This window comes from Salmo salar, chromosome 11 (assembly GCF_965601325.2).
Source record: "Salmo salar chromosome 11, fSalSal1, whole genome shotgun sequence".
NCBI classification, from domain to species: domain Eukaryota; kingdom Metazoa; phylum Chordata; class Actinopteri; order Salmoniformes; family Salmonidae; genus Salmo; species Salmo salar.
Genome location: NC_138301.1, coordinates 79634879 through 79910512, shown reverse-complemented (window position 1 = coordinate 79910512; position 275634 = coordinate 79634879). Strand labels below are relative to the sequence as shown.

Below are 275634 nucleotides of genomic sequence, written 5' to 3'. Positions count from 1 at the left end.
GCTTCGTGTTTTCATTTTTGCCAGTATTGTCCCGGCCCTATGCAGTATATGTGTGGCTCTGGTAAATAGTAGTTCCCTATATGGGGTGTCATTTAAATAGGGTGTAATTTGAGATGGAGCTATATAGACTCACTTCTCCTTTTTCTGTTGCATCACAGAAAGCGCACTGGCTTCAGTGACATCACAATGAATCCCCCAGCAGTGGTGGGGGATCTTAATACTTTAAAATGGCCTCCCCTCCTATTTACCATTTTCTACTACTGGACAGATGAAAGCACTATGAAGCCTACTGATAACCCTTGCCAACATATTGCTTTTAGTTATCCCATTTCTTAAAGATTGTTGGCGAGCATTTTGAGTACATAGGAAAGGGTACTTAGAAAAGCCACTTAACAGTGTTGATCCAACCAGGAGCAGGGTGCCAATGGCCCTAGATGCCGATCTTGGTTCAGTTTTGTATTTTAAGCACTAATTGTTAAGGTTAGGATTGGGGGAGGGTTTGCTGATCGTATATTTGTACTTAAGGGAAACTTCATCCAGGAGCATCCAACCACAAGATCGGCAGAGCTCCCTCTGGGACCTATAGTGTACTGGACTATCTGTGACTCCGGTTGTAGGGACGATCACCACTTGCATATCTGTGTGTTGTAGTTGTTATTGGCATATTCTGAAGTTGACAAAGTTGAAATGAGATGCACATCTTTAAATCTGCCTTTTGTCAAAGATTTTTTTGTTTGTTCCTTGTGTCCAGTTGATTCTTTGTTTCTCTGTATGCTAAGAGAGTGTATTTCAATGCATGTGTGTGTGTGCATGAGCAGCCTTACAAGCTTGTTTGATATTTACTGTGTTTAATCTGTCAGCTTCATTGCGAAAGGATAGTTTGTGTGTGTGTGTGTGTGTGTGTGTGTGTGTGTGTGTGTGTGTGTGTGTGTGTGTGTGTGTGTGTGTGTGTGTGTGTGTGTGTGTGTGTGTGTGGGCGCGCGAGCGAGCGAGTATGCATGCATGTTTGTGTCTGTGTGTGCGCGTATGTGTGTGTGCAGATTGCTTTGATACACCATCCCTACTTACGTTGAACTATCAACAATGTTAAGTCTGCTGCAATGATTTTACCTCGCATTTCCCCCCAAAATACTAATTTGAAATGAATGGATATGTTGAAGGGATATGTTCCTAAATAACTTCTTGTTTGTACACCCTCCACTCCAAAGTAGTGTAGACTGTCTTTTCATGAGGCAGGATTCGTAATCGGGTTACTGCTGGACTCTTGTTCAATTAAACTATGTAACTGTTTTATCTCCCGTCAGCCACTTTATGTTCTAGTCCCACATAGTGCTGTCTGCACCTTGCAAATTTGTTTCACTACAAGACATGGAGATGTGTCATGACTCATGACCATAGGAGTACTGCACCCCACCACACTGTACCCCATACAGGACAATCCTATTGTCTTCCGACAGGTGGCACCACTCAAACTCTAACACTAGTCCTTCCATGCAGATGGAGTTGCGCCATCTAAAGTAAGACAAGGAGGTGAACCAATCAGGGTCAGTTGCTATTGGCTGCTTTTATATTTCAATGCTGCAATCAGATAACCTCCTGAACTGCCAGTCTGCAGAGCCATAGAAAGAGAACGTTTCGGAAAAATCAGCTGTTCAATTTCACAACAATAAAGAGCACCACGATGCATCCGTCTAGTTCATGATAACGGTCACGTTTGCACATTTTGTGAAATCAAATATCTAACAGAAAGTTAGAAATGTGTTGTGTACAATAGACATAGCTAACTATCTGAGCGTTGTGCCCATAGAGATGCGGTGAGCTCCAAAAGTATTGGACAGTGAAATAGTTTTGGTTGTTTTGGCTCTGTACTTCAGCACTTTGGATTTGAAATGACACAATGACTGTGCTTTAACGTGCAGTCTGTCAGCTTTAATTTGAGGGTATTTTCATCCATGTCGGATGAACCGTTTTAGAAATTTCAAACACTTTTTGTACGTAGTCCCTCAATCTTAGGACACAAAGTATTGGGACAAATTCACTTATGTGTATTAAAGTAGAAAAAAGTTAAGTATTTGGTCTCTCATTCATAGCACACAATGACTACATCAAGCTTGTGACTCTAAAAACTTGTTGGATGCATTTGCTCTTTTTTGTGTGTTTCTGATTATTTTGTGCTCAATAGAAATGAATGGATATTTGTGCGTCTAACTTTCTCACAAATCATTATTCACGATTCATTCAGGACTATCTGTAATCATGGTAGCAACCATATTAACGTTGAATTGTTTAGAAACATATTATATTCTTATTTACAGTACAGTAAGGGTGACTTCAAAATGACACAATACATTATTTACCATAAATTTATATTGGGCACAACAAAAAAAACATGAAAAAACCTCTTAGGACAGGGAGCGTACATGCATACAGCTGGCAGTCACTTTTGTGTCTTAAGTATGTCATTGTCAATGTGCAGTGTTCTAGATGCCAGACTCCTATTCGCCTGTGGCTGTGGAGCAGACTGGCCGCTCAGCTCCTCATGTCACTGTACTCCAGCCAGGGTTGGGGTAGATTCCATTTCAATTATGTTGAATCAGGAAGTAGACTGAAATTCACATTTTTCCCATAGAAAAGCATTGATGAGAATTGAAATTAGAATTTCAGTTTATTGACTGATTTGAAATGGTATTGACTCAGACCCTGCTATACAATGGAATGGAAATGACCCCAACCATTCTGCAGTATTTATTTTGTTTTTGAATGGGTTTTAAGTTTGTTTTGGTTCTTTTTATAAAGGCAAATGGCCAAATCTATCTGGTATCGGGAGACCCTGCCCCACCTATAGTGAAACATTCTGCTCTAGTACAAGATTGTAAACAAAACATTTTTTACTGAAATAAAGGAGACCTGTATAAAAAAGTGGTAATTTTATTTCTCCGTGATTGTTTAACATAAGTATGAAATCTTACCCTAACTCATTCATTACCAGCATATCGTATTTATTATACATGCTTACATCAAGTAGTAAGGCATACCTGCAGAGACTTAAAAAAAAATGGAATATCAGTTTGTCTGGATTGACTGAATTTATATGGATTTGCCTGAAGCTGGTCATCCTAGGCAATATATTCCACAACATCTCCTTCACCACTGTCATCTCTCTTGTCTAGATTGGGAACATACACAACTAGGGTGCAGTAGAGTGATGTAGTTAGTATATTGATGAGATTTTGGAATAATGCCTAGCCATCAGCATTGGGGTCAATTGCATTTTAATTCAGGAAATCCAGGAAGAAAACTGAAATTCTAATTCCATTTTTTTCATTGCCACACAGTACACCAACAGTCATTCTAGAAGTTCTCACATGTCCATGTACAGTAGAATAACAGTCAAAACAGTATATAAATCTGAAGTTATATTGTCTGTAAAAGTCAATGTTTTCTCTACTCCACTCACCATCCAAAGTTATTGAACTTGACCCATCCATCAGACTTCTGAACTTTCTTGATTAGCTACAATTCTTGATTTATTTTGTTTTCTTGAATTTCTTGATGTACAGTATATGTAACAGGGACAGTGTGCTGCTAACACCTTTGCTTCCTACACTGTCCAACTGCCCCATACTGGGGTTTCGAACCAGTGATCCTCAGCTTCGCAACACAAGTGACCGCCCTCCTTGACAATGTGCAAACTGATTGGATGGCTCCTGTAGCAAATCCCATTCAAGTCACGGGACTGATATTACCATTTTTTGCACATTAGCATTTTTTGCACATCAAATAATCTAAAATGTTAGTAAACCAAAGCATGGATTGCTGTTATACCTTGTCCATAGACTGCTTACAGGGTAAGGAAACCAATGCAATTGTGTAAGTTGGGTCAACTGTCCCTTTTAACTCAGTTACACTCACCCCTTCTAAGCTACCCCAGCCGTTGAGATAAGCCCAACTGCCAATCCGGGTCACAGTATCACTAACGGGGGTCAGTGTGCTGCTAACAGCTTACCTTCCTCCAGTGTCCGACTGCCCCGAACCAGTGATCCTCTGCTTCACAAACACACGTGACTCCCCTCCTTGACAACATGTCAATTTATTTTACCACACCAAAGGTAGCGATTGGATGGTTCCATCAGCTAACTGTGAAGTGAGCTTATGGCACGTTCTGAAATAAAACTCCAAAGTCAATTTATATCTGTAAAAACAAGAATGATCAACTTGACCAATACAAATTTCAGTATTTCCCCCCCCAAATATATATAATTTTGAAAAGATAAACTATTGCTTGCTTGCGTGAGTGCATGCATCTGGTGTGTTTGTGTGTGTGCGTGTTTGTGTGCTGTGTGTACCGGTATGTCTCAGGGGGTGTGGGGTGAAAGTAGCTCCAGCGTCACAGCAAACAGCCTTCTCCATCCCTCTCCCTTCCTTGTTAATGTTTCTTCCCTCCCTCATCGCATCTATCCTACCAGGATTTGTTATTCTGAGTGCTGTATCCTGCAATGCCTCTGGCAGTAGTGACAGTTCAGGCAGTTAACAACTACTATGATAGAGTAGAGTACAGTAGCTGCTGCTGCTGGAGAGACACCACAGGCACCAAGCCTGTTAGTCTGGGGAGAGCATGAACAGAGTAGGACTGCTGAGGAGATCCTTCACTTCCCATCTATAGTATCTGGACTGAGGAGGGACACCACCTGTGATGGTGATTGAGTGAAGGTTCTAACCTGGTTGTGCACCATGTGAAACTGGATGAACACAAGTGAGCTCTAAAGGAGTGAAAGAAGCAGTAGCTTCATCTGTCCGGTGAAGTCCACAAAGCATATTGCATGTAACAAACAGTTACATGACCTACAGCATAGTCAAGTAAGTTAAGGTTTCCAACATTTTCAGACTACTAAACAACTACTGCTATAGAACGGAGAGTTACCACAAGTTGTAAAGAAAACAGGAACATTATTAAACTAACCATAGGTGATTGGATAAAGTGACAACTAAGAGACCAAAAACAATTTAGTCCAATCAGCATAAGCTAAATATGATGTGGCTGGCCATGGTACTGATTTCTGTGTGTGGGTGCAAGTAGGAAAAACATGTTGACTCCCCCTATTTGTAGAGAAATGCCAATGCCATCCTCTCTTTAATGACTGTCATACAGTACACTTTTTTAGTTTTAGTTGTCCTAGGCTACCTGGCATAAATGCTTGCTCACTAGCTAGCCTAACCTCCTTTCATGGGCAACAGTGCGCCAGCTCTTTCAATCAATGAAATGTATTTATAAAGCCCTTTTTACATCAGCTGATGTCACAATGTGCTATACAGAAACCCAGTCTAAAACCCCAAAGAGCAAGCAATGCAGATGTAGAAGCACGGTGGCTAGGAAAAACTCCCCAAAAAGGCAGGAACCTGGGAAGAAACTTAGAGGAACCAGGCTCTGAGGCCAATCCTCTTCTGGCTGTGCCGGGTTGAGATTAACAGAACATGGCCAAGATGTTCAAATGTTCATAGATGACTAGCAGGGTCTAATAATAATAATAATAATAATAATAATAATAATAATAATCACAGTGGTTGTAGAGGGTGCAACAGGTCAGCACCTCAGGAGTAAATGTCAGTTGACTTTTCATAGCCGAGCATTCAGAGTTAGAGACAGCAGGTGCGGTAGAGCAAGGGAGTCGAAAACAGCAGGTCCGGGACAAGGTAGCACATCCAGTGAACAGGCCAGGGTTCCATAGTCGCAGGCAGAACAGTTGAAACTGGAGCAGCAGCACGGCCAGGTGGACTGGGGACAGCAAGGAGTCATCAGGCCAGGTAGTCCTGAGGCATGTTCCCAGTGTTCAGGTCCTGTGGGAGAGAGAGAATTAGAGGGAGCATACTTAAATTCACATAGGACACCGGATAAGACCGGAGATATACTCCAGACGTAATAGACTGACCCTAGCCCCCCGACACATAAACTACTGCAGCATAAATACTGGAGGCTGAGACAGGAGGGGTCGGGAGACACTGTGGCCCCATCCGATTATACCCCCGGACAGGGCCAACCAGGCAGGATATAACCCTACCCACTTTGCCAAGGCACAGCCCCCACACCACTAGAGTGATATCTTCAACCACCAACTTACCATCCTGAGACAAGGCAGAGTATAGCCCACAAAGATCTCCCCCACAGCACAACCCAAGGGGGGGTGCCAAACCAAGACAGGAAGATCACGTCAGTGACTCAACCCACTCAAGTGACGCACCCCTCCTAGGGACGGGATGGAAGAGCACCAGTAAGCCAGTTACTCAGCCCCCGTAATAGGGTTAGAGGCAGAGAATCCCGGTGGAGAGAGGGGAACCGGTCAGGCAGAGACAGCAAGTGCGGTTCGTTGCTCCAGTGCCTTTCTGTTCACCTTCATACCCCTGGGCCAGACGACACTCAATCATAGGACCTACTGAAGAGATGAGTCTTCAATAAAGACTTAAAGGTTGAGACCGAGTCTGCGTCTCTCACATGGGTAGGCAGACCATTCCATAAAAATGGAGCTCTATAAGAGAAAGCCCTGCCTCCAGCTGTTTGCTTAGAAATTCTAGGGAAAATAAAGAGGCCTGCGTCTTGTGACCGTAGCGTACGTGTAGGTATGTACGGCAGGACCAAATCGGAGAGGTAGATAGGAGCAAGCCCATGTAAGGCTTTGTAGGTTAGAAATAAAACCTTGAAATCAGCCCTAGCCTTTACAGGAAGCCAGTGTAGAGAGGCTAGCACTGGATTAATATGAATTATTATGTTTTTGTGTTAACATTAGCATACTCTATCTAGCTACATATTAAACTTCCATCCTCTCAGGCCAGGGGCACAATGTATACATTTATAGTTAGATCAGAATCGCCGTTATAATCTTTGGGTAATACGGAGAATTAAAAGTAAAACCACAAGACCAAATCACTATCTCCATCCATTGCTAATTTAGGAAAGGTACAATTTTAGCTAGCTCGATACCTGAGGACGACATAACGAGATGCAACAATTTAAATTGTTTCTGTAAATTCCGTGTGCTTTTGATGTGATGTGTTTGGGGTGAAGTCATATCCAAACGGGCTACCCTTGACAGTTTATTTTTGGTGTGACAGGACCATTCACAGTTGAGCTCACTCAGTTTAGCTCAACGATGATTGGCAAGTTTATACATTTTTTATCAAAGGAAGCCAAATGCTCTCTGGCTTCCCTTCCATTCAATGCTGCGGAGGCAACAATGTCAAACTATTTTAGACCAGACAGCATCAGATAGATGGCCTATAAGTACTTAGACAGAGCGCTGTTCCGCTTGCTCGGATGCTTTCTCCGGTGAGATACATTCAGCCTCTTGCGAATTGAAGGAAAATTATGAAACACATAGAGACGAAAGATTATTTATTTATTTTTATTGCAACATTTTTGGGGGAAGCAAGGCTTCCCTTGGTTTCCAGGAAGACAAGCCACTGGAGAGAAGAGAAGGGAAGATGGTGTAAATGAATGTGTTGATCTGAGAATGATCTGAGAACTACATGTTGAGAGCATACCCTGGAGGGGGAGAGAAATGATTTAGTCCGGATCATTGAGATGACAGGTCTTGCAATGTATTAAAACTGCGTTATACATGCAGGCTAGTTAAGTGTTACCAAAGAAAGAAAAGTGAATCGATTACAGTCCCAGGATAAAGCTGTTCAGGACCTGAGGCTGGGATTCAGTCAAACCTGCCCTATGTTGACAGTGTCTACATTTACTTTTTAGTTTTTTTTACCACTACTTTGAAACAACACCTCTTTAACTAGTGGGAGAAACTGGTTGCAATGGTCAGGTTGTTTTCTGAATGTCTTTATCTGGTTGTAATCTTTAATCTGACTTGATAATGTTGAACACTTGAGAGGACATCTTCCTCAACAAGGACTTATCCTGAAGCTGTGCGCCAGCGGCGGAAAGAACTTATCCCAGCTATGAAAGTTGCCAGAGAGCGTGGGGACATTGTTTACATACACTACGACAGGCTCATTGTCCACAATCCCTCCCAAAAGCCTGGGAGGAGTGAGGGAGCCAAGCTTCCGGGTCAGTAGTTTCAGCCCAACATCACAAACACACGCACACTTACACACAAGTGCCTGATTGATTGACTCTATTAGCAGAACGTTTTTAATTAAAACATTTTTTTTTTTATCCTTATCTCCGATAAGCTACCCAGGAAAGGGCTAAGAATAGCCCATATTAATATATGCAGGCTTAGAAATAAGGTAGGTAAATCAGATAGCCAGTGTATGAATTATCTCTGAGACTCAGATTATACCTTTGATGATACAGCAGTAGCAATACAGGGATATAAGATCTAGAGAAGGGACAGACATGCCAATGGAGGAGGTGTTGTTGCATACAGTACCTGTCAAAGTTTGGACACACCTACTCATTCAAGGGTTTTTCTTTATTTGTGCTATTTTCTACATTGTAGAATAATAGTGAAGACACCAAACTATGAAATAACACATGACATCATGTAGTAACCAAAATAGTGTTAAACAAATCAAAATACACTGCTCAAAAAAAGAAAGGGAACACTTAAACAACACAATGTAACTCCAAGTCAATCACACTTCTGTGAAATCAAACTGTCCATTTAGGAAGCAACACTGATTGACAATAAATTTCACATGCTGTTGTGCAAATGGAATAGACAACAGGTGGAAATTATAGGCAATTAGCAAGACACCCCCAATAAAGGAGTGGTTCTGCAGGTGGGGACCACAGACCACTTCTCAGTTCCTATGCTTCCTGGCTGATGTTTTGGTCACTTTTGAATGCTGGCGGTGCTTTCACTCTAGTGGTAGCATGAGACGGAGTCTACAACCCACACAAGTGGCTCAGGTAGTGCAGCTCATCCAGGATGGCACATCAATGTGAGCTGTGGCAAGAAGGTTTGCTGTGTCTGTCAGCGTAGCGTCCAGAGCATGGAGGCGCTACCAGGAGACAGGCCAGTACATCAGGAGACGTGGAGGAGGCCGTAGGAGGGCAACAACCCAGCAGCAGGACCGCTACCTCCGCCTTTGTGCAAGGAGGAGCAGGAGAAGCACTGCCAGAGCCCTGCAAAATGACCTCCAGCAGGCCACAAATGTGCATGTGTCTGCTCAAATGGTCAGAAACAGACTCCATGAGGGTGGTATGAGGGCCCGATGTCCACAGGTGGGGGTTGTGCTTACAGCCCAACACCGTGCAGGACGTTTGGCATTTGCCAGAGAACACCAAGATTGGCAAATTCGCCACTGGCGCCCTGTGCTCTTCACAGATGAAAGCAGGTTCACACTGAGCACATGTGACAGAGTCTGGAGACGCCGTGGAGAACGTTCTGCTGCCTGCAACATCCTCCAGCATGACCGGTTTGGCGGTGGGTCAGTCATGGTGTGGGGTGGCATTTCTTTGGGGGGCTGCACAGCCCTCCATGTGCTCGCCAGAGGTAGCCTGACTGCCATTAGGTACCGAGATGAGATCCTCAGACCCCTTGTGAGACCATATGCTGGTGCGGTTGGCCCTGGGTTCCTCCTAATGCAAGACAATGCTAGACCTCATGTGGCTGGAGTGTGTCAGCAGTTCCTGCAAGAGGAAGGCATTGATGCTATGGACTGGCCCGCCCGTTCCCCAGACCTGAATCCAATTGAGCACATCTGGGACATCATGTCTCGCTCCATCCACCAACGCCACGCTGCACCACAGACTGTCCAGGAGTTGGCGCATGCTTTAGTCCAGGTCTGGGAGGAGATCCCTCAGGAGACCATCCGCCACCTCATCAGGAGCATGTCCAGGCATTGTAGGGAGGTCATACAGGCACGTGGAGGCCACACACACTACTGAGCCTCATTTTGACTTGTTTTAAGGACATTACATCAAAGTTGAATCAGCCTGTAGTGTGGTTTTCCACTTTAATTTTGAGTGTGACTCCAAATCCAGACCTCCATGGGTTGATAAATTGGCTTTCCATTGATTATTTTTGTTTGATTTTGTTGTCAGCACATTCAACTATGTAAAGAAAAAAGTATTTAAGATTATTTCATTCATTCAGATCTAGGATGTGTTATTTTAGTGTTCCCTTTATTTTTTTGAGCAGTGTATATTAGTGTACTTGCAAGGATTTTGCCTGACCACATCATAGATTGTAAAAGTTTTTCCTAGTCAGGTCCTGCTCAGGATGAATTTCTGACCCTGCTTCATGAAATAAGACATGGGGGTGAATGTATTTTGGGATGGTAGTAAGAGTGGACTATTACAACTACTGTTTGAGAGAAGTGTCAACCAAACTGAGTCCGACTGAATTATACACAACAGTTGGAAATACAGAGGAACACTAGCTACTGTCTGACTTATCAGGGGATCCTCTCTTCTCTCAGGTGTGGTGTTCCGTGCGAACCCCAGAGAGTGCCCACGAGGGACTCATGACAGACCACCACAGCCCCCCAAAGTACCGCGTCATCGGCACCCTCTCCAACTCGCCAGCCTTTGCAGAGCACTTCCAGTGCCCCACTGGCTCCCCGATGAACTCTGGTCACCGCTGCACAGTGTGGTAGGGCCTGGCAGAACCACAGGGGGGCGCTGTCTGTGGTGTCTGCATGGAGCATTTGATCTCTGCATTGGACCTTTTTTTCTATTTTATTCTTTGTACATAATGATGGACTACTAGTGGTTTGTGAGTAGAGCAGGACAGACTCCAGGTTAGCGAGAGGGAGGCGTGTTGAAAGGCTGTCGTCTGCTGATGTATGTGTAATTCCAGTGTTAGGGGATGGTATTTTTCCTCTTTTTCCACGCCCCAGTCTCCCACACCGGTGGGGCACAAAGACACGTTTTATTTAGTGTTTGTTGCACTTAGTAGGGGGCCGGGGAGGAGGAGCCTTTAGGGGATGTCTGTCCACACCCCTTTCTCTATGCTTCCGGGTCATAGCTGTCCTCGCTGTGTGCCCTGTTTACAATTGAAACCGGAGCCCTCTTTCGACTGAGGGATCTCCCTGAAACCACTATGACCTCGCAGGAAGTGCAGGAACTTCACTCTGACATCACAGGATGGGTTCAGCTGCCTTTGTGACCTCACAGGAAATGCAGAAACGTCGCTGTGTTTGGACATTGCATATGGTTTCATCTCGATTGACATCTATATTCCCTATATAGTATACACAAATGTACTATTAGGGCCAGGATGATACCAGTATTTCAATACTCGTTAATAACGTGGCAAGGAAACAAAACACAAAGCGGATTTAACTTCTTTAGGAAAACAGCCCTGATGGAAACAAACATCATGTTATCCAGAGTGAAATGTTTTTATTTTCCAAGCTATAGCGCACAATATTGTACATACAGATTTGGTTTTAAAGGACCAAAGAGATGGGTCCGCTTCGTGTTTTCATTTTTGCCAGTATTGTCCCGGCCCTATGCAGTATATGTGTGGCTCCGGTAAATAGTAGTTCCCTATATGGGGTGTCATTTAAATAGGGTGTAATTTGAGATGGAGCTATATAGACTCACTTCTCCTTTTTCTGTTGCATCACAGAAAGCGCACTGGCTTCAGTGACATCACAATGAATCCCCCAGCAGTGGTGGGGGATCTTAATACTTTAAAATGGCCTCCCCTCCTATTTACCATTTTCTACTACTGGACAGATGAAAGCACTATGAAGCCTACTGATAACCCTTGCCAACATATTGCTTTTAGTTATCCCATTTCTTAAAGATTGTTGGCGAGCATTTTGAGTACATAGGAAAGGGTACTTAGAAAAGCCACTTAACAGTGTTGATCCAACCAGGAGCAGGGTGCCAATGGCCCTAGATGCCGATCTTGGTTCAGTTTTGTATTTTAAGCACTAATTGTTAAGGTTAGGATTGGGGGAGGGTTTGCTGATCGTATATTTGTACTTAAGGGAAACTTCATCCAGGAGCATCCAAACACAAGATCGGCAGAGCTCCCTCTGGGACCTATAGTGTACTGGACTATCTGTGACTCCGGTTGTAGGGACGATCACCACTTGCATATCTGTGTGTTGTAGTTGTTATTGGCATATTCTGAAGTTGACAAAGTTGAAATGAGATGCACATCTTTAAATCTGCCTTTTGTCAAAGATTTTTTTGTTTGTTCCTTGTGTCCAGTTGATTCTTTGTTTCTCTGTATGCTAAGAGAGTGTATTTCAATGCATGTGTGTGTGTGCATGAGCAGCCTTACAAGCTTGTTTGATATTTACTGTGTTTAATCTGTCAGCTTCATTGCGAAAGGATAGTTTGTGTGTGTGTGTGTGTGTGTGTGTGTGTGTGTGTGTGTGTGTGTGTGTGTGTGTGTGTGTGTGTGTGTGTGTGTGTGTGTGTGTGTGTGTGTGTGTGTGTGTGCGCGCGAGCGAGCGAGTATGCATGCATGTTTGTGTCTGTGTGTGCGCGTATGTGTGTGTGCAGATTGCTTTGATACACCATCCCTACTTACGTTGAACTATCAACAATGTTAAGTCTGCTGCAATGATTTTACCTCGCATTTCCCCCCAAAATACTAATTTGAAATGAATGGATATGTTGAAGGGATATGTTCCTAAATAACTTCTTGTTTGTACACCCTCCACTCCAAAGTAGTGTAGACTGTCTTTTCATGAGGCAGGATTCGTAATCGGGTTACTGCTGGACTCTTGTTCAATTAAACTATGTAACTGTTTTATCTCCCGTCAGCCACTTTATGTTCTAGTCCCACATAGTGCTGTCTGCACCTTGCAAATTTGTTTCACTACAAGACATGGAGATGTGTCATGACTCATGACCATAGGAGTACTGCACCCCACCACACTGTACCCCATACAGGACAATCCTATTGTCTTCCGACAGGTGGCACCACTCAAACTCTAACACTAGTCCTTCCATGCAGATGGAGTTGCGCCATCTAAAGTAAGACAAGGAGGTGAACCAATCAGGGTCAGTTGCTATTGGCTGCTTTTATATTTCAATGCTGCAATCAGATAACCTCCTGAACTGCCAGTCTGCAGAGCCATAGAAAGAGAACGTTTCGGAAAAATCAGCTGTTCAATTTCACAACAATAAAGAGCACCACGATGCATCCGTCTAGTTCATGATAACGGTCACGTTTGCACATTTTGTGAAATCAAATATCTAACAGAAAGTTAGAAATGTGTTGTGTACAATAGACATAGCTAACTATCTGAGCGTTGTGCCCATAGAGATGCGGTGAGCTCCAAAAGTATTGGACAGTGAAATAGTTTTGGTTGTTTTGGCTCTGTACTTCAGCACTTTGGATTTGAAATGACACAATGACTGTGCTTTAACGTGCAGTCTGTCAGCTTTAATTTGAGGGTATTTTCATCCATGTCGGATGAACCGTTTTAGAAATTTCAAACACTTTTTGTACGTAGTCCCTCAATCTTAGGACACAAAGTATTGGGACAAATTCACTTATGTGTATTAAAGTAGAAAAAAGTTAAGTATTTGGTCTCTCATTCATAGCACACAATGACTACATCAAGCTTGTGACTCTAAAAACTTGTTGGATGCATTTGCTCTTTTTTGTGTGTTTCTGATTATTTTGTGCTCAATAGAAATGAATGGATATTTGTGCGTCTAACTTTCTCACAAATCATTATTCACGATTCATTCAGGACTATCTGTAATCATGGTAGCAACCATATTAACGTTGAATTGTTTAGAAACATATTATATTCTTATTTACAGTACAGTAAGGGTGACTTCAAAATGACACAATACATTATTTACCATAAATTTATATTGGGCACAACAAAAAAAACATGAAAAAACCTCTTAGGACAGGGAGCGTACATGCATACAGCTGGCAGTCACTTTTGTGTCTTAAGTATGTCATTGTCAATGTGCAGTGTTCTAGATGCCAGACTCCTATTCGCCTGTGGCTGTGGAGCAGACTGGCCGCTCAGCTCCTCATGTCACTGTACTCCAGCCAGGGTTGGGGTAGATTCCATTTCAATTATGTTGAATCAGGAAGTAGACTGAAATTCACATTTTTCCCCATAGAAAAGCATTGATGAGAATTGAAATTAGAATTTCAGTTTATTGACTGATTTGAAATGGTATTGACTCAGACCCTGCTATACAATGGAATGGAAATGACCCCAACCATTCTGCAGTATTTATTTTGTTTTTGAATGGGTTTTAAGTTTGTTTTGGTTCTTTTTATAAAGGCAAATGGCCAAATCTATCTGGTATCGGGAGACCCTGCCCCACCTATAGTGAAACATTCTGCTCTAGTACAAGACTGTAAACAAAACATTTTTTACTGAAATAAAGGAGACCTGTATAAAAAAGTGGTAATTTTATGTCTCCGTGATTGTTTAACATAAGTATGAAATCTTACCCTAACTCATTCATTACCAGCATATCGTATTTATTATACATGCTTACATCAAGTAGTAAGGCATACCTGCAGAGACTTAAAAAAAAATGGAATATCAGTTTGTCTGGATTGACTGAATTTATATGGATTTGCCTGAAGCTGGTCATCCTAGGCAATATATTCCACAACATCTCCTTCACCACTGTCATCTCTCTTGTCTAGATTGGGAACATACACAACTAGGGTGCAGTAGAGTGATGTAGTTAGTATATTGATGAGATTTTGGAATAATGCCTAGCCATCAGCATTGGGGTCAATTGCATTTTAATTCAGGAAATCCAGGAAGAAAACTGAAATTCTAATTCCATTTTTTTCATTGCCACACAGTACACCAACAGTCATTCTAGAAGTTCTCACATGTCCATGTACAGTAGAATAACAGTCAAAACAGTATATAAATCTGAAGTTATATTGTCTGTAAAAGTCAATGTTTTCTCTACTCCACTCACCATCCAAAGTTATTGAACTTGACCCATCCATCAGACTTCTGAACTTTCTTGATTAGCTACAATTCTTGATTTATTTTGTTTTCTTGAATTTCTTGATGTACAGTATATGTAACAGGGACAGTGTGCTGCTAACACCTTTGCTTCCTACACTGTCCAACTGCCCCATACTGGGGTTTCGAACCAGTGATCCTCAGCTTCGCAACACAAGTGACCGCCCTCCTTGACAATGTGCAAACTGATTGGATGGCTCCTGTAGCAAATCCCATTCAAGTCACGGGACTGATATTACCATTTTTTGCACATTAGCATTTTTTGCACATCAAATAATCTAAAATGTTAGTAAACCAAAGCATGGATTGCTGTTATACCTTGTCCATAGACTGCTTACAGGGTAAGGAAACCAATGCAATTGTGTAAGTTGGGTCAACTGTCCCTTTTAACTCAGTTACACTCACCCCTTCTAAGCTACCCCAGCCGTTGAGATAAGCCCAACTGCCAATCCGGGTCACAGTATCACTAACGGGGGTCAGTGTGCTGCTAACAGCTTACCTTCCTCCAGTGTCCGACTGCCCCGAACCAGTGATCCTCTGCTTCACAAACACACGTGACTCCCCTCCTTGACAACATGTCAATTTATTTTACCACACCAAAGGTAGCGATTGGATGGTTCCATCAGCTAACTGTGAAGTGAGCTTATGGCACGTTCTGAAATAAAACTCCAAAGTCAATTTATATCTGTAAAAACAAGAATGATCAACTTGACCAATACAAATTTCAGTATTTCCCCCCCCAAATATATATAATTTTGAAAAGATAAACTATTGCTTGCTTGCGTGAGTGCATGCATCTGGTGTGTTTGTGTGTGTGCGTGTTTGTGTGCTGTGTGTACCGGTATGTCTCAGGGGGTGTGGGGTGAAAGTAGCTCCAGCGTCACAGCAAACAGCCTTCTCCATCCCTCTCCCTTCCTTGTTAATGTTTCTTCCCTCCCTCATCGCATCTATCCTACCAGGATTTGTTATTCTGAGTGCTGTATCCTGCAATGCCTCTGGCAGTAGTGACAGTTCAGGCAGTTAACAACTACTATGATAGAGTAGAGTACAGTAGCTGCTGCTGCTGGAGAGACACCACAGGCACCAAGCCTGTTAGTCTGGGGAGAGCATGAACAGAGTAGGACTGCTGAGGAGATCCTTCACTTCCCATCTATAGTATCTGGACTGAGGAGGGACACCACCTGTGATGGTGATTGAGTGAAGGTTCTAACCTGGTTGTGCACCATGTGAAACTGGATGAACACAAGTGAGCTCTAAAGGAGTGAAAGAAGCAGTAGCTTCATCTGTCCGGTGAAGTCCACAAAGCATATTGCATGTAACAAACAGTTACATGACCTACAGCATAGTCAAGTAAGTTAAGGTTTCCAACATTTTCAGACTACTAAACAACTACTGCTATAGAACGGAGAGTTACCACAAGTTGTAAAGAAAACAGGAACATTATTAAACTAACCATAGGTGATTGGATAAAGTGACAACTAAGAGACCAAAAACAATTTAGTCCAATCAGCATAAGCTAAATATGATGTGGCTGGCCATGGTACTGATTTCTGTGTGTGGGTGCAAGTAGGAAAAACATGTTGACTCCCCCTATTTGTAGAGAAATGCCAATGCCATCCTCTCTTTAATGACTGTCATACAGTACACTTTTTTAGTTTTAGTTGTCCTAGGCTACCTGGCATAAATGCTTGCTCACTAGCTAGCCTAACCTCCTTTCATGGGCAACAGTGCGCCAGCTCTTTCAATCAATCAAATGTATTTATAAAGCCCTTTTTACATCAGCTGATGTCACAATGTGCTATACAGAAACCCAGTCTAAAACCCCAAAGAGCAAGCAATGCAGATGTAGAAGCACGGTGGCTAGGAAAAACTCCCCAAAAAGGCAGGAACCTGGGAAGAAACTTAGAGGAACCAGGCTCTGAGGCCAATCCTCTTCTGGCTGTGCCGGGTTGAGATTAACAGAACATGGCCAAGATGTTCAAATGTTCATAGATGACTAGCAGGGTCTAATAATAATAATAATAATAATAATAATAATAATAATAATAATCTCAGTGGTTGTAGAGGGTGCAACAGGTCAGCACCTCAGGAGTAAATGTCAGTTGACTTTTCATAGCCGAGCATTCAGAGTTAGAGACAGCAGGTGCGGTAGAGCAAGGGAGTCGAAAACAGCAGGTCCGGGACAAGGTAGCACATCCAGTGAACAGGCCAGGGTTCCATAGTCGCAGGCAGAACAGTTGAAACTGGAGCAGCAGCACGGCCAGGTGGACTGGGGACAGCAAGGAGTCATCAGGCCAGGTAGTCCTGAGGCATGTTCCCAGTGTTCAGGTCCTGTGGGAGAGAGAGAATTAGAGGGAGCATACTTAAATTCACATAGGACACCGGATAAGACCGGAGATATACTCCAGACGTAATAGACTGACCCTAGCCCCCCGACACATAAACTACTGCAGCATAAATACTGGAGGCTGAGACAGGAGGGGTCGGGAGACACTGTGGCCCCATCCGATTATACCCCCGGACAGGGCCAACCAGGCAGGATATAACCCTACCCACTTTGCCAAGGCACAGCCCCCACACCACTAGAGTGATATCTTCAACCACCAACTTACCATCCTGAGACAAGGCAGAGTATAGCCCACAAAGATCTCCCCCACAGCACAACCCAAGGGGGGGCGCCAAACCAAGACAGGAAGATCACGTCAGTGACTCAACCCACTCAAGTGACGCACCCCTCCTAGGGACGGGATGGAAGAGCACCAGTAAGCCAGTTACTCAGCCCCCGTAATAGGGTTAGAGGCAGAGAATCCCGGTGGAGAGAGGGGAACCGGTCAGGCAGAGACAGCAAGTGCGGTTCGTTGCTCCAGTGCCTTTCTGTTCACCTTCATACCCCTGGGCCAGACGACACTCAATCATAGGACCTACTGAAGAGATGAGTCTTCAATAAAGACTTAAAGGTTGAGACCGAGTCTGCGTCTCTCACATGGGTAGGCAGACCATTCCATAAAAATGGAGCTCTATAAGAGAAAGCCCTGCCTCCAGCTGTTTGCTTAGAAATTCTAGGGAAAATAAAGAGGCCTGCGTCTTGTGACCGTAGCGTACGTGTAGGTATGTACGGCAGGACCAAATCGGAGAGGTAGATAGGAGCAAGCCCATGTAAGGCTTTGTAGGTTAGAAATAAAACCTTGAAATCAGCCCTAGCCTTTACAGGAAGCCAGTGTAGAGAGGCTAGCACTGGATTAATATGAATTATTATGTTTTTGTGTTAACATTAGCATACTCTATCTAGCTACATATTAAACTTCCATCCTCTCAGGCCAGGGGCACAATGTATACATTTATAGTTAGATCAGAATCGCCGTTATAATCTTTGGGTAATACGGAGAATTAAAAGTAAAACCACAAGACCAAATCACTATCTCCATCCATTGCTAATTTAGGAAAGGTACAATTTTAGCTAGCTCGATACCTGAGGACGACATAACGAGATGCAACAATTTAAATTGTTTCTGTAAATTCCGTGTGCTTTTGATGTGATGTGTTTGGGGTGAAGTCATATCCAAACGGGCTACCCTTGACAGTTTATTTTTGGTGTGACAGGACCATTCACAGTTGAGCTCACTCAGTTTAGCTCAACGATGATTGGCAAGTTTATACATTTTTTATCAAAGGAAGCCAAATGCTCTCTGGCTTCCCTTCCATTCAATGCTGCGGAGGCAACAATGTCAAACTATTTTAGACCAGACAGCATCAGATAGATGGCCTATAAGTACTTAGACAGAGCGCTGTTCCGCTTGCTCGGATGCTTTCTCCGGTGAGATACATTCAGCCTCTTGCGAATTGAAGGAAAATTATGAAACACATAGAGACGAAAGATTATTTATTTATTTTTATTGCAACATTTTTGGGGGAAGCAAGGCTTCCCTTGGTTTCCAGGAAGACAAGCCACTGGAGAGAAGAGAAGGGAAGATGGTGTAAATGAATGTGTTGATCTGAGAATGATCTGAGAACTACATGTTGAGAGCATACCCTGGAGGGGGAGAGAAATGATTTAGTCCGGATCATTGAGATGACAGGTCTTGCAATGTATTAAAACTGCGTTATACATGCAGGCTAGTTAAGTGTTACCAAAGAAAGAAAAGTGAATCGATTACAGTCCCAGGATAAAGCTGTTCAGGACCTGAGGCTGGGATTCAGTCAAACCTGCCCTATGTTGACAGTGTCTACATTTACTTTTTAGTTTTTTTTACCACTACTTTGAAACAACACCTCTTTAACTAGTGGGAGAAACTGGTTGCAATGGTCAGGTTGTTTTCTGAATGTCTTTATCTGGTTGTAATCTTTAATCTGACTTGATAATGTTGAACACTTGAGAGGACATCTTCCTCAACAAGGACTTATCCTGAAGCTGTGCGCCAGCGGCGGAAAGAACTTATCCCAGCTATGAAAGTTGCCAGAGAGCGTGGGGACATTGTTTACATACACTACGACAGGCTCATTGTCCACAATCCCTCCCAAAAGCCTGGGAGGAGTGAGGGAGCCAAGCTTCCGGGTCAGTAGTTTCAGCCCAACATCACAAACACACGCACACTTACACACAAGTGCCTGATTGATTGACTCTATTAGCAGAACGTTTTTAATTAAAACATTTTTTTTTTTATCCTTATCTCCGATAAGCTACCCAGGAAAGGGCTAAGAATAGCCCATATTAATATATGCAGGCTTAGAAATAAGGTAGGTAAATCAGATAGCCAGTGTATGAATTATCTCTGAGACTCAGATTATACCTTTGATGATACAGCAGTAGCAATACAGGGATATAAGATCTAGAGAAGGGACAGACATGCCAATGGAGGAGGTGTTGTTGCATACAGTACCTGTCAAAGTTTGGACACACCTACTCATTCAAGGGTTTTTCTTTATTTGTGCTATTTTCTACATTGTAGAATAATAGTGAAGACACCAAACTATGAAATAACACATGACATCATGTAGTAACCAAAATAGTGTTAAACAAATCAAAATACACTGCTCAAAAAAAGAAAGGGAACACTTAAACAACACAATGTAACTCCAAGTCAATCACACTTCTGTGAAATCAAACTGTCCATTTAGGAAGCAACACTGATTGACAATAAATTTCACATGCTGTTGTGCAAATGGAATAGACAACAGGTGGAAATTATAGGCAATTAGCAAGACACCCCCAATAAAGGAGTGGTTCTGCAGGTGGGGACCACAGACCACTTCTCAGTTCCTATGCTTCCTGGCTGATGTTTTGGTCACTTTTGAATGCTGGCGGTGCTTTCACTCTAGTGGTAGCATGAGACGGAGTCTACAACCCACACAAGTGGCTCAGGTAGTGCAGCTCATCCAGGATGGCACATCAATGTGAGCTGTGGCAAGAAGGTTTGCTGTGTCTGTCAGCGTAGCGTCCAGAGCATGGAGGCGCTACCAGGAGACAGGCCAGTACATCAGGAGACGTGGAGGAGGCCGTAGGAGGGCAACAACCCAGCAGCAGGACCGCTACCTCCGCCTTTGTGCAAGGAGGAGCAGGAGAAGCACTGCCAGAGCCCTGCAAAATGACCTCCAGCAGGCCACAAATGTGCATGTGTCTGCTCAAATGGTCAGAAACAGACTCCATGAGGGTGGTATGAGGGCCCGATGTCCACAGGTGGGGGTTGTGCTTACAGCCCAACACCGTGCAGGACGTTTGGCATTTGCCAGAGAACACCAAGATTGGCAAATTCGCCACTGGCGCCCTGTGCTCTTCACAGATGAAAGCAGGTTCACACTGAGCACGTGACAGTCTGGAGACGCAGTGGAGAACGTTCTGCTGCTTGCAACATCCTCCAGCATGACCGGTTTGGCAGTGGGTCAGGCATGGTGTGGGGTGGCATTTCTTTGGGGGGCCGCACAGCCCTTCATGTGCTCGCCAGAGGTAGCCTGACTGCCATTAGGTACCGAGATGAGACCCTTAGACCCCTTGTGAGACCATATGCTGGTGCGTTTGGCCTGGGTTCCTCCTAATGCAAGACAATGCTAGACCTCATGTGGCTGGAGTGTGTCAGCAGTTCCTGCAAGAGGAAGGCATTGATGCTATGGACTGGCCCGCCCGTTCCCCAGACCTGAATCCAATTGAGCACATCTGGGACATCATGTCTCGCTCCATCCACCAACGCCACGTTGCACCACAGACTGTCCAGGAGTTGGCGGATGCTTTAATCCAGGTCTGGGAGGAGATCCCTCAGGAGACCATCCGCCACCTCATCAGGAGCATGCCCAGGCGTTGTAGGGAGGTCATACAGGCACGTGGAGGCCACACACACTACTGAGCCTCATTTTGACTTGATTTAAGGACATTACATCAAAGTTGGATCAGCCTGTAGTGTGGTTTTCCACTTTAATTTTGAGTGTGACTCCAAATCCAGACCTCCATGGGTTGATAAATTGGATTTCCATTGATTATTTTTGTGTGATTTTGTTGTCAGCACATTCAACTATGTAAAGAAAAAAAGTATTTAATAAGATTATTTCTTTCATTCAGATCTAGGATGTGTTATTTTAGTGTTCCCTTTATTTTTTTGAGCAGTATATATTTTATATTTGAGATTCTTCAAAGTAGCCAACCTTTGCTTTGCACACTCTTGGCATTCTCTCAACCAGCTTCATGAAGTAGTCAGCTGGAATACATTTAACAGGTGTGCCTTGTTAAAAGTTAATTTGTGGAATTTCTTTCCTTCTTAATGCGTTTGAGCCAATCAGTTGTGTTGTGACAGGGTAGGGGTGGTATACAGAAGATAGCCCTATTTGGTAAAAGACCAACTCCATATTATGGCAAGAACAGCTGAAATAAGCAAAGAGAAACGACAGTCCATCATTACTTTAAGACATGAAGGTCAGTCAATACGGAACATTTCAAGAACTTTGAAAGTTTCTACAAGCGTAGTTGCAAGAACCATCAAGCGCTTTGATGAAACTGGCTTTCATGAGGACCGCCACAGGAAAGGAAGATCCAGAGTTAACTCTGCTGCAGAGGATAAGTTCATTAGAGTTACCAGCCTCAGACATTACAGCCCAAAATAAATGCTTCACCGAGTAACAGACACATCTCAACATCAACTGTCCAGAGGAGACAATGTGAATCAGGCCTTCATGGTCGAATTGATGCAAACAAACCACCATTAAAGGACACCAATAAGAAGAAGACTTTCTCGGACCACGAAACACGAGCAATAGACATTAGACCGGTGGAACTCTGTCCTTTGGTCTGATGAGTCCAAACTTGATATTTTTGCTTCTAACTGCTGTGTCTTTGTGAGATGCAGAGTAGGTGCCCAGATTATATCTGCATGTGTGGTTCCCACCGTGAAGCATGGAGGAGGATGTGTGATGGTGTGGGGGTGATTTTCTGGTGACACTGTCAGTGATTTATTTAGAATTCAAGGCACACTTAACCAGCATGGCTACCACAGCATTCTGCAGTGATACGCCATCCCATCTGGTTTGCGCTTAGTGGGACTATCATTTGTTTTTCAACAGGACAATGACCCAACACACCTCCAGGCTGTGTAAGGGCTATTTGACCAATAAGGAGAGTGATGGAGTGCTGCATCAGATGGCCTGGCCTCCACAATCACCCGATCCCAACCCAATTGAGATGGTTTGGGATGAGTTGGACCGCAGAGTGAAGGAAAAGCAGCCAAGAAGTGCTCAGCATACAGTTGAAGTCGGAGGTTTACGTACACCTAAGCCAAATACATTTAAACTCAGTTTTTCCACAATTCCTGACATTTCATCCGAGTCAAAATTCCCTGTCTTAGGTCAGTTAGGATCACCACTTTATTTTAAGAACATGAAATGTCAGAATAATAGTAGAGAGAATTATTTATTTCAGCTTTTATTTCTTTCATCACATTCCCAGTGCGTCAGAAGTTTACATACACTCAATTAGTATTTGGTAGCATTGTCTTTAAATTGTTTAACTTGGGTCAAACATTTCCGGTAGCCTTCCACAAGCTTCCCACAATAAGTTGGGTGAATTTTGGCCCATTACTCCTGACAGAGCTGGTGTAACTGAGACAGGTTTGTAGGCCTCCTTGCTCGCACACGCTTTTTCTACCCACACATTTTCTATAGGATTGAGGTCAGGGCTTTGTGATGGCCACTCCAACACCTTGACTTTGTTGTCCTTAAACCATTTTGCCACAAGTTTGGAGGTATGCTTGGGGTCATTGTCCATTTGGAAGACCCATTTGCGACCAAGCTTTAACTTCCTGACTGATGCCTTGAGATGTTGCTTCAATATATCCACATAATTTTCCTGCCTCATGATGCCATCTATTTTGTGAAGTGCACCAGTCCCCCCTCCAGTAAAGCACCCACACAACATGATGCTGCCACTTCCGTTCTTCACAGTTGGGATGGTGGTCTTCGGCTTGCAAGCCTCCTCTTTTTCCTCCAAACATAACAATGGTCATTATGGCCAAACAGTTCTATTTTTGTTTCATCAGACCAGAGGACCTTTCTCCAAAAAGTACGACCTTTGTCCCCATGTGCAGTTGCAAACTGTAGTCTGGCTTTTTTATGGCAGTTTTGGAGCAGTGGCTTCTTCCTTGCTGAGCGGCCTTTCGGGTTATATGTCGATATAGGACTCGTTTTACTGTGGATATAGATCATTTTGTATCTGTTTCCTCCAGCATCTTCACAAGGTCCTTTGCTGTTGTTCTGGGATTGATTTGCACTTTTCGCACCAAAGTACGTTCATCCCTAGGAGACAGAATGCGTCTCCTTCCTAAGCGGTATGACGGCTGCGTGGTCCCATGGTGTTTATACTTGTGTACTATTGTTTGTACAGATGAGCGTGGTACCGTTAGGCGTTTGGAAATTGCTACCAAGGATGAACCAGACTTGTGAAGGTCTACAATTTTTTTCTGAAGTCTTAGCTGATTTCTTTTGATTTTCCCATGATGTCAAGCAAAGAGGCATTGAGTTTGAAGGTAGGCCTTGAAATACATCCACAGGTACACCTCCAATTGACTCAAATTATGTCAATTAGCAAATCAGAACTTTCTAAAGCCATGACATAATTTTCTGGAATTTTCCAAGCTGTTTAAAGGCACAGTCAACTTAGTGTATGTAAACATTTGACCCACTGGAATTGTGATACAGTAAATTATAAGTGAAATAATCTGTCTGTAAACAATTGTTGGAAAAATGACTTGTGTCATGCACAAAGTAGATGTCCTAACCGACTTGCCAAAACTATAGTTTGCTAACAAGAAATGTGTGGAGTGGTTGAAAAACGAGTTTTAATGACTCCAACCTAAGTGTATGTAAACTTCTCACTTCAACTGTATGTGGGAGTGTGCAACACTGTCATCAAGGCAAAGCGTGGCTACTTTGAAGAATCTAAAATATATTTTGACTGGTACTGTATATTCAGAGCAATATTCCTGTAAAGCTTAGAGAGGATATCATGTCTAATGTTTTTGTGGTTGCAGGTTCACCTGCCTCATCTAAAGATTCTTCTTTTGGTCACCAAGTGCTAATAGTCAGTATCTGGATAATAAACTCAGCAAAAAAAGAAACGTCCCTTTTTCAGGACCCTGTCTTTCAAAGACAATTCGTAAATATCCAAATAACTTCACAGATCTTCATTGTAAAGGGTTTAAACACTATTTCCCATGCTTGTTAAATGTTTTATTTTCCCTTTATTTAACTAGGCAAGTCAGTTAAGAACAAATTCTTAATTTCAATGACGGCCTAGGAACACTGCCTTGTCCAGGGGCAGAATGACAGATATTTTACCTTGTCAGCTCGGGGATTCGATCTTGCAACCTTTCGGTTACTAGTCCGGTTGCTAGTCCAACGCTCTACCCACTTGGCTACCTGCCGCCCCAATGAACCATAAACAATTAATGAACATGCACCTGTGGAATGGTCGTTAACTTTTTAGTGACGGGGCAGTATTCGGAAATTCAGATCAATGACGTGCCCAAATTAAACCAGAAGGTAGGATATGCATATTATTAGTAGATTTGGATAGAAAACACTCTGAAGTTTCTAAACCTGTTTGAATGATGTCTGTGAGTATAACAGAACTCATATGGCAGGCAAAAACCTGAGAAAAAATCCAATAACTGTTGTAAATTTTATCAACGTTTATGATGAGTATTTTTGTAAATTGATATGCTCATTCACCGGAAGTTTTGGGAGAAAAAACATTTCTGAACATCACGCGCCAATGTAAAATGGGGTTTATGGATATAAATATGAACTTTATCGAACAAAACATACATGTATTGTGTAACATTGAGTCCTGGGAGTGTCATCTGATGAAGATCATCAAAGGTTAGTGATTCATTTTAGCTGTATTTCTGTTTTTTGTGACGCCTCTCCCTGCTTGGAAAATGGCTGTGTGGTTTTTCTTGTTTAGGCGCTGTCCTAACATAATCTAATGTTATGCTTTCGCCGTAAAGCCTTTTTGAAATCGGACAATGTGGTTGGATTAACGAGAACATTATCTTTAAAATGTTTGAGGAATTTGAATTATGAGATTTTTGTTGTTTTGAATTTGCCGCCCTGCTATTTCACAGGCTGTTGGCAGTGTGTCACGCTAGCGTCCCACATGTCCCAGAGAGGTTAATCGCTTAAGGACACCCATGTCCGATTTTATGGCTCAGGGGCCCAGATACCAGTTACTGAGACCTGCTTTATGGTGACCTCTGACCTTACAGAGAGTACCTAGAGGCCAAATTCCAATAGGGAATAATCCTCAGAAAATAACATTCTTAACAATGCTTATTGATAACTGGAAGAAACAATTTTATAAATGCAGTGCAGCGCCATATATTTTTTTATATCTTCAACATAGGTATCACTGGAAAACCTTCTGTATGATCTCTTATTCACTATTTTAGGCCCAGCCCTTGGAACCTTTGCTTTTATGGATATAACAAAGTTCTGCAGCATTAGTAAAGATATGATCAATACACTTGAATGATGTAGTTCCTCTACTGTTGTAAACACTGTTAGGTTGATTGATAACCTTACCCAGATTACAGGCATTGATTACGGTAAGCTTCCTCTTGAGTGGACAGCTTGATGAAAAACAGCTACAGTCAATATTCAGGTCACCTAGAATATAGACATCTACGTTAAAATCACACACAATCAAGCATTTCACACAAACTCAGCAAAAAAAAGAAACCTCTCACTGTCAACTGCGTTTATTTTCAGCAAACTTAACATGAGTAAATATTTCTATGAATATAACAAGATTCAACAACTGAGAAATAAACTGAACAAGTTCCACAGACATATGACTAACAGAAATGGAAATATGTGTCCCTGAACAAAGGGGGGGTCAAAATCAAAAGTAACAGTCAGTATCTGGTGTGGCCACCAGCTGCATTAAGTACTGCAGTGCATCTCTTCTTCATGGACTGCACCAGATTTGCCAGTTCTTGCTGTGAGATGTTACCCCAATCTTCCACCAAGGCACATGCAAGTTCCCGGACATTTCTGGGGGGAATGGCCCTAGCTCTCACCCTCCGATCCAACAGGTCCGAGACGTGCTCAATGGGATTGAGATCCGGGGCTCTTCGCTGGCCATGGCAGAACACTGACATTCCTGTCTTGCAGGAAATCACACAAAGAAAGAGCAATATGGCTGGTGGCATTGTCATGCTGGAGGATCATGTCAGGATTACCCTGCAGGAAGGGTACCACATGAGGGAGGAGGATGTCTTCCCTGTAACGGACAGCGTTGAGATTGCCTGCAATGACAACAAGCTCAGTCCGATGATGCTGTGACACACCGCCCCAGACCATGATGGACCCTCCACCTCCAAATCGATCCCCCTCCAGAGTACAGGTTTTCGGGGTAACGCTCATTCCTTCGACGATAAACACGAATCGGACCATCACCCCTGGTGAGACAAAACCGCGACTCGTCAGTGAAGAGCACTTTTTGCCAGTCCTGTCTGGTCTAGCGACGGTGGGTTTGTGCTCATAGGCGACATTGTTGCCAGTGATGTCTGGTGAGGACCTTCCTTACAACAGGCCTACAAGCCCTCAGTCCAGGCTTTCTCAGCCTATTGTGGACAGTCTGAGCACTGATGGAGGGACTGTGCGTTCTTGGTGTAACTTGGGCAGTTGTTGTTGCCATCCTGTACCTGTCTCGCAGGTGATGTTCGGATGTACCGATCCTGTGCAGGTGTTGTTACACGTGGTCTGCCACTGCGAGGATGATCAGCTGTCCGTCCTGTCTCCCTGTAGCGCTGTCTTAGGCGTCTCACAGTACGAATATTGCAATTTATTGCCCTGGCCACATCTGCAGTCCTCATGCCTCCTTGCAGCATGCAAGGCACGTTCAAGCAGATGAGCAGGGACCCTGGGCATCTTTCTTTTGGTGGTTTTCAGAGTCAGTAGAAAGGCCTCTTTAGTGTCCTAAGTTTTCATAACTGTGACCTTAATTGCCTACCGTTTGTAAGCTGTTAGTGTCTTAAGATGTTTCAAATGTATCCTACCCCAAGGTCGCCACCTTGATTTAATGCTTGGCCAGATCATTCTTCAAGATGTTGAAACGTTCACAGATGACCACCAGGGTCAAATAATAATCACAATGGTTATAGGGGGTTTAACAGTTCACCATATAAGGGCTCAGGGCCAGACCCAGATGCAAACACGGGAGGCAGATGGTTTGATTGTTTGATATGTATTCATTCCAAAAGGGGTAGGCAAGAGAATGGTCATGGACAGGCAAAAGGTCAAAACCAGATCAGAGTCCAGGAGGTACAGAGTGGCAGGCAGGCTCGAGGTCAGGGCAGGCAGACTGGTCAGGCAGGCGGGTACAGAGTCCAGAAAACAGTGCAGGGTCAAAACCAGGAGGACTAGCAAAAGAGAGAATAGCAAAAGCAGGAGCACAGGAAGAACACGCTGGTTGACTTGAAACAGACAAGACGAACTGACACAGAGAGTCAGGAAACACAGGGATAAATACACTGGGGAAAATAAGCGACACCGGGAGGGGGTGGAGACAATCACAAGGACAGGTGAAACAGATCAGGGCGTGACACACCCAGGAGCAAATGTCAGTTGGATTTTTATAGCCGAGCATTCAGAGGTCGAGACAGCAGGTGCAGTAGAGAGAGAGGGTCGAAACAGCAGGACCGGGATAAGGAAGGAGGTCTGGTGACAGGGTTCCATAGCCGCAGGCAGAACAGCAGAAACTGGATCAGCAGCACGACCAGGTGGGATGGGGACAGCCAGGAGTCGTCAGGCCAGGGAGTCCTGAGGCATGATCCTAGGGCTCAGGTCCTCTGGCAGGGGAGAGAGAGGTTGAGAGAGGTTGAGAGAGGTTGAGAGAGAGAGAGAGAGAGAGAGAGAGAGAGAGAGAGAGAGAGAGAGAGAGAGAGAGAGAGAGAGAGAGAGAGAGAGAGAGAGAGAGAGAGAGAGAGAGAGAGAGAGAGAGAGAGAGAGAGAGAGAGAGAGAGAGAGAGAGAGAGAGAGAGAGAGAGAGCGCATACTTAAGATCACACAGGATACCAGATAGGACAGGAGAAATACATCAGTTAGGACAGACTGACACCAGCCCCCCGGCACACATACTATTGCAGCATAGATACTGGGGACAGAGTATAGCCCACAAAGATCTCCCCCACCACACGAGCCTGAGGGGGTGCACGACCAGACTGGAAAATAACGTCAGTGCCTCAACCCACTCAAGACTATAGCAGAAAAAGCCTGGCAAGACATGATGCACCCCTCCTAGGGATGGCATGGGAGAACACTAGCAAGCCAGTGACTCAACCCCTATTATAGGGTCAGAGGCAGAGAATCCCAGTGGAGAGAGGGGAATGGCAAGGCAAAGACAACAAGGGTAGTTTGCACCCCTGGGCCAGACTACACTCAATCATAGGGCCTACTGAAGAGTTGAGTCTTCAGTAAAGACTTAAAGGTTGAGACTGAGTCTATGTCTCTTACATGGATTGGCAGGCCATTCCATAAAAATGAAGCTCTATAGGAGATAGCTCTGCCTCCCGGTGTTTGCTTAGAAATTCTACTAACAATTAGCAGGCCTGCATAGTACGTGTAAGTATATACCGCAGGACCAAATCAGAGAGATAATGAGTGAACAGATGATGAATTTGATATAGTTGCACCACCTCACATGTATAGTTAACATAAGTACAGTCATCAGTTGTATCTGTGTGTGATCCCACCAATTTGGTAAAGAACTGAAGTGAATCTGATAACTGTGTGTCTCCTTTTTGGGTTGCATGTGCTGCATGATGGTCTGTTGGGTGTAGTGTACTGCAATACAATCACAGTTGCTGAGGTGAAGGATTAAATTGAAGCCTTAGCAGGAGGAAACTATCTGTATGTTGAAAATCATCTATGTTCATTCATGAGCAGAGTGAGGATGACGGACTTCGGTGAAGCCCTATCTAAGGTTTAGATTAAGGGTGAATGTTAGAGTTATTGCTGGGTTTAGGGTAAGGGTGAAGTTTAGGGTTAGGATAGGGATTAAGGTTAGGGCTAGGATTAGTGGATAGTTAGTTGAAATGTTAATGATATTCTGTAGAGCATCTACAGATGAACGATCCAAATGAAGTGTTACTGTTATATTGGACAACATGACTGGAAGGGAATCCAGTTCCAAGAGGAGATGTCACTGAGGTGGCAAAACCCAAAGGGGCCTGTTTTTATTTATTTTATTTTATTTAACCTTTATTTAACTAGGCAAGTCAGTTAAGAACAAATTCTTATTTACAATGATGGCCTTCCAAACGGCAAAAGGCCTCCTGCAGGGATGGAGGCTGGGATTAAAATATATATATATATATATATATATATATAGAAAACACACATCACAACAAGAGAGACAACACTACATAAAGAGAGACCTAAGACAACAACATAGCAAGGCAGCAACACATGACAACACAGCATGGTAGCAACACAACATGACAACAACATGGTAGTAACACAACATGGCAGCAGCACAACATGGTAGCAGCACAAAACAGGGTACAAACATTATTGGGCACAGACAACAGCACAAAGGGCGAGAAGGTAGAGAGAACAAAACATCACACAAAGCAGCCACAACTGTCAGTAAGAGTGTCCATGATTGAATCTTTGAATGAAGAGATTGAGATAAAACTGTCCAGTTTGACTGTTTGTTGCAGCTCGTTCCAGTCGCTAGCTGCAGCGAACTGAAAAGAGGAGCGACCCAGGGATGTGTGCTTTGGGGACCTTTAACAGAATGAGACTGGCAGAACGGGTGTTGTGTGTGGAGGATGAGGGCTGCAGTAGATATCTCAGATAGGGGGGAGTGAGGCCTAAGAGGGTTTTATAAATAAGTATCAACCAGTGGGTCTTGAGACGGGTATACAGAGATGACCAGTTTACAGAGGAGTATAGAGTGCAGTGATGTGTCCTATAAGGAGCACTGGTGGCAAATCTGATGGCCGAATGGTAAAGAACATTCGCCGCTCGAGAGCACCCTTACCTGCCGATCTATAAATTACATCTCCGTAATCTAGCATGGGTAGGATGGTCAACTGAATCAGGCTTAGTTTGGCAGCCGTTCAGGAGACATAATGTTACAGAACATTCAGAAACAAATGTATTGTTGCCTGGGGTGGTCAGGATGTCCGTTCCATCACCCAGAGCACACATGCCTACCAGTGTCTGCATGGATTTGAATCTGACCCAAACCAGTGTCTACATATATGAAAACAGCACGTTAATATGATCTGTGGTTAAAAAGAAAAGGTCCCAAAGAAATGCTTCTTTGTGACATCACAGGATAGGATTAAAAGTTTAAAAAACAATTATCAGGCCTTCCACTGTCTTCCACTGCCTGTTTGATGGTTTGTCAGAGGGCGTAGCGGGATTTCTTATAAGCGTCCGGATTAGTGTCCCGCTCCTTGAAAGCGGTAGCTCTAGCCTTTAGCTCAGTGCCGATGTTGCCTTTAATCGATGGCTTCTGTTTGGGATATGTCCATATGGTCACAGTGGGGACAACGTCGTCAATGCACTTTTTAATGAAGCTGGTGACTGATGTGGTGCCACTTCTCAATGCCATCAGATGAATCCCGCAACTTATTCCAGTCTGTGCTAGCGAAACAGACCTGTAGTTTAACAGCCGCTTCATTGGACCTCTCCCGTATTGAGCGCATCACTGGTAATTCCTGTTTGAGTTTTTGCTTGTAAGCAGGAATTAGGAGGATATAGTTATGGTAAGATTTGCCAAATGTAGGGTGAGAGAGAATTTTGTATGTGTATCTGTGTGTGGAGTAAAGGTGATCAAGAGGTTTTTTTGCCACTAGTTGCACAGGTGACATGCTAGTATAAATGAGGTAAGATGGATTTCAGTTTTCCGGCATTAAAATAACCGGCTACCAGGAGCGCGTCCTTTGGGTGAGCATTTTCTTGTTTGCCTATGGCCCTATACAGCTCCTTGAGTGCGATCTTAGTGCCAGCATCGGTTTGTGGTGGTAAGTACATTTTACATTTGCATTTAGCAGACGCTCTTATCCAGAGCGACTTACAGTAATGAATGCATACATTTTTTTTCTTTCTTTTTTTTTCTTCTCCGTACTGTCCTCCCGTGGGAATCAAACCCACAACCCTGGTGTTGCAAACACCATGCTCTACCATCTGAGCCACAGGGAAGGCAAGTAGACGTCTAAGAAAAATATTGAAAACTTTCTTGGTAAATAGTATGGTCTACAGTTTATCATTAGGTATTCTAATTCAGGCAAGCAGAACTTTGAGGCTTCCTTTATATTAGAGATATCGCACCAGCTGTTGTTAACAAAGAGACGCACACCACCCCCCCTGAGTTTACCCGACGCGCCTTTCTGTCCTGCCGATGTATAGAAAAACCAGCTAGATTTATATTTTCCATGTCCTTGTTCAGCCACGACACGGAGAAACATAGGATATTACAGTTCTTCATATCACGTTGATAGGATAGTCTCGAACAGAGCGCGTCCAGTTTATTCTCCAGTGATTGCATGTTTGCCAATAGAACAAAGGGTAGAGGCAGTTTATCCACTCGCCGACGTAGTCTCATCAGATATCCTGCACGCTGGTCTCTATATAAGCCGCCTCTTCCTTCTTCAAGTGTTGGGGATTTGGGCCTGGTCCGGGATGATCAGTATGTCATTCGCCTCCAACTCATTGAAGTAGAAATCCTCATTCAAATAGAGGTTAGTCATCGCTGTTCTGATGTCCAGAAGCTCTCTTCAGTCATAGGAAATGGTGGCGGAAACATTATGTACAAGAAAAGTTGAGATCAGTGCACAAAAACACACAAAATAGCACAATTGGTCAGGAGCCCGTAAAACGTCTGCTTTTCCCCCCAGCACCAACTCAATGTAGTCAAGCGGGTCGAGAGCTTCAAGTTCCTCGGTGTCCACATTACCAAAGACCTATCATGGTCCAAACACACCAACACAGTTGTGAAAAAGGCACGACAACGCCACTCTTTCCCCTCAGGAGGCTGACAAGATTAGGCATGGGCCCTCAGATCCTCAAAAAGTTCTATAGCTGCACCATTGAGAGCATCTAGACTGGCTGCATCACTGTTTGGTATGGCAACTGCTTGGCATCCGACCGTAAGACGCTACAGAGGGGAGTGCATATGGCCCAGTACATCACTGGGGCCGAGCTCCCTGCCATCCAGGACTTCTATTCCAGGCGGTGTCAGAGGAAGGCCCGAAAATTTGTCAATGACTCCAGCCCAAGTCATAGACTGTTGTCTCTGCTACCGCACGGCAAGCGGTACCAGAGTGCCAAGTCTGGGACCAAAAGGCTCCTGAACAGCTTCTACCCCCAAGCCATAAGACTGCTGAACAATTAATCAAATTGTTTCCCTTTGATTTGCATTGACCCCCTTTTTATTTGCACCGATTCTCTAGCACAGGCTCTGTGCACACTCACTGGACTCTATCAATGCACTCACACATATTACACTGACACTCCAACACACTACATACAACTACATATCCTCACACACACTTTCACTCTACACATACAATATGCTGCTGCTAATCTGTTTATTATATCATGATTGCCTAGTCACGTTTACCCCTACCTACAGCACATGTACATAATTACCTCAACTCCCTCGCACCCCTGCACATTGACTCAGTACCGGTACTCCTTGTATATAGTCTTGTTATTTTGTTACTATTTATTTTTTTGTCATACTTTTTAAATGTGCTTTGTTGGGAAAGGGCTCGCAAATAAGCTTTTCACAGTAAAGTCTACACCTCTTGTATTTGGTGATCTATTTTATTTTCAAAAACTGCAACAAGTTTCTAGCCCAAGGGAGGGTATTTTCTTGCTCCCTACGTAACTCAAATCAAATCAAATGTTATTGGTCACATACACATGGTTAGCAGATGTTAATGCGAGTGTAGCGAAATGCTTGTGCTTCTAGTTCTGACCGTGCAGTAATATCTAACAAGTAATCTAACAATTTCACAACAACTACCTTATACACACAAGTGTAAAAGGAATGAATAAGAATATGTACATATAAATATATGGATGAGCTATGGCCGAACGGCATAGGCAAGAGGTATAGAGTACAGTATATGCATATGAGATGAGTAATGTAGGGTACGTAAACATTATATAAAGTGACTAGTGATACATTTATTACATCCAATTTTTTATTATTAAAGTGACTAGAAATTTGAGTCATTATGTTGGCAGCAGCCACTCAATGTTAGTGATGGCTGTTTAACAGTCTGATGGCCTTGAGATAGAAGCTGTTTTTCAGTCTCTCGGTCCCAGCTTTGATGCACCTGTACTGATCTCGCCTTCTGGATGATAGCGGGGTGAACAGGCAGTAGCTGGGGTGGTTGCTGTCCTTGATGATCTTTTTGGCCTTCCTGTGACATCGGGTGGTGTAGGTGTCCTGGAGGGCAGGTAGTTTGCCGCCGGTGATGCGTTGTGCAAACCTCACTACCCTCTGGAGAGCCTTACGGTTGTGGGCGGAGCAGTTGCCGTACCAGGTGCTGATACAGCCCGACAGGATGCTCTCGACTGTGCATCTGGAAACGTTTGTTGGTGTTTTTGGTGACAAGCCAAATTTCTTCAGCCTCCTAAGGTTGAAGAGGCGCTGTTGCGCCTTCACCACGCTGTCTGTGTGGGTGGACCATTTCAGTTTGTCCGTGATGTGTACGCCGAGGAACTTAAAACTTTCCACCTTCTCCACCACTGTCCCGTCGATGTGGATAGGGGGCTGCTCCCTCTGCTGTTTCCTGAAGTCCACGATCATCTCCTTTGTTTTGTTGACATTGTGTGAGGTTATTTTCCTGACACCACACTCCGAGGGCCCTCACCTCCTCCCTGTAGGCCGTCTCGTTGTTGTTGGTAATCAAGCCTAGCACTGTAGTGTCGTCTGCAAACTTGACGATTGACTGCGAATCTCATAGTGTTTGATGTCATTGGGTAGAACTGAACTTATTTTCTATAAAACTTAGAAATTGGCAAATTTTCACGTGCTGACATTGGTATTGTGCTGGAGATAATAAAATGTTGAAAAGTGGTGGAGTTGCCCTTTAACTCAATTTGTATTTAAAGAAATGTATTGTGTTGCACCATGGAGAATATAAAGGACTGATATGATTGCCTGCCATGTAGAATAGAGAAGCATGTCCGTTTCTATACATTACATTTATCTGCAAAGTTCTGAACGTTTCACCGGACTGAAAACATACGATAACACCGTCCTATACAGTCTGTCTCCATAGACGGGTTGGTTGTTTAGCAACAAAACCAATGTGTGCGAAACTATGGGGCAAAACGGACTGGGTTGCCTTAGATTGTTGACATGTAAACTATTGTTCATCTCCAATGTTTATTGAAAACATAAGTACATTTGCACAGTGAGCATTTCGCTCAAATACATTGTTGCAGTTGTTGGTTAGCTAACTAGCGGATTTGAGCCATATTAGCATAGGCATGACATCAGTCAAAACAAGACATGGTATAAAGAACAAGATAAAATAGCCACCTACAATTCCCCACATGGCAGCTTCTTGTCATTGTTGCTAGCCATCTGCCCATCAAGAATAACAGACTTCTGTCCCATTGAATTGTGTGCATCGTTTGTGACGTTGTCAGCTAACCCGTCTATTCCTTCCTACTGTGAACAGCCAGCTCTGATGCAGTTGTTTAACACACACACACAGTAAATAAATGCAAGGCATTCCATGTGAAAACGGATTTCAATAGACACGTTCAAATATTCTATATTCAATGGTTTTTCACCCAGGGTAAAGCTAGTCTGGGATCTGGTCATTTTAAATCTTGACACTTACAAGTTATAAGATACCCATTGACTCTTGAAGAATATATAGCCTCATGAGCCTATCCCAACAGTCTATTATAATCCAAAATATAAGGTTTTATTCACTGATCACAGACAAGGACGTAAACCCCTCAATATGTTTAAAATTATCATGTGGATGTCATGGACTGTCAGTGAGTCAGTCCATGCATCTAGAGCGTGACTCATGAATTTGAGAAAGGTTAGTTTCCTAATCTCATCCCTCAGCTATATAGCAAAACAAGTGGTGGGGTGGCCATTTTGTTGTTTTTCTGTTCCCAGAATGTAGCTTTAACAATGGTAACTATTGTGTCTAAGTCCTTCCACAAAGTCCTATATGACCTGTCTCCTGTCAGCAGTTCCTGTTCCTCCTCAGAGGTACTTGTAGACAGCCTTGTCCGCTAAGGTCTGGATCTCCATCTTGACGGGACACTTGTAGAAGTGGGAGAGCAGTGTCTCTGTGTAGCCAATAAGGAAGTAGAACTTCTGAGGAGGGAGTTTCTGCAACATCAGGGCACACACCACCAGCATGTTCCCTCGCCGCTTTATCACAACCTCATTGGCTAGGCAGTTATGGAAGGTGCCGAAGATGAAACGGCGCACGAACACGTCCTCTACTGTACGATCGGATGCTCCTCCCTCTCCCTGTAAGTTGCCTAGTAGATAAAGAGGGAAGAATAGAGGATGGAGGGAGAAGAGACAGAAACATTAGGAATACTTGAACAATTATGAAGTTTATTTAGCTGCATAATTAACTGATGAATTTAAGGCTAGCCCCTAGGACAGCATATTTGCTAATAAGTTTGGGGTTGTCTTTACATATAAGGTCAGATAACTTAGTGTGTAGGATTTTTTTTTTAAACTCACCAGTGTGCTGGGAAAGCCATCCCTTGCGATGGCCTATGTGGTGGGGGTGGAGGGCTTGCTCGTAGGTCAGTGGTCGGTCTCCTTTCCCCACTCGGATACGTGCTGCCCGATTCTAAGACAAAAGAAAAGTACAGATGTTTAGTTGGAAGCAGTCTTGTCAGCAGCAAGTGAGTGACTAGGTAATGTCCAATGTGGAGGATGGAAATGCTGTAACGTTAAGTCTTCGAATAAAACATACCTTGCAGCATACTGCAGTGACATGAAGTGTTCGTGTTCCAGAGTTGACGCATATCGAAGTACCGACTCTGGCAAGCGCGATCTGTGAGGCAAAGACATGAATGCAATGACACTCAGCAACAGACAAGTAACATTGACAGCTAACGTTAGCTACATCGGCTAGCCAGCCAGAAACACACTTTCTCCAAGCCCACACACGTATCTCAACAAAAACGGTTCATAGTTAACATGTAACAATACTTTAAGGTATAATGTTGTCAAATTATGGACTAAATGTAAACATGCTTCTCACCGATAATATCACACTCCGACAGCTCAAAGACGCAGCCATTTTGACTAACGAAAGTGTTTGTGGGAAGGGCCATTGGCCTGGGCATGGCTAGAAGGGGTACAGCTTTTGTCAAATGAACGTCAGATTTTACTTTTCGTAGCAGTTTAGGATAATTAGGTTAGGTTAAGGGTTAGGGTTAGCCAAAATGCAAAACGTTTCAAATTTGGACAAAAGTGGGAATCCATCAAGCCATGACCAGTGGCGATTTCATCATGTAAATCTTGGTGGGGCAAAAAAAATCTAAAGTAGAGGGATGCATGCCAGCAAAGCCACTACACAACACAAAACTAAACAATACATGAATTGCACTTTAACGGTGACAAACGGTGCCCACAAACTGTTAGGGTCTACATAAAGCTGTCCCAACAGCAGTCCCAACATCTTACCACTGCTACACCAGACTATCAGTGGAGCCTTGTCTGGCAGCGAAACAGTTAATTCAGCCTCATTTACTGCCTTTAAAAAATAAAAACAGCTGTTATGACTTACTTGCTTAAACAAATGTGGTTTCTAATGGCAATTGATATGTACAAACTTTGGCATTAGGGAACGACAAGCGGATAAGATGCAATACGTAATTTCAATTAAGACAATGAGCAAGCTAGGACGTAAGTAGTCAATATAACTATTTGTTCAGCACTTTTGAAATGTAAAGCGACAGAATTCAGACCATGGGCCGTTCTTACAGTATTCTCCCTGTACACCAAGTCAGAACCATAGGATATATAATGGGGGCATATAAGCAGACAATGATTACATTTCTCTAAAACAGGTTATAGGCTACATGTGCACCACCAAATCGGAACAGTTGGTGAAATTAAGAGGGGTAAATAGACCAAATGATTAGGGTGAGGCACATGGGCTACTAACAGTTTACTACACAACATACACTTAGTATTACTTTCTTAGCTACAGTATACATATCTCCCTGGCATATTACATCATTTATGCAGCAGCATACAATACATTTTTGGACTCACCTTGTTGTGCTGTGCTCACTTGAACAGGAAGGTGGCACGGCGGTCCTTCATGGGCAAATTTTGTAATCAAAGTCTGGTATTCTCTGGATTTATGGTGCTTTCAAGACAACTGGGAACTCTGAAAAAAACAAGGTTGAATCATGATGACGTCATTGAGCTTCAGGTCGTAGCTCTAGAAAGAGGGCAGAGTTCCCGACTTACAATTCCGAGTTGGATGACCGTTCAAAACGTTTTTTTCCCCCGGAATTCCCAGTTGTCTTGAACTTATTGAAGTCAAGTTTTCGCAGTTACGAGTTAAGAGTTGTTTTGCGCACGGCACAAATCATGCTTCATTGACAGCATGGCCAATGCTGAATGTTTATCATTTTAACTTGGAACACAGACACTTAATCCCAAATTTGGGACCACACAGCCACTCCATTGAATAGCAGGCTAGTGATTGCTTTGCAATGCTTGCAGTTAGCCACTGTCACTGATTCCTTTGAAACCACTCGTTGTTAAATTTGCGATTTTCAACTTGTTGTGTAATGTTTATGTCCAATGGCCAATGAGCACTGATACATTTTATCTATAATTTCTCTTAATTATTTATCTTCATATGACAAGGATTAAAAGTAGATTGTAGACTTGATTCATGATGACAACTGCTCGCTAAGATTTTGAAAGTATCAGTCCAATCAAAGCTACTGTAGATATAACGTGATTTGATGTACTTTTATCTGTGGCCAATGGCCTTGAGCCTTCTTGGATGGGCACTTCTAATATAACTCTATGGCAGCACCTAAGGGGCTTGAATTTTCGAGGTCTACCCTTAGACTTGGCGGTGACGTACTGTCCCCACGAGTGACAGAACACTGAGCTAATCATGGCGCAACTAGAGAACATTACCAACACCTACACTCTACATTTTCCATAAGCAGCCCCACCACCACAGAAAGCACTGAAACACCTGCATTTTCGAGCTGCATTACTTATTAAGAAAGCAAAAAAGAGACCATGTTTGTATGCTGCTTTATTAACTCAATTATTATATATATTTTTTTACATTGTTTGCAAAATGATATGTGATATGTATTAACGCCAAAATAACACGCAAGACAGGTAAGCCCCCTCAAAAAAAAATTGTATTTCACCTTTATTTAACTAGGCAAGTCAGTTAATAACAAACTATTATTTACAATGACTCCCAATCACGGCCGGTTATGTGATACAGCCTGGAATTACGGGTCGCCACTGGCATTGGCCATTATACACGGCCATCACTAGTTACCACAAACACAAAGTCATAAACCCCATTTCTACAATTTATCTTTTTAAAATGTGATTTTAAAACTAAACTTAAGCCTAACCTTAACTACACTGCTAACCGTATGCCTAACCCTAAACCTAAATTAATAATACATGTTTACGCAATAGCCAATTTTGACTTTGTGGCTGTAGTAACTAGTGGAAACCTTTATACTCACCAATGTTCTCATATTATTTTTAACTGTACAATTTTATCAATAGTTAAACTTATATAAACACCAATTATATTTGTTATTGATATATATATATATATTATATTAAATCATTTAGAAAACATTTTGAAATAGGAACCTTGATTTGCGCATGGTTTTTCCTGCGGACAATTTTCAGTTCCTACCTAGAAATTACAATAAAGGTAGCACATTCTTAAAGTCAGCGAACAACTTTAAACGTTTGCGATTAAGATAATTTTATTGAAATATAACAGTGTGTGACATATTACATTGAAAGTTAAAATATACAATGCCGTCGTCTATGGAAATGATAGAGTTGTATGACAACGCTCCACTTGGAATCTTGCAGCATTTCGGAAACATCCATAATTTCCTTGAGGTCTATTTCGGCTTTCTGTACCGCAAGACAGACTTTTACCGCCTGCTGTCAACCCACAATGACCGTATGGGCTTCTCTCCAGGGGTGGCCGAGAAGATGGTCCTAAACGTAATTAACTACAGTAGCTAGTTAAACATTTTACACGTCTCTGTGTTAGCCATGTTGGCTAGCCTGTATTCTCCCTATAATTCTGTTCCCCTGTTTAGTTTTAAAGGTAGACTCAGTAAGATTGTCATCAAACAACAGACATCAACAGTGACCTAATCGGCAAAGACTGACATCATTGGCACTGCCCCTTGCATTTAAGCTCATATGTCAGTGTTGGTTACTAGTTAGAATATCGGCTCCTTGTCTATGATGTCATTTTTTTATTCGATTTTTGTATTTATTTAACCTTTATTTAACTAAGCAAGTCAGTTAAGAACAAATTCTTATTTACAATGATGGCCTACCCCAGCCAAACCTGAACGACGCTGGGCCAGTTGTGTGCCACCCTATGGTACTCCCAATCAAGGCTGGTTGTGATACAGCCTGGAATCGAACCAGGGTCTGTAGTGATGCCTCTAGGACTGAGATGCAGTGCCTTAGACTGCTGCGCCACTCGGGAACCCATCTTGCAACAGACATCAACAGTGACCTAATTGGCCAAGACTGTTGTCATTGTTCCTTCCCCTTGCATTTAAGCTCATATGGGAAATATTGGTAGTCTTAGCTGAGTTGGTTACTAATAGCATGCCCAGTACCCTGCCCAGAACTTTAGTCACTGTTACTAGCTGACTACCACCCGGGACTCAACCCTGCACTTTAGAGACTGTCATTGAACAATGTTTACTTTAATTATGTTAGCAGTTTTACCCAGTTCATATGTATATATTTATTTCATTTCACCATTATTTAACCAGGTAGGCAAGTTGAGAACAAGTTCTCATTTACAATTGTGACCTGGCCAAGCTAATGCAAAGCAGTTTGACACATACAACAACACAGAGTTACACATGGAATAAACAAACATACAGTCAATAATACAGTAGAAAAATAAGTCTATATACAATGTGAGCAACTGAGGTGAGATAAGGGATGTAAAGGCAAAAAAAGGCCATGGTGGCGAAGAACATACAATATAGCAAGTAAAACACTGGAAAGGTAGATTTGCAGTGGAAGAAAGTGCAATGTAGAAATAATGGGGTGCAAAGGATAAAATAAATAAATACAGTAGGGGAAGAGGTAGTTGTTTGGGCTAAGTTATAGATGGGCTATGTACAGGTGCAGTAATCTGTGAGCTGCTCTGACAGCTGGTGCTTAAAGCTAGTGAGGGAGATAAGTGTTTCCAGTTTCAGAGATTTTTGTAGTTCGTTCCAGTCATTGGCAGCAGAGAACTTGAAGGAGAGGCGGCCGAAGGAGGAATTGGCTTTGGGGGTGACCAGTGAGCTATACCTGCTGGAGCGCGTGCTACGGGTGGGTGCTGCTATGGTGACCAGCGAGCTGAGATAAGGGGGGACTTTACCTAGCAGGGTCTTGTAGATGACCTGGAGCCAGTGGGTTTGGCGACGAGTATGAAGCGAGGGTTTGGCGACGAGTATGAAGCGAGGGCCAGCCAACGAGAGCGTACAGGTCGCAGTGGTGGGTAGTATATGGGGCTTTGGTGACAAAACGGATGGCACTGTGATAGACTGCATCCAATTTATTGAGTAGGGTATTGGAGGCTATTTTGTAAATGACATCGCCGAAGTCGAGGATCGGTAGGATGGTCAGTTTTACGAGGGTATGTTTGGCAGCATGAGTGAAGCATATATACAGTACACTATTCTAGTCAAGGCTCATCCAATATATCTACTGCTGTACACACCTTTTCTTTTCATATACTGACCATACACACCATCATATACATGCATATTTATATGCTGGACTGACATTGCTCGTTCTAATATTTCTGTATTTCTTAATTCCTTTCTTTACATTTTGGGGATTTTCTTGTATTGTTAGGTATTACTGCACTGTTGGAGCTAGGATCATTAGCAAAATATGCATACACAACCAATAACATTTATTTTATTTTACTATTTGGAATATCGGCCCCTTGTCTATGATGTCATCTTGCAGACTCTACCCTTTAAGTACACAAAAAGTGATTAGGGGTTGATTATGTACTTGGCTCATTATCTGCACAGTCCTGCCGTCTGTTTGAGCGTGTTGTGGAGCAGGACGGAGAGAGGCAGCAGAGGGAGCTGCAGCAGAGACACGAGGCCTGGGTAGCGCCCCCCATGGTGCAGGAGCTAGAGGTACAGGCCACCAAGCAGCCGGTGGAGCCCAGGGGAGTCAGGACAGAGCCTGCTGCCCAGAGATAGTTCTGTCTCAGGTTCTGGAGAGCCCAGCACACCCTCTAGTACGAGGCCTACTTCTTCCAGCCAAGCCCCAGCCTCTAATCCACAGCCCCAGAGCAGCAGTGCAGCCCAGCATTCATCACAGGGAGACCTGGCAGCAGCCTGCTCAGCCTCTAAAGCAGCCTTAAAGTATGGGCGCGGACCTGTTAATGGTGGGTCGCGACGTGTAAATGTATAATTGTTTCATTAATTACTGGAATTGATTTGGCCAAGTGCATTTGCGCTCTCTGTTCAATGCGCGCTCTCTGCTCAGTTTGGCAGCTGCGTGAGAGGGAGATGCCCGTCTGCTTCGCGATTTATTGTTCTGCAGTTTTCTTGAAGATCACTCCGTGTCACACGATGCAGCGCAGTCGTTCAGGCAGCAGATGGTGCGCTGTCAGCCACTGACTTGTCACTTCCCACTCGCCATCACTCACCGCTGTCATCAAACGGAGTCATGCTAGCCACAAGTTCTGACTGAGCTCAATTGTCATGAAACCCATATACAGCGATGAGTTTCTCTCTCTTTCATACAAACTTATAACGAGGAGCGCCCACGATGTGTTTTGTGTGTGGAAGTGCTTATTAATGAGTCTCGCAATAACGAACAAATTAGTAAAACGACACGTCCTGACCAAACATCCACAGCATGATGGTAAAACCAGGAAGTTCTTTCAGAACAGGGCAGAATTCTTCAGGAAACAGTGCCTCGACAGTGGAAAAGTCAGCTAGCAAGGCATTGTTGTCATTTTATAACAGATGATAAGCAGAAATAAGGGAGTACTAACTAACTCTCATACTATATGTGAGTTTCGCTTTCAAAAAATCCCATGTCCTTGTACACAGATAATAGCTAACATTCGCCAAAGCAAGCTAGCTACTGATAGTGCAACCCAGTAACAGAACAGATGAAGATTAAAAATGATCAGGCCTACTGTACATTTTACTGTATAAATTATTGTTGAAAACTAGTCTAGGTTGGAACTGTTGCTGTTAAAATACAATAATAATTGTTATTCTTAACTGGAATAAACGGATTGACGCAAGATGCTTTTTGAGGCAAACACACAGTTCTGGGTTGCTCATCTATAACAGGAAGCGGTCTCCTGCCTGACTGAGAAAGCAGTAGATGTTCTGGTCCAGTTTGGCACCACATACCTATGCGAGTCAGGGTTCTCAACTCTGACCTACTTAAAAAACAAGTACAGAAACAGTTTCAAGGCTGAGCATGACCTCAGCGTTGCATTGTCAGAAGCGAGTATTTTTTTATTCTGAACTGGAATAAACTGATTGATCACATCACACAGGTATAGAGCAGAAAAGGACTGTGTGTTTTCTGGTCTATATCTGTGTGATGTGATCAATCAGTTTATTCCAGTTCAGAATAAAACGCATGTATTGTATTTTAACAGCAACAGTTCCAACCTAGACTTTCTTTCAACAATAATTTCTACAGTAGGATGTACAGTAGGCCTGATCATTTTTCATCTGTATTGTTACTTAGGGTTGCACTATCAAAAAGCCTGTGTGTGTGTGTGTTCTGTTATTCATCTGTGTGATGTGATCAATCCGTTTATTCCAGTTCAGAATGAAAATAATTTATTGTATTTTAACAGCAACAGTTCCAACCTAGACAGATATGCAAGTGTTTTAATGGGGGAAAATAAACATTAATATATATTTTTATGGATATTTAATTTCATTGTTATTTGTTTTTGTCTATATTGCATTTGTTTTAGGCATAAGGGAAATGAAATGTACCGATATTTATGTATAGTTGCATATTTTCCAAAGCTTGGGTCCCAGGAAAACACAGAATTTCTCATTTGGGTCCCAGGCTGAAAAAGTTTAAGAACCCCTGCTCTAGAGCATCTTCTTCTACAGAGTTACAGTAGTATTGTACTGCCTGTCTTGGGTCATACCAATAGGACTGGTTCTTTCTTAGTGCTTCTTCAATGTTTTAGGAAAGGGTCCACAAAGTAATAGGTGGTAGGTGACCTGTTCTAGATGGGACACTTGCTTTATATATTTGCACAATTACCCTACAAAATATTTTTTGGGCAGTTCTGAATTTGCTACAATCTCCCTGTTGGGATTGAATCAATCCCAAACCTTTGTATTGAGTAGGCCTATTCATTTGTGTGTGTATGTGTGTCTATCAGTGGTCAGGTGGTGCACCAGGCCAGTCCAGACAGTTACGACGGGGCGGTGAGGGACACCTACAGCTGGTCTCAGGACTACACTTACGTTGAGGTCCGTGTCAATGTCCCCAAGACCGTTGTCAAGGGCAGACAGGTAACCACGGCGACCACATGGTTCCTCTTTCTACATATTTCCTTTTTTAAGTCTTTACATTTTAACCTTCATACATGTCTGTGTGAATTATTTGTGTTAATGTGATGAACTTCCTGTGTCCAGTCTGTTATTCCTGAGTTAAACATGTCTCACGGGGTTGAAACATGTATGCATTTACATTTACATTTAAGTCATTTAGCAGACGCTCTTATCCAGAGCGACTTACAAATTGGTGCATTCACCTTATGATATCCAGTGGAACAAGCACTTTACAATAGTGCATCTAAATCTTTTAAGGGGGGGTTAGAAGTATGCGAAGTATTAATGCTATAACTTTACATATTTGCTAAAATGCCCTACAAAATACATTTTGAGAATTTAGAATTTGGTAGAATCTCCCTATAGGCATGGAATTGATCCCAACAGGGCTGTACAGTGAGACCATTATACTCACATATGCGACCAAATATTTTGCTGTGCGACCTGGAATTTTAATTTAGGAGCACCAGTGCACCTAGAAAAATTAAGGATTCTAGCTTTGATATCTCAAATATTTTTCATTGTGCACCTACATTTCTTTGTGTGCGCCTACATTTTTCAATTTAGGCGCACACGTGCTTCTTGTAAAAAAGGTCAGTGTAGAGCTCTGCACAACCCTGTTTATATTGAGTAGGCCTATTCATTTGTGCGTGTGTGGTTCTGTCCAGGTGTGTGTGAACAGGCAGTGTGCGTGTGTGTTTGAAGGAGGGAACAGGAGAGAAGGTCCTGATGGAAGGAGAACAAACACACAAGATCAACACTGAGAACTCACTATGGAACCTGGAGCCCGGACACTGTGTGGTGGTGAGTCCACACACTAGGAATGGGCATTTGAATTATTTCACTATTCAAATAATATTATGACATTTTTAGGATATCCGGATAGTAGTAATTCTAAAAATAATAATTGCCATTGACTCAAATGCCAAAGGACAGTACAACAGGGCAGTGTTCTAGTACTCGAGTCCAGGATTCGGACTTGACTCTGGACTCAAATCACAATTTTTGTGACTAGACCAGTGGTGACTCAGACTCTACCAGTTGTGACTTTGTTGTCAGGAAATCTCTCCTTTGCATAACTCTACATACTAGCTACAAAAGCAGATGTTAAAGCTGCAATATGCAACTTTTTGGGCGACCTGACCAAATTCACATAGAAATGTGAGTTATAGATCTGCCATTCTCATTAAAAGCAAGTCTAAAGTGGTAGATCTATTCAATGTGTGCTATTTCTATGCTTCCCATTATCAAGTTTTGTTTTTGTGTCTTACTTTTGGTTATGTACACCAGCTTCAAACAGCAAAAAAATATCATATATGATTCTCTACACTATACTTGCTTGTTTGGTCACATAAACTGAAATTAGGCGAACTATTCGAATTTTAGCAACCAGGAAATGGCGGGGCTATTTCTACATATTGCACCTTTAAATAGCTCTATTATCTATTTAGCCTTATACAAATGTGCAACACTAATGAAATGTAGCTTAAAACATGGTTGGACAGCTACTTTTAGCACTACCAATGGACTTATGACTTGACTCGTGACTTGAGTATAAAGGACTTGGACTTGAACACTAGGGACTTGGGACTCCACTCGGATTCGAGGTTTAGTGACTTGACAAGATCACTGCAACAGCGGACATGCAGCAACAGTGAACGAGAAGTCTGACGTTTGCCATAATAGAACTGATACAAAAACAAATTCTGTTGAGTGTTTTGCATTGATCTGTGTTATGTCCTCTGTTAGGTGTGCGCCTGAAATCGCTATATGAAGAGGGGAAAATAGCATACTGTTGTCAGGGCTGGAGGGAGGGATAAATGCCCAGCAGTAGCTCAACACACTGTCATAAAAGCGACATTCAAAAGTGTATTTTTATTAAGATTTTTAAAATATCATGGTATATCCTTGTATGTAACAATGTCACAAGGATAATTTAATTAAGACAACGCTTTTTAATTGATGATAAAGGCCTAAAAAAATAAAAGAACACTCACACAAGACCGTTCGGGTGTTCAAATAACCGTGCCCATCCCTAACACGCACATGCACCGATAGTCAGAGACACACACACACACACACACACTTACAAATATGTATAGACTCTAACACACATGCTGACTCTCCCTCTGTCTGTAGTTGTCTCTCAGTAATAGTGGTCAGGTGTGGTGGAGTGCAGTGTTGAAGGGAGAGAAGGAGATTGATGTGAACCAGATCAACAGAGAGCGCTTGATGGCCACTGTGGACGAGGAGGAGCACGCCGTGCTGGACGCACTCACTTATGACTACCGCCAGAAACTACAGGGCAAGCCCCAGAGCCACGAGATGGTGAGAGCACATTCACACGAGCGGGCACACACACGGACGCACGTACATTCGTAAGCACACACAAGTCTCATGATCTTGAAAAGGGTATAGGGGCACATGTGTATAGAACAGTGTTTCCTCTGGAAAAATGTGTAGCAGTGGGGGGGTTGAAGGGTCCCACCCAGATTTTTTTTTATCTAGGGAAGCTCAGTTCTGGTGACATGAAAAAAAAAATCCATTCTACTCCAAAATGAATGAAAATAAAATGACGCTGACACCATAGAAAATATAATTCCCACATCCTGAAATAAGCCCCATAACATATTGGTTAAAATGAATTGTTAAAATGATTTTAAAATACTGCTTATTGCTAATAGCATAACTGAAATCACTTGTAGCCCAACTGATGCAGTATAGTGGCTATAAATAAATATGCTGAAGCATGGGGCTGGCTATCTGCATTTACCCTATTGGGCTAATCATTAGCTAGATCCCAAATGTAATCTTTTAACTAGCTAGCGTCGTGTTGATGAATTTTATGGCCCAAAAAACTTGCGTGAACACAGTGAATATAATATAGACTGTTAGGGTAACTTGGTGTTACCCACCACCCGGGGTAACACGCTCCTTGCCTATACTTCTCACAGAAACCTCTTAATGTTAAGCATTTTTCCCCCAACACTTCCCCTGGTTGCCACTACTCTTGCTCAACTAAAAATGTAATCTGTCTCATCACAATTTAAGTCACTCCAAAAAAAAGTATTTTTAGGTAGGGTGGCAGTTTAACCCAAGTTACCATACAAATGACGCATTACATTTAGCCCCACTCTCCCATACACACTCACAGGGAATTGCAGAACATGCTTAACCATGACGCTGCTAAAAATGGTGCCGTTTGCATATATTTTTTTGAGAAATAGATCAAGTAGGAATGGAAAGCTGCGAACCACCTCTTTTTAACAAAGACCATTAAAACTGCTGTTTTCCCCACGATTGCAAGAATTGGTGCGCATTGATTGCTTGTCAAAATGCAGGTTTCCCTCCCTATGGCACTCGTAAGAGTAGTTAGAGGAATATTTATCTCGCATAGAAAACACAACAACAAGCCGATTAGGTAAAGATACTAAACAAAAATACAAACGCAACATGCAACAATTTCAAAGATTTTACAGAGTTACAGTTAATATAAGGAAATCATTCAATTGAAATAAATAAATTAGGCTTTAATCTATGTTGGTCATAGATAACTTTTTTTTTTAAGTATGGGCGTGGATCAGAAAACCAGTCAGTATCTGGAGTGACCACCATTTGCCTCATGCAGCGCGACACATCTCCTTCACATAGAATTGATCAGGCTGTTAATTGTGGCCTGTAGAATGTTGACTCACTCCTCTTCAATGGCTGTGCAAAGTTGCTGGATATTGGCTGGAACTGGAACACGCTGTCGTACATGTCAATCCAGAGCATCCCAAACATGCTCATTGGGTGACCTGTCTGGTGAGTATGCAGGCCACGGAAGAACTGGGACATTTTCAGCCTCTAGGAATTGTGTACAGATCCTTGCGACATGGGGCTGTGCATTTATCATGCTGAAACATGAGGTGATGGCGGCGGATGAATGGCACGAAAATGGGCCTCAGGATCTCGTCACGGTATCTCTGTGCATTCAAATTGCCAGTGATAAAATGCAATTGTGTCTGTTGTCTGTAGCTTATGCCTGCCCATACCATGACCCAACACCACCATGGGGCACTCTGTTCACAACGTTGACATCAGCAAACTGCTCGCCCACAAGATGCCATACACTTGGTCTGCGGTTGTGAAGCCGGTTGGACATACTGCCAAATTCTCTGAAATGATATTGGAGGTGGCTTATGGTAGATAAATTAACATTAAATTATCTGGCAACAGCTCTGGTGGACATTCCTGCAGTCAGCATGCCAAATGCACACTCTTTCAAAACTTGAGACATCTGTCGCGTTGTGTTGTGACAAAACTGCACATTTTAGAGTGGCCTTTTATTGTCCCCAGCACAAGGTCCACCTGTGTAATTATCATGCTGTTTAATTAGCTAATTGATATGCCACACCTGTCAGGTGGAAGGATTATCTTGGCACATGAGATATGCTAACTAACAGGGATGTAAACAAATGTGTGCACAACATTTCAAATAAGCTTTTTGTATGTTTGAACAAATTCAGGGTGCTTTTATTTCAGCTCATGAAACATGGGACCAACAACACTTGTTGCGTTTATATATTTTCTTCAGTGTAGATAAATCAAACAACCCCATAGTAGAATAGTTTTTCTATTCATTACTTGTTTTGTTTTCAGAGGGAAAGTAAATGTGGACTGTTTTAGCATCATCAAAGTGCACCTCAAAATACATTTTGAGGCATTTTTGGGGAAATGATTTTGCTGTGGCGCAGCACCACATTTAAATGAGTGCAGCGGAAAAACTGGTATAGGGCATGGGCTGGAGGTGAAGGATTGTGGTGCTGAACTATGTTGAGCCCAAGAGTGTTATTTGTTAGACAAATTGCAAGACCAATTGTGCGGTTTTGTATTTGGATTGTATGCACGTATGTATGTGCACATTCCATTCTTACAATGCACTCTATCGGTTTTTCTCTCCTACCCGTCTCTCTCTCTCTCTGTAGAATGTACATGATATGCTGAAGAAGGGCTGGGATGCTGAGGGCTCTCCCTTTTAAAGGACAACAGTTTGATCCCTCCTTGTTCGACATCCCCACCAGCGCTGTACAGTTGTGAACACACACACACACACAATGTTGGGAATTGGGTTTGAGACTGAGCAGAATTGGCTATTTATTTGGTGGAAACAGCCTGGTATTTTAAGACCATTTTCTTTCTTTTTTTGTTGCTAGCTTTGAATAGAAGGGAAAGAAACCCCGTGGAAGCTTTGTTACTGTGTTCTGACTTATGTGAAATACCTGAGTCCTATTCATTAGGTACCAAACGTAAGAACGGACTGAAACTGGGAGGTATCACCTGGTCTCCTTGAACACTCATTTTCATTTTCTGTTGTTGGCCCTAATGAACACAACCCTGAACTTACATGTTTATGTATCTGTCTGCCCGCTGAACAGACCTGGAAGATAGCTATACAGTCACAGATCTAGGATCAGCGTGCTTTCCCAAATCCTAACCTTCATCATTGAGGTGATGGATGCAAAACTGGCCTTAGATCAGTGTCTACGGGTAACTTCCAGGTCCAGATATGTCTCAGTGTTGTTTTACATGTAGATTACTTTTATTAGTGGGCTTAATACCTCTCTGCCGTTTCCTTTTACTGAGGTGTCTATTTTTGTGTGCCTGAAATAAATTCAATGAAGTAAAAACGGTAAATATGCACTGATGTGTTCTCTCTATGTGTGTAGGCTATGTGTGTCACAGGAGGTTGGTGGCACCTTAATTGGGGAGGACTGGCTCGTGGTAATGGCTGGAGCGGAATAAGTAGAAGGGTATGAAACACATGATTTCTATGTGTTTGATGCCCTTCCATTTGCTCCGTTCCCACGGGGGGCCAGCACAGAAAAAAAAAATGTATGAAATGAAATGTATGCATTCACTACTGTAAGTCGCTCTGGATAAGAGCGTCTGCTAAATGACTAAAATGTAAATGTATAATTACGAGCTGTCCTCCCCCCAGCAGCCTCCACTGGTGTTTGTGTGATGTGGAGCGGCACTAAAACCTATGCGGTTTTAGATCTACAGGAGTGCCAGGCTGGCAGTCGACTTGAGATTCAGCAGTAGTGCCACAGGAGGGCGCTGTCCCAAGATTTCTGATTCTCAGCGCAGTATAATATTCCTTATTGGCTTGATAATGGCTGTATCCGATGAATAGGTCGATATGGATAAGGATGAATATCAGAACTGATATAGCTAGAGCTAGTAAGATGCTTACAGACAGAAATCCTAGACACTTGCAGACAGGTCTTTGAAGTTCAAAAGGATTCTCTTTCTTTTTCAGATCTGAAGTGTAGATGCTTTGTTCCTAAGAATACTGTTAGTGATGACAGTGCAGAGGAACAAGCCAGGAATAGAGACAGTAGACAGTAGGTGTCTATACAGATCTCTTCCTTCCCAGGTCAGTTACACTAGTACTTGATTTCACCCAGTTCTCCCAAGTGGACTGAAATAGGTGCCGGTAGGCTACTTTTTTTATTTAGGTGAAAGTATTCATACTTCAGAGCCAATTCTATTAGAGGGGCCAGTTTTTTTCAGGAGAAAATTTGGGGTACAGTGTTGAGCACCGGTTCACTTCAAGCACTGCTGCCATGGACCAGACCTTGCTTTGAATTGGAGATGTAGGTGGTATTGATCATCCTGAAAATACCAGAATCCAAGCAGGCCTAATGCAACCACTAAAATTGACTTTTGTTTGCATATTTTTGTTTGTACAAATACCAGTTTAGGGATCTTTGCAGTCTGACAGTTTGACACTAAAACATAATCCATTTTATTTTGGTAGGCTAGATCAACAACAAAAAAGAGAGACGTAAAATCAATTGTATAGCCTGTAGGCTGGCTATACCTGTTCCAGCAGCTACACATGATGGTGATAATGATGGTGGTTCCATGATGCTGATGCTGCCAAACGCCTGTTATGTTAGTCTATAGAATCTCTGATGCTGTGGCTTCAGGTGTTATCGAGCTGATGCAATGCCCCCTGGTGGTATGAAAAATGGGTTGTATTTACAGCGCGCTTGATGGTGTAGAAACAGCGTGAAAGGCGATCGAACGACACACTTTGGAAGAGCGAGAGAGTACCACCACTGCCTCTCCTCCACTCGAATAGCCTACATCTCCACTCGAATACATATCTGTAGTAGATTATAGTGCGCTCTGGACAGAAAACGCATTACACCGCGGTATTTTTTTTTTTACATAGAATAACTGGGCTACTCAACGGATACATCCTATTTCAATTCACTTGAGGACCGGACTATTTAGGACGCTCGACCCCCGCGAATAAACGGACGATGGCGGTTACTACCTGTACACGTTTTACGGACGATTTCCAACTATATGAAGAACTCGGAAAGTATGGCTTTGCTGTATTATTGCTTTACGTTATGGCACAGAAGCGGTAACAACATAGCTTTCACTGTATCGTCCTTACCCTGTTATTATTCTATAGTTTCTTTGAATCGTTGCATATCTGCAGATGTGTGTGGGTAGTTCGAGCGGCGGAATGGGGGTCAGAACTAATCTCTGCTGATGATCTGTCACGTTCGGAGCTACACAGCCCTCTGAACAAAACGCATGCTGTCGCTCTGCTTTGAGGTGTAGCCCCGAGACGACCCGATTTAAACGTATAGATAAAATATAGACTACATTTGATCCGTTTGCAGCATGTTCTGTACCGGCAGCAGCAGTAATGGGGACTTGGGACACGCTGTAGCGATCTAGAGAGTGACAATTTGAGCTGTCAAAGAGCAGAGCGGGATGGGCTGTTTTGTAATTGGGGTCTTTAGAGCAATGGGAGACTGCTGAGGGGAGGACGGCTCATAATAATGGCTGGAACGGAGTAAATGGCATGGCATCAAACAAATGGAAACGTATTTAATGTATATGTTGCCAATCCACTGACTCTGCTCCAGCTTTTACCATGAGCCTGTCCTCCCCAATTAAGGTGCCACCAAGCTCCTGTGCTTGAGAGAGAGAGAAATTGGACAGGGAGTTTATGTGCCACAGCAAGATAGGTGTGTCAGGCTGTGTGTGGGTGGGACTGGGTAGGGGGTAGTATTCTCCTCATTCTCAAACAGGAGGAGAAACACATTTTCTAAATCATAATGCATCTTTATGCAAACACAACTGCAGAGATTAAGAACCAAACATTTGCTGTATGTATTAACATACAGCAAATATGTACGTTTAGCCTACTACTATGAGTTCTACTCAGAGGTCTTGACCTTTAGGGCACAGCATGTAGTACACTTGTACATGTAACTGCAGGGTCGCTGGTGTGTGTGTGTGTGTGTGTGTGTGTGTGTGTGTGTGTGTGTGTGTGTGTGTGTGTGTGTGTTTTCTGGCCTGTGTTATAAGCCAGAGACAATAACCATACTGTGGTAGCAGCAGCTGCCTAGTAGATAACAGGACCTTCATTACACTACAGTTCCTGTAAGGGTGGCAGTTTGTCCCTTTTTGGTGTGTGTGTGTGTGTGTGTACGTGCGTGCGAACGAGCATGTGTGGGTGTGCAATATATGTTTTTTGTGTGTGCATGTGTGTCTCACAGGTCATTCTCTGTCTTTCTTTGCTGCCGTAAGCCTACTGTCTCTGACTCGAGTATTCCCCGTGTATACCCTTACACACTCACCTGTCATAGCATCTACGAGTGTGTGTGTGTGAGAGACGTGGGGTAAAGTGTATGCCTGAGAGTGTGTGAGACATAGTGGACGGGTAAGAGTGTGTGTGTTATTGTGTAACAGTACTAAGGTGTAACGTCTATATATTGCTCAGAGAAACGACAGAGACAGTTACTGCTGTTTTTCCCTGCTGAGTTAGTTATGCAAGCACTCCCCAAAATACCAGCACTGCTACAGTACACACATGCACACCGTGTCTCTCTCTCTCACGGACACGTGCATACATGGACACACAGAGAGATATCCTTGAAAGACAGTTTTGTTGTTTTCTCTTGAGTCTTCTCATTTGTATATATCCTAAGCAGGATGTGCTAATGTGCTGTGTGTCACACTCAAATGACTCCATACAGGAGAAATGTCTTCACTCATGACTGGCAGGTGTGAAATGACAGGATACTAGGTGAAAGCAGTAGAGGGGTAGTGGACAAGGATATGCCTTCAACCTGTCCAGTTCTTTCAGATCAGTGGGAATGAAGGAAAGGAAACAAGGAGACAGTAGAGGAATTGACTCTAGAATATTGAGATGCTGCCAGTGCTATATGATATCTAACACCTGTTTTTACCTGCTTTTGTTTCCCAGGGGAGCGTTTTCAGTGGTGCGCCGCTGTGTCAAACTGTGCACTGGCCAGGAGTACGCTGCCAAAATCATAAATACCAAAAAGCTTTCAGCCAGAGGTGAGACACATACACCCTCCCACACACAAAAACTGAGTGCCAGCTGTAGAATATCTGCACGGTGGGTAAACTGTGTGGTATCTGGTTAAATTAGACACTCTAACATTTGCTTAGTCCCCATCTCTATGCTGTGTGTGTGTGATAGAGAGAGAGAGAAGGAGGGATGGAGAGAAAGAGAGAAAATGGGTACGTCTGCTCATCAGTGGCTGAAGCTAACAGGAGAAAGCAGAGGCGTTCGGCTGATTGTTCCTCCTCCTCACACTGCCTCTAAGTGTATATGTGCGTGCATGCGTGTGTGTATGTGCTACTGCTGTCCCAGATCTGCAAGCTTACATTAGCATATTTTAGCTGATGCTTGATTCTAAAGAGTGAGACAGTAATTTATGCTCCTCTTGAGAGAGAGCACATGAGAGAGAGCACATGAGAGAGAGAGAGAGCACATGATAGAGCACATGAGAGAGAGAGAGCAAATGATAGAGAGAGAGAGAGCAAATGATAGAGAGAGATAGCGAGAGAGGAGAACCGTTTCTACTGCCAACAGATATGGCACGATGACCACCGAAGCCCTTCATTTAGAGACAAAGGCTGCATCTCAATAGTCTACAGCTGCTACCTTCCCTCATCTCCTCCTCCATTTGCGCTGATCTGAAAGAGAGCTGGTCCTCTTAAAGAGCTGGTCCTACATATTATATCCTCCAGTGTGGCTCAGTTGGTAGAGCATGGTGTTTGCAACGCCAGGGTTGTGGGTTTGATTCCCACGGGGGACCAGTACGGAAAAAAGATGTGTGAAATGTATGCATTCACTACTGTAAGTCGCTCTGGATAAGAGCGTCTACTAAAATGTGAAATGTAAATATTCTATTCTTAGAGCAGACTATGGAAAGAACAGGAAGAGAAGAGGCAAGGAGAGGACACAAGGAAATGAGGACACACACACACACGACAGCATGCCCCCCCAGCCTGAGGGATCTAGTTCTTCATCTCTGATTTGGTCTGTTTTGTCACGAAACCAAAGCTGCTCGCTCCATCTCCTCATAGAGAGGGTTCAGGCTGTGTGTGTGTATGTGCGTGCAAGCCTGCATGCATGCATGCATGCATGCGTGCGTGTTTGTGTGTGCAGTCCCTGTAGTAGTTGCTCAGCACTGACTACTGCATGATCTATGGTGACAGCTTCCTGTCTGGACAGGAACAGGAAGTCTCAGAGGACAGTCTCAGGATGTAAATAATACGTATAATAGGATTTTAAATAATTAACTTATTAACAGTTTCCTCGAGAAACCTGTAAGATATGCACACACACACCTCACATGAGGCTACTGAACAACACCAAGGATGCTTTTCAAGTCGACAATCTAAATTTCCCTTGTCTCCTCTCCCTCTGAGCTGACGTGAGAGAACAGGACAGCTGAATTTGCTTTCACATCCGTGCAGAATACAAATGAAGGAGGGGAGGCAAGAAGAGGAGGACATTTTAAACTATTTAGATACACCTGGTTGTCAGCTGTTGCTAGCCAATAGTAGATATCTGATGAAGAGAGAGAGAGAGAGAGAGAGCCTGGGGTGTAATCAGTGATGCAGATAGAAGTGTAATAAATAGAGCCAATGACATTCCCTAATCTTCATGTCAGACTATATACAGTTGAAGTCGAAAGTTTACATACACTTAGGTTGGAGTCATTAAAACTCGTTTTTCAACCACTCCACAAATTTCTTGTTAACAAACTATAGTTTTGGCAAGTCGGTTAGGACATCTACTTTGTGCATGACACAAGTAATTTTTACAACAATTGTTTACAGACAGATAATTTCACTTATAATTCACTGTATCACAATTCCAGTGGGTCAGAAGTTTACATACACTAAGTTGACTGTGCCTTTAAACAGCTTGGAAAATTCCAGAAAATGATGTCATGGCTTTAGAAGCTTCTGTTAGTCTAATTGACATCATTTGAGTCAATTGGAGGTGTACCTGTGGATGTATTTCAAGGCCTACCTTCAAACTCAGTGCATCTTTGCTTGACATCATGGGAAAATCAAAGGAAATCAGCCAAGACCTCAGAAAGAAATGTGTAAACCTCCACAAGAAATTTCCAAATGCCTGAAGGTACATTTACATTTACAGTTACGTCATTTAGCAGACGCTCTTATCCAGAGCGACTTACAAACCACGTTCATCTGTACAAACAATAGTTCGCAAGTATAAACACCATGGGACCACGCAGCCATCATACCGCTCAGGAGGAGACGCGTTCTGTCTCCTAGAGATGAACGCACTTTGGTGCGAAAAGTGCAAATCAATCCCAGAACAACAGCAAAGGACCTTGTGTAGATACTGAAGGAAACAGGGACAAAAGTATCTATATCCACAGTAAAACGAGTCCTATATCGACATAACCTGAAAGGCCGCTCAGCAAGGAAGAAGCCACTGCTCCAAAACCGCCATAAAAAAAAGCCAGACTACGGTTTGCAACTGCACATGGGGACAAAGATTGTACTTTTTAGAGAAATGTCCTCTGGTCTGATGAAAAAAATAGAACTGTTTGGCCATAATGACCATCGTTATGCTTGCAAGCCGAAGAACACCATCCCACCCGTGAAGCACGAGGGTGGCAGCATCATGTTGTCAGGGTGCTTTGCTGCAGGAGGGACTGGTGCACTTCACAAAATAGATGGCATCATGAGGAGGAAAATTATGTGGATATATTGAAGCAACATCTCAAGACGTCAGGAAGTTAAAGCTTGGTCGCAAATGGGTCTTCCAAATGGACAATGACCCCAAGCATACTTCCAAAGTTGTGGCAAAATCGCTTAAGGACAACAAAGTCAAGGTGTTGGAGTGGCCATCACAAAGCCCTGACCTCAATCCTATAGAAAATTTGGGGGGAGAACTGAAAAAGTGTGCGCGAGCAAGGAGGCCTACAAACCTGACTCAGTTACACCAGCTCTGTCAGGCGGAATGGGCCAAAATTCACCCAACTTATTATGGGAAGCTTGTGGAAGGCTACCCGAAACGTTTGACCCAAGTTAAACAAATTGAGTCTACGTAAACTTCTGACCCACTGGGAATGTGATGAAAGAAATAAAAGCTGAAATAAATCATTCTATTATTATTCTATTATTATTCTACTACTATTATTCTTTCGCATTCTTAAAATAAAGTGGTGATCCTAACTGACCTGAGACAGGGAATTTTTACTTGGATTGAATGTCAGGAATTGTGAAAAACTGAGTTTAAATGTATTTGGCTAAGGTGTATGTAAACTTCCAACTTCAACTGTATAATATAGAGTACCAGTCAAAAGTTTGGACACACCTACTCATTCCAGGGTTTTTCTTTATTTGTACTATTTTCTACATTGTAGAATATTAGTGAAGACATCAAAACGATTAAATTTATCATGTAATAACCAAAAAAGTGATATATTTGAGATTCTTCATTGTAGCCTCCCTTTGCCATGATGACAGCTTTGCACACTGTCACGAATCCCACCGAAGGTGGCTCCCCTGCCTGCTCGGGCGGCGCTCGGCGGTCGTCGTCGCCGTCGCTGATCCCTTTTTCCTTTTCGGTTGGTATGTCTTATTGTTTGCACCTGTTCCTTATTTGTGTATCTTGATTTGTGGCTATTTAAGCCTGTTTAGCCCGCCCAGGTTTGTGCGGGATTATTTTCGTCGGTGTGCTTTTTTTGGATGTGCTGGCGATCTGCTTGAGTTATTTTCTTTCCGAACTGTGGACCCGTTGTGTATGGGTTGGGCACTTAGTTCTCATGCCTGTTGTGTTGGCGTCGACCGTTGTCAAACCAGAGAAATATAAAACTCATTTTTCTTACCTCTGCTCTCTGCGCCTGACTCCTACCACCACTCCTAGCAATCGTGACAGAATCCCGCACCTGATTATGGAGTCAGCAGGAGCAGCCGCACCTCCTCTCCCATTGATGGAGGAAAGGGTCCTCCATCATACCAGCATTCTCCACCGGATCGGTTCAGCGATGGATCAGATGATGGAGAGGATGGACCGATGGGAGAGGAGTGGCCTCCCTACCGCATCCTCAGCACCTCTTCCCCCTCCACCTGCTACCCCTCCTCTGGCGTCCGGACCCGGGGCCCTATGCCTTGCTCTCCCCAGGGAGTACGATGGAGCGGCGGCTGGGTGCCAGGGGTTCCTGCTGCAGCTGGAGTTGTACCTGGCTACTGTTCGTCCGACTCCCTCGGGAGAGCGTGAGCGTCCTCGTCTCCTGCTTAACGGGTCGTGCCCTGGAGTGGGCCAACGCAGTGTGGTATGGCCCAGACTCGGCAAGGGATCACTACCCCGAGTTCACCCGCCGTTTCCGGGCCGTGTTCGACCACCCACCAGAAGGCCGGGCGGCAGGTGAACGGCTGTTCCACCTGCGGCAGGAGACGAGGAGTGCACAGGACTTTGCTCTGGAGTTCCGGACCTTTGCTGCTGGAGCGGGGTGGAATGACAGGGCCCTGATGGACCACTATCGGTGTTGCCTCCGGGAGGATGTCCGCCGGGAGCTAGCCTGTCGGGACACTACCCTCTCCCTGGATGAACTTATCGACATGTCCATTCGTCTCGACAACCTGCTGGCTGCCCGCGAGCGTCCAGACCGGGCCCTGTTGGTTCCACCTCCAGGCCCTCCAGCTCCCATCCCTATGGAGCTAGGGGGGGCCGCATCGAGGGGAACCGGAGGAGGAGGCTCCTCCTGTACCCGGTGTGGTCGGAGAGGACACACTGCCGACTGGTGCTGGAGGAGCTCCTCTGGGAATCGGGATGGCAGGCAGAGCACTCCTCGTTCACCCCAGGTGAGTAAGCACCAACCTCACCCAGAGCTCCATGTTGGTCATATGTTTGTACTTGTAACTTTCCCTAAGTTTTCTCCCTCTTTCCAGCATAAGGCGCTAGTCGATTCAGGCGCAGCTGGAAACTTTATGGATCGTGGGCTAGCGTTAAGGCTAGGGATTCCCCTGGTGTCGTTGGATCAACCTTTCACAGTGCACTCCTTAGATAGCCGACCATTAGGGTCAGGGTTGGTCAGGGAGGCCACGGTGCCACTGGACATGGTAACGCAGGGGGATCATGGGGAGTGGATTAGTCTCTTCCTCATTGATTCGCCTGCGTTTCCGGTGGTGCTGGGGATTCCCTGGCTGGCCAATCACAATCCTGATATTTCGTGGAAACAGGGGGCTCTTAGAGGTTGGTCAGAGGAGTGTTCAGGCAGGTGTAAAGGAGTTTCCATCGGTGCGACGACGGTGGAGAGTCCAGACCAGGTTTCCACTGTGCGCATTCCCTCTGAATATGCCGATTTGGCTATCGCCTTCTGTTAAAAGAGGGCGACCCGATTACCACCTCATCGACGAGGGGGTTGCGTGATAAACCTCCAGGTAAACGCTACACTTCCCAGGAGTCACGTGTACCCATTGTCACAAGAGGAAACGCTGGCTATGGAGACATATGTCACGTAATCTCTGAGACAGGGGTACATTCGGCCCTGCATGTCACCCGTCTCCTCAAGTTTCTTTTTCGTGAAGTAAAAGGATGGAGGTCTGCGTCCGTGCATTGATTATCGAGGTCTAAATTCCATCACAGTAGGGTTTAGTTACCCGCTACCTCTCATCGCTACGGCGGTGGAATCATTTCACGGAGCGCGTTTGTTCACGAAACTGGATCTCAGGAGCACGTACAATCTGGTGCGTATCCAGGGAGGAGACGAGTGGAAAACCGTGTTTAGTACCACATCGGGCCACTATGAGTACCTCATCATGCCGTATGGGTTAAAGAATGCTCCAGCCGTGTTTCAATCCTTTGTCGACGAGATTCTCAGGGACCTGCACAGGCAGGGTGTGGTGGTGTATATTGATGACATCCTGATCTATTCCGCCACACGCGCCGCGCATGTCTCCCTGGTGCGCAAGGTGCTTGGTCGACTGCTGGAGCATGACCTGTACGTTAAGGCTGAGAAATGTGTGTTTTCCAAACGAGCCGTTTCCTTCCTGGGGTATCGCATTTCCACCTCGGGGGTGGTGATGGAGTGTGACCGCGTTAAAGCCGTGCGTAATTGGCCGACTCCGACCACGGTAAAGGAGGTGCAGCAGTTCTTAGGGTTTGCCAATTACTACCGGAGGTTTATCCGGGGCTTTGGTCAGGTGGCTGCTCCCATTACCTCACTGCTGAAGGGGGGTCCGGCGCGCAAGCGCTGGTCAGCAGAGGCGAACAGAGCGTTCAGTCATCTGAAGGAGCTGTTTACCGACGCTCCCGTGCTGGCTCATCCGGACCCCTCTTTGGCATTCATAGTGGAGGTGGACGCGTCCGAGACTAGGGTGGGGGCCGTGCTATCACAGCGCTCAGGCACGCCACTCAAACTCCGCCCGTGCTCTTTCTTTTCGAGGAAGCTCGGTCCGGCGGAGCAGAACTATGACGTGGGGGACCGGGAGTTGTTAGCTGTAGTCAAGGCTCTGAAAGTGTGGAGACATTGGCTTGAGGGGGCTAAGCACCCTTTCCTCATCTGGACTGACCACCGTAATCTCGAGTACATCCGGGCAGCTAGGAGACTGAATCCACGTCAGGCCAGGTGGGCCATGTTCTTTACCTGTTTCCGGTTCACAATCTCCTATCGGCCAGGTTCACTTAACACGAAGGCCGACGCACTGTCCCGCCTATATGACACCGAGGAGAGGGCCATCGATCCAACTCCCATCCTCCCAGCGTCGTGCTTGGTAGCACCGGTGGTATGGGAGGTGGACGCGGAGATCGAGCGGGCGTTACGGTTGGAACCTGCACCATCTCAGTGTCCAGCAGGTGTTCAGTACGTGCCGCTTGGTGTCCGTGATCGATTGATTTGATGGGCCCATAATCTCCCCTCTTCGGGTCACCCTGGGATCGAGAGGACAGGGTGGAACCTGAGGGGAAAGTACTGGTGGCCCACCTTGGAAAAGGATGTGTGGTTTTATGTTTCCTCCTGCTCGGTGTGCGCTCAGATCAAGGCTCCTCGGCACCTGCCTAGAGGGAAATTACAGCCCCTCCCCGTTCCACAGCGGCCGTGGTCGCACTTGTCAGTGGACTTCCTCACCGACCTTCCCTTATCTCAGGGGAACACCACAATCCTGGTCGTTGTGGATCGGTTCTCGAAGTCCTGCCGTCTCATCCCGTTGCCCGGTCTCCCTACGGCTCTGCAGACTGCGGAGGCCCCGTTTACCCATGTCTTCCGGCACTACGGGGTGCCCGAGGACATCGTTTCTGATCGGGGTCCCCAGTTCACGTCCAGAGTTTGGAGGGAGTTCATGGAACGGTTGGGGGTCTCGGTCAGCCTGACCTCGGGTTTCCACCCCGAAAGTAATGGGCAGGTGGAGAGAGTGAACCAAGAAGTGGGTAGGTTTCTAAGGATGTATTGCCGGGACCGGCCCAGGGAGTGGGCGAGATACGTCCCATGGGCAGAGGTAGCCCAAAACTCACTCCGTCACTCATCAACCATTATGTCACCGTTTCAGTGCGTGTTGGGCATGAACAGCTCAAATAAGCAAAGAGAAATGACAGTCCATTATTACTTTAAGACATGAAGGTCAGTCAATCCGGAACGTTTCATGAACTTTGAAAGTTTCTTTTAAGTGCAGTCGCAAAAACCATCAAGCACTATGATGAAACTGACTTTCATGAGGACCGCCACAGGAAAGGAAGACCCAGAGTTACCTCTGCTGCAGAGGATAAGTTCATTAAAGTTACCAGCCTCAGAAATTGCAGCCCAAAGAAATGCTTTGCGGAGTTCAAGTAACAGACACATCTCAACATCAACTCTTCAGGGGAGACTGCGTGAATCAGGCCTTCATGGTTGAATTGCTCTAAAGAAACCATTACTAAAGGACACCAATAAGAAGAAGAGACTTGTTTGAGGCCAAAAATCAGTAGCAATAGACATTAGACCGGTGTACATCTGTCCTTTGGTCTGGTGAGTCCAAATTTGAGATTTTTGGTTCCAACCGCCGTATTTTTGTGAGACGCAGAGTAGATGAACGGATGATCTCTGCATGTGTGGTTTCCACCGTGAAGCATGGAGGAGGAGGTGTGATGGTATGGGGGTGCTTTGCTGGTGTAACTGTCAGTGATTTATTTACAATTCAGGGCATACTTAACCAGCATGGCTACCGCAGAATTCTGCAGTGATATGCCATCCCATCTGGTTTGCGCTTAGTGGGACTATCATTTGTTTTTCAACAGGTCAATGACCCAAAACACACCTCCAGGCTGTGTAAGGGCTATTTGACCAATAAGGAGAGTGATGGAGTGCTGCATCAGATGACCTGGCCTCCACAATCACCCGACCTCAACCCGATTGAGATGGTTTGGGATGAGTTGGACCGCGGAGTGAGGGAAAAGCAGCCAAGAAGTGCTCAGCATATGTGGGAACTCCTTCAAGACTGTTGGAAAAGTATTCCTCATGAAGCTGGTTGAGAGAATGCCAAGAGTGTGCAAAGCTGTCATCAAGGCAACGGGTGGCTATTTTGAAGAATCTAAAATCTAAAAATATATTTTTATTTGTTTAACACTTTTTTGGTTACTACATCATTTCGTATGTGTTATTTCATTGTGTTGATGTCTTCACTATTATTCTACAATGTTGAAAATAGTACAAATAAAGAAAAACTCAAACTTTTGACCGGTACTGTGTGTACATATTATGTTCTATATAACACATTTCTTTCTAAACGTTCCTTAACATTGCACCCTATTGAACAAACCCCTGGCATAACTGGGCTGAGCTGAACTGGCTGTTGTACAGTATATAAGGCTGGGTTGTACTATATTGTAAAACGCTATAGTACCCGTCACTAAGTTTCCAGTGGAAGTCCTGGAAAGTGTTACCTGACACAACACACTGGCACCCACCATGTACAACAGTGTTCTACTTTTAATATGTCAGATACTGCAGAGCTCTGTGCTGCAGCTGGAGCCTGGAGGAGGACACCTTGGACTAGAGGGGAAAACAGGCTAGAAGCTGTTTTTCTCAACTTTTTTATCTAAAACATTTTTTACTTCAAATGAGTCTTAGTGCTAGGTGCTGATCTAATGGTAGTGCTTCGCCCCTGGACCACACTTCGCCCCTGGACCACACGTTGCCTCTGGAGGCATGTGTTCAAACCCAGTCTGCGCAACTTTCCATTCTATGTCCCTCTCCTTTATCCCCTGATCTCTGACACAACCTAATATCTAAGATATGTATGGATTATTTACATACAAAGGCCAACACTTCCCTCTGGGGAAAAAATAGGTTGTGTGTCAACAGATTCTTCTTTATTTCAACTGAAATATCTCTATTGCTCTCTATTCTGTATCTCTCCTCTTGTCTCCTTTGTTCTACTCCTTCCCCTCTCGCTCCATCCCTTATTATGGGGAGTTAATATGGGCAAATGCAACCCTCAGGGTATATACAACACTGTGTGTGGGCACGAGTGTGTGCGTGTGTGTGCCCATACTTGTATTGATGGAGACTTCATATTCCTCAATGTTGCTCACCTCCTGTTGAATACACTTACAGCAAACATTTGATATTCTATTGCATCATATTATGATATGATTGTACCAAGATTATATCTCCATCTTCTCTCCTCAGATCACCAGAAGCTGGAGCGAGAAGCCAGGATCTGCAGATTGCTCAAACACTCCAATATCGGTCAGTACTTGTAACTCTCTCTCTGCTGCTGGTGCTGCTGCAGCACAGGAATAGAATAGAGAATTTTTTCTGCTGACGTTCTCAACCCATCTCTCTTTTCTCCCTCCTCTTCCCCCCCCCCCCTCTCTCGGTTCTCCCTATCGACCCACCCTCTCTCTCTTTCTCTCTCTCTGTATATCTCTCTCTCTAGTTCGTCTCCATGACAGTATATCAGAGGAGGGCTTCCACTACCTTCTGTTTGACCTGTGAGTGGCAGCGCTCACATCCCTATCTATATATTTTATCCCTCCCTCCTATCTTTCCTTTCCCCGTTCTCTTCCCCTTCCATCCCATTTTCCTTCCTTTTCTTCTCGCCTTCCTTCTTATCGCCCTCTCCTCTCATCCTCCCCCTCTCCTCTTCCTTCTTCATTGCTTCTTCTCGCTCCTCTTTTTCGGTCCTTCTCTCCCCGTTTCCAAGGAGATTTCCCCCAATTACATAACCATCCCCCCTTTGCACACACTCAGTTCCATCTTTAGCCTTGCACACAAACACACACACACACACTCACTCACACACATACTGCCCCGCAGTGGAGCCTGTCTCTATAGCAACCCAGCCAGAGAGATTCCTGCAGAGCCGAGGGTTTCCCCCTAATGAGGACATCCCCCTCCGGTGTGTGTGTGTGCTTGCGTGCGTGCATTTGTGAATGTCACTGTGTGTGTGTGTGTGTGTGTGTGTGTGTGTGTGTGTGTGTGTGTGTGTGTGTGTGCGTTACAAAAAAATATGTAAAAGAATCACCTGAAAAAACCTAAGAAAAAGCACGTGGTTTTTGGATACATATGAACACACATGTATGAACAAATCACGTGAAAAGTGTTTTTCGTTAACTTGTGAAGTTTCACATGGATTTTTCACATACATTTTTCACGTGAGCACAAAATAGTGGTTTCCCAACATTTCACATGTGCTTTTGTAACCGGCAGGATTTCAACCTGGGTCTCCCACAGGAGAAGCCAATGTCTTGACCGTTTGATGGGCACTGAGTTTCTGTTCTATTGACTGTTCAATTCAAAATAGGGCTGTCAAACTTAAGCAAAAGTTAATTGAGTTAATCACAGGATTTGCTGTGATTAATCGCAAATTCAGAATTTGCTAAAAACTTTTTTTTATATAAAAAGTGGCGCAGCGGTCTAAGGAACTGCATCTCAGTGTAAGGGGCATCACTACAGTCCCTGGTTCGAATCCAGGCTGTATCACATCCGGCCGTGATTGGGAGTCCCATTGGGCGGCGCACAATTGGGTGGCGTACAATTGGCCCAGCGTCGTCCGGGTTTGGCCGGGGTAGGTCGTCATTGTAAATAAGAATTTGTTCTTAACTGACTTGCCTAGTTAAATAAAGGTTAAATACGTTTTAAGTTTGTCCAAAGTAACGATTAGCAAAATCAGGTAAATTGATAAAGCCTTGTTGTTTTTAGCTGTATAGATTAAGTATTTTGGTGTTTTCAGTGTATTTTGAATGCTTTCAGATGATGCAGTTAAATTAACTGACTAACTCTGACAGCCCTATTTTAAAACCATCTCTTTGTAGAAAATGATCTGTTTATATTCATTCCATAAGCAAACACATTCACAAAAGCAAACATGCCACACTTTCAAATACGTTAAAATCCCTTTTAAGCTTGTGCATTAAATGTAACAAAAAACAATGGACAGCTAACAAAAACAGAAGCTAAAAATAGCTAGCTAGGACGAGATGGAAGGCTAGCTAGTGCCTATCACTAAGCTAGCTAGCAGTTAGCAATTAGCATGCGACCATTAGATATACATTTCACAAAAATTAACCGTCAGAAGCTCTGACGAAGGCCGTGAGGCTGATACATAAGCTTATTAAAGATCAGTGATACTATCAAGAGCAGTGTGCGGTTTCCATTTTCATTCACAAAAATTAACCTTCTAAAATACATCATTAGCGTGGTTCATATGTACACAAATGTACACAAGCTAGCTACTTAGCTTGGCCACACTCATGTAAATAGGAAAATGTCACTCGTTTTTCACTTGATCAAAACAATTAAATTATAGATCAAAATGAAAGAAAACTCAACACAGTTTAGTTAAACATGTTATCTCTTCATTTTGAAAAAACAACCAATCCGTACAAACCAGAAAACAGGATAAAAAACAAGGAGACACAGAGAGCTAGCTTCTCTGTTCTTTTCAATGGGCTTCTTCCAACGTTCACGGACCGACGTACGAAGAAAAGAGGCTGGTGTCTGCAGTAGTAACAGAGAGATCTCCCTAATGGTAGCACTAAGTACATGTATATCAATTCAACACTATGGAGGATTACAATAATAATAATGGAGCGGATGGCTCAGAAATAATTATTAACTTAAGTAACCTTTTTACAGAATGACATTACAGAATTTGCAATTCCACTTTTCACAAGTGAAGAGAATTAGCACTATTTCACCCCCACATGTGAACTTGCAATTCCACATGTGAAAGTTTGAAGAGTTTTCTTACACGTTAAACTGCAAATGTGATTTTCACATATTCATGTTTTTCAAATGTGAACTTGCAATTCACTTGTGAGGTGAAAACATGTTATTCTGCACGGGGGGGGGGGGGGGGGGTTAACATCCGGGCTCCCGAGTGGTGCGGTGGTCTGAGGCACTGCATCTCAGTGCAAGAGGCGTCACTATAGTACCTGGTTCGAATCCAGGCTGTATCACATCCGGTCGTGATTGGGAGTCCCATAGGGCGGCGCACAATTGGCCCAGCGTCATCCGAGTTTGGCAGGAGTAGGCCGTCGTTGTAAATAAGAATTTGTTCTTAACTGACTTGCCTAGTTAAATAAAGGTTACATTATTTTTATTTTACTCTGAATGTAATACATGTGAAAATATGTTTAAGCTCAATGTGATTTTCACATGTGAAACTGCATTGCCATGTTTGTTTTTTTGTAAGGGTGTATGTGCGTGTGTGTGTAAACTAGTCTCTTTGTGTTGTAGAGTGACAGGTGGAGAGCTGTTTGAGGACATTGTGGCCAGAGAGTACTACAGTGAAGCAGATGCCAGGTAAACACCTTTTTACACAGTTCACCCTCTTCCATCTATCCATCAGCTTGCTCTATCATGTGCTCTCTCTCTCTCTCTCAATTCAATTCAAGGGCTTTACACTAGTTTCTGCACCTGACTTACAGCCAGTGTCATTCTGAGTTTTACTAGCTAATGTGAGCTAATAACTTACCGTCTGTTTGGCTCACATTCTATGACCTACTTAGCCAAGTTAGCTAACATAGCTAGATCGGTGCAATATTAGCTACACCAATCAAAGCGTGAGGAGTCAACGTTTACAACACATACAAACAGAATGTCGTAACCCGAATAAAAAGCCAGGCTTCTAGATTGATTGGCTAGCAGCGAACTAACTTTTCCAGCTTTCATGACTAACCTACTGTAGATAGAGTGGTAGCTCATTCCCGTGCTATGTTAGCTAGCTAGTTGTTGTTCGTTGCGGGAAACTGATAGATTCAACAAATTAAGCGACATCCCATCAATGTGATGCAGAAATACACCATAAGACAGTGTCGTTGTTAGTATGTGGAGAATAACTATAGCTGGGGCACTTTACCTGGCAAATAAACAGTTGCTATTCCTGTGGCTACAGTATTATTTTTTTCATTCACTCTTGTCTTCTGCCGTTTTTTTGCAATGCACCAATCAACTGTTTGGTTCCTTGTACCAAGAGCCAATCATGTGTCGTCAAACTATCTGTTCGTGTTGGGAATACAAAAAGCGGTTTGGTTACACTGCCCTCTTCTATATCTCTGGAATGTCATGTAAGTGACTACGTAATGGCAAAAAAAAATTGACTTCCACACCTTATTAGACATAGCTACCAAAGTAACTGCTTTTAACAAAATTTGGCCTATTCTAACTGTTTTGTTTCAATCAAAGCACACATTTTACATAGTGGCGTGCCTCATGAGAGAAATGCGACCATTCGCACAATCAACCTGAAATCTCATAAGAAATTATGTGAATTTTTTTTGTCTTGGAGTAGCGTTATACTATGCTATTATATTCAATTCTGTTACTTAGAATACTAGTTACGGAGAGGCTGCATTTCCCGAATTCTCTGGAATCCTCTTCCCAATAGCAACAAATCTGAGCTTCTGCCCATGTGCAGAATTATCTACATTACACACAGACTCTGCTCTACAGAGAATTACAGGCTACTCTGGCGAATGGTGTTGTTTGATAAAGTCAGATCAATGAATACATGGTCAAAGGTTACCCTCCTCTCTCCTTCGTATTCTTGCCATAGAGATCATGGATATAACCTGTTTTATTATGGACATTGCCATTTGTTATTGGACATTGACATCATCCACCATTTTAAAATAGTCAACTGGGTGGGGATTCCTATGAGTTGTAGCCTCAGTGGCACTGCCCATGCTGTCACAGACACTATAATGGTACAGATATAAAGATGAGTCCTCTTTCTACCTCTATGATTCTTGCAGAAACACCCATTGTGTTATCTCCCACCCATCCTATGCCAGTTTTATAGCTATTTTTCAGCGCATGTACACCATGGGCTCCTGAGTGGCGCAGCGGTCTAAGGCACCGCATCTCAGTGCTAGGCGCGTCACTACAGACACCCTGGTTTGAATCCAGGCTGTATCACAACCGGCCGTGATTGGAAGTCCCATAATTGGCCCAGTGTTGTCTGGGTTTGGCCGGTGTAGGCGGTCATTGTAAATAAGAATTTGTTCTTAACTGACTTGCCTAGTTAAATAAAAAATACAATTGGCATGGAAAACATTGCCATTTTGAGTCTCTCTCTCTTACTCTCCCTCTCTTCTGTTCAATGTTACTCTCAGTTTTACCTTTCCATTGCACTGAGCACTTCTCCTCAGCTTACAGACAGACAGACAGACAGACAGACAGACAGACTTGCCCCTCAGGAGGGAGATTTAAATCAATTTGACTGTGGAGGCGTTGTGTGGGGGTGGGAGAGCGAGAGTAAGGGAAATTGGACAGAGTGAAAGAGGTGAGTTAGAAAATAGCAAGGATAGAGGGAGTACTGTATGAGGGGTAGAGGAAATTGAGAAAAGATTGGAAGTGCACATACATATTTCATGGTGTGTGTGAAATTTGCTACATTGCCCTACCCTGAGTGTGTGTGTTCAGATTTTTGCCCGCATTGCATGTGTTCTCTGTCCGTCTGTCTGCCTATCCAAGACTGGTTGTATTTGCTCGTGGCAACAAAAGAAAGTCAGAGATAAATAGAGTTCAAATGTATTTATATAGCCCTTCTTACATCAGCTGATATCTCAAAAGTGCTGTACAGAAACCCAGCCTAAAACCCCAAACAGCAAGTAATGCAGGTGTAGAAGCACGGTGGCTAGGAAAAACTCCCTAGAAAGGCCAAAACCTAAGAAGAAACCTAGAGAGGAACCAGGCTATGAGGGGTGGCCAGTCCTCTTCTGGCTGTGCCAGGTGGAGATTATAACAGAACATGGCCAAGATGTTCAAATGTTCATAAATGACCAGCATGGTCAAATAATAATAATCACAATAGTTGTCCAAGGTGCAACAAGTCAGCACCTCAAGAGTAAATGTCAGTTGGCTTTTCATAGCCGATCATTGAGAGTATCTCTACCGCTCCTGCTGTCTCTAGAGAGTTGAAAACAGCAGGTCTGGGACAGGTAGCACGTCTGGTGAACAGGTCAGGTTTCCATAGCCGCAGGCAGAACAGTTAACTGGAGCAGCAGCACGGCCAGGTGGACTGGGGACAGCAAGGAGTCATCATGTCAGGTAGTCCTGAGGCATGGTCATAGGGCTCAGGTCCTCCGAGAGAGAGAAAGAAACAAAGAACGAATTAGAGAGAGCATACTTAAATTCACACAGGACACCGGATAAGACAGGAGAAATACTCCAGATATAACAGACTGACCCTAGCCCCCCAACACATAAACTACTGCAGCATAAATACTGGAGGCTGAGACAGGAGGGGTCAGGAGACACTGTGGCCCCATCCGATGATACCCTCGGACAGGGCCAAACAGGCAGGATATAACCACACCAACTTTGCCAAAGCACAGCCCCCACACCACTAGAGGGAAATATTCAACCACCAACTTACCATCCTGAGACAAGGCCGAGGATAGCCCACAAAGATCTCCGCCACGGCACAACCCAAGGGGGGGCGCCAACCCAGACAGGAAGACCACGTCAGTGACTCAACCCACTCAAGTGACGCACCCCTCCTAAGGACGGTATGGAAGAACACCAGTGACTCAGCCCCTGTAATAGGGTTAGAGGCAGACAATCCCAGTGGAGAGAGGGGAACCGGCCAGGCAGAGACAGCAAGGGCGGTTCGTTGCTCCAGAGCCTTTCCGTTCACCTTCACACTCCTGGGCCAGACTACACTCAATCATAGGACCTACTGAAGAGATGAGTCTTCAGTAAAGACTTAAAGGTTGAGACCAGGTCTGCGTCTCTCACATGGGTAGGCAGACCATTCCATAAAATTGAGCTCTATAGGAGAAAGCCCTGCCTCCAGCTGTTTGCTTAGAAATTCTAGGGACAATTAGGAGGCCTGCGTCTTGTGACCGTAGCGTACGTGTAGGTATGTACGGCAGGACCAAATCGGAAAGATAGGTAGGAGCAAGCCCATGTAATGCTTTGTAGGTTAGCAGTAAAACCTTGAAATCAGCCCTTGCCTTAACAGGATGCCAGTGTAGGGAGGCTAGCACTGGAGTAATATGATACATTTTTTTGGTTCTAGTCAGGATTCTAGCAGCCGTATTTAGCACTAACTGAAGTTTATTTAGTGCTTTATCCGGGTAGCCGGAAAGTAGAGCATTGCAGTAGTCCAACCTAGAAGTAACAAAAGGATGAATTTTTCTGCATCATTTTTTGACAGAAAGTTTCTGATTTTTGCAATGTTACGTAGATGGAAAAAAGCTGTCCTTGAAACAGTCTTGATATGTTCTTCAAAAGAGAGATCAGGGTCCAGAGTAACGCAGAGGTCCTTCACAGTTTTATTTGAGACGACTGTACAACCATCAAGATTAATTGTCAGATTCTACAGAAGATCTCTTTGTTTCTTGGGACCTAGAACAAGCATCTCTGTTTTGTCCTAGTTTAAAAGTAGAACGTTTGCAGCCATCCACTTCCTTATGTCTGAAACACAGGCTTCTAGCGAGGGCAATTTTGGGGCCTCACCATGTTTCATTGAAATGTACAGCTGTGTGTCATCCGCATAGCAGTGAAATTTAACATTATGTTTTCGAATGACATCCCCAAGAGGTAAAATATATAGTGAAAACAGTAGTGGTCCTAAAACGGAACCTTGAGGAACACCGAAATTTACAGTTGATTTGCCAGAGGACAAACCATTCACAGAGACAAACTGATATCTTTCCGACAGATAAGATCTAAACCAGGCCAGAACTTGTCCGTGTAGACCAATTTGGGTTTCCAATCTCTCCAAAAGAATGTGGTGATCGATGGTATCAAAAGCAGCACTACGATCTAGGAGCACTAGGACAGATGCAGAGCCTCGGTCTGATGCCATTAAAAGGTCATTTACCACCTTCACAAGTGCAGTCTCAGTGCTATGATGGGGTCTAAAACCAGACGGAAGTGTTTCGTATACATTGTTTATCTTTAGGAAGGCAGTGAGTTGCTCTGCAACAGCTTTTTCATTTTTTTTTGAGAGGAATGGAAGATTCGATATAGGCCGATTCGTTTTTTTTATATTTTCTGGGTCAAGATTTGGGTTTTTCAAGAGAGGCTTTATTACTGCCACTTTTAGTGAGTTTGGTACACGTCCGGTGGATAGAGAGCCGTTTATTATGTTCAACATAGGACGGCCAAGCACAGGAAGCAGCTCTTTCAGAAGTTTAGTTGGAATAGGGTCCAGTATGCAGCTTGAAGGTTTAGAGGCCATGATTATTTTCATCATTGTGTCAAGAGATATAGTACTAAAACACTTTAGTGTCTCCCTTGACCCTAAGTCCTGGCAGAGTTGTACAGACTCAGGACAACAGAGCTTTGGAGGAATACGCAGATTTAAAGAGGAGTCCGTAATTTGCTTTCTAATGATCATGATCTTTTCCTCAAAGAAGTTTATGAATTTTTTTACTGCTGAAGTGAAAGCCATCCTCTCTTGGGGAATGCTGCTTTTTAGTTAGCTTTGTGACAGTATCAAAAATACATTTCGGATTGTTCTTATTTTCCTCAATTAAGTTGGAAAAATAGGATGATCGAGCAGCAGTGAGGGCTCTTCGATACTGCACGGTACTGTCTTTCCAAGCTAGTTGGAAGACTTCCAGTTTGGTGTGGCGCCATTTCCATTCCAATTTTCTGGAAGATTGCTTCAGAGCTCGTGTATTTTCTGTATACCAGGGAGCTAGTTTCTTATGACAAATGTTTTTAGTTTTTAGGGGTGCAACTGCATCTAGGGTATTGCGCAAGGTTAAATTGAGTTCCTCAGTTAGGTGGTTAACTGATTTAAAGGGAAAGTATTTCTCAGTCAAATAAACTCGGAGTGGAATTATCATTTGAAATTGTAATTGTTATAATTCGGTGAAGTATATTTTCTATTTTGTGTTTGATACCGTTTTTAAATAAATAAGCCAGAGAACGTCACCAAGTTAGACATAGCCTCTCCTAAACACAACCACACTGTCACGTCTCTCTCTCTCTCACACACACACACACACACACACACACACACACACACACACACACACACACACACACACACACACACACACACACACACACACATACATATATAGATATATACACACACACAGAGAGAGAGAGACACAGACCCTCCCTTTTGTCAAACAGAATAATAGACAGAGGTGACAGTGTTTGTGTGCTTGTGAGTGTGCGCTTGCATGTGAGTGTGTCTGTGTGTGTGTAACTCACGTCATAGTCTCCATCCCAAAATGGAGGATACCCCACTAGCAGGATGTACAGGATCACACCTATACATAAACACCCACACACGGACGCACTCAGGCATGCAGGCACACTCCTACGCAGCCTGACACGTATAGTGCAGTTCCTCTTCAACATCTCGCTGGCAGGTGTTCACACACACTGGCAGGTTCCGCTGTTCTCAAGTTAATGTGGAGTGTTTTAGGTATGCTGATATTCAAGAGCATCCACTCCTTTGTAGTCCAGTGATTAACACCGAATGTCATTCAGGACAGAAAGACACAGGAGTGGACTTGAGCAGTGGGTGTGTTGACATGTTCATGCACTTTTACTGTACAAGTGTGTGTGTATCAAATACCTTCAAATACTTGAAAGTTGAGGGGTGCTTGATTTTAGCTTGGAGGTTACACTTTTGGGACTTAAATAGAATAGAACATCATTTGTCTTGCACAATTTAAAAGCACTGCAATACACCACACGGAACACAGATCAGATGCAGCACACTGTCAGAGACTAACCGACTCCCCCTGGTGTTGTTATACAGTCACTGCATCCAGCAGATCTTGGAGGCCGTGCTACACTGTCACCAGTCGGGCGTGGTACACAGAGACCTCAAGGTGAGTTACAGATTCTTTTAATCACTTTGGCACTATTTTCACAAGTGCAGTTGAAGTCGGAAGTTTACATACACATAGGTTGGAGTCATTAAAACTCGTTTTTCAACCACTCCACACATTTCTTGTTAACAAACTATAGTTTGGCAAGTCGGTTAGGACATCTTTTACCTTTTAGTCATTTAGTAGACGCTCTTATCCAGAGCGACTTACAGTAGTGAATGCATACATTTCATACATTTTTTTTTCTTTCTGTGCTGGCCCCCCGTTGGAATCGAACCCACAACCCTGTCGTTGCAAACACCATGCTCTACCAACTGAGCTACAGGGAAGGCTACTACTTTGTGTATGACACAAGTAATTTTTCCAACAATTGTTTACAGACAGATTATTTCACTTATAATTCACTGTATCACAATTCCAGTGGGCCAGAAGTCCCCACAAGAATAGTAAACGAACAAAAATGTGACCAACTGTGGACATTTTGTTAGTCCCCACAAGGTCAAATGCTATTTCTAGGGGGTTTAGGGTTAAGGATAGAATTAGGGTTAGAATTATGTTAAGAGCTAGGGTTAGGAGCTAGGGTTAGGATTAAAGTTAGGTTAGGTCTTTGGGTTAAGGCTAGGGTTAAGGTTAGGTTTAGGCTTACGCCCATCTGCCATTCACGATGCCCTAGCAAAACCGAAACCTACTTGAAGGTATCAGCGCTCACTGTTGCCCCTAGTGGCCGGCTTCCACATCTCCCGACATCCTCAGACATGGTTGGACGGTGACCTGGCTGCTAATCTCGCAGTGGGTCTTGAACGACCTGGCTGGTGTGTGTGTGTGTGTGTGTGTGTGTGTGTGTATGTGTATATATATATATACACACACACTGACATCACAGGCACGCACGCATACACACACCCTGGCAACTATCTATCTACTATATGTTGTGGATCAATAGTGCACAGTGAATGCTGCAGTATCGCTATGTGTTTATTAGATTACCTTTACAGTGTCTAGTCTACAGCCTACATTGTTCTCTCTCTCACCCACTTTCTCAGCCTAACTTCCACCAGTGAACACCACTACAGCAAACCACACAAGTTAGTGTGTGTGTTTGTGATAGTGAGGTTGAATGATAATTCATATCTCATTGAATCAGCCCACTCTGCTGTCAGTGAATGTGCATAATAATACAATACTCCTGTTCCCCTCCTTAAGCTAATAGTGACACTAAAATAGACAAACAAACAAACACACACACACACACACACACACACACACACACACACACACACACACACACACACACACACACACACACACACCCCTCTCCTCTTTCCCTCCTCTGCCCTGCATGCCACAAATCAATTACTCTCAATAATTGCCACATGCTGCATTGGTAACACTGCTACAGTAGATCACAATCTGTTTGTGAGTGTGTGTGTGTGTGTGTGTGTGTGTGTGTGTGTGTGTGTGTGTGTGTGTGTGTGTGTGTGTGTGTGTGTGTGTGTGTGTGTTTGTATGTACGTGTGTGTGACTGTTAGCACTGGCTAACCACAGCACCAGAACACAGCTGTTAACAGACAGATTGGTTCCTAATAAATAAACAAATATATTAAATAAATTACAAACTGACACGTCTGTTAACGATGGGACCATCTGTGTGTGTGTGTATGTGTGTGCGTGTGTGCGCGCGCATGTGGATGCTTGTGTGTGTGTGTCTCTATGTGTGTACACTACCGGTTAAAAGTTTTAGAACACCTACTAATTCAATGGTTTTTCTTAATTTTTTACTATTTTCTACATTGCAGAATAATAGTGAAGACATCAAAACGATGAAATAACACATGGAATCATGTAGTAACCAAAAAAGTGATAAACAAATCAAAATATATTTTATATTTGAGATTCTTCAAATAACCACCCTCTGCCTTGATGACAGTTTTGCACACTCTTGGCATTCTCTCAACCAGCATCATGAAGTAGTCACCTGGAATGCATTTCAATTAACAGGTGTGCCTTCTTAAAAGTTAATTTGTGGAATTTCTTTCCATCTTAATGCGTTTGAGCCAGTCAGTTATGTTATGACAAGGTATGGGTGGTATACAGAAGATAGCCCTATTTGGTAAAAGACCAAGTCCATATTATGGCAGGAACAGCTCAAATAAGTAAAGAGAAACGACAGTCCATCATTACTGTAAGACATGAAGGTCAATCAATACGGAACATTTCATGAACTTTGAAAGTTTCTTCAAGTGCAGTCGCAAAATCCATCAAACACTATGATGAAACTGGCCTTCATGAGGACCCAGAGTTACCTCTGTTGCAGAGGATAAGTTAATTAAAGTTACCAGCCTCAGAAATTGCAGCCCAAATAAATGCTTGAGGATAAGTTCATTAGAGTCCAAATTCAAGATTTTTGGTTCCAACCGCCGTGTCTTTGTGAGACGCAGAGTAGGTGAATGGATGATCTCCGCATGTGTATTTACCACCATAAAGCATGGAGGAGGAGGTATTATGGTGTGGGGGTGCTTTGCTGGTGACACTGTCTGTGATTTAATTAGAATTCAAGGCACACTTAACCAGCATGGCTCCCGCAGCATTCTGCAGCGATACACCATCCCATCTGGTTTGTGCTTAGTGGGACTATCATTGGTTTTTCAACAGGACAATGATCCAACACACCTCCAGGCTGTGTACGGGCTATTTTACCAAGAAGGAGAGTGATGAAGTGCTGCATCAGATGACCTGGCCTCCACAATCCCCCGACCTCAACCAAATTGAGATGGTTTGGGATGAGTTGGAATGCAGAGTGAAGGATAAGCAGCCAACAAGTGCTCAGCATATGTGGGAACTCCTTCAAGAGTGTTGGAAAAGCATTCCAGGTGGTTGAGAGAATGCCAAGAGTGTGCAAAGCTGTCATCAAGCCAAAGGGTGGCTATTTGAAGAATCTCAAATATAATTTGTTTAACACTTTTTTGGTTACTACATGATTCCATGTGTGTTATTTCATAGTTTTGATGTCTTTGGTATTATTCTACAATAGTAAAAATAAAGACGACAGACAACCCTTGAATGACTACATTAGGTGTTCTAAAACTTTTGACCGGTAGTGTATGTGTATGCGTACATGCATGTTCATGTGTGTGTATGTGCAAGTGCATTAGTACTACATGATTTTAGGCCTAACACCATATAATAACATATTTAATAGGATCTCTGTGCACAGCACCCCATGAAAGTGTTTGACTTCATGTCCCATCTGTCCCCTGTGTAGCCAGAGAACTTGCTGCTGGCCAGTAAGTGTAAGAACGCTGCAGTGAAGTTGGCTGACTTTGGACTGGCCATCGAGGTGCAGGGAGACCAACAGGCATGGTTCGGTACGTCCACACACACTCAGTTAGCACACGTGCACACACACACACACACACACACACACACACACACACACACACACACACACACACACACACACACACACACACGCACACACAGTATTCATGTTTGAACACGTGTTGGTGTGGCCCAGAGACTAGCTGTTCTCTTGTTAGAATATTTTTTCATATTCACATTTTTAAACCTCAATTATAATTTTTTTATTAATCAACCTTATCTTCAAGGTATACAGTGCATTCTGAAAGTATTCAGACCCCTTCACTTTTTCCACATTTTGATACATTACAGCCTTATTCTAAAATGTATAAAATATTTTTTTTCCCTCATCAATCTACACACAATACCCCATAATGACCAACAAGATTTTCTGGTCTGATGAAACCAAGATTGAACTCTATGTCCTGAATGCCAAGCGTCACGTCTGGAGGAAACCTGGCACAATACCTACGGTGAAGCATGGTGGTGGCAGCATCATGCTGTGAGGATATTTGTCAGCGGCAGGGACTGGGAGACGTGTCAGGATCGAGGGAAAGATGAACGGAGCAAAGTACAGAGAGATCCTTGATGAAAACCTGCTCCAAAACGCTCAGGACCTCAGACTGGGGCGAAGGTTCACTTTCCAACAGGACAATGACCTTAAGCACACCACCAATACCTGAAAATGTCTATTTTTTATATATTTGCAAAAATTTCTAAAAAGCTGTTTTTGCTTTGTCATTATTGAGTATTGTGTGTAGATTGATGAGAGAAAAAAAACATTTAATCCATTTTGGAAGAAGGCTGTAACGTAACAAAATGTGGAAAAAGTGAAGTGGTCTGAATACTTCCCGAATGCACTGTAAATGCTTTATTTTGCTTCGGTGAAAGTTGTTCCACTCAACTATATTTTGGTATTTTTTTCATTAGTCCACTGTTAAATACAGTTCCAAATGTCAGCCGTCAAGTTTTCAAGATATTGGAGTTTCACATCATCATGACGCAAAATGCATCATGATGATGTGGCAAGTGACACTTTTCTTCTTGAAAGTCCAATATCTTAAACTCTTGACTGCTGACGTGCGAAACATTTTGGGATTGTATTAACAGTGGACTAATGAAAAATGAGTAATGAGTGTACAAACATTATGATTGAACTCTTTCCATGACATAGACTGACCGGTGAATCCAGGTGAAAGCTATGATCCCATATTGATGTCACTTGTTAAATCCACTTCAATCATGAGAATGCTTTTGACACCTTGTAGAGTCCATGCTCTGACGAATTTAGGCTGTACTGATGGAAAAAGAGGGGGGGAACTCAATATTAGGAAGGTGTTCTTAATGTTTTGTACACTCAGTGTAGGTTTTGAGTGGATTTTTCCTGTAATTCACATTACTCAAGTTTCAATTTCACAATAGTGTCCACATGAAATCAAATAATTTGGATTTACCTGAATGGCAGCCACAAAGTACCCAGTTGGAGCAGCAGGCTGGTAGGAGATGATCACTGGGTTAGGGTTTGTCTCAGCTATGTTGCGGGCCATCCTCTTTGTATTTGATTGTGAGGAATTTGACGCGCTGTGCCTTGCTCTGGGCTGGGGCCACATACAGTGGCTTAGTAGCCACAATGCGGCCGTTCATCTCCGCCACAGCCTTGGTGGCCTCCTCTGGGGAAGGAGAGGCCCACAAAGCCAAAGCCCTCGCTTTTGCCGCCCTCCGTCCTCATCACCTTGGTACTGGTGATAGTCCTGAAATGAGAGAACTCCTTGTGACGCTTATCTTCGTCAGTGTTATCTTCCAGATAACAGACACTGAGTTTTAACTCACATCTAGAAAGTGGCAATAATATGTGGCATTGCACCACATATAAGACACATCTGGCAAACACTCACCAAATATGACTATGCAACCAATACAATGTGATTTGATTTGACCATATCCAAACAGCTGTCTCAACTTGTGGTCGTTGACATCCTGACCAAAATGATTAATGTAGACATTGGTGAAGTCTTTGGCCCTGGCACTGGAGCTGGTTCCAGCCTCTTGCTCGTGAAGAGATTTGAAGTGTCCAATGAAAACATTTTTCTCTTCTAGGAGCATTCCGTTTAATTTTGTTATGGCTCTTTCAGAAGCCTCAGTGTTGTATTGGACAAAGGTGTTGCCTTTAGATTGCCTATTCTCATCAGAAACCAGCTTCCTGGAGACAATGTTTCCGAAGGCAAAGAAGGTATCGTGCACACCTTTGTTGCAGATGGTCTTGTCCAGGTTCTTAACAAATCCTTTCTCAAGGATTGGTCATGCTGAGACTACATGATCCTCATAGGGCTTCCATGGATGGTTATGAAGTTGATCGTGTTCAGGTCACGCTCATCATTGTTTGGGTTAATTAACATATTTGACATAACCATATTCGAGTGAACAAAAGGATTCTTTTGTTCTGAATGACCCGGATGGAGAAGTTGTGGTCGGTGCCATTTAAGATGATAGGTTTAGGTTACTACATGATACTCAAATTTTCCCTATACACATCATAAGGTTTCTACAAACTAGCCTATGAATAAAAGTTTACAATGTAGGTGCACAGGTCAAGAGAAAAATGAGAGTAATCAAGGTGACAGTGACACATTCAATACTGCTTTGCACACTCTTGCCTGCATCTAGCTGATCTAGGGTGTAATCATTTGTCCAGCAGTTGCAAACGAGAGTTTCTATTGGAAAAATTTAGGTATTTTTATCCCTGTTTCTTTCCATTTGCTTCCATTTAAGAAACGTTTTCAACAGTATTGGCAGAATTAATACACCCCTGATCACACACAAACATAGTTCACTTTCATAGCAGCCACATACAAACAGCATGATCACCATACATTTACATTTTAGTCATTTAGCAGATGGTCTTATCCAGAGCGACTTACAGTAGTGAATGCATACATTTCATACATTTTTTTTCTTCTTTTTTTTCTCTGTACTGGCCCCCGTGGGAATCGAACCCACAACCCTGGTGTTACAAACACCATGCTCTACCAACTGAGCCACACGAGACCATACAAACAGCATGATCACATAATTCCTTCTCGCATCTACGCAATCTCCTACTCTCACCTTTTCCCTTCACTTGTGGCCTTCAGTGCACAACAAATTAGCTGTGTGTGACCAGGTTTAAAAACTTTTCCAAACCAAAATGTCATATTATGACCGCTAACCGCTACATCGTTGTCACCATATTAGCTAACGTCATAGTCAACATAGCTATTAGAACTAATGTGTTAGTAAACCCACTGCAATCATGTAGTACAGTGTACAGTCAGCAAGCAGTTTAGCAGTTACACCAGCGGGCCCCAGTGGCAATAAATAAAATAAAACCAAAAGCTTACCTTGATTTGGAAGACTTCCAGTGTTGGATAGCCATAGCCAGCTAGCTAACATAGCATCCCTCTCTGTTTGAGCCGTGTTTTTGAGTAGGCTAAATTAGCTAGCTGCATTCGCTAGCTAAGTGAAAAAAAGACTACGAAATATAGCTATCTCTCTCTCTCTCTCTTGCTTCATTTTTAAGTAAATTCATTTGTTCAAAACTGTTCAACTATTGTCTTTCTCTTTGAGTCAACTATTCACCACATGTTATGCACTGTAGTGCTAGCTAGCTAGCTGGCTGTAGGTTATGCTTTCAGTATTAGATTCATTCTCTGATCCTTTGATTGGGTGGACAACATGTCAGTTCATGCTGCAAGAGCTCTGATAGGTTGGAGGACGTCCTCTGGAAGTTTTCATAATTACTGTGTAAGACTATGGAAGGGAATGAGAAGCATCAGCCTCCTTATCAGATATGAAGGTAAGACCCAGATGCAGATACATTGAATTAACAATGGTCTAATAATCCAACAGGGGCAGGCAATACACTGGTCAAGGCTGGCAAGGGTCAGTAAACCAGAGGTGGGTCAACGGTACCGGCCGGCAGTCAGGCTCAGGGTCAGGGTAGGCAGAGGTCAATAATCCAGAGGTGGGGAAAAGGTACAGGTCGGCAGGCAGGGTCAGGGGCAGGCAGGCGGGCTCAGAGTCAGGACAGGCAAGGGTCAAAACCAGGAGGGTGAGAAAAAGAGAACCTGGGAAAAGCAGGAGCTGAGAACAAAAACGCTGGTTGACTTGACAAACTGGCAACAGACAAATAGAGAACACAGGTATAAATACACAGGGGATAATGGGGAAGATGGGCTACACCTGGAGGGGGGTGGAGACAATCACAAAGACAGGTGAAACAGATCAGGGTGTGAGAGTACCCCCCCCCCCCCCCAGGGGCGCGTACCTGGTTGACCGGGGTGTCGGCAGTGGAAGTCGGCTATGAGGCCTGGGTCCAGAATGTCTCTAGCGGGGACCCAGCACCTCTCCTCTGGGCCATAACACTCCCAGTCAACCAGGTACTGGAAACCCCTGCCCCGTGGTCGAACACTCAGAAGGCGTCTCACCGTGTACGCTGGAAGGCCATCGATGACACGGGGAGGAGGGGTGGGCCTGGAAACAGAAGACAAAGGGCTGTGAGACACGGGCTTAATCCTAGACACATGGAAAGTAGGGTGAATACGGAGGGGACGGGGTAACAAAAGACGAACAGCAGTGGGGCTAATGACACTAGAGATAGGGAACGGGCCGATGAAATGGGGGGGAACGTTTAGGGGACTACACCTGGAGGGGCAGGTCGCGGGTGAAGAGCCATACCCTCTGCCCGAGCCAATAGTGTGGAGCAGGGGTCCTGTGGCGAACCGCTTCTCGCCTATACCGGGAAGTAGTCTTCAACAGGGCGGCCCAGGCTCTCTTCCAGGTATGACGACAGCGGCGGATGAACATCTGGGCAGAGGGATTGCTGACTTCCTCCTCTTGCTCGTGGAAGAGCGTAGGCTGATATCCCAAGGAAAACTTGAATGGCGAGAGACTCGTGGCAGAGCAAGGAAGGTTGTTGCGGGCGTACTCAACCCGTACTAGTTGCTGACTCCAGGTGGTAGGGTTTGGCGGAGACTAGGCAGCGAAGAGTCGTCTCTAAGTCCTGGTTGGCTCGCTCTGACTGACCGTTGGACTGGGGGTGGAATCCGGAGGACAGGCTGGCCGACGACCCAATGAGCATGCAGAACGCCTTCCAGAACCGGGATGAGAACTGCGGACCATGTCCACCGGGAGTCCGTGGATCCAGAAGACGTGCTGCACCATAAGCTGGGTTGTCTCCTTGGCCGAGGGTAGTTTGGGGAGAGGAATGAAGTGGGCGGCTTAGGAAAACCGGTCAAACACCGTCAGGATGGCATTGTTGCCCTCAGGCGGGAGGAGACCCGTGATGAAATCCATGGATATATGGGACCAGGGACGGTGAGGGACAGGCAGTGGTTGGAGAAGACCAGCCGGAGCTTGCCGAGGAGTCTTATTTTGTGCGCAGACTGTGCAGGCCCATCGCTCCACCATTCCCTTTCTGGGCTACATCATCTCTGCTGGGCGTGTCCAGATGGATCATGAGAAGGTGAGAGCGGTGGTGGATTGGCCTCAGCCTACATCCAGGGTGCAGCTGCAATGCTTCCTGTGGTTCGCCAACTTTTATCGCTGCTTCATCTGGGGTTACAGCACCCTGCCCCCCCCCCCCCGTCTACACTCACCTCTACCAAGGTTCCGTTCACGTGGTCCTCTGTCACTGACTGGGCATTCCGGGACCTTAAACACAGCTTCACCACTGCTCCTATCCTGGTTCATCCTGACCCTTCCCGTCAGTTCGTGGTGGAGGCCGATGCTTTGGATGTCAGAGTGGGGGCTGTCCTGTCCCAACGTTCTGCCCTGGACCTTAAGCTACATCCCTGCGCCGCCTTCTCCCACCGCCTCAACGCCACAGAGAGGAACTACGATGTGGGGAATTGGGAGCTTCTCGCGGTGAAGATGGAGTTGGAGGAATGGAGGCACCAGCTAGAAGGGGCGGAACATCCGTTCATTGTGTAGACCTACCACAAAAACCTGGAGTATCTCTGCACCACCAAGCGCCTCAACTCCAGGCAAGCTAGATTGGCCCTGCTGTTTACCCGGTTCAACTTTTCCCTCTCCTCCCGGCCGGGATCCAAGAACATCAAGCCGGATGCCCTGTCTCGCCGCTATAACCCCACGGTTACCTCCCCAGAGCCCAAGACCATCCTTCCCACCTCGTGCCTGGCGACGGCACTCAGCTGGGGTATAGGGAAACCGGTCTGGGAGGCGCAGCGGTCCCAGCCAAACCCTGGGGGGGTAAGATAACCGGATGTTTGTGCCTGGCACTGTCCGCTCCGCGGTCCTGGAGTGGGCCCATTCCTACTGGCTTACATTTACATTTTAGTCATTTAGCAGACGCTCTTATCCAGAGCGACTTACAAATTGGTGCATTCACCTATAATATCCAGTGGAACAACCACTTTACAATAGTGCATCTAAATCTTTTAAGGGGGGGGGGTTAGAAGGATTACTTTATCCTATCCCAGGTATTCCTTGATGAGGTGGGGTTTCAGGTGTCTCCGGAAGGTGGTGATTGACTCCGCTGTCCTGGCTTGCCTGTCACCCGGGCTCTCGTCAGATCCTGGCCTTTGAGAGACTACGCTTTTGGTGGCATTCTATGGTTCCGGATGTTGCCGCGTTTGTCGCCAACTCACATTTTTCCTCCTTAACAAACAACTAGTTCTCCAGAAGGCGCTGGAGAACCTGTGGGACGCAGAGCACGTGTTCTTGGGGGAGCAGGAGAAGACGAGGATGTCATCAATGTAGACGAAGACAAACCGTTTCAATATGTCGCAGAGAACATCATTCACCAGAGCCTGGAACACGGCATGGGCATTGGTGAGGCCAAAGGGCATGACCAGATATTCGTGGTGGCCGCTGGCTGTATTGAAGGTGGTCTTCCACTAGTCCCCCTCGTATCCACACCAGGTGGTAGGTGTTTCGTAGATCCAGCTTGGAGAAAACTGGCCCCTTGGAGCAGCTCGAAGGCAAAGGAAATGAGTGGTACTGGATAACAATTCTTCACAGTAATGTCATTGAGTCCCCGGTAGTCAATGCACAGGCGCAGGGTCTTGTCCTTTTTCTCCACGAAGAAGAACCCTGCGCCGGCGGGAGAGGAAGAGGGATGGATAAATCCTGTAGCTAGGGAGTACCCAATGTAGGTCTCCATAGCCTTGGTCTCTGGTCCCGACAGAGTACAGATGTCCCCTGGGCGGCGTGGTGCTAGGGAGAAGGTCAATCCCGCAGTCATAGGGGCGGTGTGGAGGAAGGGATGTGGCCCGGGACTTGCTGAACACCTCCCGGAGGTCCTGGTACTCTGCGGAGAGGTCCGGAGCAACTTCCGAGCCCCCAGGAAGACGTTTGGGGTAGGTTGCACCAACTTCAGACAATGGGAGTGGCAGAACGAACTCCAGCCCTTGATAGCATCCGTAGACCAGTTGATGAGGGGATTGTGTCGTTGGAGCCAGGAGAATCCCAAAACCACTGGAATCTGGCCGGACTTGATGAGCAGGAATTGAATGGTCTCTCTGTGATTCCCTGACACACGTAGATTGATGGGAGTGGTGTTATGGGTGACCCGACCTATAGAGCGCCCGTCCAGCACTCTAACATCCATAGGAATGTAGAGGGGCTGAGGGGGATGTTCAGCTCGGAAGCCAGCCGGAGAACAGGGCATCAAAAACCCTTCTCACCTCTCCCACAAACCCCTCCAGACTCAGGCACATGGCTGGCTGTTGTTTCCATATGGCGGTAGCCCGGGTGAGAGCCCTCCCAGACATCAGCGTGATGAGGTAGGCTATCTTGAAGTGATCCGAGGGGAATGAGGAGGGCTGAAGCTCAAAAATGAGGACACACTGAGCTAAAAACGCCAGACAGGTGCTCGGCTCTCCATTAAAGCGTTCCGGGGGAGGTAACCGTGGCTCCCGGGAAGGTGGAGTGGCCGGTGGTGAGGCACTGCTAACCGCCGAGTTATTGAGGGGCAGTGGGGTTACCACCGTGGCAGGCTGCCCCCCAGACAACCCGTGGAATTGCTACAGCAGCATGTCCAACGCCTAGTCATGGCACTCTGCCAACGTTTGGACCCCCTCCATAAGACCACGAAGCAATTCCTTGTGCCTACCAATAGAGGCTCCTTGGGAGGAGATGGCGTTGCGCAGCTGGCCCGGGTCTGCTGGGTCAGTCAGGGCCTGTTCGCACTATCAGGTAGGAAGGTAAGACCCAGTTGCAGACACGTCCAATTAACAATGGTTTAATAATCCAACAGGGGCAGGCAATAGATAGGTCAAGGCAGGCAGAGGTCAGTAAACCAGAGATGGGGCAACGGTACCGGACGGCAGGCAGGCTCAGGGGCAGGCAGAGTGGTCAAGTCAAAACCAGGAGGGCGAGAAAAAGACAGACTGGGAAAAGCAGGAGCTGAGAACAAAAAGCTGGTTGACAAGACATATAAGACAAACTGGCAACAGAGAAACAGAGAACACAGGTATAAATACACAGGGGAAGATGGGTGACACCTGGAGGGGGATGGAGACAATCACAAAGACCGGCGAAAGAGATCAGGATGTGACATTCCTAGGTGTTGTATTGAGGTCAGTGTACCCAGAGGAGGACGGAAACTAGCTGTCCTCTGGCTACACCATTGTGCTACACTACAGAGTGCTGTTGAGGCTACTGTAGACCTTCATTGCAAAACAATGTGTTTTAATCAATTATTTGGTGACGTGAATATATTTATATATATTTTATCTAAAAAGGATACATTTTTTTTATGTTTCACTATTTACATTTTTTATGAAATTCACTGAGGAGGATGGTCCTCCCCTTACTCATCTGAGGAGCCTCCACTGGGATGGAGTGTATATCCCAGATAGGCCTGAACTTGTAAGATAAGACATCGTTGGTGACCTCTTGGTGGAGATCGCCAACATATAGGGAGTTGAATGTTTTAGCTGCTGATCGATGGTTGCTCAAGAGAACAGAATGACAGGAGAATTATAGAATGTCAGGTGTTGGAGCCCCTGGAACCCCCTCATTTGTTATGTCATAAGTCATGTTAGATCAAATAGAATCTATCCAATTACAATACTTTCTTTATTGCATCATAGTCAGTTAGACAACATGATTTACATTGCAAATACAAAATGTAAAAACAAATAAATACAAAAATGAACACAGTAGGCCTAAGCTTACATATAAATAACAAATAACCTGTCAAAAACTACAATTTGTACAGCAGGACTTCCCAGTTCAGCATTCCATTTCAGTTAAATACATGCATTTCAGTTTAAAATTACATTGTTGATTTTGGTATTTAGTAACCGTTTTCAACAAAATAAAAGACATACAGTGGAATCAGTTTCGTTGTGTTGTTTAGTCTGCTGTGTTTGACTACCAAAATCATCATATATCATCCACAGCACAGGAGTAAAGTCAAATACAGCTTGATGACTGTTTGTGTTTGTGTCGTTGTGTGTGTAGGTTTTGCAGGTACCCCAGGCTACCTATCTCCAGAGGTACTGAGGAAGGAGGCCTATGGTAAACCTGTCGACATCTGGGCCTGTGGTGAGTGCAGATCACTTTATTATCTCGCTGTCTCATCCCTCTCTCTTCTATATCTCCTGCCCCCCTCTCACCACTCAACGTATGTGTGTCCTTGTGTGTGTTTATGTATAGGTGTGATCCTGTACATCCTGCTAGTGGGGTATCCTCCATTTTGGGATGAGGACCAACACAAACTCTACCAGCAAATCAAAGCCGGAGCCTATGACGTGAGTTACACACACACACACACTCACATGCAAGCGCACACTCACAAGCACACACACTCTGTGTCACCTCTGTCTATCAATCTGTGTGTTTGTGTGTGTGTTTTTGCATACGTGTGTGTGTATGTGTGTGTGTGTGTGTATGTAGTTTCCATCTCCAGAGTGGGACTCGGTGACTCCAGAAGCCAAGAACCTGATTAACCAGATGTTGACTATTAACCCTGCCAAGAGGATAACTGCCCAGGAGGCCCTCAAACACCCATGGGTCTCCGTAAGTACACACACAGACACACACACACTTTTCCTCTCTGTTTCCTCTTTGTTTGACTCCTCTCTCTCTCTCTCTCTCTCTCTCTCTCTCCCTCTCCCTCTCCCTCTCCCTCTCCCTCTCTCTCTCTCTCTCTCCCTCTCTCCCTCCAGCAACGCTCCACGGTGGCGTCCATGATGCACAGACAGGAGACAGTGGAGTGCCTGAAGAAGTTCAACGCCAGGAGGAAACTCAAGGTCTGCTCTATTTTAATAATCTCATAATCCACAGGAATGCCTTCACTAAACATCTGTGAGCCTTCTCACTTCTCAGACTAACCTAGTAATCTACCACTCACCCCATCTCTTTATTTCTCTATTCATCTCTCTTTTCTCTCTCTCTTCCCATCTCTCTCTTTCTCCCTCTCTTTCTGTCCATAGGGAGCAGTCCTGACTGCTATGCTGGTGACGAGGAATTTCTCCGGTAAATGTGTGTGTCTTCATAAACACTTACACGCATGCACAGCAGGTTGGCATATATTGGGATGACTCATGTACTGGAGGAAGCTCTGCGGAGTGGTGACTAGCTGGCACAGCCACAAAGTCTCAAAATCTGATTCTAAACCTAACCTTAACCGCACTGCTAACCCTAATGCCTAACCTTAAATTAAGGCAAAAAAGATAATATTAATTTTCATGAATCTTTACAATATAGCCTATTTTTACTTTTCAGCTGGCCCATCTCGCAGAAATCTCTCAGTTCTGCCTCCAGGGAAAGATTCATGACAATAAATGTCAAACTGCGCATGCACACGCATGCATGCATGCATGCTACAGTCACATACACATGCGCGCAAGCGTACACACACACGCACAAAGACAGACACACCCACATGCACACACACTCTCTCTTTCTCATTATCACAAATTGAGTTTCACCTCCAATTTACTAAGTTTGACTACAATGGTAACTTGCATGGATCATTACATGTTTCTCTTCCACTTAGGGGTGTGAACTTTAAAACGTTTAAACGTTAAAATGAAATTGGGATTATTAAAGTTAAAAATGTTTATTTTTTTTTTTGCCCACAAAATGTATATCACAGTGCAGTTATCACCAAACGTATTCTTTGCCGTGTTATAGCCCAACTAGACGATAGGCTATAAAGGCCTGTTGTGTAATTTAAATAAAACCAGAGAGGCAGAGGTGAACTTTAGGCTACTTTGGTGAATTTGCGAGGCATTGCAAGACAAGACATTGCGAGATACAGATTACCAAGACATATGCGCACAGTTCTTTCTGCCTGCCCCCTCCTCTCTCTCCCACACGCTGGCTCGCCTGCTTTTTCTCTTTGCTAATGATACACGTTTGTGCTCAGTCTTCGGTCTGGTGCGTGTAGAATATCCTAGCCTATTCATTGATGATAGGTCCTGCTTTACTGAAGTTGCCAGACATTGCAAGCCAGGAATTTGCGAGATACAGCATTCCATTGCAAGGTACAGCTTTTGATTACCGATAGATAGGCTTAGTGAACAGTTCTGACTCTGTCTGCTTAGTGGCCAACCTGCCTATACTCTCCGTCCCTCGCTTGCCTGCTATGCACGATGCAAGTGTTTGTGTTCTTGGAAGTACAGCAACTAATCAGTCTCCTCCGTTCCAAAAATACTGAATCTTAGCAGTTGAGGAGTCGATTTCTAGCGGAATCGAATCTTGACACTCAGAAATGGGAGTCGACACCGGGAGTCGATGTGCAAGAAGTCGAGGAATCTATTATTTTGTAGTCGACTATCCACCACTACGTCATTATCATTAACAGTTGGAAAAAAGACAGAGAAAGGCAAACGACAGCAGCGAAGTCCTGCATGGCAATACTTTGAGAAGTTAAATGAGAAGGTGGTGATATGCGAGGTGGAATTGAGGTACAGTATGGTAGTACAGGTGCAATGCTTAACCATCTGAAAGGGACGAACTGTAAGACCCAAACAAATCCTGGTAGCAGCGAGGGGCCCCAACAACAAACATTAGACAACTTCACACTAAAGCCTACTGTATGACTGCCGTAAATAGAACTTCATTGAGTGCAATAGCAATTGTAGAATTTGGGGAATTTGTCTTTTCACTTTAACAGAAAACCGATGGCAGTTTAAACTTTAAAGGGAGAGTTCACCAAAATTACATATTGGTTTCCTTGTTGTGTAAGCAATCTATGGAAAAGGTAAGACAGCAATCCATGTTTTGTTTTAGTTTCCCTGGCACTGTTTCCAAATGTTAACACTTTAGCATTTGTGGCACAAATCCAATTCAAGTCATGGGACGGATATTAGCATTTTTCGCGCATCATGTCCAAATAATCCGAAAGTATCCAAAATGAATTGTGAAGCTTACCAAAGTCACTTATGGATTATTTGAACATGATGTGCGAAAAATGCTAATATCAGTCCCATGACTTGAGTGGGATTTCTTTATTTGTAATTCTTGTAGAATTTATTTTTACCCCCTTTTCTCCACAATTTCTGTGGTATCCAATTGGTAGTTAGTCTTGTCTCATCGCTGCAACTCCCGTACGGACTCGGGAGAGGCAAAGAGCCGTGCGTCTTCCGAAACACAACCCAACCAAGCCACACTGCTTCTTGACACAATGCCCACTTAACCCGGAAGCCAGCCGCACCAATGTGTCAGAGGAAACACCGTACACCTGGCTACTGTGTCAGCAGCGTGCACTGCGCCCGGCCAAGGACATGTGCAATGGGACAAGGACATCCCTGCCGGCCAAACTCTGGCCCTAACCCGGACGATGCTGGGCCAATTGTACGCCAGCCCATGGGTCTCCCGGTCACGTCAAGCTGCGACAGAGCCTGGACTCGAACCCAGAATCTCTAGTGGCACAGCTAGCACTGCAATGCAGTGCCTTAGACCACTGCACCACTCAGGAGGTCGACTTGAGTGGGATTTGTGCCACAAATGCTAAAACATTAGCATTTAGAAACAAATCAAATTTGTGGTGTGGACTACCTGTGAAATGCTTACTTACCGGCCCTTCCCAACAATGCAGAGAGAAAGAAGATAGAGAAATATTATAAAAGTTAAACACGTAATAATAGATACACAATGAGTAACAATAACTTGGCTACTATATACAAAGGGTACCAGTACCGACTCGATGTGCAAGGGCACAAGGTAATTGAGGTACACTACATGGCCAAAAGTGTGTGGACATGACTTCACATTAGTGGATTCGGTCTATTTCAGCCACCCCCGTTTTTGACAGGTGTATAAAATCGAGCACACAGCCATGTAATCTCGATAAACAAACATTGGTCGTAGAATGGCCCGTACTGAAGAGCTCAGTGACGTTCAACGTGGCACAATCCTAAGATACCACCTTTCCAACAAGTCAGTTCATCAAATTTCTACCCTGCTAGAACTGCCCCGGTCAATTGTGAATGCTGTTATTGTGAAGTGGAAACATCTAGGAGCAACAATGGCTTGGCTACAAAGTGGTAGTCCACACAAGCGCAGCTTGACAAAATCGTCTGTCCTCGGTTGTAACACTCACTACCGAGTTCCAAACTGACTCTGGAAGCAACGTCAGCACAAGAACAGTTCGTCGGGAGCTTCATGAATTGGGTTTCAATGGCCGAGAAGCCGTACACAAGCCTAAGATCACCATGCTTCACCATCTGGCAGTCCGACGGATGAATCTGGGTTTGGTGGATGCCAGGAGAATGCTACCTGCCCAACTGTAAAGGTTGGTGGAGGAGGAATAATGGTCTGGGGCTGTTTTTCATGGTTCAGGCAAGGTCCCTTAGTTCCAGTGAAGGGAAATCGCTATAGCATACAATGACATTGTGTGGCATACCACTTTGCAGCCAAGCTGTTGTTGCTCCTAAATGTTTCCACTTCACAATAACAACATTCACAGGTGACTACCACAATTCTGTATACATCTGGCCCTTCTTTGGACACTGTGCTAACAAACCTCCAAACGAGCTTCAATGCCATACAACACTCCTTCCGAGGTCTCCAACTTCTTTTAAATGCAAGTAAAGCTAAGTTCATTCTCTTCAACCGATTGCTGCCCGCACCCTCCCGCCCGACTAGCATCACTACTCTGGATGGTTCTGACTTAGAATATGTAGACAACTACAATTACCTAGGTGTCTAGTTAGACTGTAAACTCTCCTTCCAGACTCACATTAAGCATCTCCAATCCAAAATTAAATCTAGAATCAGCTTCCTATTTCGCAACAAAGCCTCCTTCACTCATGCTGCCTTCCCTCGTAAAACTGACTATCCTACCGATCCTTGACTTCGGCGATGTCATTTACAAAATAGCCTCCAACACTCTACTCAGCAAATTGGATGTAGTCTATCACAGTGCCATCCGTTTTGTCACCAAAGCCCCATATACCACCCACCACCACTGTATGCTCTCGTTGGCTGGCTCTCACTACATATTCGTCGCCAAACCCACTGGCTCCAGGTCATCTATAAGCCTAGGTAAAGACCCGCTTTAGGTAAAGACCCGCTAGGTAATGCTAGGTAAAGACCCGCTTTATCTTAGCTCACTGGTCACCATAGCAACACCCACCCGTAGCACGCGCTCCAGCAGGTATATTTCACTGGTCACCCCCAAAGCCAACACTTACTTTGACCGCCTTTCCTTCCAGTTCTCTGCTGCCAATGACTGGAACGAATTGTAAAAATCACTGCAGCTGGAGTTTTATATCTCCCTCTCTAACTTTAAGCATCATCTGTCAGAGCAGCTTACCGATCACTGTACTTGTACACAGCCAATCTGTAAATAGCACACCCAACTACCTCATCCCCATATTGTTACTTATCCTCTTGCTCTTTTGCACCTCACCTCAGTATCTCTACTTGCACATCCTTATCTGCAAATCTATCACTCCAGTGTTAATGGTAAAATGTAATTATTTCACCTCTATGGCCTATTTATTGCCTTACCTCCCTACTCTTCTACATTTGCACACACTGTACATAGATTTTGCTATTGTGTTATTGACTGTACGTTTGTTTATGTGTAACTCTGTGTTGTTGATTTGTCGCACTGCTTTGCTTTATCTTGGCCAGGTCGCAGTTGTAAATGAGATTTATTAACCTGGTTAAATAAAGGTGAAATAAAAAATAAAATAAACAATTCTAGACGATTCTATGCTTCCAACTTTGTGGCAAGGCCCTTTCCTGTTTCAGCATGACAATGCCCCCGTGGACAAAGCAAGGTCCATAGAGAAATGGTTTGTCGAGATTGGTGTGGAAGAACTTGACTGGCCTCCACAGAGCCCTGACCTCAACCCCATCAAACACCTTTGGGATGAATTGGAACGCCGACTGCAAATCAGGCCTAATCGTCCAACATCAGTGTCCGACCTCACTAATGCTCTTGTGGATGAATGGAAGCAAGTCCCCACAGCAATGTTACAGCCTCTAGTGGAAAGCCTTCCCAGAAGAGTGGAGGCTGTTATAGCAGCAAAGGGAGGACCAACTCCATTAATGGCCATGATTTTGGAATGAGATGTTTAACGAGGATGTGTCCATATACTTTTGGCCATATAGTGTAGATATGTACATATAACTAGGAATAAAGTGACAGATAGTAAACAGTAGCAGCAGCATATGTGATGAGTCAGAAAAGTTAGTTGCCAAAAAGTTCAATGCAGATAGTTCGGGTAGCTATTTGGTTAGCTATTTAAATAACTATTTAGCAGTCTTATGGCTTGGGGACAGAAGCTGTTCAAGGTCCTGTTGGTTCCAGACTTGGTTCATCAGTACCGCTTGCTGTGCAGTAAAAGAGAGAACAGTCTCTGACTTGAAGAGAGGAGTGCCAGCCACTGCCAGGGAAACTAAACCAAAGCATGGATTGCTGTCATACCTTGTACATACACTGTTTACAGGGTTAGGAAACCAATGTGTAATTTGGTTTAACTATTTATATAAGAAATATATTCCATTTGTCACATCCTTACTTCCTCTGCACTCACACTGTGTCTGCTGACCCAGGTAAGATGGGAGGGAGACTTGCGTCTCAGAGTAGGAGGGCTGATCTGAGATCAGTTTAGCCTTTTAGATTATAATGAATGGACAGGGGAGGTACCAGATCCTAGATCAGCACTTACTCTGAGACGCTTGACTTACCTTGGACCTAATGTGACTTCAATCTGTCCTCCTCTTCACACTAACACACTTCTCTCTTCTCTTCCCTCGCTCCTTTCCCCTTTTCTGTTCTTTGCTTTCACTTGTTCTCTGTCTTTCTCTATTTTTCTCCCCCTCTCTGCGTCAGTTGGTAGACAGTCTACATCTCCGGCATCAATCACTACTGTGTCTGGAACTACCGCTGGGATAGTGGAGCAAGGTATCCTCTTTCTCTCCTCCCTCCATCACTCGCTTCTATACCTCCTCCTCCACATGTACACCTTCTCTCTTCTTCTTCTCTCCTCTCCCTCACACTCCTTTCCTCATCCTTCCCTTTTACACTTCTTGTGTTCTTCCTCTCATCCACTACCTCTATTATCCCTCCCCCCTTCCCTCTCTTCATCCTCCCCTCCCCCACTAACGAATAAGGCAGCATGCATGGCATGTCCATTTCTCCTCTCTCTCTCCCTCCCACCCCCTCTCTCTCTAACATGCTTTACATCCTATCATGCTAAGGGTCATGTATAAAAATGCCCAGTTGCCCATTATTTTGGCTACCATAGTTAGAAGAAGAGATCTCAATTACTTTGAAAGAAGGGTGTCAAAGGAGCATAGGGGGGTTAAAGTCAGTCAGTTAGTATGTCAGTCACCAGATCTCAATCCAGTTGAACACGTATTTCTCATGGAAGAATGGTGTCACATCCCTACAATAGAGTTCCAGGCACTTGTGTGTATGTTTTGTACACTGAGTGTTCAAAACATTAGGAACACCTGCTCTTTCCATTACAATGACTGACCAGGTGAAAGCTATGATCCCTCATTGATGTCACCTGTTAAATCCACTTCAATCAGTGTAGATAAAGTGGAGGATACACCTTAAAGAAGGATTTCTGAGCCTTGAGACATGGATTGTGTATGTGTGCCATTCAGAGGGTGAATGGGTAAGGCAAGACAAAATATTTAAGTGCCTTTGAACAGGGTATGGTAGTAGGTGCCAGGCACACCGGTTTGAGTGTGTTAAGGACCACAACACTTTTTCTGCTCAACAGTTTCCTGTACGTATTAAGCAGAGACAAAATGCCAAGATGTCCTTTGGGTGGTGGACCATTCTTGATACATGCAGGAAACTGAGCATGAAAAACCCAGCAACGTTGCAGTTCTTGACATAACCCAGTACACCTGGCACCTACTACCATACCCTGTTTAAAGGCACTTACATATTTTGTCTTGCCCATTCACACTCTGAATGGCACACATACGCAATCCATGTTTTAAGGATAATTCTTTTAATTATTTAACCGGTCTCCTCCCCTTCATCTAAACTGATTGAAGTGGATTTAACAAGTGATATCAATAAGGGATCATAGCTTTCACCTGGATTCACCTGGTCAGTCCATGTCATGGACCCCTTCCTCTTTTCTACATTTTGTTACATTACAGCCTTATTCTAAAATTGATTAAATAAAAAATGTTCCTCATCAATCTACACATAATAGCTGATAGTGACAAAGCAAAAACTGGTTTTTAGAAATGTAAGTAAATGTATAAAAAATCCTAACCAAAATACCTTATTTACAGTTGAAGTCGGAAGTTTACATACACTTAGGTTGGAGTCATTAAAACTCGTTTTTCAACCACTCCACACATTTCTTGTTAACAAACTATAGTTTTGGCATGTCGGGTAGGACCTCTATTTTGTGCATGACACAAGTAAATGTTCCAACAATTCACTGTATCACAATTCCAGTGGGTCAGAAGTTTACATACACTAAGTTGACTGTGCCTTTAAACAGCTTGGAAAATTCCAGAAAATGATGTCATGGCTTTAGAAGCTGCTGATAGGCAAATTGACATAATTTGAGTCAATTGGAGGTGTAACTGTGGATGTATTTCAAGGCATACCTTCAAACTCAGTGCCTCTTTGCTTGACATCATGGGAAAATCAAAGGAAATCATGCACAAAGTAGATGTCCTAACTGACTTGCCAAAACTATAGTTTGTTAACAAGAAATTTGTGGAGTGCTTGAAAAAGGAGTTTTATTGACTCCAACCTAAGTGTTTGTAAACTTCCGACTTCAACTGTAAGTATTCAGACCCTTTGTTAGGAGACTTGAAATTGAGCTCAGGTGCATCCTGTTTCCATCCTTGAGCTGTTTCTACAACTTAATTGGAGTCCACCTGTGGTAAATTCAATTGATTGGACATGTTTTGGAAAGGCACACACCTGTCTATTTAAGGTCCCACAGTTGACAGTGCATGTCAGAGCAAAAACCAAGTCATGGAGTCGAAGGAATTGTCCAAAGAGCTCCAAGACAGGATTATGTCGAGGCACAGATCTGCGGAAGGGTAACAAAAAATGTTTGAAGCATTGAAGGTCCTCAAGAACACAGTGGCCTCCATCATTCTTAAGTGGAATAAGTTTGGGCAATCTGGGTAGAAGGGCTTCGGTCATGGAGGTGACCAAGCACCCGATGGTCACTCTGACAGAGCTCCAGAGTTCCTCTGTGGAGATGGGAGAACCTTCCAGAAGGACAACCATCTCTGCAGCACTCCACCAATCAGGCCTTTATGGCAGAGTGGTCAGACAGAAGCCACTCCTCAGGAAAAGGCACATGACAGCTCGCTTGGAGTTTGCCAAAGGCACCTAAAGGACTCTCAGACCATGAGAAATAAGATTCTCTGGTCTGATGAAACCAAGGTTGAACTCTTTGGCCTGAATGCCAAGCGTCACATCTGGAAGAAACCTGGCACCATCCCTACGGTGAAGCATGGTGGTGGCAGCATTATACTGGGAGACTAGTCAGGATCAAGGCGAAGATTAATGGAGCAAAGTACAGAGAGACCCTTGATGAAAACCTGCTCCAGAGCGCTCAGGACCTCAGACTGGGGCGAAGGTTCACCTTCAACAGGACAATGACCCTAAGCACACAGCCAAGACAACGCCGGAGTGGCTTCTGAATAGAGGGTTCTTATAACTCTATTGTGTCTGTGTGAACTGAAAGTGGACTCTATTTAATACTAACAAAAGATTTACGATGTCTTCAGGTAATAAGCCTAACAAGATTGCATTCCATAGCATGAGTTAATGTTTCAGGTGGAGATGGCTCCAGTATGGAGTTGGGGGCCAGACCCTGGTCTCTACACAATGCGAACAGTCTTTACAGCAGATAGTGTTTGCTGTGAATTATTAGTATCTTTCATACGAATCTTAACCTTGTGACCCATTCCATACATCTGTTTGTCAAGAACATCCAGGAGGCTGGACTTTGCTATAAAATGCTATAGCTCAAATCCGCTCATTGGGCTCTCAACGGATCGTTGACAAGCTCCATTACTGCAGTAATGAAATAAGAACATTTACTTGTTTTGAAGAAATGTAAAGGTCTCTCCTTTTGATTACAATAATTCCATGACATTCATCCTGAGAGTTTAAGAGGATCTGCAGAGAAGAATGGGAGAAACTCCCCAAATACAGGTGTGCCAAGCTTGTAGCGTCATACCCAAGAAGACACGAGGCTGCCAAAGGTACTTCAACAAAGTACTGAGTGAAGGGTCTGAATTTCTAAAAACCTGTTTTTGCTTTGTCATTATGAGGTATTGTGTGCAGATTGATGAGGGGAAAAAATTATTTAATCCGTGTGTGTGTGAGAGAGAAAGTGTTAATTCATACAGAAATGCAAGCTCTTATGAGTATCTATGTGCGTGCGCATGTGTATGCGCATGTGTATGATAAATTTCTATTGTCATGCCGCTGGTGGGTGTAAGATCGCCACTATCGTCTAGGCTTAATGTGCTCAGCCTGTAATACACTTGTGTCCCCCGGTGACCGGTTTGTACATAAAACATTGTCAATTCAGGCTGTAAAGGCATCAGTTTCCACCTTAACTAGCTTTAATGGCGTGCCGCTGGGGAAAAAACGGGAAAAATATGCATACTCTCTTAATATAACACCATTTTCCACAACCATTTCCGGATTTTCAGATGACTTCCGGGTGTTGTGCACCGCGTTCAGCCAATCAGGTTGAAGCAGTCTGTTTACCCCTGGCTGACCGTGGGGCACAACATCAGGGAGTAGCATTAGCCACTCTATCAAGGTGGTGGAAAATTGGGTTATTAAGACAGTACGTCTATTTAACCAGTTTTTTTGGCCGGTGGTACACCATTAAAGCTAGTTAAAGAGGAAACCAATACCTTTGCAGCCTGATTAGAGGATGTTTTATGTACGAACCGGTTACCAGGAAACACGAGTGTATTACCGGCTGAGCACATTAAGCCTAGACAATAGTTGAGCTCTAGCGGCTGCCTAGGCTAGTAAATAATGTCTGTATCATCATTTTCATGGCGCTTCATACTATATTATATTCCCGGAGAGGAATCCCCTAATCTTAATCTGAGTGAATCCCACCTGCCTTTGAGATTAACAAAGCCATTATTATACACCTGCTTCTCCATTCCATATTCCCCTGCCCTTTGACCCCTAATCCCCTGTGTGTGTGTGTGTGTGTGTGTGTGTGTTGTGGGAGTGTTTATGAATGTTTTAGTGTGTGTTAATTTGTAAGGGTTTACAGTAGTTTGTGTGTCTATACGAGCTTGAGTGTGTTGGCACTGTTTATAGTTTGGCGTTTGAGTGTGTTGGCTTTCGAGAGCTCCGTGTGTGTGTGTGTGTGTGTGTGTGTGTGTTAGAGGGTTTGTTGAGTTTGCAGACAGAGTGCAGTGTGTGTGTTAGCTAGCTAGGAGTAAGATAGGTATCGACACTCATGAGTGTGTATGTTTGAGGTGTGTTTTAGTAAAAGAGTGTGTATGATGAGTACTTTTCCCTCTGAGAGTGTGTTCTCAATCTCTTTCGCAGCCAAGAGTCTCCTCAACAAGAAGGCTGATATCAAGGTAAGACACAAAAACAAGTTTATCCTCCCCTCTCCTCTCTATCTGCCCCTCCTAGAATTGCAATTGACAGTGATGTGCCGTGTTTTGTGGGCCTCGCTCTTTGGGTGTGTGAGTGTGTTTATTCTCACTCTTTGTGTACACTGGGCATTTTGTCAGTGTCGCCTCTGTGTGTGTATGTGTAGCCTATTAGTCTGACTTTCCAGCATAGTCGGATGCGCTCTAGCTATGTAGTTAGAATGTAACATTCATGTAGACTGACTTGATCACACAGAGGTCAAACCAAACATACTGTATATATAACATAAGCTGTTCTTTTTTTTGTCAGCAACTTTTTATTTAGTTTCGTAATTTTTATTTTACAATCAAATAAATGCATAAAAAGATAACCCAGACCCATTCCCCACTCAGTCCCCATCCATCCACCCGCCTGCATCATCCCTCCCCACCTGGAAACCATGCTTTCCACCCCGTCTTCCTTTACTAGCACCATTTATTCTCGCTGTAGATAATTCTGATGTTATAACTTCTAATAGTAACTGTATGCACTGGTTAAATGGCAGAGAGTGATGTGGTTGCCATCTTAGAACTTAAAAACATTCACAGCAGTGCTGCATGTCAGCAGTAATCTTCTCTGATTGATTGAGAGATTCAAGGGGCTATCATCGTTAAGTAGCACAATAGGTGGAAACCATTGAATATTTAAAATCATGCACTTCAAAATTAATTTTTTTATTTTTCCACAGAAGCATTTACAGTGCCTTCAGAAAGTATACACACCCCTTGACTTTTTCCACATTTCGGCAGACTGAGTTTTAAATTAATTTAATTGAGAATGTGTGTCTCTGGACTGTCAAAGTGGAATTATGTTTTTTTTCTTAGTCTTCTTTTCTTTTACAAATTAATTAAAAATTAAAAGCTGAAAATTCTTGAGTCAATAAGTATTCAAACCCTTTTTTATGACAAGCCTAAATAAGTTCAGGTGTAAAAAAAAAAATGTCACAAGTCACATAATTAGTTGCATGGACTTACTCTGTGTGCAATAATAGTGTTTAACATGATTTTTGAATGACTACCTCATATCTGTACCCTCTACATTATCTGAAAGATCCCTCAGTCGAACAGTGATTTCAAACACAGATTCAACCACAAAGACCAGGGAGGTTTTCCATTGCCTCACAAAGGGCACCTATTGGTAAAAAAAAAAAATTCAAGCAGACATTGAATATCCCTTTGAGCATAGTGAAGTTATTAATTACACTTTGGATGGTGTATCAATACACCCAGTCACTACAAAGAGACAGGCGTCCTTCCTAACTCATTGCCGGAGAGGAAGAAAACTGCTCAGGGATTTCACCATGAGGCCCATGGAAGCCTGTACAGAATCCAAATATTCCAAAACATGCTTCCTGTTTGCAATAAGGCACTAAATTAAAACTGCAAAATATGTTGCAAAAACCAAAGCGGTATGTTTAGGGCAAACACAACACATTCAAGAATGGTGGTGGCTGCATCATGCTATGGGTATGCTTGTCGTCGGCAAGGACTAGGAATTTTTTTGGGATAAAAATAAACGGAATAGAGCTAAGCACAGGCAAAATCCTAGAAGAAAACCTGGTTCTGCTTTCCAACAGACACTGGGAGACCAATTCACCTTTCAGCAGGACAATAACCTTAAACACAAGGCCAAATATATACTGGAGTTGCTTACCAATATGACATCAAATGTTCCTGAGTGGCCTAGTTACTGGTTTGACTTAAATCAGCTTGAAAATCTATGGCAAGACTTGAAAATTGCTGTCAAGCAATGGTCAACGGGATACCAAGGTCATATTTTTCCATATTCTGTTCCAGTTTAAGGCCAGGCAACACAGGCAAAAATTGTGATTTTGCTTCCATCTGTCAATTTTCAGATTTTGGAATATTTTGCAACTATAACTTCCATACTTTCATAAACTGTACAAATAAGTCGGCAGTAATGTATATAAATATTTTATTTGTATCATTTTATACCAACTCCGTCAACGACACCTACCATAAATGTCGTTCTTGATAGCATGTTTCATGTAGAACTTCAACCACTATTTTTAAAACTCTCCATGTTGAATCATGTCATTCAAAGGCTTGTTTTCCCGAAGCATATCGTAAGTTAGTCCATACATGGCTATATCCTTTGTAGACGTAGTGCTTCGTGCTGACAGATTAGTAATTTCCTGACATACGATTGGTTACTGGCATTTAAAGGCCCTTTCTGGCAACCTGATTGGTTAAAATGTCTCACGTGCCGCGCAGCACTTTGAAAATATCTCCCGCGAAGAATCAACGTAAAGAGAGACAAAATGAGAATCTTAAAAAATATACCTACAGTATGTGAATAAAAATAGGCGATCTCAGTTAGCCAATGCGAGAAAAGCAGTGAATGAAAGAAAAAATCTGCCTGATCCGCCGATCGAGGCAGGTAGAGGAGGAAAAGGAGGTAGCCCGCAGCAAAGCGTTGAGACGCAAATTAGTTGAGATAAAGATGACAACTAGCAGCAATCAACCAGACAGCAGCCAGCCAACAGTGGCTTTTATTCCACATGTCTCAAATTAACCAACTTGTACATGATTTGATTTGCCCTAAGTGTCTAAACACTGGACTGAAAATCACCATAGCCTTCACCACCCAGTGATTCTGTAATTCTGTCATGATAGAATGTGCAGACTGTGAAGGTGATCGAGATGCATTTAGGATAAGTATTTACACTTCCTCCAGGCTGTAGGAGTGCTCCAGGGGAGATGGTTCTTCTAGCCCACGAACTTGGACTTGGTTATGCAAATATTAAGAAAATAAGCAAAGTCCTAGGGATTCCTTCATTGAGTCTCAGCTCATATTTGTATTTGAATTTATTATGGATCTACTCTTCCTGGGGTCTAGCAAAATGAAGGCAGTTTATACATTTTAAAACGTTACAATACATTCACAGATTTCACAACACACTGCATGCCCTCAGGCCCCTACTCCACCACTACCACATATCTACAGTACTAAATCCATGTGTATGTATAGTGCGTATGTTATCGTGTGTGTACAGTTGAAGTCGGATGTTTACATACACCTTAGCCAAATACATTTAAACTAAGTTTTTTCAGTTCTGCCCTCAAATTTTCTATGGGATTGAGGTCAGGGCTTTGTGATGGCCACTCCAATACCTTGACTTTGTTGTCCTTAAGCCATTTTGCCACAACTTTGGAAGTATGCTTGGGGTCATTGTCCATTTGGAAGACCCATTTGCAACCAAGATTTAACTTCCTGACTGATGTCTTGAGATGTTACTTCAATATATCCACATACTTTTCTACCTCATGATGCCATCTATTTTGTGAAGTGCACCAGTCCCTCCTGCAGCAAACAAAGCACCCCCACAACATGATGCTGCACCCCCGTGCTTCACGGTTGGGATGGTGTTCTTCGGCTTGCAAGCCTCCCCCTTTTTCCTCCAAACATAACAATGGTCATTATGGCCAAACAGTTCTATTTTTGTTTCATCAGACCAGAGGACATTTCTCCAAAAAGTACGATCTTTGTCCCCATGTGCAGTTGCAAACCGTAGTCTGGCTTTTTATGGCGATTTTGGAGCAGTGGCTTCTTCTTCCTTTGCTGTTGTTCTGCGATTGATTTGCACTTTTCGCACCAAAGCATGTTAATCTCTAGGAGACAGAACACGTCTCCTTCCTGAGCGTTATGATGGCTGCGTGGTCCCATGGTGTTTATACTTGCGTACTATTGTTTGTACAGATGAACGTGGTACCTTCAGGCGTTTGAAAATTGCTCTCAAGGATGAACCAGACTTGTGGAGGTCTACAATTTTTTTTCTGAGGTCTTGGCTGATTTCTTTTGATTTTCCCATGATGTCAAGCAAAGAGGCACTGATTATGAAGGTAGGACTTCAAATACATCCACAGGTACACCTCCAATTGACTCAAATGAAGTCAATTAGCCTATCAGAAGCTTCTAAAGCCATGACATATTTTTATGGAATTTACAATCTGTTTAACTGCACAGTCAACTTAGTGTATGTAAACTTCGAACCCACTGGAATTGTCATACAGTGAATTATAAGTGAAATAATCTGTCTGTAAACAATTGCTGGAAAAATTACTTAGAGTAGAGGTCCTACCCGACTTGCCAAAACTATAGTTTGTTAACAAGAAATTTGTGGAGTGGTTGAAAATCGAGTTTTAATGACTCCAACCTAAGTGTATGTACACTTCCGACTTCAACTGTATGCATGCATGTATGTGTCTGTGCCAATGTTTGTGTTGCTTCACAGTCCCCGCTGTTCCATATGGTGTTTATCTGTTTTTTAAATCTAATTTTACTGCTTGTGTCAGTTACTTGATGTGGAATAGAGTTCCATGTAGTCATGGCTCTATGAAGTACTGTGTGTCTCCCATAGTCTGTTCTGGACTTGAGGACTGTGAAGAGACCTCTTGTGGCATGTCTTGTGGGGTATGCATGTGTGTCCGAGCTGTGTGCCAGTAGTTTAGACAGACAGCTCGGTGCATTCAACATGTCAATACCTCTCATAAATACCTCAATACCTCTCTCCACTTTCAGCCAGGAGAGATTGACATGCATATTATTAATATTAGCTCTCTGTGCACATCCAAGGGCCAGACGTGCTGCCCTGTTCTGAGCTAATTGCAATTTTCCAAAGTTATTTTTGTGGCACCTGACCACACGACTGATTCAAGGTGCGACAAAACTATGGCCTGTAAGACCTGCCTTCTTGATAGTGTTGTTAAGAAGGCAGAGAATCGCTTTATTATAGACAGACTTCTCCCCATCTTAGCTACTACTGCATCAATATGTTTTGACCATGACAGTTTACAATATAGCAGTTTAGTCATCTCAACTTGCTCAATTTCCACATTGTTTATTACAATGTTTAGTTGAGGTTTAGGTTTTAGTGAGTGTTTTGTTCCAATTAGAATGCTTTTAGTTTTAGACATATTTAGAGCCAACTTATTCCTTGCCACCCACTCTGAAACTCAGTGCAGCTCTTTGTTGAGTGTTGCAGTCATTTAAGTTGCTGTAGTAGCTGACGTGTATAATGTTGAGTCATCTGCATGCATAGAAAATTGAAAAAAAGCAAGAGGCCTAAACAGCTACCCTGGGGAATTCCTGATTCTAACTGGATTATATTTGATAGGCTTCCATTAAAGAACACCCTCTGTGTTCTGTTAGACAAGTAACTCTTTATCCACATTATAGCAGGGGGTGTGAAGCCATAACACATATGTTTTTCCAGCAGCAGACTATGATCAATAATGTCAAAAGCTGCACTGAAGTCTAACAAGACAGACCCCACAATCATTTTATTATCAATTTCTCTCAGCCAGTCATTTGTGTAAGTCCTGTGCTTGTTGAGTGTCCTGAAATTCTGTTGTCAATTTGTTTACTGTAAAATAGCATTGTATCTGGTCAAACACAATTTTTCCCAGATGTTTACTAAGGGTTGGTAACAGGCTGATTGGTTGGCTATTTGAGCCAGTAAAGGTGGCTTTACTATTCTTGGGTAGGGGAGTGACTTTAGCTTCCCTCCAGGCCCGAGGGCACACGGTCTCTAGTAGGCTTAAATAGAAGTGGTAATATCGTCTGCTATTATCCTCAGACCCTGGTGGCTTGTCATTGTTGACAACAATAATTTTTCTCCTCTTCCACACTGACTTTACGGAATTCAAAAGTACAATTCTTGTCTTTCATAATTTGGTCTGATATACTTGGATGTGTAGTGTCAGCATTTGTTGCTGGCATGTCATCCCTAAGTTTGCTTATCTTGCCAATGAAAAAATCATTAAAGTAGTTTGCAATATCAGTGGGCTTTGTGATGAATGAGCCATCTGATTCAATAAATGAAGGAGCCGAGTTGGCTTTTTCCCCAAAAATGTAATTTAAGGTGCCCCAAAGCTTTTGACTATCATTCTTTATATAATTTATCTTTGTTTCATAGTGTAGTTTCTTTTTCTTTAGTTTAGTCACATGATTTCTTAATTTGCAGTACGTTAGCCAATCAGTTGGGCTGCCAGACTTAATTGCCTTACCTTTTGCCTCATCCCTCTCAACCATGCAATTTTTCAATTCCTCATCAATCCAAAGGGGTTTAACAGTTTTTAGTCATTTTCTTAATGGGTTCGTGCTTATTAGTAACTGGAATAAGTAGTTTCATAAATGTGTCATGTGTAGCATCTGGTTGCTCCTCATTACACACTACAGACCAGAAAATATTATTTACATCATCAAAATATAAATCACTACAAACCTTATTGTATGACCTCTTATACACTATATTAGGCCCAGCCTTTGGACCTTTGGTTTTCCTAGATATGGCTATTATATTGTGATCACTACATCCTATGGATTTGGATACTGTTTTAAAGCAAATGTATGCAGCATTAGTAAAGATGTGATCAATACATGTTGATGATTTAATTAATGTGCTGTTTGTAACGACCCTGGTAGGTTGACTGACAACCTGATCCAGGTTGCAGGCACTGGTTACAGTTTGGAGTTTTTTCCTGAGTGGGTAGCTTGATGATAACCAGTCAATATTTAAATCACCCAGAAAATATACTTCTCTGTTGAGATCACATACATTATCAAGCATTTCACACATATTACCCAGATACTGACTGTTACCACTTGGTGGTCTATAGCAACTTCCCACAAGAATGGGCTTTAGGTGAGGCAGATGAACCTGTAGCCACATTACTTCAATAGTATTTAACATTAGATCATCTCTAAGCTTTACAGGAATGTGGTTCTGAATATAGACCGCAACACCGCCTCCGTTGGCATTTCTGTCTTTTCGGTAGATGTTATAACCATGTATTGCTACCACTGTATCATCAAAGGTATTATCTAAGTGAGTATCAGAGATAGTCAGAATATGAATGTCATCTGTTACAAGCAAGTTATTGACTTCATGGACCTTGTTTCTTAGGCTACATATGTTAATATGGGCTATTTTTTAGCACTTTTCTGGGTTGCATGATTGTTTTAATGCTTTACTGGGAAGCTTATCAGAGGTAGACTTACTCATGTTATTTACATTGGAGCTGATAGTGCAGGGTGAGCTGCATAAAGTGGTCTTCCTACTATTGCGCAACGCCTCAGTGCTAACAGTGTAACTCTGGTTTATAGGCTCATGATTACTGCTTACAATAGCTGTAGGATAAACAGATGTATTCGGTGCAATTAGGGGTACATCAATTATATTACTTACATTGTGTTTGCCAATGCCCCTAAGATCATGTACATTTGATGCAGCATAATGACGACTCATTGTCACAATGGTAGGGATTAACTGAGCTGGTCTTGAATCATTTACCAGTCATTGTTTCAACGCAGCCTTGAAATGTGTGGACAGAGTCCAGGAGCCAAGATGATTTGGATGGACTCCGTCATTCCTGTAGAGTATCTTCTGTTTCCAGAAGGTGTCAAAGTTATCAATAAAAGTGAGTCCAGCAGAGCTACAGTAGTCTTTTAGCCAGATGTGTAATGGCAGCAGTCTGCTGAATCTTTCACACCCGTGGCCCAACGATGGTACTGGATCTGAAATTATTGGCTGTTTTTTGGAGTCTTTTAATGCTAAAATCAGTTCTTTAAAATCCATTTTCAAATGTTCCAAGCTAGCCCTCCTGATGTCATTTGACCCCACATGGACTACGACAGTGTCAGCTCCCGGCATCTGCGGTAGAACAGTCGGAAGCAGCCTTGTTATGTCCTGTACTCCTGGGTAGCACAGGGTTTTTGCCTTGGGGACCGAGATGTTTCTCACCATTGAGCTGCCTATGATGATGATAGCTGGTGATGTTGAATGGGCCGGTCTCTCAGGCAGCCTCACAGTCTGGTGACGCTGGGAGCTCCGAGGATCCAAACCCGAGGTAGAAGCCACCAGAGAGGGAGACAGGGCTGAGGACGAAGACACAGGTACCTCCGGATCCGATCTTGATTGGGAAGCCACCACGGACGAAGGTGTCGGAACCTCTGGATCCAGGGTGGCAAAGCTGTTTCTGATCTGTGTCAGTTCCGTGCTCAACATCTCCTTGGAGACCCCCGTTGCCAGAGGACGCCTTCTTCGACTTCCACGGCGAGTGACATACCTCCATGGCTGGTTGGGTCGAGATCAGCTCCGTTCTCCAGGGAAAGGGGAGACCCCTTCGGGGATGGAACCCTGGCTAGCACCGGCCAGTCGGCTGTGGAGAGCCGACACGGCGGCAAAACTTCCACCGGACCAGAGCGGCGTCCGGCTACTGGGGTGGAAGAAAAATAAAAAGTAGGTGGGCGTGGCTTCCCCAGTAGCTTATGTAGGTTTGCTACTTGCTTGCTAAGAGTAGCCACTTCGCTCCTGTAGTCCTGCAAGCAAGCAGTTGCTACATTGAAAGTGTCCCAGACCTGCTGGAACCCTGACCTATTCACCGGACGTGCTACCTGTCCCAGACCTGCTGTTTTCAACTCTCTAGAGACAGCAGGAGCGGTAGAGATACTCTCAAAGATCGGCTATGAAAAAGCCAACTGACACTTACTCTTGTGTTACTGACTTGTTGCACCCTCGACAACTACTATGATTATTATTATTTGACAATGCTGGTCATTTATGAACATTTGAACATCTAGGCCATGTGCTATTATAATCTCCACCCGGCACAGCCAGAAGAGGACTGGCCACCCCTCATAGCCTGGTTCCGCTCTAGGTTTCTTCCTAGGTTTTGGCCTTTCTAGGGAGTTTTTCCTAGCCACCGTGCTTCTACACCTGCATTGCTTGCTGTTTGGGGTTTTAGGCTAGGTTTCTGTACAGCACTTTGTGATATCAGCTGATGTAAGAAGGGCTATATAAATAAATTTGATTTGATTGAAAGTCAGCGTGGTCCATATTGTTCCGGAACAAGGTGACAGGAGAGTGACAGGTAAATAAAAAGGGAGAGTAGCCCATTATTTTCAGGTGACTTTCTGTGTATAAATAATATTTAATTCCTTGCTCCAGAAAATATATTAAAAGTTAACAAAACAGAGTGATAGGAAACATAACTATACAATGAGACTGTCACATAGGCCTACAGTGTCATAGGGCTGTAGCCTAATGTGATTAGTGAGAAATTAGCTTTACATAAAGTAAATGCATGCTGATATGCTAATATTTACATAGGGCAACATGCTGATATTTAGTCCTGCAGTTATGTCTATAATGTCAGCTTTTTCCCCCCACTTTAGTTGCAGAGATTCAGAGAAGGGCTACAGTCAATGGAGAGTGATGCAAAGATAATTAGAAGAGCATACGCAGATATAGACCCAGACATAGCAGAGTTGCTGAAGGAGGATGAGGATGACATCATAGACATTTTTGTATCCTTCGATGGCACTTGGCACATGAGAGGATTCACTTCCAACTACGGGATAGGTGTGTGCATTGGTGCTGGTATCAGCGAGCCATAGAAAATGGAGGCCATAAATGTTTTTAATAAAGAGTGGTACCTGTATATCATAGGATGTCAAATGATAACGTCCTCAAAATAATGTAGCACGGAGGAACCCAGAATGCAAGTGAATGTCTGAACTGTGTAATATGGTCGCGATGCCCCAAAACTGTCTTCGTGGGCAAAAGCCGCATTGCCGGCGCAGCCAGTATGGCAGCAGCCACGTTCAATGAGGGAGCCACTGCTATAACAAATGTGATGAACAAATTGTGGCTTGACAGCACTTTGGTGACATTGGAGCAATCAGAGAGGAGTTGTGAGAGCTGATGCTGCTTCAATGGAGTGTGCCAAGCGTAGGCGCAGGTCCCATGACACAGTCAAGAAAGTAAAGCGTTATGCTAATGTATTTGTAAAAGGTATATTTGATGTTTATTTGTCAGTTTAGAACTGATATATGAATAAGAGTTTAATGTGACATAAATTGTCATATTTATGGAAAGTGCATTTTTAATTGCATTAGCCTATCTTTATCGCCATTTTATCAAAATGACATGTTCCTGGTGCGCCAATTCATTTTTCTCAGTCTTCAAAGGACATACATTCCCATTATTCCACACACAGGTTCTTAGATCTTATAGTCAGAATTTTACAGAGGCTTTTTATCTGTAAATATATGCAAAATATGCATCCATCATACATGTGAATAGGGTTTTTTAAATAATTATATGAAATGACAATATTTTAATAAAATGATCTGTAGAAGTCTGATCATTGAGTTTCATATCACAATAAAACAAAAACAAAAACTTTCTGCCTGGAAGCAACGTGTTGAAAAACAGATTCTTGTAAAATGCAAATTAGTGAATATTTAAGGTCAGTTTGCCTTATTTGCATATCATTTTAAAATGAATACAACTTATATAATACAAAAATATATTGTATTTATGTATACTTTCAACTGGTAAAGTTTCAGTCTGATGAGAGTAAAGGAAAAAAAATCCCTATTAGCCTGTGGTGCCTCGCCTTGAGCATGGTTCAGATTCAATTAGATCTGTGGACCATACCTTTTTAATGGCGTGCTCAGAATATGAGCTTTCCAAAAGTGTGTATATATTATAGAAATCAGTCCTTTCTCGGACCCAGTTTATTTATTTATAAATCCAATAATTGGGTGGTTCGGTAGTTGGGTTTCATAAGGGAGTCCATAGGCCAGCATAGCTGACTTAAATTGTAAATAGAAAAAAGGATTTGGCTCGTAATGTGTATGTATCTTTCAAATCTTGGAATGTTCTCAAACCATTACTGTCCATGATATCCGCAAGGGTACGGATTCCACATTTGGACCATTGGGGGGATGCAAAAGGCCGCCCTCAAGATCGCAAGGCATTATTGTGAAATATTGGAGTATGGGCATGCCATTTTGATTCCCAGTTAAGTTGTTTTTCAATTTTACGCCATATAGAAATTGTGTGAACATAAGCTGTTCCATAGAATAGAGTTTTAGATGGGTGAAAAATTACAATCTGTCACGTCCTGACCAGCAGAGGGCGTAATTGTGTTAGTTTTGGTCAGGATGTGGCAGGGGGTTTGTGTGTTAAATGTTGTGTGGGTGATTGGACTCCCAATTGAAGGCAGGTGTGTTGAGTTGCCTTTGATTGGGAGTCCTATATAGTAGTGTGTGTTTTTCTTTGGGGTTGTGGGCAGTTGTTTTTGCACTGCATGTTGTGTGCCTGCAAAACTGTTCCTGTCTTCGTGAGTATCGTTTATTGTTTTTGCCTGTGGATGCTTTACTTAAGTTTATTAAAAAAAACTATGAGTATCCACATTCCCGCTGCGCCTTGGTCCATTTTTGAAGACAGCTGTTACACAATCAATGGAGTCTCATCAGCCTTAAGGACAGATTCTGCTGGCATTGATACACTAACACAGCAAAGGTTGTACACACAGATTACACACACTAAACAGTATCCCAGCCACATATTTCACCTTTGACCTGAGGACAGAGCTGTCAGGTGTATAACCCATCCTCAACCTCTAATCTCCAACTTTCTCCCTCCATCTTTCCCTCTTTCTCTACCCCTTCTCTCTATCCCTCTCTCTGTCCCCCTCTCTCTCTCTCTCTCTCTGGGTGGCAGGGTGCTAATCTCAGATTATTTCTCTCTCATGATTAATCTGTCGTCATGTAATCTTTCTCTGTACAACCATCTGCACTCCCTTCTTCCCTCTCTCTTACACTCTGTTCCTCTCTCACCGACATCACAGCAGCACTCTGCAAACTACACTAGAGCTACAGAGCCTAGTGATAGTATATACACCCCTTGCACAGTTGTCACATTTTGCTGCCTTAAAATGTAATTCAAAAAGTGTAACATTCAATGTTCTACACAACCTGCTCCACATTTTCAAAGAGAAAGAAAAAGTATAGAAATGTTTCTAAATTTAAGGTCCAGTGCAGTCAAAAAAACGTGATGTCACCAGGCAATCCAAAAACTTCATCCCACTCCATCCCCAACAAGCTGAAATTTCAGGCAGTCTTTTCAAACAGCTCTTACAATAAATAGGGCATTTTCAGAATTTTCACATTTTCATAGTATTATTCCAAACTCATAGATGCTGGAGTGTTGGTCAGGATCAAAATAAATATTAAAGGAGCAAAGCCCAGGTCTTTTGAATACCTAATCCTGGGATAGAGTTGTATTTTCCAGCGGGCCCATAATCACATTTTTATGCAAAAGACTCACTAGAATGGCTTTCCAAGAGTGTTCCTGAGGGGTCCAGTGTCAGTGCTGGCTTCAATCTCCTTGAAAATCAGAGACAAGGTTTGAATATTGCTGTCCATCAATGACTCCCAACCCAATTGAGCTTGAGCAATTTTGACAAAAACAATGGATATACTGTATGCTGCCCTAAGAGTTGGTAGAATCTTATTCAAAATGATTTACAGCTGTAATTGCTGCCAAAGGTACTTCCACCAAGTGTTAACTCTGGGGTGTGAAGACATATGCAATCAAGACATCTTAGGTTGGTTTTTTTTTGTGAAAATGTTCTATAGTTTTCCTTCATTTTAAAAATGTGGAGCTGCTGGTGTAGATCAATAGGAAAAAAATGCAAATGTAATAAATTGTTAGATTTCATTTTAAGGCAGAAAAATGTGACAACTGTGCAAGGGGTGTGTAGACTTTCACTAGGCACTGTATTTGGGTTCAGAACACAAACACACACACACACACTACTGTATCTCCCTATGAGCAACGGGCAGTTGTGATCTATCTGTGCATCCAGTGGTTACATACTGTAACTAACAGGAATGGACCAGGACCACTTACTCTACCACTTTCCCTCTCTTTGTCTGAATCACCCATTCATCTATCCTCTCCACCCCTCTTTCTCTCTCTCCATCAACCCCCGCCACCACCACTCTCCACCACCTCAAGGATGAAATGGGTTCTCCTACGCTGGGTTGGGTGTGTTTGAGTGTGCGTGTGTGTGTGTGTGTGTGTGTGTTCTGTCGGATGAGAATGCTACTCTTGCTGTGTGTCTGAACTTTGGGAACCAGGAAGACAGATATAGAGCTACAATATCATCCGCTGCACTACTGGCGTTGCTTAGCAATCATCTCAATACACACACACACACACACACACACACACACACACACACACGTTTTTTTTCTTATATTTTTGCTATGGGGCAGTATTCTACATCCACTAGCTATATATCCATTCCATTTATATCCACCATATAGGAGTATAATCGGTATTTGGTCTCTTACATTTCAATGATTATGTGTTTGATTATTTTATTGTTTCTATATTGTTCTAGGATCATTTGTGTAACTGTAAATCATTTCTTTTTACATACAATCCGCATTCTTCATACCCCTTATGGTGTTCATGTCCGTCTCACTCTCTCCTCCATCTCATCACTTCATCCAGAGATGGAAATCCAGCCCCAAAATTCACATCTTGGTGAGGATATCATTGTATTCCTCTTCTCCTCTCTTCCTCCCTTTTCTTCTCTCTTTCTCTCCACCCCTTTTCCTCTCCCTCCTCCCCTGTTTCTTTCCTCTTCTTCTCTCGCCACCTCCTTTCTTTCTCCCTTCTCTCTCTCATCCTCTTTTCCTCCTCTCTTCCCTCCTCATCTCCTCTCTTCTTCCTCTCCTCTTCTGTCTGCCTTCTCTATCACATTTTCAATTGTCTCTTACTCATCCTCTCTTCATGAGTCACTTGTCAGTGATTGCTCATTCAGACAGTCCACCTGAGAGTGTGTGAGAGAGACAGACCGATATGCTATGTTGCATTGTTACGGTTGTGACATGACAAAGTATTATGCGACTTGGTATGAGGGGCTAGCCATTCTCCCAAACACAATCAGTTATTGTGTGTGTGTGTTTCCTCTCTCTTTTCTAGTCTCTAAAGTGTCTGTGTTCTGGTTTATGTTGTTGGTCTTGGTCAAATATACCACGTTCCAGGTTCCACTAAAACTTCTGATATGCTTTCATATGATTGATGGAATTGGAGTGCTTCTCGCTACATCTCACACATGCTCGTTGGGTAGGTGGTACAGCGGAAGGGGAGTGGTGGGTATGGGTAGGGTCGCAGATGAAGAGACCTAATCCAATTCAGCTCTAAACCATTTGATCTGTTGAGCTTCCAGTTGATCAGACATGTGTTATATGAGCTGTAGGTTGTCTATCTATCTCGGCTCAATCACTTCTAATCCCGCCCACACACACTAACCAGACCCTCTGACAGGTTGGCTGCACACCCACTGATTCACAGTATTGATCCTGCCCAGTATATCAGTCCAGTGCAATTGAATGAGTCCGTTTCCTGCTAGATATAGACCACAGCCATATTAGCCTCAGCAGGGTTGTAATATGCCAATAAAGGAAGCGGTCCAATTCCCTATTCCTTTCATCTATCTCTCCATCTACACTTCTCTCTATATCTGTCAATTGTCAGTCAAGTGGGGGGGGGGGGGTCTTGACGAGAATAAAAAAAACAAACTGTTGTAGTATGTTCTGTACTGTTCAACCAATCCAGTAAATGTGGAGGAGGAGTTAAGATGGAATGTCGCCTTGTTAATGTCCAAAAACAGAAGTCACGTCACGGGCTCTCTCTTCCATTTCCCCTGAAAACCGGAACATCTGGTTGTTTGCGACCCTGCTGAGGCTAATATGGCTGTGGTCTATATCTAGCAGGAAACGGACTCATTCAATCGCAATGGACTGATATACTGGGCAGGATCAATACTGTGAGTCAGTGGGTGTGCAGCCAACCTATCAGAGGGTGGTCCGGGGGTGGCAGCTAGACCACTAGACCAGCCTCCGGCACATATGCCTTATATCTAACCTCACCCACATCATTACACCCACACCTCTCACTTTCCCTGTCTGTTGTGCCATAATTTAACCCATTTTTCTTTTGGTCCACTGCTGCAGCCTAACAGCACGAGAAACAGCACAGTCACCAGCCCCAAAGGAACCCCCTCTGCTGCACTGGTACACTCCTCCTTTATATATCACTCCATCTCCCTCTGTCTCTATTCAACTTTATTCTCTATTTGTCTCTGTCAGTCTCAATTTCCTCTGTGTTTTTGTTGGTCTGTATCGGTTTTTCTCACTGTCTGTCTGTGTCTGTTTATCTTTCTCTCTCCATATCGATCTGTCTTTGTCTCCATCTTTGTCTCTGCATCTGTCTCTCTTTCTGTCTTTTGTCTTTGCCTGTCTTAACCCCTCATCGCCTACCTGTCAGTATTGGTTCTGTGTGCATGTGATTATTTGCATGTGTGTTTTTGTGTGTGTGACTATGTGTACATGTCATGCTCAGTCAGGTTGTAATAGCTTTCAGGTGCCATCATCGAGTAGCTACCATGACTAACTGGTTGAAGTGCAGTCACCAGTCATTGCCCTGTGACATTTGGTCTATTTGTGGGTGATGGTGTTGTGTGTCACTCAGGTGAAGATATGGGTGCTGGTTAGCTTTGGGTTTTGATGTGGGTTCATTTTAGGTTCTTGCCAGTGTGAGAGTGCATGGCTATGTGAGACTAGTTTTGGGATTTAGTTTTCTTAGAGGAATTCTTCATAATACAAGTTCCTTCCATTAAGCCTTTGATAACCCTTTCACATGGGAAAATCTCTCTTTCTCTTCCATACATTTAACCAGTCTTCTTCTCTCACTCTCTCCCTCCATATCTCTTTCTCTCTCTTTTCTCCGCTCCTACCGCTCTGCTCTCGAGCATCCCTATTTCATTTCTTATGTGTCATATCTTTCTCTCTGTTTGTTTCCCCCTCCCTCTCTATCTCTCTATAGGAGCCTCAGACCACTGTTATCCATGTGGATAGGAACAAGGTACATCCTTCTTCCATCCCGCCATCTTTTTCTCTACGCCTCTCATCTTTGTCTTCTCTTGCTTTGTCCTTGGCAAGCTGGTGTGTTAGCGTATTATAGCGCATGCATGCGCACGTGTGTGTGAGTGAGTGTGTCCGTGCGTGTCTATCATGACTCCTGGTTGGAGAGTGTTGTGTGGGTTGTAGGTCTGGTCTTTGTGTTTTTTTTAGGTCTGGTGATCCTGCATTCCGCAGTCAGACAGACCTGGGAACAGCTGCTTTGTATAATCACATTGACACAAAACTACCCACACTACATTATGTGGAGATATATTGTCCACTATCGCCACCTTGTGGAAGTAAATCATTTTACATTTACATTTTAGTCATTTAGCAGACGCTCTTATCCAGAGCGACTTACAGTAGTGAATGCATACATTTCATACAACTCATACATTTTTTTTTTCTGTGCTGGCCCCCCGTGGGAATCGAACCCACAACCCTGGTGTTGCAAACACCATGCTCTACCAACTGAGCTACAGGGAAGGCTAAATGGAACTGGGCTCTGTGTGCCATGTCTTGCAAAATCTGGTGGTTTAGACTGGTATAGATCACTGCATGTATGGACAGCACGCTGGATGTGTGTCATATATAAGGTGGACAGCAGGCGAATGTTCTGTGTGTGTGTGTGTGTGTGTGTGTGTGTGTGTGTGTGTGTGTGTGTGTGTGTGTGTGTGTGTGTGGTGTGTGTGTGTGTGTGTGTGTGTGTGTGTGTGTGTGTGTGTGTGTGTGTGTGTGTGTGTGTGTGTGTTGATATGTGTCATTGACATGTCTCTGTGTCTACAGGACTCATCCGACAGCAACACCACTATTGAGGATGAGGATGTGAAACGTGAGTCTGACACACACACAGAAAAGAGGGAGAGTTAAAAGGGAGGAGAGGGGAAGGAGAGAGGAAGGAATGGAGAAAGAGAGAGGAAGGAAGGGCATTTTAGGATGTCCAGCAGCTAAGTATACAGTAAGCTCTCCTGCTGGGCTGCTGAAAGAGAGAAAGAGCAAGGGATAGGGGGAGGGATAAAGGGATAGCGGGAGATGGACCTTCCCTGGTAAGTCTTATCTATGTACAGGAATAGCATGATGAGCTCAACATGCCACACAGGCAATGAGAGAGGGTAGAGGGAAGGAGAAAGGGACAGAGCGAAAGAGGAGTAGGAGAGGAGTGAGGGAAAAGAAAGACAGAAGGAGGGATACGAGGAAAGGGAGAGAAAGAGAAGAATAAAAGAGAAGAGAAAGTGACAGAAAAGAGAGGAAGAGAGTAAAAGAAAGAAAGGAGTTCTCCATTGAAGATGAAAGACTTTTCCAGGGAAGGTTCTAGTGACTGTAGCCCAGTGGACTATATCTGGTCAAGTCTTTCTATTGGAGAGGTCTTCATTCTGCATGGCCCTGCATATACCTCTATGGAAACCTGAGTGGCAGGACTGTACATTATGGGTGAGTGTGTATACCATGCTAGGAAAGGGTGTGTGAGTGTACTTATGCGAGGCTCAGAGGATGAAAGAGGGCAATGAGAGAGCAATAAAAAGAGAGAGAGATGAATGAGAGGATTTGCCAACATGAATAGCAAGCAGTCTGGTGAGTAACTCTGCTATGACAACAACCCTCACTCTGTAGTTGAGTTACACAATGCAGTGTGTGTTTGTGAGTGTGTGACTATGTTTTGTATGTGTGAATGTACAGTATGTGTGTGAGCTTCTGCTGTGTGTTCGAGAGTGTAACAATGTGTTTTTCAACCGTTGTACTGTCCCGTACCTGTGGCCACTATGTTATTGGTTCCCTCTGCAGTGCGAAAACAGGAGATCATCAAGATCACTGAGCAGCTGATTGAAGCTGTCAACAATGGAGACTTTGAGGCCTACGCGTGAGTACACTACAACTCGCAGCCTGAACCTTACCATAACACTACACATCTGAGCCTGCACCTGGCCCCAACACTGCAACTCCCAGACTGCACCTCACCCTAATAATGTCTGCTATATTATTGTGCGTAATAAGGTAATTTTCCCAGAGATCTTAGCATTTTAGCTAAGGCAAAATGATGCCCTATTACTCCTAGCCTGCACCTCACTATAACAATACAACTCCCATTCTGCACCTCACCATCACCCTACAACTAGAGGTTCTAAACTGAAATTGCTTGGCTGCCATTGTAGCCTGAGCTGTTGCTTTGAGCTGATTTGTTGTGAGCGGATGTGTTGTATTGTGTTGTGTGTTTTCAACAGGAAGATCTGTGACCCATGCCTGACGTCATTTGAGCCAGAGGCCCTGGGGAACCTAGTGGAGGGCATGGACTTTCACCGGTTCTACTTCGACAACCGTAAGACAAGTATTACACAACCACTACACAACCATTACACAACCATAATAAGACAACAAGTGTAGACAACCGTAAGACAACCATTACACAACCACAAACAACAGGTACTACAAACAAACCTTTCTCGCCCCCCCACCACACAACAACTACACAACTATTATACAACCTTAAACATATCTATTTCTCCCTCTAGTTCTCTCTAAGAACAGTAAGCCCATCCACACCACCATCCTCAACCCTCACGTCCACCTGATTGGTGAAGACGCCGCCTGCATTGCCTACATCCGGCTCACGCAATTTGTCGATGGCACGGGCCGCCCACGCTCCAGCCAATCAGAGGAGACGAGGGTGTGGCATCGCCGGGAGAGCAAGTGGCAGAACGTTCACTTCCACTGCTCTGGAGCACCGGCCGCACCGCTGCAGCAGTAAACTGGTACACATAAACACACACACGCACAAAACCATGTACACACTCATTCTCTTACTCTCTTACTCACTCACTGTATACGTGTGTGTGTGCTTTTGTCCTTCCAGGAGGAGTAAGAGAGAGGGGAAAGGGAGAAAGAGAGTTGTAGAGTGAGAGAGCGAGGAGAGGAGGATGGAGAGAGATACCTGCCCCCCCCCCCCCCATCATTGCAGCGCTCCCTAATGCCAGTGCATGCTACTGCAGCGCAACAACACACAACCTCAACCCCTCCTGGACGGACACACACACACAAGCTGCAGCATCTGACTGCTACTCCATTAGAAATGTTTTCAGACTCAAACCAACAGTCCTGTATTCAAGCTCTCCTCTCCCTCTCTACCTCTGCTATAGACCCACCCCTGGCACACATACATATAGGACCTACAGTTTAAATCAAGTGTATTACTGTTTTATTATTTATATTATTACTATTACTACTATTGTTGTTATTATTATTATTACTATTATTGCAGCAAGTAAGTTGTTGTTGTTGTTATACTGAAACTGTACACTATCTTTAATGGTCCAGTTGAAACTCTTTAAAGTGGTTTGTCCCTGGTTTGTTCTTAAAGGCAAGCATGACTTCTCCAGTGTTATTCCCAGTGTTATTCCCAGTGACTATTGTTGAGTTGTTCTCTTCCAGTGAAGTCAAATTTTTACTTAACACATGCCCGCATACCAAAATTAGCTACTCAAAATGGTGTTGAGTTACAATTTGCGGGCTTGCATTTTTTCCTGCTTATTTTCATGATGCAAGTACGAAGAACGGACATTTTCCGTAGCTAATGGCATTTTTGCATTGCGTACTTGTGTAAAGTTTAAGTTAGCTGGTGTATGAACTGACCACACATTGCACAACAAACCCACTGGATTAGTGTAGTTGTGTGTTTTTCCTGCTGTTTTGCTTGTCTTTTATTCCGAAATATGGAAACTGGCTACCCTCTAATGAACTGTATGCTCCCGCACCCCCACCCCCGCGAGAAGACGAGGGAAGGCGATGCAGCATGTACCTTCCTATATTGTTGTTCTTATACTTGATTCTCTGTGTGTTGAGCATTGCAAATAATCACTGACTATACCTTACGTTTTAAATGATTACACACTATGCTACAGTTTCATTGTGGTGACTATACTGCATTATTTGCATGAATTTGAAACATGACGATACATTTGGTGTTATTGTTAATTGTGTGGATTTTTTTACTGAATGCTGGTGATCTATGAACTCCTATGTCTATTTTCTGAACTTTGTAAAGTGCATCAAAGTATTTTTGTCTGGAAAGTATACCGTCATGATGATGAGGATGATGACGATAATGATGACAAATGCGTAATGATGATGCTGATAAACATGCTTTTGTACAGGCTTTATTGCTGAGGCAGAATAGGTTGGTCACTAACAGTGTTTCATATGGTTATTGGTTTGATTTTATTGTGAACAGATATGGTACCTATATATATCCAGGGGCATCATTTATAAAATGTTAGTACGCACAAATTTGATCATAAATTGTCCATATGGCAAAATCCACATCGACGATGTGATGACAATATGCAATTTACATAGATTTTGCATTAAGTTTTGTGATTTATAAATGAAAAGTGCTTTTTTGTGAACAACTATTTATGGGTGTTGACATTTAATCATATTTTAAGAAATTATTATACAATTGTGTGATGGCAGAAATGTAATATAGCAACTTAGAACTTTTATAAATGAAGCCCCTGGTCCAGGGGACCCACATGGTGTGCACTGCAGGCTTTTGTTCCAGCCCAGCACTAACACACCTGATTCACCTAATCGAGGGCTTGATTGTTAGTTGATGAGTTGAATCGGGTGCATCAGTGATGGGCTGGAACAACAACCTGCACATCGTGTGGTTCAGTAAAGTGTACCAGTATATAGTGTCCCTCCCTCCCTGTTGACTTGCCTTGCTGTCTGGCAATGCACTTAATCCTAGGACCCCTAGGGGGAGCCACCATATACACTGAAGCAGCTTTATCTAAAAGGTTTAGAAATTGGGTTAAACATTTGGCTTGTCCTAAGACTTGCCCTGGCATACACACACTTTAAAGCTCCAGTCACACACAGGGCCATGCACTTTGTGTTTTTCCAGTAGTCCCTCACCTGTGTAGTCTCAGTAATAGGATCAGAGCTAATCAGGCCAGCTAACACCTTCAGGTTAAGGTCACTCAGAGAGATGGCATTACCTCACACGGTCATTGATGAAACGAAAACTGTTTGTGTGCGTGCGTGCGTGCGTGTATATTCGTCCTATCCCCCTGTAGTTACATAAAGCCATCCGCTCCAGTATTAGTAGAGTCCTGTTAGTCCTAACCTTCATTTTAAGTCCTCTGTAGAGAGTCAACTATGGGCTTGCCATCAGACTCACATCATCCACTTTCACAAGATGAGTTTGTAAATGTGAATCCAATATTTCTCTTCTCGGTTCTTCTTCATTGACGATGAATTCTGTTCTTCCAATGAGCATTCCTCTATAACAATGATGTGTGTTGAGGTGTTATACAATATGTTACCAATAAAGAGAACTCTTGTCAATGCTAAGAACAGCTTTGTCTGGATCTCTTCCTGACACCAAGGGAAACACACACATCTGCTAAATCATATTGGGAGCAGAATAATTGGCTGAAACCTTGTGTGTGTGTTTTTTTTTTACACTTCCTCTTCCAATTATAATGTGGGGAGGTCAAAATAATGAAAAAATATCTACCAAATCTATTCATTTTTAAATGTTGTTTACTTATCCTTGCCATTATCGTACCTGATGATAATTTTTTTGCTAACGTACGATCTGGGTCACCGGTTTGCCTGGGAGGGGGTCTCTGGGCAAGAAAAGGTTGAATACCCCTAAATAGGTAATTGATCAGATCAACTGGAATGGAACAGTGAATGCCGGCAGAGTTTAGTGTGAGGAACCTGTCCATGCCCAGTTTATCACCAATAAAAGACAAGTAAACTCCCTATTATTCCATATTAAAAGCTACACGTGTACACACCTATTTTATGACTTTGTTACAATATCATTATTAATTAAAGGCTACATCGCACATTTTTTTGTAGCACAAGGGTACACTTACTGCTGTTAAAGGTCAAATGCAGCCATTTTTATCTCAATATCAAATAATTTCTGGATAACAATTAAGTAACTTACTTTGATTGTTTTCAATTAAAGTTGTCAAGAAGAAACAACAACAGCTTCTTAGCAAAGAGCAATTTCTCAAACAATAATTTAGCTAGTACTGTCTATGAGTGGTCTGAGTTTGGAGGGGAAAACTGAAAACTGGATGTTATTGGTCTATTAACGAATTTACCACCTGGTGATGTCGCCAGGCAGGCCTAAACACCATCCCACCAAATTTCACAGTATTATTCCAACCTCATATTGTGGAAATATATACAAAACACAAGAAATCATGTTTTTGACTGTTCTGGGCCTTTAGATTATGCATTTATGGCAGAAAATCTTATGTTTTTCTGCACAAATATACCCTCCCACAGGGCAAAAACTCTGATTGGATTTGCAAAAAGTCCTCAATGTAAGAGAATTTCGCATTTTTCCCCAAATGTCTATTTGCAGGCTGCTAGCTAGCTAGGGGCCACCGGTAGTGGCAGGCTGCTAGCTAGCTAGGGGCCACCGGTAATGCTACGACGAGGAAAGTAGCTAGCTAGGACAGGTACACCACAGATGGAACAATTAGCAATATGTTTCACCGGATGTATAAATCTGAAGCATCTGGTTGGCGTTTCCACTCACCATGGTGATAATAGGAAGCCCAGGGGCCGGCAGTGGGAGAAGATGGAGCAAGATGGATTTTAGCCAACATTCTCTTAATTTTCTCATCGATGAAACATTTGATCTCAATACAGTTCTCTGTTCCTAAAACTAGAATATTAAAGCATTAAAGCATGCTTTTGCGGCACAGTCGATAGCGCCCCGGACCTTGAGGTCGAGGGTTCGAGACCTGCTCCCTGCTGTTACATTACAATATGTTTTGAACAGAGTGGACAACATTTTGTAGACTTTACCCTTTATCAAAGTTTACAAAAATGGCATTGTTTATAGTTGCAAGAGCGAATTGTTGCAAACGTGCGCTTCATAAAGTAGGCGTTCCCTAATGGGAATATGCAAATGTATGCTAGAACGTTCCAATAGAATCTCGCAAGCTCGTGCTTGGCTCTGCCCACCTCCTTGCTTGTTCTGCCCACTATGATTAATTTGCTCCAATTGGAAACGACAGGCTGTGCTCTGTCTTGGGTTATTTAAAAAATATATTTGTGTACACAGTGTCCTTCACCCCTGCCTGCCAAGCACTGCTTTCCCGCAGTTCTGTTACCGTTACGGCGAGGAAGTAGCTAGCTAGTGTAGCCAACCCACCACCGCATAGTGATTACCCTCACCGTAACGTTAAAATAACGCTGGCAAAGCAGTACTCGGCAGGCGGGGGCGAAGGGCACTGTGTGCCGGTGTCCTAACTAGCTTGCAGCATCAATGAGAGTGGGCGCGGCAGGTAGTAAGTGACGCGGTCATGTAGCAAATGTAGTCTGCAGATAGACCCTGTTTTAATGATTTCACGTTGAATTCGTGTTAGTTGACAACTCAACCAACATGTAATCTAAACTAGACGTTGAACTGTCCAATAATAAGTAGATCACATGTACCTTATCTCTTACATAAAGAAAGCAGAACATGTGTGCACCTCGCTCCTCTCCTACAAGGATGACGTAACAGTGACGCATATCAGCACTTGAGTCGGACAGTGCGATAAGAAAGCCTGCCAGCCAGTTTACAGAAGAGACATACGGTGAGAACAGTCTCAGAAGGCGTCTAGCAAGCAAGTTAAAAGCTAGTAGCCTACGAAAAGCCTCGAAGTCGCGCAAAGTAAGTACAGTAGGCGCTTTCTAAAAGTATTATTGCGTTATTTGAGTAAAACGCGCCAGTCATAGCTTTTTAGACCGTGTCTATAGGTTGTCGAACTCGTGGGTATTGCAGTTTTCTTATTTGTCTAAATATATACATTTACTGGGTCCTTTATTTATATATATACATTTACAAATCTAAAAGCATGAATGATATGTTTTCCAGCCAAGTATAGGCTACCCAACACGTGACCTTGCATTGCGCTTTGTGCGTGTATCATGTGTGTCAGCTACTTGGCTTCACTGGGGAAGCCAAGCCAGCAAAAAAAAGCCATATTTCAACCTATGTGATAATTGCGTTGCTTGCTCTATAACCCATTCGTTCATATGCCACAGTGATATACAATTTGCAGACACAACAACAAAAACAACAGTCACACAGTGGTGGAATAAATTCAACCACACATATGTTTGTTATATCCCAAAAACGGAGAACAACATCTGTCCGGTGAAGTCCACAAAGCAAATATTGAATGTAACAAACAGTTACATGACCTACAGCATGGTCAAGCAAGTAGATGTTTCCGACAGTTTACTGAACAACTACTGATTTAGAACCACTGAGAGACAGGAGCACTACCTATTCCAGAAGAATTTCAACTTAAACATTAAAACATTATTCAATCAACAAGGATATACACTTAGTCTAATATAGTTAAAACAAACTTAAAGATACCAAAAACAATTTAGTCCAATCAATGTTGCTAAATAACATGTGGCTGTCTATGGTACGGATTTCTGTTTGTGTGCTCAAGTAAAGAAAACATATGGACCTACCCTTACTTGTAGACTAGAAGCCAATGCCATCCTCCTCACAACATGAAAGACTGTCATACAGTAGGCCTAGTACACACTTTTAGTTTTTGTTTAATATTTTCAACTTGTGTGTTGATTTACGGTGCAGTGGTCAAAACAGAAGTGTGTGTGTGTGTATACACACACACACACAAACTAGCTAGCTTTTTTATTAGAATTTTATTTATTTAACTAGGTAAGTCAGTTAAGAACAAATTCTTATTTACAATGATGGCCTACCCCGGGCCAAACCCTCCCCTAACCTGGATGACGCTGGGCCAACTGTGCGCCGCCTTATGGGAGTCCCGATCACGGCCGGTTGTGATACAGCCCGGATCGAACCCGGGTCTGTAGTGATGCCTCTAGCACTGTGATGCAGTGCCATAGACCGCTGTGTTACTCTGTCCCCTTTTAGCTAGTTGAAAAGCGAAGCACGTGTGTTAGTACGGAAAATGTGGGCAAGACATAATGCATATATATCTGGTGGACATCGGGCATAAAAGATAATTTATGGTCAATCTGGGTTCTGTATTGGCCATACAGCATTTATTGCAATGCAGCCTCTGCAGAAGTCAGGGCATTCATACTTCTTGCAGAGCAGAGCTGTTGTGAAGGAAGTTGTCAAGGAAGTGAGTTTGTGTTTACACAAGACAGACCGCCCCCACCTACAGTCAACCAATCATGTCAATGCGGAACTATACGAAGCCCTCCGCATTGTTTCAAAATTTGGGAGGTGCACCGAGCATGATTTGGCCACCGCAAGCCTCTAGAGGCTCTGCAATTGTGTCACACCCTCCGTACGGATTCTCTGGACCTCATTGCTGGATCAAGCGTACTGTAAATCGGCTTTAACTTCCTCACATGGGCAACAATGAACCAGCTAAGTTAGCTAGCTAGTTAACATCAGCCTACTAGGCAACATCTAGGCTACATATTGAACTTCAATTGTCTCACACCGTTATAATCATTGGCCTGTATGGAGAATTAAGTCAAAACCAGAAGTCCAAATCCCCCTCTCCATCCATGGCTTAGGAAAGAGCCGATTTTAGCTAGCTAGCTACTGCAGTACAACAACACAAGCAGACCAGAAACAGACATGTTTTTCTGACATTTACATTTGCTTTTGATGTCATTTGATTGGTGTGAAGCCAAATCCAACCTGGCCTCCCTTGGGGGGTGGTTTTGCTGCGCCAGGACTACCCACAGTTGAGCTCAGCTCAATGCTGTTTTGCAAATTATTTTATAATTGTTTTATCAAAGGGACGCCAAATGCATGCTGGCATCAATCAAATGCTATGTTGGCAACATGTCATACTCTTTGTCCAGACAGCATGAGATACATGCACTACACATACTGAGACAGAGGGGCACTGTTTCCCTCACTCTGATGATTTCTCCAGTGAGATATAGATTCAGATAATTGAAGGAAAATTCTGAGAACACAGTGAGATGAAAGATAAATAGTTTTATCATTTTAAATGTTTAATTGGTCAAGTATTTTGGGAAGCCTGGCTTCCCTTGGCATCCATAACTACACGCCACTGCATGTGTTTTGACATGCTACTGACTGGCTCTACAGTCGTGGCCAAAAGTTTTAAGAATGACACAAATATTAATTTCCACAAAGTTTGCTGCCTCAGTGTCTTTAGATATTTTTGTCAGATGTTACTATGGAATACAGAAGTATAATTACAAGCATTTCATAAGTGCCAAAGGCTTTTATTGACAATTACATGAAGTTGATGCGAAGAGTCAATATTTGCAGTGTTGACCCTTCTTTTTCAAGACCTCTGCAATCCGCCCTGGCATGCTGTCAATTAACTTCTGGGCCACATCCTGACTGATGGCAGCTCATTCTTGCATAATCAATGCCTGGAGTTGTCAGAATTTGTGGGGTTTTGTTTGTCCACCCACCTCTTGAGGATTGACCACAAGTTCTCAATGGGATTAAGGTCTGGGGAGTTTCCTGGCCATGGACCCAAAATATCGATGTTTTGTTCCCCTAGCCACTTAGTTATCACTTTTGCCTTATGGCAAGGTGCTCCATCATGCTGGAAAAGGCATTGTTCGTCACCAAACTGTTCCTGGATGGTTGGGAGAAGTTGCTCTCGGAGGATGTGTTGGTACCATTCTTTATTCATGGCTGTGTTCTTAGGCAAAATTGTGAGTGAGCCCACTCCTTTGGCTGAGAAGCAACCACACATATGAATGGTCTCAGTATGCCTTACTATTGGCATGACACAGGACTGATGGTAGCGCTCACCTTGTCTTCTCTGGACAAGCATTTTTCCGGATGCCCCAAACAATCGGAAAGGGGATTCATCAGAGAAAATGACTTTACCCCGGTCCTCAGCAGTCCAATCCCTTTTGCAGAATATCAGTCTGTCCCTGATGTTTTTCCTGGAGATAAGTGGCTTCTTTGCTGCCCTTCTTGACACCAGGCCATCCTCCAAAAGTCTTCGTCTCACTGTGCGTGCAGATGCACTCACACCTGCCTGCTGCTATTCCTGAGCAAGCTCTGTACTGGTGGTGCCCCGATCCTGCAGCTGAATCAACTTTAGTAGACGGTCCTGGCGCTTGCTGGACTTTCTTGGGCGCCCTGAAGCCTTCTTCACAACAATTGATCCTCTCTCCGTGAAGTTCTTGATGATCCGATAAATGGATGATTTAGGTGCAATCTTACTGGCAGCAATATCATTGCCTGTGAAGCCATTTTTGTGCCAAGCAATGATGACGGCACGTGCAATGATGACGGCACATGCTGGTAACCATGCTTGACAGAGGAAGAACAATGATTCCAAGCACCACCCTCCTTTTGAAGCTTCCAGTCTGTTATTCAAACTCAATCAGCATGACAGAGTAATCTCCAGCCTTGTCCTCGTCAACACTCACACCTGTGTTAACGAGAGAATCACTGACATGATGTCAGCTGGTCCTTTTGTGGCAGGGCTGAAATGCAGTGGAAATGTTTTTTGCCGATTCAGTTCATTTGCATGGCAAAGAAGGACTTTGTAATTAATTGAAATTCATCTGATCACTCTTCATAACATTCTGGAGTATATGCAAATTGCCATCATACAAACTGAGGCAGCAGACTTTGTGAAAATTATTATTTGTGTCATTCTCAAAACTTTTGGCCACGACTGTACACAGTTTAGCACAGCATTTTCGGGGCTCCAGGGCCGTGCAGAGACCTTTTCAGGGGGCAGGTGCTCAAATTGAAAAATATTTTTTTTTACATATATTTTTGGGATACTTACAGGGGTCAAAATCAAATAGCTAAATGATCCTCGGTATGACCATCTTAAAACAATTTGATATGTTAGCTTAGTAGAAACCCAGGCCCTTAGACCTTAGGAGACATGATTGACATCGGGAAAAGAGGATGGATTATCAGCTGATCGTTGATGATTGGAACTCCCTAATAACACACCACTTCGATACAGCTACGACCGGAATTTACTTTTTCGTTGCAGGTTAGAACTTACACAGCAGTTTTACGAGATTTACAGTAGCTGCACTTGAGTTTGTTTCACCTTATACTACAGTGGGCTAAATCAGGGTCACCCAGAGTGTTTCTTGGTAGTCTTAAACAAATCTACTCTGAAACAAAAGTATACACCTCACATACAGTACCAGTCAAAAGTTTGGACACACCTACTCATTCCAGGGTTTATTTTCATTTTTACTATTTTCTACATTGTAGAAAAATAGTGAAGACATCAAAACTATGAATCAGAGAGGTGCGGGGGGCTGCCTTAATCGACGTCTTCAGCGTCCGGGGAACAGTGGGTTAACTGCCTTGCTCAGGGGCAGAACGATTTTTAACTTGTCAGCTCTGGGATTCGATCCAGCAACCTTCCGGTTACTGGGATATACATCACAGAAGACTGAAATATTGTATTGACATTTCTTTGTATGTATCCCTAAAAATTATGCTGAATTATGATTTCGACTGGCTGAGAAAAACTTCTTGCCTGCCTGGCTCATCCCGACTCCCGACACATTCATTACTATGGGACAGCTAGAGATCGAATTTCAATATTGAAACTGTGTGTGTGTGTGTGTGTGTGTGTGTGTGTGTGTGTGTGTGTGTGTGTGTGTGTGTGTGTGTGTGTGTGTGTGTGTGTGTGTGTGTGTGTGTGTGTGTGTGTGTGTGTGTGTGTGTGTGTTTCAGCCTACTTGTGTGTATGTGTAGGTCTACGTGTGTGTGTATACGTGTGTATGTGAATGTGAATGTGACTAAGGTCTTTTTTTTAGCAGACTCTTATTTGCTATTTATTTTGCCATCTAAATACATAAATAATGATATATGATCCAGCCCATTTCATAAACGTGTTACATGTGCACACAGCACAGGCTGGGTCAGTGGGAACTGGGAAGTATGCCTGTGTGTCTGTCTGATTATGTAATCTCTCTCTACACAGCCTGAGGAAATGACGATTTACAGGACTGGACCAAAACCCCCCTGAGACAACGAGTGAGAGAGAGTAAAAGAAAGAAGCAATAGAGAGAGGACACCCTGTACTCTTGTGTGTCCCGTGCTCCTGAAAGAAGTTTACTGTAGGCCCCAGATCCAGGATCAGCTGCCCCTCCTCCAATCTCAATCTTAATCTCAGGAGGGAAGCACACAACTGAACTAAAATCAGCATCTAGAGGATAACTTCCTCCTAATCCTGACGTTTCCTGGCGACAGGTGTTTTTGATCTACTTCCAGGTTTAGCGAGAGGAGCCACTGCTGATAGGCTACCATGCACCGCTTAAGGACTACGGTTGTTAGGCTACGGCCTATCACGGCCCCCCAGACAGCCAAGAGCCAATCACAGGCCAGGTTGGCAGCAGTGGGAGGGGCTTTGAGGACATTTCAGCCAATGAGGAGTTACACTGCGTCGGTGTCGGCCGAGCCTTTTCTGAATGGGACTAGTTCTAATTATGTGGAAGAGATGTACTACGCGTGGCTGGAGAACCCTAGGAGTGTACACAAGGTAGGAGGATGTGTGTGTGTCTGTGTGCGTGTGCGCGTGCTCGTGCGCATGGAGTTGCTTCCCAGGACTATGGCCTCTTTATGTTCAAAACGCAGTGGGACAAGAGTTATGCAAACACCACGATCAATAACCTTCGGTCAGGGCAAACACACATGAGCACATACACACTAGTGATGCGCAGGTTGACTCATAACTCGCAATACCTGAGGTTATATCCCGGGGCGAGTGGGTTTAGGGTCAAAAAACATTTGAGGTTGGTGCGTAAGCCTAAGCTTTAGGGCCCTAACTGTACGCACGCCAAATACACAGCAATTGCCGGAGTTTAATTCCATAAGAGAAAAGCTGCGAAATGGAGAGTTGAAAATAAAGAGAAGGGAAGGCCAGAACAGTTGCCTACAGTTTGGGAAAGATGTTTTGTGTGGTTATTGTTAGGTGTTTTTTACATTGGATACAATTAAAGACTCGCTAGAAAATGGTATATCATACGCTACAGTTGAGGAACAATTCTGCTTTGATAAACTTGACTCCACTTTTGGAAAATGGCCCTTGAATGTTTTAGTACACCTACTAGAGAGCACTTCTTTGTCTACACCCATTCAGCATCATTCACATCCTCTTTTTTTATTTAATTTTTTTTATTTAACCTTTATTTAACTAGGCAAGTCAGTTAAGAACAAATTATTATTTACAATGACGGCCTACCCCGGCCAAACTCAGACGACGCTGGGCCAATTGTGCGCCGCCCTATGGGACTCCCAATCACGGCCAGATGTGATACAGCCTGGAATCGAACCAGGGACTGTTGCAGTGCCTTAGACCACTGCGCCACTCTGGAGCTCTTAAGCCTTAGTCTCACCCATCGCTTTAATTATTCAAATTTGAGGCCATGTGAGTACGGTAGTGTGCTAAACAAATAATGACCATATCATATAGCTGACATCTTAACTTTAGCTAATTTCTATTTGTTATTACAGGTTAATAAACTCACAACAAGATCATTATTTGCAAGTTATTGGCGAGCTAATTACAGAAAATTGCTTATGGTTGTGAGTGTGACGAAATAAATGCAGGGCATTCTACCAGAACGTTTTACAACTTGGAAACTGTCACTTTGGCCTAACGTTATATCCTAATTGGACTTTGGTGCAGGTCATGTTTTTCTTCACATTACCATATCTGTTTATTTGTCACATGCACAGGATACAGAAGGTGTAAACGGTACAGTGAAATTGTTACTTGCATAGTAGAGTATTTTTGTTTAGACATGCAGCTAGCTAACTAAACAATGAACCATAATCCCAACTCATAATGTTACTACCCTGCATGAATCTTCTGGTAGCTAAAACTAACCAACTAGCTAAGTTCAACGTTAGCTAGCTAGCTAACATTAGGCAATAACTAGCAATGCAAATGGCTCTGAGATACGAATAGTATTACTACACAGATCATACACGTAACGTTAGCTAGCGAGCCAGTCAGCTAACGTTAGCTAGCTAGTTAACAGTACAATGAGAACAACTTTCTGACAAAATTAGAAACGTATAATATATGAAAATATAGCTAGCTAGACTTTCTTACCCGTATACATGGATGAATTCTTCTCCCTCTCTTTCACAGAAGCCATGGTTGCCCTTAGTTTGAAGATGTAGTCCGGAGACAGGTGTTTTATATAAGTCTTCTTCTGTGTGTTCTCTTTTTGACTCCCTCCGCATTATTTGCATTCAAATTCCAGAATTATATCCATCTCCTTAGCTATCATACTCTGCTTCCACCGGGCATTCCACTGATTTCAAAACTCGGTCCTCCAGAAAGTGGAGAGCATTAGAAACACTTACGCAGTTCTTTGTAATATCTTTCAAAATAGCCACGTTAGAAAGGATTACCTGGGGGGGATAAAATGACGCCGTAGAGAAAACACAGCATTTCAGAGAGCTTATTAGCGTAGCTAACACAATGGTGGATCTGGTGATTCAAAAGATGACTGATAACATTACTAAAGGGATCAATGTCAAGATAGGAACAGTCTTGGAGGCAATAGCAGGCCATTCAGTCGAACTACAGAAGGTTGTCAAGCGTGTTGATGAGGCGGAAGGAAGAATTGCTACTGTGGAAACTTTAACTACATCAATGGACACTAGGATAAAGACACTTGAGAAACAGGTGCATGAAATGGCGGAGCACATTGATGACTTGGATAACAGAGGACGCAGATGCAATATCCGTGTGGTGGGACTCTCAGAAAATTCTGAAGGGTCATGTTCAGTTAAATTCTTTGAGGAATTGGATTCCTGGCTACCTACAAATGGATACTAAGGCTGGTCGTGTGAAGCTGGATAGAGCCCATCGCTCTCAAACATCGATATCCGGTCCCAACCAGCGCCCACGGCCAGTGGCTATAAATTTCCACAACTTCACCGACAAGCAGCGCGTTATGGATGCGGCTAGACGCATCGGATCTGACCGTATTCAATGCCAAGGTCCAAGGGTCTCATTCTTCAATGAATACTCCACGGCAGTTGTACGAAGACGCAAGGTGTTTGATGAGGTGATTATGCAGACTTAAGAATCTACATTGGAGATTTGAAATCCCCTGCATGTTAGCTAGCGGGGAAACCCCCTTTTGGAACTTGACATGTTTATTTTTCTGTTGTAGTATAGTTCGGGTTCAGGGTTCATATAGTTTGTTTTGGCCCGGTGAGAATGGGGTGAGTTTAATCCATGGGGAAAGGTACCACCCTATCTTTACAGTAGGATTCAGTCTGCATATTGGTTAGTCAAAGTGCAATGGCAGGTAACAGACTGCGTTTATGTACATGGAACATTAGAGGGAGCCATAATCCCATTAAAATGAAAAAAGTACAAATTAAATATTGTTATTGCTCTGTTGCAAGAAACTCATTTGGATGATAAGGAGCATCTAAAATTGCAACAAGGGGGGTTTGGCCAAGTGTTTTTCTCATAATTTACATCCAGAAGTAGAGGTGTGGCTATTCTTATGAAAAATAACCTACCACTTAAGGTGTTGAATTGTGTGAAAAATACATTTGGTTGTTTTGATATAATTTAAGGTACTTTACAAGGAAATTTCCATGATGAATTTGTACTTCCCCCCCCCTGCTCACCTCCCTGATTTCCTCACTAAGGTATTTCTAGACTTCTCAGAATTAAACTCAGACACAGCAGTGATTGGACGAGATTTTAATTGTTTTTTGAACCGACTTATTGACAAGTTTCCCAGCAGCATAGCTTCACCCTCTCCTCAAGCTAGGTCGCTTAAAGCTATTTGTGATGATCTGGGGTATGCTGATGTCTGGAAAACCTTTCATCCCTCCAACAGAGAGTTCACCTTTTACTCTGCACCTCATCGATATCAGACTAGAATAGATTACCTTTTTATGCCCAGGATGTCTTTGCAGTCTGTTTTATCTGCTAATATAGGAAGCATAGTCATATCTGATCATGCTGAGGTGATCCTGGACATAAAACTCAAAGGGGCACCCAATCCATCAAGACATTGTAGATTGAATACAACCATTCTTAAAGACCATACATTTACATCATATTTTATTACAGAGTTTAAAGCATTTTTTTCTATTAACTCTCAATCAACAGATAACCCCTTGCTCTTTTGAGAAATCTGTAAAGCATACGCCAGGGGTCTGATTATGTCATACTCAGCCACTAAGAGGTGGAAAAAACGTGAAAAGCAAAAAATGTTAGAGGGTGAATTGGCAACTAAAGAGAAGACTACATAACAATGTCCTCTCCTGCCCTATTAAAGGAAATATTAGTCCTTAGATCAACATTGGACTCTCTCCTAACACAGGATGCTGAAAAGAAAATGTGATTTGTCAGGCAAAAGCTTTATGTACATGGTGATAAACCAGGAAAATATTTGGTGTACCTAGCTAAAAAGAGAGCATACTCCCAGTCAATTGCTACTATTACTGATTCTGATGGCAACCATTTATATGAAAATACATGGATAAATTAGCAATTTAAGACATTTTATGCAAATATTTATGCCTCAGAAGTGAAAAATGATGGACCCAAACTAATGGAGGACTTATTTTCTAAGATTGAGCTCCCAACTATTTCCAAAGAACAGAGGTCTCTCCTTAATGCCCCTATTACCAAGGAAGAGATCATGTTTGCAATTGAGAAATGGCAAAATAGTAGGGTCCCAGGACCAGACAGGTTTTTTAGTGAGTTCTATAAGAATTCCATGGCCTGATCCTTGAGCCATTGCTTGATATGTTTAACCACTCATTTTCAAATGACTGCATCCCTCAAACGGGGAAGGAAGCTAACATATCACTTATTCTCAAAAAGGGAAAATGCCCAGAGTCTTGTTCCTCATACAGACCTATTGCTCTTCTGAACGTGGATAGAAAATTGCTTTTTAAAATCCTACCCACATGACTAGAGGACTTATTGCCACTAATTGTGAAATGGGACCAAACTGGCTTCATTAAGGACCGTAACTCATGTAATAATATAAGGCAGCTTCTTAATGTTATTGAAGCCTACCAACGAAGTGCTGTGGATGGTCTTGTGCTCTCCCAAGATGCTGAAAAAGCATTTGACCGTGTGGAGTGGTCCTACCTATTCTTTGCTCTAACTAAATTTGGTCTAGGTGACAACTTTATAAAATCCTCAGTCTACTGTCCTTACTAATGGGCTAAGGTCAAAAAGCTACTCCACACACAGAGGTACAAGACAGGGATGTTCTTTGTCCCCTCTCCTATTTGCGCTCGCTATGGAGGCCATCAGAGTAACACCTGCTATACAGGGTCTGCTCATTGGTGACATTCATCATAAAATAAGTTTGTATGCTGATGATGTTTTGATATTCAAACTGAAAATTTGCATGGAAAATCTTTCCTGTTTTTTTTTGTTATTGCATTTTCTCACCTGTCCCTAAATGTCTTTGCTGCTCGAGAGAAGTAGATGAAAGAGAACTTTACCGATGTCAAATAGATTGAAGCATTCTATCAATGTGTGACATATTTTCTGGTGAGCAAGGGTTTATTTAGTCTACTAGGGCAACAAGTAATGACAGAAGAGAAGATGCATGTATAGTATCTAATTATAGACAAGTTGACTTAACAAATCCAGAGTGGCACAGCAGTCTAAGGCACTGCATCTCAGGGCTAGAGGCGTCACTATACAGACCCTGGTTTGATTCCAGGCTGTATCACAACCGGCCGTGATTGGGAGTCCCATAGGGGGGCGCACAATTGGCCCAGTATCGTCCGGGTTAGGGTTTGGCCGGGGTAGACCGCCATTGTAAATAAGAATTTGTTCTTAACTGATTAAAAGGTTAAATAAAAAAAATTAAAAAATAAATAGCTTGTGAATATGTGAATAGGATGTCATTCCAGAACAGATTTGTTCCCTGGGTTTTGTGAGGTTGTTATTTATTCTCAGTGTCAGGAGGCCAGTGAGATGTTAGAAGCGAAGGTTTCTGATTAGGAACATTAGTTCATGGCAACGTGTTGTGTTAGAATGACGTAGCTGTCAAAAGACAATGGACTTCTTTTTGGGATTTGCGTGTATTGTTAGGTATTACTGCACTGTTGGAGCTAGGAACATAGGCACTTCGCTACACCTGTGATAACATCTGCAAAATGATTTAGAGGCTGATGGTCTGTGTGTGAGTGTGTATGCTATAGGGGCATACGCAGATGTGCACACACACACACATACATCCATACACTTGCATTGAAGTTTAGCAGTCGTTGTGGTTTCTCTGTGGTATCCCAGTGACGAATGCCTAATCTCTAAAGCCTGTAAGCTCATTAGACTTCTCCCAGGTTAGAAACAGTTACACACATGTGTGTGTGCGTGCGTGCGTGTGTGTCGTTGACCACATGGATTACCCAGTCTTACTCAATATGCCAAGTCAGAGCCTGGAAGCCTCACCAGTGAACCAACTCAATGCCTGTGTGTGTCGTCATCATTGAATAGCTGTGTGTGTGTGTGTGTCTGTGTGGTTTTTACATGTATTTGTGTATATGTGCGTATGTGGTTGTACATTCCTACATGCATGTCAAATCAATTCCAATCAAATTGTATTTGTCATTATTTTTCATAATTTGCTTGTGTGTGTGCGTACGTGCCTGCATACATGTGTTTGACTGTGTGTGTGATACAGCATTTCTAACAGTTTGTTCTAGTTTATATATCCCAGAACCCTGATTATGAAATGGTGTGTGTTACTGCATCCCAGTATTTAGCCAGCTAAAGAATCCTGGCTGGCCCACTTTTGAAGCATTCTCAGATGCTTGATCTGTTCAACCAATGCTTGCCATGGCTTACTGACCTAAAAACATAGCCCTAGAAACTACTGTTGACTTCATGTTATTGTTTATGTTATTGCAAGGTATTTGTCACAAGTGTAGAGAGGAGTAGGCAGGAGGTAGTCACAGGTTTAGAACTACTGAACTTATTAAAGCACTATATATCTAAAAGCGGGACAAATTCCAAAGTGCAAAATAATAAAGTACTCAGGAAATAGTAGGAGCCTGGGAGAGAATAGCCCCTACTCCAACCTCTGAGGCGTCCACCTCCACGATGAAGAGCAGAGATGGGTCAGGATGAGCCAGAACAGGTGAGTTTGTAAAATGTTCCTTGAGCGCACAGAAGGCTTCGTTGGCCTCCTCAGTCCAGCGCAGCTGTCTAGGACCTCCCTTCAAGAGGGAGGTGAGAGGGGCCACCACTGTGCTGATACTCCTAATGAAGCGCCTGGAATAGTTGGCAAAACCTAGGAAGCTCTGCACCGCCTTTATGTTGGATGGAACAGGCCACGACCGTACTGCACTGACCCTCTGCTCTTCCATCTCCACTCCCTCGGTGGCTATCCGATAGCCCAGGAAGGAGACCGCCTGCTGGAAGAATAGGCACTTCTCCGCCTTGGTGTACAGGTGATGCCCTATCAGCCTATCCAAAATGGACCTGACGTGAGAGGCAAGTTGCTTGCGTGTAGTGGAGTAAACCAAGATGTTGTCTATGTACACCACTATACAGCGACCCAACATGTCTCTAAACACCTCGTTAATGAAGGATTGAAACACTGAGGGTGCATTTGTCAGGCCGTAGGGCATTAGCCTGTATCGGTACTGCGCGGTGCTTGTGCTGAAGGCGGTCTTCCATTCATCCCCCTCTCTGATGTGCAACAGGTTGTAGGCACTGCGTAAATCCAATTTGGTAAAGTCCTGAGCACCGTGCATCTGTTCGATCACAGTGGGCATGAGAGGCAGGGGATAACTGAATTTCTCCTGTTCCTAGGGGACGGTTGTCTAGGGCATGAACTGGGATAGGGGGTTGTAAAGGGACTAGAGGAATGCAAAATGATAAGGCCACTGACCGGTCTAGGAAATTACCTGCAGTACCTGAGTCCATTAGGGCATGACTCAGTGGGGGGCCAGGATAGTCCGGGAAGGTGACAGGAAGGAGGACGGGCTGGGTGGACAGAGAGGAGCAAGGCACATCCACGCCTACCTGGGAAGAAGCAGGAGCGCTCCTCGGCCTATTGCTTCCTCGCCTGGTTCCCCTTCTGGGACAGGTGTTCCAGGGGTGGTCTGACTCCCCGCAGTAGGAGCAGAAACCCTGTTGATGGCGGCATTGATGTTCCTCTGGGGGAAGGTGCATCATGCCCACCTCCATGGGCTCAGTCTCGCTGGAGGTTCCTGGGAGAGACCCGAACCCCTGGGATGGGCGACGACAGGCCCGCAGGAGATTATCCAGGCAGATGGCCATGACGATGAGCTAGTCCAGCGTGAGGTCCTCGTCGTGACAGGCCAGTTCGGTCTGGACATCCGCCTGTAGCCCGCAGTGGAAAACCGTCAACAGGGCCTGGTCGTTCCAGCCAGTGGACGCAGCCACCATCCAGAAATCCAGAGCGTACTCAGACGCTGTCCTGGACCCCTGGCGTAGACGGAGGAGACACTCACCTCCCTCTCGGCCCTCTGTAGGGTGGTCGAAAACTGCACAGAAGAGTTGGGTCAAGCGCTCGTAGGACTGCACTTCTGCACCCCTCTCCCAGGCGGCGTGCACCCACTCCAGAGCCCAGGCTGTCAGCTCCGAGATCACCAAGGCCACCTTGTCCCTCTCGGAGGCCATCCTGGCATGACGAGCAAGGTGGAGGTCACACTGCAGGAGAAACCCCCTACAGTGAGCTGGAGTGCCATCAAACCGCTCCGGGAGGGGCAGGTGGACGTTGCTGATCAGACCGGGTAATGTAGATTGTGACTGGAACAACCGTGGGGAGCTGGGAAGGTGGTGGTGTAGCCTGCAGCTGGCGTATGGTCCGGAGCACCTCGTCCATGGCAGTACCAAGGTGCTACAGGCACGAGTCGTGGTCTCCTATAGTGGAGAGGTCGGGATGTCCTGCTGCTTCCTGTTCTCTTGGGTCGGTCATTCTGTCACAAGTGTAGAGAGGAGTAGGCAGGAGTAGGCAGGAGGCAGTCGCAGGTTTAGAACTTCTGCGTTTATTAACCTCTTGGGGCTATGTGGGACGCTAGCGTGCCACCCGTGGTGCACCCTATCAACAGCAGGTGCATTTCAAGAGCGGCAAATTTGAAACCAAATACATGTCAAAATTCAAATTTTTCAAACATACAACTATCTTACACCCTTTGAAAGATAAACATCTCCTTAATCTAACCACGTTGTCCGATTTCAAAAAGGTTTTACGGCGAAAGCATAAAGTTAGATTATGTTAGGAGAGTACATTGACAATAGCTGTGTGTAATGTTTTGTCAAAGACAGGCGTCACCAAAACCATAAAACCAGCTAAAATGATGCACTAACCTTTGCCAATCTCCATCAGATGACACTCCTAGGACATTATGTTAGACAATACATGCATTTTTAGTTCTATCAAGTTCATATTTATATCCAAAAACAGCGTTTTACTATGGCGTTGATGTTCAGGAAATCGTTTCCCTCCAATAACCGGCAGTCAAGTCAGCACAACAAATTAAATAATTAATATTAGAAAACATTGGTAAAATATTATATTGTCATTTAAAGAATTATAGATTTACATCTCTTGAACGCAATCGACTTGCCAGATTTAAAAATAACTTTACTGGGAAATCACACTTTGCAATAATCTGAGCACTGCGCCCAGAAAAATACGCTTTGCGATACAGACTAACGGCCATGTTGGAGAGATCTAAAATCGAAAATACTATATAAATAATCCATTACCTTTGATTCTCTTAATCAGATGTCACTTCCAGGAATCCCAGGTCCATAACGAATGTAGTTTTGTTCAAAAAAGCTCATCATTTATGTCCAAAAAGCTCTGTGTTGTTAGCACATGATCTAAGCCCGCCGGACTTCACTTCATGAACGAGGGGGAAAAATATATTTACATTCGTTCAAACATGTCAAACGTTGTATAGCATAAATCATTAGTGCCTTTTTTAACCAGAACATGAATAATATTCAAGGTGGACGAATGCATTCTCTTTTAAAACGTATTGGAACGAGGGTACCCAACATGACCTCGCGCGCCAGAGTCTAATCGGCCATCACCGTTCCAAGGCTCTTGTCCGGTCAGATCTCACAGTAGAAGACTCAAAACACTTTGTAAAGGCTGGTGACATTTAGTGGAAGCAATAGGAAGTGCCAAAACATTAATAAGCCCCTGTGTGTTTCAATGGCATAGGCTTAAAGGTAATTCAACACATCAGGTATCCACTTCCTGTCAGAATCTGTCTCAGGGTTTTGCCTGCCAAATGAGTTCTGTTATACTCACAGACACCATTCAAACAGTTTTAGAAACTTTAGGGTGTTTTCTATCCATATATAATAAGTATATGCATATTCTAGTTACTGGGTAGGATTAGTAACCAGATTAAATCGGGTACGTTTTTTTATCCAGCCGTGAAAATACTGCCCCCTAGCCCCAACAGTTTAAAGCACTACAGTGGGGGAAAAATTTTATAACATTTTTCACATGCGTTTTTCTGGATTTTTTTTATTGTTATTCTGTCTGTCACTGTTCAAATAAACCTACTATTAAAATTATAGACTGATCATTTCTTTGTAAGTGGGCAAACGTACAAAATCAGCAGGGGATCAAATACTTTTTTCCCCCACTGTATATATATCTAAAAGCAGGACGAAACCCAAAGTACAAAATAATAAACTACTCAGGAAATAGTAGGAAAACAAGAAACATTTACAATGACCGACAAAGACTTCTTCTACTTCTATGATGTTTAACGGCGGTTGGAATCCAATTTGTTGCATTACCACCACCTACTAGACTGGAGTACAACTCCCTTATACTTTGCTTGAAAAATACAAATGTAATAAATTAAATAGCCTACCGTCTAACACTACACTCACTAATTTCAAAATTATATAAAATAAAATTAACACCACCCTACTCCACTAATTAAATGTATTTATTCCTACCTCATGTCATCGTCCTGAAAGGATGGGACATCACCACTTAACACACACTGTAACTCTTCAAATGTCAAGTCTCGCACACCGAAATACCATTCTGCAGCTGTCACCACAACCTCAATTTTCTGCAACTTCCGTTCCATCCCTGCAGTACAGTTGATAACCATTACTATAAATGCTAAAAATCCAATCTTACTCAAACTTATATCACTTTTTGGCCTATCCCTCTGTACTGGTATATCTCTACTACTCTCACCACTCCTCCCCCTTAACCAATCTTCCTCTTCTTTCTTCACTGCCTCAGTATATAACAAATTCTGCACTACTCTAACCCTGGAAACCTCAACCTGCCTTTTCTTGCACGGGACATTTCTGATCCCCAGCTCCATGGGCACCCCTACAATTAACACATTCCACTACTTTCCCCAATACTACACATTCCTTTGTCTCATACCCTTCTGCACACTTCTCACACGTTGTCCTACACACTGCTGCCACATGCCCATAAGCTTGACACCTGTAACATCGTAATGTATTCATACGCTCATACAGGATAACTTATATATCCTAACTTCACTTTGTCGGGTAAGGACTCAACTTCAAAACTCAAAAGAACAGACAATGACTCTTCTGTTTCCCTGCTCTCGCCACCCTGTCTGCGTCGCATCAAACGACGAGCATCACATACACCGGGAATCTTGCCCCTCAGCTGGTCAACTTTTATATTTACTGCTACCCCAGTTATCACTCCTTTCATTGGTGCCCTTTTCTTGAGAGCGAAACAATTCACTTTTCTTGCCCAGGTTTGTTTTACTCTGAGCGCCTTCTCCCTCTGACCAACAGAAACATAAACAATTATTATTAGACCACTTCTGGTTATCCGCATCGATTCCACATTACTCAACTCTTTTTTTTTTTTTTTTTTTCACCCACCGTGAAACCACAAATGGATCAGCCAAAGGGCAAGAGTCCACTTTTTCCATAAACTTCACTCCTTCTTGTTCACTCATCTTTTTCCTGACCCTCGGTGCATACCTCGGTCTCTGATATCTTCACCACACCTACCACCTCCGATACTTCACCCTCATTCACTTCCATTTCTCCTCCTGTCTTCAGCTCCCTCTGCTTACACTTTCTATCATTCTTCTTTAGCAAACCATCTCCCTTTTTTCCACCATTTTTATCCGACTCAAGCTCACCCTCTTCTTCCCTCTCTCTCTTATACCTCCTCCCTCTCTTTTTCCAAGTATATGTCTCCTTATGATAATACTGCACTACTCCTGACAATCATCTTGTTTTTCTTTCTCTAAGGACTCCATTTACACCACCTCGCCGCGTCCTTTGTTTTCGGCATCACCGACAAAGACAAATTACAGAGGGAGTATATATACAGTGATAGAGGGGAGATTGGAACCAGGTGTGTATAATGATGACGAGACAAGTCCGGGGTTGATGAGTGAAGGGCGTTTGCCAGCAGCAGGTTCGGCAGCAGCTAGAAGGCCGGTGACGGCGAACGCCTGAGCTGGACAGGAGGGGGAGCCAAAGCGAAGGCTGGTGTGATAGTATTGAATGAACGTGTAACTGCATGTTATTGTACATCAAGATTTGTATATAGAGTAGTTTTTTGCTCAATGACAGCGTTTTGATCAGATTAAAACCTGCAAATATTGCAAAGCCTATTCAAAAGCACTCACTGTGACTGATATGGCATGGGTCACATCCAAAAGAGAAATGCACTAAATTAATATTGTTTGTTTTCTCCCCTTGTGCTAAATTAGTTTAAAGGGCGATGGCACTTCCTGCTTTGGCCTCATTTTAGATTTGGTTCATTAAGAAATGCTAGCAGCCATGACTGAATTCAAACGTGAGTTGGTTTTGGGGTGTGGTTTGATGTGGGTGTCTCTTGTGTGTGCTCGCAGGTGGCAGAGTTAGCTAAATTATTTAGCCAATTAGCTTCAGCTAGCTGGTGTGCGACCGTGGCAAAGTTGGTTTGACTTTCGATAGCCTATCTCTGGGGCTTGTTAGGGAAATGAGACAACATTTTGTAAATATTTTAAATGCTTTTAATATTTGTATATGTGTAGTGGAAAAATAAAGATAGTGAACAAATGTGAACGATGAAGATGCATCAAGCGACTTGCTGGAGCCAAGGCCCAGCATGATGACAATCACAATTTATGGCATTGGTAGAATGGCAATCTCAATGAAGAGACATTCCCACAGAAGTCCTAGGGTCACTGTAGCCAGGAGAGGTGAAGACTTATGAAACTTGAATTTACTAAATTAATGTTACAGTGTGAATTAAATTGTCATGTTTGGATTGTTTCAGGAGTTCATAAAGACTTATGAATTTTTATATATTTCATTGTACTGTAAGTGATATGGATTTATTGTTAGAGAAACTGTTATTCTTTTCGTTGGACGGCGCATAGTTCAAAGTGGAGCTATAATTTAGAAAATGGTTATATCCAAGAATGTGTGTGATGTTTTCATGCCTTTGTTTTAATGTTTTGAGCCATGCAAAGTGATGTTAATTAGATTATGGGAGATACTGGGATTTGGCGCTCTTGGAAGAATAAAAGCTGGGTTTAAACGTTGATCATGGAGTCATTGGTAAACCGACCTCCTGATATACGCTTGTATGTCATAGTGGTGAATTTTCTATGCTGTTAAAGACTTTTATTTTCATTGTGAATATTTCTGGTATGTACCATTTGTTAACTGTATTCTTATTGCGTAACTGTAATAAATCGGATTATTTTTAAATGGATACAAACCGTAGTCTTCTAACTGTGCATCTCTGAGCTGAGGGTTAACTCAATAATTTAATACTTGGACATTGATTGTACGATATTAGCTCTTTGTTCCTTAGCCTCTTAATAATTGCATAACGGTAAACCAAGACACGTGCGTCTAATAATATTCCGAGGGGTGACGCAAGGCTCTCGACCTTGGCGATACCCACTGGATACAATTATGGGCGTATAGCCTTCAAATAATTATGGAGTCAGATAGCACATATATTAGGGGCATAGACCCTCTACACTAATTCTCTGTATTCCTCAGTGGAAGTACATTTTCACTATTCTACATATGCATTTCAACAATTTCTAGCTAGTTTGGGGTTTTTAAGTCATTGAAATTCTGATCAATTGAAATTGTTACATAATGTCCCATGTACAGTGCCTTGCGAAAGTATTCGGCCCCCTTGAACTTTTCGACCTTTTGCCACATTTCAGGCTTCAAACATAAAGATATAAAACTGTAATTTTTTGTGAAGAATCAACAACAAGTGGGACACAATTATGAAGTGGAACGAAATTTATTGGATATTTCAAACTTTTTTAACAAATAAAAAACAGAAAAATTGGCCGTGCAAAATTATTCAGCCCCTTTACTTTCAGTGCAGCAAACTCTCTCCAGAAGTTCAGTGAGGATCTCTGAATGATCCAATGTTGACCTAAATGACTAATGATGATAAATAGAATCCACCTGTGTGTAATCAAGTCTCTGTATAAATGCACCTGCTCTGTGATAGTCTCAGAGGTCCGTTTAAAGCGCAGAGAGCATCATGAAGAACAAGGAACACACCAGGCAGGTCCGAGATACTGTTGTGGAGAAGTTTAAAGCCGGATTTGGATACAAAAAGATTTCCCAAGCTTTAAACATCCCAAGGAGCACTGTGCAAGCGATAATATTGAAATGGAAGGAGTATCAGACCACTGCAAATCTACGAAGACCCGGCCGTCCCTCTAAACTTTCAGCTCATACAAGGAGAAGACTGGTCAGAGATGCAGCCAAGAGGCCCATGATCACTCTGGATGAACTGCAGAGATCTACAGCTGAGGTGGGAGACTCTGTCCAGAGGACAACAATCAGTCGTATACTGCACAAAGCTGGCCTTTATGGAAGAGTGGCAAGAAGAACGCCATTTCTTAAAGATCTCCATAAAAAGTGTCGTTTAAAGTTTGCCACTAGCCACCTGGGAGACACACCAAACATGTGGAAGAAGGTGCTCTGGTCAGATGAAACCAAAATCAAACTTTTTGGCAACAATGCAAAACGTTATGTTTGGCGTAAAAGCAACACAGCTCATCACCCTGAACACACCATCCCCACTGTCAAACATGGTGGTGGCAGCATCATGGTTTGGGCCTGCTTTTCTTCAGCAGGGGCAGGGAAGATGGTTAAAATTGATGGGAAGATGGATGGAGCCAAATACAGGACCATTCTGGAAGAAAACCTGATGGAGTCTGCAAAAGACCTGAGACTGGGACGGAGATTTGTCTTCCAACAAGACAATGATCCAAAACATAAAGCAAAATCTACAATGGAATGGTTCACAAATAAACATATCCAGGTGTTAGAATGGCCAAGTCAAAGTCCAGACCTGAATCCAATCAAGAATCTGTGGAAAGAACTGAAAACTGCTGTTCACAAACGCTCTCCATGCAACCTCACTGAGCTCGAGCTGTTTTGCAAGGAGGAATGGGCAAAAATGTCAGTCTCTCAATGTGCAAAACTGATAGAGACATACCCCAAGTGACTTACAGCTGTAATCGCAGCAAAAGGTGGCGCTACAAAGTATTAACTTAAGGGGGCTGAATAATTTTGCACGCCCAATTTTTCAGTTTTTTATTTGTTCAAAAAGTTTGAAATATCCAATAAATTTCGTTCCACTTCATGATTGTGTCCCACTTGTTGTTGATTCTTCACAAAAAATTACAGTTTTATATCTTTATGTTTGAAGCCTGAAATGTGGCAAAAGGTCGAAAAGTTCAAGGGGGCCGAATACTTTCGCAAGGCACTGTATATTGTGTAATTTACCTAAGGTCCCTAACTAGCCCAATATGGATATCCAAAGATGATTTCCAAATGTATGATTTCCTGTGTGCTGCCAGCTGTGGGCAGGATAGAAACAAACCCAACATTCATTTGTGTTGTGATGCTGTCACGACCACAAGTCTTACAAAACAATGTTTTTGACGAGACTGACTTTATGACCAAAATTATCCTATTTCTACTTTGTAGTCAATTTTGACAGTAGAATATAAACTCAGCAAAAAAATAAATGTCCCTTTTTTAGGACCCAGTCTTTCAAAGATAATTTGGAAAAATCCAAATAGCTTTACAGATCTTCATTGTAAAGTGTTTAAACACTGTTTCCCATGCTTGTTCAATGAACCATAAACAATTAATGAACATGTTAAGACACTAACAGCTTACAGACGGTAGGCAATTAAGGTCACAGTTATGAAAACTTAGGACACGAAAGAGGCCTTTCTACTGACTCTGAAAAACACCAAAAGAAAGATGCGCAGGGTCCCTGCTCATCTGCGTGAACGTGCCTTAGGCATGCTGCAAGGAGGCATGAGGACTGCAGATGTGGCCAGGGCAATAAATTGCAATGTCTGTACTGTGAGACGCCTAAGACAGCACTACAGGGAGACAGGACGGAACAGCTGATCATCCTCGCAATGGCAGACCACGTGTAACAACACCTGCACAGGATTGGTACATCCTAACATCACACCATCACAGGTACAGGATGGCAACAACAACTGCCCGAGTTACACCAGGGACGCACAATCCCTCCATCAGTGCTCAGACTGTCCGCAATAGGCTGAGAGAGGCTGGACTGAGGGCTTGTAGGCCTGTTGTAAGGCAGGTCCTCACCAGACATCACCGGCAACAACGTCGCCTATGGGCACAAACCCACCGTCATTGGACCAGACAGGACTGGCAAAAAGTTCTCTTCACTGACGAGTTGCGATTTTGTTTCACCAGGGGTAATGGTCGGATACGCGTTTATCATCGACGGAATGAGCGTTACACCGAGACCTGTACTCTGGAGCGGGATCGATTTGGAGGTGGAGGGTCCGTCATGATCTGGGGCGGTGTGTCACAGCATCATCGGACTGATCTTGTTGTCATTGCAGGCAATCTCAATGCTGTGCGTTACAGGGAAGACATCCTCCTCCCTCATGTGTTACCCTTCATGCAGGCTCATCCTGACATGACCCTCCAGCATGACAATGCCACCAGCCATACTGCTCGTTCTGTGCGTGATTCCCTGCAAGACAGGAATGTCAGTGTTCTGCCATGGCCAGCGAAGAGCCCGGATCTCAATCCCATTGAGCACGTCTGGGACCTGTTGGATCGGAGGGTGAGGGCTAGGGTCATTCCCCCCAGAAATGTCCGGGAACTTGCAGGTGCCTTGGTGGAAAAGTGGGGTAACATCTCACAGCAAGAACTGGCAAATCTGGTGCAGTCCATGAGGAGGAGATGCACTGCAGTACTTAATGCAGCTGGTGGCCACACCAGATACTGACTGTTACTTTTGATTTTACCCCCCCCTTTGTTCAGGGACACATTATTCCATTTCTGTTAGTCACATGTCTGTGGAACTTGTTCAGTTTATGTTTCAGTTGTTGAATCTTGTTATGTTCATACAAATATTTACACATGTTAAGTTTCCTGAAAATAAACGCAGTTGACAGTGAGAGGATGTTTCCTTTTTTGCTGAGTTTATGTTTTTGACTCATATCGATGCCACATAGGTTGTTTTCTAAATGAGAAGTTGTTTTTTAGGGTCAGTTGCTTTTTAACGTTGCTCCATGTGGCTTGGCGACCTAAGATCAATAGATAATATTAATCAATGCAGTTGGTAACTACCTGGTACCAAATAGTTTCTCGTAGTGGTGCTAGGTTTTAAATTAATCCCAAAGAAGCAAAAGTAATTCATAGGTTTTTACAGTGTAATTACCATTTTACCATGTAATTTATTGGTAAATACCTGGCATACCTGGATTGGTGGTTTTCTAACCAAGCCCTCTTTCTGTTCTTTTGTCTCTCTCTCTCTCTCTCTCTCTCTCTCTCTCTCTCTCTCTCTCTCTCTCTCTCTCTCTCTCTCTCTCTCTCTCTCTCTCTCTCTCTCTCTCTCTCTCTCACACTCTCACTCTCACTCTCTCACTCTGCAGTCATGGGATATTTTCTTCCGGAATGCCAATGCGGGGGCGCCACCAGGCGCAGCCTATCAGAGCCCTCCTCCTCTGGCTGGTGCTGCTCTGGGATTGGCTAACGCCCAGGCGATGGTCGGGGTGCAACCTAACGTGGAGAAGCTAGTGGAGGACCATCTGGCTGTACAGTCACTTGTACGAGCATACCAGGTACTGTACACACACACACACACTGACACACTGAGTGTAATACCTGTGTTTAGGAGGTTCCTCTGAACACACACACACACTTATGCACCTTATATTATACACACACACACACACACACACACACACACACACACACACTGAGTGTCATTGCCCTGTATGTGTCTAGGTGCGGGGGCACCACATAGCCAAGCTGGACCCTCTGGACATCAGTGTTGTAGACTTTGATGAGGCCCCAGTAATGGTGGGCTTGAAGAAAGTTGGTGAGAAACGTGCGCCCGCCTGCCTCGCCTCGCTGCCGTGTGTTTGCCAACTCTGATTAAGCTACATATTGGTTAACCTTTCTGATTGATTGTCTTACTTTCTTCTTCCTCTGTTCTCTCTTCGTTTATTCTTTATCTTTTTCTATTTTTCCCTCCCTCTTGCTTTCTGGATTTATTTTGTCTTTCACCTCTTTTTGATTTTTCTTTCCTCCCCTCTGCTATCTTTTGCGGTTTCGTTTATTTTTCATATTTTAATTTGTCCCCTCCCTTCTTTCGAACTTCCCCCTGCCCCCCTGTAGATTCGGGGTCACCACGTGGCACAGCTGGACCCTCTGGGCATCATGGCTGCCATCGACCCAGGCCCTCCCCCCTCTGACATCATCACCTCCAATGACAAACTGGGTGAGGAGAGGAGGGGAAGGGTTAAGGGGTAATTGAGACAGACAGGTTTTAGGCCTTAAATATAGTCTGTCGCCACATACTGTATATAACCTTAACCCACACCGCTATCCTCACCCTCCACATGGTTTAACCCACCTGTCACCAGCCTGTCACCCAACTATGTCATTTCCTTAGCGTGTACTATAGCACACATGCTGCTTCTTCTAGCAGTATAGTAAACTATATATTTGGCTGTGCTAGTGTTGCATATACTATGGGTAAATATTGCATGCCGCCATTTTGTTTCATTCATTCTCACTCACATTTAGGGCACAGAGTCAGATTGTCGTACTGTTAAACCATGGGATCTAGTTATGTCTCCAGTAGGGATGCACAATATATCGGTGAACATATCAGAATCAGCCAATATTAGCTAAAAATGCCAACATCGGTATCGGCCCGATGTCTAGTATAACGCCGATGTACAAAACCGATGTCAAAGCTGACGTGCATACCTATATAACGTAGGTACATGACGTAATGACGCCACGTAAAATTTTGCGCTACACGTGCAACACAGCATTCCTAACCTAGCCCACAATGTCTGCTGTGTGGATCGAGCAGTCAACAAGTCGAGCAGTCATTTGAAAGAGTAAGAACATTTCAGTGAGACAACTCAAAGGCGAAATCCATTAACGCCAAGATAATGGGATTCATTGCCCTTGACAATCAACCGTTCTCTGTCGTGGGTGATGTTGGTTTTCGTCGACCGGTCGAGCACTGGTACACGTTGCCCTACCAGAGTTACACAGTAATAGCATCACTGCTATTAGCTTTACGACATACTATGGAACGCCGTTTGGGTCTTTGTGTGTCAAAAAAGATGCACGTCAAATAACTAAATAAATAAATTATGTTGTGTGTTCTGAATTTGCACGTGCAAGCCAAGCGCCACCACTACTATCAGTAGCACTGTCAAGCTGTACAAAAAAGTCTGCAAACACCAGCCACGAACGATGTGTTTACAATACCGCGTTGGTAATAAAGCATTATTTGTTCGACTGCAACTTCTGGGGTAGCTAGCTTTAACTTGGTACCTAGCTAGTACCAATACAACCAACCTGAAAACAATGACCAGTAGAAACTGCAGTCATTTTCATTTTTCTTAGCAATGATTTAGTAATCCTTGTGAGTAAATATTAACTAGGTAGCACTTGTTGTTCACCTATTGAAATTGAACTTCAGTTCATGAAAATAACTAGCTAGCCAGCTACTTAACCCTGTTGCCCAAAGCTAACGTTATAAGCAGCCAGCTAGCTTCATCTGGCTAGTGAAGCTCGACCGGACCGGGGTATGTGTTGTGAAGCTAGCCACAATAAGGATTAGGCACAACAGTGCAATTTGCGGTTTGTCTTCAAAATAAAAGTACCTCTTTGAAAGTGATGCAGAAGGTTACAATTGGTGGAATCATGCCAAATGTAGACTAGATAATGTTAAACAAGGTTGAAATGTGAAGCAATGAAATGGGGTATCAGTCTACTCGGTGACACCCACAGAAGAGTTAATGCAAATATTACCGTTGTAGCTCTTATCGCGGGACTGCGACTGTGTGAAATCACCTCCCCAGTCAGCCTATTGTGTGTATTGACATTCATATTGCACTGTACAGCTTTACCTAAGGATTGGGGATCAATGAAATGGGGTATCAGTCTACTCAATACCAAAGATATTTTTTCCCAACATCCTCCTCAGAGTTATCAGACTCCAAAACATCCACGCAGTATTGTTTTTCCTCGGGAATGGTGTTCAATACACATAAGTTGACAATACATGTGGCTCAATTCAGTTGTTTCAGAGTCCCACAATAAGAGCTACGACGCTAATGTTCTCTGGGTGTCACTGAGTAGACTGATACCCCATGTCATTGATCCACAATCCATAGGTAAGGCTGTACAGTGAAATAAGTATGCCCCCAATGCATTTCTAAAGTATAATACATCCAGTGTGATTACAACAGATGTTTGTGAAATTAACAAATTATTATTTTTTGTGGATTTTATATAACAACATTCCAACCTCATTTAGCATGATCTATTAAATTATGGCATAATTCTACTATTTGTATTAATTTGCATCACTGTCAATGACATACTTTTATTTTGAAGGCTAACCGCAAAGTCCACTATTGTGGCTAATCCTTATTGTGGCTAGCTTTACATAGATGGGTCCGACCACCATTAATCAAATAAGAACTGTCTTATAAATTAGGGTTATTTTAGATGACACCTAGCTATATAGTTAGCTAGGTAACTATAGCTACTGAAACAGATTATGTCATGTTGCTATGTTTTTGGGGAAGAACGTTGTTTGCATCCATGAGCTAGCTAGCTTTTTTTTTTTCATGACCAGCACTGTAGGCGCGTGAGACAACTTTACCAGCATCATAGCATACATATCGATGAATCGTTGTGACATGAAATACGAGTGATAGTGTAATCAATGTGTAATAACTACGTAAAAAAATTATGAACGCTCCCAATCACGGCAGGATGTGATACAGCCTGGATTCGAACCAGAGACTGTAGTGACGCATCTTGCACTGAGTTGCAGTGCCTTAGACCGCTGCGTCCATGTGTGTGTGTTAACTATTTAACTGTACTAGAATGCTTAAAAGGACGCAAAAAATTTAAATATCGGTTATCGGTACCGGTATCAGGGTTATTTTGGCATCTGATATCGGTATCGGCCACAAATGTCATATCGGTGCATCACTAGTTTCCAGGCATACTGTTATCTAATCCCCCCTTCCTCCTGCCTGGGTAATCTGTAGGTTATGATCTCTGACAGAAAATGGCCACTGAGAGTGTGTGTGCATGTGTGAGTGCATATGCGTGTGTGTGTGTGTACTGAAAGGGTTACATAGTTTAAAAAAATGTGATTACATGGAATTTACAGTTGGCCTATTGGTGTTGTGGTCAAAGAGTTCTCTTCTGCACTCTTAGAAAAAAGGGTTCCAAAAGGGTTCTTTGGCTGTCCATAGGATAACTCATTTTGGTTCCAGGTAGATCTCTTTTGGGTTCCATGTAGAACCCTCTGTGTAAAGGGTTCTACATGAATCTCAACAGGGTTCTACCTGGAACCGAAAAGGGTTCTTCAAAGGGTTATCCTTTGGTTCTGTGTGTCTCAAACTGGTATTGTTGATCTTCAGTAGTGTGACTGACTGGCTGTCACTTTTAGCTGATGTCAACAGGGCAATATCCGGATTTGTGTGTGGGTTTGAGAGACATCTGTGGGTGTGCACCAGAATATGTATGTGTGTTTGTGTGCGTGCGTGCATGTCACCAACCTCTTTGTGTGTACGTTCCACTAACCCATATGTGTGTTTCTTTCTCTGTGTCCCCCAGACCTCTCTGGGTATAAAGAGCGCCTGTATGATCTCACTGCTGAAGGTATGGACACAGCAGCCCATAGACTACAATATACAGGATCCTCTACTTCCTTTTTAGCTCTGCTACAGCTCTGCTGCTGCTGCGGCCTGGTTCCAAACCCATACCATGGCCCTGTCTCTACGTACTTGTTGTCTATGCCCCTAAGACTACGCTCTCAGATGGAGAAGCAAGTGCCTAGGGATCAGGTCACAGTATTGGTTTCCGAACTGGACCTAAGGATTTCTCTGTAGCTTTCAGGTGATGTTTCCCAAGTCCCACTGATGAGTGATGGTAGGATAGTTCCCTAGTTCTTAGCTATTCTTTTATCTCTTGGTTGCTCTGTGTGCAGTTTATTGTAGAAGTAAAGTAGTCCCAAGTTTCTTTTCCTGAAGTAATCACGGTTAATAGCATTGGGCCAATAGTCTAAAGGTTACTGGTTCGAATCTCTAAGCCGGCTAGGTGAAAAATCTGTCGATGGGCCCTTGAGTAAGGTACTAAACATTAATTGCTTCTTTAAATCATTTTTGATTAGAGCGTCTGCTAAATGACTAAAATGTAAATGTGGGTCCTCAGGGTCAGTGAGAAGGCTGTGTAGACATGTCTCTCCGGCTGCCTCAACTCTTTAACTTGATTAGATTTCATCTGCTTGGCTGGATTCCCCCCAGTCTCTAGTAAAACAAGTGACAGAGTGTTAGAGAATGCTGCCTTGTTGTATTTTTATTAACACAAGGTCATATTAGGGGATAGTGTGTGCGCGTGTGTGTGTGCCTGGGTGATAATGTGTGTTTATTAGGTCAAATCCTGTTAAGTAACCCAGTGAGCTGGCTGACTGAACCTGAACCTCAGATCCAGTGGCGCCTTGCCAACCTGTTGCTGGCACACATACTGTTTGGCCCTAGGGGGAGCCCAGCTTGGGGGGGGGAGAGCACATGTGTGTCTGAATATTTTTAATGGCGGGTATATGCCTACACCATTCTGTTGTTAGGGGTACGCAGTTCGCTCAAACACCTAAATGCTGCTTTTGGAAGGAAAATTATTTTAATCATATTGTAATTAACCATAGGTCATATTTTATAGAAATATGGAAACACTGGACAGTTACTTTAACATAACAGAAACAGCTGTTTAGATCATCAGTAATAGCGATGCTCCTAGGCTTTACACACTCAAGCATTACATATGGCAATGGAACATTTTACTAAAAAACAGACATACAGTGCCTTCAGAAAGTATTCACACCCCTTGACTTTTTCCACATGTTGTTGTGTTACAAGTTGGGATTAAAATGGATTTAATTGTAATTTTGTGTCAACAATCTACACAAAATAATCTGTATTGTCAAAGTGGAAGAAAAATTCTAACATTTGTAAAGAAAATTATGAAAAATAATGCAATAATATATCTTGATTACATAGGTATTCAACCCCATGAGTCAAGTCATGTTAGAATCACCTTTGGCAGTGATTACAGCTGTAAGTCTTTCTGGGAAGAGCTTTCACACCTGGATTGTGCAATATTTGCACATCATTATTAAAAGAATTCTTGAAGCGCTGTCAAGTTGGTTGTTGATCATTGCTACACAGCTGATTTAAGTCAAAACTGTAATTACGCCACTCAGGAATATTCAATGTTATCTTGGTAAGCAACTCCGGTGTATATTTGGCCTTGTGGTTTAGGTTATTGACCTGCTGAAAGGCGAATTTGTCTCCCAGAGTGGTACTTCGTGATGTGTTGTGTCCCTGAGTGGTTTTCTTCCTCTCCGGCAACTGAGCACTACAAAGATACTGTCAAGACTTCCGCCGAAGTCAGGTCCTCTCCTTGTTCGGGCGGCGGTCGGCGTCGCCGGTCTTCTAGCCATCATCGATCCACTTTTCATTTTCCATGTGTTTTGTCTTGTTTTTCCTCACACCTGGTTTCAATTCCCTCAATCACTTGTTAAATGGCCGGACAAACCGCGGACCCAGCTTCCGGCAGGGCAGGCGGAGGGGCAGGTTCCGGGTCGAGAGCCAGACCCGGCTTCACTGCGGTGACGGTCTGTGCTGGCTTTCTGGCGCAGCATGGCTCGCTGGAGGTGAACATGGGCGGCGTCCCATGTCTCCTCCGCACGCCTGAACCAGTCGTCCACCGCAGGAGCCTCGGTTTGACGCTGATGCCAAGGCGCCAGAACCAGCTGGTACCCCAGTACGCACTGGAAGGGGGAGAGGTTAGTGTAGGAGTGTTGGAGTGGCGGAGCGAGTTCTGAGCCATCTCGGCCCAAGGCACGAACACTGCCCACTCTCCCGGCCGATCCTGGCAATACGACCGCAGAAACCTTCCCACATCCTGGTTCACTCTCTCTACCTGCCCATTACTCTCGGGATGAAACCCTGAGGTAAGGCTGATCGAGACCCCCAGACATTCCATGAATGCCTTCCAGACCCTCGAAGTGAACTGGGGACCTCGATCAGACACTATACCCTCAGCCACCCTGTAGTGCCGGAAGACGTGCGTAAACAAGGGCTCTGCAGTCTGTAGGGCCGTTGGGAGACCGGGCAGAGAGAGGAGACGGCAGGACTTAGAGAACCGATCCACAACGACCAGGATCGTGGTGTTTCCCTGTGGGGGGGGGGAGATCAGTCAGAAAATCCACCGACAGGTGTGACCAAGGCCGCTGTGGAACAGGTAAGGGGTGTAGCTTCCCTCTGGGCAGGTGCCTAGGAGCCTTACACTGGGCACACACCGAGCAGGAGGAAACATAAACCCTCACATCCTTGGCCAAGGTAGGCCACCAGTACTTCCCAACCAAACAGCGCACTGTCCGACTGATCCCATGATGACTAGAGGAGGGTGACGTGTGGGCCCAATAGATCAACCGGTCACGGATGGCAGACGGAACGTATAGACGCCCAGTGGGACACTTGAGGGGTGCGGGCTCTGCACATAACACCCGCTCAATGTCTGTGTCCAGCTCCCACACTACCGGCGCCACCAGGCAGGAATGCCGGGAGTATGGGAGTGGGATCCATGGGCCTCTCCTCTGTGTCATACAGTCGGGACAGTGAGTCTGCTTTCACGTTTTGCCAATCTAGACTGTAGGAAAGGGAAAAAACAAAATGGGTGAAAAACATGGCCCACCTTGCCTGGCGAGGGTTCAGTCTCCTCGCTGCCCAGATGTACTCCAGATTGCGGTGGTCAGTCCAGATGAGAAAAGGGTGTTTAGCCCCCTCAAGCCAATGTCTCCACACCTTCAAAGCCTTGACGACAGCCAACAGCTCCCGGTCCCCCACGTCATAGTTTCTCTCCGCCGGGCTGAGCTTCTTCGAGAAGAAGGCACAGGGGCGGAGCTTCGGTGGCGTACCCGAGCGCTGAGAGAGCATGGCTCCTATCCCAGCCTCGGACACGTCCACCTCCACTATGAACGCCAAAGAGGGTTCCAGATGGGCCAGCACAGGAGCCGAGGTAAACAGAGCCCTCAGGTGACCAAAAGCCCTGTCCGCCTCAGCCGACCACTGCAAACGTACCGGGCCCCCCTTCAGCAGTGAGGTAATGGGAGCCGCTACCTGACCAAAACCCCGGATAAACCTCCGGTAGTAATTGGCAAACCCTAGAAACCGCTGCACCTCCTTTACGGTGGTGGGAGATGGCCAATTACGCAAGGCTGAAATGCGGTCACTCTCCTTCTCCACCCCCGAGGTTGAAATGCAGTACCCTAGGAAGGAGACGGACTGCTGGAAGAACAGGCATTTCTCAGCCTTGACGTACAGGTCATGCTCCAACAGTCGACCAAGCACCCTGCGCACCAGGCACACATGCTCGGCGCGTGTAGCGGAGTATATCAGAATGTCATCAATATACACCATTACACCCTGCCCGTGCAGGTCCCTGAAAATCTCGCCTACAAAGGCTTGGAAGACTGATGGAGCATTCATCAACCCGTACGTCATGACGGGGTACTCATAATGCCCTGAGGTTGTACTGAACACCGTCTTCCACTCGTCTCTCTCCCGGATACGCACCAGGTTGTAAGCATTCCTGAGATATAGTTTGGTGAAGAAGCGCGCCCCGTGCAATGACTCAATCGCTGTGGTGATAAGAGGTAGCGGGTAACTGTACCTCACCGTGATCTGATTCAGGCCTTGGTAGTCAATACATGGGCGCAGACCTCCCTCCTTCTTCTTCACAAAAAATAAACTCGGAGGCGGGTGAAGTGGAGGACCAAATGTACCTCTGACGCAGGGATTCAGAGACATGTTTCCATAGCCGCCGTCTCCGCCTGTGAGAGGGGATACACGTGACTCCTGGGAAGTGCAGCGTCTACCAGGAGATTTATCCCACAATCGCCATGTCGATGGGTTGGTAATTGAGTCGCCTTCTTTTTGGAGAAGGTGAGAGCCAAATCAGCATATTCAGGGGGAATGTGCACGGTGGAGACCTGGTCTGGACTTTCCACCATAGTAGCACCAACGGAAACCCCTAGACACCTCCCCGAGCACTCTCGCGACCACCCCGTGAGAGCCCTCCGTTGCCAAGAAACAGTGGGGTCATGACAAGCTAACCAGGGTAGGCCTAGCACCACGGGAAACGCAGGAGTCTGAGGTGCGGGAGGTTCCTCCAAAACCAAAACGTGCACCACTTGTGGTCCCGAGGGCCGAGTTTGGGAAACGTTGTATGTAGTGACTGGTTGTATTGATACACCATCCAACGTGTAATTAATAACTTCACCATGCTCAAAGGGATATTCATTATCTGCTTTTTAAATGTATTTCTACCCATCTACCAATAGGTGCCCTTCTTTGTGAGGCATTGAAAAACCTCCCTGGTCTGTGGTTGAATTTGTGTTTGAAATTCACTGCTCGACTGAGGGACCTTACAGATAATTGTATGAGTGGGGTATAGAGATGAGGTAGTCAATCAAAAATAATGTTAAACACTATTATTGCACACAGAGTGAGTCCATGCAATTTATTATGTGACTTGTTAAGCACATTTTTACTCCTGAACCTATTTAGGCTTGCCATAACAAAGGGGTTGAATACTTATTGACGCAAGACATTTCAGCTTTTAATTTTTAAGTAATTGTGACCGACCGGCTCGATTCGATATTAGGTAGCAACATTTGAAATTGTGTTTTTTACATTGGATAAAGTAGAGACTAAGAGCTAGAGCATGGTATATCAGACACTACAGATTAGGAACAATGAGGAAGTAATTCTGCTTTGAAAGTTGATAAACTTGTTACCCCACTTTTGAGAAAATGGCCTTGAATGTTTTGGTACAACTACTGGATAGCTCTTCTTTGTCTACACCCATTCAGCATCATTCACACCCGCTTAAGCCTTAGCCCCACCCATCTCTTTAAGGATTCACATGTGACGCCATATGCTAAACAGAGTGAGTACGGTCGTTGTGTGCTAAACAACCAAATATTTCAAGACTAAGTTAGCGTTAAGTTAGCTGGCTAGCCAGCTCAAATAATGAGCATATCATATATTAAGACAACGTCTTAACTTTAGCTAATTTGTATTCATTATTTCAGGAAAATAAACTCACAACAAGATCATTATTTACAAGTTAATGGCAAGTTAATTACAGAAAATAGCTTATGGTTGTGAGTGTGATTAAAATAAAATCAGTGCATTCTACCAGAGAACTTGAACACCGTCTCTTTGGCCTAACGTTATATCCTAATTTGACTTTGGTGCAGGTCATGTTGTTCTTCACATTACTGTCTCTGGTAAACACACACTATATCAAATAAAATCTAAATGTATTTGTCACATGCACAGGATACAGAAGGTGTAAACGGTACAGTGAAATGGTTACTTGCATAGTGGAGTATTTTGTTTAGCTAAACAATTAACCATAGTCCCAACTCATAACATTACTACCCTGCATGAATCTGAAGGTAGCTAAAGCTAACCAACTAGGTTCAATGTTAGCTAGTTGGCTAACATTAGGCTATTACTAGCAATGCTCTGAGATATGAATAATACAGTGAGGGGAAAAAGTATTTTATCCCCTGCTGATTTTGTACGTTTGCCCACTGACAAAGAAATGATCAGTCTATAATTTTAATGGTAGGTTTATTTGAACAGTGAGAGACAGAATAACAACAAAAAAATCCTGAAAAACGCATGTCAAAAATGTTATTAATTGATTAGCATTTTAATGAGGGAAATAAGTATTTGAACCCCTCTCAATCAGAATGATTTCTGTCTCCCAGGTGTCTTTTATACAGGTAACGAGCTGAGATTAGGAGCACACTCTTAAAGGGAGTGCTCCTAATCTCAGTTTGTTACCTGTATAAAAGACACCTGTCCACAGAAGCAATCAATCAATCAGATTCCAAACTCTCCACCATGGCCAAGACCAAAGAGCTCTCCAAGGATGTCAGGGACAAGATTGTAGACCTACACAAGGCTGGAATGGGCTACAAGACCATCGCCAAGCAGCTTGGTGAGAAGGTGACAACAGTTGGTGCAATTATTCGCAAATGGAAGAAACACAAAAGAACTGTCAATCTCCCTCGGCCTGGGGTTCCATGCAAGATCTCACCTCGTGGAGTTGCAATGATCATGAGAACGGTGAGGAATCAGCCCAGAACTACACGGGAGGATCTTGTCAATGATCTCAAGGCAGCTGGGACCATAGTCACCAAGAAAACAATTGGTAACACACTACGCCGTGAAGGACTGAAATCCTGCAGCGCCTGCAAGGTCCCCCTGCTCAAGAAAGCACATATGTCACGGGTGTCGTAGGGTAGAGACCAAGACGCAGCGGGAAAATGTATACTCATCTTCTTTTTTTATTGGTGAAGAAGGAAAACATAAATGTATACAAAACAAAACGAATTTGACAGTCTCGTCAGGCAAACAGCTAAACAAGAACAATCCCACAAAATCCCATGACAAACAAACTCCTAATTATAGGACCTTCAATCAGAGGCAACGATAACCAGCTGCCTCCAATTGAAGGTCCAACCCCAATTAACTAAACATAGAACTACAATAGACTAGATAGAACATAGAAATATACTAACATAGAACATAGACTAACAAACCCCGGACTAATAAATCAAATCACCCCTCTACCGAAACACATACACAAAACACACCCTGAACCACATAAAACAAACACCCCCTGCCACGTCCTGACCAAACTACAATAACAAATAACCCCTATACTGGTCAGGACGTGACAACATATACATGCCCGTCTGAAGTTTGCCAATGAACATCTGAATGACTCAGAGGACAACTGGTGAAAGTGTTGTGGTCAGATGAGACCAAAATGGAGCTCTTTGGCATCAACTCAAATCGCCGTGTTTGGAGAAGGAGGAATGCTGCCTATGACCCCAAGAACACCATCCCCACCATCAAACATGGAGGTGGAAACATTATGCTTTGGGGGTGTTTTTCTGCTAAGGGGACAGGACAACTTCACCGCATCAAAGGGACGATGGACGGGGCCATGTACCGTCAAATCTTGGGTGAGAACCTCCTTCCCTCAGCCAGAGCATTGAAAATTAGTCGCGGATGGGTATTCCAGCATGACAATGACCCAAAACACACGGCCAAGGCACAAAGGAGTGGCTCAAGAAGAAGCACATTAAGGTCCTGGAGTGGCCTAGCCAGTCTCCAGACATTAATCCCATAGAAAATCTGTGGAAGGAGCTGAAGGTTTGAGTTGCCAAACGTCAGCCTCGAAACCTTAATGACTTGGAGAAGATCTGCAAAGAGGAGTGTGACAAAATCCCTCCTGAAATGTGTGCAAACCTGGTGGCCAACTACAAGAAACGTCTGACCTCTGTGATTGCCAACAAGGGTTTTGTTGTTATTCTGTCTCTCACTGTTCAAATAAACCTACCATTACAATTATAGACTGATCATTTCTTTGTCAGTGGGCAAATGTACAAAATCAGCAGGGGATCAAATACTTTTTTCCCTCACTGTATTACTATACACACGTAACGTTAGCTAGCGAGCCAGCCAGCTAGCGTAAGCTAGCTAACAGTACGCTTTAACTTGCAATGAAAACGACTTTCTGACTAAATTAGAAACGTATAATATCTTAAAATGTAGATAGATAGACTCTCTTAGTCATATACATGGATGAACGCTTCTCCCTCTCTGTCACAGATAGTTGCCCTTAATTTGAAGATGTAATCTGGAGACAGGTGTTTTTATATAACAGCCTTCTGTGTGTTCTCTTTTTGACTCCCTCCACATATTTGCAATCAAACACCAGAATTTCCTTAGCTATTATACTCTGCTTCCACCGGACATTCCACTGATTTCAAGACTCGGTCCTCCAGAAAGCGGAGAGCATTAGCAACACTTTTGCAATTCTTCATGACATCCTTTAAAAACGCAGTGTTAGAAAGGATTACCTACACTTACTGAGCAGCTCATGTTATAGACAGAAGTGTGCTACATGGCAGACCAATCCAAACTCATCTCTTGGCATGTCCAGCCCACCCATTATCTCAGCCAATCATGGCTAACGGGAAAGTTCCTGTCTTTTTCCATGGCTAAACCAACTAGGCTCGTAATTGAACAATTTTATTCGTATTTACAGTTGGCATACAAGTTTGTTATTAAGGCACATGAAAGTTTATGTTTCAGAAGGCATTTCTGCCAAAAAATGCATTTTGATAAAAATGTTTACGTTCCAATGCCTCTCCTGTGAAGTAGTGATGTGCGACATATGCCTAGTTTCCTGAAACGAGTCACAATTTCTAAACTTTTTTATTAACATAATTCCACTTTGACATTATGGGCTATTGTGTGTAGGCCTGTGACACAAATTCGCAATTTAATCTATTTTAAATTCAGGCTGTAACACAACAAAATGTGAAAAAAGTCAGGGGGTATGAGTACTTTCTGAAGGCACTGTAGTGGGACTCTGCTGACTGACGCCATTCTCTGCCACCATTTTGTATTTGCATCATCACTTACCCCTTCATTCCAGAAAATGAATTGTTTTTGTCACCCCTCCATCTCTCCCCACCACCCCTCTTCATCTTACTGCTGACATTGTTATTTCACCATCACCTCTTGCTGTTTCTTTTTCTCTCGCTCTACCTCTTTCTCTCATATGCTCTGTCTCTCCCATCTATCTTGTGTAATGCAATAACCCTGCTTGTGGCCATCAAACTAACCAATCAATGTTGTGCTTTTTTGGATGTCTGTGTAACTTTTATATTCAAATATAGAGTGGGTTTCTCTAGATATCATGTCATTTTGATGTTTATATTAGCCTTCCTTCTGTATGCCCCTCTCTCCCACTAATTCTCTCTCTTTCTGATTTTTTCCATCTCTCTCTCTCTCTTTCTCTAACTCTCTGATCACCTCTTCCTCTCTCCATTTGTCTATTATGTTTCTACACTCCCCCCTTCCATCTACATGGTAACAATGGCAGAGTTCTATGGTCTGGATGAGTCCGACCTGGACAAGGTGTTCCGGCTCCCCACCACAACCTTTATTGGGGGCAGCGAGAGCACTCTGCCCCTCCGAGAGATCATACAGCGCCTCGAGGTAGATCCGACGCATTGCACACACTCACTGCTTGCAAAAAACTTCCCACACACATGCACACACACACACAGACGCACTGACCTCTCCTCTCCTCTCCTCTAGATGGCGTACTGTCAGTCTATTGGAGTAGAGTTCATGTTCATTAATGACCTGGAGCAGTGCCAGTGGATCAGACAGAAGTTTGAGAGGCCAGGCATCATGCAGTTCACCCTGGAGGAGAAGAGGACCCTGCTAGCCAGAATGGTTCGATCCACCAGGTCTGTCTGTACACCAGTTTCACATAAACAAAATAGTCTGTGCATATTTACCAATTGTGCAGGTTACAAAAAATGTCACAAAGAATAAAAGGAATTCCTTTACGCTGTTGTATGCTCCCGTAGTTTATTGCATAAGCTCCTCCCAGAGTGCTAAGAACCTTGGCGTGATCCTGGACAACACCCTGTCGTTCTCCACTAACATCAAGGCGGTGACCCGATCCTGTAGGTTCATGCTCTACAACATTCGCAGAGTACGACCCTGCCTCACACAGGAAGCGGCGCAGGTCCTAATCCAGGCACTTGTCATCTCCCGTCTGGATTACTGCAACTCGCTGTTGGCTGGGCTCCCTGCCTGTGCCATTAAACCCCTACAACTCATCCAGAACGCCGCAGCCCGTCTGGTGTTCAACCTTCCCAAGTTCTCTCACGTCACCCCGCTCCTCCGCTCTCTCCACTGGCTTCCAGTTGAAGCTCGCATCCGCTACAAGACCATGGTGATTGCCTACGGAGCTGTGAAGGGAACAGCACCTCCATACCTTCAGGCTCTGATCAGGCCCTACACCCAAACAAGGGCACTGCGTTCATCCACCACTGGCCTGCTGGCCCCCCCTACCTCTGAGGAAGCACAGTTCCCGCTCAGCCCAGTCAAAACTGTTCGCTGCTCTGGCACCCCAATGGTGGAACAAGCTCCCTCACGACGCCAGGACAGCGGAGTCAATCACCACCTTCCGGAGACACCTGAAACCCCACCTCTTTAAGGAATACCTAGGATAGGATAAAGTAATCCTTCTAAACCCCCCCCCCCCCTAAAAGATTTAGATGCACTATTGTAAAGTGGTTGTTCCACTGGATATCATAAGGTGAATGCACCATTTTATAAGTCGCTCTGGATAAGAGCGTCTGCTAAATGACTTAAATGTAATGTAATAAGCATATTGCTATTACCATATTTCTTGTGCTATGATATGGTTAGTGTGATGCACACAGCTGGACAACATACTACACTTCCACACCTCATCCCCAGATGACAGCAGCAACCGGTTTAAGTGATGTGCTCTGCGAGGAAGCCTTACATTTGACATTTTTGTCATTTAGCAGACTCTCTTATCCAGAACGACTTACAGTTAGTGCATTCATCTTAAAAACCTCTTAAGGATCGTACCCTTTTTTCAGTTTTTGCCTAAAATGACTTACCCAAATCTAACTGCCTGTAGCTCAGGACCTGAAGCAAAGATATGCATATTCTTGATACCATTTGAAAGAAAACACTTTGAAGTTTGTGGAAATGTGAAATTAATGTAGGAGAATATAACACATTAGATCTGTTAAAAGATAATCCAAACAAAAAAAAACATGCGTTTCCTATTATTCTTTTCAGAATTTTTGAAATGCAAAAGGCCATGATATAATATTGGAGTTTAGGTGCAATTTAGATTAGCAGTGTATGTGCAAAGTTTCAGATTGATCCAGTGAAGCATTGCAATACTGCACAAAAGTTTGTATCAAGTCTGCCCAAATGTGCCGAATTAGTCAATTGATAAATGTTATATAGAGAACATACTATAGAGAACATACAAAAATGATATGGTAATAAAACATGTAAGTTTACACACTCCCAGGAAGGTCATACATGATGGAAATTAGCTTCCCTATAGAAAAGACACTAACCTTCACGCATCTAGATGGCCGGGCGGGATGGGTGTGGGGCCAGAATCAGCAGGGGTTCAAACTTTAGAACCCAGTTCCTACATTTGAATATAGAAATGGATTTAATCAAACAAAGCTATGCTACATTTTATCTCTGGGACCCTCAGGATGACAAATCAGAGCAAGATTACTGAATGTAAGTACATTATTTATCTTCAGAGGTGCAAGTGTAATTATTACACAAGTGCAAGTGTAATAATTACTCAAGTGTTGGCAATCAGGTGGTTTGTCAGTCCTGGAGAGAGGAGGACCGAAGCCTCTCAGACGGTCTATGTTTGTTTCTTTGTGTTAGTTAACCTCTTTAGTTGGGCATGCCTTTTTGTAGGTTGGTTTTTTGTACATATTTATTTTGTCACCATGAACATGAATAACCTTCTTGGACTTGCCAACCAAGAGGTTAAGAAGGAGCTGGCCCTGAACTTGGTATGTTTGCTATCTCCTGGGTACATGTACATACAACACGGTCCGGACACTTCTACTTTCACGCTAAAGCACACACCTAGTCAGGTCACAGAACAATTAGGCAAGTCTAGGTCCCCTAGACAAAGTGAGTATAGTGTAACAGAAGGTTGTCTAATCGATTCCATAACACTTACACCTATCAAATCCTCTCAGATCTCCACAAATGCATAGAGCGGAAGGGCTATTTGAAATTGGGAATAGGGTTCATTTCTGGACTTGGTGACATATGTTTAACTTCCTGTTTCCTGTTGGCAAGGTTTGAGGAGTTCCTGCAGAGGAAATGGTCATCAGAGAAGCGTTTTGGCCTGGAGGGCTGTGAGTCTCTCATCCCGGCCCTGAAGACCATCATCGATAAGTCCAGTATGAACGGAGTGGAGAGCATCATCATGGGCATGCCTCACAGGTACTGTTACCACAGAAACACCAATCACAGGCTGCCCCACAGGCAAGTGTGTCCATGGAAACACCAATCATAGGCCCCCCTACAGGTACTGTTACCACATACACACCAATCACAAGCTTCCCCATGCGTAGCGTAGCTGAAAGTTGTTCTCCCTCTCTCCACCCTTCTCTATCTCTCCAGGGGGAGATTGAATGTGTTGGCTAATGTGATCCGTAAGGAGCTGGATCAGATCTTCTGTCAGTTTGACTCCAAGCTCGAGGCTGCTGATGAGGTAAATCCGACAGCTATCAGAGTGCAGGGTCCTGTTCATTAACCACCAAACGGGGAAGGAAATAACTGAAGCAGGGAGGGACTACCTGGATTTGTCCAATAAGAAACACCGATTTTCATTTTCTGTTGCAAAAGATTTTCAAATGTTGTCCATTGCGTATCCTAAAGATCACGACCCTGGTAACACAATATGGAAAGTGAATAACATGAAAAAAAATGTAAATGTAATGTAAATGTAAAAAAATATTCCATACCAGAAGTTAAAGAAAATGAAGAAGTTATACTCTTACAATTCACCTGCCCCCCCCCCAGGGTTCTGGAGATGTGAAGTACCACTTGGGGATGTGGCACCGGAGGATCAACCGGGTCACTGATAGGAACATCACACTGTCACTCATGGCTAACCCTTCTCACCTGGAGGCTGTGGACCCCGTGGTGCAGGGCAAGACCAAGGCTGAGCAGTTCTACTGCGGGGACACAGAAGGCAACAGGGTAAGTACACACACAGGCCGACAGACTGTGTATGTATTTGTATGTTTTTTGGTTTCTGTCTGTCTGTGTGTGTTTGTTTGTGTATTTATATTTCTGTTTGTGTGTATTTCCAGGTAATGTCCATCCTGCTCCATGGTGATGCAGCGTTTGCAGGCCAGGGGGTTGTCTATGAGACCTTCCACCTCTCTGACCTGCCCTCCTACACCACACATGGCACTATCCATGTGGTGGTCAACAACCAGGTAACACACGCACATGCGCGTAGGCACGCAGGCATGCACACACACACACACACACACCCTTCCCTTAATTTAACTTCCCTCTTTTCTCTCTCCCTCCCTGTAGATTGGTTTCACCACCGACCCCAGGGTGGCGAGGTCATCCTCTTACCCTACAGACGTGGCCAAAGTGGTCAACGCCCCCATCTTCCATGTCAACGCTGACGACCCCGAGGCTGTCATGTACGTGTGTAATGTCGCCGCCGAGTGGAGGGCCACCTTTCACAAGGACGTAGTCGTCGACCTGGTGAGTGTGTGTTTCCTGACCAGGGTGGTATTCATTAGGCATGAAACAGAGGAAAACAGACTGAAACAGGGAGGGACTACTAAAAAATGGTGTGAAAACGTTTGTGACCAATTAGAAACTTGTCCAATAAGAAACGTGTATGTGTTTCCTGATCAGGTTTTTGTAATGGTCATAATGAGATGATAATTATAATAGGGTTATTAAGCAGACACCTTTAGTGACTTACCGAACAGTCATCATTGACAGTGACCCATATATATATATATGGGTCTTTCTATAAATAAAGGGACTAATGTGTGACATCAGGGTAAAAAAAAAGGCATTATGTACATTTAAATATGATTTTCTTGCATCTTCACATGTGTACTTACAGGAATACGAGTCTAGATAGGCAAAATGAGACCATAACTCCTAGCAACAACAAAACATCTACATATCATTCAAAATGTCACAAGAAACATGGACACTGCATTTTTCTTTGCCATGCCTAGTAGCAGGTCTGTTTGTGTTGTAGTCACCTTCTCTATCATTTATAGCCATGCTTAATATTCCAGAAGAATGCATTTCTGTATTTTTGTATAGTTTATATAATTTATTGCAATAATATAATAGAATGGCCTCTGTCAACAAATCATTGACAATAATAATAACCAATAATGGAATCATTATAGTCAGTAAACTCTTCAAGTTGTGTGTGTGTGTGTGTGTGGTGTGTGTGTGTGTGTGTGTGTGTGTGTGTGTGTGTGTGTGTGTGCGTGTGCGCGTGCGTGTGTGTGAACTAGACGTCACATTCTTGCTTCCTCTGTCCTTGTTTCCTCCACTCTATGCAACTCCTCGAAAGTGGGAGGAACCTTCCCTCTTCTCCACCAATGTGCTTTGAGAGGGAGGTGAGGAATGGAGGAAACAAGGGGAGAATCTCAATTGCATTTCCTTCATTCCTCACATCCTCTCCCCTTGCCTCCTTCTCAAAACCCATTGGATAAGAAGGTGACAGAGGAGGGACCTCTGACCTTCTCATCCAATGGGTTTTGAGATGGAGATGAAGAGAGAGGATGCAATGAATAAAGGAAATGCAATAGAAATTCTCACAAGGACAGAGGAAGCAAGTATTTGACAGCTATTAAAATGTTTTGACAGTGCCGGACTGACTGACTGACCGACTGAGCTACCATAATACCCATGGCCTGTCCAGAAACAACCCCATCCCCTACTGCCCAGAGTCTAGACACTTGTGGAGATCTGAGAGGGATTGATGGGTGGTGACACGTTGAGAGCTCCATCTTAACCTCTGAAAGGCTTGGTGGAATTTTGGTGGCATTGCTTACACCTGTTCAATTCTCTCAGATCTCCACAAGTGTCTAGGGGTAGGGGCTAGGGAGTGTTTCTGGACAGGACCCCACAACCCTTCGGGTGTGTAGTGGACCTACAGCACAACACTTGAGGCATTGGTTGGATGTTTAATTCCATTGCTATACACACACAGATTTTCACAGGTGTAAGCTGGACACACCCACGGCACCCTATCAGGCTGATCAGACAGGTCTGGGCAGCTGGAGACCTGCTGTAAACAGGATATATTTACATGTCTACTATTCAAACCCTTCCTTCATTCAAATCAAATTTTATTTGTCACATGCGCCGACTACAACAAGTGTAGACTACCGTGAAATGCTTACTTACAAGCCCTTATCCAACAGTGCAGTTCACGAAAAGTTAAGAAAATATTTACTAAGTAGACTAAAATAAAAAGTAATTATAAAAAGCAACACAATAAGAATAACACTAACTAGGCTATATACAGGGGGAACCGGTACCGAGTCAGTGTGCGGGGGTACAGATTAGTTGAGGTAATTTGTACATGTAGGTGGGGTGAAGGGACTATGCATAGATAATAAACAGCGAGTAGCAGGGGTCATGTGGCGATTTTATTAATCATTCAGCAGTCTTATGGCTTGGGGGTAGAAGCTGTTGAGAAGTCTTTTGGTCCTAGACTTGGCGCTCCGGTACAACTTGCCATGCGGTAGCAGAGAAAACAGTCTATAACTTGGGTGACTGGCGTCGTGTTTGGCCACGCAGTCGTGGGTGAACAGGGAATACAGGAGGGGACTAAGTACACACCCCTGAGGGTCCCCAGTGTTAAGGATCAGCATGGCAGATGTGTTGTTGCCTACTCGTACCACCTGGGGACGGCCCGTCAGGAAGTCCAGGATCCAGTTGCAGAGGGAGGTGTTTAGTCCCAGAGTCCTTAGCTTAGTGATGAGCTTTGTGGGCACTATGGTGTTGAACGCTGAGCTGTAGTCAATGAACAGCATTCTCACATAGGTGTTCCTTTTGTCCAGGTGAGAAAGGGCAGTGTGGAGTGCGATTGAGATTGCGTCATCTGTGGATCTGTTGGGCGGTATGCGAATTGTGGGTCTATGGTGGGTCTAGGGTGTCCGGGAGGATGCTGTTGATGTGAGCCATGACCAGTCTTTAAAAGCACTTCATGGCTACCGACGTGAGTATCACGGGGTTGTAATCATTTAGGCAGGTTACCTTTGCTTCCTTGGGCACAGTTACTATGGTGATCCGTTATAAAAATGTAGGTATTACAGAGGTTGAAAATGTCAATGAAGACACTTGACAGTTGGTCCGTGCTTGCTTTGAGTACACGTCCTGGTAATCCGTCTGGCTCAGCGGCTTTGTGAATGTTGACCTGTTTAAAAGTTTTGTTCACATCGGCTACCAAGAGCATTATGACACAGTCCTCCAGAACAGCTGGTGCTCTCGTGCATGCTTCAGTGTTGCTCGCCTCGAAGCAAGCATAAAAGGCATTTAGCTCGTCTGGTCGGCTCGCGTCACTGGGCAGCTTGCGTCTGGGTTTCCCTTTGTAATCCGTAATAGTTTTCAAGCCCTGCCACATCCAACGAGCATCAGAGCCGGTGTAGTAGGATTCAATCTTAATCCTATATTGACGCTTTGTTTGATGGTATCGTCTGTGGGCATAGTGGGATTTCATATAAGCGTCCGGTTTAGTCTCCCGCTCCTTGCCTGTAATCCATGGCTTCTGGTTGGGATATGTACGTACAGTCACTGTGGGGATGATGTCATCGATGCACTTATTGATGAAGCCGATGACTGAGGTGGTATACTCCTCAATGCCATTGGATGAGTCCCGGAACATATTTCAGTCTGTGCTAGCAAAATGGTCTCTGTTCGGTCTCTGTTCTGCCGGTGCATTTAAAATAGCACTAGCTCTATATTGTTCTGAATGTATTCATGTTTTTATTCCAGCTAGTTAGATGTACAACCAATGACTAACTATAGCTAGGGCATATCTCTTGTCTAGCAGTAGATACTGTTGTTTTGGCTGTATAGCATCATTTACTAAGATTACCAATGATTAGCTTGGTAGCTAGGATATATCAGTCAGCTAACTATTTACAGTAACAGCAGTTCATTAATAAGTCAATACACGCTCAATTATATGCCGAAATTTCGAAATCTTACCTTATCTTGCACAGTGGCTTGGTATGGGCAGCTATTAATCAATTAATTAATTGATAATAGATTCATAGAATGGAGTTAGAAGGATGACCTCCTACTTTGAAAGGACAGGAAGTGTTGGCTGTGCACTTGACCAGGGATTCCACATTTAACCCCACCCACATTTGAACATCGAAATATCAAATTGTTTTGGGGTTTTATATTAAAAAATGAATAAACAAGGTGTTTTAACATTGCCGATTGCTCCGTTTTAACTATTTAGCTATTTATCTTGACCACCGTAACAACAGACACCAAAGTGTTCTGTCAGTCCTCCAGATCAACATTAATTCCTGCACAATGGCTGTTGTTAAATCACGTGCTCTTTATCACTTGACTGTCATTCAGACAGTATCTCCGATGAGATACATTCAGGGGGGGCATCCATGAATACAATTGTAGCAGCTCCAAACAGTTGTACACTACTAGAGATGCACACTGGTACCCTAGTTTATAGAAAGACCCATATATGTAGCCCCTGCAGGTAACATGCCATAACCATGAACGAGCTGACTTCTAATGTGTGTGTGTGTGTGTGTGTGTGTGTGTGTGTGTGTGTGTGTGTGTGTGTGTGGCGTGTGTGCGTGCGTGCGCGTGTGTGTGCGCACGTGTGTGTGCGTGTGTGTGTTACAGGTGTGTTACAGGCGTAACGGCCACAATGAGATGGACGAACCCATGTTCACCCAGCCTCTGATGTACAAGCAGATCAAGAAGCAGAAAGGAGTCCTACAGAAATACGCTGAGAAACTCATAGCAGAGGGAGCTGTCACCAGACAGGAGTACGAGGTAACATATTTTGCCATATACACTGAGTATACCAAACATTAGGAACACCTTCCTAATATTGAGTTGCACTCCCCCTTTTGCCCTCAGAACAGACTAATTTCATCGGGGCATGGACTCTGCAAGGTGTCGAAAGTGTTCCACAGGGATGCTGGCCCATGTTGACTCCAGTGCTTCCCGCAGTTGTGTCAAGTCGGCTGGATGTCCTTTGGGTGGTGAACCATTCTTGATACACACGGGAAACTGTTGAGTGTGAAAAACTCAGCAGTTCCTGACACAAGCAGGTGTACCTGGCACCTACAACCATACCCCGTTCAAAGGCACTTAAATATTTTGTCTTGCCCATTCACCATCTGAATGGCACAAATACACAAACTATGTCTTAATTGTCTAACGGGTTAAAAACACTTATTTAACCTGTCTCCTCCCATTAATCTACACTGATTGAAGTGGATTTAACAAGTGACATCAATAAGGGATCATAGCTTTCACCTGGATTCACCTGGTCAGTCAATGTCATGGAAAGAGCGGGTGTTCTTAATGTTATGTTCACTCAGTGTATACTATACACCATAGACTGCCCATATACATCATGTAGCATAATCAGCCCTTACAAACCTCTACTTAGATATTATATTCTGTCCTCTGTCTTTATATGAAAGACTGTTCTTAATAGAGTGTACTCGCTGATTGATATGAGGTACCAAGGTGTTGTTGTTGAGGATGACTTAATTTAACATTAAATGGATATTAACCCTCTCCCCTCTAGGAGGAGATTGCCAAGTATGACAAGATCTGTGAAGAGGCTCACGCTCGCTCCAAAGACGAGAAGATTCTACACATCAAACACTGGCTAGACTCACCCTGGCCCGGTGTGTGTGTGTGTGGTGTGTGTGTGTGGTGTGTGTGTGTGTGTGTGTGTGTGTGGTGTGTGTGTGTGTGTGTGTGTGTGTGTGTGTGTGTGTGTGTGTGTGTGTGTGTGTGTGTGTGTGTGTGTGTGTGTGTGTGTGTGTGTGGAAACCAAAGTTTTACAATATATTGTAAGTGCATACAGTACCAGTCAATAGTTTGGACACAACTACACATTCATTGTAGAATACTAGTGAAGACATCAAAACTATGAAATAACACATGGGATCATGTAGTAGCCAAAAAAGTGTTCAACAAATCAAAATATATTTTAGATTCTTCAAAGTATCCACCCTTTGTCTTGATGACAGCTTTGCACACACTTGTAATTCTCTCAGCCAGCTTCACCTGGAATGCTTTTCCAACAATCATGAAGGAGTTCCCACATATGCTGAGCACTTGTTGGCTGATTTTCCTTCACTCTGTGGTCCAACTCATACCAAACCATCTCAATTGGGTTGAGGTCGGGTGATTGTGGAGGCCTGGTCATCTGATGCAGCAGTCCATCACTCTCCTTCTTGGTCAAATAGCCCTTACACAGCCTGGAGGTGTGTTGGGTCATTGTCCTGTTGAAAATGATTGTCCCACTAAGCGCAAACCAGGTGGGATGGCGTATTGCTGCAGAATGTTGTGGCAGCCATGCTGGTTAAGTGTGCCTTGAATTTTAAATAAATCACAGTGTCACCAGCAAAGCACCCCGACACCATCACACCTCCTCCTCCATGCTTCACGGTGGGAACTACACATGCGGAGAACATCCGTTCACCTACTCTGCGTCTCACAAAGGTTGGAACCAAAAATCTCAAATTTGGACTCATCAGACCAAAGGACAGATTTCCACCAGTCTAATGTTCATTGCTCGTGTTTCTTGGTCCAAGCAAGTCTCTTCTTATTATTGGTGTCCTTTAGTAGTGGTTTCTTTGCAGCAATTCGACCATGAAGGCCTGATTCACGCGGTCTCCTCTGAACAGTTGATGTTGACATGTGTCTGTTACTTGAACTCTGTGAAGTATTTATTTGGGCTGTAATTTCTGAGGTTAGTAACTAATGAACTTATCCTCTGCAGCAGAAGTAACTCTAGATCTTCGTTTCCTGTGGCGGTCCTCATGAGTGCCAGTTTCATCATAGCTCTTGATGGTTTTTACGACTGCACTTGTAGAAACTTTCAAAGTTCTTGAAATTTTCCACATTGACATGTCTTAAACTAATGATGTACTGTTGTTTCTCTTTGCTTATTTGAGCTGTTCTTGCCATAATATGGACTTGGTATTTTACCAAATAGTGTTGTCTTCTGTATAGCACCTCTACCTTGTCACAACACAACTAATTGTCTCAAACGCATTAAGAAGGAAAGAAATTCCACAAATTCACTTTAAGAAGGCACACCTGTTAATTGAAATGCATTCCAGGTGGCTACCTTATGAAGCTGGTTGAGAGAATGCCAAGAGTGTGCAAAGCAGTCATCAAGGCAACGGGTGGCTACTTTGAAGAATCTCATATAAAATATACACTACTGGTCAAACGTTTTAGAACACTTACTCATTCAAGGGTTTTTCTTTATTTTTACTATTTTCTACATTGTAGAATAATACTGAAGACATCAAAACTATGAAATAACACATATGGAATCATGAAGTAACCAAAAAAGTGTTAAACAATGTAGAAAATGTCCAAACTTTTGGCCGGTTGTGTGTGTGTGTGTGTGTGTGTGTGTGTGTGTGTGTGTGTGTGTGTGTGTGTGTGTGTGTGTGTGTGTGTGTGTGTGTGTGTGTGTGTGTGTGTGTGTGTGTGTGTGTGTGTGTGTGTGTGTGTTTTATTCTCTGTGTAAGCATACACTAACAGTGTGTATTTTTTTATAAATGTGTGTGTGTGTGTGTAGGTTTCTTCAACATGGATGGCCAGCCTAAGAGTATGACCAGTCCGTCTACAGGCCTGACTGAGGAGGAGCTGGGACACATAGGACACATTGCTTCATCTGTCCCTGTGGAAGACTTCACTATACACGGAGGTAGACAACCACGCACATACACTCAAACACACAAGTGCGCGCACAAACCCATACACACACACACGCGTGGACACACAATACCTGTGGAAGACAAATACAGCGTAACCTATGTACGTGCTCACATATCCTTGTGTGTGTGTGTGTGTGTGTGTGTGTGTGTGTGTGTGTGTGTGTGTGTGTGTGTGTGTGGTGTGTGTGTGTGTGTGTGTGTGTGGGTGTGTGTGTGTCAGGTCTGAGTCGTATACTAAAGGGTCGTGCGGCGATGGTGGGCCAGCGTGTGTGTGACTGGGCTCTAGGAGAGTACATGGCCTTTGGCTCGTTGCTCAAGGAGGGAACACACATACGTCTCAGCGGACAGGACGTGGAGAGAGGAACCTTCAGGTACTAATGTCACCCTTACGACAGCCTATGTCAATGTTATGACTGTATGTCATACTAAAGTCTCTTGTTTGACAGTGTTATGTGTTATTTGTCATTGCTGAATTATATATTTAAGTTTTATTTGGAATTGTACACATTTGCAGCTAAGTGCTGAATTATAGCATACATCTGTAGGCCTACGTAATTAAGTAAAGTATTCAGACCCCTTGACTTTTTCAACATTTTGTTACATTACAGCCTTATTCTAAAATGGATTGAATAGTTTTTTCCCTCATCAATCTACACACAATACCCCACAATGACAAAGAAAAAACTGTTTTTTAGACATTTTTGAATGAATTTACCACATAACTGAATTTCCCACAGATGGACTCCAATCATCTCAAGGATAATCAATGTAAACAGGATGCACCTGAGCTCAATTTCGAGTCTCATAGCAAAGGGTTTTCGCTTTGTCATTATGGGGTATTGTGTGTAGATTGATGAGGAAAAATATTAATTTAATCAATTTTAGAATGAGGCTTTAATGTAACACAATGTGGAAAAAGTGAAGGGGTCTGAATACTTTCCGAATGCACTGTAGTATACAATATTACACTTAAGCAGCGTTAAGCAGTCTCACAAAGTAAGGCATAGGGCTGTTGTAGTATCTGTCAGTCCGAGCAGGGGGAAGGTTCCGTTTGTGACTGGATCAGGTAGATCTGCCACTGACATGGCTTCTTGTCTGAGGTAGCCATTTGTTGTAATCCTGGGATTTTGCAAGCTTCTGGACAAAGAATCTGCTGAGGTGGGTGCGGCGGGACTCCAAGGACTGCAAGCCCACGTCATTGCATGCAGTCGTAGGATGTGTAGGTGGGGCCCATGATGATTTTGGTTGCACGTGTTGGATCTTCTCAAGTTGGTTGTGTTGGTGGGCTTTGAGACCTGGGAGACCTGGGTGCCATACTGAAGCGCTATTGTCACACCTTGGTAGTATAGTAACTCTTATTTACTCTCTCTCTCCCTCTCCGTGTCTCTCCCTTGCTTCTTCTACCCACCCCTCTACCTCTCCCCTTCCTCTCTTTTCTCTACCCATAACTCTCTCTCTCTCTCCTTCTCCATCTCTCCATCTACCCCTCTACAGTCACAGACACCATGTTCTCCATGACCAGAATGTAGATAAGAGGATCTGTATTCCCATGAACCACATCGCTCCTAACCAGGCTCCATACACTGTCTGTAACAGCTCTCTGTCAGAGTACGGAGTATTGGGTTAGTACACACACATATACACACACACACACACGTACATGTACGCAGACATGCGCACACACATTCAGATGCAGTCTTTTATTTTGCTGTCTTTACGGTACAGCATGCCACAGCATTATGAAGAGTTGTCTGTTTTTTTTTGTTCCCTCATGCTTTCTGACCTGAACATCTCTCTCTCTCCTTTTCTCCCCCCTCTAGGTTTCGAGCTGGGTTTTGCCATGGCTAGTCCCAATGCTCTGGTTCTGTGGGAGGCCCAGTTTGGGGACTTCCACAACACAGCCCAGTGTATCATAGACCAGTTCATCTGCCCAGGACAGGCCAAGTGGGTCAGACAGAACGGAATAGTCCTACTGCTACCCCATGGCATGGAAGGAATGGTAGGAACTACTGTCTGTCCGTCCATCCATCTGTGAGGCAGAGTATGTGAGTGTAAACCTGTGTGTGTGTGTGTGTGTGTGTGTGTGTGTGTGTGTGTGTGTGTGTGTGTGTGTGTGTGTGTGTGTGTGTGTGTGTGTGTGTGTGTGTGTGTGTGTGTGTGTGTGTGTGTGTGTGTGTGTGTGTGTGTGTGTGTGTGTGTGTGTGTGTGTGTGTATCCGTCCGCCTGTCTGTCTGCCTCAGTCTCTGAGAACAGAATAGCACTGCTGCTCCCACCACTTATCTATAAGTCTGTCTTCGCTTTGAAGAACATTGTCTGTTGTCACAAATGGATGATAAACTATATATCCCATGATCCTATACTCAGGGTCCAGAGCACTCGTCGGCCCGACCAGAGAGGTTCCTGCAGATGTGTAATGAAGACCCGGATGCATACCCTGTAAGTGTGTGTGTGTGTGTGTGTGTGTGTGTGTGTGTGTGTGTGTGTGTGTGTGTGTGTGTGTGTGTGTGTGTGTGTGTGTGTGTGTGTGTGTGTGTGTGTGTGTGTGTGTGTGTGTGTGTGTGTGTGTGTGTGTGTGTGTGTGTGAAAGACAGAGAGTGTGGGTGGGAGCGTATGTGTATGACCTGTCCCTTCTCTCATATATAGAAATTCTCTGCTGAGGAGTTTGCTGTGCGTCAGCTGTATGACTGTAACTGGATCATAGTCAACTGCTCTACACCGGCTAACTACTTCCACGTACTCCGCAGACAAATACTACAGCCCTTCAGGAAGCCTGTGAGTGCCACACACACACATACATTCAGGTTTACAGAAACACGTCCTTCACATACACTCTACACACACATCTCTCCTCTTTTTCTCTTATTTTCTCCCTCTCTCTTTCTCTCTGTCCTCCAGCTGATAGTCTTCACCCCCAAGTCACTGCTGCGCCACCCTGATGCCAAGTCCAGCTTTGACGACATGCTGCCAGGTGAGGGAGAGAGGGAGGGATGGAGGGAGATGAGGGAGGGAGGATTTAGGTTAGCAAGGCGAGGAGGTTGGAAGCTAGCTATGGTCATGATGGCTCCTTCTAACATCTGACATACAGTACTGTAGTTAAGTTATCTTAGCTAAGATATCTGGTGGAACGGGATAACAAAGATTGTCTGAAGTGTCTGCTTGTCACCAGACCTGAGTTCAAATGGTATTTGCTTTCAATCAAATGCGTTGAGCCTTTGACTGAGCCTGAGCGGGGGTTGCACTTTGGGGACTCTTCCATTGGGTTCCATTGCACCAGGCAAGTATTTGAAAGAAAACAAATACTATTTAAATACTGCTTATCAGACCAATGAGAGACGAATGAGTGTGTGTGTGTACATGTGTGTACCGTACGTGTGTGTGTTTCTATACTGTGTGTTTGTGTGTGTGTCTTTCAGGTACCCACTTCCAGCGTCTGATCCCAGACAGTGGTCCTGTGTGTGAGAAGCCAGATGGGGTGAAGAGGATTGTGTTCTGTACTGGGAAGGTCTACTATGAACTGACCCGAGAACGCAAGAACAGAGGCATGGATAATACTGTGGCCATTGCACGCATAGAGCAGGTATACACACACACATGCATACACGCACACAGGTACAGTGCACACTCTCAGGCATACACACACTTCCAATCTCATCTCTCTCTCTCGTCCATCTATCTCTTTCTCCTCCAGCTCTCTCCCTTCCCGTTTGACCAGGTGAAGGTGGAGACAGATCGTTATCCCAACGCTGACCTGGTGTGGTGCCAGGAAGAGCACAAGAACCAGGGTTACTATGACTACGTCAAACCCCGCCTCCGCACCACCGTCGACCGCACCCGCCCCGTTTGGTACGACCCAGCCTCCTTCACTCACAGGGGAAGATATCAATGAATAATTTGTTCAAAGAGTTGTGTTTCGTATTAAATGTGTTCTCGCTTCTTTCTCATGTTTGTATGTGTGTGTGTGTGTATGTATGTATGTGTGTGTAGGTATGCTGGTCGTGGGCCAGCAGCAGCTCCAGCTACAGGGAACAAAGCAGCTCACCTGGTTGAATTACAACGCTTCCTAGATACAGCTTTTAACCTGGACGCATTCACTGGGCAGTCCTAACACACTTATACTATAATCCCTATGCCCTATACCCCTCAAACTCAACTCTGGACCTCGAAGCCAGTTCCACTGCGTTTTTTTCATTGTCCCCTCTAATCAGGGATTGATTTAGACCTGGAACACCAGGTGGGTGCAATTAATTATCCGGTAGAACAGAAAACCAGCAGGCTCCAGACCTCGTAGGGCAAGAGTTGAATACCACTGACCTATACACCACACAGTACCCTTACCTCACCTGCTGAAGTTATACCGCTTTTTAGTCAGGTTTTAACCTGGATGTATACACTTGAGTCTTAGCAGACTTATACCCTAGACTCTAACCCCAACACCCTTAATCCTACTCTTATCCCTAAACCAGCATACACTGGATAGTCTTAACACACTTACCCTGAACCCTCATTCAGTTTCTCTATATTATTTATATATCAAGACACACTATGAACTGTCTGCTATGAAAGACTTTAGATACATTGATACGCACACTGACTGACCATAGGTCCTCTTGCACTGGGAAATGTCCATGCAGTTTTACAATGGATCCATTTAAGAGGAATGTATTCAACCATACAAATGCCCTCCATTTTCCTCTCTCTCACTTTCTATCTCTCACTACTCATTCTCCATCTTCTCCATCCCTCTCTTCCTCTGTGTTTTAACCCTCTTTCATTTATTCTTCCCAATCATCATCTTTCATTCCCCTCTTCTTCCTTCTCTCCTCTTGACCACTCACCTCCTTCTCTTTTCTCCTCCTCCCTACTTTTCCTTCTCTTCCACCTCCTGTGCCAAATGTAAACAAACTGTTGGGAGATGAGAAATTACTATTATATTATATAAAAACAGTGTATAAGCTCCACTAGTAACTTATGAAGAGACAAGGTAAAAATGCCTACTGGTCTGGCAGGGATCTCTTTCGGACTAAGTAAAGGATTTATTTATTTTCGTATAGTGTTCTATGTTTGTTCTTTAATCATTTATTCATTCAATAAAGACATTGTCGGTGTCATCGTGTGAGCCTTCAAATGCTTTTCCAGGTATCTCATATCTTGCATATTAATAACTTATTAATAATATATCTTGGGTGTGTCAGCAGTGCTCAGTTTATTTTACCAATAAACATAGTGACGTCATCATACTCATTCCGATTAGCTGGGCCTGGCTCCAAAGTGGGCCATATGAAATGTAAACCAGTAAAATCTTTGAAATTGTTTAACATTACGTTTATATTTTTCTTCAGTATATACAGTACCAGTTAAAGGTTTGGACAACACTACTCATTCAAGGGTTTTTTCTTTATTTTATTATTTTCTACATTGTCAAATAATAGTGATGACATCAAAACTATGAATATACAGATGGAATCATGTAGTAACCAAAAAAGTGTTAAACAAATCAAAATATATTTTATATTTTCACACCCTTGGCATTCTCTCAACCAGCTTAATCTGGAATGCTTTTCCAACAGTCTTGAAGGAGTTCCCACATATGCTGAGCACTTGGCTGCTTTTCCTTCACTCTGCGGTCCAACTCATCCCAAACCATCTCAATTGGGTTTAGGTAGGGTGATTGTGGAGGCCAGGTCATCTGATGCAGCACTCCATCACTCTCCTTGGTCAAATAGCCCTTACACAGCCTGGAGGTGTGTTGGGTCATTGTCCTGTTGAAAAACAAATGATAGTCCCACTAAGCGCAAACCAGATGGGATGGCGTATCGCTGCAGACTGCTGTGGCAGCCATGCTGGTTAAGTGTGCCTTGAATTCTAAATAAATCGCAGACAGTATCACCAGCAAAGCACCCCCACACCATCACACCTCCTCCTCCATGCTTCATCGTGGGAACCACACATGCAGAGATCATCCATTCACCTACTCTGCGTCTCACAAATACACGACAGTTGTAACCAAAAATCTCAAATTTGGACTCATCAAACAAAAGGACAGATTTCTACCGGTCTAATGTCCATTGCTCGTGTCTCTTCTTCTTGTTGATGTGCATTAGTAGTGGTTTCTTTACAGCAATTCAACCATTCACGCAGTCTCATCTGAACAGTTGATGTTGAGATGTGTCTGTTACTTGAACTCTGAAGAATTTATTTGGCCTGCAATTTCTGAGGCTGGTGTCACGTACACTCCCTCGCCGGCCTCTAGGTCATCAGGCTGCTGATTATCTCGCACATCTGTCACTATCGTCTTTGGCGCCTGCGCCTCATGACACTCACCTGGAATCACCTCCTTGATTATCTTCCCTATATCTGTCACTCTCCTTGGTTCTTTCCTCAGGTGTTATTGACTCTGTTTTCATGTCGGTGCGCTTTGTTTTTTTGTGTTCATTGTTTCTTTATTTATTAAAACACTCACTCCCTGAATTTGCTTCCCAATTCTCAGCGCATTTGTTACAGCTGGTAACTAATGAACTTATCTTCTGCAGCAGAGGTAGTGGCGGTCTTCATGAGAGCCAGTTTCCTCATAGCGCTTGATGGTTTTTGCGACTGCACTTGAAAAAACCTTCAAAGTTCTTGAAATTTTCCAAATTGAAAAGGGGGATACCAAGTCAGATGTACAACTGAATGCCTAAAACTGAAATGTGTCGAACGTACTTAACCAATCAGAGAGGTGCGGGGGGCTGCCTTATTCGACATCCACGTCTTCGGCGCCCGGGGAACAGTGGGTTAACTGCCTTGCTCGGGGGCAGAACAACAGACTTTTACCTTGCCAGCTCGAGGATTTGATCCACCAACCTTTCGGTTACTGGCCCAATGCTCTAACCACTAAGCTACCTGCCGCCCCTGACCTTCATGTCTTAAAGTAACGATGGACTGTCATTTCTCTTTGCTTATTTGAGCTGTTCTTGCCATAATATGGACTTGGTATTTTAACAAATAGGGCTATCTTCTGTATATCACCCCTACCTTGTCACAACACAACTGATTGGCTCAAATGCATTAAGAAGGAAAGAAATTCCACAAATTAACTTTTAACAAGGCACACCTGTTAATTGAAATGCATTCCAGGTGACTGCCTCATGAAGCTGGTTGAGAGAATGCCAAGAGTGTGCAAAGCTGTCATCGAGGCAAAGGGTGGCTACTTTAAAGAATCTCAAATATACAATATACACTGCTCAAAAAAATAAAGGGAACACTTAAACAACACAATGTAACTCCAAGTCAATCACACTTCTGTGAAATCAAACTGTCCACTTAGGAAGCAACACTGATTGACAATACATTTCACATGCTGTTGTGCAAATGGAATAGACAACAGGTGGAAATTATAGGCAATTAGCAAGACACCCCCAATAAAGGAGTGGTTCTGCAGGTGGGGACCACAGACCACTTCTCAGTTCCTATGCTTCCTGGCTGATGTTTTGGTCACTTTTTAATGCTGGCGGTGCTTTCACTCTAGTGGTAGCATGAGACGGAGTCTACAACCCACACAAGTGGCTCAGGTAGTGCAGCTCATCCAGGATGGCACATCAATGCGAGCTCTGGCAAGAAGGTTTGCTGTGTCTGTCAGCGTAGTGTCCAGAGCATGGAGGCGCTACCAGGAGACAGGCCAGTACATCAGGAGACGTGGAGGAGGCCGTAGGAGGGCAACAACCCAGCAGCAGGACCGCTACCTCCGCCTTTGTGCAAGGAGGAGCAGGAGAAGCACTGCCAGAGCCCTGCAAAATGACCTCCAGCAGGCCACAAATGTGCATGTGTCTGCTCAAACGGTCAGAAACAGACTCCATGAGGGTGGTATGAGGGACCGACGTCCACAGGTGGGGGTTGTGCTTACAGCCCAACACCGTGCAGGACGTTTGGCATTTGCCAGAGAACACCAAGATTGGCAAATTCGCCACTGGCGCCCTGTGCTCTTCACAGACGAAAGCAGGTTCACACTGAGCACGTGACCGACGTGACAGAGTCTGGAGACGCCGTGGAGAATGTTCTGCTGCCTGCAACATCCTCCAGCATGACCGGTTTGGCGGTGGCTCAGTCATGGTGTGGGGTGGCATTTCTTTGGGGGGCTGCACAGCCCTCCATGTGCTCGCCAGAGGTAGCCTGACTGCCATTAGGTACCGAGATGAGATCCTCAGACCCCTTGTGAGACCATATGCTGGTGCGGTTGGCCCTGGGTTCCTCCTAATGCAAGACAATGCTAGACCTCATGTGGCTGGAGTTTGTCAGCAGTTCCTGCAAGAGGAAGGCATTGATGCTATGGACTGGCCCGCCCATTCCCAAGACCTGAATCCAATTGAGCACATCTGGGACATCATGTCTCGCTCCATCCACCAACGCCACGTTGCACCACAGACTGTCCAGGAGTTGGCGGATGCTTTAGTCCAGGTCTGGGAGGAGATCCCTCAGGAGACCATCCGCCACCTCATCAGGAGCATGCCCAGGCGTTGTAGGGAGGTCATACAGGCACGTGAAGGCCACACACACTACTGAGCCTCATTTTGACTTGTTTTAAGGACATTACATCAAAGTTGGATCAGCCTGTAGTGTGGTTTTCCACTTTAATTTTGAGTGTGACTCCAAATCCAGACCTCCATGGGTTGATAAATTGGATTTCCATTGATTATTTTTGTGTGATTTTGTTGTCAGCACATTCAACTATGTAAATAAAAAAGTATTTAATAAGATTATTTCTTTCATTCAGATCTAGGATGTGTTGTTTGTGTTCCCTTTATTTTTTGAGCAGTATATATTGATTTGTTTAACACTTTTTTTGGTTACTACATGATTCCATATGTGTTATGTCATAGTTTTGATGTCTTCACTATTATTCTACAATGTAGAAAATAGTAAAAATAAAGAAAAACCCTTGAATGAGTAGGTGTCCCAACTTTTGACTGGTACTGTAAGTCACACAAATATTTGTTTCATTTAAAAGCCGTACCGATGCTGGTACAAAACTGTTAGTGGCTGTCTTGGTTTTAGGAGGTAAAGACCGGAGTCTGCACCCTGATGACAGTACTGCATATTGATTGTTGAGTGGATGTGTTAGATCCAAAATTATTTCTTTACCCCTCTTACTAGTAAGGTCTCGAAGAGCCTTTTGTTTCTCCCTACAATCTTACCACTGACATGCACAACTTTCTCTAGGGTATTCTGACTTGCCCATGTGAGGGAGCCAAACCAGGCAACTAAACTAAACGTTAAGACAGGCTCAATAAACATCTGTAAAATGACTGTAAAACAGATTAATTAACGCTCAGCCTTCTAAGTTTACACAGAAAGCACAGCCTGGAATGAGATTTTGATAACACTGTTGACTCCAAAATGTTGCTTATTATCCACTATGTGCCGAGCTACTTACAGTGCATTCTGAAAGTATTCAGACCCCTTCCCTTTTTACACATTTTGTTATGTTACAGCCTTATTCTAAAATGGATTAAATAGTTGTTTTCCTTCATCAGTAAACACACAATACCCCATAATGACGAAGCGAAAACAGGTTTTTAAAAATGTTAGCAAATTTATTAGAAATAAAAAACAGAAATACCTTATTTACATAAGTATTCAGACCCTTTGGTATGAGACTCGAAATTGAGCTCAGGTGCATCCTGTTTCTGTTGATCATCTTTGAGATGTTTCTACAACTTGATTGGAGTCCACCTGTGGTAAATTCAATTGATTGGACATGATTTGGAAAGGCACACACCTGTCTCTGTAAGGTCCCACAGTTGGCAGTGCATGTCAGAGAAAAACCAAGCCATGGGGTCAAAGGAATTGTCCATAGAGCTTTGAGACAGAATTGTGTCGAGGCACAGATCTGGGGAAGGGTATCAAAAAATTTCTGCAGCATTGAAGGTCCACAAGAACACAGTGGCCTCCCACATTCTTAAATGGATGAAGTTTGGAACCACCAAGACTCTTCCGAGAGCTGGCCGCCCGGCCAAACTGTGCACTCGAGGGAGAAGGGCCTTGGCCAAGAACCCAGTGGTCACTCTGATAGAGTGAAAGAGTATGGGAGAACCTTCCAGAAGGACAACCATATCTGCAGCACTCCACCAATCAGGTCTTTATGATAGTGGCCAGATGGAAGCCACTCCTCAGTAAAAGGCACATGACAGCCCGCTTGGAGTTTGCCAAAGGGCACCTAAAGGACTCAGACCATGAGAAACAAGATTCTCTGGTCTGATGAAACCAAGATTGAACTCTTTGGCCTGAATGCCAAGCGCCACGTCTGGAGTTAACCTGGCACCATCCCTACGGTGAAGCATGGTGGTGGCAGCATCATGCTGTGGGGATGATTTTCAGCGGCAGGGACTGGGCGACTAATCAGGATCCAGGGAAAGATGAACAGAGCAAAGTACAGAGAAATCCTTGATGAAAACCTGCTCCAGAGTGCTCAGGACCCAAATCTGTCATCAAGGCAAAGGGTGGCTACATTTAAGAATCTCAAATATAAAATAACATTTTTGTTTACATCCCTGTTAATTAGCATTTCTCCTTTTCCAAGAGAATCCATACACCTGACTGGTGTGGCATATCAAGAAGCTGATTAAACAGATGATCATTATACGGGTGCACCTTGTGCTGGGGACAATAAAAGGCCACTCTAAAATGTGGAGTTTTGTCACGCAACAGCTTTGAGGGAGCGTGCAATTTGCATGCAGACTGCAGGAATGTCCATCAGAGCTGTTGCCAGATAATTGAATGTTAATTTCTCTACCATAAGCCACTTCCAACGTGGTTTTAGAGAATTTGGCAGTACGTCCAACAAGACTCAGAACAGCAGACCAAGCCAGCCCAGGACCTCCACATCCAGCTTCTTCATCTGCGGGATTGTCTGAGACCAGCCACTTGGACAGTTGATAAAACTGAGGACTATATCAATCTGTAATAAAGCCCTTTTGTGGGGAAAACTCATTCTGATTGGCTGGGCCTGGCTCCCCAGTGACCGATTTCCTTATATGAACTGTAACTCAGTACAATCATACAAATTGTTGCATGTTGCGTTTATATTTTTGTTCAGTATATATTTCGTTTGTTTGTCTTTGAAATAACACAAATGAAGTCAGATTAATCCAGATTAATCTATATAATCAAGTTGTCATATTGACACTTTGATAAGTGATAAGAATATAACCAGAAGATAGCCAAAAGTTGAATGCAATGGCATCGAAGAAGTAACTTTAGTTGAATGATGGCCGAATGCTCAGTTTATTTCTGAAGAATATAAATAGCCTATGTTTTGTTTCAGAACGCATCTAGAAAGCTTCGCTGACCGAACGTGAAAGAGGAGCAATTCGGAAAATTAAAGTGAAATGTAGTCTTAGTTGATAGGGATTATTTCAAGCACGTCGCCTGTGCATATGACGTATAGAGCATTACATTGACTCACTTTTTGTTCGATGCGTACCTTTGATCATTTATCATTCCACATTTAGCCAGGGGTGCAACTTTGGTTGCGTCAGCGTGGTCCTAAAACACACTGTTGCCTCATTTGTATCCCATTCCAATGATACAACTGGGGGGGAACAAAAATGCATTTCAGAATGTGGTGGGGACATTTCCCCCCGTCCCCAGTGAAAGTTGCGGCCCTGCATTTAGCATGAAATAACGCATGATTATTAGGCATATATGTCATAATCATCACAACAACATGCAAGGTGGCTATGTGAAAGAGTAATCGTCAATTCCGCTCTTGAACAGAAGGTGGCAGTGAAGTACAGTAATCCACAGGCCACGCGCTTCCTCATACTGCAGCATACCATTTCCCATTTGCACTGATCTGAAATCACAGAATATGAGACAAGGAAAGGATGGGCTATTAGGACACAGCATCTGTCTTTCATCAACATGTTACTGAGCAGATGGAGCGGCTGTGTGTGTGTGTGTGTGTGTGTGTGTGTGTGTGCGTGCTTGTGTGGGTGTCTACCTGTATGTGTGTGTGTGTGTGTGTGTGTGTGTGTGTGTGTGTGTGTGTGTGTGTGTGTGTGTGTGTGTGTGTGTGTGTGTGTGTGTGTGTGTGTGTGTGTGTGTGTGTGTGTGTGTGTGTGTGTGTAGTCAGAAAACACCGACACAGGTGTGTAGGGTCAGTAGGGCAGTCTGCAGCAGTGAGTGTAGAGAGGCAGAGAGGCAGATGGCAGCTGTATCGGCTTACCTTAGGCATGTGGTCTGCAGATATGAGGGGGGAAACCAGGGACTACCCATGTGCTGGAGCGGGATATTGTGTGAGCAGTACGTGTCTGTGTCTTTACATGCACAAATTGAGTGTGTGTGTACAGTGCATTTGGAAAGTATTCAGACCCCTTCACTTTTTCCACATTTTGTTACGTTACAGCCTTATTCTAAAATGGATTCAATTGTTTTGTTTTTCTCATCAAAAACTAAAATATTACATTTACATAAGTATTCAGACCCTTTACTCAGTACTTTGTTGAAGCACCTTTGGCAGTGATTACAGCCTTGAGTCTTCCTGGGTATGACGCTACGAGCTTGGCACTTGTATTTGGGGAGGTTCTCCCATTCTTCTCTGCAGATCCTCTCAAGCTCTGTCAGGTTGGATGGGGAGCGTTGCTGCGCAGCTATTTTCAGGTCTCTCCAAAGATGTTCAATCGGGTTCATGTCCAGGCACTCGCTGGGCCACTCAAGGACATTGAGACTTGTCCCGAAGCCACTCCTGCATTGTCTTGCCTGTGTGCTTAGTGTCATTGTCCTGTTGGAAGGTGAACATTCGCCCCAGTCTGAGGTCTCATTGCTTGATTTTTGCTCTGACATGCACTATCAACTGTGGGACTTTATATTGACAGGTGTGTGCCTTACCAAATCATGTCCAATCAATAAAATGTACCACATGTGGACTCCAATCAAGTTGTAGAAGCATCTCAAGGATGATCAATGGAAACAGGATGCACCTGAGCTCAATTTCGAGTCTCATAGGGAAGGGTCTGAATACTTATGTAAATAAGGTATTTCTGTTTTTATTTTTAATACATTTGCAAAAAAATATAAAATATAGTTTTTGCACTTTGTCATTAATGGGGTATTGTGTGTAGATTGATGAGGAAAAATGTTAATCTAATCCATTTTAGAATTAGGCTGTAACGTAACAAAATAACAAAAAATATATCATTTTTACAGCTGTTTGAAGCTTGTGGACCAAAACCACTGTTTGAAGCTGATGGACCAAAAAAGTAACTTTTTTGTTTTGGTCCACCAGCTTCAAACAGCTTTAAAAACGATATTTGTTGTTATATAAAAGATGTTTCACAGCAATTTAGGTGGTATGATGATTCGCTACACTACTCACTGCTTGAAATTTATGTGAGAACAGTGTAGAATCTTTGCAACCAGGAAATAACAGAGCGATTTACACTAGATAACACAGCCACAAAGTCATTTTGACAACAGACGCCACTCCAGTGGAGAAATAAATAGGCAAATTTCACAGCCAATCACAACTCTGGCTGGTAAGTAATACTGTGAAACACTACCATTCCACTGAAACACAACCTTTCCCAAATTTCTGAAAACCTGTTTTCACTTTGTCATTATGGGATATTGTGTGTAGATTGATGAGGGGAAAAAAATATATTTAATCCGTTTTAGAATAAAGCTGTAAAATAACAAAATGTGGAAAAAGTCAAGGAGTCTGAATACTTTCCGAATGCACTGTATGTGTGTATCTCTGTATGTAGGCTTACTCTTCCTGCCTTACTCTGTGTGTGTGTTTGTGTGTGTGTGTTATTGTGAGTCAGCCATTTCTGTGGAATGTTCCACCCCTGTCTAGAGAGGAGTCACCACAATGGAATGTACCGAGAAACCAGAAAAACACAACACTGACTAAAAAAGGCTAGAAAATGAAGAAATACTTTGTGTGTGTGTCAATCTATCATTTGTAAAATAAGAGGGTTTAAGAGACAGAAGCTTAGCACGGGAGAAAGAGAAATGGAAAGAGAGAGAGAGAGAGGGGGGGGGGGGGCAGAGCTCAAGAGCAGAGCTTTCCTTCCCTTTGTCTCCATCGTCAGTTCCACCAATAGCAGTGCAGACAGACATCATCACATGCACCCAGTGGCATTCACACGCTCTCTCCTCCTTCTTTTCTCTATTGTCCCCGCTTTTTCTCCCCCACCTCTCTCTTTCTCTCTCCGCCTCCTCTCTCTCTCCTCCCTCTTCTCTCCCTCCCTCCATCTCTTCTCTGCTTAGAGATTAGCTGGAGGTCTGACTGCCGCAGCAGTGATCCTCATGTCTCAACCACACACACAAAGGGGAAAGTCAGATCAATACTGAAGCACTATTTGACCCTGCACCCTGTTTCGAATAAAATAAAATGTTATTGATCGCATTCACATATTTTGCAGATGTTATTGCGGTTGTAGTGAAATGCTTGTGTTCCTAGCTCCAACAGTGCAGTAATACTTAACAATACACCTAAAAGTAAAAGAATGGAATTAAGAAATACAGAAATATTAGGACGAGCAATGTCGGAGTCCGGAGTATATATATGTGTGTGTGTGTGTGTGTGTGTGTGTGTGTGTGTGTGTGTGTGTGTGTGTGTGTGTGTGTGTGTGTGTGTGTGTGTGTGTGTGTGTGTGTGTGTGTGTGTGTGTGTGTGTGTGTGTGTGTGTGTGTGTATACTGCTCAAAAAAATAAAGGGAACACTTAAACAACACAATGTAACTCCAAGTCAATCACACTTCTGTGAAATCAAACTGTCCACTTAGGAAGCAACACTGATTGACAATAAATTTCACATGCTGTTGTGCAAATGGAATAGACAACAGGTGGAAATTATAGGCAATTAGCAAGACACCCCCAATAAAGGAGTGGTTCTGCAGGTGGTAACCACAGACCACTTCTCAGTTCCTATGCTTCCTGGCTGATGTTTTGGTCACTTTTGAATGCTGGCGGTGCTTTCACTCTAGTGGTAGCATGAGACGGAGTCTACAACCCACACAAGTGGCTCAGGTAGTGCAGCTCATCCAGGATGGCACATCAATGCGAGCTGTGGCAAGAAGGTTTGCTGTGTCTGTCAGCGTAGTGTCCAGAGCATGGAGGCGCTACCAGGAGACAGGCCTGTACATCAGGAGACGTGGAGGAGGCCGTAGGAGGGCAACAACCCAGCAGCAGGACCGCTACCTCTGCATTTGTGCAAGGAGGACTGGAGGAGCACTGCCAGAGCCCTGAAAAATGACCTCCAGCAGGCCACAAATGTGCATGTGTCTGCTCAAACGGTCAGAAACAGACTCCATGAGGGTGGTATGAGGGCCCGACGTCCACAGGTGGGGGTTGTGCTTACAGCCCAACACCATGCAGGACGTTTGGCATTTGCCAGAGAACACCAAGATTGGCAAATTCGCCACTGGCGCCCTGTGCTCTTCACAGATGAAAGCATGTTCACACAGCACATGTGACAGACGTGACAGAGTCTGGAGACGCCGTGGAGAACGTTCTGCTGCCTGCAACATCCTCCACCATGACCGGTTTGGCGGTGGGTCAGTCATGGTGTGGGGTGGCATTTCTTTGGGGAGCCGCACAGCCCTCCATGTGCTCGCCAGAGGTAGCCTGACTGCCATTAGGTACCGAGATGAGATCCTCAGACCCCTTGTGAGACCATATGCTGGTGCGGTTGGCCCTGGGTTCCTCCTAATGCAAGACAATGCTAGACCTCATGTGGCTGGAGTGTGTCAGCAGTTCCTGCAAGAGGAAGGCATTGATGCTATGGACTGGCCCGCCCGTTCCCCAGACCTGAATCCAATTGAGCACATCTGGGACATCATGTCTCGCTCCATCCACCAACGCCACATTGCACCACAGACTGTCCAGGAGTTGGCGGATGCTTTAGTCCAGGTCTGGGAGGAGATCCCTCAGGAGACCATCCGCCACCTCATCAGGAGCATGCCTAGGCGTTGTAGGGAGGTCATACAGGCACGTGGAGGCCACACACACTACTGAGGCTCATTTTGACTTGTTTTAAGGACATTTCATCAAAGTTGGATCAGCCTGTAGTGTGGTTTTCCACTCTAATTTTGAGTGTGACTCCAAATCCAGACCTCCATGGGTTGATAAATTGGATTTCCATTGATTATTTTTGTGTGATTTAGTTGTCAGCACATTCAACTATGTAAAGAAAAAAGTATTTAATAAGATTATTTCATTCATTCAGATCTAGGATGTGTTATTTTAGTGTTCCCTTCATTTTTTTGAGCAGTGTATATATATATATATGTGATGAGATGTATAGATATTATGGACAATATGGATATAATATGTAGTATATCTGTAGAATACGTAGGATAGAATTGTATATGTACAGCAATAGGATGGCCTTGACTAGAATACAGTATGATACATATGAAATTTGGAAGTGACCAGTGTTCCATGTCTATGTACATAGGGCAGCAGCCTCTAAGGTGTAGGGTTGCGTAACCGGGTGGGTGCCGGCTAGTGACAGTGACTAAGTTTAGGGCAGGGCACTGGGTGGAGGCTGGCTATAGATGGCTATTTGTCTGATGACCTTAAGATAGAAGCTGTTTTTCAGTCTCTTGGTCCCAGCTTTGATGCACCTGTGCTGATCTCGCATTCTGAATGATAGCGGGGTGAACAGGCCATGGCTCGGGTGTCTGAGGTCCTTGATGATCTTTTTGGCCTTCCTGTGACATGGGGTGTTGTAGATGTCCTGGAGTGCAGGCTGTGTGCCCCCGGTAATGCGTTTTGCAGACCGCACCACCCTCTGAAGAGCCTTGCGGTTGCAGACGGTGCATTTGCCGTACCAGGCGGTGATACAGCCCGACAGGATGCTCTAAATGGTGCATCTGTAAAAGTTTGTGAGGGTCTTAGGGGCCAAGACAAATTTCTTCAACTTCCTGAGGTTGAAGAGGCACTTTTGCGTCTTCTTCACCACACTGTCTGTGTGGGTGGACCATTTCAGATTGTTTGTGTGTGTGTGTGTTTGTACATGCTTGAGTGTGTGATTTCACTCCGTGTGTTAGTTTGTGAAGTGGAAGACGGGAAGAGTTCCCTGTGACATTGCTAAATTACTGCAGTGGACTGGAATGGTGGGGAGGTGGTGTGTGTGGTGTATGTGTGTGTTCGCGCTGCAGCAGGTTGTGAGGGGAGGGGGCACAGGAGGGAGCTGGAGAAGGAGGGAGAGAGGAATGGAAGGAGGAGGAGGAGGGTGCACTGATATGGATAGCGGAGAGAAATATGAAGAAAAGGAAAGGATATCTATCTGTTTCCAGGGCAACGGAAAACTGCAGGTCGGAGTGTTTTCTTCACGCTATGCTGCCCTCTAGCAGAATACTGCAGACACTTCTACACACACACACACACACACACACACACACACACACACACACACACACACAGACTTACCTCAGTCAGTGTATACTGAGCAGTGTGTCCTTGCTTCTAAATCTCTCTGCCAGTGATGGGCTATGAACAGGTACATAACCTGCCACTGCCTAACTTTGTGTTGAACATAAGGTTAGGACTGTATATATAAGGTGTGTGTCTGACCCCCCCCCCCCCCCCCCCCCCCCAGCTTTAGTTTATAACCACTACATGTTTATGAATCATCTATAAGGCGTCTATAAGCAGAGTAGTAATTGTGTACTCAGTCTTGTGTGACGGTCTCATCAGACAACGTGGTCTGCACACGCTGGCTTTGTCGTCCCCAGATACTTTCTCCCCTCCTGCCCTCCCTCCCTCTCAATTCAATTTCAATTTCAATTTAAGGGGCTTTATTGGCATGGGAAAAATATGTTTATTTGCTAAAGCAAGTGAAATAGATAATAAACAAAAGTGAACTAAACAATAAAATCAGCAGTAAACGTTACACTCACAAAAGTTCCAAAAGAATAAAGACATTTCAAATGTTATATTATGTATATATACAGTGTTGTAATGATGTGAAAATAGTTAAAGTACAAAAGGGAAAATTAAAAAACATAAATATAGGTTGTATTTACACTGGTGTTTGTTCTTCACTGGTTGCCCTTTTCTTGTGGCAACAGGTCACATCTTGCTGCTGTGATGGCACACTGTGGTATTTCACCCAATAGATGTGGGAGTTTATCAAAATTGGATTTGCTTTTGAATTCTTTGTGGGTCTGTGTAATCTGAGGGAAATATGTGTATCTAATATGGTCATACATTTGGAAGGAGGTTAGGAAGTTCAGCTCAGTTTCCACCTCATTTTGTCGGCGGTGTGCACATAGCCTATCTTCTCTTGAGAGCCAGGTCTGGCTTCGGCGGTCTTTCTCAAAAGCAAGGCTATTAATAAATGTTTGGTCTATCACAGTGGTCAGGTATTCTGCCACTGTGTACTCTCTGTTTAGGGCCAAACAGCATACAAAATTGCTCTGTTTCCAATGTGTGAAGTAATTATCTTTTTGTTTTCTCATTATTTGGTTGGGTCTTATTGTGTTGCTGTCCTGGGGCTCTGTGGGGTCTGTTTGTGTTTGTGAACAAAGCTCCAGGACCAGCTTGCTTAGGGGGTTTTCTCCAGGTTCATTTATATGTAGGGGATGGCTTTGTTTTGGACAGTTTGGGAATCGCTTCTGTTTAGGTGGTTGTACAATTTAATGTCTCTTTTCTGGATTTTGATAATTAGCTGGTATCGGCCTTATTCTGCTTTGCATGCATTATTTGGTGTTTTGCGTTGTACACAGAGGATATTTTTGCTTGTCTAACAGAGCACAGAGGGTGTTCTTTAATGGAAGCCTATCAAATATAATCCAGTTAGAATCAGGTATTCCCCAGGGCAGCTGTTTAGGCCCCTTGCTTTTTAAAATGTTTACTAACGACGTGCCACTGACGGTAGTTAATCTTACATCTAGACGTTCCGCTAGCGGAACACCACTCCAATATCCAATGATAGGCGTGGCGCGAATTACAAATTCCTCAAAAATCCCAAAACTTCAATTTTTCAAACAAATGACTATTTTACACCATTTCAAAGACAAGACTCTCCTTTATCTAACCACACTGTCCGATTTCAAAAAGGCTTTACAACGAAAGCAAAACATTAGATTATGTCAGGAGAGTACCCAGCCAGAAATAATCAGACACCCATTTTTCAAGCTAGCATATAATGTCACAAAAACCAAAACCACAGCTAAATGCAGCACTAACCTTTGATGATCTTCATCAGATGACACTCCTAGGACATTATGTTATACAATACATGCATGTTTTGTTCAATCAAGTTCATATTTATATCAAAAACCAGCTTTTTACATTAGCATGTGACGTTCAGAACTAGCATTACCACCGAACACTTCCGGTGAATTTACTAAATTACTCACGATAAAAGTTCACAAAAAACACAACAATTATTTTAAGAATTATAGATACAGAACTCCTTTATGCAATCGGGGTGTCCGATTTTAAAATAGCTTTTCGGTGAAAGCACATTTTGCAATATTCTGAGTAGATAGCCCGGCCATCACAGGCTAGCTATTTTGACACCCACCAAGTTTGGTACTCACCAAACTCAGATTTACTATAAGAAAAATTGGATTACCTTTGCTGTCTTCGTCAGAATGCACTCCCAGGACTTCTACTTCAACAACAAATGTTGGTTTGGTTCCAAATAATCCATAGTTATATCCAAATAGCGGCGTTTTGTTCGTGCGTTCAAGACACTATCTGAAGGGTAACGAAGGGTGACGCGCCGGCGCGTTTCGTGACAAAAAAATTCAAAATATTCCATTACCGTACTTCGAAGCATGTCAAACGCTGTTTAAAATCAATTTTTATGTGATTTTTCTCGTGAAATAGCGATAATATTCCGACCGGGAGTCGTTGTTTTCGTTCAAAGACTGAAAGTGTAAAATGGCCTCTTCACGTGCACGCGCGCACCTGTCTCATTGTTCTCAGATCGACCACTATCCAAATGCGCTACTGTTTTTCAGCCAGAGACTGCAGAGTCATCATTCAACGTTCTGACGCCTTCTGAGAGCCTATGGGAGCCTTAGAAAGTGTCACATTACAGCAGAGATCCTCTGTTTTGGATAGAGATGACAAAGAAGGCCAAGAAATGGTCAGACAGGGTACTTCCTGTACAGAATCTTCTCAGGTTTTGGCCTGCCATTTGAGTTATGTTATACTCACAGACACCATTCAAACAGTTTTAGAAACGTTGGTGTGTTTTCTATCCAAAGCTACTAATTATATGCATATTCTAGTTTCTGGGCAGGAGTAATAACCAGATTAAATCGGGTATGTTTTTTTATCCGGTCGTGAAAATACTGCCCCCTATCCATAACAAGTTAATGAGGGAAATAAGTATTTGACCCCTCTGCAAAACATGACTTAGTACTTGGTGGCAAAACCTTTGTTGGCAATCACAGAGGTCAGACGTTTCTTGTCTTTGGCCACCAGGTTTGCACACATCTCAGGAGGGATTTTGTCCCACTCCTCTTTGCAGATCTTCTCCAAGTCATTAACGTTTCGAGGCTGACGTTTGGCAACTCAAACCTTCAGCTCCCTCCACAGATTTTCTATGGGATTAAGGTCTGGAGACTGGCTAGGCCACTCCAGGACCTTAATGTGCTTCTTCTTAAGCCACTCCTTTCTTGCCTTGGCCGTGTGTTTTGGGTCATTGTCATGCTGAAATACCCATCCATGACCCATTTTCAATGCCCTGGCTGAGGGAAGGAGGTTCTCACCCAAGATTTGACAGTACATGGCCCCGTCCATTGTCCATTTACATTTACATTTTAGCCATTTAGCAGACGCTCTTATCCAGAGCGACTTACAAATTGTCCCTTTGATGCAGTGAAGTTATCCTGTCCCCTTAGCAGAAAAACACCCCCAAAGCATAATGTTTCCACCTCCATGTTTGACGGTGGGGATGGTGTTCTTGGGGTCATAGACAGCATTCCTCCTTCTCCAAACACGGCGAGTTGAGTTGATGCCAAAGAGCTACATTTTGGTCTCATCTGACCACAACACTTTCACCCAGTTGTCCTCTGAATCATTCAGATGTTCATTGGCAAACTTCAGACGGGCATGTATATGTGCTTCCTTGAGCAGGGGGACCTTACGGGCGCTGCAGGATATCAGTCCTTCACGGCGTAGTGTGTTACCAATTGTTTTATTGGTGACTATGGTCCCAGCTGCCTTGAGATCATTGACAAGATCCTCCCGTGTAGTTCTGGGCTGATTCCTCACCGTTCTCTTGATCATTGCAACTCCACGAGGTGAGATCTTGCATGGAGCCCCAGGCCGAGGGAGATTGACAGTTCTTTTGTGTTTCTTCCATTTGCGAATAATCGCACCAACTGTTGTCACCTTCTCACCAAGCTGCTTGGCGATGGTCTTGCAGCCCATTCCAGCCTTGTCCCTGAATCCTTGGCGAGCTCTTTGGTCTTGGCCATGGTGGAGAGTTTGGAATCTGATTGATTGATTGCTTCTGTGGACAGGTGTCTTTTATACATGTAACTCCCGTTAAGAGTGTGCTCCTAATCTCAGCTCGTTACCTGTATAAAAGACACCCGGGAGCCAGAAATCTTTCTGATTGAGAGGGGGTCAAATACTTATTTCCCTCATTAAAATGCAAATCAATTTATAACATTTTTGACATTTGTTTTCTGGATTGTTTTGTTGTTATTCTGTCTCTCATTGTTCAAATAAACCTACCATTAAAATTATAGACTGATCATTTCTTTGTCAGTGGGCAAACGTACAAAATCAGCAGGGGATCAAATACTTTTTTCCCTCACTGTATTTTCCATGATGAGATAGTAAATGTTTTGTGTTCCATAGTGTCTAGTTTTGTTTTTGTGTAGTTTAGGCCCGGACCATAACAGTAGGTGTGAGCAGAGCATGTTGAGCATCTGATACATACCTCTTAGGTCGCAGGAGGGGCCTTTGGCGGGTGTAATAGTGGGGGTTGGGCCTGTTGCTCTGCTCACGGCCTGGGCAAATGTCCTGCTGTCATGTTGAGGTCCTTGTCACAGGGGCGGGGACATGTTGTGGGCAGAAGGGGCATAGGTCTGATATGGGGGGGCTATATAGGGTGTGTCAAGGTTTTTATTGGGGGGGGGTCTTAGCTGGTTGGGGTGTGGCTAGTGATGCTGTGGTCTGGGAGTAGGTCCTCTTGGCATGGGTTCTCTCTCTGTGCAGGTCATTTGGGAGGTGGCCTTGCAGGACTGGGAGGGAATCTCGCTGGTCTGGGCGGGGTGTCCGTTGCTCTGTTGCTCCTGTGTGAGGTGCTGGGGCTACGGTTGAGGGTGACGTCCTTCAGGGTCCTGGCAAAAGTTGGGATTGTTGCCTTGTAGAGGTGGAACTGGTCGTAAAGGCTATTCAAGCCCAGGGTTGAGTGGTGGGTGAAAGAGGAAGAAGCTTTTTCAATCACTCCCTTGAGTGTTGTTGCCACAGTTTCCTGCTGGGTCCTCAGGTCATTTGCACCTGTGTGAATTATGATGTGGCTAGGGGATCTTAGTCTGTCCTCTGACAACAGCCCCAGGGCATGCCTAGTGTTTGGGCATCAGAGTTCATCCACTTTGTGTTTGGGAAAAAGTTTGTCCTCTTGATAGCAAGATGGCGCCGACAGAGATGGTCGCCTCGCTTCGAGTCCTTAGGAAACTCTACAGTATTTCGTTTTTTTATGTATTATTTCTTACATCGTTACCCCAGGAAATCTTATGTCTTATTACATACAGCCGGGAAGAACTATTGGATATAAGAGCAATGTCAACTTACCAATATTACGACCAGGAATATGACTATCCCGAAGCAGATCCTCTGATTGGACCACCACCCAGGACAATGGATCTAATCCCAGAAGCAGACCCAAGACAACGGCGCCACAGAAGGGGCAGACAAAGTGGCCTCCTGGTCAGGCGCCGTAGACGTGCGCATCGCCCACCGCTCCCCGCTCCCGAGTATACTACTCGCCAATGTCCAATCTCTTGACAACAAGGTAGACAAATTTCAAGGAAGGGTTGCCTTCCAGAGAGACATCAGAGATTGTAACATTCTCTGTTTCACGGAAACATGGCTCTCTCGGGATATGTTGTCGGAATTGGTTCAGCCACCGGGCTTCTCCATGCATCGCGCCGACAGAGATAAACACCACTCTGGGAAGAGGAAGGGCGGGGTGTATGCTTCATGATTAACGACTCGTGGTGTAATCATAACAACATACAGGAACAGGAAGTCCTTCTGCTCACCCGACCTAGAATTCCTCACAATCAAATGCCGGCCATATTACCTTCCAAGAGAATTCTCGTCAGTTATCGTCACAGCTGTGTACATTCCCCCTCAAGCAGACACCAAGATGGCCCTAAAGGAACTTCAATGGACTCTATGTAAACTGGAAACCATATATCCTGAGGCTGCATTTATTGTAGCTGGGGATTTTAACAAAGCAAATTTGAGAACAAGGCTAACTAAATTCAACATATAAGCATATTGATTGCACTACACGTGGCAATAATACACTCAACCACTGCTACTGTAACTTCCGCGATGCATACAAAGCCCTCCCCTGCCCTTCCTTCGGCAAATCCGACACAACGACATCTTGCTCACACCGTCTTATAGGCAGAAACTCAAACAGGATGTACCTGTCACACCCTGATCGGTTTCACCAGTCCTTGTTATTGTCTCCACCCCCACCAGGTGTCGCTTGTTATCCCTGGTGTATAAATCCCTGTATTTCCTGTCTCTCTGTGCCAATTCGTCTTGTATGTTCCAAGTCAACCAGCGTGTTTTTCCCGTGCTCCTGCCTTTTCTATTCTCTTTTACTCGTCCTCCCGGTTTTGACCCTTGCCTGTTTTCTGGACTCTGTACCCGCCTGCCTGACCACCTGCCACCCTGTACCTGGACTCGGGACTCTGAACTGGTTTTGACCTGTTGCATGTGCACGACCATACTCTTGCCTACCCCTTTTGGATGTAATAAATATCAAATACTCAAACCTTCTGCCTCCCGTGTGTACATCTGTGTCTCGCCTTGTGCCCTCATAGTACCAGTATTTGTATTTATTATGGATCCTCATTAGCTGCTGCCAAAGCAGCAGCTACTCTACCTGGGGTCCAGCAAAATTAAGGCAGTTTATACAATTTTAAAAATATTACAATACATTCACAGATTTCACAACACACTGTGTGCCCTCAGGCCCCTACTCCACCACTACCACATATCTACAGTACTAAATCCTTGTGTATGTATAGTGCGTATGTTATCGTGTGTATTCCCTGCATCGGCAAACACATTAAAACCACTGGATGCTATTTACCATTGTGCACTCAGGTTTATCACGGGTGATAGTTACAAAACTCATCACTGTATCCTTTATCAACATGTGGGTTGGGCCTCTCTATCTGTGAGGCAAGAGCAACATGCTCTCTTGTTTATTTATAAAGCACTTCTTTTAAAACTACCTCTATATATCATCATTAATTTCCACTAGATATACTAATTTTAAAACCAGATCACAGATGTGGATTACATTAGAGACTCCTGCGGTCTCCACAGAGTTGGGTAGGACTGCCTTTAGTTCCTTTGCACCTTATTTATGGAACAAACTGCAGATCCAACTTAAGTTAGACACTCTGGTGTCCCTTGCCCATTTCAAAAATGTTATGGAGGATCAATATGATGTTGTTTGTGATTGTTTCTGTTGAATTGTGTCTTTGTTTTGTATGTTTGAAATGTTCTTGTCTGTATGCCTAAAACTGTACATGTCAACATGTTTACACAGGGCACAGCCATAAAAGAGATCCAGGTCTCAGTCTGTTTTCCCTGTTAAAATAAAGATTTTAAAAATTTTGAAAATAAAAAAATGTGTCTGTGCCAATGTTTGTGTTGCTTCACAGTCCCCGCTGTTCCATAAGGTGTTTTTTAATCTGTTTTTTAAATCAAATTTTACTGCTTGTGTCAGTTACTTGATGGGGAATAGATTTCCATGTAGGCGTGGCTCTATGTAGTAGTGTGTGCCTCCCATAGTCTGTTCTGGTCTTGTGGCATGTCTTGTGGGGTATGCATGGGTGTCCGAGCTGTGTGCCAGTAGTTAAGACAGACAGCTCGGTGCATTCAACATGTCAATACCTCTCATAAATAAAAGTAGTGAAGTCAATCTCTCCTCCACTTTGAGCCATGAGAGATTTACATGCATATTATTAATATTAGCTTTATTTGTACATCCAAGGGCCAGCCGTGCTGCCCTGTTCTGAGCCAATTGCAATTTTCCTAAGACCTTTTTTGTGGTACCTGACCACACGACTGAACAGCAGTCAAGGTGCAACAAAACTAGGGCCTGTAGGACCTGCCTTGTTGTCAGTGTTGTTAAGAAGGCAGAGCATCGCTTTATTATATACAGACTTCTACCCATCTTAGCTACTACTGCATCAATATGTTATGACCATGACAGTTTACAATCTAGTGTTACTCCAAGCAGTTTAATCATCTCAACTTGCTCAATTTCCACATTATTTATTACAATACTTAGTTGAGGTTTAGTGAGTGTTTTGTTTCAATGCTTTAAGTTTTTGAAATATTTAGGGCTAACTTATTCCTTGCCACCCACTCTGAAACTAACTGCAGCTCTTTGTTGAGTGTTGCAGTCATTTCAGTCGCTGTAGTAGCTGACGTGTATAGTGTTGAGTCATCTGCATACATAGAAACTCTGGCTTTACTCAAAGTTAGTGGCACGTCGTTAGTAAACATTTTTAAAAGCAAGGGGCCTATACAGCTACCCTGGGGAATTCTTGATTCTAACTGGATTATATTTGATAGACTTTCATTAAAGAACACCCTCTGTGTTATGTTAGACATGTAACTCTTTATCCACATTATAGCAGGGGGTGTAAAGCCATAACACATACGTTTTTCCAGCAGCAGACTATGATCGATAATATCAAATGCTGCTCTGAAGTCTAACAAGACAGCCCCCACAATCATTTTATCATCAATTTCTCTTAGCCAATCATCAGTCATTTGTGTTAGTGTCATGACTGTCCTGATCAGGTCAGGGTACAGGAGACCACCACCCTACAGATTATCTCCCAAAATCCCAACAGAGGAGGAGAGATCTAGGGGTCTGAAGATGTGGGGGTTTTATGACCCCTCACGCCATAATAAACCTTAGGCCACAGAGAAATTCCTTTGTCCTCACAATGGAATTCTGGCCTCAGAACATTAAACATGCAATAAAGGGACTTTGGAACAATGGTTTCCGTCAGCCGCAACGGTGGTCATGACGAGAGGTGGAATATGAAAATGTATGTAACTTTTGAATTGTTATTAAAGGTTAAGAGATGACGTTAATATGAAAACATTGTACCTTTAAGAGTTTTCCCAGTATATGCCTGATGTTTATACATTGTACGTTGTGTGGAAAATATCCAAATCAAAGAGAATGTTTTGGTAAAGATGAGATGTGAAGGTAGTGTCTAAAATAGGATTTTAGTCAAATCTAGGCCTTGCCCCTTAACTTGGTCCGCCCAGAGAATTGCCCTAAAGGCGGTTACGCCCACTTCTGACCCAAGGGTATAAGACAGGAGAGTGAAGAATTAACATATGAGACTAATTGACCCCAAGCTGCAGCGAAGGTCTAACAAAGTCAACGAACCCCAAAACGAAACACAAGGTTGAAGACAAAGAAATATTTTTCTACACGAGCTACGGACGAGTAGCTGTGTCTAAGCGGGTGAATTCAAGCCGAACCACCCAGCCTCCACTCTCCATTGAATCGTGGTATATACACCGTTCGAGTCCGAAGCTGTGAGCTCTGAGCTACAGAGCTGTCTGTCCTCAGAAGACCCCTTTCAGATCAAGGGCGAGGGATCAGACCACTTAGCCAAGAAGGACACTGACATCGTGAGGACAACCAGAGAGTTGCGCCGGAGAAGTGCGTCATTGAGAAGCCTAAACGACACACGCGGAGCTTCCCACCTGAGACCTCCAACACGTAATTACATCATTATATTCTGACCCATAAGAGCGGCAGTTCGGGGCAAGGCTAGGTTTAAATAAGCATGGCTGACAAATGAACCCAAATGTATATTTCTCTCGTGTACTTTCTTGGTTTCTCTCTCTTTTAAATCCCCATTTTGGGTAACACGCGCCATAGTGTGTTGGCCCGTTATACTAAGTCCTAATCAATAGATAGACTGTGTTTTGTGTATGTGTATTTTTATCATCATTTTAGCTTGCTAGTAAATAAATAATCAACTAAGATTGGTGTGGTAAACTCATTGGTGAAGCCCGGGTCCGTGCAGATTCCCGGATTATGCGACGTTCAGAATGAGACTGTAGAGGAAATTGATTAATTTAGCGACTGTTGTAAAATCGATATTCTGATATCCTTTGAGTTAATTTGGGAAATAGAAACTCAATCAAAATACTGTTCCCATGGTGCCCCAGGTTGATGAGTTAATAATTGCTTGATTCATTGCTTAATTCATTTAATCACGCAATTATAAACCGTTAATCATTCGATGAGCAACAGTCGTCACATTAACTAATACAACGTCACGACATTAGTGCTGTGCTTGTTGAGTGTCCTTCCCTATAAGCATGCTGAAATTCTGTTTCCAATTTGTTTACTTGTGAAATAGAATTGTATCTGGTCAAACAATTTTTTCAAGAAGTTAACTAAGGGTTGGTAACGGGCTGATTGGTCAGCTATTTGAGCCAGTAAAGGGGGCTTTACTCTTCTTGGGTAGGGGAATGATTTTAGCTTCCCTCCAGGACTGAGGGCATACACTCTCTGGTAGGCTTAAATTGAAGATGTGGCAAATAGGAGTGGCAATATCGTCTGCTATTATCCTCAGTATTTTTCAATCCAGATTGTCAGACCCCGGTGGCTTGTCATTGTTGATAGACAACAATAATTTTTCACCTCTTCCACACTGACTTTATAGAATTCAAAAGTACAATTCTTGTCTTTCATAATTTGGTCCGATATACTTGGATGGGTAGTGTCAGCGTTTGTTGCTGGCATGTCATCCCTAAGTTTGCTTATCTTGCCAATGAAAAAGTCATTAAAGTAGTTTGCAATATCAGTGGGCTTTGTGATGAATGAGCCATCTGATTCAATGAATGAAGGAGCTGAGTTGGCTTTATTGCTCCAAAATGTAATTTAAGGTGCCCCAAAGCTTTTTACAATCATTCTTTATATAATTTATCTTTGTTTCATAGTTGTAACGGCCGTCGTCAAAATGAGACCAAGGTGCAGCGGAGGATGTGTTCATCGTGAATGATTTTAATGGACCGAATGAACACTATACAAAAATAAAACAAAAAACGACCAGCAACAGTTCTGTGAGGTTAACAAAACTAAACAGGAAAATATTCGCCCACAAAACCCAAAGGAAAAACAGGCTGCCTAAGTATGACTCCCAATCAGCAACAACGATGTACAGCTGTTCCTGATTGGGAGCCATACCCGGCCGAAACAAAGCAATCCCAAACATAGAAAAACAGACATAGAATGCCCACCCAAATCACATCCTGACCAAACCTAAATAGAGACATAAAAAGGATCTCTCAGGTCAGGGCGTGACAATAGTGTAGTTTCTTTTTCTTTAGTTTGGTCACATGATTTCTTAATTTGCAGTACGTTTGCCAATCAGTTGGGCAGCCAGACTTAATTGCCATACCTTTTTCCTCATCCCTCTCAACCATACCATTTTTCAATTCCTCATCAATCCAAGGGGATTTAACAGTTTTTACAGTCCTTTTCTTAATGGGTGCGTGCTTATTAGTAACTGGAATAAGTCGTTTCATAAATGCACTAAGTGCAGCGTCTGGTTGCTCCTCATTACACACACTACAGACCAGCAAATATTCTTTACATCATCAACATATGAATCACTACAAAACTTCTTGTATGACCTCTTTTACACTATATTAGGCCCAGCCTTTGGAACTTTGGTCTATAGGAGCTTCCCACAAGAATGGGCTTTAGGGCAGGCAGATGAACCTGTAGCCATATTTCTTCAACATTATTTAACTTTAGATTGTCTCTAAGCTTTACAGGAATGTGGTTCTGAATATAGATTGCAACACCACTTCCGTTGGCATTTCTGTCTTTTCGGTAGATGTAATAACCATGTATTGCTACCACTGTATCATCAAAGGTATTATCTAAGTGAGTTTCAGAGATAGTCCGAATATGAATGTCATCTGTTACAAGCAAGTTATTGACTTAATGGACCTTGTTTCCTAGGCTACATATGTTAATATGGGCTATTTTTAGCACTTTTCCGGGTTGCTTGATTGGTAAGCTTCCCAGTAAAGCATTAAAAACAGACTTACTCATGATATTTACATTGGAGCTGATAGTTCAGGGTGAGCTGCATAAAGTGGTCTTCCTACTATTGCACACCGCCTCAGTGCTAACATTGTAACTCTGGTTTATAGACTATGATTACTGCTTACAATAGCTGTAGGATAAACAGATGTATTCGGTGCAATTAGGGGTACATAAATTAAATTACTTACATTGTGTCTGCCAATGCCCCTACATTTGATGCAGCATTATGACGACTCATTGTCACAATGGTAGGGATTAACTGAGCAGGTCTTGGATCATTTATATCTGGAGTATTTCTCATATCTTATCAGGTGTCCTGTGTGAATTTAAGTATGCTCCCTCTAATTCTCTTTCTCTCTCTTTCTCTCTCTCTTCTCTCGGAGGACCTGAGCCCTAGGACCATGCTTCAGGACTACCTGGCCTGATGATTCCTTGCTGTCCCCAGTCCACCTGGCTATGCTGCTGCTCCAGTTTCAACTGTTCTGCCTGCGGCTATGGAACCCTGACCTGTTCACTGTACGTGCTACCTTGTCCTGGACCTGCTGTTTTGGACTCTCTCTCTACCGCACCTGCTGTCTCTAACTCTGAATGATCGGCTATGAAAAGCCAACTGACATTTACTCCTAAGGTGCTGACCTGTTGCACCCTCTACAACCACTGTGATTATTATCTGACCCTGCTGGTCATCTATGAACGTTTGAACATCTTGGCCATGTTCTGTTATAATCTCCACCCAGCACAGCCAGAAGAGGACTGGCCGCTCAGAGTCTGGTTCCTCTCTAGGTTTCTTTCTGGGTTCTGGCCTTTCTAGGGAGGTTTTCCTAGCCACTGTGCTTCTACATCTGCATTGCTTGCTGTTTGGGGTTTTAGGCTGGGTTTCTGTACAGCACATTGTGACATTGGCTGATGTAAAAAGGGCTTTATGAATACATTTGATTGATTGATTGATTTTCCAGTCATTGTTTCAACACAGCCTTGAAATGCGTGGACAGGGTCCAGGAGCCAAGATGATTTGGATGGACTAGAACCACTCAATTCCGGTCTGACCAATCAGAATCAATGCTTCAAGATTGACCGGACTGGGAAATGTTCCGGTCAGCCTCAGAGAATAATATCGACCTACACGCTGACTCGATTGAGTGAATTTATAAGGAAGTGCGTTGAAAATGTTGTACCCACTGTGACTATTAAAGCCTACACTAACCAGAAATCGTGGATGGATGGCGGCATTCGCGCAAAACTGAAAGCGCAAACCACCGCATTTAACTATGGAAAGAGGTCTGGGAATAAGGCTGAATATAAACAGTGTAGTTATTCCCTCGGCAAGGCAATCAAACAAGCGAAATTCCGGTTCAGGGACAAAGTGGTGTCGCAATTAAACGGCTCAGACACGAGACGCATGTGGCAGGGTCTACAGGAAATCACGGACTACAAAAAGAATAACAGCCACGTCACGGACACCGACATAATGCTTCCAGGCAAACTAAACACCTTCTTTGCCCACTTTGAGGATAATACAGTGCCACTGTTGCGGCCCTCTAACAACAACTGTACCACCCCCCCTCTCCTTCTCCGTGGCCGACGTGAGTAAAACATTTAAACGTGTTAACCCTCCACGGCTGCTGGTCCAGACGGCATCCTTAGCCGCAGCCTCAGAGCATGCACAGACCAGCTGGCTGGTGTGTTTACGGACATATTCAATCGCTCCCTATCCCAGTCTGCTGTTCCCACATGCTTCAAGATGGCCACCATTGTTCCTGTACCCAAGAAGACAAAGATAACTGAACTAAATGACTATCACTCTGTAGCACTCACTTCTGCGATCATGAAGTGCTTTGAGAGACTAGTCCCAATTTTGATGCACCTGTACTGACCTCGCCTTCTGGATGGTAGCGGTGTGAACAGGCAGTGGCTCGGGTGGTTGTTGTCTTTGATCTTTTTGTCTTCCTGTGACATCGGGTGCTATAGGTGTCATGGAGGGCAGGTAGTTTGCCCCCGGTGATGCATTGTGCAGACCGCACCACCCTCTGGAGAGCCTTGCGGTTGAAGGCAGAGGAGTTGCCGAACCAGGTGGCGATACAGCCCGACAGGATGCTCTCAAATGTGGATCTGTAAAAGTTAGTCAGGGTTTTGGGTGCTGTTGCGCCTTCTTCACCACACTGTCTGTGTGGGTGGACCATTTCAGTTTGTCGTTGATTGGTACGCCGAGGAACTTAAAACTTTCCACTTTTTCCACTGCTGTCCCTTCGATGTGGATAGGGGGGTGCTCCCTCTGCTGTTTCCTGAAGTCCACGATCATCTCCTATGTTTTGTTGATGTTGAGTGAGAGGTTGTTTCCTGACACCACACTTCGAGTGCCCTCACCTCCACACTGTAGGCTGTCTCGTCATTGTTGGTAATCAGGCCTACACCTGTTGTGTCATCTGCAAACTTGATGATTGAGTTGGAGGCATGCGTGGCCACACATTCATGGGTGAACAGGGAGTACAGGAGGGGGCTGAGCACGCACCGTTGTGGGGCTCCTGTATTGAGGATCCGCAAAGTGGAGGTGTTGTTTCCTACCTTTACCACCTGGGGGGTGGCCTGTCAGGAAGTCCAGGACCCAGTTGCACAGGGCGGGGTTTAGACCCAGGGCCCCGAGGTTAATGATGAGCTTGGAGGTGTTGAATGCTCAGCTATGGTCAATGAACAGCATTTTTACATAGGTCTTCCTCTTGTCCAGATGGGATAGGGCAGTGTGCAGTGCAATGGCGATTGTATCGTATGTGGACCTATTGGGGCGGTAAGCACATTTAAGTCGGTCTAGGGTGTCAGGTAAGTTAGAGTTGATATGATCCTTAACTAGCCTCTCGAAGCACTTCATGAATACAGAAGTGAGTGCCAAGGGGCGATAGTCATTTAGTTCAGTTACCTTTGCTTTCTTGGGTACAGGAACAATGGCAGACATTTTGAAGCAAGTGGAGATGGCAGACTTGGATAGGGAGAGATGGAATATGTCTGTAAACACTTCACCCAGCTGGTCTGCGCATACTCTGAGGATGCGGCTAGTCCCACTGTCTATCCCATTGTGGTGTTGAGGTTGTGGTCCATGTCTGAGGTGGGCTGTTCTGCTGGCTTGTCTGGGGGAGTGTCCTGCTCTCTGTCACACCTCAGCTTTCTGACCTCGTCCTTTAGTGCCATGTGTGCCTCTTTAAGTTCTCAAACCTCAGTCCGTAGAGCAGCCAGCTCTCTCAAACAGCCGTCCATCTCCACCTTCTGCCCTCTGGGTCTTGCTGGAGGAGCGTTGTTGTGCTGGTCTGTTTTGTGGGTTTGTTCTGTCTGGATTGTGTGGACTAGCTCTCTGAGCTCCACCGTGTCTCTCTCCAGCTCTGTGAATTTATCCTCGTCTTTATCCTCGTCTGACTATCCTCGTCTGCAGGACTGTTCTCGTAGCAGCTTGGTAGCTTAGTATACTTATTTACTTAGCTTTATATAACAAAATTACCTAGAGATGAATGTCTTTTACTTTTTGGCTTCAGAAGTAGCTTCAGACTGAATATTACTCACTCAGTTTTGTGTTGGATGGTATTTCCAGGTTCCACTGTGTTTCTTCTGCAGGTTTTGGTTTGTTAGAAGTTTTTTCTTGATAGTCCTTGGTAGTAAGAACCCATTCAAGTAATTTTGTCCAAAATCAAGGTTTTTGGTATGGAATTTGGAGGTTAGTGTCCTGTATAATTCCTTGCAAATAAATGCAAGTTTGTCTACATTTATTCAACTCTATTTCTATATTTTTTGCAGAAGAACTAAGGAGCCCATGAGCTCACCTCTCTCTCTCTCACACACGTTCCCTTGTGTTTTAGGTCTTCCGAGTGGCGCAGCGGTCTAAGGCACTGCATTTCAGTGCAAGAGGCATCACTACAGTCCCTGGTTCGATTCCAGGCTGTATCACATCTGGCTGTGATTGGGAGTCCCATAGGGCGGGGCATAATTGGCCCAGCGACTTCTGGGTTTGGCCGGGGTAGGCTGTCATTGTAAATAAAAATGTATTCTTAGCTGACTTGCCTAGTTAAATAAAATAAAAATAACATAAAAAAATGTGTATTGCTCTGACCTGACATCATGAGGGCGGCTCTGTTCAGCTATGCTTAACAGCACCTCTCATCTATTGTTCTCCTCAGTCCTCACCGCCCTCTGTCTCTATTTATCTCTCCCTCTCCACACCCCTTCCTGTCGTTCCCTCGCGACCCCCCTCTCCGTCGTTCCCTGTCCACCGCACTGTCTCCCTCTATTTCTCCACCCCCTTCTCTCTCCATCACCTCTCTTTCTACACCCCTCTGCCCTCTCTCTCCCGCTACAACGCTCCTCCCCCCTCTCTCTCCTGATATGTGATTGCCTTAGGGTGGAACATGATGGAACATACCAACCGCACTAGACCGCACTAGACCAAAGGAAGAGGGAAGGCACAAAAAGGAAGGAAAGCCGTTTTGTTTCCATCTTGACACACTTTAAAGCCTGTGTTCTCTACTACAGCAGTGTTTCTCAAAGTAATCGTTAGGAAATCCCAGTCATTTCACATAACTGTTAACTTCCACCACTAGCACACCTGATTCAGCTAATTTAGGGCTCGCTGATTAGCTCATTCACTGAATCAGACTATGGAATTAAACAGTTATGGGTTTGCGGTCCCTGAGGACAAGTTTGTTGAGAAACAATGATATACAGTTGAAGTCGGAAGTTTACATACACAGGTTGGAGTCATTAAAACTCGTTTTTCAACCACTCCACAAATTTCTTGGTAACACACTATAGTTTTGGCAAGTTGGTTCGGACATCTACGTTGTGCATGACACAAGTAATTTTTCCAACAATTGTTTACAGACAGATTATTTCACTTATAATTCACCGTTTACATACACTAAGTTGACTGTGCCTTTAAACAGCTTGGAAAATTCCAGAAAATGATGTCATGGCTTTAGAAGCTTCTGATTGACATCATTTGAGTTAATTGGAGGTGTACCTGTGGATGTATTTCAAGGCCTACCTTCAAACTCAGTGCCTCTTTGCTTGACATCATGGGAAAATCAAAATAAATCAGCAAAGACCTCATAAAAAGATTGTGGACCTCCACAAGTCTGGTTCATCCTTGGGAGCAAATTCCAAACACCTGAAGGTACCACGTTCATCTATACCAACAATAGTATGCAAGTATAAACACCATGGGACCACGCAGATGTCATACCACTCAGGAAGGAGACGTTTTCTGTCTCCTAGAGATGAACGCACTTTTGTGCGAAAAGTGCAAACCAATTCCAGAACAACAGCAAAGGACCTTGTGAAGATGCTGGAGGAAACAGGTACAAAAGTATCTATATCCACAGTAAAACAAGTCATATATCCACATAACCTGAAATGCTGCTCAGCAAGGAAGAAGCCACTGCTCCAAAACCACCATAAAAAGCCAGACTACAGTTTGCAACTGCACATGAGGACAAAGACCGTACTTTTTGGAGAAATGTCCTCTGGTCTGATGAAACAAAAATTGAACTGTTTGGTCATAATGACCATCGTTATGTTTGGAGGAAAAAGGGGGATGCTTGCAAGCCGAAGAACACCATCCCAACCGTGAAGCACGGGGGGGCAGCATCATGTTTTGGGGGTGCTTTGCTGCAGGAGGGACTGGTACACTTCACAAAATAGATGGCATCATGAGGAACAAAAATGATGTGGATATATTGAAGCAACATCTCAAGACATCAGTCAGGAAGTTAAAGCTTTGTCGCAAATGAGTCTTCCAAATGGACAATGACCCCAAGCATACTTCCAAAGTTGTGGCTAAATGGCTTAAAAGGACAACAAAGTCGAGGTATTGGAGTGGCCATCACAAAGCCCTGACCTCAATCCTATAGAACATTTGTGGGCACAACTCAAAAGGCGTGTACGAGCAAGGAGGCCTACAAACCTGACTCAGTTACTCCAGCTCTGTCAGGAGGAATGGGCCAAAATTCACCCAACGCAGTGGGAAGCTTGTGGAAGGCTACCTGTAACGTTTGACCCAAGTTAAACAATTTAAAGGCAATGATACCAATAACTAATTGAGTGTATGTAAACTTCTGACCTACTAAGTAATGTGATGAAAGAAATAAAAGCTGCAATAAATCATTCTCTCCACTATTATTATGACATTTCACATTATTAAAATAAATTGGTGATCCTAACTGACCTAAGACGTGGAATTTGTCTAGGATTAAATGTCAGGGATTGTGAAAAACTGATTTTAAATGTATTTGGCTAAGGTGTATGTAAACTTCCGACTTCAACTGTACAGTACACACTCCCAATGCCAAATCTCTCTCTGTCACACACACTTTATTCCACATGGTGTTACCCATCTCCACCTTTCTCAATCTGCAGTGGTACGAGCTGGTCCTCTTAGCCTGGGTCATGTTCAGTAAGTATAAAATGGGAGAAAGAGTTTTGAAGCACAGAGTAAAACTGAATATGTCCAATAAGAGCACGTTTGGGTTTTTCGGTTGCAAGACGTGGTGCTAGTCTCATACTGAACACAACTCAGGTAAAGTGTCTGTATGGCTGAGAACTACCTGCTAGACACTGCTAGACAGATACTTAGCCCCTATGAGACACACAGTATAGTGCATGTAAGGGACATTCCCAGAATACATGAGAACAGGCAGAGTAATGGGATCACACCTGAGAGGGTTAAAACTGACAGGCATTAGTGCCCTCTCCCTCTTTCTGAGCCGGCCCATCTCTCTACCCTTCTCTCGCACTCCTCCCCCTGTTCTCCTACAGCAGGGGCCAGGTGTGTGACTTTGTCCTTTCATGACCCCTCTTTCCTGTAATAAATTGACACACCAATCTATCAAATAGCAAATGAATAACCCACCACTGATGCTTGGTGTCCAGGAGAACGTTTTCACTGCTGATTTTATTGAGGGAAACAAATTAAGGCCACAGTTTACTAAATAAGTCAGTTTATAATTCCTTTTCAGAGCAGAGGGTACAACGCCTCAAATAGAAATGTAATGCATAGGATATGCCTCACTTTGTGTTGCCCGTCCAACATTTCCTCATCTCCCATTCCTTCTGATATGACTATCCCCAATGCGGTTCCCTATTTTTCCCCTGCCCCGCTACAAAGTTTATCCCTGCAGGCGGTCACTGAGTCCGAGGTGCTAAAAGAGCTCCTTAAACTTGACCCCAAAAAAACATCTGTGTCAGATGGTTTAGACAATTTCTTATTTAAGGTTGCTGCCCTTATCATTGCCATCATCTGACCTTTTTAACCTGTCTCTCCTCACTGAGGAGTTTCCCATTGCTTGGAAGGCAGCCATGGTGCGTCCTTTATTTAAACGGAGAGATTAAGCTGATCCTAACTGTTGTAGGCCAATTTCCATTTTGCCCTGTTTATCAAAAGTGTTAGAAAAACGTGTCAATAATCAACTGACTGGCTTTCTTGATGTCTATAGTATTCTCTCGGGTATGCAATCTGGTTTCCGCTCAGGTTATGGATGTCACTGAAACCTTAAAAGGTCCTAAATGATGTCACCATTGCCCTTGATTCTAAGCAATGTTGTGCTTCTATTTTTATTGACTTGACCAAAGCTTTTGATACGGTAGACCATTCCATTCTTGTGGGCCGGGCTAAGGAGTATTGTTGTCTCTGAGGGGTCTTTGGCCTGGTTTGCTAACTACCTCTCTCAAAGAGTGCAGTGTATAAAGTCAGAACATCTGCTGTCCCAGCCATTGCATGTCAGCAAGGGAGTACCTCAAGGTTCGATCCTAGGTCCCACGCTCTTCTCAATTTACATCAACAACATAGCTCAAGCAGTAGGACTCTCTCATCCATTTATATGCAGATGATACAGTCTTATACTCAGTTGGCCCCTCCCCAGATTTTGTGTTAAACACTGTCCAACAAGCTTTCTCTGCCCTTAACCTTGTTCTAAACACCTCCAAAACAAAGGTCATGTGGTTTGGTAAGAAGAATGCCCCTCTCCCCACTACCTGTGAGGGTTTAGAGCTCGAGGTAGTCACCTCATACAAGTACTTGGGAGTATGTCTAGATGGTACACTGTCCTTCTCTCAGCACATATCAAAGCTGCAGGCTAAGGTTAAATCTAGACTTCGTTTCCTCTATCGTAATCACTCCTCTTTCACCCCAGCTGCCAAACTACCCTGATTCAGATGACAATCCGTTCAATGTTAGATTACGGAGACATAATTAAGAGATCGGCAGGTAAGGATTATTTCGAGCAGCTAGATGTTCTTTACCATTCAGCCATCAGATTTGCCACCAATGCTTCTTATAGGACACATCACTGCACTCTATACTCCCCTGTAAACTGATCATCTCTGTATTTCCTGTTGCAAGACCCACTGGTTGATGCTTATTTATAAAAGCCTCTTAGGCCTCACTCCCCCCTATCTGAGATACCTACTGCAGCCCTCATCCTCCACATACAACACCCGTTCTGCCAGTCACATTCTGTTAAAGGTCCCCAAAGCAGACACATCCCTGGGTTGCTCCTCTTTTCAGTTCGCTGCAGCTAGCAACTGGAACAAGTTGCAAAAAACCCTGTTTTATCGCCATCTCTTCATTCAAAGACTCAATCATGGACACCCTTACTGACAGTTGTGGCTGCTTCGCGTGATGTATTGTTCTCTACCTTCTTGCCCCTTGTGCTGTTGTCTGTGCCCAATAATGTTTGTACCATGTTTTGTGCTGCTACCATGTTGTGTTTCTACCATGTTTCTGCCATGTTGTGTTGCTACCATGCTGTGTTTTCATGTGTTGCTACCATGCTATGTTGTCGTTTTAGGTGTCTCTTTATGTAGTGTTGTAGTGTCTCTCTTGTCGTGGTGTGTGTTTTGTCCTATATTTTTATTTAACTGTTTATTTTTAATCATAGTCCCTGTCCCCGCAGGAGGCCTTTTGCCTTCTGGTAGGCTGTCATTGTAAATAAGAATTTGTTCTTAACTTACTTGCCTAGTTAAATAAAGGTTAAATAAATAAAATCTATCTTTATAGGGCTATATTCAATAGAGCAGGGCCTACATTTCTACCTGCAAACTTTAAATTGTTTCCTCTGAATAGAGCCCGCCAGCTTGTACTTCTAAAACCCAGAAATGAGTTACCTTTCCCATGGGGGAAATTAATGGGGGAAAAAAATTGGGTTTTGGGATAAACGCTGAAATTTTGTTCTATGATATAATCAGTCAGTTAACATGACCTTGATGAATATTATGAGAATTCACAAAAAATTAGCTGTTGAAGATTATCTCATAGAACAAATCGTATAAAATCTCATAAACATGTGTTTACCACAGACCTTATTTTCAGAGTTTATTCAAAAACACTTCAAAAACGCCATTAATTTCCACATATTCTTTGTCAACGAACCATGGCGGAGGTAGTGCCTACAAAAGACTCCATGACTATTTCTCTCTATAAAAAGCATACCATTAGATTATTCTGAAATAGGTATAATATACGATAGGCCAAAACAAAACGTAATCGCCAGTGGGAATCTAATTAACGATCGTTACAGAAACGACGTCACCGTGGAGGCAGGGGTGACATCTCTGTCGATGACTCCTGTAATGATCAGCTACTCTGGTCTAGGGGCGAGAAGTCAGCCGGGAGCGAGCCTTGTGGAGGGTGTGTGAAAAATGCCTTTCACCCGTCAGAGAAACAAGACCCGTGATCTCTTGAATATATTATAGCTGGTTGGCCATTGTGCAATAGTCAGGGAGGTATGCAATCCAGTTTCTAGGCGAACACGGCCGCTCAGAGCAAGGAACAACTACACAGCGATTCGTCTCAGTTTTGTGCATGGTTACATTCCGAGTAGTGACGATCGGTTCTACGCGGATTAAGTATTGATACGAATCTTTTTTTTTTTGTTGCATTGGAAGACGCTGCCAGCTACAGTTTTGAAAGGGAAACGATTCGCCACAATTGCAGACATGGGAGCTACAACTTGAAGACAGACTAGACAAACTGTTGCGGATACAAGGAAAAATAACGAACATAGCCTAATTTTCTTGTTACCCACCGATATTTATTGGAGCTATCTAGCAGCTGAAGAATACGGAATCAAGTATACAATTCTAACCACGGGTAGAGTCAAAGGTAAGCCCCCAGCATAAAACCAGATGGCTAGGCTAGCGTTGTTGAATAGGCTAATTTAGCCACTAGCTTAAGCTATTTGCTAATATATCCCAGCCTAAATATGGAGTCAAAAGGTTGTATAATGTTAGAGCAGTGTGAATTTCGGTTGGTTTTTACAAGCGCTCAGTACACGTTACACATCTACGTTGTTTAGTAATGCCTTGTTAGCTAACGTTACCTACCGTTCATTATTCAAGTTGAACAACACAAATTAGGAAAAAGCCAGTGGTTTATTCGATAAGTTTGTATTAAAGGTAAGAATTTCACCACCCCACGGAAGGACCGCGGTTGTACAGGACAAACATAGGTACAGGTAAGCGTCTTGAAAATTGACAATTGTATAAGTATCGACTGATGGTGACCCAATGTTGCTGCAAATAAATCGCTCGACCAATTATCAAAACTCAACTCCGCCTCGATATGAGAGAACGGAGTTGAGCGTTCCTCAGCTAACAAGGCATACGCTAATTTAGCTACATAGTAGCTAGCCTAATTCCGCTGTTGAGTCCGTTTATCGCATGGGGAAACTATAAATGACAGGAAGATAGGCTGGTTGTAGGCCTAAACAAACAGTGTTGCAACACCTCTGGGCAGCCTCCTGATAAAGGAATTGTAAGGTGAAACAAAATGTCTTCCATTGTTACTTCAAGCCGAGCAGCACGTTTAACATGGAGGCTACAATGTAGCACTGACTGCTTTGGAATTCTCTGACATCTGTAACGTTAAGCGATGTACGATTTCAGAAGAAACACGTCTGTGCATTAGCTACGTTGTAACTGTGCAAAGTATAATACCCCTGCAACAGTAGGCGAGGCTATGGTCGATGTTTTTCAGGTGTGTGTGGATTGGGTTGAATGTTTTCGTATTAGGCTACAACAAATAAACTGTCAGTGTGTATCTTGTGATCCATCTCTTGTCATGATGAGATCTGAGATGCTAAGTAGCCTAGCGCCCAAAAGCTTCACCCATCATGAGAATAGTAGTAATTTAACTCCTTTAAAAACACCAATTTAACGCAGTCAAAGAAGATTATTAATTAGGAATTTGTAAATGGTGGTGTTTGCACACTTATACCCAGACCTACAAGTATAACGATACACCAATAACAACACTCGGGAAATTGTTTAAAATAAGTTGTATCCTGTGGACCAGGGGATCTTCCTACTTGTAGGACCAAACTAGCCTAAGAGTTGAAAACAGACTAAATTGGAGTGAGTCAGACAAGACAACCATCTGAATGACTTGTCAGCACCATCCCAGGGACCAGTGCTGGTTCAGAGACTGAGGGGTTGAGCGATGTTGCTCCAGGTGATTTGGGGTCCAGCTGCAGCTAGGTGAGGCAGCTGGCTGGCAGAGGTTAAAGGTGAGACTAGGTGAGAACAGATGGCATGGGTGCCTATTGGCTGACCTGCTAGATGGAGTTCAACCCGGAGGTGGATGAGATTAGGCATATTCCATATACACACATTCTGTACAGGGCTGTGCGGTATATCAGATCTTTACAATGCCTGGATAAGTGTTGAACTCAGGAACCACGTCAATATGATACAATGATTTTGTAATCTGTAGTCCTGTGCTGAATTTATGTATCTGAAATGCACTGTATACCTTTCTGCTCAATGCTAGACTGAAATAAGTGCATGCTCATGGGTGCTGACACTGTTTATATTTAGGTGCAGGAACTCCAGAATACCTTTGAGATAATATTATATAACCAAAAATGGGCAAGTGCCTTTCAGACCTTAAAGGTGCTACACATAAGATTTTTTGAAGAATCTTTGCTTGTATTATGGACATTTTCTGAAATTGCATCTGCCGCTAATAGTGGAATGGTAGTGTTTCACAGTATTACTTACCAGCCAGTGTTGTGATTGGCTGTGATATTTGCCTATTGATTTCTCCCGTCGGAGTGGCATCTTATCAAAATGGGTAAGCTGTTCTGACTTTGGCTGTGTTTATCTAGTGGAAATGGTCATTTTCCTGGTTGCAAAACTGAAATTGAGCGAACAGTGTAGAATTTTATGTGAGAAACAAGCAGTGAATAGTGTAGGGAATCATACCATCTAAATTGCTGTGAAATATCTTTTTAATAACAAAAAAATTTTTTTTTTGAAGCTGCTGGACCAAAACGAAAGTTACTTATTGTTTTTGGTCCACCAGCTTCAAACAGCTGTAAAAATATATATTTTTTGTTACGTTACAGCCGTGTTCTAAAATGGATTAAATGAAATATGTTACTCATGAATTGACACACAATACCCCATAATGACAAAGCAAAATCAGGTTTTTATATTGTTTTGCAAATGTATTAAAAATAAACAGAAATGCCTTATTTGCATAAGTATTCAGACCCTTTATGAGACTTTAAATTCAGCTCCGGTGTATTCTTTTTTTCATTGATCATCCTTGAGATGTTTTTACAACTTGATTGGAGTCCAGCTGTGGTAAATTCAATTGACTGGACATGATTTGGAAGGTGTGTGCCTGACAGGATTGTGTCGAGGCACAGATCTGGGGAAGGGTACCAAAGCATTTCTGCAGCATTGAAGGTCCCCAAAAATACAGTGGCCTCCATGATTCTTAAATGGAAGATGTTTGGAACCACCAAGACTCTTCCTAGAGCTGGCCAAACTGAGCAATCGGGGGAGAAGGGCCTTGGTCAGGGAGATGACCAAGAAGATGATGGTCACTCTGACAGAGTTCCTCTGTGGAGATGGGAGAACCTTCCATGAGGACAACAATCTCTGCAGCACTCCACCAATTAGGCCTTTATGGCAGAGTGGGCAGACGGAAGCCACTCCTGAAGTAAAAGGTACATTACAGCCTGCTTGAAGTTTGCAAAAAGACTCTGAGAAACAAGATTTTTCTGGCCTGATGAAACCAAGATTGAACTCTTTGGCCTGAATGCCAAGCGTCACATCTGGAGGAAACCTGGTACGCCTATGGTGAAGCGTGGTGGCAGCATCATTCTGTGGGGATGTTTTTCAGTGGCAGGGACTGGAAGACTAGTCAGGATCAAGGGAAAGATGTACAGAGAGCTGCTTGATGAAAACCTGCTCCAGAGCGCTCAGGACCTCAGACTGGGGGCGACGGTTCACCTTCCAACAGAACAACGACCCTAAGCACACAGCCAAGACAACGCAGGAGTGGCTTCGAGACAAGTCTCTGAATGGCCCAGCTAGAGCCCGGACTTGAACCCGATCAACCATCTCTGGAGAGATCTGAAAATAGCTCTGCAGCGATGCTCCCCATCCAACCTGACAGAGCTTGAGAGGATCTGCAGAGAACGATGGGAGAAACTCCCCAAAAACAGGTGTGCCAAGCTTGTAGCGTCATACCCAAGAAGACTCAAAGCTGTAATCACTGCCAAATGTGCTTCAACAAAGTACTGAGTAAAGGGTTCTGAATACTTATGTAAATGTGATTTCTGTTTTTATTTTCAATAAAATGTGCAAAAATTTCTAAACCTCTTTTTGCTTTGTCTTTATGGGGTATTGTGTATAGATTGAGGGGGGGATAATTTAATACATTTTAGAATAAGGCTGTAACGTAACAAAGTGGAAAAAGTCAAGGGGTTTGAACACTTTCCGTGTGTGTGTGTGTGTACATATAGTACTAGTCAACAGTGTGGACACCTACTCATTCAAGGGTATGTCTTGAGCTGTTTTGGGATGAGTTGGACTGCACAGTGAAAGAGTGTGCAAGGCAAAGGGTGGCTACATTGAAGAATCTCATAAAATACATTTACTTTTTTTGGTTACTACATAATTCCAGATGTGTCATTTAAGAGTGTTTGATGTAATCACTATTCTACCATGTAGAACATAGTGAAAATAAAGAAATACCCTTAAATGAGTAGGTGTTATAAAACTTTTGACTGGTAGTGTGTTTTTGTTTTTTCTCCTCCATATTTCCCCCTAATGTTATTAGCCTACCTCTTTTGCCCTCTAGTTTTGCTTCATTCTTTCCTCGCTTTCAACATTGGTGAAGATAATCTCATGACATGCTTGAATAATATAGGACTTGAATTAGATGCCGAAGGCTTTCACTTCATGAAGATTGAATGGTTTTGGGTCTGAATAAATAACTGCTATGGCCTACCGCCATCGTGCGTTTGCTCTTCTTTCAGATGACCCGTGAGTTCTGTTGGCTGCTGTATTTAGCAAAACAAGGGCTTGTGTCCTTCTTCAAATAGTCTTTTGGTATAAGATATGCAAAGAAAATAATGTCCAGCAAGCTATTCTCGTGTAGCTTTTCCTACATGAGACTCTAAGAGGTAAGGAGAGGCAAGCAGAGCACAGTTGCATCCGTGTGGCGCAAGAGACGGAGGCTTATGTATAATCCATAATTCATTGGCTAAATATAAGGCTAGTACTGCATTGAATTTATTACTTGAAAGAGGCCAGGACATCTTTTTTTATATATGACCGTGCCAATCAATCTTGAAGAGGATGATCTATTTAGGATGCAATTTGAATGGCATTGATGGAGAGTGCACAGTCGTGCACTGATTTAAAGCAACAATATGAGTGATAGGCTGTTTTAAAACTCTGCAGTTGCAATAAATAAAGCAATTTACAATAAAAAAAAGGTGACCCCTGAAAGCCAGATATAGATGTGTAAAGACGTGCATTCGGTCTTTATATTATTGTCATGTCTTTGGCATCATTAAAGTGAAGACTTATTTTATCAAATCAGTTCTTTGTAATCATTATTACGTGATGAAACTAATCATGTAAATGTAATTAACCAGGAAGTCGGGGCACCAAGGAAAATCTTCAGATTACAAAGTTATAATTTTCCTAATATAACTTTTCAGATATTTTAATATCTGCCCAATTAGTCTTCTAATTAATAAATCATTCTTTACCTCACGTTAGTCTCATTCCAAATGTCGAAAGTTGTTGGTTATCTGCACGAACCAAGTCTTTGCTATGAATCATCCATACATCAATTGTCTTAATCATTTATTTACTAACTGAATAATCACAGAAATGCATAAACAAACAACAATATATATGGTTACAAGGAAATAAGGGAAGTGGGTGTGGACTGAGAAGGACAGGAAAGACGAGTCACTACACAGCTGATAATTATAATTGAAATGCTAATCCTTTGCACGTGAACGCTCACTCATTCGGGAATAATTGCAATCAATATATTTAAGCTCAGTGTATCATCGTGATCTCTGTTGGAAAGTTAATTCGCCCCTCTTCCACAAAGTATTTTTGGTTAGAATGGATACTTCAGCGTAACATTCAGCAATGTTCTTATAGAATAGATGTTTTGTCGGTCTTCGCATTCAGTCGACATAAATTTTAGCTGCAGACCTAGTAATTAGTATCGAAGATTTGCTCTTATTCTGTCAGTATCGATAGTCTGAGTTGAACCATTTCCACCAGTGTAGCCAATGTTCCACGTGGTTTGGTTAGGAATTCAACAACCAAGGAATGCATGGTCTCTACTCAAACCTTAGCCCTCTCGGTAATCGAGGTGCGCATGTTCTGCAGATGATTTCTCTAGGTGGGGGTTTTATTCGGAACAGCAGAAAAGGCTGTCCCATGACGCCAGATCAATGTCTGTGCTCATGGGGCGGGCCAATGACTTAGTTAAATTTTAAAGGGAATTGGATTCTCTTTCATTAAACTGTTTAAAATCCCATTACATAATTTCACAAATATTTTCATCTTTACTCATTCATTTTATACAATAATTAGATGCAAATCTCATAACGGAGACTGTTGTATAAACAAGAGTTATGGTAATGTGGCTGTATTGTCTCTCATGAGGTCACAAACATTAGACAAAATGGACCGGTCGTAGCTGAATTCTCCACCGACCGTTTATACATTCTCCAAAACATGGATATTGTTCAGTTCTCAAGTTCTGTGAAGTAGAAGTTCCTTTGTTCTACTGTGAACCCTCGCTCTATACTGCATGGCCGGGGGTGGAAGAGAGTCTCCTCCAGGAATTTACGACCTGAGATAACAGAGCCTGGGTGTAGGGGGAAGAGAGGGGTGGTGAGAGAGGGATGGTGCTTGCTACATCCAAAGAGGGCCATGTCATGACAGTAGCATAGGCCTAACTGTCACAAAGTTACCATGATGAGATGGGTCTACATGTATTGTGAACTGCGCTCCATACTGAGAAGGGCTGTCTGTCCCCACCCTGAGCGTTGATGATTCATCACGTAGAGAGAAGGCAGAAGAAAAGCTACATTTAAACATTGCATACAATAACAGTTCCATTCCATTTGACCTCAGGCTTTTCACATAATTTATTAGAATTGACAGATTTCTCAGTTATTTATCATGGGAAAGGGAGTGGTTTTGGGTGGTAAATCTTGCTAACCAGGTTCCTGACATTGTGTGTATCAGTGTTCTGAGGTCATTTCTGATTGCCTTTCCACCGGCTGCATACCCTTAAATACGTAATGACACTTAAGATCCCCAATTTAAATTCTCCCAACCAGTGAATGAATTGTGTATGGAGGACTTACTGCTGCTAGTAGCTCTACTCACACTGAGTGACAGACAGGATATTATAGATATTCAAACCTGTGTGTGTGTGGCTCAGTCAGTGAGTCAGAAATGTGGGTGGGACTCCGTCTGACACACGTAGCTGTTCTGTCTCCATGCAAAACCCCCTCATAAAGCAGTGACGCAGATGACGGAGGCACACACGTTGTCTATGTAAGAGGGAAAACAGGAGGCAGTGGTTGGACAGTCAGGTGGTGTTTTGGTCTGGGAGAGATGGTAGTGCGAGGAGAGGGGGAAGGAGAGGGAACAGTGTGTTCTGTTCATCACAGCGCTGGAACAGTCTGAGCTACTATTCCCTCACAAGCGCACACTGACACAAGGTTGACGGGGGGGCAATTCCACGGTAACGGAATTGCTCTCAGAATTCTGATTTTTCACTTAAAATGTGTACCAAGCAAACATTGATTTAAAAGTTTAACAAACCTGCATAGAGTTGTATAAGTACACTTTTTAACAATTTTTAAATTGAATGTTACATTTACTGGAATTTCGGTCAAATACATTTTGTGTTCACGTAAAAAGAAAAGGTAACACCTTCAATAATTCGTAGCAGATATTTAATGGTTAAGTTTTAATGATGTCTGCAGAAAGAATGGGGTGTCGGCTATGACATGACACATTGACTGTCTCTTGATCTCTCTTGATTATTGAACTACAGTAATGGAATTTCATCATGGGTCCCTGATCTGTACGACACAAATACATAATTAATGATATGAATGTAATTCTCTTCATGGTGATGTATCCTAAATATGTATCCTAAATTTCTACACAAGGTAGAAATATGCAATATCTTCCTTAGCATATGTGGGTGTTATACTACAAACTGGCTATTATTTTAATGAGCTCTGCCCCCAAACAAGACGCAATTTGGTTGGTCCGGACCAAATCTGAACCAATCGTAGATGTCTGTTTCACAAATTTGGACATCAAAGTGCAGTACAGCATAACACAATACTGAACAGTAGCGTACAGTAACGTATAGTTTAGGGCTGACCCCATTTAGTCGATTGTTTGGTCGTTAGGCTGTTGGTTGACCGAGAATTTCTTTAGTCAGAGCAGTTGCAAAAAAATGGTTTTATGCCACATGTCTTGATTGACACCTGTCTCAGTGGACTAATCCATTGCGGAGGCCGAAGGGATGGCTCACCAGTAGTACATTTAACGTGAATTCCCACTTGTAATCTACAATGTTTGTTTGATTACCATACTTTCTGTTAATGCATTCAATCTGGGGCGCAACTTTGGTTTTTGAAGTGTGTATTTTATTTATTAGGGATGCACGATATAATCGGTGAACATATCGGAATCGGACGACATTAGCTAAAAATGCCAACATTGGTATCGGCCCGATGTTAAAAACCGATCTCAAAGCTACCATGCATACCTATAACGTAGGTAGATGACGTGTACGTGCAACACAGCATTCATTTACATTTTAGTCATTTAGCAGACGCTCTTATCCAGAGCGACTTACAGTAGTGAATGCATACATTTCATACATTTATTTATTTTATTTTTTTCTTCTGTGCTGTAGCATTCCTAGCCTAGCCCGTGATGTTTGCTGTGTGGATTGAGCAGTCAACAAGTTGAACAGTCATTTCAAAGAGTAAGAACATTTCAGCGAGACAACTCAAAGGCGAAATCCATTAACGCCAAGATAATGGGATTCATTGCCCTTGACAATCAACCGTTCTCTGTCGTGGGTGATGTTGTCGTCTTTCGCTGACTGGTCGAGCACTGGTATACACTACCAAGTGCACTATTTTTCAGATGTTGCCCTACCAGAGTTACAGTAATAGCTTCACGACATACATACTATGGAATGCCGTTTGTGTCTTTGCGTGTCAAAAATGATACAGTAGCACTGTCAAACCTGTACAAAAATGTCTGCAAACAAGCAAACCCCAGCCACGAACGATGTGTTTACAATACTGCGTTGGTAATAAAGCATTTGTTCGACCGCAACTTCTGGGGTAGCTAGCTTTAGCTTGGTACCTAGCTAGCACCAGTACAACCAGCCTGAAAACAATGACCAGTAGAAACTGCAGTCATTTTCATTATTCTTAGCAATGATTTAGGAATCCTTGTGAGTAAGTATTAGCTAGGTTTCTACTTGTTGTTGGCCTATTGAAAATGAACAGCTAGCTAGCTACTTATCCCCGTTGCCCAAAGCTAACCTTATAAGCAGCCAGCTTGCTTCATCTGACTGGTGAGGCTTGACCGGAACCGGGTTATGTATTGTGAAGCTAGCCACAATAAGGATTAGACACAACAGTGGAACTTGCGGTTTGCCTTCAAAATAAAAGTATGTCTGACTGTGATGCAAATTAAGACAAATAGTAGAATTATGCCTTACTTTTATTTTGAAGGCTAAACGCAAAGTCCACTATTGTGGCTAATACTTGTGGCAAGCTTCATATAGATGGGTCCGACCACCATTAATCAAATGAGAACTGTCTTATAAATTAGGGTTATTTTAGATGACACCAAGCTATGTAGTTAGCTAAGTAACTATGCTATGTTTTTGGGGAAGAACATTGTTTGCATCCAAGAGCAAGCTTGCTTTTTTATGACCAGCACTGTAGGTGCGCGAGACAACTTTACCAGCATCATAGCATACGTATCGATGAATCGTTGTGACATATGAAATACGAGTGATAGTGTAATCAATGTGTAATAACTACGTTAAAATGTATGAGCGCGTTAAACTATTTGCTGCCAAAGCAGCAGCTACTCTTCCTGAGGTCCAGCAAAATTTAGGCAGTTTATACAATTAAAACATTTACAGTACATTCACATATTTCACAACACTGTGCCCTCAGGCCCCTACTCCACCACTACCACATATCTACAGTACTAAATCCGTGTGTGTGGGTGTGCGCATGTCTGTGCCAATGTTTGTTGCTTCACAGTCCCTGCTGTTCCATAAGGTGTTTTTATTCTTTTTTTTTTTTTTTTTTTTTTACTAATTTTACTGCTTGCGTCAGTTACTTAATCTGGAATAGAGTTCCATGTAGTCATGGCTCTATATAGTACTGTGTGCCTCCATAGTCTGTTCTGGACTTGGACTGTGAAGAGACCTCTTGTGGCATGTCTTGTGGGGTATGCATGGGTGTCCGAGCCTTGTGCCAGTAGTTTAGACAGCTCGGTGCATTCAACATGTCAATACCTCTCATAAATAAAAGTAGTGATGAAGTCAATCTCTCCTCCACTTTCTGCCAGGAGAGATTTACATGCTGCTTATTATTATTATTATTATTAGCTCTCTGTGTACGTCCAAGGGCCAGCCGTCCTGCCCTGTTCTGAGCAAATTGGAATTTTCCTATGTCCTTTTTTATGGCACCTGACCACACGGCTGAACAGTAGTCAATGTGCGACAAAACTAGGGCCTGTGGGACCTGTCTTGTTGATAGTGTTGTTAAGAAGGATGAGCATCGCTTTATTACAGACAGACTTCCCCCCATCTTAGCTACTACTGCATCAATATGTTTTGACCATGACAGTTTACAATCTAGGGTTACTCCAAGCAGTTTAGTCATCATCTTGCTCAATTTCCACATTATTTATTACAAGATTTAGTTGGGGTTTAGTGAGTGTTTTGTTCCAAATACAATGCTTTTAGTTGTAGAAATATTTAGGGCTAACTTGTTCCTTGCCACCCACTCTGAAACTATCTGCAGCTCTTTGTTGAGTGTTGCAGTCATTTCAGTCGCTGAAGTTGCTGATGTGTATAGTGTTGAGTCATCCGCATACATAGAAACTCTGGCTTTACAGTCAGTGGCATGTCGTTAGTAAAAAGCAAGGGGCCTAAACAGCTGCCCCGGGGAATTCCTGATTCTAACTGGATTATATTTGAGAGGCTTACATTAAAGAACACCCTCTGTGTTCTGTTAGACATGTAACTCTTTATCCACATTATAGCACGGGGTGTAAAGCCATAACACAAGATTTTCCAGCAGCAGACTATGATCAATAATGTCAAAAGCCGCACTGAAGTCTAGCAGTATGTTTTACTGATATTATGTGACTTGCAGTCATATTCAGGTCCTGATCGGTCAACAAACTTATTTGACACGTCACATTTGATGTGTATCTTTGTTGACATGCAAAGACCCAAACGGCGTTCCAAAGAAATCCTGGGTAAGAATGAAACGGCTGAACAAATGAACAACGAAACGGCAGAGCAAGTAAGTGAAAGAAATAGGTTTTGATTATATTTTACTGGTTGTGTGTGTGCAACCTTTTCTTTAACTAGGCAAGTCGGTTAAGAACAAGTTCTTATTTACAATGAAGGCCCCGACGACGCTGGGCCAATTGTGCGCCGCCCTATAGGACTCCCAATCATGTCCGGCTGTGATACTGCCTGGATTCAAACCAGGGACTGTAATGACACCTCTTGCACTGAGATGCAGTGCCTTAGACCTCTGCGCCCCTGTGTGTGCGTTAACTATTTAATTGTACTAGAATGCTTAAGGCCCCAAACATTTTAAATATTGGTATCGTTTTTATTTATTATTTTTTTTGCAAGGAAAATATTGGGTATCGGTATCGGCAAAAAATGTCATATTGTTGCATCACTAATATACATACACTTACTTCACCTGGAATACATTCCCAACATTCTTGAAAGAGTTCCCACTTATGCTGAGCACTTTTTGGCTGCTTTTACTTCACTCTGCGGTCCAACTCATCCCAAACCAGCACAATTGATTGTGAGGCCAGGTCATCTGATTCAGCACTCCATCACTCTCCTTCTAGGTCAAATAGTTCTTACACAGCCTGGAAGTGTGTTGGGTCATTATCCGGTTGAAAATGAAACGATAGTCCCACTAAGCGCAAACCAGTTGGAATGGTGTTTCACTATAGAATGCTATGGTAGCCATGCTGGTTAACCTCTCTAGGGTATGTGGGACGTGACCGTCCCACCTGCGGGGCACACTATTCAACAGCCAGTGAAATAGCAGGGCGCCAAATTCAAAACAACAAAAATCTCATAATTCAAATTTATCAAACATACAACTATTATATCCCATTTTAAAGATAATCTTCTCGTTAATCCAACCTTATTGTCCGATTTCAAAAAGACTTTACGGCGAAAGCATAACATTAGATTATGTTAGGACATCACCTTGACAAGAAAAACCACAGCCATTTTCCAAGCAAGGAGAGGCGTCACAAACCAGAAATACAGCTAAAATTAATCACTAACCTTTGATCTTCATCAGATGGCACTCATAGAACTTCATGTTACACAATACATGTATGTTTTGCTCAATAAAGTTCATATTTATATCCAAAAGCCCCATTTTTACATTGGCGTATAATGTTCAGAATTTTTTTTGCCTCCCAAAACTTCCGGTGAATGAACACATCAATTTACAGAAATACTCATCATAAACGTTGATAAAATATTAAACTGTAATTCAAAGAATTATAGATACACTTCTCCTTAATGCAACCGCTGTGTCAGATTTCAAAACTTTACAGCGAAAGTACACTTTGCAATAATCTGAGTACAGCGTTCAGACACGAAACCAAACCCGCCATTTTGTGGAGTCAATAAAACTCTGAAATAATATTATAAATATTCACTTACCTTTGATCTTCATCAGAATCCACTCCCAGGAATACCAGGTCCACAAATGTTTGTTTTGTTCGATTATGTCCAAATACCTCCTTTTTGTTCGCGTTCAGTCCACTACTCCAAATGCAGGAAGCGCGCGAAAATGTCAAGACGAAAAGTCAAAAAAAGTTATATTTACGTTGGTAGAAATATGTCAAACGATGTATAGCATCAATCTTTAGGATGTTTTTAACATAAATCTTCAGTAATATTCCAACTGGACTATTCCAATGTCTTCAGAAAAGAAAAGGAACACAGCTCACACCCATGTGAGTGCGCGCCTCTGAGCTCATGTCATTTCCTCACTCATCAACTTCCAGGCCCTCTTGTTCGCTCCATATTCACAGTAGAAGCATGAAACAATGTTCTAAAGACTGCTGACATCTAGTGGAAGCCTAGTCACTGTATAGTCAATCACTTGAAAAAACGACAAACCTCAGATTTCCACACTTCCTGGTTGGATTTTTCTCGGGTTTTTGCCTGCCTTATGAGTTCTGTTATACTCTCAGACATCATTCAAACAGTTTTAGAAACTTCAGTGTTTTCTATCCAAATCTACTAATAATATGCATATCCTACCTTCTGAGCCTGAGTAGCAGGCAGTTTAATTTGGGCACGCCTTTCATCCGGACGTCAAAATACTGCCCCCTACCCTAGAGAAGTTAAGAGTGCCTTGAATTCTAAATAAATCAGCGTTACCAGCAAAGCACTCTCACACCTCTTCCACCATGCTTCACGGTGGGAACCACACATGTGGAGATCATCCGTTCACCTACTCTGCGTCTCAATCTCAAATTTGGACTTGTCAGACCAAAGGATAGATTTCCACAAGTCTAATGTCCATTGCTCATGTTTCTTGGCCCAAGCAAGTCTCTTCTTCTTATTGGTGTCCTTTTAGTAGTGGTTTCTTTGCAGCAATTCGACCATGAAGGCCTGATTTCACGCGGTCTCCTCTGGACAGTTGATGTTGAGATGTGTCTGTTACTTGAACTCTGTATTTGGGCAGCAATTTCTGAGGCTGGTAACTTTTTAATGAACTTCTCCTCTGCAGCAGAGGTAACTCTGGCTCTTTCCTTTCCTGTGGCGGTCCTCATTAGAGCCAGTTTCACCAAAGAGTTTGATGGGTTTTGCGACTGCACAGTTCTTGAAATGTTTTGCATTGACTGACCTTCATGTCTTAAAGTAATAATGGACTGTCGACATGGACTGTCATTCTTGCCATAAGTTCTTGCCATAATATGGACTTGGTCTTTTACCAGATACAGAACTTATGTTTCACTGTTGGATTACTCCAATATATTGGTATCACTCCACGGCGGAGGGATACATCCGAGGTGAGGATTTACAGATTTACTCCCGTGTACACCTGTGTCACGGCTGGGGTCCACCCCTATATATTTTATTTAACCTGTTGGGGCTAGGGGGCAGTATTGACACGGCCGGATAAAAAACATACCCAATTTAATCTGGTTACTACTCCTGCCCAGTAACTAGAATATGCATATAATTATTGGCTTTGGATAGAAAACACCCTAAAGTTTCTAAAACTGTTTGAATGGTGTCTGTGAGTATAACAGAACTCATTTGGCAGGCCAAAACCTGAGAAGATTCTCTACAGGAAGTACCCTGTCTGACCATTTCTTGGCCTTCTTTGTCATCTCTATCCAAAAGAAAGGATCTCTGCTGTAACGTGACACTTTCTAAGGCTCCCATAGGCTCTCAGAAGGCGCCAGAACGTTGAACGATGACTTTGCAGCCCCTGCCTGAAAAACAGTAGTGCATTTGGATAGTGGTCGATCTGAGAACAACGAGACGGGTGTGCGCGTGCACTTGAAGAGTCCATTTTACTTTTTCAGTCTTTGAACGAAAACGACTCCCGGTCGGAATATTATCGCTATTTTACGAGAAAAATCGCATAAATTGATTTTAAAACAGCATTTGACATGCTTCGAAGTACGGTAATGGAATATTTTGACATTTGTCACCCTTCGTTACCCTTCAGATAGTGTCTTGAACGCACGAACAAAACGCAGCTATTTGGATATAACAATGGATTATTTGGGACCAAACCAACATTTGTTATTGAAGTAGAAGTCCTGGGAGTGCATTCTGACGAACACAGCAAAGGTAATAACATTTTTCTTATAGTAAATCGGACTTTGGTGAATGCTAAACTTGCTGGGTGTCTAAATAGCTAGCCCTGTGATGCCGGGCTATCTACTGAGAATATTGCAAAATGTGCTTTCACCGAAAAGCTATTTTAAAATCGGACATAGCGAGTGCATAGAGGAGTTCTGTATCTATAATTCTTAAAATAATGTATGTTTTTTTGTGAACGTTTATCGTGAGTAATTTAGTAAATTCACCGGCAGTGTTCGGTGGGAATGCTAGTCACATGCTAATGTAAAAAGCTGGTTTTTGATATAAATATGAACTTGATTGAACAAAACATGCATGTATTGTATAACATAATGTCCTAGGGTTGTCATCTGATGAAGATCATCAAAGGTTAGTGCTGCATTTAGCTGTGGTTTGGGTTTATGTGACATTATATGCTAGCTTGAAAAATGGGTGTCTGATTATTTCTGGCTGGGTACTCTGCTGACATAATCGAATGTTTTGCTTTCGTTGTAAAGCCTTTTTGAAATCGGACAGTGTGGTTAGATTAACGAGAGTCTTGTCTTTAAAATGGTGTAAAATAGTCATATGTTTGAAAAATTGAAGTTTTTGCATTTGAGGTATTTGAATATTGCGCCACGGGATTACACTGGCCGTTGAGTAGGTTGGACGCAAGCGTCCCACCTAGCCCATAGAGGTTAACCAGGTAGGCCAGTTGAGAACAAGTTCTCATTTACAACTGCGACCTGGCCAAGATAAAGCAAAGCAGTGCGACACAAACAACAGAGTTACACGTGGAATAAAAAAACAGTCAATAACACAATAGAAAAAAAATCTATATACAGTGTGTCCAAATGAGGTAAGATTAGGGAGGTAAGGCAATAAATAGGCCGTAGTGGCGACGTAATTACAATTTAGCAATTAAACACGAGTGATAGATGTGCAGAAGATGAATGTGCAAGTAGAGATACTGGGGTGTAAAGGAGCAAATAAATAACAATATGGGGATGAGGTAGTTGGCTGGGCTATTTACAGATGGGCTATGTACAGAGATGAGTCTCCAGCTTCAGTGATTTTAGCAATTCGTTCCAGTTGTTGGCAGCAGAGAACTGGAAGGAAAGGCGGCCAAATGAGGAATTGGCTTTGGGGGTGACCAGTGAAATATACCTGCTGGAGTGCGTGCTACTGGTGGGTGCTGCTATGGTGACCAGTGAGCTGAGATAATGCGGGGCTTTACCTAGCAATGACTTATAGATGACCTGGAGCCAGTGGGTTTGGCGACGAATATGAATCAAGGGCCAGCCAACAAGAGAATACAGGTCGTGGTGGTGGGTAGTATATGTGGCTTTGGTGACAAAACGGATGGCACTGTGATAGACTGCGTCCAATTTGCTGAATAGAGTGTTGGAGGCTATTTTGTAAAGCTAGCATATAATGTCACAAAAACCAAAACCACAGCTAAGTGCAGCACTAACCTTTGATGATCTTCATCAGATGACACTCCTAGGACATTGTTATACAATACATGCATGTTTTGTTCAATCAAGTTCATATTTATATCAAAAACCAGCGTTTTCGTTCAAAGACTGAAAAAGTAAAATGGACTCTTCAAGTGCACGCGCACACCCGTCTCGTTGTTCTCAGATCGACCACTATCCAAATGCACTACTGTTTTTCAGGCAGGGGCTGCAAAGTCATCGTTCAACGTTCTGGCGCCTTCTGAGAGCCTATGGGAGCCTTAGAAAGTGTCACGTTACAGCAGAGATCCTTTCTTTTGGATAGAGATGACAAAGAAGGCCAAGAAATGGTCAGACAGGGTACTTCCTGTAGAGAATCTTCTCAGGTTTTGGCCTGCCAAATGAGTTCTGTTATACTCACAGACACCATTCAAACAGTTTTAGAAACTTTGGAGTGTTTTCTATCCAAAGCTACTAATTATATGCATATTCTAGTTTCTGGGCAGGAGTAATAACCAGATTAAATTGGGTATGTTTTTTATCCGTCCGTGAAAATACTGCCCCCTATCCATAAGTTAAGAACAAATTCTTATTTTCAATGACGGCCTAGGAACAGTGGGTTAACTGCCTTGTTCAGGGACAGAACGAAAGATTTTTACCTTGTCAGCTTGGGGATTCGATCTTGCAACCTTTCGGTTACTAGTCCAATGCTCTAACCACTAGGCTACCTGCCTACCTGACATCGCCGAAGTCGAGGATGACGGCGTAGTGTGTAACTAATGGTTTTCTTTGAGACTGTGGTCCCAGCTCTCTTCAGGTCATTGACCAAGTCCTGCCGTGTAGTTCTGGGCTGATCCCTCACCTTCCTCATGATCATTGATGCCCCACGAGGTGATCTTGCATGGAGCCCCAGACTGAGGGTGATTCACCATCATCTTGAACTTCTTCCATTTTCTAATAATTGCGCCAACAGTTGTTGCCTTCTCACCAAGCTGCTTGCCTATTGTCCTGTAGCCCATCCCAGCCTTGTGCAGGTCTACAATTTTATCCCTGATGTCCTTACACAGCTCTCTGGTCTTGGCCATTGTGGAGAGGTTGGAGTCTGTTTGATTGAGTGTGTGGACAGGTGTCTTTTATACAGGTAACGAGTTCAAACAGGTGCAGTTAATACAGGTAATGAGTGGAGAACAAGAGGGCTTCTTAAAGAAAAACTAACAGGTCTGTGAGAGCCGGAATTCTTACTGGTTGGTAGGTGATCAAATACTTATGTCATTCAATAAAATGCAAATTAATTACTTAAATCATATAATGTGATTTTCCAGATTTTTGTTTTAGATTCCGTCTCACAGTTGAAGTGTACCTATGATAAAAATTACAGACCTCTACATGCTTTGTAAGTAGGAAAACCTGCAAAATCGGCAGTGTTCCAAATATTTGTTCTCCCCACTGTAGGTCCCTCTGCTCTCTTACCAACGCGGCCATGCTGCTGCCGCCCTACCTGCGGACTCTGTTACACCGGCTGCAGGTTGGCACAGAGGAGCACCTCCAGGAAGCGATGGTGTTTCGCCTGCTTTCCCTGCTCCAGAGGGATGTGGCCCGCTCCAACGGATGGGTCATGGCGCAGATGGTTACCTCCCAGCGCTATCTCTGGCTGGCACAATCTCGTCTGCCAGCTCCTCTCCAGAGCACATTTGCCACTCTCCCCATCACCCCAGGGCTGACCTTTGGCACAGGGGTTAATGACATTCTGGAGCAGACCAATAAGGTTCGTAGAGATCGGGAGACCTTGAGACGGTTCATGCCGCCTCCTCAGGCCCCGGGTCCAAGGCAGATGGACCGTTGCCACCCACCTGAACCCGAACGATGGTGGTGTCCTTCTCCTGCCCCATCGCCTCGTGCTGAGGAACGACAGTGGGGAGGGACACAGCATATGGTGGAACAACAACCTGTCAACCGTCACCGCCATAGGGACGTGCCTGGGGTGCCCAGGCGCTCAGGGCGCCAGAGGAAAAGTGAGCCCTGGCAGGACCCCTGACACACCCTTACCCGGCCTTGGCCGCTTCTCCTGATCTCTAACGGCAAAGTGGGAGGAGTGTGTGAAGTCCCCATGGATGTTGTCCACAATGCTCGAGGGATACCGACTCCAATTCCGGTGCTGGCCCCCGTCCTTTAGGTGCCTTCATGTCACCATGGTGGCCAACCCCCTGAAGAAAACCCAGTGGCTGGAGAGCTCCTCACTCCTGGACAGGGGTGCCATCCACAGGATCGAGAGTTCAGAACATCTAGTTGGATTCTACCCCACTTATTTTGTGGTCCCAAAAAGAGATGGAGGGTTTTGACCGATTCTGGACCTCCGCAGTCTCAATGGGTACTTAAAGGTACTGAGGTGCCACATGCTGTCCCCAGACCGTATCCAGGGACCAGTGGTTTGTGACGCTGGACCTGAGGGATGCGTATTTCCATGTTCCTGTTCATTGGCAGTGCTTACGAATTCATGGTTCTTCCTTTCGGCCTCTTCTTGGCACCCCGCACTTTCACAAAGTGCATGGACACTGTTTTGGCACCTCTTACGTCCCGAGGGTTGTTGATCCTCAATTACCTGGACGATTGGCTGATTTGTGCCCCAACCAGGACCCAGGTCCTGTCAGACAGAGACAAGCTCCTGACCCACATTGGCGGGCTGGGCAGTACTGTAAACGACAAGAGTCGTGGCCTTCATTGGCATGGAACTGGACTCAGTCCTCATGAGATCACGCCTGCCCACCAGAAGGGTTCAGGCGTTCTTATCTTGCCTCGACCACTTTCGTCAGGGGCGGATGGTATCTGTCCTAACCTGCCAATGCCTGTTGGGCTTGCTGACAGCGGCCTCGTTGATTCCCCTGGGCCTGCTCCATCTCCGGTCTCTTCAAAAGTGGTTCAACTCCCACCGGCTGTCACTCCTCCACCTCACCTGAGGGAAAGATGCTGAGGATGTGCCGCCGGGAGCTGGTCAGCACAGACGTCTCCCAGTTTGCCTGGGGGTGTGACCAAGGGCCGGTCGGCCAGCGGCTGTTGGCTACCCCCTTGGAGCGACAGGCACATCAGCCTCTACACTGAGAGGGTATTTGGCTGCTATATCTGCCTGCCATGTGGGGTGGGTGGACAGGACAGGGGGGTGCCATACCTTGGACTCCAGGTTTATGAGGGGGGTTTGTCGCCTGCATCCAACTAGGAGCTGCTCAATGGCGAGCTGGGATCTGGATGTGGTCTTGGCAGCTTTGGCAACGCCGCCTTTCGAACCGTCTGCCTACCTGAAACACCTCGCTATGAAGGAGGCTTTCTTGGTAGCGAATGCTTCCATGAAGAGGGTGGGTGAGCTCCATGCTCTTTCGGTAAGTTCTGAGTGCTACCGGATGGACCCGTGGGGGGAGGAGGGTATATCTCTCCGCCCCAAAACTTCATTCCTCCCGAAGGTTCTGTCAGACAGGCATGTGAACATCCATTTTATCCTGTCTGCTTACAATCTCCCGGCGGGGGAGTCTGGGCCTCCCTCCGGCATGCTGTGCCCTGTGAGGGGACTGGCTGCCTATGTGGAGCGGACACGGTCAGTGAGAACAACAGACCAGCTCTTTGTCTGCTATGGTGAGAGAGCCCAGCCCAGCCCCCAGGACAATCAAAGCAGAGGCTCTCTCACTGGATCGTGGAAACGATTGACAGCATACCGCCTGGCTGGCAGGCCAGTGCTGGGATCTGTGGTGGCACATTCAACACGACGTGTGGCTGCGTCCTGGGCTCTACTGAGAGGAGCGCACCTCGCTGATATCTGTGCTGTGGCCAGCTGAGCAGCTTCTTACACCTTTGCTAGGTACTATTGGGTAACTGTGGCACCTCCCTCTGCGGTTGGTTCAGCAGTCCTGGACGTCGCCTCCCCTTACAGGGCTGTGCCGGGACCCCCTCCCCCCTTCCACATTAACAGCCCCTGCGTCTCGGTCTCTCTAGCACCGACTAATCTGGTACGGGTATACCAATATATAGTATGTGTGTGTGTGTGTATATATATATATATATATATATATATATATATATATATATATATATACTGCTCAAAAAAATAAAGGGAACACTAAAATAACACATCCTAGATCTGAATGAATGAAATAATCTTATTAAATACTTTTTTCTTTACATAGTTGAATGTTCTGACAACAAAATCACACAAAAATAATCAATGGAAATCCAATTTATCAACCCATGGAGGTCTGGATGGAGTCACACTCAAAATTAAAGTGGAAAACCACACTACAGGCTGATCCAACTTTGATGTAATGTCCTTAAAACAAGTCAAAATGAGGCTCAGTAGTATGTGTGGCCTCCCTATATATGTATGACCTCCCTACAATGCCTGGGCTCCCAGATGTGCTCAATTGGATTCAGGTCTGGGGAACGGGCGGGCCAGTCCATAGCATCAATGCCTTCCTCTTGCAGGAAGTGCTGACACACTCCAGCCACATGAGGTCTAACATTGTCTTGCATTAGGAGGAACCCAGGGCCAACCGCACCAGCATATGGTCTCACAAGGGGTCTGAGGATCTCATCTCGGTACCGAATGGCAGTCAGGCTACCTCTGGCGAGCACATGGAGGGCTGTACGGCCCCCCAAAGAAATGCCACCCCACACCATGACTTACCCACCGCCAAACCGGTCATGCTGGAGGATTTTGCAGGCAGCAGAACGTTCTCCACGGCGTCTCCAGACTCTGTCACGTCTGTCACATGTGCTCAGTGTGAACTTGCTTCATCTGTGAAGAGCACAGGGCGCCAGTGGCGAATTTGCCAATCTTGGCGTTCTCTGGCAAATGCCAAACGTCCTGCACGGTGTTGGGCTGTAAGCACAACCCCCACCTGTGGATGTCGGGCCCTCATACCACCCTCATGGAGTCTGTTTCTGACCGTTTGAGCAGACACATGCACATTTGTGGCCTGCTGGAGGTCATTTTGCAGGGCTCTGGCAGTGCTCCTCCTGCTCCTCCTTGCACAAAGGCGGAGGTAGCGGTCCTGCTGCTGGGTTGTTGCCCTCTTACGGCCTCCTCCACGTCTCCTGATGTACTGGCCTGTCTCCTGGTAGCGCCTCCATGCTCTGGACACTACGCTGACAGACACAGCAAACCTTCTTGCCACAGCTCGCATTGATGTGCCATCCTGGATGAGCTGCACTACCTGAGCCACTTCTGTGGGTTGTAGACTCCGTCTCATGCTACCACTAGAGTGAAAGCACCACCAGCATTCAAAAGTGACCAAAACATCAGCCAGGAAGCATAAGAACTGAGAAGTGGTCTGTGGTCACCACCTGCCGATCCACTCCTTTATTGGTGGTGTCTTGCTAATTGCCTATAATTTCCACCTGTTGTCTATTCCATTTGCACAACAGCATGTGACATTTGTCAATCAGTGTTGCTTCCTAAGTGGACAGTTTGATTTCACAGAAGTGTGATTGACTTGGAGTTACATTGTGTTGTTTAAGTGTTCTCTTTATTGTTTTGAGCAGTGTGTATATGTGTGTATATGTATGTATATGTATGTATATATATGTATGTATATGTATATGTATATGTATATGTATATATATATGTATGTATATATATATATATATATATATATATATATATATACACACTGCTCAAAACAATAAAGAGAACACTTAAACAACACAATGTAACTCCAAGTCAATCACACTTCTGTGAAATCAAACTTTCCACTTAGGAAGCAACACTGATTGACAAATGTCACATGCTGTTGTATATATATTGGTAGTAAATCTGTATATCCTCACCGGATGTATCCCTCCGCCACAGAGTAACGTCCGTTTTTCAGGACCCTGTCTTTCAAAGACAATTTGTAAAAATCCAGAACTTCACAGATCTTCATTGTAACGGGTTTAAACACTGTTTCCCATGCCTGTTCAATGAACTATAAACAATTAATGAACATGCACCTGTGGAACAGTCGTTAAGACACTAACAGCTTACAGACGGTAGGCAATTAAGGTCAGTTTTGAAAACTTAGGACACTAAAGAGGCCTTTCTACGGACTCTGAAAAACACCAAAAGAAAGATCCCCAGGGTCCCTGCTCATCTGCGTGAATGTGCCTTAGGCATGCTGCAAGGAGGCATGAGGACTGCAGATGTGGCCAGGCCTATAAATTTCAATGTCCGTACTGTGAGACGCCTAAAACGGTACTACAGGGAGACAGGACAGACAGCTGATCGTTCTCGCAGTGGCAGACCACGTGTAAAAACACCTGCACAGGATTGGTACAGCTGGACATCACACCTGCGGGACAGGTACAGGATGGCAACAACAACTGCCTGAGTTACACCAGGAACGCACAATCCCTCCATCGGTGCTCAGATTTTCCGCAATTGGCTGAGAGGCTGGACCCTAATCCTCACCAGACATCACCGACAACAACGTCGCCTATGGGCACAAACCCACTGTCGCAGGACTAGACAGGACTGGCAAAAGTGCTCTTCACTGACGAGTCATGGTTTTGTCTCACCAGGAGTGATAGTCGGATTCGTGTTTATCGTTGAAGGAATTAGCGTTACACCGAGGCCTGTACTCTGGAGCGGGATCGATTTGGAGGTGGAGGGTCCGTCGTGGTCTGGGGCGGTGTGTCAGAGCATCATCGGACTGAGCTTGTTGTCATTGCAGGCAATGTCAATGCTGTGCGTTACAGGGAAGACATCCTCCTCCCTCATGTGTTACCCTTCCTGCAGGCTCATCCTGACATGACCCTCCAGCCATACTGCTTGTTCTATGCGTGATTTCCTACAAGACAGGAATGTCAGTGTTCTGCCATTGCCAGCGAAGAGCCCGGATCTCAATCCCATTGAGATCTGAGACCTGTCTGGGACCTGTTGGATCGGAGGGTGAGGGCTAGGGCCATTCCCCCCCAGAAATCTCCGGGAACTTGCAGGTGCCTTGGTGGAAGAGTGGGGTAACATCTCACAGCAAGAACTGACAAATCTGGTGCAGTCCATGAGGAGGAGATGCACTGCAGTACTTAATGCAGCTGGTGGCCACACCAGATACTGTTACTTTTGATTTTACCCTCCCCCTTTGTTCAGGGACACATTATTCAATTTATTTTAGTCACACCTCTGTGGAACTTGTTCAGTTTCTCAGTTGTTGAATCTTTATACAAATATTTAGACATGTTAAGTTTGCTGAAAATAAACGCAGTTGACAGTGAAAGGACATTTCTTTCTTTGCTGAGTTTATTGGAATGATCCAAATAGCTCACATAACCGTGGTTACAAACGTAACCTTCGATATTCCTTTACCCAACCCTACATTGTCACAACACAACCGACTGGCTCAAATGCATTAAGAAGGAAAGAAATTCCACAAATGTAACTTTTTAAAAGCATTCCAGGTGACTAACTCATGAAGCTGGTTGAGAGATGGCCAAGGGTGTGCAAAGCTGTCATCAAGTCAAAGGGTGGCTACTTTGAAAAATCTCAAATATAAAATATAGTTTGATTTGTTTAACACTTTTTTGGGGGTTACTACATTATTCCATATGTGTTATTTCATGGTTTTGATGTCTTCACTATTGTTCTACAATGTATGAAATAGTAAAAATAAAGAAAAACCTTTGAATGAGTAGGTGTGTCAACTTTTGTGTGTATAGATATTTATTTTGATCGTCGGATAAACACTCCAAACAACCTCCCTGACCACTCTGAGACGTCTGCATGGTCGTAAAGCACACTGTTGCCTCGTTTTGTATCACATTCAATGATAAAGCTGGGGGGGCAAAAATGCAAAATCAGAATGTGGGGGGGACGCTAGTCTTTTTACAGTTCTCATTGTTGTAGTGGACACGTTGTTTGCAGAGCGCACAACCTAGGCTACACTTGTGAGAAACAAGTTTTGGTTTATTTCATTCCATTTACAAGTTGTCAGTTTATTCGTTTTGTTTTGAGCGCTCCTGTCGATGTTGAGTAAGGAGGACGCACATCTGATTACGCATAGAAGTAAGGCTACCTGGCCTGCGCACAAATGTAGGCTTATAAATGTGTCCATTTGATGGGGATCTGATAGTATTGTATTTCAAAAAATATATATTTTTAAATCGCCACTAAAAATGAGCCGTGGAGCTTCTCCAGAGTAATTTTTTTCTTCACCTCAAATAGCAAGTAAATTAACTCTGTTTTTACATTCATTGAGAATGACAATAGTTCCTCAACGTAGCCTATTAGAAATATACACTGCTCAAAAAAATAAAGGGAACACTTAAACAACACAATGTAACTCCAAGTCAATCACACTTCTGTGAAATCAAACTGTCCACTTAGGAAGCAACACTGATTGACAATACATTTCACATGTTGTTGTGCAAATGGAATAGACAACAGGTGGAAATTATAGGCAATTAGCAAGACACCCCCAATAAAGGAGTGGTTCTGCAGGTGGGGACCACAGACCACTTCTCAGTTCCTATGCTTCCTGGCTGATGTTTTGGTCACTTTTGAATGCTGGCGGTGCTTTCACTCTAGTGGTAGCATGAGACGGAGTCTACAACCCACACAAGTCGTTCAGGGAGTGCAGCTCATCCAGGATGGCACATCAATGCGAGCTGTGGCAAGAAGGTTTGCTGTGTCTGTCAGCGTAGTGTCCAGAGCATGGAGGCGCTACCAGGAGCCAGGCCAGTACATCAGGAGACGTGGAGGAGGCCATAGGAGGGCAACAACCCAGCAGCAGGACCGCTACCTCCGCCTTTGTGCAAGGAAGAGCAGAAGGAGCACTGCCAGAGCCCTGCAAAATGACCTCCAGCAGGCCACAAATGTGCATGTGTCTGCTGAAACGGTCAGAAACAGACTCCATGAGGGTGGTATGAGGGCCCGATGTCTACAGGTGGGGGTTGTGCTTACAGCCCAACACCATGCAGGACGTTTGGCATTTGCCAGAGAACGCCAAGATTGGCAAATTCGCCACTGGCGCCCTGTGCTCTTCACAGATGAAGCAAGTTCACACTGAGCACATGTGACAGACGTGACAGAGTCTGGAGACGCCGTGGAGAACGTTCTGCTGCCTGCAACATCCTCCAGCATGACCGGTTTGGCGGTGGGTCAGTCATGGTGTGGGGTGGCATTTCTTTGGGGGCCCGCACAGCCCTCCATGTGCTCGCCAGAGGTAGCCTGACTGCCATTCGGTACCGAGATGAGATCCTCAGACCCCTTGTGAGACCATATGCTGGTGCGGTTGGCCCTGGGTTCCTCCTAATGCAAGACAATGCTAGACCTCATGTGGCTGGAGTGTGTCATCACTTCCTGCAAGAGGAAGGCATTGATGCTATGGACTGGCCCGCCCATTCCCCAGACCTGAATCCAATTGAGCACATCTGGGACATCATGTCTCGCTCCATCCACCAACGCCACGTTGCACCACAGACTGTCCAGGAGTTGGCGGATGCTTTAGTCCAGGTCTGGGAGGAGATCCCTCAGGAGACCATCTGCCACCTCATCAGGAGCATGCCCAGGCGTTGTAGGGAGGTCATACAGGCACGTGGAGGCCACACACACCACTGAGCCTCATTTTGACTTGTTTTAAGGACATTACGTCAAAGTTGGATCAGCCTGTAGTGTGGTTTTCCACTTTAATTTTGAGTGTGACTCCAAATCCAGACCTCCATGGGTTGATAAATTGGATTTCCATTTATTTTTGTGTGATTTAGTTGTCAGCACATTCAACTATGTAAAGAAAAAAGTATTTAATAAGATTATTTCTTTCATTCAGATCTAGGATGTGTTGTTGTGTTCCCTTTATTTTTTTGAGCAGTATATTTTAGAGCTCTCTCCCTTTCGATAACCACTCCATTTGAAAGGGGGGAAAAATGTCATGCTCTGATCTGGTGGAAATGTCATAAAATAGGCCTTCCTGAATACTTCTCATCCCTTGCTCAAATACAGCTGTGTCTGTCTGGGGCTCAGTGGTGCAGAAAACTGAGGGTCCAGAATATTTTATACAATGTTGCACGTTTGTTAGCATAAGCTGGCTGGACCAAATTGATAGTTTAATGTTCTTTGCAGACAGGCCATACTTTGCCAGTGATTTTGTTTTATCAGGATATTTTCTACCTGCAGGCTGCAATGTCTTTATTTGTTTGCTTTGTAGGCTATTTGACATAGTTGGTAATAGCAATAGAAGTTACTTTTAGATTTGTATAATTTTTATTTAGATATATTTAGTATTAATTACATGACAATGATCTTGAAATACGAAGAATTTTATAAAATAAATGAATGTGCGTATGAAAATCATAACTGGCACGCGGATTGGTAGATAAAGATAAATTGGCGCTCCAAATGGGAATGGTTGCCGACCTCCGGTGTAGTTGTCTTACCGTCAACTTCGGGAGCGTAAGAGCCAATTTATGCTTGATCTGAAAATGTGGTCAGAGGCACCATATGGATGGTGTGACGCAATAGCGGAGCCTCTGATGGCACGCAGAGGCCAAATTGAGCTCCGTACCGCATCATCATGCGCCTCTCAAATTTTGTAACAATGCAGAGGGCTTTGAATAGCTCCGCATTGACTTGATTGGTGGGCGGGAGGTCTTGTATAAACACAAACTCGCTTCCTTGACAACTTCTTTTACAAAAGCTCTGTTTTTCTCTGCGAAATGTAAAAAGTATGTATGCCCTGACTTCTGCAGAGGCCATATCACCATAAATGCTGCATGGCCAATGCAGACATTGGATGGACCATGCAGAACCTTTAATGTCAGAATCTGTGAAGACACATGGGGTGTGTCTATATATGGAAAAATACACTTTTTAAAATTTCGATTAGTTGAAAGAACAGACTACTCTTGGTCGACCAATATTTTTTTTTTGGTCCGCGACAACCCTAGTATAGTTCAGTACATTATGGTGAACTCAACTATACATTACTTTACTCTGTGCTGTACTGTACTAAACTAACGTTATACTTTTCTTTACTGTCCAAACTTGTGAACCCAACTGTAGTTTGACTACTATGATTTCCAATTTTAAATTGCACAAATTCGGTTACCATGTCGTCGAGTTTAGGTCCGTAGGCAGCTTCCTTATTTGCTGTTCTCTTAAATTCTCTTAGCTTTCAATTTGTCACCCAATTTGACATGCTCCTATGAACTTCATGTTGGGTCCTTTTACATGGAAATGGCCAGGGAACTAATATCGATATAGAAGGTGTCTGTTTGGTAACTGTCACTACATAGGGCGGCAGGTAGCTTAGTGGTTAGAGTGTTGGGCCAGTAACCGAAAGGTTGCTAGATCGAATTCCCGAGTTGACAAGGTAAAAATCTATTGTTCTGCCCCTGAACAAGGCAGTTAATCCACTGTTCCTAGGCCGTCATTGTAAATAAGAATTTGTTCTTAACCGACTTGCTTAGTTAAATATAGGTTCATTAAAAATAATAATATCCCCACACACACACAATCAAATATTATTTGTCACATGCATCGTATACAACAGGTTTGGAATTTACAGTGAAATTCTTACTTACAAGCCCTTAACCAACAATGCAGTTAAGAAAATACCCCCCAAAAATTGACATAAGTAACAAATAATTAAAGCGCAACAGTAAAATAACAATAGCGAGTCTAATATACACACTCTGCTCCATCTGCGGGGTGTCTGACCCAATTCTGTGAGGAGAGGAACACTGATGTTGGCAACAAATTGGGGAAAGGGGATATCTAGTCAGCATAATTGAATGCATTCAACCGAAATGTGTGTTCCGCATTTAACCCAGCCCCTCTGAATCAGAGGTGCGGGGTGCTGCCTTAATCCACATCCACGTTACTGTCCCAATGCTCTAACTGCTAGGCTACCTAGCGCCACCTTAGCATGTCAATTAGTGGAGTGTTGTGGAAATTCACAACTATGGACTTTTCCCTCACAGGAGTTTACTCTGAGATGAGTCGTAATTTACTGCGAAAGAGAGATCGGGATGGAGAGGGTGATTGAGGGGAAATTGTATTGAAAGCCTATGATTAGAGGTCGACCGATTAATCGGTATGGCCGATTTTAATTAGGGCCGATTTAAAGTTTTCATAACAATCGGTATTTTTGGACACATTATTTTTTTATATATATTTTTATTTCATTCATTTTTTTTATTATTTAACTAGGCAAGTCAGTTAAGAACACATTCTTATTTTAAATGACGGCCTAGGAACGGTGGGTTAACTGCCTCTTAACATAATCACTAGTTAACTACACATGGTTGATATTACTAGTTTATCTAGCATGTCCTGCGTTGCATATAATCGATGCGGTGCCTGTTAATTTATCATTGAATCACAGCCTACTTCGACAAACGGGTGATGATTTAACAAGCGTATTTGCGAAAAAAGCACTGTCGTTGCACCAATGTACCTAACCATAAACATCAATGCCTTTCTTTTAAAATCAATACACAAGTATATATTTTTAAACCTGCATATTTTGTTAATATTGCCTGCTAACGTGAATTTCTCATAACTAGGGAAATTGTGTCACTTCTCTTGCATCCCGTGCAAGCAGTAAGGGTATATGCAGCATTTTGGGCTGCCTGGCTCATTGCGAACTGTGTGAAGTCTATTTATTCCTAACAAAGGCCGTTATTCATTTGCCAGAATTGTACATAATTATGACATAACATTGACGGTTGTACAATGTAACAGCAATATTTAGACTTAGGGATGCTATCCGTTAGATAAAATACGGAACGGTTCCGTATTTCACTGAAAGAATAAACGCTTTGTTTTCGAAATGATAGTTTACGGATTCGACCATTTTAATGACCAAAGGCTCGTATTTCTGTGTGTTATAATTAAGTCTATGATTTGATAGAGCAGTCTGACTGAGTGACGGTAGGCACCAGCAGGCTTGTAAGCATTCATTCAAAACAGCACTTTCGTGCGTTTACCAGCAGCTCTTCGCAGTGCTTCAAGCATTGTGCTGTTTATGACTTCAAGCCTATCAACTCCCGAGATTAGGCTGGTGTAACCGATGTGAAATGGCTAGCTAGTTAGCAGGGTGCGCGCTAATAGCGTTTCAAACGTCACTCGCTCTGAGACTTGGAGTAGTTGTTCCCCTTGCTCTGCATGTGTAGTAGAGTGATGTTGTTCCCCTAGATTATGCACCAAGTTGCGCACAAGGACAGTTCAAGTAGGCCAGGTCAAGAGGGGATGTTAATAAGTTAATAACAATAATAATAATTAAATGTGTTTTCTTTATTTAATTACTGCAGCATAGTTAATGTTATTTTTCGGTGTACAAACATTTTTTGATATCTATATTGTAAATACACCTAATTGTAAAAGTTTGTATATTTTGGTTTGGTCCATCGCGGGTTATCCGTACTTACGTAGTACCCTTTTATCGTTCTCTTTTGCCGGACCTTCAGCTAACAAGGTGCCCGAGAGCTGTGACTGCACCGAGGGCTAACATATTGTGTGTTGTCTCTTCGTGTGCAGGTCGAATAAAAATGATTCTACCAACAGAATTCCAGTTGTGGCAGTGTCCTAAATAAAAATACACAACGCAGAACGAACCACGCCACACATGGGTAACGCTGCTTCGAGGGTGGCTGTTGTCGATGTGTTCTTGGTTCGAGCCCAGGTAGGAGCGAGAGGGACGGAAGCTATACTGTTACACTGGCAATACTAAAGTGCCTATAAGAACATCCAATAGTCAAAGGTATATGAAATGCAAATCGTATAGAGAGAAATAGTCCTATAATAACTACAACCTAAAACTTCTTACCTGGGAATATTGAAGACTCATGTTAAAAGGAACCACCAGCTTTCATATGTTCTCATGTTCTGAGCAAGGAACTTAAATGTTAGCTTTTTTACATGGCACACTCAATTTAAACCAAATTGAACATGTTTAATTATTTATTTGAGGCTAAATTGATTTTATTGATGTATTAAGTTAAAATAAGTGTTCATTCAGTATTGTTGTAATTGTCATTATTACAAATGTATCGGATTTTTTTGGTCCTCCAATAATCGTTATCGGCATTGAAAAGTCATCGGTCGACCTCTACCTGTGATCTCTCGGCAGTTAACAAGCTGTATGTGTGTCAGGGTTTCTATGAGTAAAATGTTGCGCCAGACACGCGCAACGTGTGCATTTAACAAATTCTGTTGCGCAATTTTAGAGATTAGAATATCTGTCCACGTTTACTTTTCCTCAGCCAACAAGAGTAAGGAACAGCAAAATCACTAGCCGATATCAATGTCGGCCAACCATCCCCCATAGTAGAAACGTGTATATATTCTATTGGTTAGCTTGCTGTTCTGTGCGAGGAAGAAATAACCTATTCAAACAAACTCCGAACAGTTGTGGGACGATGGAGCCCATATTCATACAACCAGTGTGCTAAGTAAACAAAAAAAATGTAAGAAGCAATGAGGCTCATGCAACAGATCAGAACATTTAGCTTAAAATGTTGATAAACTATTATTTATTCACATTATAAGCGCAGCAGTGTGCACAAGTATTGGCACAAGGCAGTAAATTGGCTACGCATAAATGTTAGTTCCATAATGCAATTAGCGGGAAAACATTGTCAGAAGCGCACCGCACCATGCAAGCGGTTTCATGAGACAGATTCAAATATCTGTTTAGAAATTTGGATAAAGGGGAGGTCTAAGGTTGCGACAACTAGCATGGGTTTCTAATATGACTAGGATTGTGCCTTTTGGCTACTGGACAATGGAAGTTGATTTGAAAACCAATAGAACATGAGAGAAATAGGCTATACTGGTTTCAATGGCATTCTCCAGTCTATAAAATAATTGCCTGCACGTTTGGTTGTATTTTGTCTAGGCTACTTTGAAGCAAGGTAAGCCATGCCTCATAATATGTAGTAAAACGTTCAGGGTTCAAACAAGTATGCTTTGTAAATGCATACTTCCTCCAGCTCATTGCAAAGTGTTGTGTGATGAGCTGAAGCCTGCCTACCTTTTGCCTAAGCACTTGAATGGCAAATGGGAAGCGAGCTTCAATTACCAGTTGAGAAATAAAACTAGTAGCTCTTTTCAATCATGGCCATCAGTGTTTTTAACACGCGATTGCGTTTAGAATTGTTGCGCAATGACGGGGCTAATAAAAGCACGTTTCACTCCAGCAGCAACAAACTGTAGCAGCAGCTCTCGCGCTACATCGACTGGTATTTCAATCAATGAATAGGGAAAAATCTATTTTCGCAATGGGATTTATTTTCTTCTCCCTGGCAATTGGCGGTGGCAATTTTATTTATCAGCTCTTCATATATTTTTTGGCCCAAAAGCCAGCTATTAATGTGTGTAGGCAGCCGTCTCATTTGCTGTTCTCTTGAATTCCTGTAGAAATCAACGAGCTAAATTTAGACCCTGCTGCCTGCCCCTCCCTTCTATGAGAACCATTATGCCAGGCAGTAATAGGCTAACTCTTTTGCTCTCTCACACACAGACCAACAGACAGACCGAGATACACACAGAGCAGAAGCTAAAGGGGAAGAGGAAGGTAAGCGTGTGTGTGTGGCTATGATGGTGGTGAAGTCACTGCTTCAGTTCAGTGCGATGATTCGATCAGCTTTATTTACATGATATTGCTGATAACAAGAACACTATAATACATGGCATAATGAATAATTACATGATCAAAAGAATAAGAACACAACAACACATAACATACCGTTTCAATACTTCTCTCTTTCTCTTAGGCTGCCTGTCAGGGTCTCGTTGATCCCCCCCCGTTCCTCCGATGAACCCCCTCAACTCCATGAAACCTGGTCTGCCTCCCACTCCGCACAGGTACACACAAACACTCTGAATGACTCAGAGAGGGAGTGCTGAGCGCATTGTCCTCAGACAAACCGTTAGTTGTCTTCTGGTTGGCTTTCACCGCTCCCGCTATTGGCTGGGCTCTGGGACTCATTGGCTGCTGCTGGCGCTGGAGCGCTGGTTTCATGTACCAGCGAGATCACGTCCTGTGATTTCAGTTGAGGGAGTGGAGGGTAACCTCAGCCCCACACACACACGCACGTACACACTCAGGGGCCGCCTCTTGTCAGCAGGGCTACCCTTACCAGTTTCTACGTGACTGCTTTGTTGTTGTTGTTATGGAAATGTTGTGGAGTGCCTCTTGAAGATGTGCTGTGGCACAAGTCATTCAACTCTTACAAAGACTCCCACAAGTTTTCCTCTTCAACAAACAAATGGTCTAATGCAGGGGTTCCAAAAGTTTTTCACTCAGGCCTCCCAGCACTGTTCATGACACAAACTGTTCACACCCATCTTGTTGGTGGAGAGAACTTTTTGCATGTGTTAAAGCTTACTTCCAGCAATTGTACTCATTTTGTCAGGATGTGCAGATAAAATGTTGCAATTTTAAAGCAAATTTTCTTGCAATTCTATATATTTTGCATTGTCTAATGTGTATTCATGTGTTGAGTGACTCAAACATTACAACAAAATCTATGGGCTAAAAAAAACGTTAACTGACATGAGCTAGTTGATTTGGACATTTCTGAGAAGTTATAAATAACTCTAAGGTCTGCTATGGCTGACATGATGAGGATTATACTAGTGTTTTCTACTAAAATAACTTTCAAGAGAAAGTTGAAATCTGGATTAAATTTGTTCTATCTGCACTAATCTGAAAAGAACTGTATAGGTGAGAGTACTATGGTGTGTATACTTCCACCTACCAGGTATTTGCTTCCCCCTGTCCAGTGTCTGTATGTGTCAAGCGTCTCAGAGTATGAGTGCTGATCCAGGATCAGCCCGTACCCCACCCATCTTATTCATTTTGATTTAAAACGCAAAACTGATCCTAAAAATCAGCACCCGGACTCTGACATGCTTGATGCACAAGGCCCAGGTCTTTCACGATCAGTGCAGATGGAGAGGAAGCCTACTGCTGTACATGAATCCATCCCATAATGCCTTTGCTTCCTGGCTCTATCTTCCTTAGTGACGGTAACTTCCTGTATGACTCTGCCTCCTGGCAACAAGGCACCAATCAACAGCCAGGAGCACTCTCCGTGGTAACAACCGTCTGGGGCGTGACCAATCCCTCGCACAGCCAGGTAACAACCAGCCAATCATGGCTCTCCTCCTTCCTTTCTCTCACCCATCCTTAACTGTCTCTAATCCATCATTCTATCATCCCCTCCTTTCAACCAGTCCATCTATTTATTTAACCTTAATTTATCAAGGAGAGCAAATATCTTTTGCCACGTTCCAGGTTGCCTACATAGCAGCTGTGCACAAACTCACAAGGCCTGAATGAAGTGTATAACTATCAGAATCCGCATCAATGGTATTGCAATATATGCCATGACATTCATTAATTGTTTAATATGTAAAGCAGACAGTCTGGGATGTCACATGGACTTTTTATTTTTCTCTAACACTTTACTGTTTCCACTACCTCACTTTCTGTCCACTTCCTGTGTTTCCCCGTCTAGGTGTTTGGAGCGCCCATGGGTCCGGGCGGGAACTCTGGAGGTCACATGATGCAGAGCAGCAGTGGTGGTGGGGGGATGAGTCCTGGTATGAGCCACCAGTACCAGAGCTATGGTGATAAGGGCTACGGACAACCAGGCCTTTACGGCCGCCCCAACACCGCCTATAACCAAGCACCGCCATATGGACAGAGGTAAACATCTTTTGACTTGTTTTTATGGCATATGTTCACCAGGGTCTTGTTTATTGGGCACCAAACAGAGTGAAATGTAGACGTACTACCTGGGAAGTGTTCACTAGGCACGAAATGGAAGAAAATAGACTGAAAGAGGGACAGACTACTTGAACATACAGTTGAAGTCGGAAGTTTACATACACCTTCGCCAAATACATTTAAACTCAGTTTTTCACAATTCCTGACATTTAATCAGAGTAAAAATTCCCTGTCTTAGGTCAGTTAGGATCACCACTTTATTTTAAGAATGTGAAATGTCAGAATAATAGTGGAGAGAATGATTTATTTCAGCTTTTATTTCTTTCATCACATTCCCAGTGGGTCAGAAGTTTACATACACTCAATTAGTATTTGGTAGCATTGCCTTTAAATTGTTTAACTTGGGTCAAACGTTACGGGTAGCCTTCCACAAGCTTCTCACAATAAGTTGGTTGAATTTTGGCCCATTCCTCTTGACCGAGCTGGTGTAACTGAGTCAAGTTTGTAGGCCTCCTTGTTCACACACACTTTTTCAGTTCTGCCCACAAATGTTCTATAGGATTGAGGTCAGAGCTTTGTGATGGCCACTCCAATACCTTGACTTTGTTGTCCTTAAGCCATTTTGCCACAACTTTGGAAGTATGCTTGGGGTCATTGTCCATTTGGAAGACCCATTTGCAAGCAAGCTTTAGCTTCCTGACTGATGTCTTGAGATGTTACTTCAATATATCCACATCATTTTCCTACCTCATGATGCCATTTCTTTTGTGAAGTGCACCAGCCCTCCTGCAGCAAAGCACCCCCACAACATGATGCTGCCACCCACGTGCTTCACGGTTGGGATGGTGTTCTTTGGCTTGCAAGCCTCCCTCTTTTTCCTCCAAACATAACGATGGTCATTATGACCAAACAGTTCTATTTTTGTTTCATCAGACCAGAGGACATTTCTCCAAAAAGTACGATCTTTGTCCTCATGTGCAGTTGCAAACTGTAGTCTGGCTTTTTTATGGAGGTTTTGGAGCAGTGACTTCTTCCTTGCTGAGCAGCGTTTCAGGTTATGTTGATTATAGGACTTGTTTTACTGTGGATATAGATACTTTTGTACCTGTTTCCTCCAGCATCTTCACAAGGTCCTTTGCTGTTGTTCTTGGATTGATTTGCACTTTTCGCACCAAAGTGCGTTCATCTCTAGGAGACAGAACGCGTCTCCTTCCTGAGTGGTTTGACATCTGCGTGGTCCCATGGTGTTTATACTAGCGTACTATTGTTGGTATAGATGAACGTGGTACCTTCAGGCATTTGGAGATTGCTCCCAAGGATGAACCAGACTTGTGGAGGTCTACAATTTTTTTCTGAGGTCTTGGCTGATTTATTTTGATTTTCCCATGATGTCAAGCAAAGAGGCACTGAGTTTGAAGGTAGGGCTTGAACTACATCCACAGGTACACCTCCAATTGAGTCAAATGATGTCAATTAGCCTATCAGAAGCTTCTAAAGCCATGACATAATTTTCTGGAATTTTCCAAGCTGTTTAAAGGCACAGTCAACTTAGTTGTTATAAACTTCTGACCCACTGGAATTGTGATACAGTGAATTATAAGTTAAATAATCTGTCTGTAAACAATTGTTGGAAAGATTACTTGTGTCATGCACAAAGTAGATGTCCTAACCGACTTGCCAAAACTATAGTTTCTTAACAAGAAATTTGTGGAGTGGTTGAAAAATGAGTTTTAATGACTCCAACCTAAGTGTATGTAAACTTATGACTTCAACTGTATATAGGAAACGCTCATTTTCTTTTGCAAACTATTTTGCTAAAGTTGTTCATTTTCATTGCCCGAATGAAAACAACCCAGGGCTCCATTCAGTCGGTCAAACACATGGGGATAATGTTAATTGCATTTCATTAATTCCTTACGTTCTCCTCAATTTGCCTCTTTTTCCAAACCCATTCGTTGAGAAGCTCAGAGGTCTTTCCCCTCTGACCTTCTCATCCAATGGGTTTGGAAAAGGAGGCGAGGAGAGAGGACTCAAGGAATCAAGGAAATGCCATTGTTTATAGTGCTTGACCTTGGGAGTGAGTTCCAAATAATTATATCTCTCTGTCTCTGTCTGTGTATCTTAGTTACTCTAATAATGGTGGTGGCGGAGGAGGTATGGGCCAACGCCCTCCCTCTGACTTCACCCAGGCTGCTGCCGCTGCGGTTGCCGCTGCTGCTGCCACGGCGACCGCCACTGCTACGGCTACTGTTGCTGCCATCCAGGAGAAGCAGAACCAGGATCTGAACTATGGCCAGGTATGCGGCTAAGCCTCCTCGTTTGTGCGCACGCGTGTTATAGTTGGGACGATAAACCCAAAATTATCGACACGACCACAACGTGGACATTTTGCTGATATCATTCACTAGCTCTGCCACACACACACACACAGACACACACACACACTTTCTCCAGAGACATGGCTTTGATTAGAGAGAGAACATAAGTATTTTCTAGCAGACTGTTTACACGTCTACACTCTGTCTCTAGGGTGAAAGCACACTGTAAATTCTACAGGGAGTCTTCCATCTTTTGGTCTCTGTCTCCTGCCACAGTATTGTGTATCAGGGTTGATGTCTATTCTAATTGAAGTCACACATGATTTTAATTAAATAATGCTAACACATTTCAAACAAATAGCTTCTCCTTTTCAGTTTGAGAACTCATTGGAAATATATGCCCTTTTTTCTATATTTGAATTGGAATTTTTGTTTACTTCCTGAATTAACTGACTTCAATTCAAACCCCAATTCTGCCACTAGGTGTGTGTGCTCTGCATTTTTATAGCATCTAGCCTCCCTCCCCCCTTGTTCTCCTCCTCTTCTCTCTCTTTAGATGGGTGGAGGCCCCTCCTACAGTACCCAGTTCCTGTCCCACCAGGGCCCCCAGCAGGGTGGCCCCCGCGGCCCCCCGGGCATGAGCCCCAGTGGGATGATCCAGTCCCGGCCCGGGCAGCACCCCTCCATGGGGGGCATGGGGTACCCCTCGCACCCCTCCCAGGGTCAGGGCCAGAGGATGCCTCAGCAACACCCAGGCTACCCAGGAGGCCAACAACAAGGGCTCAAACGCCCCTACCAATCAGAGGTACAAAGCTGGAAAACACATGGGTGCTTGCAAACACACTAACACACTTCACATAAATTGTTTACTAGTTGCCACACACTCATCCCTTCCATATGTCCTCCGTCCCTCCCCCAGGGTTTCCCAGGGCAGCAGCAGTATGGTTCAGGGGGGATGTCTCCGTACCACGGTGGCCAGCCCCTCCAGTATCCCCCCGGCCCCCAGCAGCACCAGCCCCAGTCCCCCTCCTACCACCCCAGCCAGCGTATGCCCCCAATGGGGCAGTACCAGCAAGGTCCACCCAATCCTGCACAGTACTACAAGGTAAACAGTGCAACCACACACACAAACACTAGTTAAAGGCGCAATCAGCAGTTGCTCCATAGCATTTAAAAATAAAAAGTATGTACCCATTTCATTCTTGAAGAACATGACTTCTAAATGCCCCACGGTCTTAGTTCAACTGTTGTACCCCATCAAAACTCAAAATATAAACTTGTTTTACTCCAATGTCTATAAACAAAGTAAATGTAAACAAATATAGCGTATAAACTTGGTTAAAACTATAATTTTGATGTCATGGATGGTCAGTCCTAGCATCTATAGTGCTGTCTGTGAATTTGAGTGGTCTGTGAATTTGAGTGGTTACATTTCTCCAGCCCTCAGCTTTTAACAAAACGGGCAGGGAAAATTGCTTCATTATTGTTTCTACTGCTGATTGCTGCGTTAAGCTATGAATGTGTATTTCAAAGGATTAGAGCCTTTTAACACACTGCCAGTATGAACCCGGCTCCAAAAAGACTTCTCCATGACATGTTTATAGTGTAGAGACAGGATCTAGCATCAAATCTGACCAGGGCCTGTATTCACAAAGCGTCTAAGAATAGGAGTGCTGATCTAGGATCAGTTTTGCCTGTTAATGTTTGTGTGTGTGTGTTCAGCAGGAGCAGCAGTATAACGGGCAGCAGGGTAACATGTTAATGTTTGTGTGTGTGTGTGTGTTCAGCAGGAGCAGCAGTATAACGGGCAGCAGGGTAACATGTTAATGTTTGTGTGTGTGTGTTCAGCAGGAGCAGCAGTATAACGGGCAGCAGGGTAACATGTTAATGTTTGTGTGTGTGTTTTCAGCAGGAGCAGCAGTATAACGGGCAGCAGGGTAACATGTTAATGTTTGTTTGTGTGTTTTCAGCAGGAGCAGCAGTATAACGGGCAGCAGGGTAACATGTTAATGTTTGTGTGTGTGTGTTCAGCAGGAGCAGCAGTATAACGGGCAGCAGGGTAACATGTTAATGTTTGTGTGTGTGTGTGTTTTCAGCAGGAGCAGCAGTATAACGGGCAGCAGGGTAACATGTTAATGTTTGTGTGTGTTTTCAGCAGGAGCAGCAGTATAACGGGCAGCAGGGTAACATGTTAATGTTTGTGTGTGTTTTCAGCAGGAGCAGCAGTATAACGGGCAGCAGGGTAACATGTTAATGTTTGTGTGTGTGTTTTCAGCAGGAGCAGCAGTATAACGGGCAGCAGGGTAACATGTTAATGTTTGTGTGTGTGTTTTCAGCAGGAGCAGCAGTATAACGGGCAGCAGGGTAACATGCCACCAGGCGCATCAGGAGGCTACAATGCCTTCACACAGGCTGCTGTCAATGCGGTAAGCCAACCTGGTGTGTGTGTGTGTGTCTGTGTGTGCGCGCGCCTTGGCAGTGTGGAGGAGATGGTGCTTTTTGTTTCCATGACATTGTCCAGGCTTCCGTGTGACCTTTGTAATTTTTGGGTCCTTTGCAAATGTAATGTAATTTGTGGTTTTTGTGTCCGCAAATTACAGATTGATATAAATGTTTTTCAATGCGAGTCATCCGTTGACCTATAATGGACGGAGATGATTGTCCGTCAAACAAACAATATGTCTGCCCTCATGCCGTATGTAACGCGTCCGAAAATGGTTAATTGGAGTTTTAACTTTTGATTGGACAAAAACCGACAATTGATTAATTAATGTACAATTTCATGTGTCCGTACGTCTTTGTGGCCCTAGCCTTATATAGGATGATGTTTTTCTATGTTTCAAATTCTCTCTCCCTCCCTCTTTCAGCAGGGTAGCCGGGTGATGCCGGGGTACCCCAGTTCTCCTCTGGGTGGTAACCCCACCCCTCCCATGACTCCGGGCAGCATGCCCCCCTACCTCTCCCCCGGTGGGCCAGGACCAGACACCAAGCCCCCCTACCTCCCCCAAGGCCCTGACGTCAAGCCCAACATCAACTCCCTTCAGCCCCCCACTGGTGAGACCCACTTACTTCAGCACTCCTTTATTCAGGGCTCTATTCAATATGTATCGCTGAAGCGTTACAGGTTGCACTGGAGAAATGTAAAGGTCATTTTTTTTCCCCCGCTTGAGATGACATATGCAGCATTTAGCGTGAATGCAGTATTCACTAACGCGGGAACATTGCATTTAAATTTCAATGACGCTGTAACGCTGAACTTCCGCGATACGGATTAAATAGAGCCCTAACTCATTGGATTGTTGGAAATGTATACAGAGATCAGACCTGATTCGTGCTCATTAGACAGCAAATGGAAGAAAAAAGGACTGAAACGGGAAGGGACTTGTCCAATAAGAAATACATTTTTTTGTTGCATTCCCTAATGTAGAGGACCCTGGGCCGAATGAGTACTTGAAATACTCTCATCTCCCCTCACCCTCCAGGTAACCCTAGCGACGACCTGCGGCTGACCTTCCCGGTGCGTGACGGCGTGGTGCTTGAGCCGTTCCGATTGGAGCACAACCTGGCGGTCAGCAACCATGCCTTCCAGCTGCGAGACTCCGTCTACAAGACCCTCATGATGAGGTCCGAGCCCACCGCCTCTCAGCCAATCAAAGCAGCAGTTACTGTGACGTGATCTAGTGTTTTAATACCATAGTTTTGATTTTTTCCCACATTTTATTAATTGACGATTCTGGTGTGTGTGTCTGTGTGTTCGTGTGTGTGTTCATGTGTCTGCCTGTGTGGATCTGTTGACTGCATGTGTGTCCTCTAGGCCTGACCTGGAGCTGCAGTTTAAGTGTTATCACCATGAGGACAGACAGATGAACACTAACTGGCCCGCCTCCGTACAGGTACAATCACACTTACAGGTACAATCACACACACACAGATGTAAATGCCACATCAAACAAAACACAATATTACAGACCTTTCCCAAGATAAGTGTTTTGTATGTTAAGATATATATATTTTTTTACATACAACCTGATCTTTGTGCATTTACACACATCCCTATCACAATGGGTTAGGCTGGGTTTATACTCCCCCAAGTGCTCTCACTGCTCTCTTGCGTAAAGTCACAAATTCTACCATGCACTGACATCTCTGTGTGGAGCCCTCCATACAGGTGGTGAAGTCATGAAGCCTTTATGGAAAACTAGTGGAGTGGAGATCCAGCCTTATATCTGGGTTAGCAAGGTGATGACAATGAACTTGATTGGCTTCCCAGTTGAGTACTTCATTGGCTAGACAGGGTTGCGTTCAGGAGGGTGCAACATACTGAACGTTTTAGGTAGAAATTAAATGTATTTATATAGCCCTTCTTACATCAGCTGATATATCAAAGTGCTGTACAGAGGATCAATACCATCAATAGAACTGATGATTCCTTACTCTACATCTCTATTCTGCATGTCTTTTCTACACAACGTATTTCTACACAACGTATTTCTATCTAAACATTCCACAATATTGCACCCTATACTAAAGGTGGCCCAGGGCCTGTATTCATAAAGCGTCTCGAGTAGAAGTGCTGATCTATGATTAATTGTGCCTTTTGAATCATAACAAATAAGATTATATGGATGGGGGGGCTGATCCTAGGTCAGAACTCCTACTCTGAGCCCAGTGTGACGACTGTGACTAGCGTGTTAGCCGATCCTCCATTCACCTGTCTGTCATGTAGGTGTCTGGTCCTTGCTTACAGGTGAGTGTGAATGCCACACCGCTCACCATCGAGAGGGGCGACAACAAGACGTCCCACAAGCCCCTCTACCTCAAGCAGGTGTGTCAGCCGGGACGCAACACCATCCAAATCACTGTCACCGCCTGCTGCTGCGTAAGTAGTACCATACAGGCAAAAATGCCTTATGAAGTCCTAGTCCGGTTGTGTGCTGGTTGTATAAGGATGTTTTGTTAAGTCTTCATCTGGTTCTGATCTTTGATAGCAACCAAAATATGACCTCTTTCCCATATCTTTATCTTGTCACGAAAGGACATATTTACTTGTTTGTAATCCAATTTCTCTCTCTCTCTCTCTCTCTCTCTCTCTCACCCTCTCTCTCTAGTCCCACCTGTTTGTGTTGCAGCTGGTCCACAGGCCGTCAGTACGCTCAGTTCTTCAGGGATTAATGAAGAAGAGACTACTGCCTGCAGAGCACTGTGTCACTAAGAGTGAGTGGAACACACACACATACGCCTGACTGGCTGGTTGGTTCTCAGAAAAACATAGACTTCTTCTCACTGCAATTCTCACCTGTTCTCTTCCCTGCTCTCTTGTCTCTTCCTCTCCCTCTCTCTTTCTCTCCCTCTCCTCAGTTAAGAGGAACTTCAGTAGTGGGACCATCCCCGGGACCCCAGGGCTGAACGGAGAGGACGGTGTGGAACAGACGGCAATCAAAGTCTCCCTGAAATGTCCTATCACCTTCAGGCGCATCCAGCTGCCTGCACGAGGACACGACTGTAGACACATACAGGTGAGAGACTAGGCACATACAGGTGAGAGACTAGGCACATACAGGTGAGAGACTAGGCACACGCACAAATACAGGTGAAAACACGTGCTCGCATACACACGCGCATATCATCACTCTTAACATATTGTGAGAGACAAACATCCGCACACACACACCCTAAACCTCTTTCTGTCTCTCTCTCTCTCTCTCGCTCTCGGCAGTGCTTTGACCTGGAGTCGTACCTGCAGTTGAACTGTGAGAGAGGGACCTGGAGATGCCCTGTGTGCAAGTATGTTAACGCAACAATTTACATATCTTTTAGCATGCCTTATCTTTCCCATAGACAAAGACCTGCTGTTTTTTTTGTCATCTGGACCATGTGTATCTCTCCACCACAGTAAGACGGCGCTACTGGAGGGCCTAGAAGTGGACCAGTACATGCTGGGCATTCTAATATACATACAGAAGTAAGTGTCTGTCTGCAAATCCCCTACTACATGGGTATTTAAATCTGAGCCTGGAGGTCCGGAGTACTGCTCGCTGGTTTTCTGTTCTACCTGATAATTAATTGAACCCACCTGGTGTCCATTTAGAGGGGAAGAAAGAAAATCAACAGAATTTTCCTGCCCTACTATGTTCATATTTCGTTTTTCTTTAGCTTAACCATAATTAGGTCTACAGTTTGCCATATCTTGCTCTTCCTTGTCTAACCTCTTCCCTCAGTTCGGACTATGAGGAGATCACCATTGACCCAGTGTGTGGCTGGAGGCCGGTGCCCGTCAAACCAGATATCCACATAAAGGAGGAAGCAGACGGGCCGGTGTTAAAACGCTGCCGGACGGTCAGCCCCAGTCACATGATGATGCCCAGCGTCATGGAGATGATCGCTGCCCTGGGACCAGCCTCACCCTACCAGGGTCAACCACCAGGGGGCAGGAACACACCTGACTACAACAGCCAAGGTAGGGAGGAGACAGACAGATGCGAGCGCACACACACACGCACACAAAAGTGTCCTTATATTTGTGGTTTTCATCCAGCAGGCACAGGATACTCCAGCCAGTCAGGTTTCTCTGACTTCCCCAACACCCCTGGAACTCCCACCCTGAGAGACTTCACCTCCCCCGGACCCCCTAACATCTACCAACAGGACCAGGTAACACACCCACAGATAGGCACACACTAATGCACAGACACACAGGAAAACACTCACAGCGATAAACAGGCAGTAGTGCTGAGCGATTAGTGCCTTTTGAGGTCGGTTCGATTATTTATAAAAATGAGCACTTTAAAAAAAAAAATGTGGATTGAATGCTGTAACAACACAGAATAAAACAATTAATACAAGTTCTATGATGGTAGTGACTGCCCATTACTGCTTATTAACCATAATTTATTAACATTACTTTAATAAAATATTTTAGTTACATTTGAGCTGATGCCTGACAATCACTTCAATGTAAGGCCTATGTTTATGACTGCTGAATACCAACTATCAATCACTTAGATCGTGCATTTTCAGGTAAAGATGCCTCCCAAATCAACTGAGCTCTATCTGCTGTATATCCAGCAATCTTCTTTCTTTTACGTAGCAGGCGTAAAAGAAACACAGACGGGACAAGTAGGCGAGCAATGGATTATGGTCATTATGCACTGAACAAAAATATAAACGCAACATGCAACAATTTCAAAGATTTTACTGTAAATAAGAATTTGTTCTTAGCTGACTTGCCTAGTTAAATAAAATAACATTAATTACACAGGTGCACCTTGTGCTGGGGACAATAAATCAGTCACTTTAAATGAATTCATTAGGCCCTAATTGACTTCTTTTTTTTTTTGTAATCTTTTTTTTTGTAGGGGCGTGGATCAGAAAACCAGTCAGTATCTGGTGTGACCACCATTTGCCTCATGCAGCATGACATCTCCTTCGCACAGAAATGATCAGGCTTTTGATTGTTGCCTGTGGAATGTTGTCCCACTCTTTAATGGCTGTGCGAAGTTGCTGGATATTGGCGAGAACTGGAACATGCTGTCGTACACATTGATCCAGAGCGTACCAAACATGCTTAATGGGTGACTTTGCAGGCCATGGAAGAACTGGGACATTTTCAGCTTCAGGAACTGTGTACAGATCCTTGCAACATGGGCCTATGCATTATCATGCTGAAACATGAGGTGATGGCGGTGGATGAATGGCACGACAATGGTCCTCCAGGATCTCGTCACGGTATCTCTCTGCATTCAAATTGCCATCGATAAAATGCAATTGTGTTCGTTGTCCGTAGCTTATGCCTGCCCATACCATAACCCCACCGCCACAATGGGGCACTCTGTTCACAACGTTGAAAGCAGGATTTATCCATGAGCACACTTCTCTAGCGTGCCAGTGGCCATCAATGGTGAGCATTTTCCCACTGAAGTCAGTTATGACGCTGAACTGCCGGTCAAGACCCTGGTGAGGACTACGAGCATGCAGATGAGCTTCCTTGAGATGGTTTCTGACAGATGGTGCAGAGATTCTTTGTTTGTGCCAACCCACAGTTTCATCAGCTGTCCTGGTGGCTGGTCTCAGACGATCCCGCAGGTGAAGAAGCTGGATATGGAGGTCCTGGCCTGGCATGGTTACACGTGGTCTGAGGTTGTGAGACCGGTTGGACGTACTGTCAAATTCTCTAAAATGATGTTGCTTATGGTAGAGAACTGAACATTCAATTCTCTGGCAACAACTCTGGTGGACCATCCTGCAGTCGACCTTGCCAATTTGAGCACTCCCTTAACTTGAGACATCTGTGGCATTGTGTTGTGACAAAACATAATATTTTAGTGGCATTTTACTGTCCCCAGCTCAAGGTGCACCTGTGTAATTTATTTTATTTAACTTTTTATTTAACTAGGCTAGTCAGTTAAGAACAAATTCTTATTTATAATGACGGCCTACCAAAAGGCCTCCTGCGGGGACGGCGGCTGGGATTAAAAATGTATTAAATAAAAATATATGACAAAACACACATCACAACAAGAGGGAACACTACATAAAGAGAGACCTAAGACAACAGCATGGCAGAAAACATGACAACACAGCATGGTAGCAACAACATGGTAGCAGCACAAAACAGGGTACACACATTATTGGGCACAGACATCAGCACAAAGGGCAAGAAGGTAGAGACAACAATAAGTCATGCAAAGCAGCCACAACTGTCAGGAAGAGTCTTCATGATTGAGTCTTTGAATGATCATGCTGTTTAACCTCTTGCATCTAGACGTTCCGCTAGCGGAACCCCGTTCCGCCAGCGGAACCCCTAGCCAACAGCCAATGGCGTTAACCTCTATGGGCTAGGTGGGACGCTTGCTCACCAGCCAGTGTAATCCCGTGGCGCGTTATTCAAATTCCTCAAAAATGCAAAAACTTCAATTTTTCAAACATATGACTATTTTACACCATTTTAACGACAAGACTCTCGTTAATCTAACCACACTGTCCGATTTCAAAAAGGCTTTACAACGAAAGCAAAACATTAGATTATGTCAGCAGAGTACCCAGCCAGAAATAATCAGACACCCATTTTTCAAGCTAGCATATAATGTCACATAAACCCAAACCACAGCTAAATGTAGCACTAACCTTTGATGATCTTCATCAGATGACAACCCTAGGACATTATGTTATACAATACATGCATGTTTTGTTCAATCAAGTTCATATTTATATCAAAAACCAGCTTTTTACATTAGCATGTGACTAGCATTCCCACCGAACACTGCCGGTGAATTTACTAAATTACTCACGATAAACGTTCACAAAAAGCACAACAATTATTTTAAGAATTATAGATACAGAACTCCTCTATGCACTCGATATGTCCGATTTTAAAATAGCTTTTCGGTGAAAGCACATTTTGCAATATTCTCAGTAGATAGCCCGGCATCACAGGGCTAGCAATTTAGACACCCAGCAAGTTTAGCACTCACCAAAGTCAGATTTACTATAAGAAAAATGTTATTACCTTTGCTGTCTTCGTCAGAATGCACTCCCAGGACTTCTACTTCAATAACAAATGTTGGTTTGGTTCAAAATAATCCATTGTTATATCCAAATAGCGGCGTTTTGTTCGTGCGTTCAAGACACTATCCGAAAGGGTAAATAAGGGTGACGAGCATGGCGCAATTCGTGACAAAAAAATTCAAAATATTCCATTACCGTACTTCAAAGCATGTCAACCGCTGTTTAAAATCAATTTTTATGCCATTTTTCTCATAAAAAAGCGATAATATTCCGACCGGGAATCTGCGTTTAGGTAAATAGACGAAAGAAAATAAAGCATGGGGTGGACTCGGGCACGCGCCTAAGCCCATAGTACTCTGATCGGCCACTTGCCAAAAGCGATAATGTGTTTCAGCCAGAGGCTGCCTCGATATCGTTCAGCTTTTTCCCGGGCTCTGAGAGCCTATGGGAGCCGTAGGAAGTGTCACGTTATAGCAAAGATCCTCAGTCTTCAATAAAAAGAGCCAAGATGAAACACAACTTGTCAGACAGGCCACTTCCTGCATGGAATCTTCTCAGGTTTTGGCCTGCCATATGAGTTCTGTTATACTCACAGACACCATTCAAACAGTTTTCGAAACTTTAGGGTGTTTTCTATCCAAAGCCAATAATTATATGCATATTCTAGTTACTGGGCAGGAGTAGTAACCAGATTAAATCGGGTACGTTTTTTTATCCGGCCGTGTCAATACTGCCCCCTAGCCCTAACAGGTTAAATACAAATACCTCAAACTCTATAATTTCAATTTCTCAAACATATGACTATTTTACACCATTTGAAAGACAAGACTCTCATTAATCTAACCACATTGTCCGATTTCAAAAAGGCTTAACAGCGAAAGCAAAACATTAGATTATGTCAGGAGAGTACCCAGCCAGAAATAATCAGAGCCATTTTCAAAGCAAGCATATATGTCACAAAAAAACAAAAACACAGCTAAATGCAGCACTAACCTTTGATGTTCATCAGATGACACTCCTAGGACATTGTTAGACAATACATGCATGTTTTGTTCAATCAAGTTCATATTTATATCAAAAACCAGCTTTTTACATTAGCATGTGATGTTCAGAACTAGCATACACACCGAAAACTTCCGGTGAATTTACTAAATTACTCAGCATTAACGTTTACAAAATACATAATTATTTTAAGAATTATAGATACAGAACTCCTTTATGCAATCGCGGTGTCAGATTTTAAAATAGCTTTTCGGCAAAAGCACATTTTGCAATATTCTGAGTACATAGCTCGGCCATCAAGGCTAGCTATTCAGACACTTGCCAACGTCGAGGCTCAGTAAACTCAGAATTACTATTACAAAAATTTGATTACCTTTGCTGTTCTTCGTCAGAATGCACTGCCAGGACTTCTACTTCAACAACAAATGTTGTTTTGGTTCCAAATAATCCATAGTTATATTCAAATAGCTCCGTTTTGTTCGTGCGTTCAGGTAACTATCCGAAGGGTGACGCGTTTCGTGACAAAAAAATTCAAAATATTCCATTACCGTACTTAGAAGCATGTCAAACGCTGTTTAAAATCAATTTTTATGCTATTTTTCTCGTAAAATAGCGATAATATTCCAACCGGGCAACGTTGTATTCATTCAAAGGCTGAAAGAAAAAAATGGCCACTTCTCATGAACGCGCATCTCCTGCCTCTGAGCCACTAGGCTGACCACTCACAAACAGAGCTCCTGTACTTAGCCCAGAGACAGCAGACACCCCATTCCACTTTCTGGTGGCTTCAGAGAGCCAATGGAAGCCTTAGAAAATGTCACGTTACAGCAGATATGCTGTATTTTCGATAGAGATGCAACAGAAGGCCAACAAATTGTCAGACAGGGCACTTCCTGTAAGGAATCATCTCAGGTTTTGGCCTGCCATACGAGTTCTGTTATACTCACAGACACCATTCAAACAGTTTTAGAAACTTTAGGGTGTTTTCTATCCAAAGCCAATAATTATATGCATATTCTAGTTACTGGGCAGGAGTAGTAACCAGATTAAATCGGGTACGTTTTTTTATCCGGCCGTGAAAATACTGCCCCCTATCCCAAAGAAGTTAATCAGCTTCTTGATATGCCACACCTGTCAGGTGGATGGATTATTTTGGCAATGTAGAAATGCTCACTAACAAGGGTGTGCACAAAATTTGAGAAATTCGCTTTCTGGTGTCTTTTTTATTTCAGCTCATGAAACATGGAACCAAGACTTTACATGTTGCATTAATTGTTTTGTTCAGTGTAGTTAATTACCACCCTTTCTGTGCTAAGCTATGTAGAATACAACTCCCTGTTACATTGCAAAGTTGGGGCTTGATCTGATTTATCACTAGAGAAACTGCAGTTTTAGCTCACATAAAAAAATCTAGATGGAATTCAAATAATTGAACAGACATTGGTCAATTAGTTGTTCAAAAAACAAGAAATAACTGAAATGTGGTTAATCAGCTCACCACAAACACATACAGGGACACAGTGACTAGGTTCGGGGGTCAATTCCATTTCTAGTCAGTCAGGGTCAGAGAAAGGGAGGGAATGAGCACACATACAAGGCCAAAGTATACACCTGATGTTCTTACATCAGGCTTCTCTCATCTCTATAAAGAGACCTATCACATGCTCCAAGTAGGTCACTTAATGGTGAACATGCATTTGCAAATGGACTCTGGAGTAATCGGAAAGCATTGGCTACATTTTCATCCTCGAACAAGCACTTGAAATCTTATTTATTTTCCTTTGTGATCTGCTCAGTTTATGGAATTAGTTAACTTTATTTGCATTTGAAATGTATCAAATAAAATTATTTCAGTACAGATAAGTAAAACATACACATTTGTTCCTGTGTTGGGACTGTGAACCACACAATATTTTGGGTACCTCAGCTTCATTTTACGGTACTATTTTGATTCTTTACCTGGTGTTTTAAATCATGTGCATAATAAACCCTAGTGATACATTCACTTAACCGAAGCATATAGATATACAGACGCATGAAAGAATATATTTGCATGGATACTGGCACACTACTGAAAACTTCATTGGAATGTTCCCTTATCAGATGCACACTTGTTATGGCTTAGGCATCCTCTATACTTTATATTTGCATAGTACACTTTTTGTTTTAAATATGAACATATTGGGCATCTTGAAGTGCCTAACAGTCAATGAGTAAAAGTGGCACTTCACATAGGGCAGACACACGCTAGTATAGTAATGGAGTTACTCCTAGGAATGTGTCCCATATCAGATTACCGTCTCGTGCTTCTAATTACGCACATTGTTTATGTCCCAAATGGCACCCTATTCTCTATAGTACACTACTTTTGACCAGAGGTCTATGGCCCTGGTCAAAAGAGGTGCACTATATAGGGAATAGGGTGCCATTTGTGATCCAGCCAGTGACTGTCCTTGACACAGTAGAGTAGTCAGACATTTTGTCTTACTTTGGTTCCAGTGGCACAGTTGGTTAGAGCAACACCAGTTGGGTGGATTTCTGAGTAGGGCGAAGATTGTGTGTCTGTGTTCACCATAAGTGACTTTGGATAAAAGCATCAGCTGATTGACCATGTTATTACATTCGTTTTTCCTGAAGCCACTTACTGTGGTGTTTTTTATATAAGTGATGTAAGAGTGACTGTCATGCCCTTGCTCGTATGTACAGTAAAGAGCCTTTTGACTGGGCCTGGAGGAGACAGCGTTTACTCTCATACCCACACACTCTTACACACAGGCGCTCAGTTGTCCAAGAAAGCTTTTTAGAGGAACGCAAAATGTCGACCATTCTCTCTCTTCACTTCTCTTTCTCTCACTCACTCACACACACACACTGTGGAGTCGAACAGGATTGCACCATTTTGAACGCGTTCACAACTGTTCAGCGATCGTGAACTTAACCTCCATGTAACGTCATACAATGTGAAACTCGATATCCTCTCTCTTTTTCTTCCTTTTATTTTTCCCCCTTCCTATCACTCTCTCGGTTGCTCTCCCTCTTTCTCTCACCATCAGATGTCCCATTCTGGCCGTATGGACCCTTCCCATAATGCCCTGCAGCAACAACAGCAGCACCAGCAGGGTCTCCATGGTAACCAGAGTCTCGGAAGCAGCATTGGTGGACAGATGCAGCAGCGGAACTCCAATACCCAGAATGCCCGGCTACAGGCGGAGGGCTCGTTCGGCCAGGGGGGTCCAGGAGGAACGGGGGTAGCGGGAGGAGGAGAGGGAGCGGATCATGCCTTGGATGTAAGTCACCACCTCAGCCCTGTCTAGACACACCCATATGGAAATGCGGTCCGATACTGATATGTTCTTGACCATGGTAGCTAATACAGATATGGCAAAACCACATTTTTTTCCTTGTGATATTCGGGCAACAGCTGCGATAGCAAACAGTCACTTTTGCAAATTTACACAAACAGTTTGAAGATTCATCACCAATGACGAAGTGGTGATAATTCATGCAGGTGTGAGCTAAGAGTGTACATATGATGCATGCCATTATGATTTTTAGCCGTGGGCCCTGTTCCAATATCCACTCTAGCAATATCACTTAGACTGAAATCCTATATTGGGCATGCTGCGCATGCGTCCTAAGTGATATTGCTAGTGTGGATATTGGACCGTGGCCCTGTGCCCATGTGGGTGGTCTTATACTAACCCCCACCCTCCCTCTTTTACTGGGGACGGGGCGAACCGGGTGCAGGGGAGGAACTTCCACAGATCAATCTACTACGACAACCGTAAGACAACCATAAGACAACCGTTAGACAACTGTAAGGCAACCACACAGAGCCAGCTAGCTGCTCGTTCAGCGATAATGTGGATTGAGTGATATTGGGCATGTGGAACTGAAGCTATCTGAAGCTACCTTCACTCTTGGAAAGAGCTTGTTTTTTGCCACATCCATGTGCCACAAACAAACCTTCCTCTCTCTTGTTCTCCCTCTCTACCCCTTTCTCTCTGCTTTTCTAAAATTCATTCATTTCAATTCTAGAGGCTTTATTGGCATGAAAAGCGAAGGAACATGTCAAAGCAAACAATGACAACAATAACACTTTCTTCCCCTCTTCTCTTTCCCATTTCCAGCTTCTCCCTGAGCTGACCAATCCAGATGAGCTGTTGTCCTACCTAGGTCCTCCAGATCTACCTAGCAACAACAACGATGACCTGCTCTCACTGTTCGAGAACAACTGAAGACTCCCTTCTCATTAAGGGAAAGCTTCATCCTAGAGGGGGAAGAGCAGAGGAGAGGGGGGCAAAAAAAAGAGAGCGGGTACAGACCGAGGGATCCATGTTTGTATACTCTCTGTGGACCAGACCAACAGGCTTTCCAAGGGAAGGTGCAGAGGGTAGTGAGAGACATGACTGTTTCTGTCTGGGAACTCTGTCAAGACTATAGTGTTTTTAGACTTAATGTAAAGCGTCCCATTGCACTCTGGATCCATCAAGTACGTTTTAAAAAATTCAGAGAAAGAGAATGACTGTCTGTCCAAGACTGAGTGACTGACACATGGGACTGCCTGCACAGGCCAGCCGCTATAATTGTAATTCAATGTTCTCAAAAAATCACAAGCCGAAGGATTTAAGTTTTTAAAGGATATTTTTAGAAACAAGAAAAAGAAAGTGTTATGTTGACTTTCCATTGTGTATTTATGATTGTGGATCTTGTCAATACACGTGGAATAGGCATAGTGGATCTCTGTTGACATGACTTAGTTTCATAAAGAAAGTAAGAGGTGGTGTTCATCCTAAAGGGGAGTTATGAATGCTGAAATCAGGATATGCAGCCTCACACCTGGGCAATACATACAGTACTCAGCTTACTGTATCTACACTTAGATCATACAAAGCCAGCACACAAAAGGAGATGGGAGGGAATTTTTTCACTTACACTGATCTAGACTTGTAGAGCAAGAGGGATACAGAGAGAGAGGTGTTATTTTTGTACTGGGTTGGGCACAAAGAGGGTAAAGGGGGGGTGGGATGGGAGGAGAGGGTTAGTCGGATGAGTGCGAAGCCAGATGGGACTCTCACCTCCATTCACACCCTGTCTCTGGTAATCCTCCCTTCTCTCTTGCTCTCCCTCCTTCAAGATAACAACTATACTGCTGAGACATTTAAACATGCACAATTGTACACACATACACTTTCAAGAAGGGATCCCCAGTAAAGTCCTGTGCATTGATGGAGGGGGAGAAGTTGTTTCCCTTATGTCAGGAAGTGAATGTGTATTATCTCTCTCTTCCTCCTCTCCAGCCCATCTCTTTCCAGCCCCGTAACACACATTTAAAACAATAACAAGGTTTAAACAGCCTTTCTGCTTCCTCTCTCTGGGTCTTTAGCCTGAAGGGACTATCTACCTGTCCCCACTCCTTTCTGAGGTTCATTGGTTTGTATGATAGGCCTTACTGTTCATGGCACCAGAAGTTGGATGTGCAATGTTTTTTTAAATCTGTATGATATAAATTGTTTTATAATCATGACCATATTGTTATTAGAGTAATTCCAGAGTTGGTGAAGCTGTGCACATCTGTCCTATATGTGTTTAAACTAGCAGAGGTCATGAGTTCAGAAATGTCAAATTCATGTCAGTAGACTTACAGGGGCCTGCATTCACAAAATGTCTCAAGGTCCTGATCTAGGATCAGTTTTCCTTTTCAGATCATAATTAATACAATTATATGGGGGAGGGGGGGGGGGGGGGTCTAGGTCCTAGATCAGCACTCCTATTCTGAGCTGCTTTGTGAATAAGGGCCCTGGTTACTATATGAGACTGTACAAGGGATTTCAGAGACAACACCAGCATCTGCTAGGTAACAATTGTTCATGTTTTATTGTCTAGATGATTATGCTTAAGAGGCCCATGTCAGTGAATACAATTAATACACTGTTAAATTGTCCTATTAACTGCACACCAGTTTTTCTAAAAATGTGAAATATTTCCATTATGTTTTATAAGTAAAAAATGTCACTTCTGATTATGTTTCCCTAGTTCTTTAATGTATTTTGTCCCCCTAGCTAGCAGGTGTAGGCTACAGGAAAGAACACGCCGACTTATCCCATGTGCAGCAAAACCAGAGAGCAGAAACCAGGCTTTGTCTAGATAGGATGTAGCAGGTTATGAGAATTTGTTGCAGGTTGGTTGAATTAGGTTAGGAAAAGGTTTAGGGTTTGCTAAAACGCAAAAATTGACTCCGACGCGACTCGAACCTGTTACTTTGACATTAGCAGCATCCCTTGTTTTTATATTACAATACAAAAACAGGACATCGCTACAAATACATTTTCTTATGAAGCATAAAATAAATTAAGCAATAAAATAAAAAAAAATACAAATGACTACACATGAATTGCCAGTGACATTCGTTTCACAAAAGTAAAAAAAAAAAAAACCTTCTAGCCAATATGACGGTCATGGCTTGAAAGGATCATGCTTTTGTCATAATTTAATTTCCACTGCAGGTTTAGAATTTACGCGGCAGGTTAAGGTTAGCTAAAATGCACAACAACAACAAAAACCTTGGACGTAAATTTGATAAACTGCATCCCATCTAGATATTACCAACCGTGACCCAGGCTCGAGTTAGCAACACGCTACAACCGCAACATTTTAGGCGTGGCCCCCGCACGGTAGTTTACCCTGGCACACATACAACACTTGCTAATCCGGCATACATACAAGATAGCGGTGTATTTTATTAGGCCTACAATAATTCGTGATCATGCCGCATACATTCCACGAGCGCTTTGTCCAGTGGTGAAAGACAAACACTTGCCAGTTCGTATCCGTTGCGCCATACAATGCCATTGGTAACTCAGTTTTATATTTGAGCCATAATGGCGATTTTATTCGGCGGGAGACGCCCTGTACAATCCAGCCAGCGACAGTACACGCCTAGACTTTCCCTGGCAGAGCATTGGGCAGTATGTGTTATTGTAATTTGTGTGCATCATAATGAGCCAATCACGAGTACGTCCCCCAAACCTCGCTGATCAAACCGGCGTGCAAGGGAAGGGACCATTGTTGTAATTTATTCCCCCCGAGACATCTAATTGGTTTAAACTCATGCCACTCAGTGGTCCCAGTCTTCTAATTGGTTTGCATTGGCTCCAGAGGCTTCCCTGGGGTACGCATATATATTTTGTGTACACAGCAGTGTTTCTGTTCCGAGTCAGCTGCGGCACGGTCCAGTAAACTTGTCCTGTACTCGTGTATTTTCACGAAATTAAAAACCTTTAATCCCAATCATGCCTAACCCCAGAGTTTTCTTCGACATCACTATCGGCGATTCCCCCGCCGGCAGGATTGAAATTGAGGTAAGGAGCAGAGCAAATCTTCTTGTTTGGGAATAAATGTGATTTTTAACTTCAAAAGGATTGCTTAAGTCTCATTAGGGTCTGCTTTAACTAGCTGCCCGGCAGTTGCATGCACCCGGGATGCTGTCAGACTCGACCCACGTGCTTTCATCTTTGACATGTTGATTAACTAGCTAACGTTAGCTAGCTATTGTGTTTCATTGAAAACTCCCCAATTTTGCTCCAACCTCAGTTGATCTGCATAATTTTCCCACAATGATTGAGATTTGGTTTGTTTTTGCTGTTCTTGCGTTTACTTTGGCATTGTTTTCTTGTCGGTATCTAAATCGTGATGTAAAATAACGGTCTTGTCCATAGTTTTTGCAATAGCATTGATAATTACTACGATCTTGGAATTCCAAAATGAGCGCGTAAATGGTCAATTGCGTTGTTTAGATTAACACCGCTAGATAACGTTAGTTTCAGTTTCACTAGAGTTTCCGGACATGCAATTTTTAACCAGTCGCCATTTTCAACGTATTTTTTTTTTCATAGCGCCAGATGCCATTTTGAGAAAGGAGGGATGTAGGGTTGGAAGGCCGGGAACACAATGTACCTAAAAGCACATTGCACCAAATCAAAGTATTGGCTGCGATCAATGAGTTGATTAATCTGGTAATTTACCCATCCCCATTAGCATTCTAAGGCACCAATGAGAATGTGGACCATGGTCCCACTGCAATCCAATGTACTGCGGTGTAACGTTATGCTAACTGTTAATTGTTATGAAATATGCTGTAAAGGTCATACATTTTCAACTGCCTGGCCTTTCTCTCTATAAACTTCTAAAACCTTGCTTTTAGCTGCTGCAATCATGTTTTCCATTCAAACAGCACGTGGCACTAGAGAGCCTGCATGCCCATTCCCTCCTAAGTAATCAGGATATTGTGAATGGTATTAAATCTCAAGATTTTGTTGACTAGGTGCAGTGGCGCACACGAAAAGGATTTAAGGCCAGATATCACCGTGAAATCCAGGAGGATAAAAACGCTAATCCGCCTTTCCCTTTTTAAGATGAAACATTACACAGTAGCTTCCAAATGGCAAAATGGACTGTGGTACTTGGTGACTATTGTAGCTTTTGCTTCGTTTTGGACAATTTGATCTCCAAACCTTTTGTCATCACGTGGGAGGGAGCACGTGGGCGTGCAGTTGATCCCATTGTTTATGACCTATAGGCCATGATCCCAGTAGCTCTGGTGCTGCTTGCTAAGCTAAACATTGTAGCCTATCCAGCCTAGTGTAGTACAGAGGTTGGTCAAAATCACAGATCCAGGAGAAGTCTATGCTCCCTAAATCTTTACCTTCCACATTAGGGTGCGGGAGACTCAAAACTGACCTCAGACCAGCCTCTACAGCATTGGCCCAATGACAGCAGTGGTGACTTCCTTTTTCCTTAAATTGTTCCTCATCTAAGGAGTGGAAAAGTACTGGGGTGTGTCTGGGGCTGGAGGAGGGAGGGAAGTGAGAAGAGTGGCTGTGTCAGCTGGAACCTGGTGGAGGGAAAGGCATGTTGTAAACCGCCTATATGTCAACATTCACGTTTCACAGGTGGTTGACACTTGGCAGGAATAGAATATAGCCTAATTGGCTCTAGACATTGATCTAACCTAATCCCATCCCTCTTAATGCATTTGAAAGGATTTTGTGAATTGATCCTTGATCAGTTCCTTAAGGGAAGAGTAATTTCATGGTGACGTGAGATAGTACACACTACACTTGACATGTGTCATGCTGTGGAATTCAGTGAAGTCATTACCTGTCGCTAGTGTTCTAGGTGGCCAGTTGTTGCCCCTGACTGTCAAGTGATGGGTTGGAAATGACGTCTGTAGAGATTCACCTGTCTCACAGTCAGTAGCTGTTTCCATTAACTTGTCCAGTGAACTTTTTGTTTAATTTTGCTCTTTTTTTGGGGGGGGGGGGGGGGTTGACATGAATTTCTGTAGATGCAACAATTGCCTGCTAGGGTATGTTTCCATTTAACTGTCTTGTGTTGATTTTAAAAACATCTAAGTAATGACATCACACTAACAAAACGTCCGCTAAAATTTTGTGGTTGAAGTGTTTCCTTTACCCATTTAGGCAAATTGTGCCATAATAAATTGGTGGTAGCCTGTATTCCCTGCCACCTATGTTTCATACCTCTGGTAGCCTGAGAAAGCCAGCATAGAATGCAATAATATACTAATATTTGTGGCAACGCATCAAGGCCTGTGCTATGGTGAAACATGCACACCTGTAGATCTGAAATAATTGGTTTAAACTTGCCAGCTTACCAGAAAAGTAAGGAAGCAGCAATCCAGTCATTCTTGAAAGTCCGGACAATCCTCGTCCTGCAAATAACAATTATTTTTAGAGTTGGATTTGGAAAATTTTGAAGCAGTAGGCATTCAGAATTAAATGTGGAGTAGAGCTTATAGTTAGTTACATGATGGCAATCATCACTTATTGGAAGAACACTTTCATTTCAGAATTATGTTGGCCAAAAGATCCATCCCTGTTGAACAGAGAAATTGTCGCTCTTTAGAATTTCTATCTGCTGTTTCCATTACACACGTCATAATTTGATGTTGCGTTTGTCTAATAAACCTTAGTCAATGGAAACCTGCCTACGGTCTCATGGTCCTCACATGGGAGTTGTTCTAGATTGGAACAGAACGAGTCTAGAAGCAACACCTAGAACCAACGAGGTTTAGACGCCGTCTGCTTTGGGTCCTGTGGTCAATGCTTTAGCGGTAGTCTTTTATTACCCTGGTTTATAATTATCACGTTATTCATTAGTGACAACTTGAGCTCTACCTCCATTGAGCTGCATGCTGTTTCCCCTTCATTGATTGTGTATACTAATGAAAAGCCCTCTCTCCTCGTCTTTCAGCTTTTTGCTGATGTGGTCCCCAAGACTGCAGGTAAGATGGCTTCAATGATGTACAATTCCTGAATAATTAACAAACACACACTCTGCAAGTGATTATCTCACGATAGTCTTCCAAGCCTTGTGGTTGGAATGACACCTAATGGCAACAACGGATGCTGTCCAACCTTCCCCACATTCCTCACCCCCTTCAATGGCACCTTTTCTGTCATCAGTGAGCCCTGGTCCCCAAAGGCCAGCAGCATGCATTTAGATCCATCTACACGACATGACAAACATGTGTCGCTGCATGATCAGATATCATATACAATGCAACAGCTGATGCAAGGCTGTTTGTAATTAAGTAGCATTGAGTGGCCCTGGCCTACCATGTCAGTCTTGATAGATTTCAGTGATCAGGAGCAGAACTACTATTTTGACTTCATGCAGCCTTTAAAGGGATACTTTGCCAAAATCCCAATGAGGCCCTTAAACTACTTCCCCAGAGTTGGCTGAACTTGTGGATACCAGTTTTGTCTCTGTCCAGTATGAAGGAAGTTGGTGGTATCGGCATGCTAGCATATACCTATAGACTTCCAGTCATTGCGCTAATGCTAGTCATAGTGGACACTGAGATATACATTTTTCTTTTTATCCATCTGACTCTGGGGAAGTTGCTAAAGGGCCTCAATGGCAATATTTAGAAATATCCCTTTAAGCAGCTATGCACACATTGCTGATAATAACAGGGTGCCTGTCGTCCCCCCCCTCCCCCCCAGAGAACTTCCGTGTCCTGTGCACCGGGGACAAGGGGTTCGGCTACAAGGGCTCCAGCTTCCATCGTATCATCCCCGGTTTCATGTGCCAGGTGAGTGGGGGGGTTGGGTGGTTGGCAGCAGAATCTGGGTTGCTGTTTCCAGACTAAACTCAACAGTCCCGAAGGCTGCTTCTGCTCCTCAATCTGCACTGATATTTGTAGTGTCTCAGAGAAGGAGTGCTGATCTAGGATCAGTTGTTGCCTTTTAGATCATAATTAATTATATTGGGGGGGGACTGAACCTAGATTGGTACTTATCCTCTGAGACTTTCTGAATATGGGCCCTGATCTGACTGGTGCAACCAGGCCCAATGCTGGGCCCCTACCATCCATATTATTCATTGAGTGAATAATTTACACGCATTCCCTGCAAGTGACGTTTTTCTCACAATGGTCTTCTGAGCCTTGTGGTTGTGATGACGCTGCCTAATGGCAACATTGTAGAATACAGGAGCCTTGTTAGAGAAAGGGGAAAGCTATACAAAATAAATGATGTCCCTTATGCTTTGCCTTCCCCTAGGGTGGTGACTTCACCAACCACAATGGAACTGGGGGCAAGTCCATCTACGGCAACAAGTTTCCCGACGAGAACTTTACCCTGAAGCACACAGGCATGGGCTGTCTGTCCATGGCCAACGCTGGCCCCAACACCAATGGATCCCAGTTCTTCATCTGCACTGCTAACACCGACTGGTGAGGGGCGAACACACACACACAAAGTTTACACTAATTGGTGAGACTGGTTCATTTCAAATTTTGTGAATAATTTACATGCGTACTCTGCAAGTGACTATCTCACGATGGTCTTCCTAACCTTGTGGTTGTGACGACACTGCTTAATGGTAACAAAACTGACGCAGTCCACCTTTCCCAACACGCCTCATACCCTTCAATGGTTCCTCTCTGATACATGCGCACACAAACTGCGGAAACTAAGACACATCCTCACTAGTGATGTGGCCAACAACTGTAAAGTAGTGTCCTTCAGGGCAGTTCACCACTGGTCTGTGAATATGTTCTTACCAACAGTGGGGCTGGTACACTAATTGTGTAGCAGATCATGGATGAAGACCATTAAGAAAATAACTATCATATCTACTTTAAGTAGATATACGCGGAACAAAGATATAAACGCTACATGTTGGTTTCATGAGCTGAAATAAAATATCCCAGAAATTCTATATGCACAAAAAGCTTCTCTCCAATTTTATCGAAATTACATCCCTTGTTAGTGAGCATTTCTCCTTTGCAGGATAATCCATCCACCTGAAGGGTGTGGCATATCAAGAAGCAGATTTAAACAGTATGATCATTACACAGGTGCACCTTGTGCTGGGGACAAAAGGCCACTATAAAATGTGACGTTTTGTCAACACAATGCCACAGGAGTCTCAAGTTGAGGGAGCATGTAATTGGCATGCTGACTGCAGGAATGTCCTCCAGAGCTGTTTCCAGATAATTGAATGTTAATTTATATACTATAAGCTGCCTCAGTGTAGTTTTTAGGCCTCACAACCGCAGACCACGTGTATGGCGTTGTGGGCTAGCAGTTTGTTAACGTAGTGCCCCATAGTGGCGGTGGGCTTATGTTATGGGCAGGCATAAGCTATGGACAATGAGCACAATTGCCATCGATAAAGATGCAGAGATGGTGACGAGACTCATTGTTGTGGCATTCATCCACCGCCGTCACCTCCGTGTTTCAGCATGGTAATGCATAGGCCCATGTTGCAAGGATCTGTACACAATCCCTGGAAGCTGAAAATATCCCTATACATGTTTAGGTGACCTGCATCTATTGGACGGCCACAGCAATTAAAATCACTGCAATGCTTAACAAGTAGCTGCAGTCAGTTTTAGAATGGGTGGCAGGTAAGAAGCCTTTTCTAAATATTTCTCGACGCGAAGGAGCTGTGTCACAGGAGCTGTGTTGTGCAACTCGACGCGAAGGAGCTGTGCCGTATGAGGCAAATGGTCACACCATATACTGACTGCTTTTCTGATGTTTTTTTTTTTTAAGCCATCTGTCCGATAGGTGCGTATCTGTATTCCCAGTCATGTGAAATAGATTCATTTAGGCCCTAATCTATAGAGCTCAATTGAATGATTTCCTTATGAACTGTAACTCAGTAATCTTTGAAATTGTTGCATGCTGCTGCTTAAAATATTTTTGTTCAGTATACTTTACCTAATGGCACTGCTGCAGTGCCTACTGCTGCAGTGCCTACTGCTAGTGCCAGGCAGAAGGACAGGAGAAAGTGTATTTTGAACGGTTATAGTGATGCCCGTCATTTGACTAACAAATAATCCTTACCCATAGTCCATGATTCACAGCCTGTGACTAAAAACATATTTTTGTGTTCCTGGTTGCCCTAAGTCTCAGGATTACTTCTGTCTGTTTGTCCAGTTAGGAACTATTCCTTAGATGCGCTTATCTTGCTCTCTCCTTCTGTAGGCTGAACGGCAAGCACGTTGTGTTCGGCAAGGTCGTGGAGGGGCTCAGCATTGTCTCTAACATGGAGAAGAAGGGTTCCAGCAGTGGCAAATGCTCCGCCAAGGTCGTCATCGCTGACTGTGGAGAGCTCTGAGCACCCTGTCCCTCCCTCTCGCTCTTTCCGCTTTCATCCCTCCTTCCCACCCTGCCTCCTTTCACCCAGCTTTGAGCTTTTCATCCCTTGGTCCCTCCCTCCACACAGCTCTAAGCATCAACCTATCCTTCCTTCTATCCCTCCCTTAAGCTATCCCTCCCCCATAATCGAAAACATTCCCTTTAAGTGAGATTTTTTTTTTTTTTAACCATTCCTCTCCCTTACTGAACGGTTTGTCCTGTCTGAACTAGTTTCATTTGGCTTGCTTTTTTATTTATTTTTTGGATTGTTCCATCAGGACCACATTTGTTTAGCAAATTCTGAATAAAGTGGCAAAAGATTCCATAGCTGTGTGTCATTGAGTAAGAGTGGATCAAATGTGTATGGTTTCAAGTGTTTAATTTTTTTGTTCTTTTTCTCCAGCATAGACTAGTGAGCTGAGGTTACATGATGCGCACACTTCAATGGGGCAGAAGGCTGTGTGTTGTGACTCTGGATGGCTAGCAACAATGAAGGGGCCATGTGGGGAATTTCAGGTGGCTAGTTTTATTTTCTTGATACCAGGTTTTGGTTGGGGTACATCCACGTTGACAGGGTAGCAGTGGAGTGAGTCGAGAGCGTTAGGTTCCTGTGTCCAAATCATTAAGGACTCAATGTTCCACATGCAAACAGTTGTGAAGGTGCAACAGCGCCTCTTCCCTCTCAGAATGTTAAAGATTTGGCATGGGCCCTCAAATCCACAGTTCTACAGCTGCACCATTGAGCGCTTCTTGACTGGCTGCCGCACTGCTTGGCATGTCAACTGCACCACCCTCAATCGCTTGGCGCTAGAGGGTGGTGCGGACAGCCTAGTACATCACTTGGGCTGGGCTCCCTGCCATCCAGGACCTCTTATCAGGTGGTGTGAATGGGTGGCTGGAGACCAACAAGTCCAGGTCTTCCAAGCCATACTGTTTTTCGCATGGCAAATGCTACCGGAGCATGTCTGACACCACCAGGCCTCTGAACAGCTGCTATCCCTAACCCATAAGACTGCTAAATGGCTAACAAAATGGCTTCAGGCTATATTCCTTGTCTTTTTGCACTGACAATGCACACTAGACACACTTAATTTGTGCATTCATGCTGACTACACACATTCAGAATCATATATGCTGTTGCTATACTTTATCATATACCCCAATGCCTAGTCACCATACCCCTATACATGTTTAGGTGACCTGCATCTATTGGACTGGGCCACAGCAATTAAAATCACTGCAATGCTTAACAAGTAGCTGCAGTCAGTTTTAGAATGGGAGGCAAGTAAGAAGCCTTTTCTAAATATTTCAAGAGCGAAACGCATTTGTATTGGGGACAAACCCATTACTAATCTAAGTCTTATAATGAGTAATGTGAAACTTGAGCAAGTTGAGGTGACTAAACTGCTTGGTATAACCCTGGATTGTAAACTGCCATGGTCAACATATTGCTGCAATGGTAGCTATGATGGGGAGAGATTTGTCTATGCCACAGCTGTCAACCAATCAGCATTCAGGGCTCGAACCACCCAGTTTATAATACATTTAGTTGTTAATGTTATATGATGTACAATTTATTTACAAAAAAAGTGTGCCTTAATGTGTTTGGACCCAAGGAAGAGTAGCTAATGGGGATCCTTAATAAATACAGTACAAATGTCACAACTCATTTCAATGCACTGCTATCAAGGCAGGCAAATCAAATTGTGTAGACTTTACTGTGAAATGCTTGCTTACGAGCCCTTCCCAATGATGCAGAGTTAAGCAAATGTTTTTACTTGGACTGCTTTTCACTTTTTAACTCTTCAACCCGTAGACTTATTTGGTGACGTACCATTGTCTAGATTAATTACATTACAAGAATCTGTAGGCTTAACTAGATGAGCATCATTGACATTGCTTTTTGTGTGTAACTTTGTAGCAATTCACACCTTTCACCACCAGAGGTCAGCATAGTCTTACTAAATGCACTCACACTAAATAGTATCTAGGAATGGGTGCCTGTGCAAGTCTGGCAGCGGGTGGGGATGGCGGCGAATAGTGTGATGCGGAGATGGAGTAGCAACAGCTGCGCTGGAATGCGATCAATATGGTTGATAGTGCTCATGATATGGGTGGGGAGGACCTGAATGGTCTGTAGTGGAACGTTATTGGAGAAAGGGATCATGACGCTACTGAAAGCAGTGACGCTTCTAGTGTAGAGTGTGAAGGACGGGAACAAATAATGTGTTGGAGTGGAAGGTTGTGAAGGTGTTTGATGTGAACACAGGGATGCACCTACACCCTATCCGATTAACCAATGACTTTAAAAAAAGAGGAAGTTAAACTAACCTGCTTCATTGGAAATGGTAGAATGCTAATATTCTGTGCTAGCCATGCTCTGCATGGGAAGATTCTTCAAATGGAAACTCAATGGGAAGAATATCAAAAGCCATGTCCCCAGAGCTTATGCTAAATTGAGGGGAGCCATTTCTGGGGACCCACTATGTCTGTAGATGATATTAAAGAAAATGTGAAGGGAGGCAGAGTGATTGAGGCCAAAAGGTTGATCAGTAGGAAAGTGGGTCAAAGAAATGAAAGCTTATCAGTACTGCTGAGGTTTGAGAAGGTTTTGCTTGCAAAAGTACAGGATGTTAGTTTGACTGAGAATTTGTCCCATCCCCCATTGCAGTGTTTTACATTACAAAGATTGGGACATGTATCTGTTCAGTGTAAAGAAAATAAAAGATGTGCCAAGTTTGGAGGGGAACATGATCATGGTTACTATACGAACAATGTGAAGGCTAAGTGTTGGTTGTAGTTGTGGGGACGAACAATGCAGCATTTGGTGGATGCCAGGTGCAGAGCGAGGCTAGAGGGGCATAAAGTAAATCATGATGTTTCATATGCAGAGGCTGTAAACCAGATTGGTGGAACTACTAGGCGGACTGATGGAGCTACCATGGCTGCTCCCGTATTAAGTAGATTTACTGGTACTTATACTAATCCTGACATGATTTTGAGGCATGTTCAGAACTTGCTCCCATGAATGTGCTGTGTCAAAGGACACTTTGATAGTAAATAAAATTTACTTTCTAGCTTTCATTGGGAAGGTTCTCAACATGACCCGGATTGTGGAAAGCAGAAATGCCAGGTTGAAGATTATTGTGGATACGGCAACAGAGTAATTAGGGGTAACAGATGTTACTGTCGAATAATTCTTTGTCTCAGCATGGTAGAAGTTGGGGGGGGGGGGGGGGGGGGGGGTTGTTAGAAGTACAGAATTTAGGCAAACCATAAATGATTGCACACACCCGCAGAGTAGATGGCGGCATGCGCCTTAAACGTTTGAGTGCGGACCGCCATTATACCGAAGAAGTATCTAGACTGGTAGCCACATTCTCGGACATCCCTGCTGCTTTTACACCATACTGAGAAAGGATGAGGAGATATGAAGACGCTTCCTTGTTTACAAGCCACTGATAACAACCAAAGATTTTTACATTTTCTGTTTAATAATCTTATTTGGTGAGGTGGTAACAAACACACACGCATTGCAAATGTTAGGCACTTTACATACAGGGATCGTCGTTGTGCGGCATGTCCATTGCACCTATCACTGTCCTGTCTAGTCTGTATATTCTGTCATTGTTATGTGAGATGTGAAGCTCCTCTAGGCTATTGCTCACTATTGGCCAACTTCATTAATACTTATTACAGTCGTTTCATTACGGCTCAGCGGACACGAGAGAGAGAGCGAGAGAGCAATGACATGGTGCACATATCTGCACATACAGTATGTGATGTAGTACGCAATTTTCTGAGACCACTTTTCGCTCGTGAGTGCCACTTTCAGAACTTCTGGCTTAAAAGCCTACAGAAGTACCAGAGAATCTCTTTAAGACTAAAGGTTTAGGCCAAATGGTTAAAATCATTGCATTTGAAAAGCGCTGTCCTCGCTAGCATGACCAGATAGTGACGTCCACCCCAGTCCCACATCACTCAAGCTGCTGTCCTGTTGTAGCCTACCCCAAGACTGCGTCTGAAAGTGGGTACGTATAAAATGCATTCTATTTTTTGTGTACTATAGGGAATAGGGTGCCATTTCGGACGCATTTACCACATTCATTGATTTTTGGTGCTAAGTGTTCTAATCTTAAACCCCCGAATGAATCAGATGACTCATACACACGTTACTAGGCTACTGTCTGCATCAATAGGCCTATCCTCTTGTGACACTTTCCTGCAAGCCACAGGAAAGTACAACTCACTATCTGGTTATGGTAGAGTGTATTGAAGTAAAGAGCTAACTATAATTGTAACCCCTTACACTCTATAGGGCTAAATTGAAATGTTTCTTACGGATGAAATATGTAAAGCATATGCATAACCATGGTAGCAATTAAAAGGGAATAGTTTGGAGATTGTCGGACAAGCCTGAATCCAAACATTACACTGTTGTTTTTATGTGCATTTTACATTTACTGTACTTTCGCCGCATTTGTTGATAATGATGTTGTTACGGCTCTGTGTTACACAAAGTTTAATATTCCATTGAGGTATGTGTGTAAAGCTATTTTGTAGGCAAACTGAATGCGCACAACAGTAAACCGATAATCTCATAGATAACCTCACCTGAATACCATATTCATAATGTATCAACAATATTTGATACATTATGAATATGGTATTCAGGTGAGGTTATCTATGAGATTATCGGTTTACTGTTGTGCGCATTCAGTTTGCCTACAAAATAGCTTTACATTCAGTAACATAAGAATATTCTCTAAAGTGTGCACAGTTCCTAAGTAATTTAAATTAACTTTTAAGACTCAAAGAAGATTCTTCAACTGTAAGGTGCTTTTTTTTGTTGCTTTCCTAGCTGTGCCGTTGAGGAACTAGAGCAAGGACACTTGTAGTTGTTTTGTTTGGAACACAACCCTGCGTCCCCACCTTTACACAATTACTGTTGTTGTTTATGCAATTCAAAAAATGGTGCATTATAAATCCCAAATCTGGGTCAAGTGGGCATAATTTGAAAGCTTGTTCTATTGGCAACATGACTAGCTAAATTATAAAATATGATCATACAGTGTTAGGCTTTCACAAGGCAATTCAGAGAAGCAGATCATAATTTTGGTGCGCAAAGAATGGAATCACGAGTGCATTCGGATGCCAGGTCCTCGGCAATCTTTCTTCGTAATACAACAAACATAGGCAACCAAGTGGTATTTATTACAATCCTCAACGTCTCATCTTTCAAAATACATAGAGTCCTCATAATTTACAGCATTTCCCTCACTCAGACTAAAAAAATAACTAAATTGCCAAATGGTGGGAGGGATGGGGGCAACTCAAACAGGAAGTACCAGAACAAAAACTCAAACAGGACTGTTTCGCTAGCACAGACTGGAAGCCTATAGGGATGAGATCAGAGATCTGGCAATGTAGTGCCAGGACAACAACCTCTCCCTCAACTTCAGCAAGACAAAGGACTTGATTGTGGACTACAGGAAACAAAGGGGCGAGCACGCCCCCATCCACATCAATGGCGCTGTAGTGGAGCGGATCGAGAGCTTCGAGTTTCTTGGTGTCTACATCACTAAGGAATTAGCATGGTCCTCACAGTTGTGAAGAGGGCCCGTCAGCGTCTCTTCCCCCCTCAGGAGGCAGAAAAGATTTGGCATGGGCCCTCAGATCCTCCTACTAACTCTCTTGCACTATGCACACACACTGGACTCACACACTACGTACGCCCATACACACACATGAATACTGACACCACATACGCTGCTGCTACTGTGTCTTATCTATCCTGTTGCCTAGTCACTTTACCCCTACCTACACTGAATGTTCCATACATTAGGAACACCTTCCTTATATTGAGTTGCACCCCCTTTTGCCCTCAGAATAGCCTCAGTTTGTCGGGGGCATGGACTCTACAAGGTGTCGAAAGCGTTCCACAGGGATGCTGGCCCATGTTGACTCCAAGCTTCCCACAGTTGAATTTTGCTGGACCCCAGGAAGAGTATCTGCTGCGTTGGCTAATGGGGATCTATAATAAATACAGTTGTCAAGTCAGCTGGATGTCCTTTGGGTGGTGGACCATTCTTGATACACAGGGGAAGCTGTTGAGTGTGAAAGACCCAACACTGTTGCAGTTCTTGATACACTCAAACCGGTGTGCCTGGCGCCTACTACCATACCCTGTTCAAAGACAAAATCGTTTATCTTGCCCATTCACCCTCAGAATGGCACTTCACAATCCATGTCTCAATTGTCTCAAAGCTTAAAAATCCTTCTTTAACCTATCACCTCCCCTTCATCTACACTGATTGAAGTGTATTTAACAAGTGACATCAAGAAGGGCTCATAGCTTTCACCTGGATTAACCTGGTCATTCTATGTCATGGAAAGAGCAGGTATTCCTAATGTGTTGTACACTCAGTGTATATGTACATAGCAACCTCAATTACCTTGTACCCCTGCACATCGACCTGGTACTCCCTGTATAAATCCATGTTACTTTTACTCATTACACTTTTACATTATTACACTTTTACATGTATACTTTTACTCAGTGTGTATTTATTCCTCATGTCCCTATTTCATTTAAAAAAAATGTATTTTTGATCTTTATCTTAACTCCGCATTGTTGGAATCCATAAGTAAGTGGGACCCATAAGTAACCATTTCACTGTTAGTCTACACCTGTTGTATGGAAAAAGTATGAAAATGTATGCACTCACGTCGCTCTGGATAAGGGCGTCTGCTAAAAGACTAAAATGTAAACGTTTACGTGACAAATACACATTTATTTTGATTTGTACTTCTTGTCGAGCGCAGCGGTCAAGTTCAGAACCGCTGTCAGTCAAAACCCATACAGAGCTATGAAGTGGAGACCCTGAGCTCTGACGTCATGTATAGCAAGTTACTGTACAGCCACTGTGTTCCAATTTAGGCGCTTATCAGTGTCCAAATACTCACTTTTCAACCGGTATACAGGTACGAGTGTAAAGGGTTAACCCCTAACAGATGGCACACAAATTTGTTTGTCAGTTCCCATTAAATATTGTCACTTGTTCGCTCTAGCCTGGCCACTTAGTAGCTTGGGTGCCTGCTTCAGCCAACTCCTTTGTAATTGTCATGTCA

General features: G+C 43.6%; 7 protein-coding genes, 1 non-coding gene and 2 pseudogenes across 31 annotated transcripts in view; 6 read left to right on the top strand and 4 right to left on the bottom strand.

Moving 5' to 3' along the window:
* The window catches only part of LOC106562910 (endothelin-converting enzyme 2), a 68403-nt gene extending 66335 nt beyond the window's left edge, over positions 1–2068 (top strand). For both annotated transcript variants that reach the window (XM_082958077.1, XM_082958076.1), the window contains one exon: positions 1–2068. This exon is cut by the window's left edge and continues 996 nt beyond it. The gene's annotated coding sequence lies outside the window, so the exon portion shown is untranslated.
* Positions 2069–34761: 32693 nt separating this feature from the next.
* LOC106562909 (mitochondrial ribosomal protein S24) lies at positions 34762–36767 on the bottom strand. The gene is made up of 4 exons (XM_014127997.3): positions 36648–36767; positions 36357–36437; positions 36119–36230; positions 34762–35907 (listed from the first exon to the last, which is right to left on the bottom strand). Exons 1-4 carry the CDS (start codon positions 36684–36686, stop codon positions 35624–35626), a joined length of 516 nt encoding a protein of 171 aa, XP_013983472.2. The 5' UTR covers positions 36687–36767; the 3' UTR covers positions 34762–35623.
* A 2556-nt stretch (positions 36768–39323) lies between these two features.
* LOC106563001 (nudC domain-containing protein 3-like) lies at positions 39324–50062 on the top strand (annotated as a pseudogene). The gene is made up of 6 exons (XR_014379309.1): positions 39324–39634; positions 41695–41870; positions 44049–44201; positions 44889–45024; positions 46360–46548; positions 49188–50062. The product of XR_014379309.1 is annotated as a nudC domain-containing protein 3-like (transcript).
* Positions 50063–51247: 1185 nt separating this feature from the next.
* Positions 51248–118412, top strand: LOC106562908 (calcium/calmodulin-dependent protein kinase type II subunit beta). 6 transcript variants are annotated; one of them, XM_014127994.3, is made up of 21 exons: positions 51249–51595; positions 53501–53595; positions 63198–63257; positions 63448–63502; positions 66252–66317; positions 72751–72823; positions 76086–76188; positions 85646–85729; positions 85841–85935; positions 86081–86203; positions 86353–86436; positions 86620–86662; positions 92481–92552; positions 97182–97216; positions 112116–112175; positions 112987–113025; positions 113850–113895; positions 114846–114921; positions 115283–115377; positions 115571–115810; positions 115912–118412. In XM_014127994.3, exons 1-20 carry the CDS (start codon positions 51534–51536, stop codon positions 115804–115806), a joined length of 1602 nt encoding a protein of 533 aa, XP_013983469.1. In that variant the 5' UTR covers positions 51249–51533; the 3' UTR covers positions 115807–115810; positions 115912–118412. The 6 variants fall into 6 exon arrangements, with proteins under 6 accessions (XP_013983471.1, XP_013983469.1, XP_013983467.1 ...); XM_014127992.3 differs by having other exon boundaries at positions 86620–86668; XM_014127996.3 differs by lacking the exon at positions 112116–112175 and having other exon boundaries at positions 51248–51595.
* LOC145858951 (polyadenylate-binding protein 1-like) lies at positions 77708–78576 on the bottom strand (annotated as a pseudogene).
* On the bottom strand, positions 79153–79227 carry trnat-ugu (transfer RNA threonine (anticodon UGU)). Its single transcript has one exon. It is a non-coding gene; the product is annotated as a tRNA-Thr (tRNA).
* Positions 118413–120590: 2178 nt separating the features above from the next.
* Positions 120591–174199, top strand: LOC106563000 (2-oxoglutarate dehydrogenase complex component E1). 4 transcript variants are annotated; one of them, XM_045689833.2, is made up of 24 exons: positions 120591–120744; positions 126005–126562; positions 143971–144159; positions 144719–144821; positions 148205–148249; positions 157628–157743; positions 157846–158000; positions 160426–160572; positions 160753–160843; positions 161155–161334; positions 161448–161576; positions 161680–161859; positions 166018–166170; positions 166937–167039; positions 168956–169084; positions 169315–169465; positions 170589–170716; positions 170915–171093; positions 171459–171530; positions 171738–171866; positions 171990–172062; positions 172508–172671; positions 172783–172937; positions 173079–174199. In XM_045689833.2, the coding sequence occupies exons 2-24, from the start codon at positions 126329–126331 to the stop codon at positions 173197–173199; spliced, it is 3126 nt and encodes a 1041-aa protein (XP_045545789.1). In that variant the 5' UTR covers positions 120591–120744; positions 126005–126328; the 3' UTR covers positions 173200–174199. The 4 variants fall into 4 exon arrangements, with proteins under 4 accessions (XP_045545789.1, XP_045545791.1, XP_045545792.1 ...); XM_045689835.2 differs by lacking the exon at positions 148205–148249; XM_045689836.2 differs by lacking the exons at positions 144719–144821; positions 148205–148249 and adding an exon at positions 144326–144419.
* A 33822-nt stretch (positions 174200–208021) lies between these two features.
* On the top strand, positions 208022–260849 carry LOC106562906 (zinc finger MIZ domain-containing protein 2). Of its 12 annotated transcripts, none has more exons than XM_082958072.1 (22): positions 208022–208537; positions 239790–239843; positions 240043–240133; positions 241296–241410; positions 241792–241982; positions 244129–244300; positions 244878–245126; positions 245241–245426; positions 246658–246747; positions 247189–247375; positions 247804–247945; positions 248136–248232; positions 249048–249200; positions 249430–249535; positions 249680–249837; positions 250038–250105; positions 250215–250283; positions 250540–250778; positions 250857–250972; positions 257881–258114; positions 258575–258644; positions 258958–260849. In XM_082958072.1, the coding sequence occupies exons 3-22, from the start codon at positions 240084–240086 to the stop codon at positions 258966–258968; spliced, it is 2703 nt and encodes a 900-aa protein (XP_082814198.1). In that variant the 5' UTR covers positions 208022–208537; positions 239790–239843; positions 240043–240083; the 3' UTR covers positions 258969–260849. The 12 variants fall into 12 exon arrangements, with proteins under 12 accessions (XP_082814198.1, XP_082814200.1, XP_082814194.1 ...); XM_082958075.1 differs by having other exon boundaries at positions 208023–208537; positions 258575–258611; XM_082958074.1 differs by lacking the exon at positions 258575–258644 and having other exon boundaries at positions 248136–248214; positions 249069–249200; positions 250860–250972.
* A 1199-nt stretch (positions 260850–262048) lies between these two features.
* ppia (peptidylprolyl isomerase A (cyclophilin A)) lies at positions 262049–268826 on the top strand. The gene is given in 5 exon segments (NM_001146606.1): positions 262049–262188; positions 265103–265133; positions 265858–265946; positions 266416–266588; positions 268351–268826. Coding segments are annotated over 5 exon segments (495 nt in total). The 5' UTR covers positions 262049–262119; the 3' UTR covers positions 268484–268826.
* A 5345-nt stretch (positions 268827–274171) lies between these two features.
* LOC106562905 (RING finger protein 122) overlaps positions 274172–275634 on the bottom strand; it is an 11016-nt gene continuing 9553 nt past the window's right edge. For all 3 annotated transcript variants that reach the window (XM_082958062.1, XM_082958064.1, XM_082958063.1), the window contains one exon: positions 274172–275634. This exon is cut by the window's right edge. The gene's annotated coding sequence lies outside the window, so the exon portion shown is untranslated.

Excerpts from the sequence above, each read along its gene's own strand:
- LOC106562906 (XM_082958065.1), top strand. The coding sequence starts at position 240,084 with ATGAACCCCCTCAACTCCATGAAACCTGGTCTGCCTCCCACTCCGCAC. Across the intron at positions 245,127-245,240 it reads AACGCCCCTACCAATCAGAG|GGTTTCCCAGGGCAGCAGCA; the intron begins GTACAAAGCTGG and ends TCCCTCCCCCAG. Across the intron at positions 245,427-246,657 it reads ATCCTGCACAGTACTACAAG|CAGGAGCAGCAGTATAACGG; the intron begins GTAAACAGTGCA and ends GTGTGTTTTCAG.
- LOC106562908 (XM_014127992.3), top strand. The coding sequence starts at position 51,534 with ATGGCGGTTACTACCTGTACACGTTTTACGGACGATTTCCAACTATAT. Across the intron at positions 86,669-92,480 it reads GAGGAATTTCTCCGGTAAAT|TTGGTAGACAGTCTACATCT; the intron begins GTGTGTGTCTTC and ends TCTCTGCGTCAG. Across the intron at positions 113,896-114,845 it reads TGAGGATGAGGATGTGAAAC|TGCGAAAACAGGAGATCATC; the intron begins GTGAGTCTGACA and ends TTCCCTCTGCAG.
- LOC106562909 (XM_014127997.3), bottom strand. The coding sequence starts at position 36,686 with ATGGCTGCGTCTTTGAGCTGTCGGAGTGTGATATTATCG. Across the intron at positions 36,231-36,356 it reads TCACTGCAGTATGCTGCAAG|AATCGGGCAGCACGTATCCG; the intron begins GTATGTTTTATT and ends CTTTTGTCTTAG. Across the intron at positions 35,908-36,118 it reads ATGGCTTTCCCAGCACACTG|GCAACTTACAGGGAGAGGGA; the intron begins GTGAGTTTAAAA and ends TTTATCTACTAG.
- LOC106563000 (XM_045689833.2), top strand. The coding sequence starts at position 126,329 with ATGCACCGCTTAAGGACTACGGTTGTTAGGCTACGGCCTATCACGGCC. Across the intron at positions 170,717-170,914 it reads GTCAGAGTACGGAGTATTGG|GTTTCGAGCTGGGTTTTGCC; the intron begins GTTAGTACACAC and ends TCCCCCCTCTAG. Across the intron at positions 171,531-171,737 it reads AAGACCCGGATGCATACCCT|AAATTCTCTGCTGAGGAGTT; the intron begins GTAAGTGTGTGT and ends TCTCATATATAG.